This window comes from Tetrao urogallus (genome assembly GCF_951394365.1).
Source record: "Tetrao urogallus genome assembly, chromosome: 6".
Classification (NCBI taxonomy): domain Eukaryota; kingdom Metazoa; phylum Chordata; class Aves; order Galliformes; family Phasianidae; genus Tetrao; species Tetrao urogallus.
Genome location: NC_136819.1, coordinates 15,223,281 through 15,467,073, shown reverse-complemented (window position 1 = coordinate 15,467,073; position 243,793 = coordinate 15,223,281). Strand labels below are relative to the sequence as shown.

The following is a 243,793-nucleotide window of genomic DNA, read 5'->3' as shown; positions in this document are numbered from 1 at the left end:
AGACATTCTGGTTCACTAATGCCACTGAAAGTAGAAAAACAGCATAATGGAACTAAATTCTTGCGCAGATACCATTGCCAAAAGTGACTTTTAAATTGCTTTTGAACGAACCAGAAAGCTCAAGTTAATTGAACATGAGGATTCACGTAGCAAATTATCTCAGTACTAATGGTATGGAAGAAAGAAGCCTGATTAGTAAACCCTGCTGGATACTGCAATGTGAGAAGTCGAGAGATGCCAGAACTAAATCAGTGAGGTGAAGATCAATAGTTCTTTAATCAATGGTGGATTACAGCGGGATTTATTCCGCTGAAACAAGCAGGGGCAGATAAATCCCCCACTGAGATTAATTACTGGGAAGAGTGGATGCAAAGAGAAGGAGTGCAGTTATCTTTGTGACAACTGTAAGTGGCAAGAAGAACGCCAGTGGGAGTACAGAGCTATTGCCTGGATCTCTGCTGGGGACCAGCAACACCCTCATCAAATTCCCACCACCTCCCCTTACTTCCTTACAACAAACTACCTTGAAGCCTGTGTACTTCTACAAACAGAAAACTTATAAACTAAAAAGCAGGGACAATATTTGGGGGGACAGGGCTGTTTTTAAGCTAATTAATAGCTTCTGAGGTATTTAATTAAAAAAAATCTGTTTCATGGAGGCAAAAGCACCAATGGGTGCAGTTAAATAATAAAAGCTTTATTCAGAAAGATAGTCACTATACTCACAGCACCTACTTAAATAAAGGCGTTGTCAGTGCTGCTATGATGTTCTCCTGGGGTTATCAGCACAATCCATCATTACACGAATACTTCTCATTTCCATTGTAGCTTTTTGTGCTAAACACTACAGTTCCCACAAACTAATCACTAATGCATCATGCACTGGTGCTAAGTACTGTAAAATAAGACACTAAGCAGCCTAAGTGGAAGAGAGAAATCACAGAGCATCATCTCCTGCTTACAAAAATGATTTAGAAACAAGTCATGTCATGAATCAGAATTACTGTGATTTTGAACTACATAAGCAATGTAATAAAATGAAGAAAACAAACAGAGCTAACAGTCAGTATTCAATCCTTTACCAGCCCCAGGGTAAGGTATCTAATTGCTCCCCTCACACCCACCCTCTTCATTTTATGTTGACTTACCTTATTAAGAGACAGCAGGTTGCAGAGTCCAGCAGATGTTAAATTTGCCAGACATAATCTGATTAATTTATTTGTTCACTTAAATGATTAGCAGCAATTGTTTGAGAGATATCCACCTTAAACCCTGATCAGATGGTATCAGTTTGTCCATTTCATTTCTCGCAGAAAAAAAATATTTTCACTTCTAGTGTCATCCCAGCTGTACAGGTCGGTCTGTTTCTAAGCTGCGAATTTAGAAGCTTTCGAGTTTTTTTCTCTGAACTTTATCAGAAACCAACAATCATATCTATGTGGCAAAACAAGAAGTTCTTTATTGGGAAAAATGCAAGTTTAATACAGATATGAAATAAATTACAAAAAATGTTTTCAAAATCACCTCTCCAGGATACTCAAATTAATTGAAGGTGGAGTCTCAGTGAAGCAAAAGTCTTTCCCACATCATCTCTTACTTTAAAGCAGGTCATAAAAATAATCCAGGCCTTGTCCCAGTTCCCAGATGGATATACCAGTGCCCAATTCTTTTGCAAGCTCTAAGCGCAACTGGATGGACTAAGACAAAGACACATAAAGCAATTAGCTTTTAGTCAGAGGCATCAGACACTCCATGCTGTCATCTCTCTCTGCCATTAACAGACTTTAAAAATAACCATCCTTGAACTTCTGAAAAGCCCAAAGTCTGTATTTCAAATTTTCTCTGGCTAGCAAGCACTCATTCAGTAAGAGACAGTTCATTACACCGGTTAATTCAATGACCTAATGCACGATAACCAGCTAAATAGACAAAATGCCAGTGAAATAAATCTGATTTATGAACTATGCAAAGGACTGTTCTAATTTAAGCTATCATTTCCCAACATACAGAAATTCTAACTCTTCCCAGAAATTTCCCAAGGGTAAAATAAAACTTTATCACTGAAGACAATTAGAGCCACCATCGAGATCTTGTACCTACCCTTGCCTTCTCCCAGGACAGAGTCATAATTTTCGTTATCAGAATTCTATTTTTAAGAGATCTGGGAGATCAATTTAAAACATATCCTTATCTATGCTACTGCCGTTGATGTAGATTTGGTTTAGACACTGGTTTACAAGGGAAGTAACGTTGTGCTTTTTTGTTCTGTACTTCTTTCAGTTCAAACAATAAAAACAATTAATTTTTTTTTAGCCTTTTACTTTCAGGTTTTCTTACTTTGAAGTGCAGCGCTGTTTGAACAGCTCACACCACAGGGATGTCTTTAAAACTCACTTCCACAGGAAACAGAACAAAATGTCAAGGTGTCATTAATACATCTACCAGGCCTGGACTTCATGCCTGTCTTTAGCTAACCACGAACAAGTCAGTTTTGAGCAGCTTAACCTACCAGTGATTACAACATGAAAAGGGGAACAAACACATTTGTGAGTGGGGAAATAAACCAAAATTCTATGTTCCATTGACCATTTTGATCGCCATGATGTGAACAACTCTTTGATTCACATCAGCACACAGTCTCTAAATATTTCATTGCAATCTTGAAACCTACAGGACTGAATGTTCTTGTTCAGGCTAGGTCTGATTCTAGAAGGGTGAAATTTTAACATAAGAGCAGAGAGAATGCAATGTGATAACATGCAGCACAATCTGTCTTTTCTCTGATAGATTTGCAGTGAAATTTCAGGGCAGATACTAGCAAGAACACAGTTAGACATAGCAATTCATATCCCATATGTGCTAGTACTTCCACCTGTTTTAGATTAATGAAGGGAAATATAGCTGTAACTAACAGAGGATAAGACAATATTCCCATTCAGAAAAATGGAGCTTTGGAAAAAGCTCACAATAGTGTAACCATACTGAATGTCTCTGTTCTCTCTAAATATAATGTATTTCTTCTACAGAAGCCAGAAGAGGCTTAAAATTCTTTAGTTTAATTGGAGAAAATCTAAAAATAGTTCACTAGGAATTAAGGCAAATAACCATTTATCATGTATTTTGGTACACTGCAGACTACTCTGTGGACAGAAACTGTATGTCCAGCCAAAGAACTTCAGTAAGGTCAAAGTTGTTCAGAGGGCAAATTTTGTCAGTCTCTTCTCTGACAATCCAGCATCTGTTAGCACATCAATTGTGTGCTCAAACAGCTCCTTCCAGAGCTCTGGTTTGCTCTGGTATCTGTAATCTCTAGACACGGCAAAGCTTCAAAGACCCCCTGAACCCATTATGCCTTAGACAGAAAAAAAAAAAGTCTTGCACAGGAAGCTGAAGCCTTTTATCATAACAACTACAACAGGGTGAATTCTTTCATAAAAGTCTAAACCCAGTTCAGTATTTTATAAAGTATCTTAATCATCCAAGTCAAGTAAATACTTCTTTCCTCTTACTGCCGTTGGCCAGAAAAAGTCACACCTACCTTCAGTGTTGGATAGAAGATGGCGTGTTTTCCTCCTTTATTTCTAAAAATAAAGGAAAAAAAAATAGTCACAATTGCTTTACTAGACTCTCTTACAATTTTTAGCTGAAAAAACAGTTTCATTCCTTCCAATAATAAGGAAACAAAGACAGTGCTTAAGAAAACTGCTGACTTTATTGTGAAAAAGATATTGCTTTCAAAAATAAGATATGCTAGTATGTTCAGTACCTGGGAATTAATACATCCATATTAAAGATAGAGACCATCTGCAATTTAGTACCTTGTTTAAGATGTTCTGCTAATGGCCACTTCATTCTGGATGCTGAGACTGACTCTCAAATTAGACAATTTTGCCATCAGCTTCCATTCAACCCACACCTGGCTACAGCATAGGGCCAAAATGTTCTCTACTGCTCTTCCATTTCTAATGCAGACAAAAACTTCTACTCCTGCCCTTCTCTGCTGTAGATACAACCACATCAGAGCACATGAATCCAAAGTGGTGGGGAAAGTAAAGGAGTTAGGGGAATGTACCCCTTCACTGTATATCTAGAAGTCAAATAAATGTGCAGGTATCAGTTACAGGAGTATCTATCAGAGTATCTTGCAAGGTATTTATTTACTGTACTCGAGTGGTCTTTAGGAGGACAACATTTAAAAGAGGTAAAACAGCTAAAACAGAGACTCCAAGACATCCAAGAAGATGCAAAGTGAGAAGGAAATCTCACAATAGAAATGGGTTGATATTAGATTTCAGTAAGTACACCCCAGTATCTTGCTGCAACTGGATGCAACATTGTAAAACCATTCAGTAGTAACACAGAGATGTGCCTACTAAATGCTTACCTAGAAGAAGATAAAGACACTTGGTTGTCAGATGGAAACTGAACAATTTTCCCAAATAACTGTCTTTTATGTTAAGCTAAATACTAGTATAAAGTGTATGGGCAGGGCAAGTTTCACTGGGCACAAATGCCAAGGTTGCACTTTAAAACTCCAAATAATGAGAAGGATGAGTTAGAGGTGGTCTCGAAGCATCAATTCTCCAGTTAGGCTAGAAGGAAATGCAGAGTGCTCGGCCAGACCAAGTGGACACTGGCTGGTAAAATCACTCATCTTGAGCAAATGTGTACCTACAGTATAGTGCACTTAGAGACAATAGATTCCTGTAACTGTCTGTAGTAGTTAGTCTCTGCCCACTACTGTACTTTGCTTGAAGATTCGTAATTTGATTTCTTAGCAATTGCAGACATGCAAGATTGCCTGGTGAGGTGTTTTACTATTGCTGCATATTCAGGCTTTCCTGCTCTTTCTATCCAAAATAACTGGAACTTCACAAAGCAAGGTGGTCACTGAAAGAGCTCCCTTAAATAAGCCTCCCCTGCAGTCAGCTGAGCCACTGCAGACACGCTGAGATGCACGACTGCCTGCCAGCCACAGCATAGCTGGAGTTTAGAGCGATTTTCTGATCCAGTTTGTTTTACGCATGGAAAACTCTTTCAGAAAGCCTACAGACAACATTATCTCCAAAGACTGCCTTTCGAAGGCAAATGAAGTAGTGCTACTGCCATGCCTTCTCTTTTCCATGTCCTGTTTGGAAGAAGACATTTAGGAAATGCTTCAAGAATGAATCCCAGATACCTGCCATTCAAACAGAGCCCTCAGATTTACTCTCGAGAGCAAGTTGTCATCACATGGCCATTGTGCCTCCCACTGGATTTTGCATTAAAGATGAGTAAAACTAAGCCTCTGGTTTATTTATCTTTAGTTAACATGAAAAATCTCTGAACTCTTTTACACAGAGTAACTGTGCAACAGGATACTGCAGAATTAAAAAGGAAAGAACACAGATTTCAGTCCTTTCAGAAAAACATAGAAAATAAATTGGAACACTGCTGACCAGAGGTAAATGTATTTTGTTCTGATAAGAAATGCATGTAGTTGAGGAGTTTACAAGGTAGGATAAAATTGCAGGTTGAAAGAATCCTAGAAAATTAATTATAAATATACAGATAGGACAGGGCTTTTGTTGTTGTTTCTTTCTTGAGTTTTAAAATATTTCAATCGAAAAGGTATTTAAAAAAATGTACTAACTCTGCTGCTTTTTTCTTAAGGCACCCCAAAATGCATTTCACTCATTTTCAGTGGTGTGCTCTCTTCATGCTGTCAGTGCATTGGGTAGTATACAAGATAAAGTTTTGGAGCAACACTGAGATCTTGTTTGTAGAATTTTACCATATTTTTTTTATGTTTGTATACAATATATAGCAAATTATTACTGAAGCTTAATAAGATTTTGCTGTTTGTCTGTTTTGAATGAACTTTTCCTGAATCTTTACATGAATATTTACATGATGAATTCTCATCATTTCATGACGAATAAAGAAGACAGTTATTAAGTATTCTCTTCACACTCTTGGGAAAACATTCCCAGTCTTTTTAACAACTTCTGTTACTCACCTGATACTCCATAATGTTCTCTATAATCCATCTCACATAGTGCAGGCCAATCTAGATTGCTGATAGATTGCTGACCAATCTAGTCAGTAGGACTTGTGAAGGCTCTTATATTCCACAGACTGTTTGGAGAATTACATTTGGCTGATTATTAGTAATCACCTAACAGCTCAGAGTACTCATTTCAGATGCACAGTGTAAACGGCACTCAGCAGATAATTTTGATGGATAACTTCTAAAGATATGACTCATCAGACTTCTCTTCTTAAGATTGTTTTAGCTTGTATTATTTCATTAATCCTTCCCTGGTTTAATTCCCTTGCCTGAGGCACTCTTATACTAGAGTTCCATGTTGACACACAGATCACAGACATCAAAATTTCCACTTACTGATTTCAGTTGCATACTACAGTTAACTGGTAATTCATTGTGAGCTGGGCCGTGTCTAAGAATATTTGTAGAACAGTTAGTGAATAATTGTAACTCACTTTTTGTATTCAAAGTAGTGTTCAGCAATTTGTTCATCCCAGACAATCTTTGGTTTGTGCTCCTTCAAGGTTTCAATGTACCTACAAATTAAAAACACAAATATGGAATTAACTACTTTTCTAAAAATCAGATATGAATTAAATAACAGACAGTCTTGAAAACACAGTTTTACCGTGCTTAGATGTCAAATATTGTATCAAAATGTTCTTGATTACAAATCATTTTCTCAGCACATTTCCAATTTGCCATGTTCATGTTTTTAAGCTTTTTTATTTAAGCAAAGGAATTTACATTCATTAGTTAAAAAGATCTACAAAGACACAGGATTTCACTACGCTTCAATATTTGTATAGCCCAATTCTTATATGCCAAAGGAACTGAAATTAGTCCTAGAGGCTAATTAAGGCACTTATTAATTTTAACTCACTATTATGTGAAAAAAGCTCTCCTATAAAAGGAACTTAGTTAATGCTCTAAGAATGAAATAAAAAATGTAAAGCTTAGTTAAAAGGAAAACCTACTACTATGAAACCTTTAGAAAAATTATCTACACCACTCTTTTCTTGGCATTATTTTCTTGCAATGGACATTTTGAATGGGAGATTGACTACCTCATATCTAAGTGACACAAAGCAAAGACAGAAAATTACTTGTACACAAAAACTGCGCAGGGAACCAGTGTGGAATGGTTAGGATGGTCTAAGCTGGTGCTCTTTGTCCCCAGCATTGTCTCAGTGTAGGGACAGCATCTCCCTGTGTCTGCATCTCTGACTGCACGACTGAAATAATGCTGCCTGCTGCCTCCTGGAAGTCCACCAAAAAGTGGCAAGCTGCTGCCAAGGACAGCACCACAGTCATGAGAGGAGTCTCTTCCACATGTTCTTCCATCCCTTCTGCATCTTTGGCCAGAAATAAGGCTGAAGTAACTCTTCTGATGACTTTCTGGACTACATATTAGGGGGTTTATCTGGCCACAGTCCATTGGTTTCTGTTTTTCCTTGGGGATTGTATCAGCAATTTAAATCTCAACTCCCATCAGCAGTACTCCATCTTTTTCATAATTATATTAATCAATCACAAGCAAATACAGTTGTCATAAGTAGCAGTAAAGATTATTTTTCTATCAATCAATTTTACAGAAAATCTGTTAAAACTGTGTCTTTCATAATACGTCTCATTTCTTCAATAACATTTCTGCTCATGACAAGATTTGCAGGGAGAAATATGACTTCAAGTCTTATTTGAAATTTCTACCTCCTAAGTAAAAGTTTTTATAAATAATTTTTATCAGATACCACCCTGATCTTGTAATGGCTGAAACTCCATTTCACAGTATAGGAAAGAGAGGGAGAGAGGGAGAATTTGCAATTCTGTTTGAGAAAGATTCACTCTCTCCTTCCCTACTAATCTAAATTACAACATGCAGCACTGCAGGGAATATTTGTTCTTCTGCTGTGGTTAGTATATTGGTAAATTGTCACGTATTGGCAGAAGCATTAGAAAATATTTTCATTTCATATTTAGGCCAGCCCAGATGTGCTCCTTAAGCATCTACATAAGCAAATAAATGAATAAATAAATAAATAAATAAAAATGGTAGCAGCTACTGCACTATTCCTCAGTACACACACGCTGAGTAACAACATACCTTCTTAAATAATCGTAATTAAACCTTGGAACCTTCCCTACCTTTTTTAAGAAATACAAAACGTTAAGTTGTCCCATTAGACAAATATGTAAAGAGATCTAGTTTTGTGTATTGAACATTCAAAGATAATTTTTTAACCCATTCCAGAATGGTGACCTCAATAATAATGGGAAACGCAGAATATAGGACCAGGATGTTGCAGCCAAGAGTTACCAGTCAAGGCACCCTGGCACACAGTTTCCTTCCTGATCACATATCCTTTGATGGGAAATTCTCACTTCTGTAGCTAAAAAAAAAACCAAGATTATAGAATGTCCAACACACATTTGAGCAAGCTTTAGAATCAGAAGTGTAACTTGCAGCAGTCATTAGAGCCTACTACATATAAGATATTATTATTATAAAGCTGTTCAGGCATGCACCTTATTTAATAAGAACCTATCCTGACCATGCACTGGGAATTTATTTCCCTTTCTCCTGCCTCTAGGCATTTATCACATGGTATGTAAGAGCAAAAATGAAAGAATTCATCTTTAAATCACATGTAAAGTGATGATGCTAGCTCCAAGCATGAGTTAAGGAAAAAAGAAATACTAGGCACAAAATTGACATGCTTTCCATTAATCTTGGGGGTCCTACTTGAAATGCATTAAGTTGTTATTAACGTTGTCTGTATTAAGGACAACAAAAATTCAAAGTACAGTGTTAAAAACAGTTAGCTCCCATTCAGTTTGAATTCTATTGCATGCAGACAACTCCCACATACTCCATTCTTCTCTACCCTATCTGTGCATTGTATAGTAGTGCTACACCAGCACATATTGCCTCTTAGTTGAGGCGGTACTTGACTCCACAAACGTGTAGTTACTTAAAAAAAAACAAACAACAAACACAACTGACAATTTTCCATTATGCTAAGCCACACAGGTATGGGATACAAGAGTTCTGGATTCATTTCCAGGTTCTGAAGGAGAAAAAGTGATGGGCAGAGAGCTCATCCCAAACAGCCTTCTCTCTTCTGAGAGAAAGCATAAGAATCTACAATCCAGCTTGCAGAAGGGGTGTGCGCATGCTATGTGTGTGTTGAATGGGAATAACCCAAAACTCAAATGTAAAATGAGTTATGCACACACAGACAAAACTAAACCAAGATCAGGCTCAAATGCACGCCTGTTTTGACCACAGTATGCACAGCCAATCAGAAGAAGATTGACATTACATGTTTTCTTTTACCAGTCTGTTACTTACAATAGCCTTAACTTGGTTATTAAACTTTGAATGTAGCAGGAACTGCATCTCCGTGCCCACAGATGGTTCCTATCCACAGCAACTGAAGTTTTAGACTGCACTAGATAGGACCCATCTTCCCTTTTTCAGACAGTTCTATCTCTTAATAAAAAACAGAGAAAATATGCAAAAAGTTTGTATTCTACAGTTCCAGAGTTTGGATTTCTGATGTTAAACAAACCGAGAGAAACAACTACAAGATGGTATTCATGGTAGTACTCCTAAGAACATTCTTTATCTTGGTATGTATATTTCAAACAGTATTGAGCACTCTCCCTGCTGCTCTGTGTACATCAGGGCACTGTGTTAAGGGACTAATAACTTCCTTCAAATCAAGATTTTTTTGGAGGAAATATACATATATATGTATAATCTAGTACTAAGGAACATGGTTTAGTGGGCAATATTGGTGGTAGGTGGACAGTTGGACTAGATGATCTTAAAGGTCCTTTCCAACCTTAAATGATTCCATGACTCAATAATGGCTTTTTGTTAGTGTTGGATTTCAACTACCACAATACAGACAACTTTCACATTGTAGCTGTTCAGGCTTTACTTGTAGCTTTCCTTTTGGTGAGAGAAAATGTCAAGGAAGAACATAATCAGGAGACATTTTAAGACTTCACATCTGAGTAAAGCCAGCATTGGTAGTGAGAGAAACAACTCTTTAAAAAGGTGCTTTTTGGCGGGTAGTGAGAGAACTAGAAAGATATGGAATTGGCCAAGAGAAATTATACAAAACCGATGATGGGCTGTCATAGTTCTGAATATGTCAAAAATAATTTTGTATTCAAATATTCCATTTTACAGATGCAGCAGAAAATATTGTAGCTTGCGTCTGAGTCTCAAGCTTCCTTTCTGGCCTTTCTCTTTCTTTTTTAAAGAACAGTTCTAAAGAGTATCTGCAGAAATGCTGAATATACGAGAAGCCAGAGAATACCTTCAATGGTAATAAATGAAAACATAAAAGGAAAGAGAATGTGAAAAAGGACTATATAGATATTTTGCATTCTCATTCCATTGACACCTAAGACTGCAGCTTGCAAATGGTAGAGAAGTCTTGAAGTTTATTAACCTTTAGATATAAGTCTTTACAAGCATGCATAAATTCATGAAAAGGCTAGCTGCAGAGTCAGAAATTGCATAGTAGTATATGTACATATAAATATATAGTAATAAACAGGGTGAGGATCCAAACACACACGTTGCTGAGTGGTAAGTGTCAGTGAACAAGAAGGTAAGTTTCCACCAGACAGGGATCCTAAGCATCCTTTCACCCATTTCCTCTCAGTGTTCAAACACTCAGTAACAAAATATTTACTTAGAATGTGCAAGCATAAACTACTGACTTCAAATAATCTGGACTTCACTTAACACAAATTCCAGAAGCAATTTCAGTAGCAAACGAGATATCCAAGAAAAAGACAGCTACTACATACCTTGGAGAATCAAAAGAGCAAGCTAGCAAACATAAAATCAGATTTTGCTTTGAGGATTCATGCATTTGAGAGGGGTGGATAGCACATCTAGAAGCCTTAATTTATTCTGTCTGCAGGGTATAGTACTTAAAAATAATTCTGTTAACATCTTCAGACTTTTTCATGTAAAACAAAACCAAATGCAGTATTTGTGGTGTGCTGAGTACATCCAAGTAGCAGTCCAGAAAGGAGGAATCTATAAACAAGCACCAGTTTTCTCCATTAATCCTTTCTCTGTTGATTTCCTTCATTTACAGAAGGAAGCTCAAACACAGCATTTCCACATATATGGGTATGTTAATAGTGTTCCTTATCCTCATTGAACTCTACAGTGGTTTGATAAAGAACAAGCCCTGTCTCAGAGCTTACTCAGTACTGAAGCAGGTGAATTACGCAAGGGAACTGAAAGTACAGCTGAAAGTACTCTAATGGATGCTATCTTTTCTCACTGTAACCAAAATGATTCTCCTTTATAAAAAGGAAAACGAAGTTACACCTGTAAATGGATGAAAGAATAGCAGAAACCACAGATGAGGCAGAAAAAGATGTGCATATTTATGTATTTGAGGTTTTGACTCAAACTGACGGATACAGGAGGAACACTTGAAAATCTCAAAGAAAACAAGAGATTTATTTCTGAACCATTAAATATTTCCCAGACAACAGGGCCATGGCAGGCTGAGGCAAAAGGTTTGCATGCTGTTTGGAGATCTTTAATGTTGATGTCCAGCACTTGCATATTATTTTGCAATAAACAGAGATTTAATATTTTTGTTTTTATCCTGTTTTTTTGAGATGCTTTACATGGGGCTACAAAACACGAGCTTTCTTTTCCCAAGCAAATTATTTATGAAAGCAGCTATTTACTAAGTCAGTTTTTTTCCATATGCATCAAGTTTGCATATATTTTCTATCAGAAATCTTTGTTGTTCTGGCCACATCCAAAGTCTCAACTTCCTAGCTGAAATATCACATGACATTTCCCTCTGCATTTTTTCAGTTAGCTGTAGATTTTTCTTTCTGATTTATCTAACCTAACACATGAAAGATCACTGATTATAGCGCAGTTTGGTTATGGCAGCCCTTGCTCTCTTGAAAGAATGAGTTCCTTTCCTTTAAAACTCAGTTTTGCTGTCTGGATACCTCTTTTGACTCTGGCCAAAGGGTACCTTCCTGTCAGACAGCAGTTAACAGTAGAGTACCTAACTATGCTAGAACAAAAAACAGGATACAAGCAACATCACAGACATAAAAATGCAGACAAGAACTGAATGTAATTAGGGACGTGGTTACAGAACAGCTCAAAGAATTGCTCTATTTTATCCTGTTTTAAGAAGTATTCTTTGACTACTAGCTAGAGGATTTATTTGCATTTATGAATTCAGTACATAACTCAACTTGAAGTCCTCAATAAATACATATCTTCATTTAGTTTGACTGCATTTGCACACTATAGCAGAAATGCTAAGTCATAGCCTGAACCAATGATTGAGCACCTAGTGGGAAAACAGGGCCAACACAGGGGAGCTCAGGTGTATGCAATGTGTGCACCAGAAGGGGTGGAGCCAGGATCCAGCCCTTCCCAGTCCTCTTTTAAGGGTTGGCAGGGGAGGTGAGGGGCTCTTGCTGGAGATCCCTGCCTACCTGAGGTCTTCTGAGGGTAAGCAGATCCTTCCCTTTGTTTCTCTGTCCATGGCTGCTGCTTTTGAGCATATTCTCACTTGCTGCAGCCTTGGACTTTGCTACTCTGCTGTCATTGCTGTGCTTTCCACAGTATCATACGCACATTTTTATAAATGTGGCCATACAGTGAAAGTGCAACGTTGTCTTCATTATTCCTCTTTAAATTATTACCAATTAGGTCTATGTCTGGGCAAGGTAAGAGTAACATTCTCTTCCAAATTTAGGAAACAGGTCATCTCAAGGTTAACATAGTTCCATTTCTGACTCATTTCTGTTATGAACTACACTAACAAAGTCCCTCTCACCTCTAAGCCAGAACCTTTTCTCCTCCATGAAGCTTTAAGCTGAAATAAAGGAGAAAGGAGGGGAAAGCAAGCAGATATGTAAATAGTCTAACATATAATTTAATAACTTAAAAATTGATTTAAAGTAGATCTTCCCCTCTCTCATAATTAAAAATGATTTCACTAGCCATTATAATTTCCTCTGCTGTACACTGGGGATGACTTAAAAAGCCTGGTTTAAAGCAGATGTTAGCCTATTTTGCAGATGTAAAATGGTCCACATTGTGAAAGGAAACTGATCTTCCTCCAAACTCTTCTCACCTGCAGTCAATAATGTATACTGAGAAACCACAGATAATATTAGAACTAAAATAAGAAACATAAGTGACAGCTGCCTTTAAAAATAAAAAAGGAAAATACTTTTTCTCAACTGTTTCCTCAAAAATCTTATCACAGAGCTTTTCTTGCCCACATGACCACTAATAAAACCATTATTTACACAAAACACAATCAGTGCATGCTCTTTCAATCGCCGAATTTAATTAACCTGTTCTGTATCATTTAGTTCCTGCAATGTAACTTGTTCACACTGCATAGCAAAGTGGCAGTTCAAGAGGTTTGCACAGTATGATTATTCTTATTAGGGCTGATCAAAAGCCAAGCGCAGTTTTGTGAGATATTTAACATCCTTATGCATGCAAGTTGTTCTAAATGCAATTGAAAATATTGTTATATTACTTGTGAAAAGACATTACAAAATGTGTGGTACTGATGTGTCAATAACAGTAAAGCACTTGTAGTATTTTAACTGTTTCTTTTGATACTCAAACAAAGCAGGAGGAGATCTCATGTTCACTAACCTGAGTCATGAAGGTATTACAGTAAAAATGTGAAGAGAATATTCAGCAAAATGACTGTTAGCAAAGTACCTAAATATTTTGAAGAGTGTCAATTTTTAAGGACTTCTACCATTCTAGAGAAAGGGAAAATCAAAGGTCCTGACACCCTCCTCCTCCATTTGTTTCTTTTTGGTTAATCACTTTGGGTTTCTTTACAGATCATGTCCAGACAGAGAAGAGTTAATGTGGACCTTTTAAAGGGCAGTGTGGAGATCTGTATTGAGCTGAAATTTTTCTTGGAGCCTCCAGCATACGGGTGAGTGGGAAAATAACCCTCTTTCTGGGACAAGCCTAGGAGTTCCAGTATTATTTCAGAATGATTATACCCAAGGATGCTGTAATGAAATGCCAGAACTGGCTTTGAGCACAGTGAAAGCATTGCTTACCCCCATCACACACCAAGGGAGACCTTCACCACAGTCCAGGATAAGAGTTATCTCAACACCACAGATTTGAGGATATGTTTCCACTACAAATTGTGGAATATTTCCACATATTTCCAATTACGTGGTTTAGTGGAAAATATTGGTGATAGGTGGATGGTTGGGCTGGATGAGCTTAAAGGTCTTTTCCAGCCTTGGTGATTCTATGATTCTATAAACAAGGAGTAGTAAATAGAAGACAAATTATACTGAACAATATATGAAATCTGCCATCAAAAATATACATAATGTGTAAGTTAGATAACAAGTGTCTAATACGAGAAAGAGAAGATGCTGAGTGAAAGAAATTTTACAGATTCCTGAAATCCTTAAAAGTGCTTCCAGGCTCCTAAGACTATGATATATCTAAATGAGAATTGAAGATGCTGAGAAGCCAGCTGGTGACTTTTTTTTTTTTTTTTTAAGAGCTAAACCACCAAACCAACATTACAACAGCTTAATGTCCACTCTTCATAGAAGAAACGTAGGTCCTAACAAATTCTTCTAAGATTATGTATCACTGTGTAGTGGTGGAAGTATTAGTCCTTACTAGGCAGGATAATATTAAACTTTAAACTCTACTCCAGTTCATCCAATAGTCTGGCTTACTGCAGAGGCTAAAGCAACACATGATCTTCCTGGTTAAAAACTACTTCTCAATATAACAAAAAATTAATGCTCATTTATCCCTATAGGATTCTTTCAATGATCAGCAGATTAATCCTAAAAAATAAATCTTTGAACATAAAATTGCCAGTTTAAAGGTAAGTTTTTTTGAAATGCTTAAGGATGAAGCACTTTCAAATACAGTATGTTAAATACAATAGTATGCTCCATTCTTCCAAGAACTGGCATTGTAAGCAATGCATAATGAAAAAGTGAAGCTGTATATTTCTGGATGTGAGGCTGAATAAAATTCAGGTATACCAATACATCTACTGTTCAGCTTCAGCAGTAAATAAGAAAAACTACAACTATGCAAGTCCTGTAGTATGCCACGTTGTTTTTATGTTGGCTTTTTTTTTTTTTAATAAAAGAACCACAAATTTTAAAAGATTTCTAGACTACCCTCTTTGTCATTGCTGACAAAAATGCATAGTTAACGGTGGTGACTATGTTGAAAATAGTGTTTTGTAGCTGAGAATTACTCTATCAAATCATGCTACTGTGTTCTTTGTGTCTGTTGTAGCTTACATGGGAAATTACAGGAGGCATTACTTTTGGAGTGACCTCTGTAGAACTACTACAAGACTTCTGGTCTTTGTTGAAAAGATAGCACAATTACAAGCTCATGCAAATAATGGCTAATCTTTCCGAAGTAATGCAAATCTCCTAAGGTCAGTTCATTTTAAACAGGCCTTAGAACAACCTGGACGGCTTACAATTCTTCCAGTGTAGGCATGCCTTGAATTGAAGATGGGCTGTAAAGTAATAAACTATATTTTATCCAATTAGAGTGGAGATTTATGCCTTTAAAAAAAAAAAAATCTTCATCATAGCAGTCAAGTAAGTGTTTGAGCACATGTATTTTAAATTTCTTGATAGATAAACTATTACTAATATTGTGGCACTACTGAAAGAAAACTCAACACTTAGCACCATGAAAAAGCAGCAGAACATCTTCCATATCTTTGCTGTATCTCAGACAAATATTGTTTCTTTTATCATTGATTTGTTTTAAGCTCTGCTGGACAAACATATCTGTGCTTACTGATTAGATTTGTTAAGATTAATTTTTAAAGCAAAAACAATATGTATATATTCAAACTGATTTCAAAAAGAATTGTTGCTTAAATCAAATGGCAGTGCTTGGAGCAGAAATCAAGGGCTAAACTGATGGCCATGCCATTTTCTTCTAAGTTAATGGAAAATTCAAAATGTAAAATTGTCTTTCTTCTAACAAGCATATACCTGGTATGTTTAAATAAAGCAGGCACTACTTTTCACATTAGCTACAAACACCACATTTCTAGGCAACCAGTTCCAGTGCCTCACCACTGTCACTGGAAAAGACTTTTTCCTTATATCCAACCTAAATCTTCCCTCTTTAAGTTTGAATTCATTTCCCCTTGTCCTGTTGCCACAAACCCTGCTGAGGAGTCTGTCCCCTTCTCTCTTGTAGAATCATAGAATCACTGAGGTTAGAAAAGACCTCCAACCACATCCAGTTCAACTGTCCACCTATCACCAATTGTTCTCACTAGAATTAGCTCTTCTTTAGATACTGAAAGGCTGCTATCAGGTCACCTCAGAACCTTCTTTTCTCCAGGCTAAAGAGCCCCACTCTATACACAAAAAACCTTTGGTTTTCTGAATAAATTGCTGATTTAGAGGAACGGTATAAAGCAGAATTATATTCATAGCATATGTGGGATCTGTACATCCTGAAAACATCCTAAAATTTTGTTAGTACCTGGGTAAGCTAGGAAAGTATCCTTTTGTCACATTTGAATGATAGAAGTTCAGACTGTGCAAAAATTTGAGCAAATTTAGTGAGTAATTGTTCACGATTTATCTAAGTATACTGTCAATAGTAAAACAACAGGGCATTTTTGTAGCTAAAGTGACTCCAAATGCAAACATACATTACACTGCTACAAACTTTCCAAAATATTACAACTCTGCATTCCCTATACAAATCATCCAACATGTGCAGTAATCACCAATACAGCTGTCCAATTAATGGAAGAAGAAAGTCCTTAAAATGCCTATTAGCCATAAATCTAACAAGTTAAGAATTAACAAGGGCATGCTATGTTTACATGATATGCATATAATGAAAGGTCAAGCTAGAAAGAAAAAAAACAAAGGAAAATTAAAGAACAAAGACAACTGCAAGGCATTGATTAATAGAAGCAGAGTGGAAGAAAGTCTGATATAATGTGGAAATAAATAATTTTTAGTTTGTTTTTTAAAAAAACACTATTTAGAAAAAGAATGTTGGGAACAAATTGGTTATCACTTTTCCTTTTTGTTTCAGCTCTCATTAGTGAGCATCTTCTTTTTCCAAAGGCATAAGAAAAGCATTTGATTATTTGAATTTAAAAAATGAATTCCACTGAATTGAGTCTGGTAAGATACTAAATAGGTTCACTGCCACAAATAGTCAAGTATCTATCTTGTGTCAGGCCTGAAGGGAGAAGTGGAGCTTTTGTTTTCATTGTGAAGAGCCATTTCAAAACCATATGGCAGAGATATCACCTGGGAATGAATCCATTTGCCCCACATACATAATTATCACAAGCTCCTGCTACATTTGTATGCACAGAGATGAGGTATGAATGACCTTGTTAAGTAAAGAAAATAAAAAAAGAAGAAAGCTATAAGATGAAGAGAAACTGATGGGACTGTCAGCTGTAGAACTGCAGAGCCCTGTTATAGAGACATGAACAAGATGGAGAACAGTGCTTGGTTTAGATTAAAACATCCCAGCTGTAGCTTCTGGAAGACTTACTGACCTACGTTTGGGATTGCCAAGGCTTTTGCTGGTTATTACTTCAATTGCACTTGCTTTTACATAAGATGGGGGGCTGTATTCTGTTGCAGCTACTGCAGTAAACCACTGCTTTATACACGTAGTCTATAAAGCAGCTATTGGACCCCTTCAGAAGAACTTTTATTTTAGTATCCTCATTCAGGATGGCACAGTTTTCTTCTTAAATCCAGAATTATTACTGCCAGATGACAGATTCTGTACTCGGCATCAAACAATACTTGGTGAATCAAATTGAGGATTCCTGCAACAATATAAAAGTTACCTCCTCAGATCATAAAAAAGAAGTTTCTCATTTTTTTCAGGAAGCTGTGATTCCGTAACTAGTCTCCATTGGTGATTGATTTTTGATCAGTTTTCTGATTGACTCTGGCACTTGCTGACTTGAAATCCCAAATACTGCTTTGTGAGTAACCTCAGTAGGTTTTAAACTGAGACAGGGAAGTTTAGGTTAGATATTAGGAGAAGTTTTTCACACAGAGGGTGGTGACACACTGGAACAGGTTGCCCAAGGAGGCTGTGGATGCCCCATCCCTGGAGGCATTCCAAGCCAGGCTGGATGTGGCTCTGGGCAGCCTGGTCTGCTGGTTGGCGACCCTGAACATAGCAGGGGGTTGAAACTAGATGATCATTGTGGTCCTTTTCAACCCAGGCCATTCTGTGATTCTCTTTTTCCCTCCAACAATGTGGACAATGATGACTGCTGGTTTTGATCAAACACTCAAAACATTTCCATACAGAGAACAAGATTAGGAAAAATAAAGAAGAACAGAGACCAAAGGCAGCCAAAACAGAGTAACACAGTAGAAAGGCCAAACCAGATTTTACTAGTTCATTTGTCCACGTGGTTACCAGTCAGGAAGGGTCTAAATGCATGGTACATTTTACAGCTTTCATAAGTTCACAAGAAGAGACAAAGAAAGAAAAGAAAAAAAAAGAGGAAAGGTGTGTGGAGAAGATGAGTAAGCAGCAGCAGTTCAAATATGCTGGAAACTGATTTGGATCCTGGGAAATGAAGAGATAGTTACATTATTACATCTATTAATTCGCATTCACAACATACATTCTAATTATAAGCGGTTTCTGCCCCTTTCTGGCCCTGTAGCCACCGCAAGAACCTCTTTAATTATTTGCCTCTTTTGCGACAAAATACATTTAAGCAGTACTAATTATCTGACACAAGATATTTTGAGCATGGAAGAGGCTAACCAGTTGCTATACCAACACAATGTAATGAATTTGACTGGCATTACAGATTCAGAACTGCAGTTGTTCCTCCCATGTTATAACAGTTCTGAACTGCATCAGCACTTCCACATCTATAATCTTGGTTGCAATTTGCTATTTTGTACCTACAAGTAAGAACTTACTGAATACAAGTGCGCTCAAAGAATTCATAAAACCATCAGATTGTCACAGCGTTTCATACTTCAGAATGATGCATAAACATCTAGCAATTAAGATTGAGGTGGGAAGAGTACTGATTAAAATGAGTAATCTATTTGGAAACAAGCTCTTCCTCTGAAAGAGAGATGTCTGGGATGAGTTTGTAAATTAAACTAGACAAAAGCAACACCAACCCAGCCAAATAATAGTGGGGATTTTGTATAATAAAACAGTGACTTCTCCCTAGCAGCAGTTAGACATGCCAGGATGCGTAAATATTTCTTCAGAAATACTGTAGCAACTTTTGTAGAAGTCTAGAAAAAAGAAGGCAGGTATCAGAAAATTATAAATAACTATTCAATTGATTTCTGTGCATAATTCTAAAATGTTCCTCACTAAGATCAAAAGGATGCCTTGTTAAGAAGGGAAATGAGAAGCTAAGAAGCTACCAAATTAACAGAAAAGTAGCTTTAGGAAAGTATGAGAAGACTGTGCAACTTCAGGCGCACTTTGCCCTGGCTTATATCTCAAGCAAATTAAACTGTTCACCACTTAATATTTCCTGTCAGATTCAAATTTTATTTTTAATACAGTCAAAGAAAAACAATTCAAGAGATGCTCTGATTTTACAGGTTAGGAAACATAATTCTGTAAATAATTGGTTCCATAATTTTGTGTGCAGAAAGACAATACTGAAGCTTCGCAGAACCAGAAATATTGTTTCATTCCATCTGTTGTTCATAATACAGTTAAAAAAAAAAAAAAAAAAAAAAAAAAAAAAAAGGAAAAAAAACGCATGGATCTGGTGATTTCAAGGGTCTTTTCCCAGATTACTCCATGATCTACATGTAATTCAAACATCCGGAATTTTTCCACTCTGAACTTATGTATCTTGGCTCAGGATTTCACAACTTTTTTAAGAAGCATCAACTACGATCTGACTTGCCTCTTAAAAGTATTTTCAAAGGGCAGTAAAAGAGTATGTGATCTGTTGTTTAGTTTGATTTTCACAGATACTAAGAAAGCAATGCATTCATTAATAAAATAGGTAAAGCCAGCTGTTGCAGGTGAGAATGGGTAGACTGTAGGATGCTATGACTGATGGGATTCCAAGTCTTACCCCCACAAATGCTGAATACTTATGTATGGAAATAAATAAAGAGAATGAAACAGGGGTATCACCTCCATTGGTACAAATTTTCACAAGCATGGCATATAGGCAAAAATGTGTAGCTAATTGTGGTGACCATGTTGAAAAATAGCGCTTTGTAACTGAGAATTTGCTTTATCAAATACTGTATTATGTCCTTTGTATCTATTGTAGTTTCCATGGAAATAAATAGGACGCATAACTTTCAGAACAATGTACATAACTTTTCTGCATTGGCCAGCACTGAAAAGATGAAACTGGAGCTTTACATCTGTTTCTGAAAATAGCTGAGATGATATCATTCATAAACACAAGTAAAAACTGAATAATTTACCTCCAGCATCTCTGGAACTTGACTAATCGACTGCTTAACCTTCACTGCCTTGGAAGTGCATTTAATGAAACTGTGCAATCACTGTATGCATCCATACTAATAACTTCCATAATTTCTATACTCTATACCATTACAAAGACTAATGAACCTTGCTGTTTAGATTTATCATGGAAGTTCACTTGGTTAGAAAGTTATTCAGTCCTTAGGAATTCACCTTCCTATTAGAAGAAGTAGAAGAATTTTTCACTAATGAAGAAAACACTATAAAATAAAATACAGCTTCAGTTTTGTCCAAAATAAATAAATTTTGTGTGTTTTAAGACCGCACTCCTATGTGAATTAAAGTATAGAAATGGGAAATGATGTAAAGGCTGATCTAAAAAGCTCACTCCAGAACCAAGCTAAAATACATTACACTTTTTGCTTCTCTCTAAGCCAATGACTGTTTGATTTTGATTGTTTGGTTTGGTTTTTATAGTCTGTATGTAGTGTATCTTCACCATCATTCCCCTTAGTGCATTTTTCAAAGTCCACTGTGAACAGTCCCACCGTATGCTAATAGTCAAATCAAATTGAGTTAACACAATTACAAGAAATTATTAGCCAATGAACAAGTTTTATCCCAGGAGATGAGTATCTAAAATAAAAGCATGTAAGAAATTGATTCTATTACATTATTACACTATTAGCGTAAGAAATTAGATAGCTCCAAAACAAAGCTGAAAAGTCAAATAAAGAGGTGGGAAAAAAAGTTCATTTCTGGAAGCTTGATACACAAAATGACTGTGATACAGTAGTACATCTGAAAAACTTGCCTTTAACACTCTAGTGAGTTCTATATTAATTCATAGGGATGCTCCACAAAAAACGGCAAAAATTGTGTGGGACCTAAGAGTAATGCTTGACAGTATGGTAGTTGATGATTATAAGGATTTTCAGTTTATTTTGATTAAGAACAAACAACTAAGAGTTAACCTGTGATATCAAGAATAAACCAGCAGTTGTTGATCCAGCCTTTCCCAACTGGAGCTGAATGGTAAGGGGCCTGGCTTAGCACACTTCTACAGCACAGAGAAGGAACTCTGATCCTCAACAGGCCTACCCGATGATGCAAAACAGAAATGGACAGCAAGATGCTTGTTACAGAACCTCAAAGTGGCCCCAGAGACATTCATTATGCACTGAATGTCAAACTCGGCTTTAATTCTCTAACAGAACATTAAATACATCAAAGAAAATGCTGATGAGTGACATTCTGGCACTGGCTATCCTGGTAATGCATTTGAGCGAAGAGAATTAAGTAATTTGTGGAACACTCCCAAGCTGAGCTAGGTCAAATGCAGAAAAAGACCTTGCAAAAATAAATATGTGGTCTGTTAAAACTGATATGTCAGACCAAACAATGGTTGAATTTAAATATGATTTCAAGGGAAATAAGAGGCTACGTGGGAGGGCACGCTGCTTCCCAGCAGCTACACTGTGTTTAACACTCATTCTGCATTCACTGAGATAAATACAGTTTTTTAAAAAATTCTCATGGCCAAAATACAAAAATAAAATACTAGCTATATGTGTACATATACAAAGACTAAAAGCACATATTGAAAGCCTCCATCTCTGATTGTCACATGGCATAGCAGAACAAAATGCAGATCTGGTCCCCTATCACTCTGAGCACTGCCTTGTAGGTGATAAGGCCGAAAGCCTCTAAAGCTTTCACAGGTTTCATTCCTATCAAAACTTTTAATCTTAGAAGACTTCTGAAAGAACCAAGTGCCCAAATGTCTTGGGCAATCTGGACAGCAGACTCCAGAGCTGATATTTAAATGTCTTGGGTGAAGAGAAGGCCTAAGCATTGCAAACCTATCAGATTTTATTTCAAAGGTTGGTAGGAGACAGGGTGATCATCTATCATGCCATTTAAATATACCTACAAACTTAAAAAGTATTGAAATGAATAATCAAGGTGATTATAAATTTTGTACTACCCACAATATGAATATACTTTATGTTTTTTCAAGTATAAAATAAATGCATACTTCATTGTAAAACAGGGACTGTTGGTGGCAGTAAGAGCTGGGTTTATGCATTATTCACTGATGAAAAAAATGCTGTAATTCTAAGGTTGCAAGACAGTATTCAGACCTGTAGCAAAAATGCTAAGTCATGCCTTGAAGCAGTGATTGAGCACCTAGTTGGAAGGCAGGGCCAACCCAGGGGAGCTCAGGTGTATGCAATGCACTCGAGTGATCGGAAGGGGTGGAGACAGGATCCACCCAATCCCAGACTTCATTTAAGGGTTGGTAGGGGAGGTGAGGGTACTACTGAAGATCCCTGCCTACCTGAGGTCAAGAAGATTCTTTCCTCTGTTTGTGTCCACAGCCACTGCATTTGAGCATATCCTCACTTGCTGCAGCCTAGGACTTTGCTACTCTGCTGTAGTTGCTGTGCTTCCCATCACATTACAGTGTTACAGGGTCCTTTTGCAACACTATGTCTGAGGTTGACTGAAGGTGCATGAAGGCCAAAGCTGCTCTGTCACCTGCTTTTGCTGGCACTGGGATGCTGAACTACCTGTATGCAGTCCAAATACTTTTAGAGTTACATGGTGAGGTCAACAGGAGCACGGCACAGCTATGACTGAGATGAGCAGCAGTTCTCTAAGCTTCTCAGTCTGTCCCCAACAGAGGAAGGAGCGGCATAAGCGTTTGGAGAGATTTGAGCATTCCCAGCTTCAGCACTCAAGCTGGAGATGCAGTATCACTAGCAATAAAGAGCAATGCAGGTCTGCCTGCCTACAATTTTCTGGTATTCAGACTGTCAGCAAGAAAAAGGGGAGCAGTGTGGTCTGCAGATTTATTTGTAAGCAAGTGAAATAACAGAATTAGGAGGCAGCAACTGCTTTAGCATAAGGATACATCAGTGTGACTGAAAATATAGGAATGCATCTCTTTCTAAGTGCACTGAAGAGGCAGACTGCAAGTAATACTGGGCGTACTGGTACATTATGGAAAGAGACAACAGCTCTTAGTGGACTTCTGTACTATTTTGTGCTAATTCCATATTTCTGACATCACATAAACATGGTTTTTGCTGAGTCCCAAATTTCTCAAGACAGATAAAAGATACCTGTAGGAAAATAAATCTCTGCACCAAGGCTTCTTCACCATATTAGTGAACATAAGGACTTATTATCTGGCAATAGTAAATAGATGGTTTCACGTCATAAAGAGGTATGTCAAATCACTCCAGAAAGATCTGTATTGTGACCTATGCTATTCAATCTACAGTTACAAATAATCTAAAAAAGGAGCAATTAGGGTGCTAAAATTTGTTGATTATACAAAAAGATACTGTCATGAGTTGCACAATTTTACAACAGTTAATTAATTATGAGGCAATAAAAAGACAACTAAAATCTGATGCAGATAAACACATAAAAATAATAACTGAGAAAAGTGAAGTGTTGGTTCTGAATAAGCAGTCATCAATCAGAAAGACAAACTTGGTGTTTGCAGAAAGTTCTCTGCCAGCATCAGCTACACTCAGAAGTTCTCAAGAAGTCAAACAGGATGTTAGAAATTAATAAGAAAGGAACAGAGAAACATGAACTACAAGTGATAAACTGTTACACTCACTTTGTAAAGTACTCTGAATGCATTTCCCAGTTGTGATGCCTGAAAGTCTATGATATATGGAGTGCATTTTAACAACTTATGCAGCTAGGAGTCACATTTAAACAGAATCTGACCAATCTCCAGCCAATGTCATTGTCTGCTACATACCCCTTTGAACACAGAAATAAAGAACAAACCAGAAATCATTCATCTTACTTTGCCCGCACATAGCGCAATCAGGTGAACATAAAAACTTATCTCTGTTTGAGCACTTATTTCAATTTTGTTTTCCCACAGGGCACGTAGGTGCCACTGAAGTAGATGAGAGATGTCGGGGGAATGAAAAACTCTGGAACACAGTTCCATTAGTCATGGTTTAATCTCAACTCATATGGAAAAATGCACTAATACAAGCAGTCAATCATCAGAAAATTTAAGGGAATTGTGGGGAGGAAATAGAAAAGAGTTGATGCTGATCTGGCACACAAACCTTCCCAGGGGACACACCAAACTTTGACGTAAATCTAAAAGAAGCATGTTAACTTTACGGTAGGTAGGAAACAGAAGCAAGTTCTTAATTTTAAACACTGTGGATCCGGCCCTTGCCAGATATATAATTTGCCAACTTGATTGTACAGCACGCTTGAAGGATCAAGAGATTTGAAATTGAGTAAAACATTCACTTCTTAGAAATACAGACCATCAAAATATGTGTAGAAACACCTTAAAATGACATTGAGAACTGATTTGACATCTATGAGTTTCTGTAATTAACACATTAACTTGTCATTAAACATGAGTTTGTTTGTTTTTTTTTCTTTCAAATTAGACTTCCATTAATACTTGGAAATTAATATCACTAATAAAATAGAAATTAATTTTGACCAGTCATGATTCGTAGGTCACTCCGAAAGTAAAGCTTGCTATTTATTTCTGTGGGAGCTACAACAGCTATAAAGAGAACAATAACACTATTTGATAGAGCAAATTCTCAGCTACATGACACTATTTTTCAGCAGTCGCCACCATTAACTATGCTCTCATGCCAGCAATGAACAAGAGCATGCATGCTGTGCTCAGAAAACTGCAGCAGTGGAGGTGACCTACTGTTGCTGGAGCCACTTCTGAAATGCACCACCCACTGCCTCACTATGCTGACATACACTGATTGGTCTCCATAAACACTCAGCAAACACTGATGAATGTCAGTGGGTGCTCCTCTGCTGCCATCTGTCATGCGACAACAAAATGCAATGGCAGGAAGGTTCAATCTCTACTGCTCTACTGCTGTATCTCTACTGCTGTACCACCTATATCCACCACTAACACTGTAGGCCAAAATAATAAAATAGGAGGCATTACTTTCAGAGAAAGCATTGTATTTCAGCAAGGAGCTGCAGATAGAGACAAATCATATTTTCCAATCTTTTGCACTACCAAGTTTCCAAACAGACTACTGACTACTGAAAACAGACTCCAAAAAAGGGTGTTTATTGCCACTGAAATGTTGGTTAAAGCGCAGATTTGTTAAAATGACTTTAACTTATCAGCTTTATTGAAAGAAACAATTATTAAAGAATTATTTTTGAATTGGTGTGATAAGGAAGCAGTAAACGTTCTTTGCAATAAAATTCTAAACCTCATTTGAAGAATGAAATAGCATCCTGTTAAAACTTTAAAGCAATCCAATATCATAAAGCCAGCACTACAATGGTACCATGGTTAAATGCTAAAAAAAATAGAGGTATAAAAATACCCCTGTCAAGAAGAGTGGGCTAGTATATCACATACTTAAATAATGAAAGTAAGTAACTTGTCATGTTCTAAAACCACTTCAGCTCTGCAACATGAAAACATGTCCATAGATCTGTCATCGTTCACACTGGCACTACTTAAATCTATTACTCAATTACAATTAGTAAAGCATGCAAATAGACAAAGCAAAGTGTACTAGGCTTATGTCAACGTAAAGCTTTTGCTACTTAGGAGTATGATTTTCATAATTTCTTCCTAATAATTAAGGCAAATGACAGCAAAACTTCTAAAGAATTCTACATCTTAAGCCTCATCTGGAGCAACAATTTTTATACCAGTTCTCTCTAACTTAAATAGACTCTAAGATGTACATAGAATAGGAAAAAAAATAAACTCAAATTTATGCCTTCTCTGGAGAACTGACCTTTCAGATTTCAGTGCAATTCGTCTTCTCAATACAAAGGTGTAAATAAAACCCAGCATTTTTTAGCCACTTGTCATTTTGTGCTAGTGAAAACAGTAATAAAGCAGCAAACTATGTAAGCATAAAAAAAGAAGTAATGTATCAAGATTTACAAATATAATCCAAGTAAAACCCAGAAGTTACAGAATCTAGTGCACCTCATGCTTCTCTTCTGCTTTTGTGAGCACATCTTTAATAGCAGTTTAAGAACCATGAAGCACAAAATCTGTCTCCTCATAATGAAGTACAGTATTTATAGATTTAAACAGAAATCTATTCCAGAATCTTTGCATTGACGATCTTCATTTTGTGAAAGTAATAAAGAGACTTGTCTTCATTTGCTTCTTTCACACCCACAGCTCTGCAAACACCATATTGCTTTCACTTGCATTAACAAGCCTCTGTGTTGCCATTCTGCCTTTCTGTGTTTCAACCAAAAGTAACAAACTTTTCCAAACATTTCTGTGTTATTTCTGCACTAGAGGTCATGGGACACCTCCCTCTCCCCAGTAAATCTTTCAAATTACATTTCTTTAAGATGTATTTTCTCCAGCTATCTCTGACAAGTGAGAGAATGCCCCTAAGCTATGAATTTTGCTTAAGGTTATGAAAATGCCACATTTCTTCTGGCCTCAGAGCAGAACTTTGCAGAACTCCATGATAACTGCAGCAAGATTCCAGATCAGGTACAACAAGGAAGCATTTGCTGACCATCTACTAGGGGAACCTTGGGGAAGAGCTTGCTCAGGGAAAGCATACACTGCGAATTTGCAGCATCTATGCTAGTTGCAAGGAACCACTCATTCCTGGAGAACAAGGCAGGATCAGCCTCCAGAGAACTGCAACACTGTAATCAGGTGAGAACCAGCAAAGGTAAGAGCACAAAGACAGTGAACTTCAAATCCAGCAACCTGTACATACAGTGACAGAAGAGAGAGGTGTTTATTTTGTCACTTTCACTGATTGTTGATGCTCTATTTACGTTTTTTTTTATTCCACTCAACACCTGCAGAGATTTTCCTGGAAAAGTACCAACTACAGAAACACAACTTGTCAATGAAATCCCTGACCAAACCTCACCACAAGCATTCATTATACTAATTAGAACTGCTGTCAGTGGAGAATAAACATACATGCAACTTATCTCAAAGCATCAGGTGAGCTCCTCATTCAGTTTCATTGGAATGGGCAATTACATGTGAATTTTTCCATCTATACTCCCAGCCATTCACTCCAGTATTGCTCAGAACACACACATCAAATAAAAGATTTGGTCGTGGCTCTCTTGAGAAAGTTTGAGCACTTAAATGCACAGCAGATGGAATCACACTTACTACCAAGTGTAACTTTCCATGCTTTACTACTTTAACTTAGATTATGTGTATTCATCGTGATTTCAAAGCAAGAAAGACCTGCTGAAGTCAACTGAGGCCTATATATTGGTTCTGTTCATCTTGCAGGTAAGTCCTAAGTTGATGTTCATCCCAATTCTTTTCTTCATAGAATGTCTTTTACTTCATATTTACTAATAACTTCAATTAAATTGGTGCCAAGATAACAGTAATAATTTTCTAGCAAACAGCAGCTGAAGTGAAGTATTTGCTGGGACAGCAGTGATGGTTACAGTTATGGTTCTTTGCTTGTGGCAGTACTTCTCCACCAAGCGAGGAGTTCTTTGTGTATACAGTGAAGCTTCACACTGGGAGTAGCTATCTGTGACAGTAATGCCTACTAATATTTTTAGTGCCAACACGAAACATTTGCAGACTGGTACAAATATTTATGAGGTATTGATGCAAATATTTGTAAAACTGCTCTGAGGTCACAATTTATTGCAGGTATGAAAAATTCCCATCAGAATCCTGTACCAAAGGAGAAGGTAAACAAAGACTCTGCAGAGAAAGGAACAACTTGGAGACATCACCTGACATGAAACCTACATTTCTGTGCAAGAATTTTATGTTCCATTTCTTAAATGTGTGTCTTTTACTTTACCTAAGTGTTTTAAAAATAATGATAGTTATTTAATAATAATAAGTGATTTTCATACTGAGAGCATAGAGCCATAAAGTCACTTTCCATCTTTAAATCCATACTTACATGTGCACACATGGATATACATCACAGCAATTTCCCTGATAAGCAGCCTGAATTTTCAGCTGAACCAACATTCCAGTCATGATGTCACTGAAATAGCAGTGTTGGGCTAACCACAAGTACATGTGGTATCAGAAATTAAAATTGACTTTGTTTGGAAATCTGGCAAGATCCTTCCAAGAGCTGACAGAATTGCATGTTATTATCAGTCATCTAGTCTGAATTCCAGGAATCTTGGGGAATTTACCCTATGCAAGATAGACTGAATTCTTTTTGAGTTCTTTACAAACGCACAGTGTTTTTAAACTTTAAAGCTGCATCTGTGTTTTGCTTTGTACATCCTCTTTATTCTTATATGTCTGCTAGCTCTCTATGTGCCCCTAAAATTTCAAAATACCATTGCATAACCTTCAATAACCATTTTGGTTGAGAAAAATAGCAGTTAAGTGATCAGATAAAAATGTAGTATCAAGTAAGTAATAACAAAAGTTATATAAACCCTGTGTTTTTGAGGTATGTTTTGCTTCAAGATGATTTTGTTTGATACAGAACTATAAAAAACACCTCACCAACCCCCAAACCTGTCTATTTTTCTGTATCAGCTTTTCTGTGATCCTGCTGTGACTCCATGGACAGAAGTCTCATCCTCAGCTTAATGACATGGAAAACTAAAAAGATATCCCCAAACACTGCTTTTCAAAAAGACTGCCTTATCAAGTGAAATAAATTATAAATATTCCCTAAACTATTAGAATTTATTTGGAATGATATCTCCACTCTTGCATTTGGCATACAGTCCACTTGCTCCTTCCATCTCCAAACAACAATGTTAGTTAGAATTAATAAGTAGTGGTTATGATCCAGCCTATTAACGTAGCAAGATCGATCCATGGGGTGTTTTATAGCTTGTTAAAATTTTATTAGCTAACGCAGATCATCAGTAAAAACTGTTTAATTGGCTAATTGCTACAGCTGTTTCTGTCAGTGATGCTTGTGATTCTTTCCATGTATACAATAATGTCTACTGAAAAGCCTGACATTCATCTTTGCAGAAGACTCTTACTGCAGTTTGACATTACGTGAAAACACAGATGTTTCTCCTCTCTTAACACCTCTTATGAAAAACACCAGATCAGGATAAAGCTTCACACAGAACAGTCTTTTTCTAAAAACTTAGAAAATTAATAAAATTCAGAGTCTTTCACTGTCTTGATTTGATATGCAGTGACCTTGGTTTGATAAGCAGCACTTTGCTGGGCTAAGTAGGGATTACTACGGCGTCTCATAGTCTTTGTTCAAGTTGTATAGCAGCTGCTTCACAATCTCAACCCAGCTAAGCAAGTATTTGCACTGGAAAACATTTAGCAAGCAGTATTTGCCCAGCTGGAGTTAGAAGAATGATGATATTTCACAATTATTATTAGCAGCACGTAGTTTTATTTGAATTCTATTTCAAGAGATAAAATTAGGTTTAATGTGAGGAAAGTTTTCATTTTCTCCATAAACAACTTGCTCTATCTGCTTGTAACATGAAGACTGTGTTTAAAAACATCAAGACTACATTTTTGCTCACTGAGTAGCTCATAACTGCTATATAGGAACAGTAGAATTCCATGCTGTACTGCAGATATCTGTGTAAGGTTTATAAATTATTCTTATAAAATTTCTTTTATACTATTCTAACAGATTATCTAGGGTAAATTTTAAAACAATTTACCACTTAATTAATAGGCACTCCTGACACTGAAAATCTAAAACCCATCCAGGATATGAAATATTACTTTTTATTTTGCCTCCTAGTACTTGATAAAATGCACAAATACTCAGCTCTGAAATCCAGCAAAACTTTCTTTGCTTGTTGAACAACAACAGCAGTAGTTATGCAACAGAGAGCATCACCCCAGCAGATTGTTAAATCTGCTTGCTAATTATACCTTAAGTGTTGATCAATGCTGGAACTGAATTAATGCATTACAAATACATGACATGTGTCTTAAGCTACAAATAAGTGTACCGTCTTCTGAATAATGAAGTGAAAATTAGATTTAACCACAGTTGAACTGGGTAATTATATATTAAAATAATAGCTTATGCTACTAAAGCCTGAGTGCTTGTAAAGCTTGTATGAGCTTATCAAGTCATAAAAAAATAGAGTAACTGCAATTTATATTACTCTTTTAGAATCTTGCACATGCTATTGTAGCTCAACTCTCCTAATGTGTAAGTATCTGATTTTTAACTGTGATCCAATATTTCCTACCCTTGAAAAGGTCATCTTTAAGTGTATTCATATAGCAGGCCAAGAAAAGAGAAGAAAAAAAATGTAAGAATTTGCATTGCAATTAGCATTACAAATATAATTCATAGATTAAAAAAAAGTAAGAAAATACTCCAGACCCACTTCTACCCTCACTTGTTTTCGGGTTGTTCCCCTGCATTATGAAGATCCTTTCAAATGCTAATTATTCATAAGGTATTGTACTGGGAAGAGAATACTGTCTACACTTCTGACTTCGTAAGATTTCGAGAGAATCCACATTTCTGAATCTCTGCTTGAGATAAACAGAAACTCTCGAGGTTCCTATGAACTGTGATGGTGGCTGGATCTAATTCATACCATGCATGGTACCAATGGCACATAGTACTCTGACAGCTTTTGGGATAATAACCTGGCCAATCAACCTCATCTGTTCTTTTCAAGCAAAATAACTCAGAAAAGTTATTGCATGAGACAATTTAAACCAGTAATCAAATATTAAGACAAAACATATCCTGATATGCGTAATTAAAAAAAAAGACAACTTACAAACTTATACCATAGGTCTTTTTTCTGAGACAGAAGCAAGAGGATGTGAATGTTATGCACCACACTATGGATAATCTCAGAGCAAAGGCATGCAGCCACTGACAGCATTGGTTATATTGCAGTCTATCACCTGCCCTTTTTGGGGCAAAAACCCTGAATGCTTTGCTATTTCCAACATCTCCTACCAGGGAATGGAAACTAAAAACAAGGACCCTAACAGATGGCATCTGGAGACAGAACAGCCAGCCTTATGGTATGTGTCAGAATCATGATTTTTATCAAGCTTTGACTTTTAAGATAAAATTCTTAAGAGCAGAGAAAATTGTCTTCTTAAGTAGTAGTCAACAAGTTTCAGGAAAGAGCATACTGAAGCTTTTCTAATACCATCTGTTAATACCAGATGAACATGCAAGTACTGTGTTTATGCTGGCAATCATTAGTATGTTTGTTCAGTTGTATCTTGATAAACACCACAAATTGGTTAGCAGACAGAAAATCTGCAGAGTAAGGAAGGAGTTGGTGTAGCTAGGCTGATTAAGAAAACCCATAATAGAGGCAACTTTTTGTACCACTGCCTTTTTTTACTGTTTAAGGCAAAGAAATAGAAGACCAAACATGATTGGAAACTGGAGAAAAAAATCCCAAGCCAGGGTGTAGAAAAAATGCAAAACACATCAACATCTTCTTGTGATTCACTGGAAGACATGTCTCCTCTAAAACAACATGCAACTGTTTCATATCAAAGACAGTTGCTCATTTGATCTTTCACCATAAATTCTATCAGTTATAAGGTAACACAGAGCATCCCCTCTTGATGACCAACTGGAACTTGTAACAGCATCTGTCTCAAATTTAATGAATACAACACACTTGGCTAGTACAAAAAACTAACACTTCAGCGCAGTTCAATATGGCTAATAGCAGAGAAAGAATCCATGCTTTTTGGAATAATTTTGTAGCTATTAAATCTTGATATAAGGAAGTCACATTCATTATTTTTGTTAGATAAGGTTAGCGTAAATGGCTTTAAAGTTTATTACTACTATGGCTTGTATTGCAAACACTCAGTCCTTTACAGCTCCAGCAACCTCCATTTATGAAAAATTAGGTATGATATTTGGGTGCCAAGTATTAACTAATTATAAAAGATTGTAGTGTGAGAAAAATCACTGTCATCCCTAGCCATCAATATAAAATGGCTAATTTCACCATGCTATGTACCTCCAAATTACCCAGAATTTTATTACATGTCCTCAGGATAGAACGAACGCAATTCATTTAATCATCCTGATATAAAGGAAAGATGAACTTTCATGATCTGATTATAAAACCAACAGACCTCATGAGAATCAACAAGTTTGACTCAGTATTTTCAATCTGTGGCACTGCAACATTTCATTAGAATGCAAAACCACATGCTTGCATCCTTTCACTTAGCCAAAAGGAAACAGTCAAGCTGGCATTTTTCAGTTCATCATTCCAAGATGCTTAGTATAGCGGGTAAGAAATGAAATTACATTATACCAGTCATTATCCATACCCAAAATGTTTTTATTTGTCATATCCCAGCATTACTGAAATCCCTTTCAGCCTTAGAAAGCCTTGATGTCCTACACAGTTCTCTTCAGTACCATCACCATTAGATGATCACAGTGCAACTGTCCTGCCATCAGCTTTGCAATGTAAATGTGTGCACTGGAACATCAAAGTCTTCACATCTAAATAAACATTGAAGAGATTGGAGTTTTTTGTTGCCTTTTTGAACCAAGGGAGGGATGGGGAACCCAACAACCTAACTTCATGCTCAGATGTTAAGTTCTTAGTTGGTACATGAATTCCACAAATTAAAGGAATTTGGGTTGGTTACAATTCCCTGTGCAAGCATATAATTAATAAAATGGGAATAAACCTTGCTACACAATTTGTGCCAGCACTTGCTCTAATTTCCCAGACAGCCACAGCCTCATTACCTCCAGATTTGTGCATCTCATTATGATGCTGACACTCACACTTGTGTGATTAGCACTGAAATTACAGATTCATCCTGATCTAGTGTGGCCTTCATTGCTGTTAATTAGGCAGCGAAATGTGGAAACTGTTACGGCATTTTAATTACCTGAATGATGCAATGAGATTTGTATGCTTAAAAAAAAGTAATAAATCTTTTCCTAGAAACAGTTTCTGGTTCTGATGAAAACCGCTGATTGAGAGAAATTTAGTATCTTGTTTTGCTGCTCGTTGAGAAGATCCATCCTGTCTGTACCTGCTACGTATAGCTTTGTTTGAGAAATGTTTGAGATGCTCCAGGCCCCAGACATCTTTGTCACCCTCCCCTGGACTCTCTCCAGTAGTTTCCTGTCTTTCCTGAACTGAGGAGACCTGAACTGGACACAGTACTCCAGATGTGGCCTTGCCAAGGGAGTGTAGAGGGGGAGGATCACCTCCCTTGACCTGCTGGCCATGCTTTATTTAATTCATTCCCGACACCACTGGCCTTCTTGGCCACAAGGGCACACTGCTGGATCATGGCCAACCTGCTGGCCACCAGGACACCCAGGTCCTTCTCCGCAGTCCTTTCTTGGTTCTAAGAACAAGGTCCAGCACTACATCTCTCCTCATCAGCTCCACTTGCATCAGAAAGTTATCTTCAACTGTGTGTACCTGGCAGTGCTGTTTTTCCAGCAAATACTAGGGTGGTTAAGCCCCCATAAGAACAAGTACCTGTGATTCCAATGCTACTTTCAACTGCCCAATCAGGCAGCCTTTAGTAGGCAACCATAACCCACATTAGCAGGCCCTTATCTCACCCATAATCTCTCTGTTCATTCTTCATTCATCCCTAGGTGAAGCTTGATACATTCCCATTGTTCTCTCACATAAAAAGCAAATCCACTGCCTCATCTTGCTGGCCTGTCTTTCCTAAAAATTACATAGCTATCTGTGACAGCATTCTAGTCATGCGAGCTGTCCCATCGTGCTCCCATGACTGCAAGATCGTGATACTGTGACCACATACAGATTTTTAGTTCTGTTTATTCCCCATGCTGCACACACTAGCATACAGGCACTTCGGAGAAGAAAAGAAAGTAGAGGAATTGCTGTTATAGATTTACTAACTTCTAACCTGTAAAACTCCAGCATGCCTTTAACCAGGTACGTAGTTCAGAAAGCATGGAGAACTGTTTCAGATAAATTTCATCCATGATTTCTTTCACGCACGTATGACGGACATTTTTCCAGCAAAGAAGTCAGCTGTCTTCCCTGAATGTTGATTAGGTTACTAGTGAGATTACTAATTTCTTAAATATTTGTTTTAAAATTCTCATTAAAAAACTACTATTTTTCTCCCATTGTGATTCTGTAGTCATAACACATCACCTTTCCCTTCCATTACCACATGCCCATTCAGACATTCTGCTATAAAGCAGAACACCGCTGTATTCAGACCTAAATTCTGCTTTACTGGGGGCAAAATATGAATATCTGAAAGGATTATCTGATTCCCCTCCTTCTGGCTCCCCTGTACTTTTGATATCACAGTCACGTCCCTGAAAATAATTTTGGCAAGGGCACCACAAAGATGATATTATTGAATTGAGTATCTGCCTGAAGAAGTAAATATGGAAAAAAAAAAAAAAAAAAAACAACAACAAAAAACCCAAACCCAAGACTGATAGGTTTAATATACAGAAATAAGCATGAGTTAATCCAGCGATTTTTCACTCTAAAGCCAGCTCCCCCAGAAGCATTTTACAAGAATAAGTACCATCATTTTTCAAATAGTAGAGTTGCAAATATTAAGCAATCTGCCAAAGGCTACAAAAGTCAATAAGAGAATCACGAGCAGAGTCCAGTTCCTTGCTGAATTCATTAAACTGCTAATCAACGTCTGTTAAGAAGTAAGGGCCAGCAACACACATTCCTAATATAAGCATAGAAATAATGTTGATGGAATAAATACAAATAAATGCACACTCTGTGACACCACTGCAGCATGTTAAGCCTCTTAAAAAAGCAGAGAAAAATCTATGCAAATGGGGTCTTCTTACTCTTATTCTTAAAGATACTGCACAGCTGTCTGTTCCAGTTAAATGCTGAAGTTCAGCCTCTCTATGCGTCTTCTGAACCTCTGAGAATAGACAATATCAGTCTATTTATTCTTACTATATATCATCCTTTTCCCAATGACCCTTAAGCATTACTGTACTTGACAGCCAACTTTTCTTTTTTTGACCATCCATTTATACACAAATAGCTAAAAATCTCCAGTTGGATACACATTTTTATTTTACAGCTGTCACAGAAGAGCAGAAGAGTTGGTATTGGCCTCACTAGGCCAGTGGACTGTCCCAGTTCAGTGCACATATTCCCAGTGAAATTGACAAAATTTGCTATGAACAGGATGATCTTTTTAGCATGCGCAGTTGAGTACATCCAAATGATACAGAGTAATGAGAGATTCACAAACATGAAGTCAGACACACTGGAAAGTCCACCCTGAACCAGAAACGCTAAGTCACAACCTGAAACAATGACTGAGCACCTGAAAGAAAGGCAGGGCCATCCCAGGGGAGCTCAAGTGTATGCAATGCACCTGGGTGATCAAAAGGGATGAAGCCAGAATCCACCCCTTCCCAGACCTCATTTAAGGGCTGACAGTGGAGGCAAGGAGTATCTTGTTGGAGATTCTTGCCTACCTGAAGTTTTCCAAAGGTAAGCAGCTTCTTTTCTTTATTTCTGTGTCTATGGCTGTTGTACTTGAGCAAATCCTCACTTCCTGTAGCCTGGGATCTTGCTGTCTTGTGTCATTGTTGCACTTTCCATTGCGTTACGCACCCTGACCAGTTTTAACAAGCTAGTTCAGAATAATGAAGGTCATTAAATGGAAAGCTGCATTCTAAGTAATGTATAAAGTATATTTTACCCATAACTTTGTGCAGCTTTTCTCAACAGCTGCTAAAGGAAACAGCAATTAAGTTATTTCTACTCCCTAAGCTTTCTCTCTCTTCCCCCCCATCTCTTTTTCTCTCTGTAAAGAATTAGTCAACTGCTATTTCTTGCCTTAAAATCAAAAGGCCAGTGTCTTGCAGTAAATTCTAGAAGGTATTTCTCTCAATAGCTTTGCGAGTTAATAGCTTGCATATTCATAACCTAGCATAGACTGCTAAACAAGCATATTTTCCATAGAACAGTGCCTAAGGCATGTGATGGGTCATTTCACTGAGTATTTTTCTTAAGCAGTGCAGGAAGGGGGATCTTACTTGAGTTCTAAAATAAGCCCACTCAGAACAGCTTAAAGAATTACTGTACTACCTTGCAAATCAATGTAAAGATATATTCAGCAGACAAAATGTCCCAGTCACACCGGACAAGTGTTTCTTATTACAGCATTCAACTTACCTCCTTTACAAGTTCTGTGTTTATACAGAATTTGCAATGTTTCAGGTACAAAACACAAGTTAAGTTCTTATCTCACAAAAATAAACAATTCAGGAACATATTCTGCCATGGAAATCAGTCATTCTATGAAGTTACTTTCTATTAGAATAAGAAACTAAAACTCTTCCATCAGTAGAGAGGACAGCAAAAACACTTCACTGCAGTACAGTAGAGTAGGCAACTAAGGAAAACTTGTTTTTTCTTCTTTTTAATCACTGTTTGCAACAGCCAGCTTAGGCTAATTACGTGCATCACACATGAAGAATTCCTATCCTGAGCTTGTATTTCTTACACTACCAGATACAGATTTTTCATCTCCAGGAAAAATTGCTTGTTGGGACTTGCCAATTATGATGCTACACTTCTTAACTATTTTTGCCTGTACAAGATAAAAGAAGCTTTCATGACAAGAAAAACTCAAATTTGATGACAGAACTCTGTCCATCTCTTGCAGCAGCTCATGAGGCTGCAAATGCTGAAACACTAACTTGAGCTGAGATTACAGGAAAATCTGTGGATAGCTCAAACACAGCACTCAACACAAGTAAAAATAGCAGGAAACAGTATGTACCAATCTGTACTCATACTGCACCTGAACACTGAAACAGGTCAAACCAAGCAATTACAAAGCTATCTCCTTTTATGAGCGTTTGTAAATAATAGTGCTTGCCTCTGACCCTTCCCCCAAACCCTTCAGCATCATGGTTCAGAGCCATCAGTGCAATGCTTTCATGAATGGCTAATAGAATAAATATTCCATCAGCCAGCATCCCTGTACCCAGCTTATATTTGCTCAGAGAGAAAGGTTGCCTAAAAACCTATTTCAAATTCTAGACATGCATGTACAGCCACTTGTTCCCAACCCCAAGATGACTTCAATATCTTTTACTGTATCTACAGAATTTGCAAGTAAATAAATAAATGCATTTAAAGCCTGTAATTTAAAAGGAAAAGATTCAGGAGCAGGAAAGATGGAAATGTTGATGAAATGTAAAGTTAAGCATCAGTGCATTGCTCAGGAATTGCAAAGAGGATGTGCAGAATACTGACAGACCACAGAAACTACAAGAATGTAGTACACAGATTCTTTGCAGTTGGGAAGCATCGCCCTCTGTAACTGTTTCCTGAGTCTTTTTATGAACACATTAAGTTATAGAGGTTGACTTACAAAAAGCCTGTGTGACTGTTTGTAGTACTTAGCAAGCATCTCAGATACCTCAACAATGAAAGTAATGATGTCAATATGTGCGAAGTTCAGGCATTTTCATGGCCATCAGTGCTATTCAAGATGGTGATTAACATATTAAAAACTTGCTGTTGACTGTGAACTACAAATCATAGGTAAGGCAAGCAAACTATAATTTTACAGAAGTTAAAATATTATGCCTTTATATGTATCACATGGATCATGAGACAGAGATGTGAGTTAGTTATGCTTGTTGCAGTCCATCACAAGGATTATGGCCTTTCCATCTAGTACTGTCTCTTTGTATTTATTATACTGCTCAAAGACCATGTGCTTAACATCATTAAAGACATGTTGACCCACCTTTCTCTGGATACTACTTCCAAAATGGTATCACATTGAAATTACATATGAAATGCAACATATACTTTCTACTAATAGTCACCGCTAAAGCAAGCGTACTTACTAGCCAGTGTAATTAGCTGCAAGTTTCTGAACATCAGTTTACCACATAAGGCCGAGTGATGGGGAAAACAGTCAATCTGATCACTAAGGTCTTTAGGAATTGCAAAGATTAGCAAATCCCAAGAAGAAAATGCCCTGAAGTATATATTTGCAATTTCTCTGCTGTTATAGGCTATTAAAAGTCATTCATATGCCACAGAAGGAATGAGACAAAAATAGAAAGCTTACATAATCATCTATTATGAAGAATGAGTACTTAACGTAAAAATAATTGAAAATGAGCTTGTAAGCAGCCGCTGAACGGCTAGTTGCCTTAACTCTAAAAATACACAGTAATAGATTTGTTGGTTAGTGGCTCTAAAGGACATACAGCTAATCTGCATTAATTTATAAACACTGCATGTGACTTGGTCATGGAAATAGCATAACTGCATTCGTATATCAACTTGGCTTAGTAACAGAGCTGCTGGGAAGCAGAACAGAACTATTAGATCAGCAACAATTGCCAGGTTATGATTCAATCACCCATTAAACATCACTGATGGAAACAGAGGTCTTAGAGTCAAAGTTACAAGGCTTATTTTGCTAGAAGTTGGAATGCAAATATCTGAAGGACAATAAACAGGTAGGAAGTAATTTTCTGCTTTCAGCTAGGCAAGAAACATGGCAGAGGCCTGCTAAGGAATGACTTTTTGCAGTTTGTACAAGCAGATCACCTAGTCCTCACTTTAAAAATAAGTTCTCCTGCAGGTGAAAGGAAAGAGGTTAAGTGGTACTGCTCAGTAAGACTGGAGAAGGAAATAGAAATGCAACTAATACACAAGTCCTGACTAACTTTCTAAGAAAGTGCTTACTGTTTAAGGTAAAATGTAAGGTATACTTAACTCTTCTCCTTGGAAATCTTTTTTCCTAGCATGGAATGTCTAATGTTCCATATAACAAATGGATTCACTAGCAAAGATTAGTTCCATAATAAATTAGAACGTTCTGTGCAACTTGCATGAATATCGTCTGTTACTATTGATGTGCTTCCAGGGTTGCCTAATATATATAATGGTATGTAAGATGTACATTCAAGATGAACATTAGTCTGGCAATTGTTTAAATTTAAAAAAGAGTATAACAGTCTTTAGAGAATCTCTCTACCGTCACAAACCTTTCAAAATAGGTGAAGAGTCATAATGCCCACTCACACACAAATAAAGCAGATATGGCTCTCAAGAAATAAATGACTGCAGATACAGTCTATGAGAAGCAACCTATAATTTCAGCAAAAATACTGCTCATTGTTTCCCTATCACATTAAAGAACCTTCATAGCTGCACCATAGTGTCACTTAAAGGATAATTTTCTAGAAGGAGAAAGAAAATGATGTGGCCTTGTGATATTCTGGAATCACAGCAAAATTAATCAGCATGTGTTGCCATTGGTACTAAATCTGAGAGTTCAAGCTATCTGGAGGTAAAAGAATATAAAATTAAAGCTGAACTGTAACTCAGTAGGTAGGTCGGGAAAGATCTCCTTTCATTTTCAGCTCATCTCTTCGCATAACATACCATGTGTGATAGAGGCCTTACCCACTGAAGTTGAACTGGAAAAACACTTGGTGTAGAGTGAATTAAGGAAGTAAGACATTTGCTGCATCTTTTTAAGCATACTGCTAGTATATACTACCCTTCATGGGAATATTCATTGCAATGTAAAAACTAAGCTATATATTATCACTGGTGCATTCGTTTATTTTATATGGAAAAAGAGGGGAAAATAAACAAAACTCAAAAACCCAGCAGAGAAGCCCATAGGCTTCCAAAGTATCTCCTCTTTAATGAAACTAAGTTGTGGAACAAGTGTTCACAGTTAACGAAAAAGACTTGAGACTTAAGATCCTTAAAACTGTGTTAAGGGGGTCCATAAAAGCTGTAGTATGAGGGGGCTTTATAATACATCATTCTGAAATGCAGCACATCTCTGCAAATGCATACATTCAGAATAATTTATGTAATTAAGTCAACACTTGAAAAAACCTACTGTCAACAAGATACCAAGAGAGATGCTGAGTGAAAAGTGGCTTTGCTATTCAGGAAGCTCCTGGTAAATGACATTTCCTAGGAAGTTAAAATATGAACAGAAGCTTCTATTTGTACATAAAGTTCAAGAATAATTAAGATAGTGAGAACACATACAATTTTTATATTGATGTTACCATTTTTAAGCAATATGATAAACTGTCTCTGGCATTCATGAAAAACAAAAATTTTTTTGAATTAATTCATCACAATTCTTCAGATTGTTCCACTTCAACATACAAAGGCTCAACTTACAGATGATTTCAGATCGTGCAAGTTAGGAGCTCCGCATACAGAAATCATATCCATAACTAAGTATCACCAGCACAGAGAACAGTTGGTTTGCAGTTTGGCATTCTAGGAAGCTGTTTCTAGACTTTTTGTAAACAATACCAATAAAGTTATGCTTAAAAACAAACAGAACTAAAACTGAAAAAAGATCTCTCTAAGCTGTGCACAACTAACAAATGTGTCTCTACGTCCCAGGCAATGAGATGTGTTTTCACTCATTTGCACTAGTTGAGGCTGGGGCAAATTCCTGTTGTGGAAATCAGTCCAAAGCTGTAAACTAAATCTCAGCCCTTTTTTTCTTTAGAAGAAAGCTTCTCTAATATTTTTATGATAACCATAAACAAGGCTGTAATATTCTAATATCTGCCTCTTGAGAATGAAAACTCAGCTTACATTGACAGCAAACCCCTAAACTTGACCTGACAACAGGTAACTGGAAAGTACATGCTTGTAACATCTCTGTTGAGTTTTATTCTGGGCTAACGTGGGCAACGTTTCCCTACTGATGTTGTTTTGATAGCAGCTGTAAGACAGTGGGTCAACTCTGCTGGTGTAGCTGTGTTCCAGGTAGCCATGTAGATTTTCAGTAGCGCAGCATGCAGACTCTCGTTCATTGCTGCTGAAAATGCAGAGATAATAGTGGCCACTATTTTGATTGTGTTTTGTAGCTGAAAATTTGCTCTTTCAAATAGTGTTACTGTACTCTTTTTATCTGTTGTAGTTTCCATGGAAATAAATAGGAAGCATTACTTTCTGAGCAGACTGCGTATTTTTTGATTCCTTCTGTCAACACAAGAGCTAACAAACCAATTAACTCTGCTCATATCAGTAGCAATCTCAGAATCAAAGCTGGAATAACGAAGTACGTTTAGATCCAAAACTCATGAACTGGATAAGGAAATTAAATTTCCATTTAGTGATCTAAATTGATTATGCATAACAGCAGATTTGGCAACACAACCAAGTTTGCAGACTAAAGGATGTGTGTACTAATGAATGTGACATGGACATTAAAACCTCAATCTAGCAAAATCCTATCAGGTCACTAATGACTTTTACATATGTTTCTTTTAAGGCATTATCCTACTAATCACACTTTGATCAACAAATAATACTTTCAAACAGTAGCCAAATGACTTAATTGTGGCTGATAATCATATTTCTGCATAACAGAGAAGTGCAGCTTCTTAGAAAACATTGCTTTCCATTTCCAGCAACGGTGTTAAGTGATTCAAAAGCATCATTTTGTGCTTCCTGTAGTATCCATACAAACTGGAAATTTGTCTTTTATTTCACAGTAGCAGATAAATACAAACAAAAACACACTGCTAATATAGGGTCGTTTGCTACTTGCTTTATGGATTTTTTTAACTGGTATTCTCATCAAGCTTGAGTGAAAGCTATTTAATACGACTGATACGGAATGAATTTCATCTTACTCAAATTATTTTACAGTACTTATTTTAATTAGAGGAGAAATCTCCTCAGGTCATAGGCAACAGAGATGTTTCATTTCCATTCATACTCTGAACTCTACTTGGAATTAAATGTAGTGTTTTAGTATCTGGATATATTTTGAATCTTCTCAAACAGGATTTAATATTCTTCTGTAAATAGAAAAGTATATTTATATTAATATATTACTGGCACAGAACTCTTGCAAGTGTAATTAAGTGGATACATAAAATATAATAAAATAATCACCACATATTATGCATATGAAATGTAATATTGAAATAAGCAGTATTTCTATCCAATAAGTGTTGTATTTTCCACTATTATAAAATTCATTTCTAGTTAAATATAGTCCTGGGTTAGTGAAAATTATGCTAGTTCTAAAGGAAGAAAAGCACCTAAGAAGTTACTATATCAATTAAATGGAACCAAGCCAAATGAGGAATATACTAATAACTTCTGGAATAAGAGAAGTTAATTCTTTTGCATTAACTGGCCTTCTGGGGTTTCTAATAGGCTGAATCTAGTATTCTAAGGGATTTTAACATTGACATGTTTCTAATGAGAGGTTAATGAATCTAATCTCTCATACTACGGTGAAACACAAGATTGGGATTCAGGGAGCCAGCTCTGATAGTCTTTGGCTGTGTTCCAGTTGAGTTCACTTATTTATGAAGAAGTTTCCATCAGATGTTTCATTTCTTATTGAAACGTGAAGTGACTTGGGAGAGAACAGTCCCTGTGGTACAGAAGAGACTGTCAGCAGCCCAAGGAAAAGGCCAATTTAAAATTAAAATTCATTAACCTTAGCATCTGTCAAACTTTTTTGAAAAGGGAAAAAAAAAAGTAGAAGAGGTGGGGAATGTAGTAGACAAACAGAACTGCCACTCTTTACCTGCTTCACAGATAGCCACTAAAGCAAAAGCCTTCATTATTTGAGAATTATCTATCTGCATTTGGTAAACAGAAATGATGAAATCTAGCTGAGTGTTATACTTCAGTATATTTTCAAATACTTGGTATTTAAAAAAGAAGGAAATACCCTTCGTCTTCCTCTTCTGATTTATTTATTTACCATCCAAAGCCTGTATTTTTTCCAAATCCTTTCCTTATGGATTAAATCCAGTAACAACTTGTAGTCATGTAAAGTAGAAAAAACTATGACAAAAAGGTTGAAAGGTTACTTAGTGATAGTAAAGCTACTATGTAGGACAAAATCACTGCAGGTAAGAGCGTATTCTTTATTTGTGCTGCATGTTCTACAATTGTACTGTGCTAAAAGAGTCCATATCTGTGTTTGTTACACACCACTGCAATTCAAATAACGTATAGTAGAACACTAGCAAAACAAAATAGTATTTTCCTCTCTTCAGTAATTAACATTTTTTTTCCAAATTTAAAGATGAAAGACTAATAAACCAAAAAAAAAAAAAAAAACAAACAACGCATTTTGTTTTCCACACAAGCATTAAGACCACTACAATCAACCCAAGTGGGGAAAAAAAGACAGGTAAAACCACAAAATTGTTTCTCTGAAATCTATTGATTATTAGATAACTACCTGATATTACATCTATGTCTATCACACATTTGCACCAACCCAGAAAAGCCACTGAGTCCAACCCTTGGCTCCACAAAGGAACACAAAGGAAGTTTCTGGTCACCTGAAATGTGATTACAGACATTCAGACAGGCTTGTATATTTGGCTTTCATTCTTGTCAGTTTAAATAGTATTAAGAAAATAAGTTTCCAGAAACTAACTAGTTTCCAGTAGAACATTGCTTACTGTGTAACTTCAGAGCAAACACATTTATCACCTTTTTGAGGTTTGGACCAGTGTAAAGCAATTAAGTATTTCAGCCAAATTTATGTACAGTCAATCAAAGTGTCCCACCAGCCAGGCCTAGAAATCTACCTAACATTCAAACCCTGTTGCAATATTTTGAGCAAAACCACATCCAAAGATTTACAGCATGAGAGGTACACAGATAACATGACCGAACCCAACAAAATATACAGTTTGCAGTAGTTTTCAAATTTGGTTTAAATTAGTCCATACGTCCAGAGAGCACTGCAGAGAAAAACTGCAGAGACAACATGAGTCATAAACCTTATTTCCTTAAGAAATCCAGAAAAACAGAAATACTTAGGATCACTCAAGATATGAAATATATCAAGTGCAATAATGCACTTGAGTGCACGCTATATAGATGCATATAAAGAATCATACACAACACCTCAAAGCAAATAGAACTCTAACTTCAAGCAGCTCTCAAAATGATATTATGTTCATTTCTAATTCAAAAATCAATTTTTAGCATCTCAATCTATTTCAGCACTGTCCTCAAAACAGTCTTCTTTTTTTTTTTTTTTTTTTGCAGCTTAATGAATACTTGGAATTTATTTTTATACACTTCTTATTTCCTAGCAATTCAAATCACAGTTCTGTAATTTAACAGTGCCATAACTTGGGCAAATAAGTACATTTTACACAAGTTATTCAGCCACTCACTGCTTTTCAAATGTTACCACGTTTCTACTTTCTAACAGTAAATTATTAGCATTCCACTCTCATGCCTCACTGCTTAGATTCTTTTTAAGTTTACTCTTGCCTGGAATAAAGATATTTTTGAATCGATATGGGTTGCAGTGACCCGAAGCCCAGTAATACTTCAAATATTTGATTCATATTTTTAATTTATTTTTAAGTTTAACATGCTTTTCTGCCTCCCTCACCAGATCTGCATTTTAATTTCAAATATTAAACCAAGTCTGTTAATTCACTTTCTATTGGAGTTTAGGTTCCATATTTGGATTGCTGAACTTCTATTCTGGACCTCAGGACATTCCTTTTTGGTGATACTTCAATGAGAAGAGGTTTAAGTTGTTCTGAAAGCAACACAGACCTAACAGTCTGAAGTATTCTAATTTAAGAACTTTTTCTGTCACATCATAAACTTGTGAAATATATGGAACTTAAGAGATTCTGTTTATAATTCTAACAAATACATGCTTCATCACTATCTGGGGTAAGAGCTCACATGTGGATATGGTGAACTTCGCAAGAGAGAAAAATATAAATTAAAAGTTATACAGTAAAAGCTTTAAAGATTTTTCAATGCATAACTGAAAGAAATCATACACTGTGCAAGCCTAAATAGAACAACATACTAGCATAACAAGATTTACAGCACTGGTAAAGTTATTGTACAGTTATCTGTTCCCAGCACAAAAGCAGTCCATTTAAAATAAGCCTCCAGTACTGCTGCAAGACAGCATCCTACGTGCTAGGTTGATGAAGATCACTCTTCCTTGGTTCGGCAACATTTAAAACTAACACTGTCCACATAGAGACAAATAATCTGGAATCCATGCAAATTCATTTCAAAGTAGGGGGAAATAAAACATCTGCGGATTGTCCTTGAATATATACTTTTGGTACAACCTTCTATTAGAAAAGAGGGCACTAGAAAATGACTTGCCTTGTTTTGCTACAGTGGAGGAAAATGCTGCCAGTTAATAAAGTGAAAGATATGAAAGTTTCAAATGTCTGCATTTTCAAATCACCCACATTTTTCAAAATCACAGTGGAGACCCCTCAAGGCACAATATTCCAGGATTATTTTAATAAAGGCAAAATAAAACACAACAAAAAACTCCCTTGCCAAACTCCTGCATTCCCATTGCATTCTTTTAAAGGCAGTTAAAATGGTCTGAAAATTTCCTTTTAGCAGGCCATCAAATAAGGCAGAATATTCTACAACTCCCCCTTTGTTTATTCTTTCCATGTATTCCTGGCAACCACAAAAAAAAGGGAATAGGAGGCAGAATTTTCTTCAGAGTTCTCTGGATTGTTTCATTTTTTGCCCAGTATGGGTAGACATTGTTGCATGCTAGGTAAAGCCAGAACCAATGTTGGTAGGAAACATGTTCAGGAAGCAAGAGTACAAATTGTTTCCCATTTGTATGGCCTTTCTTCCCTTCAACTGTGCAAGCAAGCCTGCTAGAGATTTTGTTTGTTTAAAAAAAAGTCTTTTTTTTAACCCGTTAAACATCTACTGTCCATTCAAATGGTCTAGGGACAAAAGGCAGAGACCCCAATCATGAAGAGGACTTAGCAATAAACTAAGGTAATGAGTCTGAAGGTGTAAGATACAAGGTGGCAAACCAGAGTAGTAGCAAGAGCCTTGAAGAGAGACTCAGGAAGGAATAGAGGATCAAGAATAACGAGAGATCATGCCTAGGACTTATAAAATAATTGATTAAATGCATATGAAGGAAAAAGAAGGATAAGGTGTCCTTGCAAATAAGCTGAAATTTTGGAAGAACAAAGGAAGGATAGGAGTTTCCTGCAAAACAACGTAAAGAAAAAGCTGAGAAGAAGAGTTTTGATCACAAGAATCTGGTTAAACAAATTTATCTTGCAGATATATGATGCTGGCTTAGCACCTGTATGTAGATCTTGTTTGCTGGACAGAACAAAGAGTGATAGACTTTACAGGATACAAAGATAGTTTGAGCTGGACAAAGCAACAAACACTGAATCCAGATTACAAAGGTTGTATAAACAAAGGAAATGAAGGGGCGTACCTACTGGTGGGGGCACTAAGGGCAAACAGAGAAGAATGGGAACCCCGAGTACCTCAGCAAATGGGGAAAGGCTTGCTAGTGTCAGGATGCGGGGACAAAAGAGGGGCTGTGTCCCCAGTACTTTAAGAGACTCCACAAGGGTGTGCTCCAATGGACTCTGCCTTGGTTTGAATAAAGAAAGCTGAAGACTCTCCTCAATCTATTTAAGGATAAAGGTGACTGAGCAAGCCTCATGGAGCAGAAATCTTCTTATGAATGTGAGATTGAAGAAAAACACAACGCCACCTAAACAATGGAAAACAGAAGCACACAGCAGTTTAACCACTCCGGCTAACATTCGAATATCTATTATATCATCACTTCCCAGTGTTCTTGAATTGTGCATTAGCTATATTCTCCATTGCTCTGAACAATGTACCACAGATCTTTTAAGTGGTATCCTTTTAATTTTAGATGCATAGCGGCTTCAAAAGCACAAAATGCATACAAAAATGAATTTCAAAAATGAGTTTCACATTCTTAAAATCTCAGTATTTGCCGAAGTTAAAGGTATCACCCTTACCTGCAGTACTCCTAGAATTAAAATACGTACACATTTGCTTTTCTGATAGTTCAAAATAAAGGGGGAAGAGATTAAACAAATTTCTAACTTTTCACAGCAAAGTTAACATGAGAGTTAAGACAGAAAATAAGAGTATTTTACTCCTATTTAAAATCTTGCCTTTTTACCACCATATCCTTTACCTTTCAGAAATGTAACCAGGAGTTTTTATCTTAGCCAAAAGAATGTGGGTATGGAGCATGGATGCCTGACTGTTTTTAATAAGCTTTCCTTTCATTTGCTGCCCAAACTCCACTACTTTTCTGATCGTATTAATTCTAGTTTGCTTTGGAGGTGATGGGACTGGGGGTGGAACTTCACACCCCTGGCAGTGCACAGTTATTTATAAACACTCTGATTGGAAATACAGATTTAGCAAGAACGCAAAGGAAAAGGACTCATTTATGCATGTTCTCCTCGATACCATATTGGTTGTAGTCAGCAGTGAAAGACACAGGCCTCAGTTTGACAGCTCCAGTAAAAAAAAAATTCTGGAAGAGGAAAATCCCACGTTAGCAGACAGATTGCTATAGGCATAATGAGAAACTGTTCAAAGGAAGTGCAAAGATATGGCAGGTTCTCTAATTAAGAATATAGCTTCAGGCAATGGGGTTGAAAGTCCTGATCTGAGGTCACAGATACCCCTGAAATAGCAGATATATACATAGATGGGATGAGTATTTGAAACTTCAATATAAGCTGTGTGTAAGATATGCTAAAACATTAATTTTTTAATTCATTCTTATAATAACCCTGAAAACAAAGATTTCAAGTTTAAAAACAAATCAAGCTCTGATAATAGATTATTCTGTGAAAAAGTTTGTGTATATCAGAAGCTTTTCAAAAAACATATTTCTTTTTAAATTTCATCTCAAGAAATATTCCATTACTAAACTTCAGATACTAAAGAAATTTAAGCTGACAAAACGTTTTAATTGCACACTTTTCTAAACTTAAACAAGGGAGAAATGGGACAAAAGATGAACATCAGAATCTAAGAAAGATTCTGAACAGTGATCTAAGAATAAGCAGCCAAGCAGAAAATACAACCTGTATTGGTTAACTATTAGTCTATGGTCTTGAAGCATATTTTGGAATATAAGACACAAACTCCAAAGCCAGCTTCCCATCAGCACCACGTGGACAAAAATAATCTAAAATTTCAAATGAGAAGCAATTAACATGTAAGAGCAAAGATAATCAGCTTAAGTTATGCACATTGCTGAGAAGGGAATTTTAGTGAACTTGGAGAAAGTGATCAGACAAAAAAAAAAAAAGCAGCTAAAAGATCACATCATTTCCTACTCAAGTACAAGATTACTGAGAAGTCTTTCTGAGTAAATTGTTTGCTCTGGTGCTACAGACTCCCTGCTGCTTTAATCTATCAACTAAGGCACCTAAAGATATTAAGCTTATGTTCCTAACACATTCCATTCTTTCTATATATATCTTTCCATCAGTACTAACATTATGTTATTTATTTTTGGAAGACGTTACTGTATGTAGTAAAGCATACAATCAATCTTATTATGCAGCTTGATAACGACCGTTTCACAACAGACTAATAGCAAGTGGTTTCCTTGCAAACTATGAGTGTTTACTATTAATTTTAGGCAAATTCATGTTTCAGTACCAGACCCTCGAATTAAAAAACAAAACAATGCCCAAATACATTGAACAAACAAAGAAGCAAATTGATTTTTCAATTTTTCTTAATGCAGTTGCTAAATAAATGCTGCCAGTCAGCTACAGAGCTCCAGGCATATCTTATGCTTAATATTACCTTTATGGATTTACTCAAGGATGACTCTGGGGGTATGGAGCAAGAAGAAAACACTTCATTTTTGTAGAGTTTTTCAGATCTGATTGAAATTTATTGATGGGGCTCTCTGTAAGCTTGACGCTTTTCTGCTAGTGGTGCAGGGCTTTTTTGTTCTGTCTGGGGATAAATCTAAACTAAACACAATATTTCTCAAGCATCTTAGTTTCTCCTGACCTAAATTCTAATTGATTTTCTTAAGATAAAGCTGTTTTTCGGTTGAGATCTTCCATCAGCTTTCTTTCATCACTAGATTTGTGTGGACGTATTAAAAGAACAAGTAAAATATACCTGAGAATAATCCTTTCTAAATCAGAAGCACAGAGCACATACTGCTCTACCTGGACACACTCTTAAAAGGAAGCACTCTTGCCTTTATTAATTCATAGTTCTAAAAATCTTTTAATTAGTATCTTTGATATCCATTTTGTACATGCAGCTGTACATGCAGGTGTTTAATACTAGTTTCCAAAGTCAAAAGTAATAGCAATTATGAGTGATAAGCAATTTACCATTCATCTTTAACTATTTTACCTAGTCTCATGTGCTCTAACTCATATTCCCAAGAAACAGATGAGTGAGAAAAAGAGAACAGAAACAAAGCCAGGGTAAAACTCAACACTTGAGAATGCCTGGACTTAATGTCAACAAAATACAATTAAAGAATTAGAGCAATCCCAGTGCAGAAGAAACTAGATTTTAAATTGGTAACTAAGCAGCTGTCAAAGGGATATGATGGGACACCCTCATCATATTTTTAACTGAACGTTTGTTAATTGCAAAGACTCTACGGTCTCCAGGATATTTTTACATCATGTACTCATTCACTAGATAATGTGGGCTCAAGAACACCAGTCTGCAATGAGGATATTACTTTCACAGGTTTGGTGACCAAAGGTCTTGCTGAGGATTGTTGTCTTATCGATTTCTCTCTATACATTCTCATAATTTAAGATGCTAAAATCTAGGGTCAATTCCATAGGTTGCTATTGCCAATGCAAATCACAACTTCTCACTTGTATTGTCCATATTAAAATATATTCCACTTCGGACAGAGTTTTCTCAAACTGTCTAGTGCTTTATTACTATAACATGAGGAATACAGAGGAATAACGATACCTAAATTCATTAAGATTAATTCAAAGCAGTGAAAGAATATGGAAAGCGACAGCTTCATTGACTTCTACCTTTTCAGGTTTATAGCTCCAAGTGAACATCATATTAAGCATATTAACGCACAACTCAGTTTGAACCAGCATAGGAAAATAAATCCCTAGGATTCAGTCAGCATTTACTTAGGCTACTGATGACTCAAGGAAGTTTTGCTTTTACTCAAACACAAATAATTATCTTGTAAAACAGCAACGTCTCTAAATTTTGGTAAGTACAAGGAAACACTAATGATAAGATGATCTACTCTGAGTTGAAACACTGCAGTAGATAATTCATTCTTGCATTGAAAAGTCCAAGCACCGCCTGCCTCTATCACCCCATCCAGTATTTGAGGGCAGCAGGTGTACCCTCCAGTCTTTGACTCCATGTTACCCCTCTCGCTTGACTGATGTCCTCAAACACAAATGGGGCATGCACATACCTGCTCTAAGCCTGGCAATGAAGATATTTTGAATTGCATGTGAAATAAAATTCTGGAGAAATTTTCTTTCTGCTCTCCAACCACAGAAGTGGTAAATTAAAAAAAATAATAATAAAAAAAAGCTGAAGTTATTTGTAAAAGTTGTGATATATGGAGTGATTTTAAGGTTCTCAAAGACAGTTTCCTTCTGAAATAGATAGTGAAAGCTACACTTAAGTTAATTATGGAAATGACTACATTAAATGGTAAGAAACTAGCAACTACTCAGGATTTACAGATATATTTAGGGCATAATCTTGCAGATTTCATTCAGCTTTCAAACAGTGCATTTGTAATAATATTTTTAATAGTGTTTATCTTTCTGAAAGGAAATGAAGAATCAGAGCCTACCTTGATTTTTATCTTAGCCATGAACAATACTATGTTCCAGTAGCATTTTTGAAACACATCTCTCATATTGTTAGCACACAAAATCCAAAACTGATGTAGAAGTTGTTACTCAGCATTCCTAGACACATTTTCCTAAAACAATCACAAAAACATTCAGTGGTGGGAAAAAAAGAAAATCACCTTCTACTTCCCTGTACTAATAACATAGAGAAATGTCTCAAGAAAATGTGAAGAAAATATTCATTGCACCTTTTACAGCTACTGAACGCTATCAGTAGAAACCTCATTCAATCACCCACTGTATAACTCAAGTGTAAACAAGTTGCTCACACAAATCAAAAGCTGTTAATGTTGTGGAACACACTTGCACTTCTATTATTTCAAAGGCTCTGCAGCTATATGCTTCATTATTATTTTCTGTAAGTATTACTTCAAGCCTATTCAGAACCATGCGTATTTCACAGGCTGGCTCTTGACTCGCTTACTGAGTCCTTCCATCAGAAACTGGATCATAGAATCATATAATAGAATGGCCTGGGTTGAAAAGGACCACAATGACCATCCAGTTCCAACCCCCTGCTATGTGCAGGGTCACCAACCAGCAGACCAGGCTGCCCAGAGCTACATCCAGCCTGGCCTTGAATGCCTCCAGGGATGGGGCATCCACAGCGTCCTTGGACAACCTGTTCCAGTGCATCACCACCCTCTGTGCAAAAAACTTCTCCTAATATCTAACCTAAACCTCCCCTGTCTCAATTTAAAAATCGTTCTGTGCAGTTTGTCACTGTGGTATCTACTTTCTCCAAAATCATGCATAATAAACACACACATTTCTTCTTGCCTTCCAAAATAACCATGCACAAAAACATGGAGAACCTGTAGAAATGTCTGACTTTCCTTGTTTTGTTTTTTAAACAGAAATTCTTCCACTGCCTTTTGCAAAAAAGTCATCAATTTTTTTTGTAATATTACTGCTTATGGTAATTCTGCCGTTTAAAAACTTGTCAAAATGAAAAGAGGCACTCAGACTTTATGATTCTGTACATCAATTTTTAGTACAAATTAGGACTGAGCTTTGAAAATAACAACACTGTAACACATCATGAAGCAGACTTGGTGCAAATGGATTTATCTGGATGACACAACACAATACAACACACTAATTGCTAATGTGTTTCAGTCCAGAAGAACAGACTACAGATAGTCCGAAGAAAAATATACTGTAAGAACTGGGTCACAAAGATACTGCTGTGCCACACTGCTTGACAATATACTCACAGCCAAATAATGAAGACAAATAATGGCTTCAGCAGATCAGAAATAAAAGAAAAAAAAAGAACCAGTTTATCAGCATTTACCCTAAGATACAGAGTTTGTTTTAAAAAGAACAAAACCAAAAACATAAAAAGTGCTTCTCTTTAGCAAATAGAGTATATAATTGTCTTATAAAATTGTCGCCATATAAATTCAACATTAAAATTATATCTGAGTTACTAAGAACTAACTACTAACTAACATCCTAGCTCTTAAATCCATATTGATGATATTTAGCTCATTTCAGCAGGCCTATAAAAAGGAGTTCAATATCAGAACTAATGTCTCAGTGTACTAAAGAAAGGTGAAGATGTGAAATCTTTACAGAGATATGTGAGAAAACTGTCTACAAAGGTCAACCAATACTTTTATTCAACATCCTAACTTTGTCTGAGTTGAAGGAGAAGATGCTTCAGAACAGCTTTTATTACTTAATTATTACTTTAATGATGATAAGGAGGCTTTTCTCTCAAACATATGATGGTCAGATTTTTTGTTTGTCTGGGATTCTTGTGGTGATGGGGAAGATGAGATACAGTGTGAGGTGGGTTGTTTTTTTCTGAGCATCCACTGCATTAATATACCACTTCCAGCACTAAGTCAGATTTCTACTCCCTACCCGCACACTTTGTCTATCTATCTTTGTACATTGTACTGGTCCCTTTCATGGAGATTATTGTGGATTTTCTTTTCGTGCTCTACTTCTAGTATTGAGAAAAGGAAGATGGCCAGTGGTCTCCTACAAGCACTTATGTTCACAACCCTTTAAAATGAGGGTATTTTCTGATAACAATGTCTCACAAAGGAAAAAAACAGTCACCAACGCTCTCCTGACAGTAAGTACTGTCTCACTCCTATTGGTGAAATTTGCTGCCACAGCTCAAAAAGAAGAGCTGAAAGTGACTGAGTACGAGGTGCAGCTGCTACCCTGATGTAAGATTAAAAAAAAAAAAAGAGCTTTGGGGCATGGCACAGCATCATACACAAAATCCGTAATGATTCCAGCCAATAATAAAACTATTTTCATGGTACCTGAAGGCTGATCAGAGTCTGGGTCAAGTCTAGACTCCATGAAGGATAGAAAGCTGTCCTGAAGGATAAAGATCACGTATCTTGGTTTTAGTTCTAACTACTTTCTCAGCAATCATGACAATTCAATTCATTTGAACAGATTAATATTAAAATTTGGAAATGAGGACTGCAAAATCCTCAATGCAAAGCAAATACAAAAGCTGTAAGCTGCTTTCATTCAAGACTTAGAAGAAAAAAATGCATATTAAAAAAAAGTATAACATGGAAAAAAAGCCATCCATACTAGATATCAAACAATATCCCTCCTTTAACAAAATACAGATGATTTCATTGCTGTCAATTTTCTAGTAAAGAGAATACGCAATCAGAGCCTGGCTCTATTCAAGCTATTCAGGTAGTTATATAAACAAGCCCTTACAGTGCCTGCATTCAGAAACATATATTCCGTTACTTCATTTCATTTACTTTCTTCATTTCTTTTACGTTCTTCATTTCATTTACTTAAGTCTACCCAATTTTTTTATGGTCAGACACAAACAACGAAACACTGTTCCACCTAACCATAACCAATGCTGAAAAGAACATAGATATATATATATTAAAAAAAAAAAAAAAAGTCCAAAAAAAACCCCAATGCATTTTTCACAGGAAAAAGTCAGAAGTGCTCCCAATATAGAAACAAGACAGAGAGATCCAACTGACTACAGCCAGCACCCCAGGCCATGCACCCCTCCCAGTCAGTGGAGGCTAGGTCTTAAGTTGATCATTAAGCCTCATCCAAGCTGCCGTTTGTTGGCATAAAAAGAGAAGGACTCTGCAGGAAGGTTTGGATTCTGAAGACATAGAAATTTACTGTGCATAGTGTATTTAGTCAGCTCTGCAACTTCCTCTCGCCTAAACTGTATGAAGATACTAATCATATACAGGAGGCCCTTTTCTGCAGCCCAACCAATTTGCAATGGTACTGAATATGGGAAGTGTCTTATGGGGACAGTCAGTACCAGACAAAAATTAGTAATTATCCTTTCAGCATTGAGCATGATAGAGGATGGGGCAATTGGGAGTTAAGGGACTACTAGCAGAGCAATCTGGACGCACAGATGGCGCTACTTGTTCTATGTTGTCTGTTAATCATCTTATATCGAAAGAGATTCAGTCAGTGCTGGAAGTGTTTTTAGGTTCATCACTAGTGATCTCACAAGCCCAAATAAAGCTTCCAAAGCAATGAGCTTTTTTCGCTTGACTGTATACTGGGTGAATACACCCACACGCAGATCTGAAAATGCAAGTCAAATTTAACTCACAGTAAAGGCTTCTGGTTCCTATTTGTTTGCTTTAGACCATAGAAGTATTTTTCCCAGTTCTATCATGCTATCTTCTAATGATTCAAATATGAAAGAGCAAAGAAAAAATTATATCATTATAATTTTGTCAATGTTTGAACATCTAAATATTGCGTGTAGCAAGCAAATTTAACACTAAATAAAGAATCCTCAGAGAAAGAGAGGAGCACATTTCACAGCAATATGCTCAACATTTAAATTGTACATCACAACTGACTTTTTGTTTCTTAAACAGATACACATTCATCTATAACCAATGTGTCATAATACAATGGAACCTCAGATCTAATGACTTGCCTAATTAATACAAGCCACCTTTCCAACATTTCTGAATTCCAAACAAGGAATGTGTTTTTACATAAAAATAACAATTGTAGCAATTTGGTATTTAAGGTAATTGTAGCAGAAATGCTAAGTCAAGACTTGAACCAATGATTGAGCAGCTGGTGGGAAGGCAGGGCCAACCCAGGGGAGCTCAGGTGTATGCAATGCATCTGAGTGACTGGAAGAGGTGGAACCAGGATCCACCCCATCCCAGACTTCATTTAAGAGTTGGCAGAGGAGACAAGAGGAGCTCTCTGGGGGTCCTTCTATCTGAGGCTTTCCAAAGGTATGCAGCATCCTTTCTTTTCTCTGTCTATGGCTGCTGTATTTGAGCAAGTTCTTCCTTGCTGCAGCCTAGGGCCTTGCTACTCTGCTGTCATTGTTGTGCTTTCCATTGCACTGCAGTCATGTTTACCACTTGGACAAGCTGGCGTATAATGATTTCACCTCATAAAGTGTTCTAATTTATCTGCATTAATTCACCTTCCATTCCTAAGGGGAGGAAGAGACATCCATGCAATGGAAGCCATATGTAACAGAGTGTCACAGTGGAAATTTAATAGAATAAGTCTCTTGAAGTACTCCTGAATTATTTAGACAGTTCTAGTATAGAAATAACTTCTTTCCAATGCCAAGCCCAACTCTAATTTCCTTCTATCATGCTACAGATCTGCCTAGCACCACAACTTAGGAAGGAGCTTAACGGTCTCTCCAATGAAGTGAAGAAGTGTATAACAGATCAAGAGGACATTCAATTCCACAGGGCTAACTGGAGCATCAGTTTATTTGAAATATTAGTTACTGCCTGAAGTTACATAAACTATGAGTAAAACAGATTAAATCAGGAGACAAAATCCTGATGCAAGGAGGTAGTAGAAGTCTTGAGAGAATTACAGCAGGAAGATAAATGTTGTGAAAACCTTGAAAAGTTTGAAGAGCGACAGCCTCCCTTAAATATGTTTTTTGTTACCTTCTATGAGAAAGTCATGAGTCACTGTTGACCCAAATCTTCTTAAATTGTTGCTAAGAAATTGCTGCTAATAAAAAACAGTAATTCAGAGCAAAAAGCTCATCTCTAACTGTTTAGAAGTACTACTTTTTATTACTTGCTATTTAGAGAATGGAAGGCAGCCAATAAAATTCTCAATAGAGCTCAACATCCTCACAATAGCAAGTCATCTTATTTTCCATCTCTAAATAGCACAATGTATTGTCAAATTAGTTTCTCCCTTGCTTCAACTACAATTTATTATATCAATCTTCTTAAGTATTTAAAAATTAACATAAAAATCCCTATTCAGATTCCTTTAAATAAAAGCTGAGCATAGACAGCATTGTCTGACAACAAAGGAGTTATTCACATATCTACTTTCAACAGCTGCATTTGGAACAAAAGCAGCCTGAATGCAGGATATATTCTTAAGTTATCTACAGCCAGGTAGAACAGAGAGGTATCTTCCCTCTTGCAGCACTACACAAAAAAGGACATAGTGTCTTTAATAGATAAGAGTTTGCTCAATAACTAAGGCTGATTTATTAAAACTAAGAGATACCATTGCCATGTGATAGCCTTTGATTTACGTGGTTTCTAAGTCACAGCTACCAACAGACTTATGAGCTCCCATTTTGTCCAGGTCATAAAGGCTGTGTATTTTAGATGGCATGCGATAACACCACTGCATCACTGTATAACCTCCCCTGAGAAAACCATTAGAAAACAATGGATATTATTGCAATTGAAATGTAATGATTAAGAAGATTCTGAAGAGCAGATAGCTAAAGGGGGGAAAAATTACAGGAAGGTAAAAGCTTGTGAGATTGAGGGGCTTGCTGACCTGATACAGGTATCAAAAAAGTCCTGTTTAAAGATTCTGCAGGAAAGCGAAACAATTTGGCTTTGGGAGAGAGTGAAGAATTACTTATCCAAGATGTATTTTCCAAGATGCTTTTGAGGTAAAGAAGAAATATTGTCAGGATGCCGTACCAGCATTGGACAGACTGGAACAAACTGACTGATCATTAGAGTAGCAAGTCAGCCACATCAGCTTATGTTCTGACAGGATTTTAATGCAATGGTAAGTTTTAAAGTATCTTAGCAGTTCAGACACTCGATTCTTGATAGCTGGAGGGCAGTAAACATTGCCAGAAGGACTGGAGGTGATATGGGGAATCATAAGTATACAGCCTTTATTCCAGCTTATCATTTTGTACGAACTGTATCAGAACTAAATATACATGGGAATGTAGCTTCCCTGCAGCTAAACTGCAGTGGTACTTGTTAGATTAAAGCATAAAAATGTGCTATGATCTCCAAGACAAACTTCACTGTATTAACAAACAGCACTGGTGAATGAGCTGCAAGTCAAAGCTCAACACATTGTTATGGCAAAAATAAGCAATAGTTCCTGCTGTAACAACTCTCAAAGACAAGCTACATTGTGTTGTCAAAGAAAAATTGTTTTCTTGTCATTTACTTCTGATTTTTATACTTGGGCACATAAAACAAGCATTCTGCTTTCTATAGTGTGTATGCAGAAAAGGAAGGTTCTATAATTTTTCAGCAAAATAACAAAGCAGTTCTACTTTCAGAATGTATTCTGCATTTAAAAAACAGAGCTATAGAAATAGAAGTTCTATTGAAAATAATTTACTTAACAGTTAAATTCAGTGAATTAAATCTGCCTGCATTCAGAGTCTCCTTCCATTACTTACTTAGTTTCTATACTGAAGAAAAACAAACAAGACTAGCAAAGGTTTCTGCACTTCCTGAATGTAATTTTGTGTTTAAGCTATCTACATGTAATTCCATGTATAAGCTATAATAACAATTGTAAGTATTGGCCTGTTGAAGATCTGCATGTGCAATAAATCTGACATGCAAAAACCTGAAGAAATGTCTACAGTGACAAAGCTGACACCTCCATTCAGCACTTAGCTGAAGAATTGTTTTATTTTCAGTCTTATTAATTGTGCTTTATCTTAACATCGCTATCATTACAACATACTAAGATATGTATATATCATATATACCTATATAAGATAGGTATATTAAAGAAGCACAGACTCTAATCTTCACACTTTCTACAGATCATGAATAACACCTGAATTACAGTCACCACCAAAGTAGAAGCTCAAATTCACTAAGGAGCAAAGGTAAGGAAGATAAATAATGAAGTCACCCACTTCTCCACTGAAAGTCTATTTTTTTAATATTGTATGAAGCAGATACAGAATGAGAAAATAGGATAATGCCTCAGCTGTGTGTTATTTAGAGACAGAAAAAATATTTAGATGAAATATTTTTAATGGAATTGGAAGGTTTTTGTTTTTTTTTTTAAGAGGGATGGAGGGAGAAAGAGGGTCTCTGATAAGCTAAGCCTATTATGGGCACGAACATCTTATCTTATACAGTCTATTCCTTAATATTTCAGTGCCTAACTTTTTAAATGTTATATGGGTGTAATGCACTTTGTAATCTATGAGCAAAAATCAGAATAGTCACCTTGTGTGCTTCAAGGCTTGGGTTTACTTTATAAATTAATACCAAACTTATGAAAAAGCCTGATTTTTTTTATTTTTATTTTTTCCCCTGCCAAATTCATACTGGTTTTATTGCTTTGTCTTCTGGCTTGATGCACTGTACCCCTACTGTGTTTCTGTGAAGCTGCTTATTATACATGGCTATTACCCAAAACTAAAACAACCATTATCTTTGGAGAATCAATATAAAATTTCAGGCTATCTTTCAAATACATCCCTTTATCATCTTATGGATTTTTGTCTCCAGGTGGGCTTACTACAGCTTTTTCTATTCAAAAGAAATTTGGAGGCCTATTGCTGTTTGACACCAGTATCAAATTTGAAAGTAATAGGTAACAACTTCAGGAACTGAGAGAAAAAAATCCATAGGTCAACTAAATGAAACCCAAACTGATATAGAGCATAAAAAATAAAGCAAAACACTAACAGAAAGATGACAAACCACATGAATAATACAGGTAGAGGAAGGAGAGAAAATTACACAACCATTTTTCCCATCATTGTTCTAACAGAATACCTGTGCCATCTATCTGCACTTCTGTACAGCAAACAACTGATCTTACTTTGTAATCAGTGAGCCACTTTTTCATGCATAGGTTTATCATTTTTGTCATTTCTATGTTATCAACACATCAATACTTTTTAAACATAAATGATTATAAATTTCCGAGTTTGTGAGAACATCATATAAAAGTACTATCCAAGAAAGTTTTACCTAGTACCGAGGATTGGCTCCCCCAAGGCTCCCAAAGCAGAATAGTCCATGCCATAGAAATTCAGCCCTAGAAGTATTTTATTTCTCCATTTTGAATCAGGATCCAATACTTGAATACAGGCTCGTACCCAGGGCAGTGGGGAATTTGGACCAGGTCTGTTGAGGTAGTAAAAAATCAAACAAGCTGTGAGAGAAGGTACACATTTGCCCTCATTAGCCTTATCTTTTGAACTAGTGTAATTGTAAAGAGCAAACTATGGTACAAACCCCCCTCCCCCCCCAGAAAAAAACAGTGAAGGTTAATTTACAATCCTACAAAGGTTCCATGCCTGCTCCTAGATGGCTTGAACTACTGATGCACATAGGGTGCTTGCCCCACTCAGCTTGGTAACTCACTTCTGTGGTGAAGATACACGAAACCTTTACCGTAGGTTTCCACCTAGCATGCTTTCTCTGTCATGGAGCTTTGCACGCTGCCCACAGAACACTTCAGAAATCTGTACCACTTCAGTTGTAAACAATACAGGTTTCAGTGACTGCTTAAGGTTTGCACGCTACTTCTGCTTGAAACCCCAAACAGAGAATTGCCTACTAACAACAAAAAGCTACATGAATGAAAAAGTGTAGCACTAGAATATTCAGAGCAGTTGAACTGTTCTATATGCAGTATCAGGATTTCAGGCTAATTCGCTTCCTAGCTCATCAGGGACGATAGCAACAAGTTTTACTGCAAAAATTCAATAACATGATAAAAGTAAAAGCATGTTCTAATCTTACAACTATAAACATCCTAGGATCTACTTTGCTAATTATCTGCCTCAAGGCCTTTAAGATATCAGTGACATTAAAACCATGTGCTAACAGTACAGAAATTTTGCTGTATGTGTTATCCTGCATTTAAAATACTCAAACCAATCCAAGTTAACTCAAAAGAAGATCATCTGAACAATTTTTTTCAAATCCTCCCTCAGAAACTTTATTTCTCAGAAAATGTGTTTTGAACACAATGGGTGTGTTAACTGAAGACTGCCTTCCTTGCGTGTTGAAGTAAGAAAAAAGCCCAGCTCCAAGCCAGATCAAAGTAGCTTAATGTAGCAGTGGACGTGTGGATTACTGTGCCATAATGTATCTTGTGATTTTAACATGTCATAAAGTATGGTGAAGCTTCACCATACAGGAAAGATGGTAGCATACAGTATAGTATATCTCTAAATGCATCCGGGGTTCTACATAGGTTTGAAAAGTCTATATGAAAGTCCTTAGCATCTCATCTTCATAGATGAGATTTATATAGAGGAAAGCTACAGTGTTATCTCTATGCTGCATATTTCAACAGAAGAGGGTAACAAATAACTGTTTTAATTTCAAATATGTTCCTTTTCCCTAGGGTGCTAGGCTTGCTGATCTAGAAAAAAGGTCTGGGGAAAGAGATAAGAGATAGGTAAGCTTAATAGAAAAGAACTTCAGTCTCTTCAGAAATAAACCTGTGTAGACACTATCAAAATGCTAGAATGCTACAGGTGGCAGAGGTCTTAGTGATGTAATACATGCATTTCTACATCTGCCAGCTTACCACGAATGTTAACCGTAGACAACCATACTGAAGCAAGATAAATTGAATCACCCTGGAAGTCAAAGAGCATGTCTTTATCTGCAATTTGGAGATGAAATGAACCACACTTCTGAAGAATGATGACGTTAAAAGTCTGAGTTTAAGGATCTCTCAACTTGATTGCTGTTCCACTTCCAAAGACATAAAAATCATAAGTTCCTGAAAATGGATATTCACATACAAGAGTGGAGTTTTGTGTTGCTTTTCAGTTAGATAAGTTGGTTCATTGAGTTGCTCCACAACAGCTGTAAAAGTACAAAGAAGGGACTACTAGAGGAACATAAAAACATGTTTAACCATGATCACATCAGCAGTGCTGTCAAAACACAGTCTGCTGCCTCATGAGGAATCAGACAAGTGCGTTGTCAATTGTGCTTTAAAACTATTCTTTCCAATGACGTGTACTGGATTATTCTGTACCATTGTGCAAAACTCTGTCAAATAACTAAAAGTGAAAAATTCACCTGGAAACAAGTGTGTCAGTACCAATAAAAGAATATTTATTTAGCTCAGGTGCAAAGCCTTCTAAAATACTATGTGCCAAATCTTCACTGCAGCTAAATCCAAACTATTTGCTGGTTCAAAAATCAGCTGTTCTAATTACTAATCCAGAACTTTAGTATCTGGTACAGTCAATACACACTATCTGCTCAGTGAAAATTTAAAAAATGACGAACCTCACATTGTAGATTTCATAAGGGCATAAATAGGAATCAGTTACTTCAGTTTTTTGTTTTTCTAGTGTTAGAATCTTACCTTTGTGGTGTTGAGTAGTCATATGTCATGAGACTGAAGCTGTCTACTGCTGAGGCCAACTGATCAAATTCTTTCTTTGTGAACATTCCTGGCTGGTTTGTCCTTTTAAAACAAATTTTAAAAAGAAATAATTGAAAAAAAAAAAGAAAGAAAAAACGCAACACCAGAAAGAAAAATTATTTTCACAACCTGGCTGACATCCCTGCCCAAAGCACGTGGGTTGGAACTAGGTGACCTTTATGATCCCTTCAAACCACAATCATTCTGTGATTCTATAAAATTGAATGAACCCATTCTGTCCTCAGTTTGAGGAAATTCCACTCCATGACCTTCATCACACAAAACTTTAGCTATGCCTTCAGTATACCATTCTATGAATTCTTAACCCCCCTCTGTCTATTTTAATTAAAAACAAGTAACTTTATTCATCATTTACAAAATCTAGCTTCATGAGATGAGAGGATATATTTTTGATAGTTTTGGATTCATAGAAACGCTGGACTTTCTTCAACCATTCAACCCAACCAATTACTGCACACAAGTTCTGAGTATGTTTCAAAAAGAATTCAAAACATCAAACTAGCAATGCACAAAAGGAAGCCTTAAGCACATGGCAAAGATGCAAGGAGATCACTGTTCTCAGCCAGAGGGCTCTGAGGCACAAGTAGAGAAGACGTGTGTTATCCTAAATAGCCTGGGAGAGTAGGGTTTGCAGGGGAACCCTACAAAGAAAAGAGTAGTTTAACATCTACAGCCTCGTCTATAGAAATGCATGAGAATACACTTGAGAACAGAGGGGAAGATACTGAAGACTTCACAACTTTCCAGTGATATTACTTTTCCTAGAAATTAGCAGATGACCCCTATCTAGACAAAGCACAAATTAAAACCACTCATGGTCCAACTCAACTGTAAAATCCAAAAAGATGCTCAATAACAGATGCAAGTAATAAAATGAAAAAAAAAAAATCACTTGTTTTGACCCTTATCGCTTTTGGATCAGTGTCTAAATTCTTCATTCAATATTATGTGTTAAATGGATCACCAGAGCATAACTGCATTCATTTATCAGTTTGAAAGGACACTTTAGGAAAGTAGTTAACAGAGTACAGGTTATAAAGTGGGGCAGAATAAATCATTTAACATATGTCATATTATAGGTGAGTAAAGCATGAATGACATTTGCAAGTCAGGTCAATGAATGAGACCAAATACACACTGGAACACGTAGCTCAAATTTGTACAAAGCATAGCACTGCCCTAGCAGGTTCAGGTTTTCAGAACCAGTGATACAGCTGTCACATTAAAAAGAAATTCCAACCTTTTCTTTCCGAGGTTTTAACAAATTAATATAAATGTTTGCTTCTGGAACCCATTGCTGGATCCTAATTTTTTGGATAGTTATCTGCTTGTGATTTGCTGCAACTGCAAGCTACAGCTGTTTTCCAAAATAAACAGAATGAAGGACATTTTTGAAATAATGTCATGGCAACCTGAATGCCTGCAGGCGACACAATTCCCCAATGAAAACCCCAACAAAACACATTTTCAATAAATTGATTTTGATTACTCATGACAGGAAAAGCATAAAAAGTAATTATAATGTGCATTAGATATTATAGTGAGTTAGATTGCATTATAGATTAAGGTGGATAGTATTTTAATGAAACTTGGGTGTAGAGGGCAAGTAATGTATCCACTTTTCATATGTATTGTCAAGGAATGTGGAAAAAATTGAGGTTAAATGGATATAGTCATCATTTTCTGCAAAGCAAGCTTGTAACCAAACTATTTTAACTACAAAGGAAATCCATTTGAGAAAAAGGGCATAAATTTCCAACTTAGAATAAATCTGGCAGTAAGGATGATGCTTTCATGGATGGTGTTTAAAAAAGTTCCTAAGGATAAAAACAAGTATTTTGGATACTTGCAAGGATAAAACAAGTATAGCTATTATTCTTCTTATTTAAGGTTTTCCAAACACTAAATTAATCCTAACTTAAAGGCAGGTATGTTCTACTGGGTACATCATTGAGAAAAACCACCACAAAGAAATTCAAGAGACTCTGCACGGAAAATACAACGGAAGTTCATGAGAGAAAAAGTTTTTAATGTAACCAAATGTCTGTCATTCTTTTAAGCTCTAGATATAATTTCCAAAATATTCAGCAAAGTGACAGAGTCCATCAACACTTACTTACAGTGTACAAGATACATACTAAGGATACCTTAGCATCCTTATTGTTAATAATAATATTATTAATAATAATATTATCCTGGTTATTGTCGGAGGACTACAACCCTTGGTGATTTTTTCTGCTTATTATCAATGCAACACAAATGCAAAGGGACAGAAGGCACGTACATGAGCATGACTGGCAGGAAAAGCAGATGATTTACTATATCTCAAAGTCTCTTTGCTTGGAACTAACCCTGACCTCTGAAGTGCTTCATTTTCTTTATCTTTGAGTTCACCTGAAGATAGCACTGGATAAGACAGTGAATGTACAGGATAAGATAGTGAAGTTGTATACTAAATAGAAATCTGCTGTGTGGGAAAAAAAAAAACCAAAAAAACAACAACAAAAAAAACAGGTCCTGTTGGTCTACAAATATACTGAAATTACGTAATGCATATTATGAATGTGAAACAATCTGGATTCAAGAAGTAAATTTAAAGCAGTATTCATAATAGCTTATAGTAAACCCTTTTTATTACTATTGTAAGATTGTTTGTGTTTTTTTGCCTGAATATCTTATGCAAACTTCATTCACCTTCCTTAACATTATTCTCGGATGCACTAGTGTTCTTACTTGATTCTTACATCAATTGTTCAGCACAGTTAACTAGGAAACTTAGTAACTGCTCACAATAAAACTCCTCAGCTACTCAGATTTGGAACTGGGCATCTAATCAAGCCTAAATTTGCATGTACGTGGACTATAACATCACCACAGAGATGACTTTTACTGCACTCTAGTTACTGCTGTGAAACAACAGCAAGCCCCAAGAGAAAACAGCAAAAGAAACCCCATATACTATTACAGAATGTGCAATCATTTTTTCACCTGGACATGCTATCCTTCATAACATACAGCACACGCGCCCAGGTGCTGGATGAACTTGCCTATCTTGCCTGTCGTTTTCAAGCTAACTACTGCATTATGAAGAGAAAACAAGCACTCCACTTTTTGAGTATAATGTTTAAGAGACAGAAACATTTCTAAGAGGTGACACAGTCCAATTCTTATTTGGACTACAACAGCTGTACAGGACATATCAATAGCTTTGCTTTAAAGCAGTCAGTTTCCTTGAGAAGTGACACAGCTTTCACCATGTGCTCCAAAGAGATTAATTTTCTTAGCTAAAATACTGATTTTCCTTTTCAAACCTTATTTCTACAACCATTCTTCCCATTTTCAGCCAAGCCACTTTTCACTTGACTAAGAAGCTGTGGCAGATTTACACTGATGGCCAGTTGAACTCCACCACAACCACTCTCTTATACTCACTCCTCAAAATAAGAGGAAGAAAAACATGATCAGGGAGGCAGGGGGAAAGACTCACAAGTTGAGATAGGGACTACTTGACTAAAGAGGAAAAAAGAGAAAAAAAAAAAAACAAAAAAACAAGCAAAGGCCATGTGGAAGTAAGGAGAGAGAAAACAATTATTCTCTACTTCCCACCAGCAAGCAATGTTCAGCCATGTCATGATAAGCAGAGCCTTAATATGCATAGTGATTTTTCAGGAGGACAGTCATCTTCATAACGAGAACCCACCCTTCTTTCTCCTTTCCCAGCTTTCATTTCTGAATGTGGTGTCTTATGGCATGGAATTAGACTCTAGGTCAGACTGGATCACCTGCCCCAGCAATGTCCTGTCCCTACCTCTTGCCCATCCTCAGACTCCTGGCTCTTGGAGGTTGGAAGAGAACCTCAGTGCTGTGCCAGCACTGCTCAGCACGAGACAAAACTTCAGTGGGACAGCTAGACACTGTTCTAGCTACAAATACAGAGCACAGCATTATATGGAGTGTTGTGGGGAAACTGAACTCCATCCCAGACAGACCCAGTACAGAAGATATTTTAAGACTCTCCATTTTCATTTGTAGGCTTCTGACACAAATTTCTTTTAGACAATGCAGAAAAAAACAGCAATTTCCCTGAGATCGTAGCTCTTATTTGCATTCCTTATTCCATATATTCCATATTCCCTTCAGTTTGTTGTCACCTCCTGAGGGCTTACTGTTTTATGCATATAAAAAAACTACGATAGCACAGTACATAAATGTCAGAGACTCAGATGAAATCTCATTTTTCTAGCCATTTCTCTATACACGGCTTAGAATTTCACTGTCCCTTTTGATTATGCTATCCTTTTCACACCTAAGTGCAGGGTAGCTTGTATCATAGCTTAAGAATCTCTACGACCTGCACCTTCCAAATAGCATATGGTCATTTGTATCGAAATTCCCATTAGCGTTTTACTGATAAGTATTTCTATAGGGTTTTGGCTTTGTCATCTTTCATACTGAAAGACTGGAAAAAAAAATATTTCAACCATGCAAGCCACTTCATTTACTTTCAAATGAATCTACATTTTCAATTACTTCTTGTCTCACTATGATTACTCTCAAAATGAAATAAGATAAGAAAAAAAGGTCTTGTAACTGATTTCTATTCCTGCAGGTTTGAACTGCATTCTTGTTTGGCTACCTCACCTTCTCCCTCTCTTATAAGGGAGAGCTTTTCTTTATCCTCGTGTCTCTGAATAGTCCTTCATAATGGAAAGCTGATTGATTTTCTGTTTCCTCTATACGTTTATTTCAGAAGTCATCTGCTCAGTAATGACTTAATTCTCTTGTTGTGTGTAATTCTGTTTTCTCTGTAAACCAGCTGTTTGCAAATCTTCCCTTCTCTGCTCTTTCATCACCATAGATCTTATTAGTTTTCATAGCTCCTCACAGTTAGCTGCTCTGAAGTATAATGCTATTGCATTTTATGAACAGACCACTGAATTCAGTTAATGCATGATCACTGAATACAAATGCACTGGTTCTTTCTGCATCCAGCCCGTTCTACAGTAAACATGAGAAAGAGCTAAATCTCTACTCTGTGGAGCATGCAATTCTAGGCATTGATAATGAAGCAGTTAAATGAATAAACAAGTTAAAATCCTAAATCATTTTCTTCTCAGTAAAAATCGTCTTGGCAGTTTTGTTGCTATTCTGTCTCATTCTAGCTTCACTAAAATCAGCTCACTGAAGTAATTCTCCTCTATCAATATTTAAAACAAAGTTCTACACAGATCCTGGTTTCTATGGATGTTTTGCAAGTAGATTCTGTGATGTCTTATAAATGTTCCACTACAATGCCCTCCCACTGCTTGGTCTTGAGGAAGTAGATGCCAATCCTATGAAGTGGCAGGGATGTGACTATAAAACTCTATTCCTCTGTCCACTTTGTTTGAAACTGGTCAAAAACTAAATAAGCTTCTGCAGAGGGATGAAGAACAGAACAGAACAGATAAAGCTTAGAGACACCTTGTTTTCTGTGAAATCAGAATAAAAACAGAATTAATCTGTGCCTGCAATAGTATTGGATGAAGCAGGCAAGTCAACAACGGGACCTTCATATGATACTCCTGTTCAGAGCTTGAACAGTAATTATAGATCTAATCCTAGCTGTCAGAAAAGAACGTGACCATACTGAACAATTAACCAAAAAGACAGATTCTCAGACAGATGAAAACAGATTTAATACATAGTATGGGCTGAATTCCATGCAGCTGATAGGGGATCTTAAAATGCATGGCATGATCTGACCTCTCCATCAGTGAGCACATCACTGCAGACAGTGTATCAAGACTGTTATACAGATGCACATCACTCAGTAAGCATTTCAGAAAATGCACGTGATTAGTATTCAAATACACACATTTGTAAAACTGCATTCTTTTTCTATAGTTCCCTTCTGAGAACAAAAAGTTGTAAGAGCTGAAGAAATCTAAATGATAGTACACCCCAAATCTCAGTTAAATCAGAGCTTAAACACATTATCTTATTCTGCAGCCTACGCTTCCAGATCAGTACGACAAATCAGGGACTGTACAAAAAAAAAAAAAAAAACAAAGTTTTTTGATCACAGTGTTGAGGTACATCCATTGCTGGAGAGACAATTAATAAATTCCAAGTTATTACAAAGCTCTTCCTCTGCTTACACTCTCTGTGCAAGTCCTATTCCTTTTAGAATAGAAAGAAAAAATCCAACAAAGGTAACTCCATAAAAGCAGTACAATCACCAGTGCTCACATATGCTCTTCTGGTTGTGTTCTTTCATCTGGTTCTCCTCTCAGAAGACTCTCCCAGTTTCACACATGAGACTTGGAAGAGACTCAGAAGAGAGAAACAGGAACTTCCTTGCCCTTCCAACCAAATCCCATCATCTTAACATCTGCAAACCATATTTTGTTCATATAATATCAAAGATTGCTGTACTGTTAATGAAGCCAGAGAAACTTCATCACAAGAAACGAAAATTTTGAAAGAATGAGGAAATAAAAAATGGAAACTTAAAACAGTTAGCAGTTAATTTCTACTGTGCTGAGACACCATGAGCATCAAGTTAACTTTTAAGTACACCAACACATAAAATATTACAGTTAGCACAAAATCATTACATCAGCTGGAGACTGACTTAGAGTCCAGATTTACAGGCTTCCAACAGAAGCTTATCTATGGCTGTTCATAGGAAAGACCTGAAGGAAGTTGAGTGCATTACGTCAGAAAATTCAAATTGAAAGAACACCAGATAAACACCACAGTGGAAAAAAAAAACCCACACAAACAGTAACATTATTCTTTACTTGCAGGCTTGAATCTCTCCTCACCTTTTTTTTGTTCTCAGGGTCAATCATATTATTTTTGATATATATCTGGGGGAGGAAGAGGGAAAGTTTAAAATGTATCTAACATCTGAAAGGCAGTATTTGCAAGTTCCTCTGTAGGAAACAGCTAAGAATGAACGCTACTAGCCAAAACCTAGTACTTCTCACTTAGTTTATTTAACATATGCATAATAATTATTATACACCTTGAGAACCTTTTGGTTTATGAATTCTCTTCCTCTAGATTTAAGATGCTCAACAGCCACCACAGGAAAATGGAGCGTTTCACTGCCTGCAGTACTGATCTAAACACAGAATTTATACTGACCTGCTTTTGGGGTCTAATTTATTGACAACATATGGCTTTTTAAACTGGGAATATATTTTTATTAAGTGTGCAAACAGTTACAGTTAGTTTAGTAAATATAAACAAACAGGATTGCCAAACAAGTTTATAAAAAGCAAAAGCACGAGCATCGGTTTTACTTCTTATTTACGTTTATATTTTCTGGTTCAATTTTGTGGAAATCAGTCATTTTACACAATCAGTTCTCAGTCTCAAGAGACAAGGGAAGGAATTTGCTTTCTTAAATGAAAACTTATCATTTGTTATCACAAGCTTACCATTCTGGGACAGCACCACATAAACACCATGCATTTTAAAACAAAATTACTGTCAGTTATTGCCTTCCTATTAATGGATGCCATTATCGGCCCTATAAAAAACCCTGGTTAAACAGTTAGTTGGAATCATGATGAGTACCAACATCACAGAAGGGATCAACATTTTGAGAAAGAGGATCCTGCATCTCTTAATGTGGCATTAATGTAATGAGATGACTTGGAGTTAAGAACAGAAAATATGTGATCCTCATACTATTTTGCATAATTCCACATTTCTGCCTTGATTTCTAAGCATTTGTAATATTTTGAGCCAACATTCCAAAGATAAGCTATGTTATCTCTTCTATTTTCTAGGTAGCTTTGCCTATTCATCTATTGAATTCACATTCCAGATCATGATTTAGCAGTTTCCACGTAGCAGTGAAGGAATGTGAAAAACCTGGTAAAATCCAAGACCAAACACTTAAACACTGTTTAAACAACTCATACAAACACTAGAACATTTTATGGTAAACATCAAAAGTTCTATACTGAAATTTTCAGATCAGATTTTTGAAAAATTTGAGTGAATGCCTCACAATTCAGGACAGAGGTTGTCCCTGCAGTAATGCATCAGTTTGCTGATGCGCAGAACAAATGGGCAAGCTACTGTCTTTCCAATACAGACCATCAGCTGTCAGACTTCCCTGTTCAGTGTAAGGGTTGATTATCTCTGACAACAATCTCTGCTTGGAACAGGACAACAAATGACTATAAATTACAAAACAAGCAGATCTGAGGTAGACATTAGGGTGAACCTTCTAACGGTGCAGGTAATCTGGGAACATTATGCTAACACTTGTTCACTGGTAGATTTTAAGAACTTGTGCAATTAAATTCCCATCAGAAGTGAGTTACAGTTTATTTTGCCTTAGAATAATGCACCTTCCACACCATTCCCTACTATCCATGCATACTGAATTCAGAAAAATAATTATCCAACCCTTCTTACATACTGCCTTCAGCTGCTGTACTAATTTCACAAAAGGAATTATAAAATTAAGATGCCTTCAGAAAGTATAAGGACTCTGTCAGTTGAGCACCAGAAAAATCACAAATTGAACAACAAAAATGAATCCATCATAAAAACACAAGCATGACTTTCCCTGATGTTATTAGCATTCCCAACTTTTATTCATTTTTTCTTAATGGCAAGAATCTCTCTACTAAACTCTCAAATTAGATCAGGATAGGCATTTAAAAAACAAAAAGAAATCTAGACAATTTGACAAGCAAGAAAACTGCTAACTGAGTGCCAGAGATTCACAATACAAAAGAGCCAAGAGTGGTCACTTCACAAAATAAGAGAGCTCCACATCATTGGGGAACTGAGTGACAAATAAAATCTTGCTGTATTTTGGTCAGGAAACAAAATAGGATTTGTGAACCAAACAGAATTTTTGCAGAACACTGAGGGCTGGCACTCTTCCTTAATATGCATATCCCATCCCAGCTGTTGCCTTTGCAGTACTTGCTCTCCAAATAGAGAGAAACATGGGATCTGTTCTTGTCATGGAATAGCCTACATAGTTTTCATGAAGCCAAACTAATTACCTGTGGCCCATCTGGTTTAAACCAGCAGCAGAACTCAAGGAGGAAAAATGTGCCAACAACTACTGGTCCTGAAAAGACGGCACGAAATCCCGTCAAACACCCAGGAACAAATGAGCCTGAAAACTGCTGTCCTTTCTTTCCTCTGACAGATTCTTTCAGCTAGGGCTGAGGCATGCAGGCAGGTCAATCTGCACTGCTTACACTGTATTTTTCAGATGACTTCAGAATTTGCATCTGAAATCTGTAATAAAATAAATCCATCAGTTTGACAAAAACAGATATATCTGAATATCAAAGAAGTAGTTTATTTCAGGACTTGTCATTGTATTTACTGTTTACATTAAAGGTTCATCTTTAGTATCGTTCCTGTCACATTGCTTCAGCCTCTTCAGAGGAATCATTTATGCAAAAAAATGAACATTCACTGTGTCACCATTTGGTTCTCCTAATTTCCAAACTATTCTAGTAACTTGAGTGCCAGGGCTGAATGCCCAGGCAAGTCATGCTCCAATAGCAGAACATCACGCAAAACAAGCTTGTACCCTAGAGCATATGAACCTAATTTAAAAATTCTAACACACCAAATGTAGGCTTAATTCCTCCTCGCAAAAACTAAAATGCTCATCTCCACCACCTTTTTTTTCTTTCTTTTTTTTCTTTTTTTTTTTTTTTTTGGAAAGTTTTCCAACATCGCTCTGAAATTTATGCAGTCATTGCTGGATGGCAGCTGGCTCAGAACTGGTAATTATGAACACCAGACATGGTAAGGAATATATTCTTTTACACCCACCTCTCTTTGAACATCATTAGTTGACCTACAGATTATTTTAATGACTCCCTCCAGTGAGAATTCAAAAGGTGATGTGTACAATTGTTTCAACACATGAGAGTACAGCCAGACTTCAGTTGCATTAATTTTATATAGTGAGGTGCAGTCTTTAAAAAGCCACTTACTTCTAAGAGTAGATGTGTTCCTCTCAAGTCATTTCTAAATCTATAAAAAATGCATCGAACCGTTCATAGCTGTAGTCACAGCCATGCTGTACTGAAGCTGACAGCCCAACAAACAGTAGCAAAAACAGAGAAGTTTTCAGCATGGAAAACGTGTCCCTTAAAGCCATTAATAAGCATCCAGATTTATTGCAGCTAACAAATCCTAGTCTATAAAGAGATGATGCAACTGGCAGATCTTCACTTGAAGTAAAGCCTCTGCATAGTAAAGAAACAAAACCCATGAGCCCAATGCCATGATATAAAGTATGATTCAGTAGTATTACTATCATTAGAAGAAATTACCAAACTTTTTCCAGTAACAGTTACTCAGAAAGTATTCAGCAGTCATCTCCTATCTAGTTTTCTGCTCTCCTCAATATAAACTTGTATTTCAAGCTGTATCTTGTCATCTAAAACACACATACTTTACAAGTTCTCTAATATGCACTAAAAACTATTATGCCAGTCAGCTGGTCTAGACAGCCCACTTAAGAATCATTTCTATGCCTCCTACACTGCTGAATTTTATGAACAGAACCTGATTTCAAAATCTCCATACATAACCGTACCCTCCATATTCCTGACAGTGCTGTTTTCAGGATACTCACAGGAAAATTAACAACTACAGGAAAGATGGAAGGCAGGGTATTTATTATCTACTAGGCATAACAAATAGGAAACTGTGCTTAGTACAGAAAAGTTTTCAGATTTTGCTTTCCACATCTCATTTTTTGTACATTACTTGACCACATACAGAGATGGTCTTCCAGAACCGAATTCCTTTATTAGCAAAAACAAGCATGGCAGAGAATCATCGGTGTATAAAGTAGCTAATCATAAATAACTGTAAAAGCAATTGTTGTTGTTTTTTTGCAGGTATTGGTGAAAGCGGAATCCTATTTAATAAACTCTACTTAACAAAACTATTTTTTCCTACAGTATACTGTTATTTGACATAACAATTAGTTTATTTAAAACTTCATCTGAAACAAGCAAGGGATTTTCTGCTATTTTGATCCCTGATATTATTTACTTATCAAAATTTAAAGGATCTCCATCCTGCCCACAAGTTAAGGCAAGGCAGTGAATCTTCAGCAGCTTCTGAATATGACAGATATTTGGTAAGAAAACACAAATTATTTGAATGATTACAAGTGTCCACTCCTAGTCAACTTTTAAAAGATTAAACCACCTATTTCCTTTAACACACATGCAAAACACTGGCTCATTGTGGCATCTACTGAGGTGGGCAACTGCAATGGCAGTAAGCAATTTTCCATCATATACTCCTCATGTTTTCCAACAAAGTATTCATATATAAATTTGTAGCGAAGGAGAAAAGGAGCATGGCAGCAGAAAGTAAAATCAAGGAACAAATTCTCTGTCCTGCTGCCAATCATAACCCAGATGAAGGACAACAAAAATAAGCAGATTCCCTCTGCTCCCTGAAAAGCTCTGAACAGCAGAAATGAAGATTAAATAGATTCTGCTAATTTTCTTTGTACAACACCTTAGGAAAGAAAGTACTGCAGCTATTTAAGACAGTCACCTCTAGAATGTTTTTTGCAGACAATAAATTGAATAGCTAAAATCTGAATTTTAGAGAAGAGGAAGTTTAGAGGTGGAAAATACTGACATGGTACTTAAAGGAGCTTTAACTAACAGGGAGAGAGATTGTAGATTTTTCTACTCTTACATATTCAAATATGGACACCTGAAGTAATGGATTTTGCCGAACTTTGATGAGGAGCACATATTATGTTCAAATATTTGAAGACAGAAGAGTGGTTCAGATTCCTGCAGCTTTCAAATGAAAGCAGCTGCACTACTGCTGTGCATCTCATGAAGCCAATAAAGACAAACGGTTTGATATGGACTATTTGCCAAGACTGCAGCAGTATTACTACGTTTTTTTCCAAGTCTAGAATTAAAAAAAAAAAAAAAAAAAAAAGTGGAAAATAAAAGGCACGTTTAATTCCAGATTCAACAGGGCATTTTTTGCTCACAAGCAATAAGATATAGAATCATAGAATCACGAGGTTGGAAATGACCTATAAGATCATCCAGTCCAACCGTCTCCTCATCACCGTTGCCACCACAAGCTACTAAACCATATCACACAGCACGTCATCCAGATGCCTTTTGAACACTGCCAGGGACGGCGACTCCTCACCACCTCTCTGGGCAGCCATTGCAGTCCTGACCACTCTCTGAGAGAAATAGTTCTTCCTTATGTCCAACCTAAACCTCCCCTGATACAACTTGCAGCCATTACCCTGTGTCCTGCTCGTTGCCTGGGAGAGGAGGCCAAATCTCTCTTCACCACAACCTCCCTTCAGGAAGTTATAGAGTGCAATGAGGTCTCCCCTGAGCCTCCTCTTCTCCAGACTAAACAATCCCAGCTCCCTCAGCCGCTCCTCATAAGACCTGTGCTCCAGACCCCTCACCAGTTTTGTTGCCCTTCTCTGGACATGCTCCAGGACCTCAACATTTTTCCTGTAGTGGGGAGCCCAAAACTGAACACAGTACTCAAGTTGCAGCCTCACCAGTACTGAGTAGAGGGGCATGATCACCTCCCTGCTCCTGCTGGCCACACTATTTCTAATGCAGGCCAGGATGCTGTTGGCCCTCTTGGCCACCTGAGCACACTGTCGGCTCATGTTCAGCCGAACATCAACCAACACCCCCAGGTCCTTCTCTTCTTCACACTCATCCAGCCACTCATCCCCAAGCCTATAACGCTGCATGGGGTTGTTGTGCCCAAAGTGCAGAATGAGCGAGTGTGTTGCACAGTAAAGTAATATTTTGCAAACACTTTAGAGCAGGTATTAAAACAGCATTCTAGAACAGCAAATTGAAGAACCTGAATATCAAAACTTCTGTTCTGCAAGATATTTTGGCACAAATAGGAAATCCTTGTTTTTGGCCACCTCTGCTTCCAGCTGCTTAAATGACTTTCATCAGTTCAGTTGTCAGGCTTTCTGTTAGAGTTCCAAGAGCAAATGTTTACTGTTTAAGCATTTCCTTCTTGTACATAGCTGAACAGATTACACAAAGTTTAGCATAACAAAGATTGTAATAATTTGAACTTTAGCAACAATATTTTAAAAAGCAGTTCTCATATAGATGCAAGTACTTGTCCCTCCCCCAAATCCATTGTTGACAACTTATACAGAGAACAATTCACACCATTATATAATGGTAGATCTCGATACACAAAACTTACAGGTCTAAGAGACAGCTGAATGCCACAACAAACAAAAAACATGAAGAAACATCAACTCACTCTGATCAGTCAGACTAGCAGTCTAAAGGAGGAAAATTGCTATATAAACATCTATATGTGAACAGCAGAGAAGACAAACAAAACTTCCCAGCTTCTTCAGAAAGGTTCTCTCTTCACTTCCTGCTCCAACAGAACCATTTTTTAATGTAGATAATGTCTTCCTTCCTGAAGAAAGGTTCAGCATACTCTAACCTTCACAGCCCTCGTGCAATTCTGGAAGGATTTCAAATAAGTTTCTTTGGAAAAAAAGACTGAATACTTACAGTTACTAACTAACTTGGAATAATGCTGCCTTAACACCATGAGATGTAATAGGAACCTGCATCAACTGCTTTCTCCCCAACACCCTAAGAAAAAAGAATGCTGTTTCAAAGCTACCAGACACAGTTAGTCTTTCCATTACAAAGAAACAGGAATTTTGAATCAATGCTGCCAAAACTCCTTCAGTCCCTACTGAAAAAAAAAAACAAAGCTAAACCAGTCCAGAATCATTCTTCCCGACTCTTTTCAGGAATGTCAACAGATCTAGTTTCTGTAACAATGAGTACACTATAACAAAGATTATCAAAACAATACGACATGCCATTTGAACGTAAAATACACTATCTTTGATGCCTTAAATCAAAAGCACTTTAAGTCAGAAAAAGAGGAAAATTGCTGAATCACAGTGAAGCACTGTCAGGGCTTTATAATCTCTCTAGTCTAAGTACAGCTATGAAGTAATGTCTTTTGAGATACTTTCAGTTTTTCTGGAAGTCCCTCATCTCATAATGCATATATAAAACAAAAATACCCGCAGCAAGCAACTTCTCATTGCTTTTAAAAAGTGTAGTGTGAACAACACTTGGCCTTGGCATAATCCAAATCAGTTATCAAATTTTAAAACTTCAGACTGTTTGCAATGTAAAAAGTGCTACGATTTCCAATTCATTTTCATTAAAAGAGATCAACCACAGCAAGAAGCAGCAGTTAAAAATTATGGTTGGGACATAGCGGAGAATTGAAGAGAAGCAGAAACACACAGAGATTCTGTGTTTCACATATGAATGTGGCAAATTGCTCAGAGCAGGAAGAAAACAGCCACGTTATCTCTTAGAGACTGTTCTGTCATATGAATGCTGTGTCAGTTTTAGATAAGTAATGAAATCCATATCAGGCTCTAAATTTAATAGTACGACCATCTTCAGTGTTTTTGACATTGTTTTGGAAATGTTTGTCCGGTATTTTGATTCAGGTTAAAAATTTTATTTGAGGATGAACACATGCCCGTAAAGTCTCAATCTAAGAACAGACTGCCAAAGCCTTCAGCTCCCTTCATTCCTTTTCTGTTATATTCCCCACCTACCTTTTTTAATCTTAACTAAAAGAAAAACTTCTTCAGATTTTTGGCTTGCCTCAAACTTTAGTAGGAAGGCTTAACAATGAAAGTTTTCAAAAGGTATCTACTAACAAAGACTAAGGTTAGCTTGAGTCTCAGATACACAGCCTGCACAAGGAGCAACTCACAGCTCAAAGGAAACAAGGGAAAAACTGTATCTGTGCTTCCTTTGTTCCTGGGACAGAGGAAGGAGGTTACAGAGTGTACTCTTTCCTTCTTCTCCCAGTGGCTCAGCTCTCCTTCCTTGTACTCTTCTGCAAAACAGGCACTTAGGGGGCACTTACTCTGTCACCCAAATACATTAATAAAGGTGTTGCTCTTCCTTTCCTCCTTGCAGTGTCCTCCAAGCTCTTGTCAAATGAGACATTATCTATTTTTTAGCATTTTTTCTTTCTTTCCTCTAATCACTCCATTTTTTCTAAATCTTCCAATAAACACAGTACTCCCAAACAGTTTTCCACGAGACTTCCCAGCACTGGGAAGTGTAATATTTACCTTTTGTCACCCTGACATCTCTGTGCCAATCATCTCAAAATGAAAAGTAATTATCCCATATACCACATTCTGCAAGGACTGCTCAATCACCTCTGATTTGTACTGGTAAGCATGTTATTAAGATACAGGTAAGAACAGAGGCTATTTTGTATGCTGCTATTTAATATTATCAAGTTGGACTTGATAGAAATACCAATGCATAAAGCCACCTTGTGTTCCTTCAGGCTTCTTAAACAATTGAATCAATCTGTTCTTAAAATTGTATTCCATGTTACATTCTGATCATTAATTCTGATACATTTGAAACTCCAAGCACAAACAACAGTAGCAATCACTAGTTTAACACACTGTAACACTAAGTGTGAACTCTTAACAGTAATAAAATGACCGGTGCAAAAATGCAGCTCCATCCTACCCTCGGAACATGACAAAACAAGTTCTCACTATCTTAAATGTAATCTTTCTTTATAAAGAAAAATAAAGCTGTCAGTGGTATGTCAAGCAAATCAAAGGGTTTCTTGCATTTATTTCAGATTTTACTCTTCACTTAGAGATTCTATACAACTTCAAGAGAAAAAATAATCTCCTATTCAAGGAGCAGCCACTGTCTTGCAACCTCAGGATAGGATTTGTAAAAGAATACCCATCATATAGAACATAAACAGCTTATTCAAAGCACCTATATGTAAGTAAAGAACACAGTGTTATATTATGAAATTTGTGATGAAGCCAATACTATTTTTATTGCTGCTTTGTTCACAGACTTCTACTTCATCAGACAATAAAACTCTGAGGAAAGTCAACAATCTGTAAATACAGAGTTATTTCACACACTTTTCAGCAGGAATAACAGCTTTTTATGACTTAACATCCACGTAGCTGATCCTTAACACTGTTATGCTGTGTCTTAAATCTGTAATAAACTATAAACGCTAGAGATGTCCTGATTGCATTTTAATTTCAGAATGCCTATGAGGACAACATCCTATCTGAGGATCCTCAGACCTTTTGCCTGCCTTTACTCAGCACAGAAACAAAAAAGGAGTGTTACTGAAGGGGTTGCTGAGCCTGAACAAACTATGTAACCATCCAATCAGGTTAAATTCAGCTAATTGCAAAAGGCAAATTCAAAGCCTCTTTTTTTTTTTTTTTTTTTTTTTCCAGTGAAAAAGCATTCCTGAAGTATTATAAAGTTTAGAGAAGCAAAGAAAATAACTCAATCTCTTTGATTTGCAGTCTTAAGAAAACAGGTGCAGCCAAATATCAAGTCTCATTCATATTTTCCTTGTAATGACATATTTAACCTCCAGCTAATACCTATATTTATGTGCTTTTTTAAAACACCGGTTCCTACTTGAAACAAAACAACAAAAACTAACACCACAGCAAACAAACTAGCCCCCAAAATAGAAAAATAGAGGCAGAAAAAGGAAACATTAGTACCACTAGCAAATCAGAAACCAGACTACAACATAAAAAGTAGCCTCTTCCTGCACAGCTACAATATTTGAAGAGGCTTGCAATACTATTTTCACAGAGAGGGTGGTGAGGCACTGGAACAGGTTGGCCAAGGAGGCTGTGGATGCCCCATCCCTGGAGGCATTCAAGGCCAGGCTGGATGTGGCTCTGGGCAGCCTGGTCTGGTGGTTGGCACATAGCAGGGGGGTTGAAACTAGAGGATCACTGTGGTCCTTTTCAAACCAGGCCATTCTATGATTCTGTGATTAGTAATAAAAGCCTATATAATATCATGTTCAGAATTTTTTAAGGCAGGAATTTTACTGAGGCCAGGACTAGTCAGCGCAAACAGAGTTACCCTTCATCACCAATTATTCAGTGATCAAGAGCAAAACTTATCTGCCCACACCTTGCTGTTTTAAATACAGTGCTCATTTAATTTCTACCTGCTTCCACATCCATACATGCTAAAAGCAGTAACACGCTCTAACATTTTGAGATAATCTGTTGTAAGACAGGCTGGAAGTCTTCAGCAAACCATCTGCACAAGCAACCATTTACATAACACAACAGCCCTAGCACCTTTTCTCAGAGGCACACAAGACTCACCCCAACGGTAGTTGCTGCATAATATCTACACACAAACAGTGTCCATCACAGCTTTGTTTTCTGCTTTTTCTTTTGCAAATATGATGCACTTCTTGGACATCCAGTGGATGGAAACGTGAGCCATCTGATTGTGTTTGATGCTGAGGTAGCCCTCTGTGACAGCAAAGCTTGTTGGATTCCTGCCTCCCCATCAGCCTCTACATGCATTGACATTTCACTGTTTATACTAGTATAACTTTCTCTGGACAGTGCCGTAAACAGATGCATTTTTAAATGCTCTATACAGATAGATGAAATGTCCGCTGTTTTCCCCCTCTTGTGAGGATTTCCTGTAGTTCAGAACATTTTGAAAGCAAACCAAAAGTCAAAGGCTTCACAGGATACTTTGTTATGCAAGCAAGCATCAGACAGTGGATCTCTTAGTTTAAGTTGCTTGCAAAAACTGCATCCAAAAAATTAAACAAATGACCCAATATGTTTTCTTCCTGCACCATACAAGTGATCTCATGCACAACGATGCATTTTCCAGACAGTTTTTCCTGAAGCAAACTGATATTTTTAGCTCTTAAAAGTGTCTCTTTTCAGATAGTGTTTGCTGCCAGACTGCTTTGATCTTAATGCATATCAAAGGAGTATAAATTACAAATTCCTAAATAAACTGCTTACATTTAACTATGCACTCTCTTTAAATTTTAATCAGGGTAGAACACAAAAGAAATAATGTTTCAGCTCCTAGGATCCCAGCTGGGTAGGATATTCCACGTCTCCTTTATCAGTCCTTTGCCAGCTGCTGAACTCAGAGATATTATTTGATTCTTGATGGTACTTATTTCCATGCCTTTTGCTGTCTTTTTGGTTAACGGTCTACAGTGACTCCAGCAAATAAAGGATATAGATGCATTAAAGGATGCTTCAACCCTGTGTAAGTCTTAAAATTCAAATCAAGAGACAAAAAATAAGATATTCAATACACAACGGGAAGCACATTTCAGTAGAAGCTTTCTTATCCTGTAAATCAGGATTTCCACGCACAGCTACTGTCTAAAAAGTAAAGGCAGAAAAAATAAAATCAGGATTCTTCTTACATTTATCATTAAATCCAACATATTTATAAGCTTTAAAGCAACTGTGGATTGTATATATTTTAGGATGTTTCCATAAATGATGGATGTGTTTTTGACTTCCTGTCTACCCAAGAAGTTGAAGTGTTTCTTCTAGTTACCACAGTACAAGGACAAGAATGGAAGACCAAGGTAGATGTCCTACATAACAATATTAATCTAACAGAACGTGACTGATCTATTCTCTTTTCAGCGGTCTGTGGAGACACGACAAGGGGAAACGGCCATAAACTGGAGCATAGGAAGTTCTGCTACCAACACGCAAAGGAACTTCTCCATGGTAAGGGTAACAGAGTGCTGGATGGGCTGCCCAGAGAGGTTGTGGATTCTCCTTCTCTGGAGATATCCGAGACCCGCCTGGATGCTTTCCTGTGCAACCTGCTGTAGGGGGCCTGTTTTGCAGGGGAGTTGGACTTGATGATCTCTGGAGGTCCCTTCCAGCCTCTACAGTTCTACGATTCTGTGATTCTCCTGCATAGAGGTTTATGAATATATCCCAAGAACACTGGGAATACATAAAGAAACAAACTTGTTTAGAGGAACAAGAACTTTCAATCCTCTCATATAATCCATGACTGTTATTTTCAAGTGCGGGGAAACAGAAATACTTTACTACCCCTTTACAGAACAAAGCCATCAAGGAGCAGGAGTGTAATATATGTTCCAGGTCAAAAACTGCACCTTGGATAGACAGCTCTTCCCATCTCTAGCAGGGCAGCCCTGAATCCCAATTCACAAAGGTTTTGGAACTGTGAACCCCCTAGCCTGTCAATATTCAGCACAGCTACAGGAGTGGCAATAGCTACAGGAGGTCCAAACCTCAGCGCAGTGTTAGACTGCTAAGCAGCATGGAAAGATACAGTTACTGACAGAAAATCTTGGCCAAAACAAAACATGAATGCAGAGAGCTTACAGCAGCTTCCACTCCTGCTTTAGGATCTACAAAAGTTAGACTGTGACTGTATTTAAACAGAACAGACTTATGTCATTCTGGGTATGAAAATGAATCTGGTAATAGTAATAGGTGTCACAGTGAGCAGTTATCTTCAGGTTTGTGCTGTTTCCACATGCTCCCAAATGCCAAAGGAAGTGAATGCACCTCATTGTAACCACTATTAACAGCAGTTACTTAAATTTTACCTCTGCATGCATTAGCATTTTAAACGCATTTTTCTGATCAAGTGATTGATAAAGCGTTTCAGAAAAAAGGTTTTAAGTGTTCTCCTTTGCTTTATCTGTAACATCACAATTAACAGGAACAGAAAATTGCTTTAAAAAGGAAATACCAGTATGAAATGCAAATCATAAGACAGCAGCATGAAAGATTAGAATAAGTGACAGGCAGGAGAGAAGACCTAGTTCTTTCTCATTATTTTTGATTTAACCACGGCAGGAGAATCTCAAAGTATTTCTGTTATCACCCCTGAATGTTCATGTGACACTAAGGTGTACTAACTGCAGCAGAAATGCTAAGTCATAACCTGAACTAGTGATTGAGGACCTGGTGGGAAGGGAGGGCCATCCTAGGGGAGCTCAGGTGTATGCAATGCACCTGAGTGACTGGAAGGAGTGGAGCCAGGATCCACCCCTTCCCAGAGCTCATTTAAGGGTTGGCAGTGGAGGTAAGGAGTATCTTGTTGGAGATCCCTGCCTACCTGAAGTCTTTTGAAGGTAAGCAATTTCTTTCCTTTAATTCTGTGTCTATGACTGTTGCATTTGAGCAAGTCTTTATTTGCTGTAGTAGCCTAGGACCTTGCTGCTCTGCTGTTGTTGCTATACTTTCTGTTATGTTATATGACCCCATGGTGTTCCAGAAAAATCCCAAGAATGACTATTAATGGTTTTTTAATGTTGCAAAAGTTCTCATGAGCAGGGATTGGTTTTTCATAATTTGGTTTCTGTGTCTGTATTTCTAAAGAAGCACTGAAGTTGTTACTATGGTGTAATGATTCAGTACAAATGGTGTAATGATTCAGTACAAAGCGTATCGCTCTTTAGTTTACTGACATCTGTGCCAGTGCTTCATTGGGTAATAACCAAAATAGTCATTCAGTTTCTAGAACCTTCTCAATAGTAAAAAGCTTTCATTTTCACAGTAAAGCCATCAATGGATTATGAAGCTTCTAAACTTTTATATTATGAAGCAACCTGAATGACCCATCAACCTTTTCTTGACAGAGAAAGCCTACCTTCCTGAGGGTCCTGTTTTACTAGCTACACAAATGGCTCTCAAAAGCCACACAAAAACAACTAAGATAATAAGGAACAACACAGCTGCCCAGTAGCTCTATCTAACTGCAACATGTAATGCCTCATCCTGATCAAAAGCTCCCTTTTCTAATATCCTCAACGTTCTATGTAAATGCTATAATTTCTACCACCTCCTCATTCTACTGTGCTGTCTAGAAGAGGTTGCAGACTTACATGATGCAACAAAGAAAAAGGAATATCACATGCAGGACTGTTGTCCTATAAATACTTCAGTGATCTAGCAAGAGTATGGTGTCAGGACTTTTCTTGGCCTGAACTGGATTTGGTGCATGACAAGGTTTTGTGTGTTGCCACACACCAAACAGCCTCAGAATTATAAGCTGCATATTCTGAAGCAGGAAAGATAGGAGAAAATACAGAGCATGGAAAAGAATGGGGAACAAACCATATGGGGGGGGGGGGGCAATACACAGTGTACAGAGTCTGATGTTTTCAGAGACTTGAATCTACTCTCTTAATGCCACAGTGACCTAGAAACACAGTATTGTTCTGAAGACTGTCTCACACAGTACAACATGAACACTAGCACTGAGGTAGAAACAGAGGGCTTTGACTGACTGCTTCACCAATTCACACGGAATTAATCTTGTTTGCTTTTGCTATAATATTAACAGATAATTTATTCCTCTTTGCCCTTGAAAAACTGGTAGGCAGCAGCATGTGGAAGGAAAGGGATTTTACATTACATCAGCTGCTTTATTTGAAAGGTATAAAATATTTGTACCATGTAACAGTGAAAAAAAACAATTTCAGATAATATTCAAAAATTTTAAATAATTTTAAAAACACTCAATCATACTTTGAGACAATCAACTCAATTAACTGCACTCAGATTTCATCTAGCTACTGAAGAATGAAATAACAGGTGGGTATCACATTGGAGCTTGCTTTTCTGTGTAGGCAAGAAACATGTATCCTATAGTCAGGTCTTGGTTTAGAGGGGGTTATATCACTAACCGACAGCTGAAATGTCATCAGAATTATAGTGGCAATGTGAATGGCTCTCAGAACAGTGTGATATTTTTAGTCACTGAGTACACATTGTCTAAATATTTTCAATAGGCAGCATTTAAGCTCTGCACAGATCCTGGTAGGCAGAAGTGCTTAGCTCCCCCTTAGTGCTGGGGGACCTCCCCACAAAACTCAATAAAACACTTCCTGAGATCATTGCAGAGAAAAGGCCAGCTGCAGAATACCCAAGGCATTTACAAGCTTGTTCAGGCATTCCATTTTTGTCAGCCTTTTTGGCAACTTGAAAGTAAACACTCAGAAAGATTAAGGCAGTCTACAAGAAATTTAGAAACTTGTCCAACAACTCCCCCCAAAACTGTGCTGTTGTAAAGCAGTATGACTGTGAGAGCCTGTTCATGAAATTACATGGTTCACAGTAAGAGAAATCAGATGTGATCAGTATTTTTTTTGTGGTCTCATAACTCACCTAAAATTGCCTAACAATAGCTCTCCATGTAAGACTAACTCACATTACTGGACTTTCATGCGCAGATGCAAGGCTGCTGGTTGAAGAAAAAAGGAAATGTGGGAAGAAAAATCTCTTACTGCTGACTATGCAAATATTATCAGCCTTTCCCAGTTACCATTATCAGCAAGTCAAGCCCAGTAAGCCAAAAAGAATTGCACAACCACAAGGAGATAGCATTCCATCAGGTAAAATTCAGAGATAGAGAACAAAAGTGACGTAGAATCAATGTATGTGTCTTATCTGATGCCTATTCTACAGTTAGCAGAACCATTTGTAGCACTCTGAACTACTTTCTGTGTATGCAAGACTCTACAATGGGTCATGCTTTGTCACCCTGCAGTATATGACAAAAACCTCACCTTAAACAATGAAAAGGCCCATCTTAAACAACTAACAGGGATTTGGTACTCCTTATTCAGAGTTGAGAGACTGCAATGTACACTTCTAAACTTGGCTTATCTATGGTATAACAGAGACTCTCATTACAGGGACCCATAATTTGAGGAACAAGGAAAGAGATATTGGAGTACAGTACCCATATTGTCACAGTTATCTATAAGATAATGCTTTCCTTGCAATATGTCCTTGAAATGCTATTGCATACCATAAGCACTTCTACATAGTAGGGCAACATATAACTACTCTCACAATGCAAGGATGCCATGCATTTTTTGACATGAAAAAGTACCAAAAAATGAACAAATGTTACCAAGTAGTTCTGTTCATAGCAGGCAAACCTCCTGCTGAAAAAGCTTTGTGACATTAGCATAGCCTACGCTTCAGTCTGAAATGACAGCACTGCAGTTCTGTCACTCTACTGACATCATGAATCACCTTCCACCTACATGGCTTCAGTTCTATCTGCTTACTCTTACGTGGATATAATCACTGATTGATTACGCGAAACCTGGAAGGGTGAGATGTAAATCTCCTAAAACACAGAAATATGCATTTCCAATGGCTTCCCAGAAATAGTACTACTAGAGATGTACAAACTAGAGGAAAAAAAATCACAGCTTTACTGTATGTGTCTTGAAGACAATGTAGTATCTTTTCTTAAAAGTGTAAAAATATAAAGAGGATTCAAATTCTTTTTGCGTATATTGAAATTATATTCTCATTTTCCAGGTATGTTTTGATTTCATTGTTCTTGGTTTTTCTTGCTTTTTTTCCTGCCAACAAATCTAAACATAGAAAGTAAATCTCTCTGCTATAAACACTGAAAGATATGAACTGAATACTGCTAGTGCACCAAAGAGCACATCCACATCCGCTGGCACACCTATTGGATACAAATCACTGCACAAACACAGTAATTAGTAAGAAGATAATATTTAGAATTGCTAAATTCATTTTCTGTACATGTGAACAACTAAGTCAAACCAAATAATTTTAGAAAAGACACAACCCTATTATAGAAGAAGAGTCCAATCTTACTTGCTTAAAGACGAGCATTATCTATCATAGGTGAAATTATGCCCAGGGGCTCAGAAAACCTATTTTATGTGCTACTTTTATGACAATTCTTTTCACTCCTTGGCAACAAGTCATTAAACTCCACAACTGCTTTGCTCTTGTTCTCCTGGAAGTCTTCACTAGACATTATGGGTTAACGCCACAACAGGAAGTCCCCCCTGCAACTTACTTTGATTTCAAAAGTTATGATGTATTTATGCTCACATATAGTACTAAGACTGTTCAGTGCAACATGAATCAAGCAATCAAACTCAAAGAATTTCTTACTCATATAAGCAGCACAGCTACAAATAAAGCTTTCAATTTTACAGTGTATCAAATAACAAAGTATTTCATGTCTGCAACCTGCTGCCTGCATAGGAATACTTACCCTGCTGCAACTGCCGGAGGTATGACTAGTATGAGTTTTAGTTGTGCTTCATGCAGAGCTTCAGAAAGGTGAATGAGCAAGTGTATCAACTCCCTGAAATATAAACATATGTTATAGGGACAGACAGAAAACTAGTCTTACTGGTTGACAAAAGCAAGATTACCAGTAACAGCAGAAATAATTGAAAAGATGCAGCAGGCAAGAGATCCAAATGCAATTTCTAGTGGATGATTTTAGCATTTAAAAAAAAAAAAAAAAAAAAAAGATGAATCAAAGATTTACCTCCTTATGAGATTAAAAACACTGAACTGCTGGAGGCAGTCTTAATTTTATTGTAGCCAGTGATCACTTTAGGGATAAAATGTTTTATTTTAATATGATTATTCATTGTTAGCATGTAAATATGATATATGCTATCAGAGCAGGCTACTCCTTAGAGTCCTATTCAATAAAAAGGATGAATCAATGGAAGAACCAAATACTGTTCTGAAACAAGCAATTTTTGCATAGGTTCTAGTTAACTCTGTGCTATTACAGAAAAGTCTGAGAATTCATAGAGGTTTTCCCAGCAAGATGTGCAATCTTCAAGGTGTATTTATGAGGCCTGTTTTTAGAAACATTTCTGTTGCTGTTTCAAGTGGTTTTTTAATAGATTTGTTTCCCAACACTTTACTGTATAGCCACAAAATAAATGCCTGGAAATGCCATTTCTGGAATTATCATCTCCTATATGCATTAAAGATTTTTCTCAAAAGTAGATCTCCACATCCTAATTTCAATAGGAAAATAAGCTCCAAAATTTTCTTCACGTAATCTATTTTGAGATCTTTCTTTCAAAAGGTGATGTAAATAGCAAATCCTTCAAAAGAGACTAGGAAAATGAGAAAATTTAAGTTACTTTTATCTAAGGAGTCCAATGAGACATTCAATTCATGCCATAAATAAGGCCATCCTGTGTGCTTCCAAGTCATTTCATTCCTCAAAACACCAACTTCTATAATTACCTGCCAGCAGAGATCCAAAAATGCAGACAGAAGGATATCAGCAGTGAATTCTAGACCTGTTTAGAGCTATGCTTAAACTTGAACTGAGTAAAAAGCAACTTCACAACCCATTCCAGCAGGTGGCAAGTATTAGAGCAGGCTATACACTGGAGGTCATCTAAGTTGTTTGCTCCACTTATTTATCAAACTGGATTAGACCAGAACTTTCACAGACTACTTCCAGCACTGCAGTCCCCATCAAGGTATTATCATCCCAGAGATACTGTTCTAAAATCACTGATCTTCCATTTAATCATCTATCACGGTAAAGATGCTTGACTTGCACAGAATAGACGCTATTCAAAATAATTAAGAAGTTTTATTTGCACTGAAACAGTTTAAGAAACAACTTAATGCCAGATGAAATCCTATAAAAAACCATTACTCTTAGATTCTAACAACAAAAAGTTTTATCACTTTCCCAATATAATCAGTATTTTGCGGTTACAATCTGAGAGTTGGCTGTGCCAAACAACTCCCATGTAGTGGAGACACAAAGTTATAGGAATCAGCTTTTAGTCTACCTGCAGCATTCTTCTACTGAGAAGTAACAGCTTTACATTCCATTCTTCACAATATGCATTCTGTATTAAGAGTGTCACTATTCAGACAAACCAATTAAGCATGGAGGAATTCTTTTCCAGAGAAAGCATTAAAAAAATTACAATGCTAAACTAAACAGACTCTTCTTGACTCCCACCATATGTATCACAACCCCCACATGACACAGTCTTACTGAAAACTATAATCAGTGTTAAAACTAGCTAAGCCCTTTTTCCTACAGATTTTTGTCTGATGGCTAAGTGACCTTTTAACTAATTATACTTGAAGTAGTATGAATGTACCCTTTATTAGATGTCAGAGAAGCTACTTACAAAATAAACTTGATTGAAATCAGTTCCTCTGGTATTGAGATTATCCTGTGCCATCACTTCATCAGCAGGATCTCTCTTCTCTTTCTGAATGCCTCTGTTAACTTGTATGACCTCTGAACTGCACAAAATATTTTCTGACTAAATTGGAAAGGCATACAGTGTAGGCAACCCTGTCATATAGAAATCCTGCAACTGTAAATGAAGGACAGAGATTGGTGGCCTGATATAGGACCAATAGAAAGTTTGAATTGCTGTTTTATTTTGTAGAAAGCACAAAGCACAATAAACTAAAAAACTAACCCTATCCAAATAGCTTCCACTTCCTCTCCCCCAAACAAATCTAAACAATATAGCCTTGGCCAGAAATATATATATATATATGTATATATATGTATATATATGTATATATATATATATATGTGTATATGTGTGTATATATGTGTGTATATATGTGTGTATATATGTGTGTATATATGTGTGTATATATGTGTGTATATATGTGTATATATATGTGTATATATGTATGTGTATATATGTATGTGTATATATGTATGTGTATATGTATGTATGTGTGTATGTATGTGTGTATGTATGTGTGTATGTATGTGTGTATGTATGTGTGTATGTATGTGTGTATGTATATGTGTGTGTATATGTGTGTGTATATGTGTGTGTATATGTGTGTGTATGTATGTATATATGTATGTATATATGTATGTATATATGTATATATGTGTATATATATATATATATATATATATATATATATATATATATATATATATATATATATTAGCTTCAACTTGGGCCAGATCAGGGAGTGAAAGTGTATCAGGATAACTGCAGATTATTACTCAAGAAACCTAAGTGAACATCTACTCACTAACCTGTCAAGCCAGGTCTCAGCCCTGAGATCTCTACTGCAGATCAAATAGGATTAATGGTTATGGCTGAAGACTTCCTTTTGGTTAACTTCTATTTGTCAGCCAAGATAGATTATATAGACCAAATGTGCACTCTTGCCTCCTCCCCTAAACAGCAATAACAGAATGCTCATTGACTGTGTGCTACAAATTAAAACTTTGCTGTGCCCTCGCAGTGCTTTCCAGTGTGCTACCACAATCTTTTCCCACATTGTCACTGGTAATTTTTTGAGGACTGTTGACATTTTAAAAATTATAATGAGGTATGGGTAATTAGGAATAGAATCACTCTTTCTGAAAAGTCCACGTTAAATATTTACCGGAGACTTTACCCTTGTCAAATTTTACTTCGTAGTAGTAACTAAGACACTGGCAGCTTTAAGACCATCATGAGCTAATTAAGATCTACTTCAATCCTATGCTATTAGGCCTTCTATTATCACTGCTTTTTGGAAGGTTGGTTGCTTTGTTCTTTGTTGATTTTTTTTATTATTATTATTTTTTTAATGTTCCCAATTTCAAAGTATTTTGTCCCTTACAAAATGTGCAAATTTCCTTCATCCAAGGTTTGAGAAAGAGTTATTTTTTCAGGACTCACTTTTTCCAACACTGTCAGTCCATTGTGTTTGGGACATCTTGTAACAGTTCTCTTCAGTGCATAAAAGTGGGCTGTCAGGCTGTCTGAAAGGCACTGCAGAAGATACTGCTACATTCTTGTCTTCAGCTACGTGACCCTTCAGAACTCTCTAACTTTCCAACTTCTGCCACTTTCTTTTGTAAGTTAATAGTCAGTGCTCCCTGAAATTTATGCCTTGTCAAGAAAATTGGACAGAATAAAGCTGTCTACTTCAAGAAGAAATTGCTCTTTTGTGCCATTTCATTGCCTAGTTAATACCAGAAAACTGGAGTGAATTATGGCAAATCTTTGATTAATAGATTAATTTTTCAGGGACTAACATGAAGGATAGAAGTGCCAGAAGAGGTTTTTGCTCCTATACTCCTACCAACATTAATAAGATGTCTGAAGGTCATCTTCTGCATGATGCCAAGTGCCTGCAGCATGCGGTGGGTGAAAAAAAAATTGTGTTTTTCAGATTGATCCTCTGTGATGGCAGTGCCATCTGTCAGCTAATGCCAGACAAAGCAGAATAACATGTACACCTTCACATATACTATCAGATTCTGGTGAAAAAGGCATGAATGTGCCCACAGGTGTCTGGGGAAAAAAATAAAAATAAATCCATGCATAATATTAGCAAAAGAGACATTGTCCTGTCTGGCTGTTATAATTAAAACTGAGAAAGCAGAAATTTTCCTGCTTAGTTCACAATTTCCACCACATGCATTTCTAACTTGAAATGCCATGGTTTAAATAACTTGGAATATTCTGTTGTAAAATCAATCAATGAACTTTTAGATTAAAAAAAAATAAATTAAGAAGCGGGTTTGAACTGTAAGGGACAATAAAATATATTAGAATTGAGGTATTATTTGCACAAGACATTTCAGCTGATTTAAGTTTTTGTTTAGAAACTCATTTCCTATGTGTTAGAATCAAAGACATGAAGCTGAGTACTTTTTCATTATGCAATAATTGTCAGCATGAGAGAAAAGAGCATCAGTTAGATTCAGTCATTTATCTCACAAATTTGTCTTATATCAGTAATCAGGAGCTTCTATGCTTGCAAACCACAGAAAAGAAGAAGGTACGTACAGAGGGTACCTCAAATCATCCGTACTGGACTTCTACATGAGCCTGAACTGATCAGTGTTAGGCTCCTGCAGCGTAGGTCCACACATATCTCAATACAATTCAAGTTCTTCAGATAGAATAGATGGTATTTCAGCACCTGAATATAAGAATCTAATGCCATTTATTTACACCCAGGGGTATACAAAGCATGTATGCAGAATTGCTGGCTAAGTTCCAAGGCATCCAGGGCCCTCATACCCAAAGCAAACAGCCATAAATTAAGTTGATTACATTTTTTAACATAAAGCCAGGCAGCCACATTTAGGCACATAATTCTTTCTCTTCCGCAAAATTTACACAGTAAGTTAACAAATAAATGTTATATAAAAGAAAATAGCATGAAGGACTGGTATAATTTAAGACTTCTGCTGAGCGTTACGGAGCAGGAAAAAAAGCAATCCTAACCCTAAATAAGAATCATTACAATTACTACATTCTTAGTCTTGAAAACAAACAAGGATTAAGCTAGCTCTGCTTAAGAATATGTAAACAGAAGATACAGTGGGCCTCAGACCACACTATTTCACTTCTTCTGGAGTACCAGCTAGGATAAACAGGAAACTGAAAGTTCTTCTTATGCAACTATTTATTCCTTGCAGGAGGAAATTTCATCTGTTTCTGATGTTGGAGTGAAAACCAAAAAAAAACCAAGATCTTTCTAGAAACATGCAAAGAGCTGAAAGGAAAGTAGATAAATTTGCTTGTTCTTAAAAATCCTCAGTGATTACAGGTTCTCAGTGATGCTTGTGAGAGACCTTGCAGGCTTCAGAAACCTTGTGCAATGCTAGCACTGTTACTGTTACCTACTTATATAAAGATGCAATGGGTAGAGCAAATGATGTAAGGATGTTATCAGGCTTCTAAAAGTTCAGGTTCAGCTAGTAAAAGGAAAAGGAAAAAAAAAAAAAGAAAAAAAAAGGTATCTCATAGAAATACTGATCTGAATCAGGAAAGCCTACACTATCTACCTAACAGTTAATATCAGTACCTCATATGGAGCACAAATAATTTCTATTCTATTAACGCTTTACATGTCTGAAGGTTAAAGGGTCATTTCTGTGTTGATACGTTCCCATCAATTGTCCCCAGCTCTTCCACTGTTAAGAATATGCTTTATACTGATGTTTATCGCTTTGGAAAAGCAGACACGGATCATGTATGAATCATGTTGCAATACTGCCACTCTGTGGGGTGAAGATGTCATGGCTCTACCCCTTCCTAGCAGGGATGAGCAAAGCAAAGGGTGGGTAGCCCATGCTTACCGATTTATCAGGACTAATTCTACTCTGCTGTTCAAAGGCAAATTAATAGATCTGAAAGTAAAAGCATTTATTCAGAATGCTTGTCACTGCTTGGCTTCTCAGAGACATTCTGCGACTTAGTCACCTCAACCACATCTAGGGCAGCGGTGGGTAAACACACGAGTGGGTTTACAGCTAAGCACTTAAATCAAAACTGGTGTTGAAGAGACAAAAAAAGAAATAGTTTATAACCTTTATTTATACTCAGGTTTTTCTGCCAAACATATACTTTCAGACTTATGGCTAGGACAATCTTGAAATCTTGCTTGCTTGCAGCCATTTTTAATCAAACATTACTGACTCAGAAAACCTGAGGCACTCACCGTTCTGCTCCTTGAGAATCACCCTCTCTTCCTATTCCTGTTTAGCAATAACTAAAAGACGTTGAATATGTAGTAAGCAGGACCTCTGTACTTTGCCTAAATAGCGTTCTGGCTCTGAAGGCTTGAGCAACTACACAGCTGTACCTCCCTTAGAAGGGCCAGTTTTTACTACAGCAGATGGGACAAGAACTGTTGCAACATAAACTCAACTCAGAGTTAAATAAAAACACATTTTATACTTGTTTGCCATTTGCAATACAGTACTTGCTGTTAGCTTGCTTACATTGGCTTTAAGCGAGCCTTAAAATTAGTCTGGCTTATATTTTAAGTTAACCTATAGGGAAACATCAGATTTACTGAATAGCAGTAGATAAACTGACTTCTATACCCAAATTCTGGCTTGCAGTTACTATTTACTTAAAGAAAGGTGAAAGTCTGTTGTAACAAAGTCTGTATTCTATAGAAATCTCTTCAAAGTTATTTTTTCCCACTCATTCTAAGCAGTGGAGAGATGATAGGAATGCAATGTTTTAGGGAATGGATGCCTGAATTTCCTGAGGCAACTAATCCAAAATTTTCAGTATACTGCAATGAATCAGTCATTTTACCACACATTCTGCCTTTTTCTCCTGAAGTTCAAAATTTGCTTTACCTATAGTCTGTCCAAAGCATTGAGGTAGCCAAGGGGTTTTTGCTCAAGGAAAATAGATTAGAACATATGAGGAAACCACTTAATACAGGTAAACCCTTCAGTTTTTACAAATGCAATAAATTCAGTCTCTGTGAAACTTTATAGTAGAGTTACCAAAAGGTAGATCAGCTACTCCAAAGTTCTAAAACTGTTTTGCCTGACAAACTGGAAGCCAGTTTCTCCGTAGGTTTGCTTCAGGTTGGGGATTTTCATTCTAATTTCAGCACATTTAAAAGACCTTAATATAAAATCCAGGAAGATTTCCTAATTAACTCAAAGTCAGTGCTATTTATCCAGTAACACATACCAGTCAGTGTGACCATAAAGGCCAATGCCAGCACCTAAGCACACATACAGTTGAGGTACTCTCTTCATCCTTGTTCAACAGTAACATCTTGCACAACTGAAATTTAGAAAGTTGATGTGGTCTGCTAATTCCACTATGAATATTAATACGTAGCCTTTGAGTTCACGTAGAACAGTTTTAAGACAAGTGGAACAATCTTCAGTTACCTCGAGTTAAGTGTATTTATTTATAGAAAATGACAAATTCAAGTCAACGTGGACTAATTAAACTTTCAGAAGATACTGTAAAAGAGGCAATTCTTATAATTGTATCCTAAAGACTCATACTTACTTTTGCTTTTGATTTCCTAGCTGACTCCAAACTTCAACTACAAAGCCATCAAAATTTTCATTCTAAAAAAAGAAATTGACAACAATATACACTTCATCACCACGCTTATTCATTATGCTTGCAGAGATAATGAAATATTGAAGCACACAATCAGTTCAGCTGTTCTAGCAGTATTACAGATCGAGCATGCTTCATATTCTTACAGCAATTTCATCTCAAATGCATCATTTCATGAAGAAGTCAAAGTGAAGCACAAATTGTGTAACCAAAATTCAAAAGTAGAAAACCTCTATTAGTTATGCATGACTGACTTTTACTCTCACAGGATAAACTATTGGGAAAAATGCAGCCATTAATGAAATATGGTTGTTAAGCAAATCGATTGAAACACATTTACATGTATATTGGGAAAAAAAGTCATGAGCCATTGACTCTAAAGATGTAAATACTAAACTGGAAAAGTCATTATTCCAAACATCTCCAAAATTAATCTTTCTTATGGAAGCTTGTTTACTGTGATCAAGGATATTGCCGGTCTTGAGCACCCATTCCATAAGAGGTTAATTGTTACAGAGGACCTAAAATTGATGCAGCAGTTATAAATTTTAAGAAAGTATTCAGTTCACCTCTTCATCCATTTTCCTCTAGAATGCAGAAGATTTATTTACATCTTACAGCAAGGGAGAGTATTCTTATTCTGACAGTAATTAGGCAGGTTTTCACAAAACAGCCACTAAGTTGAATGTCTCTAGGGTGCAGTCTGTCCAGTCCTAGAAGCATTGTTCCAAAGCATTAAGCTGAGGGGATCCAAAGGAAGTCTTAGCAAACAGTAACTGTTCCTTAAAGGAAAACCTCTTTTTCTCTCCTTGGACTCTTAACTGTTTTATCAGAACTGAACAAAATTATGCAGTAAATGATATCTGGCAAGCTATTCTTCATATTAAAAGTGACTCATTATGTCTAGTACACTGAAGCCTGAACATAATTGTGTAATACAGAAAACAGCACTCATTGTACCCAAGATTATTTTGCAGCCCCTCAAAAAAACCCAACACAATAACTGTAATAACTGTTTCTGGCTGTTTTGTCATTGTTGTTTTTTTTTAAAGTAATTAAAGAAATCACTCTGCTCACTAGGTGACCTTCATGAGAAGTTTATTAACTCTCCATTACTGCTTTGATATTATTCTGCACATCAGCTGGCTGGAATGGGTTTTATCAACTAGAGTTTACAACAGGTGGAAGTGTGCAACTGCCAATGATAACAGGTTTAGGATAATCAGACTTAAGTAATTTCACTTCAGGTTTTCAGTTAACTGTACTTACTTACTGCTGTATTTCATACATATAGGAATTGGACACATTCTAGAATATACAGTTAAGATTTGTGCCTCATTCATATTTCGAACAGAACTTTATTTTGAAGGATGAAAACTGGAAATGAGAAAATATATTTTATAAAAGGAACCAGAAACCATGTCACACTGTTTCAAAAGCACTGTTGAAGTCTTTTACCTTGGCTAGTAGAACCATACTCTGTGAAAGCTCTTCTATCTCATCTTCACTACCAAAAACACTCTCAAAGTCCTGGTAAGTCCAGCCATCAAACAAAATTCTAGGCACTATCAAGCAAAGAAGTCAATCAGTAACGAAAATTTAACAAATTACTATCTACATTGCAACATTTCTGCAAAAACAGAAATATAATTCTACAGAACATACCAGCAGGTAAATCACCAAACAATATATCTCATCGCTTGGACTGTTGTGTTTTTTTACTCTAACTTCATCAGCACAGAAAAGTTGACACCATAGAACATTCTTCTTTGTTTTATGGTAACTCGGACATTAATTAATAGCTAACTGATGCCAGTTTTAAGAAAAGATGCATTCAACTGACAACTTAAGTTCCACTTAGGAAGGTCTTAAAAGAACACCAAAATGAAACAGCAATCCTTCTGTAAGTTGTGCCTTTCTTCTAACATGTGAATAGCAACGTAGAAAAGTCACCTCAAACTCTAATTTAGTCTAATTTAGCCCCATATTCAGCTTTTTGCTCCTTTCAAGAGCCTATGACAAATCCTAATTTTGGAAAAAAAATCAGTGCTTGAGGGTACTTCTCACCCCTTTTTTCCCCCTCCACCAACAACACATTTAAGACGTTAAAAATGTGTCAGACAAGAGTGATGAAAACTGCTGTGGGAACAGCTGAAAATCATGTGTGGTGGAAATGCCATACAAAACTATGTCTAAGCCCTTTTTAACTATCAAGGTTTTTAGAAGAGTCAAGAGAGATTTCAGGGGTGTTACCACCTGGCAGCTGAAGTAATTTAGAATAGCTCACAGAGCATTCAATTTTTCTACCTGTTTCATGTTTCATACAACCTTGTGAAGCAAGAAGAGTTTTACTAGTTTCACGGCCTCAACTCATTCTTGTTCCAGACAAAAGTAAGAAGTTTAGCACAGTTTTATCACTGTAGCAGTGTTTGCCATTTTTCCCTACAGACACATTGTGGCAGATCCCTTGAGGTCTCTGCTTCAAGGGCAGAAGCAAGCAGCACAGGAAAAGACTGACATCTGGCTCAGATTTGGATTCCTTTTCTCCTTTATAAAAAGAGTGGAATCCCTGAGCAACAAGCTTCAAGATTACTCCCCAGGTAAGCACATCATGTTAAATGCAGAGTACCCTTCCAAAGAGGACCCAGTGGCCATGGATTTAAGAGAGAAGACACCAAGGTAAAACATTCGGGCACCAACAGAATCTACACTTCAGTTGCTTACTTATCTGTAGTTTAACTGCTTATAATTTTCTTTTCAGACACTTCATTTCATAGGGCTATGCTAATCTCCCTTCTCTCCAATACACATGGAACACAGTTGTCTCTTGCTCTGCTAGCAGCAAAAGAAAATTGACAAAAACAACACATAAAATATAGGCTCACCTATTTTGATGTTTTTGGAATTTTTTCTGACATCTTTCATCCAGCCTGTCAAACATTACCAAGAAAACAGCTCTTAAAACATAAATGTATTGACAAGGACAACATATTTTGAAGCACTCTTCAACTAATGTAGCAAAGTTTAATTATACCAGTCTTCCTGCTGCAGACTACTGGCTCATAAGCAATGCAGAGGAAGCAGCCTCTGAGTCACAAAAATTGAAGCTATTCACCTCCACCACAGCATAACTCACATTTACAACAATCCTGTAAGAGTCCTTCTCAGCCCCTTCTCCTTGTTGCTTATAGTTCTGCTTCATCATGGAAAGCATCTCACTGCTTACTGACCACAGCAGTTGTGTAGTCCTGGGAAGAATATGAATTTTCATTTCTTTTTTAAGTTAGCTGGGTTTTTAAGTCTGGTTGCTTTTTTTAAATTCAGTTGGTATTTCCTAGTGTCCCATCCACTCCCTCCCAGTAGTCACTGCATTAGAATTAACTTGTTAGTAGGCACTAACATGGTAAAAACAATCTTTAGAGCTCTTTAAAATGGCATTTTACAGACATGTTTCAATCAAGTTCAAAACCAAACTAATTATTTAGTAAGAGCATACTACATAAATTCTGAATCTGCTGCAAGTTCTTTGACAGTGGAGAAAATTCTCTTCAGATTAAATTCATATTTCACTCCCAGAACAAACTCACTCACAGGCGTTCTAAGTTTATTTGTATGGGGTTTTTTTTGCAAGGGCAGAAGGAATAAAAACAGATAAATAACTGCACAGTGCAAACACAAAGGACTTTTTCTATCTGTAAAGATTCTTTGTCTTTTCCTTTTTTAAAGGGGGCTTTGTAGATAGCCTGCTGTCTTTCTACTTATTATCTGGACAGAAACTACGTGTATTTGTGGAAGCAAATGAGAACAGAAAAGTTCATTGTGTAAAAATCTTTCTAAAACTAGTGGATGAAATTACTTGACAGTGAGAGGCAGTGTGAAAAATGCACATGCGTGTATTAACTACCCACCAGTTTGCAAAAAGAACAGTGATCCTATTTGTAATCCATATTCAAATAAAAAGGAAATCAAACCTTTATCTACATCGTGGAGCCCGGTGAACTGGAACCTCTCCTTCCCTCTCCTTCTCACTTGTAACCAGACTGGTGAGATTAATGTAAATTTATTTCCAAATATTTTGGCAATGTCATAGCCGTGGCTGTTCCACTTGCAAAAGAAAGGAGAGAAAGAAAAGTGAGAGATGACAAGCAAGACATACAGACCACTTTAATTTTGATTTATAAAAACTCTTTACCACGAATGTAATCACTTGCTAAATCTCTGCTAGTTTCAGAAAACCTTCTGTAGCTTTATTTTTGCTTAAGTAATAAAGCATTTATAACACTTTCATAGCTACATGAATGCCAATGTTCAGTTTATGCAAATTCAACTAAACTGGAGGAATTAGCATTTAGATTCAACAGAGATTTGCCTGTACAAGTCTGCACTTATGTTCAACAGAACTTGAGAAAGCTGGAAGTTCATAGGGAACCTATTTCTGTTCTGAGCAGTGCAAAAAACAAAACAAGAGGCATTCTCTAAACAAAAGGACGTAACATTTATTATTCAAGAGAAGATGCTTTGAACAGCAAGATTGGATAACAAGATAACAGCTTGACAGCAGGATAAAATTTTTACTATTTATATAGAAGGTTCAAGTTGGTAGCTGCATAATATAAGGATACTTAGTAGTATTCCTCATCTGAAAATACTGCAACTTTACATGGCTCATTCAAGAACAACAACAACAACAAACAACTGTTTTACTGGTGAGAAAAACAGTATGACCTAGATATCCTACAAGAGATGGGTAGGAGAACATGAGTTTGAGACCACCTGAATCTCAAGGCAGCTCTTGAATAATCCTCTGAATATCTGACTGCAGACTAGAAGTTCCAAATACTACCAAAATATTTTTATAGCAAGGATGCAAGAGGCAAGATTAGTACAGACCACTGCACGTTCGTTCAAAGCACCAATTTTATTTGATTTATTAACTCACAGGAGTAATATATCCCAGAACATCTCCTGAGAAGTGTCTTTCTTTCGTCTTCTTAGAGCAGTAGCTTCTGTGTTCCAATATAATGTCCTTTGCCTTTGGATCTGTAACTACGAGTCCCCGGTCCTGCACATTCTTATCAGAATGCAGTGTCTGGGGGAAGACAACAGTTTTTATAAGCAGCCATTATCAAAAGCAACAGGCCTCAAAAAGAAAACAACAACATTAAACTCCAAGTACTCCTTTAAATCATGCGAAATAGTTTCATTTAAAAAGAAAGTAAGAAAGAGCTGGGAAATGATTTGTCATCACCAGTAATCTTACCTTGATTATAAGGAAAAGGAAAAAAAATCAAGTGATAAGATTAAAAAACGTCATTCAGCACACCTGATGACTGGTACGTTCATAACATAAAGAGCAATTTTGCAAGAAGTTTTAAACTGCTGACCTGCATGTTCTGCTAAACACAGCCACTTAATCTCAGTTGCTACAAATTCTACAGTACTTGACAGCAGCCTTCGTACTAGTTGTCAAGATCTGTTCAAAATAATGCCTTTTTGTTTTCTTCTGCACTCTAGTCCATGCTTTCTGGCTACTGTCAAACCAACAAAAGTTGTTGAAGAAGTCTTAACCAAGATTTCAAAGAAGACTTTTAAACTGGACATATTTCAGGTTAAGTATACTGCACTGTGGTCACAGCTGAAGTTCCAAACACCCTTCTTATAGAAGATCTTCTTGAATTAAAACAGCACAGGTAGACTTAGCAGTAAGTCAGAAAGCTAATAAAGCCCACACACTAAGAAAGTGTGCACAGTGAGCACACAGAAACAGGGTAAGGCAGGCTTCAACATTCTGTACTGCCTTTGCACCTAGTAGTTTTAGCAGCATATTAGATTTTCTTCCTGGTAGACACTGAGCAAGCAATACAGACAATGACAAACACATCTGCATAATGAAGGATTACCTATAATTTGAGGGACAGGATTTTGAATAGATCACCTGTCTTTTTTCTTTTTTTTTTTTAAAGAGTGCTTTGCAACATGAAGTACATGTATTTGGTATATGCACTGGTAAATATACTTCCATGCATACCCTTTCTCCTGCACTGCTGAGCATCCTTATAATTTTGAAAGAAAACAGGAAGAAAACAAGAACATGCTCAGCAAGTTAAGAGAGACTTCAGCACGTTGAATCATCTTCTCAAAATTGCTATGGGACTCTGAATAACTTTTGCCTTCAACGAAAATACTGGCTTGCAAGCTCTTCAAACTCTTCTTTCAGAACACAGCTGTCCCACTGGCAGTGCTGAGAACATCTCCCCCATCTCTAAATGACCTTGGTCAACACTACTGCACCCTCAACTCCCAACACAGGGATGGAGGTATGCTTTCTTTACATGCAGAAGGGGACAAAAACTTCTTGCTTCTATAGCAATCTTATACAGCTTCCACTGGAGCTGAAAACTCCAGAAGTCTACCCTGTGTTGGTTAAAGGAGTGAATCATTTGTGACACTCAGAAAAGATGAATGAAAGGACAATTTCACATAGTTTAATTTGAGAACAAGCTTGGAAATGTCGATTTCAACACTTTTTTTTTTTTTTTAAGAATGAGAATACCCTTACCATTTCTCAAAGTTGAGTTATATCACTGCACATGTTAAAGAAGACGATTATTTCAATTATTTAGCTTACCTTTTCTTCCAGTTTTTTTGTAGCAGGTTTCTTCGCGTCTGTTTTCGACAAGGTGCCTTCAGCTAGCCAGCAAATCACGGTTAAAGAAAGTGAAACACAGAGAAATCTCATGGTGTTTCTCCCAGTATCAAGTTTTTCTTGTCCCAGAAATATAAGGGTTCAAGTCTCTGCAAACAGAAGAACATAACTGTTTAAGAGAAATTCAGTTTTCTTGTCTAAGAAACATCAATTCTTTGTCTCATCTTCTGCCCTATAGATTAAGACTTATTAATGCAGCTCTGTTTAATAATACCTTAGGCTGGCAACAATATAGCAGAGTACTTTAAGAGATTCTTAGATGTACACCAGGGAAAGCTGGTGGGATCCTTGCAGCTTTTCTTTTAAAGAATTCCTAAAGAAATACAAGGTTTTGCAGCTGAAATTGTGATCAATGCCTGCTGCCCAGAATAGCACAGCCTTGCCTTTTCTATAGCATATAAGACATACCACTGATCATGCCTAATTCAATTAACAAGACATAGATTAAATAAGGAATGGAAAAAAATATAGCCAAGTGCTTTTATCTACGTACCTTTATCACAACAAGCAAGAACTTTAATGAATTCACCAAGTTGGTGATACAAAGAGAACTGAAAAAACTTTGATAGTTTGCTCCAAATAAATGTATTGAGAATTAATAGAGAACAGTTCAATTCAGTGCTATTTATCTGTCACAACTTAGTTCTGTCATGAGGAAGATTTTACCAAAAAAATTCAAAGATAGACAGAGACTGTTTTTTAGCCCTTCCCCATTCATGAGTTTCACTGGTTTTCCAGATCCAACAAGTGGGTAAGATGAAAAAAGAAAGAGAATACTCGTCATTAGTGGAAGTGGAGCAGAGGAAATTGAGGGAAGTAATGTGCTGCTAATTCTAGATGTCCTAGGCTCACAATGGAATTTTCTTTAGTGTATAATAAATCAGTTGCTCAAGACATATATCTGGCTGCTTCTCACAATACTGAGATCCTAATGGGGAAGGACAAATGTTAGCTTTCCCGTAACTGAAGTTTTTTCAAACGTAACCCCTTGCTCTAAATTAAAACAAAACAAATTTTTCTGTGTGACTCAAAGAACTAACTTTTCTGCCACTCACTCTGAAGACTTACTAAATAATTTCTTCAAGCTATATTTGCAAGACTTGTTCTGTTGGTAGCCATATGAGGTCAATCCTAATAATGCTGAGATGAGATTAATAACACGTATCTGGACAAGGTTGGTTTAGCAGTGAGTTGCTGAAAAGCCAAGAAAGAGATCTTGCAGGAGTTGGGCATCCTGCACTAAAACAGAGGCAAGAATGTGGCTAGCCAACAAAGCAGGAGAGTGATGGCAGAAAAAGTGCTTAAAAAAGTATAATGTCACTAGCACCAGAGAACAGACATCTTCAAAGCCCTTGTGTAGAAAATTACTTGAAGACTTGAATCAAATCTTAAAAAGAACGCAAAAGTAAAAGCAGCAAGTCCTCTAATGTCTCTTGGATCCAGAGGGCAAGGCAAAAGTTAAATGAGTATACCACTTGACATTTCACTGTTATTAGTAGCTAAGCTCTTCTTGTTGCTCTTCCTCTTTGCCTCCAAGGTCACAAGTACTCCTGTTTCCAACATCCAAAAAGATTAGACAAAGGAAGCTGCTCTTGATAGCATCTACTCTGTTCCATCAAGCTTAGCAGGATCTATAAACTATTACAGATGGGAACATTTGAGAGCCTGAACAGTCAACACAAAATCTTAACAATTTGGACAGGATATCGATTCTTCCAGAAGCTGGTATATATTGATTTGGAGGTGTTTGATTTCACTTTCAGAAGCAATTAGCAACAGCATTCACATTCCTAGAAAGAAGTTAAGTGTTTAACAGCTGAAGCTCACAAATTAAAAAAACACCACTGGACTCCAATTAGAAATTGAAATGTGTTCATCTCCTTGATCATATCTATCTGGCAATTACTGTAAGCCAACATCCATTCCTGGACCTATAGAAAGTGCAGAGCCTGTAGCAACGTTTTCTGCTAATGACATTCTTATACTGACTCCTAGTAGGAACTTTATTTTATTAACTTCATCTTTAGCAATGCAGTGGACTTGCCAGGTCACTGTGCCAATGGTTGAACAGCAAGTAAGATGACGTGGCTAACCCAGGGAGCTCAGGTGCAAGCAATGCACCTGAGTGATCAGAAGGGGTGGAGCCAGGATCCACTCCTCCTCACTCTCATTTAAAGGTTGGCAGCCAAGGGAGCAGCATCTGTCTGGATAGGCTGTGCTCCCCTGAAACTGTTACTGCTTATTGGAAGGGGTGAGTCAATTTTCCTTCTTTATTACCTGCTATCCTTTCATCGTATATGTACCTCATTTGAAGGCATTGTCATCGCTTTATTTTGCCATACAACAGTATCAGCAAAAATCAAGCACACAGTGTCATTTTAGTATCTAAAGTTGAATAAATCAAGCTTTAAATAATCTCCCTGAAAACTAAAAGCACAAATTTTGCAAGCTTTTCAAAACAAGATGCCCATCAAGTCTTTTTTCTAGCAAGCCTTCCCTTCAACATTTTATTATCCTCATATTAACTAAACTAAAGAGTTTTGTTTCTAATCTTTTGTATTGCAACATACAAGGAAAATTGAGGTTTAAGATTTGAGATGGTGTTTTTTTCTGACATGCTGGTCTGAAGCCTTGGTGTATCCCAAAGCCCTGCTTAGTGAGTCTCCCTGGGTAACGCAGCCAGATATTTTAAATGCTGTTCTATTTAAAAGAAATAGAGAAGCTGGCATGGACTTATATTATCCAAAAGGAGCAGTCAAAAACCATAATCTTGGAGACTTGCACAGTAACTATTTAGAAACTATCCTGGACAATGTGATCTAACTGTGGATGTCCCTGTTTGTTGTGGGGGAGCTGGACTAGATGGCCTTTAATGGTCCCTTCAAAATCTGAGGGTTCTGTGAAATCAGAGTGAATGCTTATATGACACTTCTGAAAGAGGAAGCGGATTCTAACTGCTATTGGAGTAAATGCTCTGATATGCAACTCGTTTAGCAAAGGAAGCCCATGCTACAAACTGCTGAGCTGCAGGGGGGTAGGAAAAAGTGAACCAAAGCAAAGCCAACAGAAGCTAAATTCAGGGGCGAAAATAAGCCTGTTTCCTAAGCTGTGTTAAAAAGCATTCCCCTACCCTTCTAAGCTGCTCTGTTTTAACACTAAAAATTGCCTCCTGTACTCTGGAGATACCAACGCTTTCTCTTTTCCGTCAGAGCGCGCCTGCAGGCCAGCATAACCCTGCGGGCTCGGTCTGAGCGTGCCCCGCGGCCTACCTATCCTGGGCCAGCCCCCGCAGGGCCGCCAGGGTGCTTCTGCCATCCATATCACCGCATCTCAGCCGCGGAGCAGGCCGATATACCCTAAACGGACGGCACGCCGCACCACCGCCCGCCTCCTTCCCTCCCCCGAGAGCGCCGCTGCCGCCTCCAGGCAGCGCCGGCCCGCGGCCACCACCTACCGCCCGCCGCCGCCTCGGAAATGGAGGCGGGCGGTGCCGCCCCTGCGCCTGATGGGAGGCGCCGAGGCGGCGGCTGAGAGCGGGTCGCGCCATCATGGCGGCGGCTCCGTCTTTAGCTGGGCGCTCCGTATTTCCTCGTGTGCCTCCTGCTCTGCCGGGTGGAGGTTGCCTGGGTGCTCGCCTAGAGAGTTTAGGTCCACCCTTTCCAACAAAAGCCTTTTAGACCTACTTTTTCCCACAGTTCACACTTGGTGCCGCTTCCCAGAAGCAGAATTGGAAGATTTCCTCATCTACCCTTTGCTTTCTTTCCCTCTTGTGTAATCCAAGATCTAACCATAATTCAGCACTGAATCGAAAAACAGAAGGGTTTTTCCTCTGAACTCGAGTCAGTGAAGCAGATACAGCGCTGAGTATGTGTGCTTTCCCCTGTGCCCTGAGTCACACAGACACAAATTGTGAGGATTTCAAAAGGGAAATCAGTGTTCACTTGTGTGCTTGGGTACTGAATTTTCTATTGCTTTGTAGAATGCTGTTCATCTCTCCCAAGTCTTAGATATTTCCAGGATACATTTCTCAATAGCAGGAAAGACAGAGATAAGGCAGGGGTATGAAAAATTTGGTTTATTTCCAGCTACTCTGTAATGCAATCTGTCATTTCCTGTATTGTGTTCCTATTATGCTATCCTGTTGACTCTCTTGTACCCTCAGTGGGACTGAACCAAAGGTTTGCTGCAGGTAGCTGGCACTGTGCGTACTGCCCCTGAGGGAGCCTGCAGCTGCCTGTACGGGAATCACAGGTCGTTTTAACTCATAGATATAAGGGTACACTGCCAGGTACTGGGGATTCTCCTTGAAAGACTGATATGCTGCTAAGTAAATCCAAATGATAAGAGGATCTTTGTTTAAATTCTGTGTTTTTCTGTACAATACTATTCCTTTAAAAGAGCAATGCCAATCACCTGGGGGAGAACAGAAACGTGTTCCTTTCCTGGGGAGTAACTCTGCGTACTCAGTGAAGAAAGGTTTGGAAGCAAAAATGATTTCTCAGCAAGAAATGAAGCCCATAGCTTCATTTGGGAGCCTGCAGCTTAAGGGAAAGATGACTAAGACAAACAGTCAGGGAAAAAACCTCCTATGAACTAGAAGGACTAATATAGAATTTATTGCAATGCACGAAGTCACTCAGGTGGCTGTCAGCACTCTGGCAGCAAGCAGGGGGCAAGGTCGGCTTACTTGGAGACCCTTAATTCACCCTTATTTTATCTTGCCCACTCTCTTTGAGTTTATTTTAAGCTTAACTATTCTATTCTACACTTTTGTACATCCATGGTAGAGTGCAAAACTCTTTCAGTCATTGAGTTGCTCACTGCATGGAAGAGATTTAGAGAAATTCATACCTGAAAATTTAGATAGATTTCATAATAGTGGTGTTATCGTAGCTTTGTGTTTCTTAATCTTAAAAGCAACATATCTGATATTCTGACATGATAGAAGGCATTACTGATAAACCTGTGCTCTCCATCAATAGATAATGAACTTTAGGTGTCAGGTAGATTAACAAGATTGAGTACACTTAATACTCAATACTATTTGTGGTATAGGAACCACAAATTCTGTTTTCTCATTAGCTGTTTTGCTATATAGTTAGTAGTTAGATATAACAGTATAGTTAGAATGACCATGAGGAAGAGAAGAAAGAAGTAACTGATCAAGTGAGGGACAAATCTGTCAAAAATAACAAAAATTTCCTTCTGTGTAGAAATTCATTACAGAGGTAGAAAGAGCTGGCAAAACAGAGCTCCATCCCACAGTGTGTGACTTCATACCCTAAGCACAATGCTGTCCAAATTATTCTAGAGTCTGATTTTGGCAGACACTCAATGTAGGGCTGAAGAGTAGCTGTAGGTGGCAGAATAGATGTGGCAGTACTAAACACAGCATGGACAGTAAATCCTGCTGGCTGTTGGATGATTTCTGGTGTTGAAATTCCTCATAATGATATGTAATCACACTCAAAAATCAATCACATTTTGGCTTTAGAAACCAAATAGGAATTGAAACTGCACGGCACTTAAAACTCCAAAATAAGAGTTAAACTCTGTCTGTAAACTACCACTCAGCTCTGTGTTTTAGGCAGAGAAGAACTGTGGTGGAAACTATACTTCCTACAAACAAATACTCACCAGGTGAAAACAGACAGTTTAATAATGTTCGTTTTATAAAGACCAGACTAATTTTTCAAAGTCTTTATACTAAATTGTGTTGAAATTCTGAAGATTATAGCGATTCATGGATGGCATAAGGAAGATATAAACATCATGGATTTGTTGGGCAAACAATTGTGCTGCAAAACATTTTGCATAGTAGGAATTATCTTGAAACTATTGCCACCCTAGTGCTGATTTACAGTAATTGAAATCTCTTTAGAAATCATAGTATCTTGAGATGTATGGAACAGATGAAGTCTGATTTGTCACAGACGGGTATTTTGTAGACATTAAACTCAAAGTGGAACATTTTCCTTATATATCAGCTAGTGTGTTTTGTAAGGAATTATATCTAGTGTGTACCCTACTCTCCAATAATCCCTGGGTTCACATTACAGAATTTCTTTCTGTCAGGATATACATCCAAAGATCATTACAGGCTTGCTCTCTCTTTTTTTGCTGGCTATTTATTCACCTAAAATGAGTATCTTCTCTCTACCCTCTGTAATTGGCTAGCGAGCTCTTGATTTAGAGGAAGTAGAGGCACACATGCCAACGCATTCACTGTAATTGCACAAGTCTTTGTTGAGGCAAAAAGAAGATAGGATGTAAGAAAATGCACGGTAGATGTCAAAAGACAGTAGGAGGAGGTGAATGTAAAATTACTGCATAATGCATAGTGTGCATTGAGGAAGTTAGAAATGAAATAATTAAATACTGAAGAGCCCCAAAGGAGTTATTTGTGTGTTTACTCCCCTTTTCAAGCAGAGTTTACACCTGGCATTATTGTATCTATTCAGCTAGAAGTATGTAAAGGTAGTTTTAAGCATGCCTGCACAACTTGCAGCTGCAGTGACTAGAATGCAGCCACACAAGACTGATGCACTTGTCCTTTAGGTGTCACTCTGCTTTTAAAAGAGTAGAAATTAGTTCAACTTCTTATTTTGGCTAACTCAAGCATGAATGTGTTTGTTTGCTTGTTTGAGAAAAATATTCAGTGAAATCATGTTTTCTATTTCAAAAGTAGATTGTTGTTACACCTCAAAATCTGATTGTAAAGTTATGAAATAAGACACTTTTCTTCATGTGAGCCTCCATATGCAGATAATCTGTATCAAGACTGTGCACAAGTGCTGTTAGTGTTCTAGATCTACCACACCCAGGAAAAAAAAAATGGATACACTGGCTACTACCAGATATTGCAATCTTCTCCTTGGAATGGATAACAATGAAAAAACATGGGTGTAAAAATGTATCCTGAAAACATGCAGAAAATATCCTTGAGAGAGATTACCTAAGCAATATACATAGCGATTACCATGAAACATGGTGAGTCTTTCTATATGAGGTTAAAGCATATCATTATTTGGAGGCACTGAAGCTCTACAAATTTAGGATGTAGTCTTTAAATACAGAACATGAAACCACAGCAACAAACTACCCAGGAAAACAGTGAAATGGGCGGTGTCAGATCAGGGCTGTATGCAGATAGACTGCAGCTAACGTCTAGTTACTGGTCTCAATTCAGGCAAAAATAAATAAATGAAAACAGAAGGAAAAGGAAAAAATGAAGGCATAGATGGAAATAAACAGCTTGAAGGATGCAAAGAAAACATTAAATGAGTGATCTCCAGTATTCCTTAATGCTTGTAGAGGTCATTATAATCCATTAAGTACGCTAACCTCTAGCATTACGACTGAACCTCTCAACACACTGTTGTTTAGGCAGACTAGATCAGTTTTGACACCCTCTGAATCTATTTCCAGCTGATGAGATTAAATGCTCCGTGCAGTCCAACCTCTCTGGCTCATTTAAGGAAGTTTAACCTTGAAATGTTTTCCATCCCGAGAGAAGATGTGGGGTGGGACTGCGTTGCTCTGCTTGGTTGTGGCCTCCAGCAGAAACACGTAATGCCCCAGGACATGAAGGGGCATTACGGCCCAGCGGACGGGAGGATGACCGGGGCCTCCGCGGGGACGACCGAGGGGCTGCGGAGAACAGGGCCGCTGCGGCGCTGCCTCCGCTCGGCAGGGGGCGCCACAGCCTCGCCGGCCGCCGCCCGCGGGGGCGCGGGAGCCACCCCGGCGCATGCGCGCTGCAGAGGCGGCGGCTGCAGCGGCCTGAGGAGCCCCGCGGGGAGAGCGGGCGGTGGCGGCGGCGGTAGTTGCGGTGGTTCGGCGTGTCGCTGGGCGGCCCTGATCGCGCGCCACGATGCCGGCGGTGTCGAAGGGCGATGGGATGCGAGGCCTGGCCGTCTTCATCTCCGATATCCGGAACTGTGAGTGGCGGCCGAGGCGCGGCGGGGCCTGGGCTGGACGGGGCCGGGCCGGCGGCTGCCGTGGGCCGTTGTGCTTCGGGTCGGGGCGTCCGCCCCTCATCCGTCTCCCCGGTCACTTCCCCGGCGCCCTTCTCTCCCCTCTCATCCCCTCCCCTTCCCTTCCCCCTCCGTCGCAGCGAGCCGCTCGCAGCGCGCTCCTCACGAAATGGCGACGCGCCCCGGGGGGCGGCGGGAGATGCGGGGGGGTGGGAGGGGGCGCCGGGACGGGAGGCTTTGCGATGCGGGAGCGGGCGTTGTTGGCGTGTCTGGCGGCGCGTCGGCGCTTCCTTCTCCTCCACGGCTCCGTTTGTCGGGGGAGAGCGAGAGGGGGGCCGATGCCCGTCGTTGGAGCGAGGCCGGGTTGGGTGGGCTCGTGGGGGGCCGCGGGGGGCAGCGCGGGTCTGCCGGAGCTGCCAGCGGCTGCCGATGCTCGTTGCGGGAAGAGCGGCAGGCCTCTGCAGGGCCGCACCGGGCCGGGCCTTCGCTGGCTGTGTTTACGCTTGGCTTAAGCCGCATTTAAAGTCCTGGTTTGACGCGGAAGGCGGCTCTTGGGATCTGCTCAATGAAAAAAGGGATGAAGAGGGCTGCCTCCTAAGGGATGGGGATGCGACGTCCTCGGGTAGGGCTCTGTAGGGAGAGGGGGAGGAGGAGGAGGCTGCTGCTTGAAAGGGGGGTGTGAAGGCTGGGTGGTACCTGGCACCCTCCCCTGCCGTGGGAATGGCAGGTGAGAGCAGGTTAATATTAATCTGAGTTAGAGATCTAAGTGTGCAATGTGGCAAGAATTCCCCGGGGAAGGGCTAAGGTCGTTGTGGTTGGCGTGATGAAACGGCTATATGTTTTGTCCACCTGCATGTTTCTGGGCTACTCGAGGCTATTCTAAAAGGATTGGCACCGAGGTTGCATCTTTAAAAGATGAAAGTGGATTTGGAGACTGCTGAGTGTAAGTTATGGTGCTCTGACTGGGTTTGTATTGGGGTAACCACAAACTGGCTCGGAGAAGGCTCCAGCTTCAGAGGGCTTTGTGTTGATGACTTTGGAATTATTCCAGGAGTAACAGAAAAGGCTGCAGAGCAAATTCAACCAATGACATGACTCCTCCTAAATGTGCAGTTTCATTTGACTGAATTCAGGTGTTTTGGACTTACTGTCAGTCAGTACAGTAAACAGGAACCTTGTATGTAAAATTCAAGGTCCTGGGTCTTCTTAACAGCAGAGGTTTTGTTGACATTTTCTTCTGAACTGAGTTGCAAGTCCTTTGATATCTTCTATAAGCTGCCTTCTGCACATACGGAACACGTTCATCAGTTCAAGATGATCTCAGTGCTCTTGAGCTTTGGCTGGTTGAACCAGATGTTTCCTGAATATCTACAAGTACGCTAATATTGTATGCCAGCTGCATGTGTAGCGTAGTTTCACCTTGTCATAGAATTATGACTATCACCCTTGTAACTGTTGTTTTGGGATAACTTTAACCTCTTCAGCTAGAAGCACTAAGATTTTTATTCTTCAAGTATCTCTTATGTCTTGCAATTGCTTAACACTTTCCTCTCATATTCCCTTCTTCTGAATTTCTCTGAAAATAAGACAACAGTCAAGCGCTGGGGTACCTGCCCTACGCTTAAGGACTTGGAATGGCAAGATTGGATGTGGAAGGATAGAACAAATTAACTGCTGATTTCCCCACAGACTTTCCATTTTGTAAGCAGCGCAGGAATGGATGTAACAACTATCTCTGTCCAGTTTGAATAACAAGCCATGCTCACAGTGTCTACAAGAGTAGCAAAGATGTAACTAATTTGTGGAACAAATAAGGTGTTAACCCTTTATCTATTTAAGCATACAAAGATGGTTCTGGATTGTTTTGTCTCTGTCCAGACAGCTATTTGTAGGCTGTAATTACCTTTCTCATTTTAATAATGAAGAAGGTAACGCATCTTCTAAATCTAAACAGTTGTGAAAGAGCTGATAGATCCCACAAATAGGTGATCTGTGGTAGCCGTCCAATGGCGCCTGAATCTTTACTGTTAAGGGAGACTTAAGTGTTGCCAGTTAACCATGGGCTGTTGTATCTAAGATTCCCAAATATATTTAAGAGCGTGGTTTGGAAACTTTGTGCTTTACAAACACTGGTATTGGCTTGAGTTCCATCTTTCCAATTTCAGAGTAGATACTTGTCAAGAACAAAAAGAAACAGCTACTCAGTTAAACAAGATCTTGTGACATGAATTAAGAACATGTTCCTGTTCTGGATAGGAGGGAAGCTAGACACCAAGTGCAGCTGATAGTTGTACTGATGTGAAAAATACCTGCTGGCAGTGTCAATTTTGGTTTTAATTTTCATAGAGTTACAGAATCACCAAGGTTGAAAAAGACCCACAGGATCACCCAGTCCATCCATCCGCCTGTCACCAATAGTTGTCGCTAAACCGTGTCCCTCGACACAAAATCCAAACACTCCTTGAACACCCCCAGGGTCGGTGACTCCACCACCTTCCTGGGCAGCCCATTCTAGTGCCTGACCACTCTTCTAGAGAACTGGTATTTCCTAACATCCAGCCTGAATCTCTTCTGGTGCAGCTTGAAGCCATTCCCTCCAGTCCTGTCACTAGATACATGAGAGAAGTGGCTGACCCCCAGCTCACTACAACCTCCCTTCAGGTAGTTATAGAGAGCAATGAGGTCTCCCCTGAGCCTCCTCTTCTCCAGACTGAACAATCCCAGCTCTTTCAGCCACTCCTCATAAGACTTGTGCTCCAGACCCCTCACCGGAACAATTTTGGCTTCGTTTGACTCATTTATCTCTTTTGTAATACTGCCATGTATGACTGAAGTTTTAATTTGACTTCAACCCCTTCAGATTACAGTGTAAGACTCTTTCAGAAAGACTTTCCATGGATAGGGAATTTGCATCATATTTGTTGCTGAATATCGAAAATGTAGATATATGTGCTAACTGTGCTTAGGTGGATGCAGAGCATGTTTCCAAGGTAACAACATAAGTCTTTTAAGGAATCCTTACATAAATTTTGAGCTTTTCTCTTTAGAAATGCTTAATCACGCATCAACTTTTATTTTTGGGGGCGTTTGTACCTACAGTGTCTGCGGCTCTAAACAACATATCATTCTCTTACAAGTATATTGAATTACTAATCTGGGAGTAATGCCTATCCATTTTTACATGTCCATTGCAGTGCTTCAAAAATGATCTTTGACAGCAAGTTTTGGTTCTTACAACTATAGCTGAGTGCAAGTGAATAACAGCTAATCTTGCCTGTCTGTATTGAACAGTTAACAGTTGTCACTCCCATGTCAGCTAAGCATGTTTTTGGCACCTGAGTTATCTGCTTATCTGATAAACTTCTTAATCTCTATGTTAAATGCTTGTATGACACATGTAACTTTGAATTAAAAATGACTTTCTGTGTGATTTTTTTTTTAAAAAGTCTGCTTAAACTAAGCTGGCTTCTCAAGTCTGTAGAGCTACTTTTTGTTTGTTTGTTTGAATATGTGTGCTGACTTTTTCAAAATGATACCAGTGCAAGATACATGAAGAAAAAACATTTCAAGTGATTTTTTTAAAGCCCAAGTGCGGGAAAATGACTTGTGTTAGCTCACCAGGGCATTTGGATATTTTTTTTAACCTGACAACTTGCTGGTAGATATATGGGCTTTTCTAGAAGCTTAATCAGGTGGATTGCTTTGTAACATATAGGGAATAGTTACAGTAAAAAGGCTTTCTGTGCTTGTCTTACAGAGACCCTGGAGATAAGAAAACCAAGACTGAAAGCTCAACTAAGCACTTAGCTAAGATAATGCAGGTAGTTAGCTCCTATTTAATGTGGTTTGCTGAGAAAATAACGAGACATGGCTGTACTGTAAAACAGACTGTGATGGTTGTGGAGCTCAGAAGCTCTGAATTGTAGTTTAATGGAGTGCCATCCAGACTTAAAAGTTCCAGTTTGGAGAAGCTCTCATTGCTGCCATGATGAAGTGTCTAATGAGCTAAAGCCCATTCAAGATCTCCATGTGATGTGGATACAAGCATATGAAATGCTTATTTTTAGCTGAATTATGTTTATTTTTTCTTGTGCATATACTAGAAAGGTGATCTTGCTAATGCAAGATGGTGTTTTATGAGCTCTCATGGCTGTCTTTGCTAATGTAGCAGACTCATCATACCAAGTCTGTTTTTCTTGTGAGAATGGCTCTGTGCTGTCTGGTGATAAAGTTTTGTGTCATCTCTCACTCAAGCAATTCATTTGCAACAGCAGCATTATCTGCTATTCACTCTAAAAACTAGGAGAACTCACTTCTTTGTGTGGGTTTTTTCTTTTTTCTTTTTTCAAATTTTTTTGGGGGCTGATGGTGTAGAAATAGATTTCATACTATAATGGAAACTACTACTGGAAACCCCATGCTCCACTGTAGTATCAGGAAGCTGTCTTTTCTTGGGCTGATGAAATGCACCTGTGTAGAGGTAAAAGCTTCTTTTGCCACAGGTCTGTAGAACAAAAGTTTTTTATTTCCCTTGATTTTGTCAGTAACTGTCTTACCTTTTCAGTGTCACCTTGGAAGTTGAACAGAGTGAAGAAGGATTCCTTTTGTTCTTTTATACCAAGTTACTGTTCCTTTCTCTTTGGCTGTATTTTTTTTTTTTCCTTAGTTAAAACTTAGCTGATATATTAAACAAGGTTGTATCTCTTCACATAGAAGTTATTTAATTACTTCTTGTTCTTACTGGATGGTAGGAGGGAGAAAAAAGTAGATGAAGATGGTAATTAATAGATGAGAGCTAGGATCTTTCATGTAGCATCCAACTTCTCCATTAGAGTCACTGGAATAATATACATCTGCTGAATTTGAAATCCTTTGGATAAAGGCTGCCCATCAGGACTAGTAAGAGAAAGTTTAAGGCTGCTGCAGAGAATGTGGCATTGGTCACATCAGTTAATGAGCACATATAGGATTATTTTGCTAAGGTTGCTGGAACAGTCCATTTTAGGTGTGATGGTTAAACTGGGAGACTTTGAATAAGCCTCGCTCTGTTCTTCTGTTTTTTTGAACGTGAGCTAAGGTGGAAAAGAGTCCATAGTGACTTGTATTACCTCAGTGCAAATACTGCATTATCCTGCTGAAGGGAGTGTAACTGTACTATATAAAAATGCTGTTCAAGAAAATGGTTACTTAAATACTGATCAGTCAAAGGAGGAAGAACTGCTTTCCATAACAGCCTTATGTTGTACTTCTGCGTTTGCATGTTGTCTTGGCTTGAAGCTTTCTTTTGATAGGAGTCAATGTTGTCTTGCCAACTAAGCTGCCAAATGAATGTTGCAGTTGTCATAAAGTCACTAAGATACAAGCTTTCAGTGGGCTTTCACTTCATATGGGGGAATATCTTAATGCTGGGTGAAAGCCTTAATGCATGACCCTACTACAGAGTGGTTTTCTTAACTTGTGATGCCTGTTTAGCCAAAAAAAAGCGTCCATGTTGAATGCTTAGGATGATTAAACTCATACTGAATTACAGCAACGAGAGCATCTAAATTGTAATGGGATTTGGAAGCTGCCGTTTGTTCTCGTATCCCCTTCCCTTTCCTTACAAGGACAAGGAGTTAATAGATTACTGGATTACAGTAAAGCCTGTGACTTCCTGCTGTTTCCTGAAAAGTGTTGTTACAGAGACAAACCAGCAACATAGTGGGGGAAAAAGTAAGTTGTGTGCATATTGTCCACTTAAAGTGCAACATATGAGGAATGTGCACTACTGGGTTCTTAAATGCAATCAGCGTGTCACTGATCTTTTTGACTGTAGCAATTTATATCTAGTCACAAGAGGATGTCCCAAAGCACAACAGTTTTCATCAGTGCCACTCTAGACTTGTTTTTCTGGAGTTTGGAGAGAAAGAAGGCAGAAGAGACAGACACTTTTTCCCCTGATTGAATGTATCTTGTGGAAGGACAGCATCTATTCACATTTTTCTTTGTATCAGGATTTTATCACTAACTCATTGAGCAAAAAGCTTCTTGTTCTGCAGCCTCAATCAATTTTAGAAAAAGAACTGAAGCCATACTAACATCTTGCAAAGGTACAGTATTTTTCAGCAGTGTCTTTGGATTAAATGCACAGTGGGTTTGGTCTGTAAGCAGCACAATCAGCATCCTTCTTCAGGTATAGTCCAATGGACCTGTAATTTGCAGCTCTGTCATAGAACTTTTGCTAGTTTAGCCCAATGGAGGAATTTATACAGGCTAGCTCACCTAAAGCTAGGCACAGAGCAGACAGACCCCTCCACTGGATTACTGTGTAACCTACCTCCTTTCAGCCCTCTCATCTGCTGTGCTAAATAACCAGCTGTCTCAGTGATTACAGAGGTAGAGGATGGATTTGGTGTTTTATTTCACAATTCTAATTAATTATCAGCATGGGAAATGGCTGATCTGTACTATAGGACTGTAACATGACTGTCCTGCTGGCAGGTAAAAGTAATAATAAAAGTATATAATAAAAGTAATAGTGTGCTTTAGTGTACATGCAAGTACTTAGGAGCTCTTTCACAAATGCAAGACTACGTGTGCTGATTGGTGTTATGTGATTTTCTTTTGTGTATTTGCATGATTTTTGCTGTAGAGGTGCTAGTGTTTGTTTTGATTTTGATCCCCCTCTTTTAACCAATATCTTTCTCTGTCCCCTGACAGAGCAGAGTTTTAGAATGCTATGCAGTCTTAGCATCGTGCTGGTAACCATTTTTAGCAGTAGGAAAGGCAAGTGGATAATCTGATTGCTTTAAGCTGTCTGAAGTGTGCTTGGACGATGAATGTAGTGAACTTGCTCTCTGCTTGGTCATGGATTCTGCTCTCTTCTGGTGGTGTTATCACTTATGGTAAAGCAGATTGGATTTACCGCTTGGACACTAAATAAACCAAGCTTGCTTTTGGCTGTGTTGACTCCCTAATTCTCCTGACCTGCAGCAGTACAAGGCAGTAGCCAAAATGTGTGTACTGTGGGAAAGCAGTGCCAAGGAACAGTCTGGAGTTGCTGTCTTTCAGGAGGAATAGCCTTGAACCAAAGTGGTGATGAAACTACATCAACATATTTTGCTGTGGATTCTCTACCAATTCACTCACCAGTCACCTTAGATGTTCCAAATGGAGAGGCTAATGAAAACCTAAGATAACAAATAAGTTCTGAAGTTTGCAACTAATGACAAGTTTCTAACTCCATTAAGCTAGCTGACAACTCTGACAGAACTTCAAAATAAAGGACTTGATTTGGGTAAGAACTCTCGTGTTGTTCCTGGCCATTAGAGTTTAAAGTGGAAGAAGCTGCTAGTTTTAGCCCTGGTGGCATTCGTCGTACTGCTTTCCCAGACAGAACAAGACTTGTTGTGTCTTCAAATCCTGTTTGATAATTTAATGTGCACAGACATGTGCTGCTGGACAAACGGTAGCGCCACAAATAGAAGCTAGCCTTACTTCTTGCCTTTAAGAAGCAGGACAGAATGCTGTTAGGCTCTTTCTTATGCTAATGAAGCCTCCTACCCAGCATGCTTTATAGCTCTTCACACTAATAATGGCACATCTATAATCACAAGATAGTCAGATGGCCAGAGGGCAAGTAAGGCTACCAGGTAACACAATGTAACAGTTCTAACCTGTGCACTAATTCAAAATAAATGAATTAGTGGGTGAACTTAGTTATGCTGGCTGCTGGCCATAGACAATAAAGAGCCAGGTGAGTTCTGGAATTATTTCAACTTTTTTGAGGTAAATCTTTTGCTGTAAATGTTGTCGGTACACTTGTCTTTTAATAAAATCTTGCCTGAAGAAGTCTACTCTGTTCGGTGTTTGCGCAAGCTTGTATGGAATAAGTGCTTCTCTGCTCCTTTGGGAAATAAACGTGTGGACTTGATCAGAAATATACTGAACTCTCCATGTTTGTTTATTTAAAAGCTAACAGCTTGTTACAGCTCTGCCCATGCAGATGCATTTTGTGCATCAGACTTGACTTAAGCGTTTTATAGTTAGTGCAGCAACAAGTTAATCCTGCTGGAGCAGATCACCATTTAAATGAGCCACAAGTAGCCCACTAATTCCAGCCTTTAAGTACTTGCTTAGTCTTGCAGTCCTGCCAAATTAGGATTATAGTGTCGCTAGAATGTTCAGGTGAAAAGACACAACAATCCCTTTCCTGTAACTTTCCTGTTTTTTCATTCTTCTATAGATTTTAATGCAAAACCCCAAGTTTAAACACATTGATATTACTAAAGCTTTGACTACTCCCTGGATTACCAAGAGGTTAAGGGTAGTAGCCTATTCCCCAAGGAGCTGGATAATTTTTGATGTTCAGTAGTCTATCTTTGTCAAACAAGATAGTAATTAAAGATAAGAGTAGAACACAGAATAAGTATACCTTGCCTAATGAAAGCAGTATGCAGTACAGTGGAGTCTGAAGCATGGCAGTCTGCCAGATGTGAACTGCTTGCAGAGTGCTTTGGACCATATTGTGGGCAGATATCTACTTAGGTACTCGTCTTGGAGAAGACTGACAGCAGTCATACTCTGTGGCTGTAAGTACGTGTCTTCTACACAACAACTGGCCAGAATGTACCAACTTGAAGTCACCTCTTTTATTCACTTGCTGTGGCTATTTAACCGTAGGCATACTGAGCTGGAAAAAGTCAGGAAGAATGAAAATGAGAAGGATGTGGCCTGGATGTAATCTAGTGTCCTACTTGTTCTACCCATCAGTATATTAATTACATGACCTTTATGAAGTCCCTCGGAATGGAATGGCTTGGCTACAGCATGTCATATTGGAATACAGCTCTGATAGTTTCTTGAAGCTGCTTAACAGCCTGCAGATGAGACAGATGGGATGACTGCCTTTGAAATGAAATGTAAGCCTGTAGTTCTGCAGCATAGTTCTCTTTCAGCTGTCACCAGCAGTGGGCTTATCTTCATTTTTGACCATCCTTGAGGATGCTTCTGTATTTCTAGCTATGACAGAATCAAACAAGTAGAAATTCTTCAGTGAGTGTTACTGTAGCTGAGTAATAAGGAAAACGTGTTGGTTAAACTTGTTTTCTTTAGCTGTGGGAAGGAAGATCCATCTAAAACTGATGCTTAGTTTTCTGTCTTTTTGTGTTTTTTTTTCCTTCTACATATAACAAAGAAAAACCGTCTGCCACTGTGAGACTTTATTGTGTTTTGTCAACTTTTCATGTGAGCAGTAAGTTAAGTTTGGATAAGATTACTGTGCAATGTAACTGTTGGAGGCTTCCGGCAATTTTACATTTTTAACGATGTTTCAGCTTAGTTTTAACTCGTGCTGGTGCTGAGAGATCTTTGCCTCGCCTTGGGAACGGACAGTAGTGAAATTCATTCATTGGCTTCAGAATTTAAGCCATTTTACTTGAACTTGAACAGCGCAGGAGGAATTTTGAGGGACAAAAGCATATCTTTTAGTCTTGTTGTTTATCTAACAGCATTGTTGACGTTAATAACCCTGCAGGTGACATTTGGGATAGCTGTTAAAGCAGTAGCTTTAAAAGTATTGTTGTATACATATATATGGCTGTTCTGCGTCTTCTTGCCTCATTCCATAATGGCTCATTCTAGACAAGCCTGCAACAGCCAGTTAAATGAAACTCCTTGGAGATTAAGTAATTTCTTTATTATTTCCAGATGCTTTCTGGATGAAATGTGTGTAATATGGAGACGGTTTAGGACTTAATCATCCAACTTTGGTTTCCAATATATGGAGTTAAGTTTTTATCACCAGCTGGTTGCTATGGTAGCTGTGTTTTGTCAAGTTCTCGATGAGATTATGTAGTGCATTCAAAATAGAACAGCCTGCAGGAATTACTAAAAACGGGCTGGTTTTATGTTCGTGTACTGTGCAGATTTATGATTTATGGAGGATCTACAAATTCAAACTGAGTTTGCTGTTTCTGATGGGTCTTCCTGGCAGCGCACTGTTCCAGCTGTGTGCTCAGGGGGTGGGATTTTGTTTTTGTCTTTTGCTGAGACTGCAATCCATTTCTGTCAAAGGATGCTGACTTCACAGATTCCTGAAGTATTTTAGCCTAGCTTCCCCTAATGCTTTCTTATTTCTTAGAACGTAAATGTCTCAATTTATAGCTGTAACCAATAGTGCATGAGTATAATGGATAGAGTATAAAGGTGCTTCAAAAAGAAGCAGCTTTAATTTCACTTCAGGTTAAGAAAAGCTGGATGAGACATACATACTTGTCGTGTTTCTTACCTCCCTCTCCATTTCAGACTTCAGAAATTATTGCCACACTTCCTGAGGTTAGAGAAACAGTTAATAATATTTGAGAGTAAATATTTCAATGCTTGCAGACGTTGCCTAAAGACCCAGAGCAAAGACCTAGCTTCCAAACTTAATGAAATATTCTACTCAAGCTAGTGATATCCCAGACTGAAGTATGTTCTCTGACCAGTTTATCTAGATGATGTACACAGTGTCCAGCCTCGCTGGTAACGCTTTAAAATGATATGCCCCTTTCACTTGGCAGAGAAGATAAATGAGTAGCTCTAGAAATTAAAACTTTATCCTCTGATTTTTGTTTTACCAGAGCAGATGAATTGCTGGAAATAAGGAATGTGTTTTCATGCCTGACAAAGAATACTGATTGAAAACAGTGTAGGGAACTTGGAAAGTTTTAAACTTTTAACATTTACATGAACACTTGCATCCTTTTGGCATATATTTCAGAAGACCGACTTCTGTTTAGTATTGAATTCCTAAAGCTGACAAGACTCTATGGTGAGAACACCAGCATATCTCCTGCACATGAACAGGACAAATAATCTACTTCAATTAAGACAAATAAAAAATGTGTGGCAGAAGATACTTTAGGCTTTAGATTCTATCAGTTATCTATTTATACAGAGAATGGTGCTTCTGCTGTAAAACCTGCTTGTTAGAGGTTGGCCAAGTTGAATTTGAAGAAGACTGTGTGTGTGAAATGTTGGTGAAAAGGGGTTAAACTTTGTGATCCAAGCAGATGAGTTCTAAAGAGCGAGGGAAGTGAAGGAAGTGAGCTGTGATCTCTAGCCTTGTCAGTCCGGAAATGAATTGGAGTTTCTAGGCCAAATGAAAAGCTGGAGATATGCCCTGATTTATCTGAAGAACAAGATGCATTTAGATAGCGAATGCGATTTATGATGCAGAACAGGTACTGTGAATCCTTGAACCCTGAAAAGCTTTACCATGTTAATAACAATAGGTGGACAAGTATGTACAAGCAAGTAGTTTTTCAGGGCTGGGTGTGGGGGAAGATGGTTTTCTTTTAGTTGTGTGCACTGCCTGCCAAGGTGCCCAACACCTCCGTGACTTGAGCCTATCAAACAATGTCAGAGAATGAAAACGTTCACTTTAAGCCCATCTGTAAGCATTTTTGTTCAAATGACAAGGCAAACTTATGTAGTTGCTTTGACTTTGGGCCTAACTTGTTTCTGTTTGCATGGTGTGCTGGTCTTTCTGCATGTTCTCTTCTTTCTGCACTCTTGTGGCCATTATTGTAGCTTGTTAGTATAAACCAGTTTTCTGCATGCTATGCAAAATGCAGAAGTTGTTTTTTGTTTAGGTGTGGAATCTTACTGGTTGTGTTGGTTTTTGTTGTTGTTGCTCTTGTTTTGTGGGGTTTTTTTAGTCTAAATGAAGAGGTAACAAACTGGAATAATTTATATTTGATCTGGGATTCCCTCTTTGCTATTGTTAACCTGTCCCGAGTCACTTGTTTCCTCAAATTATTTGATCAGTGTTCATCGGACCCACTGCCAGATCATCTTTGGAATTGTGAAGGAGTGAGAAACAGTTATTGGGTAGCGTGCAAATGTACAGTGTTTAAATGCCATGAGTTATGCTTATGTGGAAGAAAAAGATGAGATTGGAGATACCATAGTGTGCTGGTGCTGCTCTTCAAGCCTTGTCACATATCTTCCCTACACTGACCAGAGTGGTGTGGGGAAAGGGATGTGTGGAACTGGGGCATCCGATCTCCAACAGATAAGGTTGGATCACTTTCCTACAGAGACAGGAAGCTTTTATTCACGGCCTTGTGGCTGAATACCTGTGACAGATGGTAAAGAAAGCTGCCTTTTCCTGCTGCCACTTGAGATGTTTTGGGAACTGCTGAAAAATCTGATTGCATGTGGCTCTGAATCTGCATCTCAACTAGATGGGCAGTTCTGCATTCCTAGAATGGGACTCATTTCCTTCTACCAAACTTCAGCCAATAGAATCCAGTGCCTGAGCTGGATAATTCATTCTGCCACGCTTACTGACACAGGAGATAACTGACTCAGACTGTTGTAGAATCTCAATCTCCAAAACCAAAAGTGCTGACAAGCAATAAACACCTTTGTTTTGGACAGTGCAAGTAGTACTTGAATAAGATTGCACTGCTGAAATTGAAACTGCAGCTTATTTCTTGGTGTATCTAAATTGGGTTAGCTCCTGAAAACCTAGCACATATCTGTAGAGTCAGGGGTTGATGCAAAACATAAACTGTTGAGAATGTTAAGGTGTTAGTCATGTGAGAAACGTGAGTTGCAAATACTGTTTTATCAGGTGACATCCATGGTGCGTATCAGAAGTCTGGTAAACCTAAGCTTATCCCTCCTGCCTGAGATCTATCAGTCTTTGGAGTACTCATACTACTTTCTCTACTTTCCTTTTTTAATGTTCTTTAAGGTCATGAAGATTTTCTTTTTGAAGCTGTTTGAGTGACTGTTCAATAGAGAAACAGTGAATTGACTCTTCCCAGAGCTGAGGAGTACCATAATTTGTTTGTTCAGATGACTGTGCTCAGGAAGATTCTTTCTCAAGAGCACTGTCAACCTAGTAATCAAGTTTCTCTTTTTTTTTTTTTTCCCTCCTCATTTTATTCTAAAAATGCAGGAGCTGAGGTATTTATGGAAGTCAATAACAAAGGCATCTCAGATTAACTATGTGAGACTTTCATGCTGTCTAAAGGCTGCAAGTAAAATGTTTTGAAACATGGTTGTGTTGTTACCTTCTTGGATTCTCATATAAAGCAGTGCTTAAGTTCTCTCTATGGTGCTTGCCTTCATCCAGCCCTAATGCTGCTTTGGGAAGGGAAATAAGAATTCCTCCTGATGTTTGTATGTTCATGCAAAGTGATGGGGTGGGAAGAAACTTGAGGTCAACACAGCTGTTTGAAACACTGTATTCTGATGTCTGTTCTTTTGATTTCAGGCAAAAGCAAAGAAGCGGAGATAAAGAGAATAAATAAGGAACTGGCAAACATTCGGTCAAAATTTAAAGGTAAATGAACTGACTGTTCTGAACTGTACTATTCACTTTTCTCATTACATTTTTGTATTTTTCTTTTGTACGTTTGGATTTTTTTGTGTGTCAACTGCAGACATAAGCAAAATTCTGGAGTGGGCTGTTAAAATAACTGCTGAAAGTGTTCTCTTAAGTACAGAACTTCCTGACTGTCGTGTGACTCAGCCATAACAGAAGAAAATGAGCTAGTGTTCACAGGCTTTCTAATGCTTTGCCACCCAGCCATGTGACTGCTCAGCCTGTTTTCTTGCAAAAGGCTGGGAGTTAGTTTGAAAAAAAACATGGGTGGGTGTAATTTTTTTCAGTGAAGCAGAACATATTTAAGCATCCCTCCCACCCCCATCTGCTTAGGAAAGTCATGTATTAAACTCCCTTCTAGAAAAATTAAGATAAAAATGTGTAGTTGATGAGGCCATATTGACCACTCCCGTAAATAACAGCGTCAAAGGTTATTCATATGAAACCAAGTTGTATGCAATGATTAATTCTATCCTTATTCTGTCCTGAGAGGTGGCAGTTTGCTTCTTAACCAGTGCTGTGACTGTATGAAAATGGTTAAGTTTGTATGTGGATTCAAATCTTAAAGATTCTGAGGGATAGTTGAAATTCTTCTGAATGAAATTTCAGCAGAAATGGCTGTGGTAAACATTCTGTTTGAAGAGATATGGGGTTCTGTGTACCTAGATAAAGCATTGCTGCTGTGAGGTCGTGTGTGGAATCATAGAATGGCCTGGGTTGAAAAGGACCAGAATGATGATCTAGTTTCAACCCCACTGCTATGTGCAGGGTCACCAACCACTAGACCAGGCTGCCCAGAGTATGGCTTCAGAACTTGCTGGCTTTGGATTAAACCTTTTTACCTTCCTAGTCTGTCCTGACCTAGTTTAGCATGTCTATTTCAGATAGTTATTCCATTAACTACATAAGGATACGTTGATGTTCTTTTAAGTGGTGCATCTCTTAAGGGTGATGACAAATTGGTAGGAAGATAAAATAGCAATAAATGTATGTGACTGACTTATTAAACACATGCAATAACTTCTTGAACTGTTTTTAGCTAAGTTGGGTCACTTTACCTGCAAGACATGCTAACTGTGTCTAATACAAATCTTGTTTGGAGATTAAACCTCTTGGTTAAAATGCTACAGTTATACTTTTAGTGGGTAATAAGGTCAGCCTTGTTGATCATGCAGTTGAAAGTAACAAAACTAAATGTGCTTGCTGCTTAGAGTGAATGAACACAATGTTTGCTGGAATCACTGGAGAGCGGACACAAGTTTTATTCTTGGATTGGATAATGGAAAGCTAAGCTCTGGAAGAGACTGTGCAAAACCTCGTATTTATGCCAAAAATCAGACCACCGTCAGTGTCAGATGGGAGCTTTGCTGTGTGAAGGGAGTGAAAAATTATTTAATGGCAGGGGAGATGACTAAATGTAAACTTCCTTTTTTTCTGTCTTCCCTAGAAAAGTCGCTAAAGTACCTCAGTGATCCTATGATGAAGATTGCTGAATTGGATGAATTGGCCTGAGGGAATGGTGTGGAGCTGCATCAGGGCAGGGTCAGGTTGGGTGTTAGGGAAAGGTTCTTTTCTGAGAGGGTGATTGGGCATGGAACAGGCTGCCTGGGTCAGTGAGCATAGCCCAAAGCTGCCAGAGTTCAAGGAGTGTTTGGGCAACACTCTTTAGACCCAGGGTTTGGATTTTGGATGATCCCGTGTGGAGCCAGGAGCTGGATTCAGTGATCCTCATGTGTCCCTTTTAATTCAGGAGATTCTGTGATTCTGTGGTGCCTGCTTTGTGTTACGTAGAACAGAAGTCATCTGGTTAATGAATTCTGGGAAAAGAAAGATGAAGTTCCTGTCAGCCCAATTCTCCAGCTTTTCAAGCTCCCTCTGGATGGCAGCACAACCCTTTTGGTGCCACTCCTTCTGGCTCTGTACCCTCTGTAAACTTGCTAAGGGAGTGTTTTGCCCCATCACCCAGCCATCTTAGCAGTATGTATTCAAGGGTGGTAACCTGAATGAAATATGACTTAGCCTTCCCATTAAATGATCTACATGTATACATTACTTTGTAGACTTCAGATGTCCTTCAAATGGAAGACTTGACATTCTCTGTAGGAAAACAAGACCAGAATGTCAAAATTTGGGTGGGTCTGAGTCTGGACGGCTTGTCAGAGAGTAACTGCTTGCAGCCTTGAGGGCCTGAGGAGGTGATAGCTGTGTATCTTTCTGCTGCAGAAGTTCTACGTGGGCTTCACAACATGGTTTTCCTTTGCAGATATCCACATAAAAACACACCGAACTTCATAATATACTTTTGTCTTAATTCAACCAAGATCAGTTTAACCCAATTCCTTTTTATATAACACTGACTTTTTTTTTAATGTTTGTTAAATAAGACAAGTGTGTAATGGAGTCCCTTAAGGTGGGACACCCCTCTCAATTATGGTATACATGGGGGCCCTGTGATAATTACGTGGCTGAAGATGCAGCTGTTAGGCTAGCTGTGTCCCTGTGACTAGGGAAAGGCCTGGCTGTAAGAAGCAAGCTGGTAGTTGTCACAAGCATGCCCTTGCTTGAGCCCAGCATAAGAGGCCGCTGTCAGTCCCTTCCTCTAGACTTCTATGTCCCACATGTTCTACTGCAGTGCCTAGCCCCTCATCTCATGTAGCTAGCAAGATATTGTGAGAATATAAGTATTAATACTCCTTGTCTGTCAAAGATGTAGCTATTGAGTCTGTTGCCCATGTTGTTTGGACTAAGCTGCTATTTAAAATACCCTCGTGCTTAATGGACTTGGATAAGGTTGTATATGTATGTATGTGCACAGCTTTTCCTGAGTCGATGCAATGTATGTCTTGGTGCTGGGCTTGGATCTGGCTTCTGTGCTGCTTGTTCAGAAGGAATCCAGAGTCTCTGTACTTAAAGTGGCTCTGTCTCTTGTTTCAGCATGAGAAAGCTGAGTTGTTAAGGTCAGTGTGTCCTTGACAGTTGCTTCAAATGCTCCTGCGTTAACTGAGATAAGACACGTGCAGTATCAAGAAACTACACCAGTGTAATAAAGCAGAAGTTGTAGGAGTTGTGTGAAGCAGAGAAAAAATATTCTGTTTGTTTTGTATTCAGATTATAAGCTGAACTCGTTCCCAGGCTTGAGCCAAACTAGAAGCCTGACTTTTAGAGTATTAGTTTGTTTGTGAAGGAGATCTGCTTTCTTGGGCAAAAAATACCCAGTTTATTGATTTGTTGCTTAATTTTGATCTCTCAAAAATTTGTGTAATGGCAAAACTGTCCAAATATATATACAGTGTTTCTGTATATGAAGGAGTTGTGTTTTCTGTCTGATTCAGATCTGATATTGAAGCTTAGGTTTGTTTTTTTTTTGTGGTTACTTAATGAGTTTTGTGTTAGAAGAGTAGCTGTTAGATTTAAGACAATCTGATTATGTAGTAAGTGACTGCACTGACAAAGTGAGTTGTTGGAAGTAAAACCAGAGTTCAAATATCAACTGAACTGTAAGGGTGCTCTAGTGGTAGTGCAGTAGCTAAATACTACTCTCATGGATTTGTATGGGTTGTCAGTCACAAATGTTCAGCCTTCTATTCAGAGGGCTTAGACTGTATCACACTCACAGAAAGACAAATCCTGTCTTAACATTGAAGTTTAGGTACATTCATAAAAAGCTTTGGTTTTTGGCCTTTAGGCTATGAGCACATTGTATGCAGAAACAGGTCACTGTGTAAAGTTACATAGCTGAAGTAATGTAGAGAGAAAGCACATTAAAAGCAGGGGAGCACTTAAGGATGTTATCCACTATGTTTTATATAAGCCACTATTGAAGTTCTGGAAGCGAACCTGTTCATGGACTTGGAGATAGCAGTCGACTGCTTGTGGGATTTGACAGAGCTTCCCTGCTCTGTCCCCTAGTGAATATCCTACAGGGCTGAACTGCTTTGCAACCTCTCATGCTGGTGGCAGGCTCTGTAGCTGCGTAGCAGGGTATAAAATTGAAAAGCAAATGCTGTGTTTGGACTCACGGTGCAAATCATGGACAGGAGGGAGCTGCTTCAGAGCCAAAAGGTCTTGTTAGGCATTTGTGCCTTCTTTCTGCCATTTCAGATGGCTGCCTGAAAGAAATCTTGCAAACTCAACTGTTCAGAAAAAGCAAGTAGTCTTTGAAATACCCCACTGTGCTCAAAACCTGCTGACGTGTTCTGGATCCTTCCTGTTTCTGCTGACTTGATTTGTAGTACTTACAAATAAATGTACATGGAAGCGTTTAAAAATGGGCTGAGTTGAAAGAAACGATTGTGTATTGCAATAAAGATAACAGAACATGCAAAACTTCCTTCTGCTTTTGTTTTTAGGATGTTTGCTTGGATCTGGGAGGGGCTGTACTATTTTAGCACGTACTTAAGCAGAGATTTGTTAGTAGTGTTTAAAATGGTCTTTGAACTCAGTAAATGCTACTTGTCTGGGAGAGAATCGGATAGTTAACATTTCAGTAAGGATCTGAAGCCAAGTTTTTCTTCAAAACACTGTTAAATTTAGATAACTGTAATGAGACCTTTGCAGTACTTGTTATTTTAAATGCACAGCTAATCAAAAGGTATTTAAAACAAGGTGAGGGGGTAAAAAAAAAAGGAGTGGAAATAACATGCTATTATTGCTGGGGACTAAAAGCTTTAGAGGGGTGATCTAGTGGTGAGTGCTTGGCTTAATTTGAAGGTTTCCTGTTAATCAGAATCTTTAATCAGCCTGTGCTGTGTGTCAGAAACTGTTGCAAACAGACAATAAGTATTTTTTTTCTTAAGGAGAAGTGTTTCAGGAATTGGTACAGTGGTGTTCCTCCTTAGAAAGAAGCTGCTTTTGCCCTGGTAGTAGGGTGGTAGTGTTGTGAGGCTGGATTGCATGGCATAGTTTCCATCGAAGATGCTTCACATACCCTAAGATGCTGCAAGGTCACTGCTAATCTGCTAAATATTTTGTTGTGAAAACCAATGCAAGTCTGAGTGTACGTACTTTTATCTCCTCTGCTTTGTGCTTCCTTTTTGATCTCACAAAGTCAACAGCGGTCATTTGGGAAGATGAGAAGAATGAGGTTTGTACCTGTGACTTCTGTGCACTCCTGCTCTTGCAGCTGGGCAGTCTTGCAGACTCAGGTTTCTCTCACATGTGGTGAAGTAGATGTGAAGCTGCATTCTGACGCCTTCTGTTGTATCTGGATCTCTGAGAGAAGCATCGTGATACTGATGCTTTTAAATCCTGTAGCAAGTCCTCAATTATGTAGATCTCAGCCACTAGAGGAGCACAGACTAATATGAGTTCAGGGTATTTAGTATCCCTTCCTTTGAACTGTAATAATATCTGACAATTGGATGCAACGTCAACCGTTCTTTTAATCATTTGCCTGGAAACCTTTGGCTTGTTGCTGGTCTGCAGCTTTTCCCTGATTAGCACAAAAATAGTTTCATGGTAAGGCTGCTGCTTGTTCATAAGAGATACACTGCTGTTAAAAAAGCAAACAACCCAAATTCTGTAAGATCAAATGGTGTCTAGGCAATGTAAAGGATATTTTTACTAGGCTGTCTGTATTGCAGCTCTAATCATGTGCATACATTTGTTTTCTCTTTTGGAAAACAACTAAATACATGAAAGCTAGGAGTTTCTCTTAAGGAAAAAAATACCAGCTTGAAGACTAGAGAGTCAAAACAGAAAGCAGCCCCCAGAACAGTCGTAGTTGCCGCCTGTATGCAGAACCTTGTCTTGTTGTCTGTTTCAATGTTCCAGTGGTTTTTCTTGATTCAGTAACACTGTGTGGCTTCAAAGACTGATGTTAGCATTCATTCCATCACAAACTCTAAGGCCAGTTTATAGCAGTGTTAGGTAAGTGTGAAATCTATGGGGGCTGGAGATGCTTGCTATAGGAATTCTAACCTGGCTCTGCACCAGTAAATGAGAAGGAAGAAGGGGGAACTTTATACTAGTGAGACTTTTAAGGCGTTTTTTAATTACATGTTTAGCTGCTTATTACATAAATCTCAAGTGATTTTTGTTATTTTTGTTTTAAGAGTGGAGCTTTTTTGGTAAGGGCAACAACTTGAGCAGATCTTTTTTTAAGCTTCTCGTTATGCAGTGCTATTCTGACTGAACTTGCCCTTCATGAAGGAATGCACATCGATCTGACAGGAGTTATTCTGGGCCCAGAATGCAGAGGCTAAGAAGCTTATGTAGCCTTTTAGGCAGCAGCATCTATCAAAATTTTGCTAACCTGACTAAACTTCAGCACTGCAGCTTGTATGGCTTAGTGTATGCTCCTTGACTTCCTGATTTAGGACAGGGAGAGAGAGCTTTGCAAAAAGCACTTTTTAAAAGGTATCTTCTTTTGGAAAAGCAATAGACTGCCTGATCAGCTGTAAGCTTCTGTGCTGTTTCATGTAACTGAATACGGAATAAAATGCTTTAAAAGACCATGCTGACAAGCTTCTAGAATTCAGAGGTACTGCAATATCAGTCCAGATAGAATCATTCAGGTTGGAAAAGATGACTAAGATCATCTGGTCCAACCATCAAATAAAGATGAAACCTATTTAGAATGTATTTGGTTTCTAAAAACGAAGCACTTGAGAGTGCTTTCATCTTATAAACACTCTTACTAAGAAGACATTCCAGAGGCACAGCAGGAGAATTCAGAGACTAGCTGACAGCGTTATTTCATGGCTGTACTTTAAGATATGGGTGATGGCAAATGGAATTAACACTGGAGTCTTCAGAGTTGGTTTTTCCTTTTCCTTTATATGAATTTCAGATTTCAGTAAATATTTGAATCTTATATGTAAATGCTTTCATTCAGTGACTGCTCCATTTATTGAGTTTCTGCATTTTTCTTCCATTAGGAAGAGATGCAAGCTACCTGCGTTCTGTGACTGTTCTGTAACTCTCTTTTCATTTCTTTTTGAAGTCCAAAGGATATTTTACTCAAATTTTCTGATGTGTTGGGGACTGTTGGTGATAACTTTCATATTTTTAGCACAAAATGATATAAAGCTCAGAGTTAAGTGTATCTTATGCATTTATTCACTGCTGAGTGAATAAAAGCTCAAATAATAATTTAAATTAATTACTTACCTTTCAACTAAAACTATAAAAATATTCAGTGATTTACATCTACCTTATACTTGCACACGAGACAATACTTCTGAGATTATAAAACTCAGCAGCCTGGTAAGTTTTCATTTATTGTTAACTGAATGCCAAAGTTAATGGTGCCAAAACTGCCATCACTTGACTAATAACTGATGCTCAAAGGTTTTCTATTTTATATGGTAATACATGATAAATCAAATGTCAGTCTTCATTACTAGATACAATTATGTCTTATTACTGTATTTAAGTGTGGTATTAAGTGTAGTACTTAAATGGTACTTGGGTGGAACTCTCTCCCTGGGGAGGAAGAAAAGCTGATATAGAAACAATATAGGCTTAAGTGCTTTTCATTTCCCTACTTTCCAGGTGACAAGGCTCTGGATGGTTACAGTAAGAAAAAATATGTCTGCAAGCTGCTTTTCATCTTTCTCCTGGGGCATGACATTGACTTTGGTCATATGGAGGCTGTAAACCTGCTCAGTTCCAATAGATACACAGAAAAACAAATTGTGAGTACTTAAAAGAGAAGGCATTCTGTCTAATATTCTGCCTTAGCTATTTAATCTGTAAGTACTTTCCCCCTCCCTCAAATGAAAACCTTGTTTGGGATTTAGCAGTGATTTCTAAAATGAAAATACCTTTTTGCACCAAAGATCTTTTATCTTGTACTAGTAAGTGACTCAGATCTTGTATCTTGTACTAGCAAGTAGGGTTTAAGAATATTCCACAAATTGTAACAGCTGAAATGTGTACTCTGTGCAACAGTGCTGTTTTTGTTTGGTCACTGCCTTGAGTCTTGCATTTAGATAGAGACAGAGACTTCTGAGAAATGTTAGCTCCTGCTAACAGACTATAATGCAAGCACGAGTTTCACTTTAAGTGCTGTGTGGAGGTTAACCATTTATACTTGAAACAGAATAGGCAAGTAACTTAATTTTTGTAATTTCTTCAAACTTTCTTAGATAATGCCATATTTATCAAGTACCTGTTAAGTACGAGTGCCTAAACAATATTTTGCTTCTCATTCACATATTATCCCACTCACTCAGAGTGATCTTTTGGTTACAGGCTGAAACAGATTGATCTGCAGACCTTGAGCTTTCTGATAAATAAGGGGACATCAGACTACTTCATCTGCACTTCATCTTTCTAGCTTTCATTCTGGTGTCTCATTATGTTTCTGCCCACACATCTGATATCGGAGACACTGTGTGTCCCGAAGTATTGCTTGTGGCATTAGCAGAAAGCATAGCATGCCAGCTAAAATAAATCCTCCTTATCCTTCTTCTGAAACGCAGGGCTATCTCTTCATCTCCGTCCTGGTGAACTCCAACAGTGAGCTGATCCGCCTCATAAACAACGCGATCAAGAACGATCTGGCCAGCCGCAACCCCACCTTCATGGGTCTGGCCCTGCACTGCATTGCCAACGTGGGCAGCCGCGAGATGGCGGAAGCGTTTGCTGGAGAAATTCCAAAAATCCTTGTAGCTGGGTAGGTCTGACGTGCCTTCCTGCAGTGACTCGGTTCGACAGGAGCAGCTGAATCCATGCTTTGAGCTGCACAGCCCTGTGCTTGCCGTATAAATGGTCTCCCGTAGCTGCAAACATTCTGGTAAAGCCAAAGGTGGAGTTGCTTGTAGAAGAGTACTGATATTACGTGAGAAATGAAGGCTGTCAACATCTTGAATAGATTTTTATAGCTTTGTGTACTGATCAAGTTTTTGTTCTTTATAAATGCGTGCTAATGAGCACTGAAATGCCTGTTTTACTTTCCTCGCCTCTTTTGATGAAAAGAAGAGAAATAAATGAAAATAAGTAGGGGCTTAAACTACAAATTTGCTTAAAAGAGCTTTTTTTAATAGTCCTGACTTCATGAGGAGTGTGCTAATATTCTGTAGAGCGAGTGTTCTTGCTTCATCTGATGGCCTTGTGAATAGCTGTTCCTGTAACCAACAAGTAGTCATAGCCACTCTGAATTTCATTTCTTATTGCTAAGAAATCTCTGACCAGACCTGGTAAATTTCTAAACTGTAGTCTAAATTTATTAGAAAGCTTGAGATTGCTACACTTCTTTTTTTATTGCTTTTGGAAACTTAAAACAATGAGCAAAGTCTAAGCTGATGACAAAAAGGATGCAATAAGTGATGTCTAGTTGTGGCAAAATTCATGTGAAACACTTGAATTCTTGAGATTGTTTTTATAATACTACATTTGAACAATATTAATGTTCTGCAGAGCTAAAATTTAATATGGGCCAGAAAGAGAAGAATAAGCAGCCAGCACCTGCTACTTACTATAGGCCTAGTCTCATTCATGATATGGGAAGAATTCTGTTGTGGAATTCCACCTTTCTCGGACTTGAAATTTCTTCTTATGCATGCCTAGAGAAAGTGCATTCATCAGTCACCAGCAGAGAAGAGCACTTTCAATTGAGACTTGTTTGAACACTGAGCTTTTTATGCCCTAAGTCTTCAAAGCTTGAAGGAAGTATGGGATGGTGTCATTGAAAATTGGTAACTTCTTAGATAATAAGGAGACTGAACTTCTGCTGGGGCTGTGGACATTTCTGAACATTTAACCAAGATTTCTCATTATAAACTGCTTCTTAAAACTTTCGTTGCTTATGCTTCATGCTTATTTTTTAGCTGTTGTGACACATGCAACATTATTAAAAACAAAAAAAAACCACCAATGCACTATTCTCTATTCTGTGAGAGGAAGCTCACTGAACTAGAATAGTACAGTGCACCTAAAATAGTCAGTTCTCCTGCCAGCAATGTGGATGCCAAGGTGAATAGACTTGTGGGTTGCCTGTTTGGTGACAGCCAGTCAATTTGCATGCTGCCTGTTGGTAATTAAGCTGTTGAGCGTTGAGCAGGTAATGATTCATCTCTGATATGCAGTACCTGTCAGGAGATCCAGCTTAGTTCACATGTGTAGTGTAATGGACCTGAACTGTTTGAGTCTGTTTGGAAGAAGCTTCTGTTCTTAACATTTAGTGAGATCTTGACTCAATGAGGAGTTCTGATGATGGACCTTCAGCTCTGATGAAAAGTTGTGAGATGCCTCCTTAAGTAAAAGAATCATTGTAGGAGCTACTAGACGTGTGTAATGGATGAGCACTCGACCAGTTAAACTTATTGGATGGTTTATTTCAGAACAAATACTGTTACTCAGGAAGAACTTATTTGGCAAACTTCTGAAAATATGCTCTCTCTCAGAGGCTGCTGAGCCTGTATGAAGTTTAGCGTGCTGCTAGCCCGTGGGTATTGCTGTGACTTTACTGTGGGTTTAAAATATTGTGGTTCTATCTTGCAGAGATACTATGGATAGTGTGAAGCAGAGTGCTGCCTTATGCCTGCTGCGTTTGTATAGAACTTCCCCTGACCTTGTCCCCATGGGAGACTGGACATCCAGAGTGGTACATCTCCTCAATGACCAGCACTTGGTAAATCAGCTCAGTTATTCTTCTTTGGTCTACTCTGTGTATGAATTTATTTCTCTAGAGTTTTTCCACCAGGTGGGTTGCTGTTTTAAGACAAGGGTAAAGAGATGGAAGAAGTTCTTTCACAAATTGCTGTGTATTTTAATTTTTATTCAAACTGTGCTTGCCTTAAATATTGTTGGTGCGTAAAAGGAATGGCATGCATAAGTTCTTTGTTTGCTCTGACTGTAAATTGTGAGCCTTATGATCCTGAGTCTGATGTAATGCTGATTTTCTTAGGACTAAACACTAAAAATGCGAGGCCTGATGTAGCACTTCACTGTCCTGTGCTATCCATGTTGTCATTCTTATCCTGCTGGTTCAAAAGGAAAAACCTGTTATTTTAGAGAACAGACTATTCTTTTGTCTGATTACTTTAGGAAAAAAAGTCAATTTAGACCTTTGTTTTGATTGTAATGGGAACACTTTAGTCTTCAGCAATATAAAATGTTTGTATTATACAAAGGCCACTCTTCACATTCAGTTGCCAGAATGCTTTTCTGGATCATCTGTTGCATCCTGTTTTTTTTTTACTCATGCTGCTCTTGTTTAAGAAGATAGTTTGCATCCAGGCTTTATTTTAGTGCAGCTCTCTGAATGTGTTTTATATGTACTATCCAAATGTGAGGCAAAGCTCATACGAAAACAACATGAAATGCTCTGCAGGCATGATAGTATCACATTGAAAATCCTACCCAGTTTTAAAGACGTGTAATTTGTCTGCATGTCTGTAAAACAAATGGCTTTTTAATATGAGTCTTTGTCGTGGGGATTAACTCAGTTTTCTTTTATATTAAAAATTACTGCCAGTGAAAGGTGGTGCTAACAAGCAGCATCCTAAATTGTTATTAAGGTGAATATGCGGTTTTGTTTTTCTTTCTAGGGTGTGGTTACTGCAGCTACAAGTCTGATCACAACTTTGGCACAGAAGAACCCAGAAGAGTTCAAAACTTCAGTCTCTTTGGCAGTGTCGAGACTAAGCAGAGTGAGTCCAATGATAACGCTGATAATGATTGACGGTAGCCTAATTCATTCTGCTTTCTAGGTCAGATTATCTTAATGTTGCTTATTGATTCATCTTTCTAGGTCAGATTTATGTAGTATACCATTAAAACCGAGGATTATTCAATTCTGGTTTGTACAGGTAGTTCACACAACGTTTTAACATTTCTTGCTTAGCTGGACAGAAAGCTTTACTTCCCAAACTTTTTTTTTTGTATAATCCTTGCTATACTGCAGATGTATGTAGCAAAACATTCTCTCTCAGCTACGTGTATTCTCAGGGATCCCCAGGATGAAGCTGAGGTTTTTTAAATCATCTTTTTATGTTGCTGCAGCACCAGGGAGTACTTGAAGAAAAGATTCTACAAATTTCTGCACAGAACTCTCAAAAATTATAGCCTATGCTTGTAACTACATTTAAGCTTCTTACAGGATGGGCTGTCTTTCTTTTCCTGCTTTTGTGCTGCCACTAGGCTAATATTCATCCGTACTAGATATTCTGTAAATGGGATGTAGGGGATTAAGCAAGGGCAAGGAATTCAGGGAGAGGAGCAGAGACATTTCTGTATGGATGCAAAGTTTCCAGGTTAGCATCTTCATGCTGGAAACTGTATGTTACTGTTTTGTTTTGCTGCAGTCTCTTAGGAAGCTTGCAAGGCATGTGAGGATATTACTTTACAGCTATGCGTTGAGCTTCAATTTGTATGTGGTCTTAGATGCAAAATAAATTACTTGCTGTTCAGAGAGACTTAATTTCTCCTCAATTCTGAAGAATGTGTCTAATACTTAAAAGCAAAGGAAGTGCGTAGCTGTTCTGTAATGGAGCAGCAAGAGTTAGAATTTCCTCGTACAAGGCTAATGCAAGACTTGTGTTAACCCTAGAATCAAAGGGGAAAAAGAAATCCACAAAGAAAGGTACTCCCTCTGAAATCTAATCTAATTCTTGTCACACTCTCTATCCATAAAAACCCTTTCAGTGAAAGCCATCCGTTCTTTGCTGTGCGGTATGAATAGTAATGAAGGTAATAGTTCAGTTTGCAGTAGCATCTTCTATTTGATTTCTGAGTTCACCTACCAGTGATCAGTCAATTACAACAGTGGAATCAGCCAATAGGAAGCCTAAATATATGAAATGCTGACCCAAGGAAAGTCAAGCTTCTAGCTAAACATCTTGGCCCTATGAGATGATCATCTTCATTCTTAAGACAAGCAAGCATGATTTCAGGAAGGAACTCAATGGAATACTTTATTAGCAAAGCTGAATTTCTTTTATTAGAAATCCTGATGTTGTACTCGGTAGTATGACAGTTTGCACAGAGTTAAGCTACTTAATCATTTTTGGTGACATAATTTTGTAGGCTTCTGTCGAAAGTGACCTATGGTGTTCTTTAGCTGCTTATCACGATTGCAAATCACTTAACGTAAGTAGCTGAAGTGATGTCTGCTTATTTTACAGATTGTAACTTCCGCATCAACAGATCTTCAGGACTATACGTACTATTTTGTCCCTGCTCCTTGGTTATCTGTGAAACTTCTGAGGCTCTTACAGTGCTACCCACCTCCAGGTAATGCACAAATCGCAACGGTGGCCATAGCTGATGCTGTTTGCTACATTCAAAGAGCTACTGCTCTGTACTGCGCCCATTAAGTTGGAGTGCAAGCACTGTGCCTTAAGACAAGGTTGCTGAAGCCTATACTTCTGAGTTTTTCAGATTGCTCTAAGCTACGTGTTCTATTGAACTGTGTTTAGTTGTGAAGTGTCAGATGTGAGACCAGTATGCAGCACACAACAGCCATTTTAAACATACTTTAATGCTATCAAGGATATTAAAGCCTTGAAATATATGACAGTGCCAATGATGTTTGGCTTTTACTCTTGCTCAATAGATATTTCTTGGAATTTTTGATGTCTGTACACTGCGGTTGAAGGGGGAATGGGTGAACTGTTTAATAAACGAAATACTTCAGTTTAATCCCTGTATTTAGCAAGGTGGAAGTCCTTAGGTAGAGGTTAGGGTGTTGAGCAAAATGAAGTTGTCCAATGGCTTGTTCTTCTCTAGAAGACCCTGCGGTACGTGGTCGTCTCACAGAATGCCTAGAAACTATTCTTAACAAAGCACAGGAGCCACCAAAGTCAAAGAAAGTACAACACTCAAATGCGAAGAATGCTGTGCTATTTGAGGCGATCAGTTTAATTATACATCACGACAGGTGAGCTGTGAAAACAGTTTTGTTGCAGTGTGACTTTTCTAAAAGAAAAATCGTGGCTTTTGAACACTGAGCAATTTTTTACCAGATGGGGAAAAGCAGAATAAGAAGCTGCTTGCTAGGTTGGAGCGCAAGCACTGCGATTGGTTTGGAAGTTAATGCACTGTGTCACTGGCAGAACAGTTTATTGTGACTTTTCTTGCTTTTTTAGGGGCGAGTGTTTTGTGTTGAGATCACTGCTTTAATCCATTAGATATGATTTGTTCTCAGTGTCTGAATTTTCATTTCACCAGCAGGACATTCTAGCAGACACCTTCTGAGGCACTTAAAGAAATTTGCACTGCAGAAATAGTATTCTGTATTTGATGTTCTCAAATCTGTTGCTTTTAACCCTTTCACTTTCTCTCCTGTTCTGTGCAGTGAGCCAAATCTACTAGTCCGTGCCTGTAACCAGCTAGGTCAGTTCTTGCAGCACCGAGAAACTAATTTGCGTTACCTAGCACTGGAAAGCATGTGCACGCTTGCCAGCTCTGAATTCTCACATGAGGCTGTGAAAACACACATAGAAACTGTTATCAATGCACTAAAGGTAAATATTAAGTGTACGGTCGGTTTTCAGTCTCTTCTCCCACCCCTTGTGTCCCCTTCTTCACTGCTTTTTCCCCCTCTCCCCATAGCCCCTTATCCCTGGTTAGGCTAGTAATACTTGGGAATGAAAAGAGTTATTTTCCTTGATCATGCTGTGCTGGCAATAACAGAGGTCAGCTTTAGCTTATTTCTTCAGCTTACTAGTGAATCTGATACTTGTAGCTGTGGCCCCTGTAACAGTATCCTCCTCAATCTGTAGAGTGAAGCTGAAACTTGAAATGCGAAATTGAGAATGCTGAGGAAGACTTTGTCCTGTTACTGTCTTGCTTGTACCACATACTTTACCTTCACTGTAGCAGCTGATGGAGAGCAGTGAAGTAGATGGGTTTCCAGTGGAGCATGGGCCGTTTTTTTCCAAAGGTCAAGAAACCAGAAAGATGAATTTTCAGGTCATGTTTCTGTGAGAAAGCAGATGTGAAAAGGAAGCCTAATTTGCATGTACCTTTATGTTCACAGTTCAGTGTTTACATGTAATGTGTTCTTCCAAGCTCATGCTGTAGCATATTCATACATTTGTCTAACCTTAAAGTACAGGTCTGTTTTAGCTGAGCTTCTGCTGATTTGAAAGACATTAAATCTGCAAGACGTTAACTGCCCATTGGCCTGGTGACAATTTGACAATTTCAGCCAGTTATTAGCTCATCTGTGGCCATTGGTACTAATTACCTAGTGCAGAAAAGACTGCAAACTCATTCACAGAAGAAGTCTAATGTGCATATGGAAAACTTTGGAAATTTGACCATGAGTTATAATGTCTCATCTCTTCATTAAGTTGCATCTTTTCCCAACAAAGGTGAAATTATTTTGACCTTTTGCTGTGTGTCCTTTTGCAGACTGAAAGAGATGTGAGCGTACGGCAAAGAGCTGTGGATCTCCTGTATGCAATGTGTGACCGAAGCAACGCCCAGCAGATTGTGGCTGAAATGCTGAATTACTTGGAGACTGCTGACTATTCCATTAGAGAAGAAATTGTGAGATATTCTTAGTTCCTCAGTTTTTCGTGTCTGCCTTTGGTATCGTTTATTGATTGGGATGCTATTTGTGGTAGAAATTCTTTGACTGTGGTTTTAGAAACCAACTGGAGGGCTGTTAGTCTAATAGCAAAGAATGTTCTTCATTTCTTAGTTAAACTAATGGAGGAGGGGAGAGAAAAGCACTTGAAAATAAGGAATTTTAAAATGTAATCTTGGTTTCAGGGCATTGCGTGTAGAAGGTGAAGTGCTGATGTTTGAGCAGATACAGTCCCTAGATATGAGAGTTATGTCCTTCTCAAGTCAACTGATGAGTAGCTTAAAAAACTACTGTGATGTCTGCTTACTTGTGGGTAGAACTTCATACTGTATACACTGTAAGGACACTTTCAGTCTACAGATTCCCCAAAATGATGGCTTATGATTAGCTAAAAGGTGGTGCGATGTCTGTTTCCTTCCTCCCAGTGGAGGAGGAGTTATAACCAGTTTATGAAATGTTTATCATTTATGATATATGAACCAGTTTATTTAGAAATGTTAGCCAAAATCTACGCTTGTGGTAATTACTTTGTTTGTAATTACTTTGTGGTAATTACTTTGTTGTTGATAGGCACTAAATTTTCTTGAAATTATCCTTTTTTTAACTTTTTTTCAATAACTTTTGAGTTTTTCGTCAGTGCTGTCTCTATGATGGCTTAATTGGTGATTTTATAGCAAAGTATTCAAAACATACAGCCACAGGTGCAACACATTCAAATGCATTGCTAGGAAAGTACTTACCTGGCAGCCATATGTTCTAGCACAAAATCTGTGTTCACTTTTGCCTTTGACATGGGAGCACGTGGGCTAAAACTGAGGCTTCTGTGCTATTGTGTGATATCACTGCAAGTATATAAAGTAAATCCTGGTATAGAGGTTATAGCAGAAGCTGGTCAACCTTCTTGATTGTTTTGTGTGTTCAGGTTCTGAAAGTTGCAATTCTAGCAGAGAAGTACGCAGTGGATTACACCTGGTATGTGGACACAATCTTGAATCTGATTCGTATTGCCGGTGACTACGTCAGTGAAGAAGTGTGGTACCGAGTTATTCAGATCGTTATCAACAGGGATGATGTACAAGGGTATGCAGCAAAGACTGTTTTTGAGGTGAGAATAATTGGATGGATTAATAAGGGAATTATTAATTTTCTGGACATTTTCTGAAATGTAGTAAAAATAGAAGCCTTTTACACTGTTTTTTTTCCCCCTGAGTTTTCTGGATGCTGGAATCCAGAGTAGTAGTAACTTGGTGATCCTTGTGGAAGTATGCAACCATTACCTGCTAATATACAGAAGTAGTCTAGGAAACTAAACAAGGGAAAGACAGGGAAAAAATGGAAAAAAAAATGGGAAAAGGGAAAAAAAAATATGTATTTTTAATACAGCACAGATCAGTGACTAATACTGTGTTCCTACAGGCCCTTCAAGCTCCAGCGTGCCATGAGAATCTTGTTAAAGTAGGTGGCTACATCTTGGGAGAGTTTGGTAATCTGATAGCAGGTGATCCAAGATCAAGGTAAAACACCTTTTAAGTTCATTGAAGTACTTAAAAAAAAATAAAATCATCTATTTAATATTCCTAAAAGTCAGTTAACAAATGATTCAGCTTCTTATAGCAATGCCATTGTGGTTATCACGTCAACAGAATCTGAACTAATTATTTTTCTTCCCCTCTTTCAAGTCCCCTCATCCAGTTCAACTTGCTGCATTCCAAGTTTCATCTGTGTAGTGTTCCTACCCGAGCTCTGCTTCTGTCCACCTACATCAAGTTTGTGAACCTGTTTCCAGAAATCAAAACTACTATTCAAGATGTATTGCGCAGTGACAGTCAGCTAAAGAATGCTGATGTTGAGCTGCAGCAGAGAGCTGTTGAGTATTTGAGGCTCAGTACTATTGCCAGTACTGACATATTGGTAGGTACAGAACCCTTTTTATTACGCAGAACTCTTAACCGTTTCTTCTCCCAATAAGTAAACTTGACTAAACCTTAGCTGATTGCTCAGAAATCTTAACGTGGAATTACAGATCTGTAAAATGGATGCTGGTTCTTCTTAGTGTACATAATCCAGCTGCGGCCTTCTTTAAAACTAATATCAAAGGTGTTACTTCGTTGGGAAGGAAAATGACTGCTTGTATCTTAATGAAAATATTCTAGGTTTTTAGAGGTTTGATGAGCAGTTCAAAGATGTATTTATTGGATCGAGGCCTCAAACTCTCAAACGGATTTCTTCCACTTCCATTCCTCCACACAATGATCTGGTTGTCTTCATGTTCTTTAGCTTTGCAATTATTGAGAAATTAATGTCATCTCTGAGTGTGAGTGAAAGAAAGCAGCATATCTTAAAGAACACTTGACGAAGGCAATGCATAAATTGAAACCAAATAGAAAAGGAGGTCCTCACTTAATCCTTACAGATTTTTTTGATGCTGGTGGTAAACAGTTTCAGACTACTTGAGAAGATCTGTGAAATCTACTTGTTTGCTGGTGGGCACAAAACTTTTGTCTCTAGAAATTCCAGGTAACCTGATGTACTCAGGCCAGAGCATGGTGCTCTCAGCCTAGACAGCTAATAGGCGTCTCGGTCTAACTAAATCCTTGGGTAATCTGTGGGTTCAGATCTTGGTGTAGGTCTGCTGTAGTCTCCTCCCTCCCTCTTCATTTATTTATTTTAAAACGTACTTTGTCAAACAGGTAATACACTCCTTTTCTCCTATGCAACAGCTTTAGGAGGAATTTCAAATCATTTTTTTTTAAAGGAAGTCTTATCTACCGCTGTATACCAGCCTTTCATACATAGTCATTTTCTGTGTAGGCCTGAATGTCTCTTCAAAGACTGGGAAGTTGATTTGACTTATGCTGTAAATATAATTAGTATACTTTTTCTTTTTTTTTTTTTTTTTCCCCTGTGATAAGGCTACAGTGCTAGAGGAAATGCCTCCCTTTCCAGAGAGGGAATCTTCTATTTTGGCTAAACTCAAGAAGAAGAAAGGTCCAGGCACAGTTACTGATCTGGAAGAGATCAAAAAGGAGAGGAGCTCTGATATGAATGGAAGTGCTGAACCTGCGTCTGTCAATGCCAGTGCTGTTGTGAGTTTAAAATCTGTTCTTACTTCACTAACTCAGAGGGTGTGCAGGTGAGGAAAGGCTGGTTTCCTTGGCTTTTTAGGGGCTTAAAGCTTCTTGTCTCAAATTTCAGGCTATGAATGTTTGCTATACACTTATCCCTCCTTTGTTGGTATTTTGGTAAATACTGCTGTAGTCTTAGAAATAAAAATTTCCTTGGTGATGAAGCTGACGAAGGTGTTTGAAATTGAACTTACTCCTTTTGAAGTGTCAGCTGTTCTTCTACGTTGTCTAACATGCCTACTTCTGCATCTTGCTTTGGGTTACTGTTGTTTTTACTAGTAGTGGACCATACTTGCCTGGGATGCCCTGAAATCAGTAATTGCTGTTTATTTGATGGTACTGTTTCTGTTCAGTTGCGGTACATGAGTCTCCTTTTTTTTTCTGTTGAACCACCTCATTGTAATGTCATTTAAGGTTGGTCAAATGAATGATTCCCGTGTCATAATGCTTGTTGCTGTTCTAGTTTACAGGTTATGCTTGTAAATACAGTGAAATGCAGTAGCATTTTAGCATGCTCCCTGCCTTACAACTTACTCCTTTAACTCTTACAGTATATAAGAGTATACATTCCAGATGAGTTATGTTTCAATGAACAGATACATTTTTCAGGCAGAAGAGATGCCAAACATTCTTTATCTGCCAGATTGGCTGATGTATCTGGTATTTAAGATTGTATTCTGCCTTATGAGCTTCACTTTGAATTGCAGCAGTGTAAGAAATTCTGCTAAGTTACCTTCATCACCAGTTTGGATGTCAACTTGGCTTAGATGCCTGAAGATGAACTCGGGGTTCATCTCATTGTTTTGAGTAGATATTACTGATTGATTTCTGAAAAAATTTAGTCAGGTATTTTTCTTTCATCCTCCATCAAAGTCAGTCTTTGGAATATATGAAAATTTTGAGTTGGCTTGCATTTGAATTAGGTCTGTAGTTTTGTTGTCTCATGACTTGCATTCTCAGCTTGTCTGGCATAATGTAGGGTGCTAATGTCTAATGCATGAACACTTTATTTAACAATCAGTCTCTGCTTTGCTCTTGCACATGATTTGTGCACGTATGAAGCCTTTATTTTATTAACGGTGCATGATTCTGTCTCCTGGTCACTGGATTTGAATCTATTTGAGCAAATTTGTGTATTTTAAGATCTGATCTCTGCGTATCTTGTCTTCCCTAGTCTACTCCTTCTCCATCTGCGGATCTGCTGGGTCTGGGTGCAGCCCCTCTCACCAATTCAGCTCCCCCACCTTCCTCTAGTGGTAGCCTGCTGGTGGATGTATTTTCAGATTCAGCTTCTGCTGTTGCACCTCTTGCTCCTGGTTCAGATGACAACTTTGCAAGGTAATTAAGTCATCCTCTAAGGCATCTGATGAAGCATTTGTCTACTAAAGCAGGATTAGACGAAAGAATACAAACGATAAATAACTTCTGGTTTTGTTCCAGTTTATTGGATGCATTCCTGGTAGTAGTTGTGCATCAAGAGAGGTATTCTTGAACTTTGTGCTGGATATGCTATCTTTATCGAATACCTCTGCTCATGGGAAACTGAGTCTGTAGCAATCAACCTGAGAACGTTAGCCACACAGTCTTGTGTTTAGCTTTCATGCTGATTTTGCTTCTTTGTTAAACTAAGCTTCCTGTGTACCTTAATGATATATCTTGAATTTGGGCGATATCTGGCCTGATGTGTATCAGTTTAGGATTGCCATGTTTCCATAAAGTATCCTTGCATCTACATACTTATGGCAAACTGATACTGAAACCATGAGTTGGTTTGTATCTGGAGATACTGGTTCTCAGAATTTCAAGATATACTTAAATTCTTGTGCCACTGTCTGACAAACAGGTGTAAAAAAAAAGAAAAACAAGCTCTTGTTTGTTGAGGGGATTTGATACAAGTGTCTTCCTAACTACACTGCCAACTGTAGTTGTAGTCTGTGTCAGGCAGAATGTATTATTAAGTCCTTTAATATTAGTAGGCACTGTGCCTATGCTCAGATGTTATTTGGCTAAAGCACTGGAAGTAAATAATGTGAGATCACCGTATACCTTAAAAAATCTACCGTTCTTTGCCCAGAGAACAGGTCACTATTTTGAACAACAGGATCAAATTTTGAACAACGTGATGCAAATTTGCAATGTATCTTAATATGAAATCTATAATTATTGAAACTAATCTGCCTGGAGCATTGAGAATTTCATCAGAATTTTATACTAGACAATATACTGTTGCAGGTTTTCAGTGAGTAAGACTTGATCCTGTATTTCCCTTGGAAGGCAGTAAGTGATGTTTAGTAATGCTGCACAGTATCTGAAGAAGCAACACAAGCTTGTTAGAGCTTTTTCTAAAATGTTGTTTTGGTTTTTTTTTTTTACATGAGTAGTAGCTTCATGAACAGAAATTTCCTGAAAAGTTTTATTTTTCTGCTGAAGAAAGCATAGCATTGCCCAGCCCCTTGATCTGTCTGTCTGTAGGTGATGAAACACTTCTCTCGTGCTATTGAGAAGTTGCCTTTTGTAGGTTCTTGCCACTTTTTAATGCTGTTGTCACTTTTGCTTCTAATCTGTTACTTGAATAAGCCATTCTCTGTGTGCCCATATATTCTTGCCTACATTTTAAATACTTGTGAGCATTGTAACTGATGTAATTGATGATGCAGCTGTAGTTAGATATACCACTAATGTTGATGAAGTCTCTGCTTCAAAGCACACACTCACAGTAGCCAATATGCATCTACATTTGCAGTTTTGAACTAAATCTTTTTACAGTCACAATTAACCACATAAAAGGATTTTGTTAAGAGGTGTAAACTTGAGCTCCTGAGCACCTTCAGCCATCTCCTGTCTTCAGGAGGAATTGCTGGTTCCTACCAGTCAGGGAGGGGTGGGCTGGGGGAGAGAAGAGGGAGGGGGGAATCATTTAATGCCTAAAACCTTTCTAGGTGTAATGAGCTAGGGCAGCTAATTAATTTTTCATGCATTAAACTCAGCAGTGCCATTTTTGAGGAAGGAGGTAAAAGAAGTAACTAAGCACTAAGCTGTCTTTACTAACTCCTGCTGTCTCTGTCGCTACCACCTTTCTTCCTTTGTGCTGCCTGAACTAGCCCTGACCTGGCTTCATCTGAGGTAGTTTCTGAGGAACCAGCTGATACTGTGCATGATGCTGATGAGCTTTTTCACAAGTAAGCAATACTAAAACCTTGCAAGGCTGGGCAACTTCAAGAATATAGTTACAAAGCAAAACTATAGTGTACATTGAGTTAATACCAGCAAAAGTAGACGAGCATACTGTCAAAGATGTGACTAGAAAACATCTGTAGATGCTGTGTATATTACAACGTGCTTGTGAGTAAATATACAGCTTAGAGCTGGCTTTTATGAGTCAGTACTATCACCTGCTGCTCTAAAATAAGGCAATGCCAGTTGTGTATTGAGCTTTGCAACTATTCACAAAGAAAAAAAGGAAAAAAAGGGTAAACTGCTAAAAGTACTCATATTTGGAAGTATGTTTTAAGTGCCTTGTATGACAAAGGCTAATGTTTGCTGACCACCTCTTCTACTTTAAGTGAAGGGTGACAGACAGAAGGACTGAAAACGCTACAGAATGTGCTTCTCTGAAAATGACTGAAAAAAAAAAAATAAATACAACTCCCAAGTCGACATATACATGATACAGAACTGATAAAAACAAGGAAACTCTTTTTTTCTTTCAGGTTGAAACAGTCAAAGCTACCAACTTTTGAATTCTGCACCAGCCTAATGAATTTCAGAAGTTGTCAAGGATATGAATAAGAAAAATCCTAGCCTGTTGCCTGGTCCTTTAGTGTGTGTGTGTGTGTGTGTGTGTGTGTGTGTGTATGTGTAGCATATTGTGGCTTTCTTTGTAGTTTCTCAGGCATCTTATCGAGTAGAAATTTCAGTTATTTTAGTGTTCTTCAAGTGATGATTTTGGTTGCAAAACACACTTGTCTTTTTTAACTGCAGTTTTCTGCAAAGACCTCTCTTGCAGACTGATGCTCTCTAGGTTAACAACAATCTTCATCCTCTGTTTAAACCCTGAATTTTGTGGTTCTAAAATTGTTTAATATGTCTTAATTTAAAACGTATTTACTCTCTCTTCCTTTAGGTTTGTGTGTAAAAATAATGGAGTCCTCTTTGAAAATCAGTTGCTACAAATTGGATTGAAGTCCGAATTTCGACAGAACCTGGGTAAGTTTTCCGGCAGAGCAGCTGTCTGAATTAATCAAGCCCAAAGCCAGCATGATGTTGGGGTTAGGACTTGCTGTTAGAGAAGGAATGTCATTTCAGGCCTAACCTGTCCAGAAATCCTTGCTGTTTGTGTGTCCCTAACATCTGTGTGGGTCACTGTTTCTTAAACTTCTCAGTTGTTTTGGTAGCTGAGATGAAGTGGGAGCCTAAGAGTATTGAGTTCCAGTTCTTGCTGCCTGTGTGCAAGGCTGATACAGACAGAGTTAAAAGGGACTGTTCTCCTGATTATTTATTTATTTATTTTTTAATTCTACTTATTATTTGTTTCATGGTAGAGCTTATTGTAGTAGTGTTTTGCACGGTGTATTTCAGACATATGTCTATCATAATACATTAACGTACTGGATCCTGAAAGCATCCAGTAGAGACTTAGGAATAGAGCACTGGCTTGACTTCTTCCCATCTCTATCACTTCTAATACCATAACGACTTTTAAACATAGAAAACAGCATTATCCAGTAACTAGAAGACTTCCACTAATTATTTGATCATTTAAGTGCTTGTGTGATAGCTCCTGTTGTTTCATTCTGTGAATATCTTTACAGTATAAAACCATATAGAGTACACTGCAATTTAAAAATGTGATTTAAAGAATGGTAGAAAGTCAATGGATGAGGTACTTGAAGCGCATACAGTCCAGTATGATTTTGTGTGATATACCTCAAGCTGCTAATGCCTCTGTTCTTTTGCTCCTAGGGCGTATGTTCATTTTCTATGGTAACAAGACATCAACACAGTTCTTGAATTTTACTCCAACAGTAATCTGCTCAGATGACCTTCAACCAAATATCCTTAAAGGCTGGTTGCCCATTCTTCAGGCTTTGTGTTTTATGCTGCACGTAAGGGTAATAAAGCTGCTGGATCAAGGCTTCTTGTCCTTGAACATGAAGGAATAGGAACTTGCTGATGCCTTTCTGAAGTTTTTATCAAAATCTTGTGCAGAGATGGAAGACTCTCTTTCTAAAACTCTGATTGCAGAGATGTTGTTTCTGTGGAAATAAGGGGATATTATTCTGAGTGTATTATTCTTTGTAAGCATGTAATGTAACTCTAGCTTTCTCTGCTGTCATGAAGTTGCTGAGGTATAAATGTGGTGTCCTGCACTATCACAGGACTTCTGATGAGCTGTAAGTAGAAGAGTACATGTGCTCAAAGATGACAGTACTTGAAACTAAGCTTTTAGTTTACAGTTTCTACTTAATGCTTTGCATTGCTAATTGAAGGAGTGTATGTGACTAAATTTGTTTGACTCAGCATCACTGCAATATTCACATCAAAATAATGTAGTTTGGTGTCTTACATTGTAGGGAGTCTGCCTTCAAACCTTTTTGAGGCATCTTTCTTAAGGAATTTTCCTGTAATTCTGGGAATCGTGGGAGTTATTGCTTCTAGATGTGTCAAAATGAAAAGAATATTTTTAGCTTTACAAGAATTAGACTTTGAATTTTCGGAAGCATAGAGAGAGCTAGTGGACACAGTGTGAATTGTTCCTGTAGCTTACCCGTAACTTTTTAATAAACAGCAAATATTGTCAGTTTGTTGCTCAGTTTCCTTAGCTACTTTCATGCCTGAATCTTCAGACAAAACCTGTTGACCCCACAGTGGATGGAGGTGCACAGGTTCAGCAGGTTGTGAACATTGAATGTGTATCAGACTTCATGGAAGCTCCCATTCTGAACATTCAATTCAGGTAAAACCGCAGTAGTTCAGTGCTATTGATTTAACAAAAGAAAGCATGTTTCAGTTGCCACGGCTCTCAAACTGATGTGTAGAATATGGACGCACAAAGTCCAAAGCTATCTTGGGCAGATGATTTACCTGAACATTTGATACAACAAAACTTGAAGCTACCAGAGGAGGGAAGGAATGCATTTGGAACAGTCTGTTTAAAAAAAAACAACCAACAAACCACTGATAAAATGTCTCAAATGCTTCTGTTTCTGCTATGCATATAAGCCAGCTGTCATCTTTTCTCATGAAATCTTGATGGGGGATATATGTTGAAACTTCTTCCTTCTGGAAACTAAGAACGTTTGTGCAAAAAAAACTTGGATAAGAAATGCGTGTAGCCGAAACCAGAATCTTGTTATGTCAACTCAACATCAGCCTTTGGGAAAGATTTGTGTTTACAGTCCTGGTTTCTGGACTGTGTTCTGTTATTCAAGTCTTATCTGTTTTTTTACTGGTGTGTGTATCTGGAAGGGTAGCAAACTATGTTGAAACAGATTCTTAGTAGAAATTCTGCCGACTCACTTTCATGTGTCATCTAACAGAGCAAATAAATCCATACATCACTGGATGTTACATCCAGTTATGTCTGTAATTTACAGATGACATCATCTGCACTTGATGGATGTTAATGATCAGACAGTCGCATCTTACAGTTCCTCCTCGACTGCCTGGTTAATTTAGGATGAGAAACTGCAGGCGCTTTGTATGACACACATCATGTTCTGTCTACTCTGTATGCAGGTACGGTGGAACATTCCAGAATCTTTCAGTAAAATTACCCATCACACTGAATAAATTTTTCCAGCCAACAGAAATGTCTTCTCAAGACTTTTTCCAGCGTTGGAAGCAACTGAGCAAGTAAGACCTTCTGTGTATTTATGCTTGGGGCTTTTGTGGTAGACCAAGGAAGTAAAAGGGTATATTGTGAATGTGGCTCGTACATGCGTAGTCTTGTGAGCTATAGGCTCCTCCTGTAAAATGAGTTGCTGCTCAACAATTCTGAACATACTGCATGTTAAGAAATATTCATCTTGTCTTGCAGTCCTAAACAAGAAGTACAGAACATCTTTAAAGCAAAGCACCCAATGGATGCAGAGATCACAAAAGCAAAGGTTGGTGGTGATGTAGTATCTTGTAGCGGTATAAGGAAACATTGTTCATTTTAGCTTATATGGCAACTAGATTATCCTGTCCACGTGTATCTGACCCTTGGCAGGGCTGGGCTGAGTGAACTGCTTCTCGGTATGGAATGAATTAAGTGTAGTCTTCAGCAGCAGCTGGAAACCTGAAGCTATGTATGAAAGCATAAATTTAGTGCTTAAAATTGAATTGGAAAAAACTTCTGGCCTTAACTTACTAGGGTCACTAGATGGAGAATAAAACAGCATAGCACTCTGGTCTTTGTAGAGCTATCTGTCTGTCTTAGGCAAAGCAGAAACGACTCTAGTGACAGCAGAAATGGCTTTACCAAAAAGAGGAGAGGTTTAACTCGAATTTTAGTAGTTTCTCAGTAATTTTCCTCACGGACTCTTTTCAGGTTCAGCTCGGCAACAAGCATAACTCCATCACGTTAAAGATTTCTACTGTACTGACACTGACACTGAATAACTTCTTTAATCTTTTCACTCAAAACAAATCAGTCCCTTGCTTGCTTTACTAGTGAACGGTGGCTGTGATCGGGGTAAACTTTGGTATTTTTGTCTGTATTTTGGTATTTTTTTGTATTTTACTGTTCCCGCATGTAAATCTTCTGGATCTCTTTCATAGATAATTGGCTTTGGATCGGCCCTACTTGAGGAGGTGGATCCCAATCCTGCTAACTTTGTTGGTGCTGGTATCATACATACAAAGACTACTCAGATTGGATGCTTGCTGCGCCTTGAACCCAACCTCCAGGCACAGGTATCTTTTTGCATCAACTGCATAAATACAAATTCCTGTCTGTGCTAAATTGAAAAAGCAAGTCTATATCTGAAATTCCTTAAGGTATTTAAAGAAAATATCTTTTGTAATTGCTAATTGTGATTGAGAGCTTTAAGAAGAAATGAAATTGCAGCAGTTAGTCCTGACATAGCTTGGTAAGCTGCTGCTTCATAGGAATTCTCTTCCATGTGCATATCACTGTATTATTCCAGACTGTCTGTGGATTATCTTCCCTGGAAGGCTGGAAATGTTCAGTTTATTCTTTTATGCACCTTGGACAAGGCTAACTACAATTTCCTTTGTCATTTAAGAAGAATGAAAAAATGATGTGGCTAAAAAAACCCACATCATATGCAAATGAACATAAAACTGTTTAGAGGAAAAATATCTGTAAAAGCATTTTGCTAGAGGTTTTATGCAATTTAAGTGAGGACTGAAAATAAATTTTGGGCATCCTGTTTTCCAAACAAATGATAGTAGAATCTTTAGACTTCTCCACAACACTTACTCCTTTAAAAGGAAAAACCAAATCTGGGACATCAATTTGTCATTAAAGCTTAGAAACATTAGAACAATGGCAGCTTTCCCAACAGGGTTTGAAAGAGCTGAATTGCTAGGTGGCTGCCTGCTTCTGAATGTTGTAACATGAGGTCTTATCAAATCTATCAGAACAAGTAAATAGTAACTGGTTAACTTTCACTTGTTGGCAGTGTATTAATTTAAAACCAAACTGCGTTTAAAAATGTGTATATTTGTGTTCTTTTTCAGATGTATAGACTCACACTACGAACAAGTAAAGAAGCTGTATCTCAGAGATTATGTGAATTGCTGTCAGAACAGTTTTAATACTAACCATGACAGTTTTTTGTTTTTCCATTTATATCATTGTCATCATACTGCAAATAAATGTCTTGTACATCACTGTCTGAGTACTGCAATGTTAACCAATACCAGCTCCCTGCCTTAATAGGACTTGCCCCTTGTATGAAATTGTGAGTGTGAAATGTACAGTACAGGGAAGTGACTTTTTACATTAAAATGGCTTTTAGTATGTTACACAAAGTGTGGGAGGGCTGTCTTTGTGTTTCTTTTATTGCAGAGGTCCCACTTTTAAACTTGTTAAAGGGAAATTGACTTTGATGTAGTAACCTCGGGTTTCAACTGGAAATTGCTAGTAACATTCTGCCTCAATGCCTTTAACAGGTACTCCCTCTGCTCTGAGCTGAAGAAAAAATGTGTTGCTGCTCAGTAGAGTCAATTCAGACATTAATATATCGTCAGTGTAAAGTTAGACATTGCTTCAGGTGTTGTACTGGATGGGAAGGGCAGATTCCAAGGTGTGTTTGAACCTGATTTACATGAATGCTTATGTTGACTGTCACCAATTTTTGTTCGATTTGAGAAATGCCACAGGTCCAGAGTCATAAAACCTTAACCTTCTAATTCTTTACATCTTAGCTGTTTTTTTGATCTTTGGAAAGTGGATTGAGCACAAAAGCTATTCTTAATCCTTCTGCTTATCTCAAATAATGAGGTGAGCTTCTCTGGTAGGTAGTGAGTGAGTACGTGTTTGTTTAGTCAAACTTAAATATTCTGTTTCTTTTCTTTTGCTACCCTTTAGATTTAGCGAGTAGCAGTCCTGATGACATAGCTGATTGCAGAGAGTGTGGGTTCTCATTAGTGTGGTATTGTATAAAAGGAGAAGAAGGAAAAAGTGGGCACTTGAAGGCTAAGGCATGCACTTTGTAGACAAATATTTAATTTTAAACTATTTTCCCCCTGATGTACAGTGCTAGAACTTGAGAGGCTGAATAACTGGTATCTGTACAGTTTCCAGTCTGTTATTGGTGGTAGAAATATCCAACACAGTGTGGAAGACTTGTGTTGAGATTGGGAGTAGAAAGGCTGAGCGTGTTCAGCTTATACAGGGGCTTTTGCAACCAAAACCATTATAGCTTGTTCCACATGAGCAAACTCTCTGCACAACAAAGTGGGCTTAAGTTTGGCTCACATTGTTCAAGTCTGGAAATGCACCGAAAGCTGTTAAAACAAAGCAGGTGAGGTAGGGGTTAGGAACTGTGGGCAGTTGTCAGTGAGCAGTACTACAGGTCAGGATGAACCAAGAGATCAGCTGCTGCTGATGTGAGGAGTCAACCTCAGATCAACATTCTCTTCCTTGAAGGAAGCTTAGGACTGTTGTCTCACAACTCATACAGCCAAATAAAGGCTTTGGGTAACAGGGATGGCGATGAAAATGAGAACACTGCTTTGCACACAGGAGGGGAAAAGATTCTACTTGGGTGACTGTGGTTTGCTTTCTATCAATGCTTAAGAGTTAAAAGATGGAACTAGGCGATGAGAGTTTGGTTTGGTTGAAGGCTTGTGATCGTACTTGAGTACCAGAGAACTGAGGAGCAAAGGTTGGAGTGTTTTTTTTCCAGAAGTGTTTGGTAAATATGGACTTCATTGGATGTAAAGTTGTCTATAGACCTTGTCTTTCTGGAAAAGTTCTCTTGAACAGTTGACCCTTTCATGGCCTCTCGAGCATCTAATCAGGGCTCTCTGATCACAGATAATACCATATCTTTTGAAAAATCTTCATAAGCATTTCCTGCAGTCAAGTTGGTAGTTGGCAAAGTACTACCAAACTACCTTGTATTTTGTCCTTTGGAGGCTGTGTGATCTTTATTAATCCTGTTGTCTTAACCACGTTGTTGGCTACTGTGTTAAAAATCCGTTGTGCTGAACTAAGGGAGTCTTAGCAGAGACAGGGAGAAGCTTCATTCATTTTTTTCCCCAATTCCTATTGTACATCTGTTTCTCTGTTCTGTGCCCTTGTCAAAGGACATCTCAAGACACGCTGTACTATACTAGTTCACTTAGCTTTGGTTCCAGCTGTGCTAAAAATGTGCATTAAAAATATGGGTAGGAGGGGGGAAAGGGAAAGCGTCTTTTCAGTGGTGACTGTATTAAGCTTATGATTGTTCACGTTTTGTATTAGATGTCAGCTCAGTGAAGCCATGAGCAGAACAGTGAACAAATTAAGGGTAAATACTTGATTTTTTTTATTTTGGGTTTTTTTTTTTTCGTGAATGATGGTTAACTTACCAAAGTGATGTATCCTTTCAAGCAGACAAAGTAATTTCTGCAGTAAACAGTGTTATTGTTTTCAAGTACAGTATTTTCAGGCATTGATGTGTGAAAATAACTGAATAGCAAAACAGGTAGCATTTGTTCATTCTTGACCTACACTCCAGTATGTAACATTTATGGTGATTGTCTTATTTGTATAAAACAAAGTTCTGTCAAATTAAGTGGAGAATTTTCATATAGAAGACTATATATTAGACTATATTCATCAGAAGAACATATTAAGATTAAATAAATGATTAGAACGGTAATCAGACTGTCCTTTTTTGTCTGGGGGAGTGGGAATGTAAAGGATAATTGCCCAGAATGGTTGTTTTATTCCAAATATAATGTTTTGGAAGAGCAACTGATGTGGGATGGTAAATTCTTTCCTACAAACTTCTGGTGGATTGTTTTGGTTCAGTCTTACCTGGCCTGTGGATCTGAGTTTGGATTTTCTGTTTGTTTTGGTTTGCTTTTGTTTTGTTTTTTTTTTTATGTTTGGTTTGGTTTTATTTTGGTTTTGTTTTGGTTGTGTTATAAACACTCTACAGTGAAAACTTGATGTAGAATCTTCCTTTCTAAGCATTTGTATATTTGACAGTGGCTGAGCATATAAACACGAACAGTACATGTAACAGTAAATTGATGTAACTCATCACAATACTTTAACATAACTTGAAATTACTGTTTTCCGGATTTCAGCTGTTTCAAAACAGTGGCTCTTTCCTTGTTTCTCTTCATTGCAAGGCGTAAATAGCAACTTAGATGGTGACTCATACATTGCTTTCCATGGCTACAAAAGCACACATCTGTTATTACACCCAGGCAGGATTTGGAAGAAGTTACTTGGCTGTAAAAGAAGAAAGTACCTGAGCTGTTAAATACTGCACTCGAACTTTTTGTTTGTTCGTATTTTACTTCAGGCTCTTAGTGGTTGTCTAAAACTCACTTAAAATTCTATACAACTCTTTCTCAATTGAATTGCAAATAGTAGTTAAAAAAAAAAAAAAAATTGTCCCTACTAGCAGCAAGTGGAAATTGCTTGGGTGGACTGCCTTCTTCCTGATAGATTTATTGTTTGGTAACTATTTTGATGCTTCAAAATGTAGCAGACGATTATCCTGCAAATTTCTTCTTTGTCTAAAAGCCACTGCTTATCTGTGTTAATGACATTTTGAGAAATGCCCCACATGAAGGTTGCACAGGAGGTTTTGGCTCATGTAGCACCTTGCAGTCTGACAGCAGCTGCCTCCAGAAGATGAGCACAAGCACTGCACCTGCTTTCAGAGGAAAGGCAGTGGCTTGCCTTGGTCGTCTGTTTTCCTGGTTTGTGCAGTAATGGGCTAATCCACAGGTCCTAGTTCAAGTGTAGTGAACCTAACAGCCTATTTGCAGGTAAAATAATTGGTCATACAGTGAGGAATGATTTAACAAATCCAATTCCTTCTACTTTATTTGAAAGTCAAAATTTGGTTATTGCACAGTGCACAGGCCAGTGTTTAGCCTCTAGTTAAGTATTGCCCTGAACAAGGCTAGATGGTCTCTGACAGTCTTTGCTCCTAAACCATGCCCACTCTTTCTCCCCACCCCTTCCCCTCAAGATTAGGAAGAATTCATCATTCAGTTAATTTAATTGATGCTCCAGCCTGCTGTTCAGGAAGCTCCCTGCAAGGCTAACCTGTATAATCAGTACAAGAGAACTCCCTGCAATGAGCAGTTGCCATGGAAGTATTAGGTTGTAATTAATTGTTAATGTTTAACAAAATTAAAATAAGAAGTTAAAAAAAAAAACCAAAAACCAACAACACCTGTATCTGAAAGCTATCAGAAGGTCTGGCTATTGTATGCAGCTGTCAAAGTTGCAAACGCAGCCCCCAAACACGGTAATTTCCTTAGTGAGCCTTTTGCCAGGGTTATCTGGGTCTTCGCATGGTAGCTGAAATTCCTCCTTATGGAGCTGTAATGGCCTGCAACAGCTGCATGCTGCATTGAGCACCATGTTCTCAACATTCAACCTGTTTGGAAGAGAGGGAGGATCAGATAGGACTTGCATACAGCCTTTTAGGTTTTGTTCAAGAATGGAATTTGGAACAGTCTTGTGCAAGCAGTGCAGAAGCAGCTCATCCACTTGGTGCTTTGTCATTGATTAGCACTGCAAAATGTGTAATAGATGAAACAAGAAAATCTTTTTGGGCTTGCATGGAAAAGATATTTAGGTAAGAACAGCTGTGAACGAAAGAAAAGCTGGTAGTCTGACTGTTATCTTCAATAATTAAAAAACCAACCCAAACCTTGCAGTATTGCCATACTTTGTTGAGAAGTTTAGGTGAGAAGATATTCCCTGTGTGCACTGTAGTTCTCTACACACTGTTGTTCTGTACAGGTGCTCTTTCCAGTTAGCTGGCTCGTACCCCAACACTACATTGCTGGGTATAGATCACACACATCTTTTTCTAAAGATTTTGTAAAGGGAGTGATAGCTGACAAAAGCACTACTCACAGGTGCTAAAGAAGAAACAGCCTTAGTGTACTTATATTACAGAAGCTCTCCAGTATCCTTACTTTGTTGAAGATGGACACAGTCCTTCACATCGGCTCAAAGTGATGTTTGCAGAACAGCCTCTGTAAGTTATGTTTTCTTCATATTCCACTTTTTTACAAAACTCTGTCAAACACAGAAAAAGGACAACAAACATTTATATGAATGATGGAGTCTAAAAATTAAGTCTAAGAAACTTCTATTCCTGATACTGATGAAACCACAAAGACATAAATGAAACAATGAGCTGGCTAATTTGCAGGGAATTATTTCTGGTTCAAATAATGGATGCAATGGACTTGAAAAATTCTTGATTTGGTCATTTCTAAGATTCTGTTTCTTTACAGACGCAATATTATCATCTAAACTTTTGAAACTCCCTGCTTGAAGAAAGGTTATAGACAAAACGAGCATTGGTGAAGGCAAGGCCCAGTTAACACTGAGGCAATCACACACACTAATGCGCTCTCCTTTACCTGCACATCAAACTAAGAGGAAAACGCACAGTGAAAGTGCTGTAAGATAGACAGTAGAAAAGGAACAGTTTACAGTAAAGGAGGCAGTATGATATGATTGAAGTATGCTTTCCAGATAGGTTCTCCTTTGTCTGTGGAACTAACCCAAAAGAGAACGCAGGAATTGGCTGAAATTGAGAAGTTCTTTCTTTCTTGGGTCCTCAAACAGCGGTTAAGGCATAAAAGCATTTATAACTGCCCCTCCTCCCCCCTTTCCCCCCCCATCATGTAAACATCAATGCACTGTGAGAACAAAGACTTCAAAGCAACTTTTCTATATTAATGCAGAAAGCTCAAAACAAAAAATACAGTCAATATATACAATTGGATTAGCAAAGAATATATCTCAGAAAAATTCACACACGAAAAAAAAATGTACTAAACTCTAAAATATGATACAGCAAATGACAAGGAAATACTTCACCTTGTGGTACTGTCGATGGCCTAAAAGGAGACATGGAAGTTGAAAGACCAGAAGTGACAGAAAGAGCTGATGTGGTACGGGTGGTGGTTAATGTCGTCGTTTGAATGGACGTCTGTTCAGTGGATGGGATCTCTGTGGAAGCAGTAGTGGTGATACTGGGAGCAAACTTAATTGTGGTAGGTAATAGACTTGGGATCACAGCTGGAGAGGATTTGGCAGAGGCAGCGGTGGGAAATGCTACTGAAAATGTTTCACCAGGCGGAGTAAAAGAAAACGTGGTGTTGTGTGTGGAGGACGAATATGTAGCACTCTCAGAAGAGGGAAATGTGGAAGGAGAGAGGGTTGTAAGTGTAGGCTCTGGTATGGACACTGGGGGCGAAGTAGAGAAGATTGTGGACGGAGCAGCAGATGGCAGCTTAGTGCTGAGAGGACTGCTAGGGGCAGGGAATGTCGTGGTCAGTGGGACTTCTGGGCTGCTGGCCTCGCTGGAGATGGAGGTCTTGGAGATGCTGGTGGTAGCGGGTATGGCAGTGGTCTTCTCTGTAATGGTATATGGCACCACGTGAAGTACAGTTGTCTTTTTGAGGGTGGAGGTTGCTGGAAAGAAAGCATAGGTTGATTGAAGGAAGACATGGGAAGGGAAATGATGTTGTCTGTTCCCAGGCAGAAGCCCCAGGCTATGCATGTGGGGTGGTAGGATCTTGCTGTGTTCTTAACTCTTGCTGGTCAAAAGGCAGGAATTGGCCACTGGCTCCTTTCCCACTTCTTACCTTTTCCTCCCTAGAAAGCTCAGAACAATGCCTCAGGGCTGCCCTCCAACACCAGAAGAGGAAGAGATAGAAGGCTACCTCTCTCTGGAAAAGGAAACTGCGTGACACTGGCACAGGGCACTGTCTGCCCGCACCAACACAGGCAGGGTGTTCTCTCATAAATAATGGACTCCAAGGAAGAAAAGAAGTTCCTCCCCAGCCAGAATCACAGCACAGACCCAAGCAACTCACCACAGATCCTAGGAGTGACAGTGCTAAAATCAGTGGGAAAAGGAGGGGGACAACAAAGTGGTTTGTGCTGTGAGGTAGGAATGAAGGGTGAGAACTGGGAAGAGCAAACACTACAGCTTGAAGAGCAGGAGGAATACATACCAGGAAGAGATGTGCTCAGTACTGTTGAGGATATAGTTGAGAAGGGGGAAGATGCTGATGATGGCAGTAGGCTGGTTTTGGCTGTGGAGAGTGTGGAGGATGCAGGTGTAGGCGACTCTGTTGGAGCACTGGTGGTTAGAGAAGACAGCGTGGGCCATAGGGTTGTAGGCGTGGACTTTGGTGTGGAAGTTGGGAGCAATGTGGAGAAGAGTGTGGATGGAGCAGCAGATGGTAAGCTAGTGCTGAGAGTGATACTGGGAGCAGGGGATGTCGTTGTCAGTGGGACTTCTGGGCTGCTGGTCAGGCTGGCCTCACTGGAGATGGAGGTCTTAAAGGCGCTGGTGGCAGACACAGTGGGAGTAGTCTTCTCTGTGGTGATTGGAGGCACAATGGGTGGCACAGTTGTCATTTTGTGAGTGGATGCTGCATAAAGAAAGCATAGTTCAGCTGAGAGTGGCAGGGCAAGAAAAAAATGGCAAAGATGAGCTGTTCTCATGGAGAAACCTTTAGGCATGCATTTGGCCAATAAGATATGGAGCATGCCTCAGTGCTGTGAAGCATGCCTCAGAAACAGCTAAAGCACTGCTGTACTACCAGCACTGATGATCACAAAGCAGAGCATCAAGCTAGCTGCTCCCAGGAGGAAAAGAAGCTTCACCGCAACTCAAACCAGGGCGTAGTCCCAGAACCTCAGTCCCAGGAATGATAATGACAAAAGCAGAAGGTAAGGAGGGTGATAATAACAGGGAGGGTGAACACTGCATGGTTTGTGTTGTGAGGTAGGAAAAAGAGGCGAGAGCTGGGAAGAGCAGGCAGAGCAGTAGGAAGGACTAAGTGCAGACTTACAGGGTTGCAATGTGCTCAGTGCTGTTGAAGACACAGTTGAAAAGGGAAAAGATGCAGATGATGGCAGCGTGCTGGTTTTGGTTGTGGAGAGTGTTGAGAAGACAGGTGAAGGTGTCTCTGTTGGAGCACTGGTTGTCAGAGAAGAAGTCTTGGGCTGTAGGGTTGTGGGCATGGGCTCTGGTGTGGAGGTTGGGAGTGAGGTAGAGTGTGTGGACAGAGCAGCAGATGGCAGCTTAGCGCTGAGAGTGCTGCTGAGGGCAGGGGATGTTGTTATCAGTGGGAATCCTGAGCTGCTGGTGGGGCTGGCCTCACTGGAGATGGAGGTCTTGGACGTGCTGATGGGGGTGGTCATCTCCGTGATGTTATATGGCACCATGTGCACCACAGTTGTTGTTCTGTGGGTGGAGGTTGCTGGAAAGAAAGCACAGGTCAGCTGAAGGTTGAAAAGTAACAAATAAAGGGAAAGGAGGCTGACTGTTCCCATGTAGCAGCTAGGGATATGGGGCTAGGGGTACAGGGCTATAAGGTAGGACTGTGCCACACAGTTGTGCCACTAGCTGGGCAAGAGGCAGGAATGTGGCAGTTGTTCCTGTCCTGTCCCTCCCCCCACAGGAAGATGGGTTAAGAACATCAGGGCTACCCTTCAGCACTGCAGCTACCTCCTCCTCTCCCTGGAAGAAGAAACTCTCTGTATGTGTCATGTCCATTCAAGACACTGGCACAGGGCACTGTCTGTCCGCACCAACGCAGGCAGGGTGTTCTCTCATACATAATGGACTACAAGGAAGAAAAGAAGTTCCTCCCCAAACAGAACTGCAGTACAGACCCAGCAACTCACCACAGATCGTAGGAGTGACAGTGCTAAAATCAGTGGGAAAAGGAGGGGGACAACAAAGTGGTTTGTGCTGAATGGTAGGAATAGAGAGTCAAAACTGGGAAGAGCAAACACCACAGCTTGAAGAGCAGGAGGAATACATACCAGGAAGCAATGTGCTTAGTGCTGTTGAGGATATAGTTGAGAAGGGAGAAGATGCTGATGATGGCAGCAGGCTGGTTTTGGCTGTGGAGGGTGTGGAGAGTGCAGTTGTAGGTGACTCTGCTGGAACACTGGTTGTTAGAGAAGAGGGCTTGAGCCTCAGTGTTGTAGGTGTGGGCTTTGGAGCAGAGGTTAAGGGAGAGGTGGATAAGAGTGTAGATGGGGCAGGAGTTGGCAGTCTGGTGCTGAGGGTGCTGCTAGGAGCAGGGGATGTTGTCAGTGGGATTTCTGGGGTGCTAGTGGGGCTGGCTTCACTGGAGATGGAGAACTTGGAGGTACTGACAGAAGACATCGTGGGAGTGGTCTTCTCTGTGGTGATATATGGCAGCATGTGCAGCACAGTTGTCACTTTGTGGGTGGTTGCTAGAAAGAAAGCAGAGGAATCAGTTGAAGAGTAACCAGGGAAGGATCGCTGATCCCAGGCAGAAATTCCATGTCAGGCAAATAGGCAACAAGGGTAGGCCTGTGCTGCCCTGACTCTTGCTGGTCGAGAAGCAGGAATTTGCCAGTGGCTCCTGCCCTTTCTCTCTCCATATCCTGCTCCTTCCCAGATGAGTAGGAGAAAACTGCTCCAAGTAGAAGCCCTCCAGTGCCTCAGCACTCTCTGTTTTTCCCCAGAAATAGAGCCTTTCTGCACATCCCTTTACCTAGCTGAGACACTGGTAGATTATCCTGTCTTCCTGTTCCATGATGCACAGGGCAGGCTCCAAGTGTGAGACCTGAGCCCCAGCATGATAACTCCAATACCTGGAAGGGAAAAATCCCGAGAGGGCCAAAGAGAATTGCAGTTCATGTTGACCCTGGATGACTTCTAGGACCCTATTCAGCCACTGGCTCAGTTCCCCTCATGAGAAAGGGGGGAAAAAACTGGAATGGCAAAAGAAGGGAAAGACTCAAGTGTCAAAACACTTGAAATTTCACAAGAAAGTGGAATAACTGAATAGAGAAATGTACAATAGAAACTAATGCCCAAGCAATGCATAGAAATTACTCACCACCTCCTACCGAGTACACAGAGGTTATACCAGCCTTTGAGGAATGGCTCTTTTGAAAAATATCAACCCTGATCTTATTGCTGACTATGAATTTGTGTGGCATGGAATATCTCATTGGACAGCTGGCGTCAGCTGTGAAAGCTGTGTAACTATCACCATCTTGCCCACTCCCAGACCAGAGAGATGCCAGAGACAGAAACAGACTTGTTTATGATGTGCCAGCATACTTCATAAAGATCTAAAGCATCACTGTAATATCAGTGCTGTTTGAATCAAAAAGCTAAAGTAAAGCACCAGTTGGGTTCCAAGGAAGAAAAGCTCAATCCAAGGAGCATGGGAAGAATCAAGACAGTCCACGGGACTTCAACACATGTTCTTCCATGAATTACAATGTAAAAAGCAGCAGGTAAGCAGGGTGACAATCAAAGCACGTGACAACTGCATGGTTTGTGCTGTGAGGTAGGAATGTAGGGTGGGAAGAGCAGGCAGAGCAGTGGGATGGGCAGAAGGGAGGCTTACTGGCATATGATGTGCTCGCTGCTGTTGAGGACACAGTAGAGAAGGAAGACGGAGACAATGACAAGAGGCTGGTTTTGGCTGTGGAGGGTGTGGTTGATGCAGGTGTAGGCGACTCTGCTGGAGCACTGGTTGTCATGGAGGAAGGCTTAAGCCGCAGGGTTGTAGGCCTGATCTTCGGTGTGGAGGAGAGTGTGGACGGAGCAGCAGATGGCAGCCTTGTGCTGAGAGTGCTGCTAGGGGCAGAGGATGTTGTTGTCAGCGGGATTTCTGGGCTGCTGGTGGGGCTGGCCTCGATGGAGACTGGGGTTGTGGAGGTGCTGGTGGCAGACGCAGTGAGAGTAGTCTTCTCTGTGGTGACTGGCAGCACGATGTGTGGCACGGTTGTTATTTTCTGGGTGGAGGCTGCAGGAAGAAAGCACAAGTCGGTTGAAAGGTAGCAATGGAAGGGAAACAATGCTAGCTGTTCCTGGTGGAGGAGCTAAGCCAGGCACGTGAACGAGAAGGCAGAACCAAGCTGCACTGACTCTCACTGGGCAAGAAGCAGGAAAGAGCCAGTGGTTTCTGCCCTTTCCTTCCCCATCCTCCTCCTATCCAGAAAGTTGCAGCAAGGACTGCACCTCAGGAGTGCCCCCTAGCATTTCACTACCCTCTGTATCTCACTGGAAGAGGAACATCCCTGCATGTGCCTGTCTCAATCAAGACACAGGCAGAGGGCACTGCTTACATGCATCAAGCTGGGTAAAGCACAATCCAAGGGAGAAACCAGTGCACCAGCTGAATTCCCCAGAATGCTGAGAGGGCCTTAGAGAAGGGCAGCATGTGGCGACTTCACCCTAATTAGCTGCTAAGCATTCAGTCAGCCATTTAATCCATCATGTCATGAAGCACAGCAAACAACCCCCTATAAACCCTACAAAAATGCCCACCACCAGTGAGCAAAGGAGTGTGACAACAAATTGGTGTATACAGCAGACCAGAAATGAAGGGCAAAAACCGGGAAGAGCAGGCAGAGGAATGAGAAGGGCAGGAGGGAGGCTTACTGGGATGCGATGTTCTCAGTGCTGTGGAGGACACAGCCGAAGAAGTGGAAGATGCTACTGACAGCACTGGACTGGTTTTGACTGTGGAGAGTGTGGAGGAAGCAGGTGTGGTAAACTCTGTTTGAGCACTAGTCAGTGGGGAAGAGGGCTTGGGCCTTAGTGTTGTAGGTGTGGACTTCATTGTGGAGGTTGGAGGAGAGGAGGTGACTGTGGATGGGGCAGAAGATGGCAGCCTGGTGCTGGGAGCGCTGCTGGGGGCAGGGAATGTCGTTGTCAGGGGAACTTCTGGGCTGCTGCTGGGGCTGGCCTCACTAGAGACGGTGGTCTTGGAGGTGCTGGTGGTAACAGGTGTGGCAGTGGTCCTCTCCGTGGTGATATATGGCACCATGTGCAGCACAGTTGTTGTTTCATGGGTGAAAGCTGCAGGAAAGAAAGCATTGGTTGGTTAAAGGATTACAAAGGAAAAGAAAGGAAGTAGACTGTTCCCATACAGAAGCCCTGGGCTATACAGAAGGGCAGGGAAGTAGGACCTTGCTACACTGACACTCGCTGGGCAAGAGGCAGGAACTGGCCACTGGCTCCTGCTCTTCCCCTCCCCTTCTTCCCTCCTCCCCAGCAAGGTGAGATAAAAACAATGCCTCAAGGCCATCCTCCAGCACCTCAGCTAACTCCTCCTCTCCCTGGAAGAGGAAGCTCTCTGGCACAGGACACTGTCTGCCCGCATCAACGCAGGCAGGGTGTTCTCTCATACATAATGGACTACAAGGAAGAAAAGAAGTTCCTCCCCAGCCAGAATCACAGCACAGACCCAAGCAACTCACCACAGATCCTAGGAGTGACAGTGCTAAAATCAGTGGGAAAAGGAGGGGGACAACAAAGTGGTTTGTGCTGTGAGGTAGGAATGAAGGGTGAGAACTGGGAAGAGCAAACACTACAGCTTGAAGAGCAGGAGGAATACACACCAGGAAGAGATGTGCTCAGTACTGTTGAGGATATAGTTGAGAAGGGGGAAGATGCTGATGATGGCAGTAGGCTGGTTTTGGCTGTGGAGAGTGTGGAGGATGCAGGTGTAGGCGACTCTGTTGGAGCACTGGTGGTTAGAGAAGACAGCGTGGGCCACAGGGTTGTAGGCGTGGACTTTGGTGTGGAAGTTGGGAGCAATGTGGAGAAGAGTGTGGATGGAGCAGCAGATGGTAAGCTAGTGCTGAGAGTGATACTGGGAGCAGGGGATGTCGTTGTCAGTGGGACTTCTGGGCTGCTGGTCAGGCTGGCCTCACTGGAGATGGAGGTCTTAAAGGTGCTGGTGGCAGACACAGTGGGAGTAGTCTTCTCTGTGGTGATTGGAGGCACAATGGGTGGCACAGTTGTCATTTTGTGAGTGGATGCTGCATAAAGAAAGCATAGTTCAGCTGAGAGTGGCAGGGCAAATAAAAAAATGGCAAAGGAGATGGACTGTTCCTATAGAAAAGCACATTTGTGCGCAGTGAAATAAAGCCATGCCACAACAGCTCTCACTGAGCAAGAGTCAAGGAAGGGACAGTGGCTTCTGCCCTTTTCTTCTCCATCCTCCTCCTGTCCAGAAAGTTGCAGCAAGGACAGCACCTCAGGAATGCCCCCTAGCATTTCACTCTATCTCACTAGAAGAGGAGCCTCTCTGCATGTGCCTGTCTCAACCAAGACACAGGCAGAGGCTCTGCCTACATGCATCAAGCTGAGTATGGCACAACCCAAGGGAGAAATCAGTGACCCTGAATTCCCCAAAATCCCTGATGACAAAATGCTGAGAGAGCTTTGCAGAAGGGCAGTATGTGGTGACTTCACCCTTGTTAGCAGCTAAGCCTTCACTCAGCTGTGCTGCTCACTCCATCCAAACAAGCACGACACCACAAATACCATAAGCAGAAATGCCCACCACCAGTGGGCAAAGGAGCATGACAACAAATTGGTGTACACAGTAGACCAGAAATGAAGGGCAAAAACTAGGAAGAGCAGGCAGAGGAATGAGAAAGGCAGGAGGGAGGCCTACTGGGATGCAATGTTCTCAGTGCTGTGGAAGACACGGCTGAGAAGGGGGAAGAAACAGATGATGGCAGTAGGCTGGTTTTGGCTGTGAAGGGTGCAGAGAATGCAGCTGTAGGTGACTCTATTGGAGCAATGGTTGTCAGAGAAGAGGGCTTGGGTCTCAGTGTTGTAGTGTGGGCTTTCTCATGGAAGTTGGAGTAGAGGCAGAGATGAGAGTAAATGGGGCAGGAGATGGCACCCTGGTGCTGAGAGTGAGGGTGACAACCCTGGGGTGCATACTGTACATCAGGAATAAAGGGTAAGTACTGGGAAAGCAGTGAGAAGGAGTAGAATTGTGAAGGACTAGGTGGAGACTTACCAAGATGTGATGTGCTTAGTGCTGTTGAGGACATAGTTGAGAAAGGGGAAGATGCTGATGATGACAGCAGACTGGTTTTGGCTGTGGAGGGTGTGGAGGATGCAGGTATCAGCAACTCTGTTGAAGCACTGGTTGTTGGGGAAGAAGGCTTGGGTCTTAGCGTTGTAGGAATTGTTTTTGGCATGGAGATTGGAGGTGAGGTGGAGAAGAGTGTTGATGGGGCAGGAGTTGGTAGCCTGGTGCTGAGGGTGCTGCTGATGACAGGAGATGTTGTTGTCAGTGGGATTTCTGGGCTGCTAGTGGGGCTGGCTTCAATGGAGACAGAAGTCTTGGAGGTGCTGGTGAAAGATGTGACAGAGGTAGTCTTCTCCGTGGTGAGAGGCAGCACAGTTGTCTTGGAGGCTGCCATTGGAAATCAGAAGTTGATTGGTCTCGTTACTATACATGCTAAATATGGATATACATACGAATATATATATAGATATATATGAATATGGATCATGTCTGTTTCGCAGTGTGTTGGATAGAGTTCCTGGAGCAGCTGAGGTTACTGATGGAACAGGCATTAATATCTCTTTCCTGACCAGAGCACTCATTTGTTACTACTTTACTAGTTGTAGTCTAAGCTCTGGTTGGCTCCCTTGCTACAAAGAAAGTGATGAGAAAAAATGATGGTTGAGTCTTGAGAAGAATTCTGTGTGAAGAATGTTGTGGCATCTTCTGAAAGGAGACTGTCCTGGTCAATACCATGAAGACCTGGGCATGTGGAGCATTATAGGTCTGTGTGGGGGTAATGCACCCTGGAGTTTGAGCATCTTCTTGCCCACCCCTCCACTGGTGATATTTTTGCACCCAGGATCAGCACCTGGTTTCTTTATCTGTGCAGCAAGGAGGCAGCATTTGTTGGCCCAAGTTTGCCATTGCTGTGTCAGGGCCCAGGCATCCTTTGTATGGAAAACATACTTGTATTCTCTCTCTCACCAAAAACTATCCTAGAATTGTAATCTTCCACTCTCACTGCCTTTTATTCCCCCCGCTCTCTTACAGGTCTGCTACAAGAGGAGGGCCTGTGTGTAAACTGGTCTTCACCTGCTAGTTGTTGGGCAGAAACTCAAACAAGACTGTAGGGTGATAAAGCTCTGTGCCCCAGAGTCAAATGCCTGAAGCAGCAAGGGAGAAGGATGTAATTAGGGGCAATGTGACTGCCTGAGTTTGAGTGGTATGGCAAGAGGAATAGGAATAGAAAATGAATATCAAAAGTGAAACTTGTGTAACATGACACTCAGAAGAGAAGGGTGAGAGCTTGAAGGAGCAGGTGGCAGCATGAATCGGAGCAAAAGGGAGCCTTACCTGGATGCGATGGTCTCAGCCGTGTTGAGGATGGAGATGAGGGGAAAGAAACAGATACAGCTGTGGTGGCAGGTAAAGAGGTGGGGCTCACAGGTATCCTTGTCAGCGGAACTTCTGGACTGCTGGCGGTGCTGGCCTCTGTGGAGACAAAGGTCTTAGAGGTGCTGCTGGACAGTGTCACTGGGGTGGTCTTCTGTGTGATGAGATGTGGTACAGTGTGTGGCATGGTTGGTCTTTTGTGGGTTACAGCTACTGGAAGGAAGGCACAAGTCAATTGAAGGTGGCAGGACAAGAAAGGAAGATGGAGGGAATACAAAGATCCTAGGCAGAATACAAGGGCTGGGGATGGGGCACAAAAGGCAGGCCTGGATCTCACTCAGTCTTGCTGAGCAGAAAGGAAAAACAGACCAGGGGCTTCTGCCTTTACATTCCCTTTTCTGCTTCTCCACATAAATATGGGGTAAGAACTGGGCCCGTTCAGCACCCTATGCCTCTTCCTGGACCTCCTGAGGGAAGAAGAACAGCCTCTCCAGATTTGTGCATCTCCCTTAAAGGCACTCCAAGCTGGGCATGGGCATCCCAAGAAAAAGCTAGGTAAGTAAAACAGAGTCATAGGCCAATGACAGCTTTCAGATCATTCTTAGTCACCTACTGAAACTTGGTGGTGCAGAGTGGTTGCTTGATTTCCCTCACTCTCTCCAATGTAAGGAAAAATGGATATTCAGTAATGCTCAATGTCTGGGAAGGTACGTAATAAAAGTGGGTTGTGATGCTTTCTCAGACTAAGCCAATATTGTTGGCAGAAGGAGACCTGAATGTATGCACCCCAACAGTACGGGTGAGAGATGTTTGGACTGGGAGATAGTGTGCAGGTGCCTTCTCACAGCTGACTTCTCCCTGCATGCTGTCCCAGCCTCTGGTCTCAGTTGCTAAGCTAGGTGTACAGCAATAGAAGAAGCTGTCATAGTTGACGCTGAAGTTTTCATTTTTATTACAATTCATCAGTCACCATTTTCCTTTCTTAATAATTTGCACTTTTAAAACATCTAGTAAGAATGAATGTTTTTTTTTTTTTTACGCTTACCTACTGTTGTTAGTTCAGGCTTGCTGAAAGTTGCAATCTGAGATGTAGTATAAGGTATTGAGATGGTTGTCATTTCTTCTTTGACAGTAGTCTCTAAGAGTGGTGTAGTGAACCTTGTTTTTTCTGTCTCTGTTGAAACAATGGTTACTGAGGCAGTAGTTGTAGATTTTGGTTCAGTGAAGATGGTTCCTTTCGCTGAGGTAGTTATGGAAGGTGTAGTTACTGTAGAGGTCATGCTTGGCACAGTAAAAATTGATGTTGTATGTTCTTTTGGAGTAAAAGGTAAGGAATATCATGTGAGTAATCAATTTATGTAATAATTAAAATAGACAAAACATGAAAAAGCTGCCCATGTTCACAAGACATAGTTTTTTGCCCTGGATCTTTTTAATGTTTTGCATGTCAAAACATTAAATCATTGTCTGTATTTATATTCTTCTAATCTAAACGGCACCTTTTCCTACCTGTACTTGTTTTCTCTTACCTCATATTTTTCTTTGTTCTCATTTTGTACATCTTTTTCTATTGTTTCCTGTGATTTCCTATAATCATTCTTCGTATAATATTTCTAAAAGTTAGCTTTGTTGTCACTTATTAGCAAAAGCCTCTATAGGCTTTGCCCAAATAACAGCGTCACTGGCTAACCTTATATTCTGAATTAGCCTTCTACAATCCATATTACAAAACTAAATAACATCATACTGTAGGACCTTCCTTGTACCAGTTCTTTTCCTGTGAAGTGGGACCTCTTTTTACCTCTGTTTTCTTCTGATAGCCTGGGTCCAGCATGGCTTTTTAGTTGGAGTGCATGTTGGTGGAAAGCTGCATGCCATTATGAGTATCCACAAATCATATAATCGGAAAATAATTTATGCTGGAGAAGCCATCCTGCTGAGAGCAGGATCCTAGAATAGTAGTCACTGCACTGATACCTCTGTGATTTTGCCTTGAAGCCTGCTTATGTTATTATTTGGATTTTTGAGACTGGGTGCTATATGAACATGACTGTGTTACTGAACCAGCTGTGTAATGGAGGTTGAAACTGAACTAATAAATCCAATTGCAGCTGAGCTGGCTCATTGCTCACTTCTAACATTCTTCTCAGATGAGTCACAACAAGTTATTTGAGTTGCATTTCTAACCTGTCATCTATATCCTTTCTCTTTCTCTTTCCACACACTTTCCATCCATACTTCCGAACATTTTTGGTTTAAACTGCTTTCTGGAAGCCTACTTTACCTACCTTCTAATCTGCAGTCTCTTGCTTGGATGTTGAGACAGCTTGCAATGCCTTCCTAGTTTAATGATAGCTCAACTCTATATAGAATGTGTTTGATGTAATTTGTTTTAGACAGTAATACAATAACTTACCAGTTGTTGACTTCATTGTAACAAGAGGTGATGATGAAGAAGTTGGGACAGTGATTTTTGAGGTTACAGTGAGATTTCTGGTCTCAGTTGGTACAGTAGATGCAGAAGAAGTACTAGGTGATGTTGATTGGGTAGCTGTGGATAATGTGACTGCAGCAGAGATTCCTGTTGCTTTAGGCTGCATTGCTGTTACTAAGAGGAAAAAAAATCAAAATCAGAGGATAAGAAATAATTCTTCATAATCTATTAAAATATTCCTATATAAATTTGAAAATTATTTTTAGAATGAAAAACTACTACCAGTAGTAACAATTGAAAATAATTCCTACCTTAATTTCAAATATTTAAGAAAATTCATTGATCTATTCCTTTATTGTTATTTGCAGCGAATATGTTGAATAGGAATTCTTGCAGAAGCTTTATTCATAAAACCACCTCTTTACCTTCCTCCTTTCTCATTTTCATTAATGAAAGTAATGTAATTTCTAACAAAGATCAGTAAATACAGGCTTCTTTCCTGGATCAGGCTACTGGAGCTTGATGTGTACACGGTCATGCACTTCCAAGACCAGCTTCCTAAACTGTTAAGTGTTATAAAGCCAATCACCATTTAAAATTCTAGTGAACATTTTGTGTGATTTTGTGTTTCAGGGAGAAGACAGAAATCCATACTTACTAAAAAAAATTTCATTACTAATGAAATTGTGCCTCAGTGTACACAAATATTTCTGGGAATTTTTTTGTGATAATTATGATACTGACTTTTTGCTATTGCATCTTACACATTCAAAACCGGTGATACCATTATATCAAGCAAAAAAAGGGTACTTCTTATCTCAGAAACAAGGATCAGGACACACACCAGTGTGTAAGTACTTGTTCCATCAACTGCTTAAACTAACCTGTTGAAGGTGAAGAAGTTTCTGGAGTAGCACTAATACTTTCATCTCCTGTGACATAGAAGTAGAACAGGTTACATTTTTAGTTGGAAGCATATTAAGAAGATTCCAAATAAGGCAAATTTCAGATAGGAAGAAAAATTAGGTCTTTTCAAAGGATTGTGCTAATTAGTGTGATAAACCTGAAAATGTTTGTTTCTACATATATTGGTGATAAGCTTCACATGAAACTACTTAAAAAATAATGAAGAACTTAATACAACTCTTAATACAAATCAACATGAGCATATTTCTGTTTAAGGGCACTTCACTTTCTAGGCATAATGGAAATTTTTTTTTATCTGTAAATAAGATCAGTAGCTGAAATTCTGGTTTCACAAGTAAGAATTCTATTAAATGAAATAAACAACTGTAATTGAGGGTGGGTTTTTTTTTTGTTCATTTTACATCTTCATGGAAATCTAAATTGTGTAGCGGGAGGCCATCCACAACATTATTTACTATGAAAGGTTTTCAGAGTAGGACAACTTACAGTAATAAATCTTAAGTTAAATAATTTTAAAAGCCCACAGAACTTAAAGGGAATTGCGAAGTTAAGTCTACTAGTTTTACATATCAGTAGTACAACAATAAGATTATCTTGAAGAAAAGTTATACAGGGATGAATGCTAATCATTAACTGAGAAGTAACTAGGGAAAATATCTTCTTTGTCAACACTCGAAGGTTTTAGTTACTGTAAAGAAAAAGGATGAGCATACAGGGCTCTACTTACCACATGGCATGCATTTTTCTTTCTCATAGTCAAAATATTCATCATGAGAGCAGTTGTAACAGCCTGAAGAAAAGGAAAGATAAATTCTTTTTACATTCCTCAGAGTACAGCGTTTACCCTATACTATGTATAATCCAAAATCTTAAATTTCTATTACTAAGAAATTGTATTGATTGTAACTTCATACATTCAGGTAAGCATCTCCAGTGTAATCCTCAGAAGGAACTGCATATGTAGTAAATTTTGGGGAGTTCTCCAATTGTATTTGTTTCTCTAACAGAAAATCATACTGTTCTCTTCAGACCTTTTCTTACTCAAGGAGAGGTAGTTTTAATTAGCACAGGTCAGAGGATTTATCTTCGTGATAACCTGAGTTCAATATAAAGCCAGGTGTAGTACAGGTACTGAACAAATTATGCATTTAAAGCATTAGAGGTAAGGTAAAGAAAGCAAAACTGCTTTAAAGGTAACATCTGTGAAAACATTACTAACTGTGATATGGAAAAAAAAAAACACCATGGAAAATAATTATGTTATTGCTTTTGGTTTGAAATAGTATAGCTTATTACCTTCAATGTTCATATATTTGTAGTATTGATTTGGACAATTACAAGGCCTGTAATGCCAGGTGCAGTTGACACTGGAGCCGTAGGAATAAGCATCCCCACTTCCTGTTTTTCTGTGAGAATTGTAATACTCACAGTAGACAGCTAGAAATAGCAAAACCAGGAGAAAGGTCAGAATTTTTCAAAGAGAGAACGTTGTTTTCAAAGGACTGAAGGGAAGACAAAATTTATCAGCAGCTTGAGTAAAAAAAATTGCCACTGGAACTTTCATTATGATGTGCAAATTGAAATTTGCTTTAGTGATATAAGTCAGTTTCTTTTTTTGTGAGTTAACTGTACAGGACTTTCCATAATTTTAATGCATAATACAGTGAATACTGAAAAGAAACTATAAATGATGACAACTTCAGCACTGATTTATAACACCCTCACTCTCTCTTTTCCTCTATGTATGGTGTTGGGACACACTGATATTTTCCTGTTTCACAGTGTTCTAGCCAACACAGCTGTCCTTATTCCCTTGACATTCACACAGAAGATGAATTCATCGCAGCCAAAAACAACAGTTTTTTACAATTTCATATTTTTTCTGCTTACAAACTGACTCTTCATCATACACTGACAGCAGAAAAAAATAAAATGCCTTCTGTGGTTACTTCATTTTCTTTCTCATCATTCCACGGTACAAACAGACATAACATTTTGTTTCTTTAGAGCAAAGAAAAAGTACAGCGTCCAAAACTCAAGTGACTGAAGTCACCTATTTGTCCATAAAGAGAAGGAAACACAGGAGGTGCATATATAAGCCATTTCTTGTGTTGCTATAATACTATACTCACACTAGCAATAATTGTCTCTTAAACTGCCTTTAGGAAATCTTAAAGAAACTTACGGCAAAACTCAGGAGTCCTCCAGTCGATGCAGATTCCCTTATCTAAACAGGCCATTGCATACACTGCAATGGCATCACACATGCATTCACAATCACCTCCAATGTCACAACCACATGAGTCTCGGACACAGGCCTCATAATAAGGCATACGATTCACCTGTATTGGAAAGTGAAGTAATGAGTTTTCTGAATTCTTTAGTGCCTATTTTTTCAGAAGACGTTTTTTATAGGTCCCTTTTGGCATATGAGAAAGTCAAGAGAATCTGTTCCATTGAAGTAAGAGTAACTAGTATTTCCACTGAACACTTGTCAAACAATCAAACTTCAAAGAACTCTTTTCAACAAGAATGTAGATATTTTCCAACTAATAATAGAAATTCATGAGGTTTTTCCAGATATGTATGTCTAAATTCATACTGAACATACATTTAATCAGTTAAAAAAGAAATTAAAAACAAACAAACAAACAAACCACAAAAACCCACATCCATTCAGGCAGAAGTACCTAAAATTCACCAGCACTACAACTTCCACGGCTATGCATGACCACTGCAGCATCAGCTGTATTTATCACTTGTGGTCAATTCCTGAAAATGCAGATCTTCCTTCAGAAAGCCTGGTTCTGATAAATCTCATGATATACGAGTTACAATACATGGCTTATGAGGATTGATACATGACTTAAAGAGAATACCTAACTAATTCTTACCTTATTGTGACAGGCAGAAAAGACTTGACTGTTGATGATGGAACATGTCTTTTCTGCCCAAGCTTTACGATAAGGGTTCTTGCTACAGGGGTCCACTACAAAGTATACATCCCCACAGAGAGGATTCTCCTTCCAAGAATTCACAAATTCCAGTTCATTTGATGCCACATACTTGCTTCGGGTTTCAAAATCATCTTTCATATTGCCATTATAGTTTCCGCACAAACCACAGATAGTTTCCTGGATAAAATGAAAGCACTGTCAGTTGATTACTATTACTTTCATTCCCTTTCAATTACTGGCATTTTTTCCTACTTTAGTAGTGACTGTGATCTACAAATACTCTCTCATACGCTCTTTGCAAATTGTGCAGGAAGTCCTGTTCATCAGTGGATGTGTTTCTCATCTCAAATGTAATTTGTCATAATTTAGAGACCAAATTCAACCAAAACATGCAGTTGTTGCATAAAATATAAAATCTTAGCTCAAAAAATTCCTGTAATGCCAAAGGATAATCACAAAAATCAGCCTTTAGTGAAAATATCTGCTGTTTTGGAGATAATGAATAGAAAATGAATTGCTACTAACCTTTGCCATCACACAGAGTGAAGACAAACATCATTAAACTAGCAGGTCAATGCGAATTGAAGTATAGTTTACTGAAGAAGTTATTCTGCAATACCTGTGTTTCCCTGGAGATCTTGATGAAGAAGTTCATGTGCTTATTCCATACAAGAGTCATGTTATATTTTCCTGGGATAATGATATCAAACATCAGGTGGAGGGCATTCTTTTTCACATTATACCTCACTTGAAGATTTTTCCCAGAAATAGAGAAGGTTTCATCTCGCAGTATAATAGTCAAGTTCTGGAAGAAAAGTTGTGCGCATGTTATAAATTATCAAGTTTCAGTATTTTTTTTTGACTTTCCATAAATCACTGTTGCAGATCAGATACTGTACTGCTATAGAAAATCTTCTCATTTTTTACAGTAGCCAGAAACTTCAGAATAACTTACTGTCAGCAGTGATGAAGATCTTAAAAGGTAAGCGAGTTTCCTTGGATTGTCATCTTATCTTAAAATGATTGGCTTTTATTTCCTTTGGAATTTTTTTATTTAAATGCAAATCTTCATAGGAAATATTTAAAAATGTATTGTTTTAGTCTCATTGTTTGGTATACTAGAACTCTGATCACATTTTATGCGTATATTACAGCCAGCCATCTGCATCCAGCAGAGCAGAGGAGGTTTATCTTCATGTATTCTTAGAAATAACAGAAAAGTTGCAGAGAAAGTCAGTGTATCACTTGGGCTCTTCTACTTACTCTCTCCTGCTCTCATGTGTACTTTAAAACATAACTCCCATCATACCATAGTGTTTCAGTGTCTAGAGAATCAGTAGAAAGGTTTGCATGGAGTATGCACTTAGGAAACTAGATCCTAAGTGCAGCACTGATGAGCTAAAACTGCCACTATACAGTAATATGGCAAATGTGTAGTGCTTGCAGTGACTGTTCATTGGGGTAAAAACTCAGCTGTCCATAAACTTCTCTCCGATTACAATGAAAGATTCCAAGGTGAGAAGATAATACTGTGCATTACTGTTCAAATATAGCTGAGAACTGCAAAAGTTAACTGATTTTGGAAGCTGTCAGACAGCAGTGAAAATAGGGATTACTGTTCACTGCTGTAATTTCACAGATACACATCACGTAGTAGGATAGTAGAGATCTGGAAATATTTTGAATTGGCAAGTACTATCCAGACTAAGAGAAATTTGGTGTAGTTTTGTAGATCATCCATGATAAGAATTCCTCAGTTTTATTCTGCTGCTTTCTTGAGCTTGGGAGAAAAAATAACTATCTTTTGACAGGGTGGGTAAAGTTAAAAATTTAATGACTTCTAAGGGAAGAGGCTGGAGGACTAAAACACTGACATGAGAACTGATAAAAAAATACACCTACTAAAGTTTCCTACTAAAACTGAAGCTCTAGGCTAAGCACATAATTTCACATGCGAGACGTACCTTAAGTGTCCAGAAGTAAAACAAGTATGGCCTTAAATGGCTATTCTGTGGAGTAACAGTAAAATGAGGATCTTACCCCAAGGTAAATGCTGATGGATCTAGAGCATGTAACCCCTGATTTCCCACAAATGACATTCTCAGTAACAATTTTAAAAGAGGAACGAGGTCTATTAACATTGCAGCTGTCCTAAAAAGATAAAAACACATGCATACAGATTTAATAGACTCTGTGTCTGAAGTCTCTCAACTTAGAAGCACGAGAAAGTATAGAAAGCTCAAATGCGTCATGACTGTGATTCTGCCTTTCAGTACAGCAGGCCACCTTTATTTACTCTCATATGAGAGATAGTCCATCTGTGAATGTCTTAAAATCCACTGCTTGCTATTAATAGATAGATCCTAGGATATTTTATGGTTTAGGTAACTGAACCATTCTATTCCTCATAGAAACCACATATTTGTAGTCAGAAGTGAAAAAGTTACTTCTGAATCACAGTTACCTCACTGTTTTGGGAAGTAACAGTGATGACCTCTGATTCAGTAGACAAACTGACATCACTGAAAGACACAGTTGACTGGTACCGAAGATGTACACAGCAGTGAGTTTAAGTGTTATTTAATCTAAAATTGGTTGCACGCACATTAAAAATTTCATTCTGTGAACTAAACATTTTTTATTTTAAACTTGTATATATGTAGAAAATAAGCACACTTCTTGTGCTTATTGAGATTCAAAGTGCTTTAATGGATATAGTGCATCCCAGGATATTTTCATCAGCCTTTTAAAACAAGGTACTTCTTGATACTAAGATACAGCCAAAAGCATCAGTAAGATGCAGATTACCATAGCTAATATGTATTCACAGTTGCCATCAAACACAAAACGCTGTCCATCAAAAGTGGTGATATGGCCTTCTCCATACAGATTACATGTTGAGGAACATCTTGATTTCTGAACACATTTCCATTTGCCTTTTCTGCAAGTGCTGAGAGTGCAAAGAGAAACCATAATTAGATTCTAAAGAAATACCACCTTATTTCTTTTTACATGCATACAGTTTTATAGATATGACATTCATTTAATAGTCTGGTGCACACTGAGACCAAGTAACATTTAATATAAGAACCATAAATAAAAATTATGGATTACTGAGAAAATTCATTATGAAGTAAATATGTTGAGTTTCTTTTGCTTTCTTTTCCATTGAAGAAAGAATATAAGCTTGTTTATTTCAGTTGCTGATGAGAACAGATGTCACAGTTATGATGCTTTGGGTGCTGGTGTTTTTAATATTACATTAAAAAACAGAAATTGAACAAAGTGCTCTGAGAATGCAGCTAAAGAGATGCAAGTAATCTTTCTGGGAAGCTGTTTTTATCTACAGAAAGGAAGGAAGATTGCCCTCATCTTTATTTAGGTGGAGTTGATAATTCTTGACCTTATGCAGCTTACAGTTAAAGTCCCTAATGGATGCCCTTATTCCCTGGATACAAAGGTGGCATAAATATCCCCAAAGCTCATACAGCTGACTAGTAGATCATGACTCTTTCGTTATACTTATTTATTGTCAGACTCATTTATACAAACATACTGGCAAGTTTTAGCCTCTATTTGCCACGTCTATGGTTTGTCACTGTATTCCTTCTGTTCATCTTTCAGCTTTTGCCACTTCCTACTTTCCTGTCAACTAAACACCTTTGTTATATACCTGCACAAATTAGTGAAACTGAGATTCAGCAGTGGAAAATGGTTTGACTCTTACCAGATTTCACATTCAGTTTGGATCTGTTCACCTTTTCTATATGAAAGGCCTCCATATTCACAAGGACACTCTTCAGCTGGAACACACCTGCCATCAAGATTTTCATACAGCCCATCAGCACAGACACAGCCTGATTCACATTTAGTAGGAATCTGGTAAAGATCAACAGATTACAGAATGAAAAGGGATACAAGATGCATTTTATTTTGTGTGTGACTCACATTAAGGGTGAATCTATAATCAGTTCTATTTTTTATTTGATTTCAATGTTATGATTTTCCTTATGCTAATATACTAATCAATTTAATTACTTTCACTGAAGTTACAAGATATACCTACTGTGTGAGATACTAAACATACTTGAAAACTCTGAGCAATGTCTCTCATTGCTAACAATCTTTCAGACAAACAGAGCACAATATAAGCTTCTTTACTATCAAGGTACCCTATGATATTACAGTTCTTTCAGTCAGTCTGTTTCCTTAGTATAAAAGGGAAAGAAAACTCTACAGAGATAGACCCACCTAACTTAGGTCTCCTGCACTCCACAATCACCAACAGCAGATACTTTGGAAAGAATGGAACAGAAAGCATATACTACATGTTCTATGGGTTTCTAGTGACATGCAACTTATGGATTACTTGAGCCAGAGGTGATAATCACATATTTTAAAATATTTAGTGGATTTTTAATTTTGTAACTCATTTAATTCAATTCCTTTGTTTGCTTTTTAAATGTGTGTACTTTTTTATTGTCCACACTGTGGAAAAAAGACTGGTGATCGATCATATCATGTTAGAAGAAATATCTCCTCTCATTTCACTAGAAGAAACTGAATTCTTCGCAAGATTCTCAAGTTCTTCCTCTCCTAGAGGATTAATATCACAGGGCTGTGAAACTTACACATTCAATTCCAGTAGCCAGCATTTGACAAGTAGGGGCACATGCAGCTCCATACTTGTTTTCCAAGCTGTCAGAACATGATATATATTTCTTAGGCGCTTTGCAGCTTTCTATGAGAAAGGGAAAAAACAAACATGGGAGATATTGAAGTACCAATTTTATAGTGGAAAAGAATGTATTTCAAAGTAAGCCATATCAGATTCATACCTGCAGGATTTTGAAGTTTGCCAGTGCAACTTAGCCTCCCATTAACACAGTAGCTGGAGGAAAAAAAAAAAAAAAAAAAAAAAAAAAAAAAAAAAAAAAAAGGAATTTTGATGCAATTCTCTCCTAAGAAATAAATTTAGGTTTTCAGCAGAATTACTTCTTGTTTTTCGTCACTGGAAGTGCTTCATTTGTGTCGCTTCAAAATGGAATGTGAATCAACTTGCCTCTCTTTAGTATTAGTAGTATACAGAAACACTGTTTTGAAAAGTGAAGGTTGGGCAATCTTGGTGTTTGTATACAACTGTACAGATAAGATTAGCAAAATCTCCTACTACCCTCAACTAGGAATAATAAGATTTTACCAATTATTTTCTAATTTTTTCCTTAAAGTTTCCAAGCATAAGGTTAGTCAGATGTTTTCTATTTAAGAATTTTTGTACTTTAGGAAGTGGCAAAAAGATCTTAACTTTTTTTTGCTATTAAAATAATGGAGACTGCACTGTTTTTAGTTGGGAGGCAGTTAATTTTCTTCATGGTAGTTACACAGTGAAATATTTTGGATTATTGATCAAGATAGCATTGATAAACAAATGTTTTGGCTGTTGTTGAATAATCTCAAAGCTGCCTTTTCTTCTCATGCCGCCCCACCAGCAAGTAAGCTGGAGATGCATAAGAAGTTGGAAGGAGCCACAGCTGGGGCATCTGACCCTGAAAGACCTTTCCATACCACATGACATTGTGCTCAGCAACACATCTGGGAGAAAGAAGAAAAATGGTACTCACTTGGTGTTACAGCACTTATCTTCTCAAGTAATCAGAAAAAGCCCTGCCTTTCCTGGAAATGGCTAAATATCTGCCTGCTGAGAAGCAGTAAATGAATCCTTATTTTGCTTTGTGCTCACCACTCTGCTTATTGAGAAAGTTTATTTTTACATATTAAAAACAAAGAAAGTTATTAAACTGTCTTTATAGTGACCCATGAATTTTCTTGCTTTTGCCCTTCCGTCTTCCTCATTCTGCTGAGGAAGAGTGAGTGAGAGGCTATGTGATGTTCAGCTTCCTACTGTGGTTAGCCCACATCAGAGACACTTGAAGACACTTCTTCATTTCGTATTTGTTCATCTTTAAATCCGATACACCTACCAGGTTATGCCACCAGTCATTGTTGACTGATCAGGTAAGATGTACTTCCTATCTTCTAAATAGCAGGGACAATGGGATTTACGAACGCATTCATTCTTGTGGTTCAGATACATCCCTTTAGGACAATGGCAGCCTTCAATTGGGATGTCAGTTGGGTGACATTCCAGGGTTGGGTTGGAGAGTGACAAGCATGTCCTTTCACATGCCTGAGTGTTGTAGCTGAATGTTTGATTGCCAGTACAAGTAATGGCTGTAAAACAAGAGGAGAGTGTATATTGAACTTCATTTCCTTGTATTTTCCCTATGAAAGATAACTGGGCTCACAGTAATGTATTGCATGTATTCTGTCCATAACTTCAATACTTAAGGCTAGCTATTGCTTTTTTTTTCCTGAGGATGTGGAGCTGTAGTAAACAATATTTCAGAGCAAATCTTAATATGGCTGCTTGGAAGTTTTTGAAGGTTATAAAACATCTTACTGCCTCTTTGTATATCGGAATGAAATAATACCAGGGGAAACTATGCAGAAATATTTTTACACAATGTTCATGTGAATGTGGCATTTATACCTGCTAGTTGGTCTTCTCAAGTAATAAGTAGTTATTTTCTAATGGCTAATGTAGTTATAAAATATTGTCTCATTCTTGTTCAGTTTTTATAACAGGTGAAGCAAATCTGGGTGCTTTCTAGTAGATCTGTAGCAGAAATGCATTGGTTGAATTACTTACTGCAATTGTCCATACTGTTTCTCCAGTTCTCAAGGATTAAACCCATTGCACTGCATGTTCGTGCATATGATCCCAGAGCAGAGCAAATATAAGGAAAGGTCTCTTCATAATTACAGGCTTGGTAGACGCATCTCTGAAACCCAACACAAGGGAACTATTCTGTTACTGGGAGCAGGCATTTGGAAGTACTAAGTGTGCTGAACAGTACTGAGGTAAGTGAAGCAAAATACATAGTTCTGCATAACTAAAACAGATGAAAATGATCGGATTAATTTCCTGATAGATAGTAAAATATGCTTAGTACTGAAAAGATTTAGTTTATTCGATGCTTTCCATTTTTAATTTTCAAAATGTTTTATGGAGATTGGCAAATATAAGAAATTCAATTATGCAGCAGGGAAAGCTAATATTTTGTGTAGTTAACATTTCTGAAAAGGAAAATTGCAGCATGAGCAAAAATATTTTCTCATTCTTAGAATTATAAAAAAATCTGAATTGGAAGGGACCCACGGGGATCATGGAGTCCACCTCTTGGCTTTGCATAAGACCACCCCAAAGTCAAATGATATGTCTGAAATCATGGTCCATGGAATTCTAGGGATAGGACTGGTAGCATAACGGCAAGTAGACTTCCATTATAGTGGAGGTTTATTTAAAAAGAACATGCTTGTTTCTTAGCTTCTATGCATTGCTGATCCAAATGAAAGGCGTACTGTATATGAGCTCAGTCTAGTCTATCTTTGTGCTTCCTCTGTATTCCATCTATCTTAATTTCCTACCTTGTAGAAAGGAGTAGGGTTTACCACAGCATGGCATTTCTCAAACACTGTACCCTTCTTCGTTAGAATGGAGCAATGAGTCTCAGCAGATATTTCTAAGTAAAACAAAGTCATGAACATAAAATAGCAGTGAAAATTAGGAGGAGATTTTGCTCTGCCAATTTTGAAATTAGAGGCTTGGAAGAGATCTCAAAGGCTTGTTTAGTTTACAAGCCTGTCAAAGAAATACCACAAATGCTTATGTTAGCATTGTCTAACATCTGACTAACTATTGCTGAAGACCTCCAATAATAGAGATTTCTTAACATTCCGGGCAATCTGTTCGAATGCTTCATTATCATAAAATTGTTTAGATTGGAGAAAACCTTCAAGATCATAAAGTTAAACCATCAAGTCATTATAAGCAGTATTACGCCCATAATTAGAAAACGTATCTAATAGAAAAATTGAATGTATTTCAGATTGTATTTTATCCTTTCTAACAGTGGTATGGAGGGTGCTACTATTTCCATTTTAGCAGATCTGGGGACTACTAAATCTCCATTCATTTTTCTTCCAGTTGAATTCTCCCTTTTAGTGCATTTGTCCCATTTCACAATTGGTCACAAATTCTAGACCACAGGATATTCTTTCCAGCCTTCTCAGAACTCTCTCCCTATAGCTGGTACTGCTTTTGTCAAACTGTAATTTTGTTTTCTAACAGCAAAATTATACACACTATTCTAGCTGAGATGTTGGCAATGATGGATCAAGTAAAAGGACAACTTAATATGTCTTGCAAGACAATATCATAGTTCTAATAGCTCATTTGAGCACCTTTTAATACTGATAGCTGTAGGGACCTGGATTTCAGTTGCATCGCTGCTGACATTCTAAGACATCCACAGAAATTACAGTTTCATTGGAAAAATCAATGAAAGTTCTCATTCATCACTTTAATCCCAGACCTCTAATACGGGGTCCGATAAATTTTCACTAGATGTATACTCTAGAAATGAGAAATATCTTGGTGACTGAATTTTTGATTTTCAGTCAATTCAATCATCTCAGTCTGTGGTTCTCTCAATACTCTTTGGACTTACGGAAGTGGCAGATGAAGCTAGCAGCAGAGATCAGTTACAACAGGATCATCTACTTACTGTTCAGCTGACTCAAAGCACAAGGGTCAGTCTCTCTCTCCATAGCAGGAAGGCAATTTCCTGCCCTCCAGGAATCTACAAATAGGGAAGCTGTTCCTTCAGTGATATCCATACTAGTCATGAAGTCATCTGTAGTGTCTCCATTGTAATTACCACACAAACCTAATAATATCAGAAATGTGAGTGATGAACATTAAAAAATATACACAATGGTCTATATTTCATTCTTTTACAATAGTAAGAAAATTGTGTTAGAAGTTTCAGATGGAGTGTCAATCAATATGAATAGGTCAAACAGCCAGAGAATCTTAATTATGTGTGCAGTCACTGAGCTTCTCTCTGCCTTCTGAGGTTAAGATTATCCACTTGTATTCAATGATATCCATTCACACAAAATTTTTATGTCCTACTTCTGGAGAAAAATGCATTTTCAGTGGTCACAAGTTAGATAAAAGATGTGAAATATTTTGAAGCTGGGTCTTTTCTTTTGTATATAAATCTGTAAATCAAGAGTATACATTTAGACATTTTTAATGTCCAAAGCATCTCTAATTCCCAATAGATAACTAAAATACAGGATATGCCTTTGCATCTAAAGTTGCTGCACAGTAAAAATAGATGCCTCTGTCTGATATTTATAAGCTGAGAAGTTTTTGTATTCATGAATGACTCACTGTATGTACAGTGAATGTGCTTTGTATTCAAAACTCTATGTGCTCCAAGATGTAGTGATCACACAGGATAATTCATTGGCCCTTCACTGCCCTTCACAACACACACTGAAAAAGGCATACAAAAAAGAGATCATAGAGTCATAGAATGGTTTGGATTGGAAGGAGTCTTCAAAGATCATCTAGTTCCAATCCCCCTTCCATGGGCTGGGATATCCTTCTCTAGATAAAGTTACTCAAAGTCACATTGAACCTAAACTTAAACACTTTCAGGGAGGAGATATCCACAGTCTCTCTGAGAAACCTGCCTCAGTATCCTAACTATCTTCAGAGTAATTAATTATTTCTAACGCCTAATCTAAATCTACTATTTTAGTTTAAAACCATTACCCCTGGCATGGAACGAGTTCCACTTCTTCATAAGACTACACACACTGGCAATGAGTCTCTCCTCATATTTTTGTAGGTCTCCTTTACGTTCAGAAAGGCTGCAGTAACACCCTTCTCTTTCTAGGCTAAACAATCTCAATACTATTAGCCTCTCTTCATAGGAAAGGTGCTCTAGCCACCAATTTAGTGGCCTTCCTCTGAACTTGCTCTAATATGTCTGCATCTCTTTTCTGCTGAGGATCCCAAACCTGGATGTAGTACTTCAGGCAGGGTCTCCTAAGAGAGGAGTAGTGGGGGAGAATCACCTCCCGGAGAGGTGACCTGCTAGCACTGCTCTTTTGATGCAGCCCAGGATACAATTGGCCTTTTGGACTGCAAGTGCACACTGCTGGCTCACGTTGAGTTTTTCATCCGACAGTACTCCTAAGTCCTATTCTGCAGGGCTACTCTCAATTTATTTGTCATTCAGTCTGTACTGATGTTTGGGATTGCCTTGATCCTAATGCAGGACCTTGCACTTGGCTTTGAACTTCATAAGATTCACATGTGCCAATTCTAAACAACAGTTTTGTATTTCACATGAAAAAATGCCACCTATCAAATTCCATTGATGATTTTTAAAGTTATTACAGAAACGAAATTCTTAGCTTATCTGTTTTCCAACACAGCTATTTTTGTTGGTTTTCCTTTGTTGAATCCAGATAAAAAAAAATATGTCTTGTAGGATGAGTACTAAGCTTTCAAAATTACACTCTCTGAGTTGTCTCCTTTTCATGGAGACTAGATTTCTTACCTAGGGTTCTGCCTTGGAATTGTGAACTGACTTTAACATAGGCCTGGAACACAGGTGATGTTTGAACAATGAGTTCCAGACCAAATTCTGTATGCATTTGAATGAACATCGAGGATTGTTTGAAAATAGTGATGTCTCCTAAAAGAAGAAGAAGATTTTAAAACAGCAATATTCAAGCATAGGAATACTGTGTAAGTAGTGATTTTAATGTATATACAAATGTTTAAGCACTCTGTTTACACATCTTTTCCTTCCACATTCAAGTTTCCACAAAGGGACAGATGAACTGGAAAAGATTATAATTTTCCTATAAAACCTGTTGACTGTTACTAGCAATAGCGAGATTAAAGATGTTGGATTTCATGACATAAAACAGTATTATGTATTATATTATGTAACATAATTCAATTATAGATATATAATATATAATATATAGAGATAATAATATATAATATATATTAATATATAATATATAATTTAGACTGTGCATATATTTTCGTTTCTTTACCTGATTTGTAAGGTAGCCGCTTAAGTTCATCATCATCAGTAAGGAATTCATTCTGAGAAATCACAATTTTGTCCTGTATGAAAAGGACATGGAATCCAAAGTAAACATTTGTACTGGTGGTATTTATATTTTCTTCAATTTAAGCAACTATATTCTCAATGACCTATATAACAGGAAAAGACTGATTCAAGCTTTTTCTTGCATTCCCATGCTGTCTTCAGTTTTCATTTCAAAAATGCTGTAGTCTTCTGCACAGCACTCCTAACTTCATAAGTTGAAAAGACAACAAAGATATTTACTGTGTATAGTATAGTATCTATTTCCCACGCTTTATCTGCTCAGACAAAATATTTATTTTGCTAGCCTGATTAATGAAAAGCTGGATAGAAACTGTGGAGGGAATGCTCACCTTTGTAGACAGGTAAATTATAGCACTAAGCGATGTCTCAGAATGAGAATAACCAGACTTTTCATAAATAGCCATTAGGGTTCCATTGTGTGGCAGGCTGGAACTCTGGAGGAAAATAATGCAAACGCATGTCTGTTAAGTAAAAATTATTTGTGAAATAAATGCATAGCATTGGAAGACCTCAGCTTGTGTTCTAAGAGGAAACTGAAGACAGACATACATCCATTTGATTTCGTGTCTTTCTAGATTTCAGGAAATTACCTTCATAAGAATGTAAGTGCAAACTCCATGAAACCTGTATGATCTAGAATCAAATGTGGTAACAAAGGAACCTCCTTCCAATGAGCACCTTCCAGGGCAGGGCAACTCTTTGCAATTCCATTGACCCATTGTACATTTACTGAGGAAAACAAGAAATTCTGTGTAAGGTTATTCTCATTCCAAGTGATTATTTATCAGCAAAGATGATTTGATCCTCCTGTCTGGGAGTTTTTCTGCAGCTGATCAACTTGGTAAATTCGTTACTATACACAATGTAACACATGTAATATTTACTTTTATTTCTACTGTTCTGAAATGTCTTCATCTTCATTCTGAAATGTCAACTACTTATTAGTGGTGGAAAATATCACTTGTATCACTTTTTGCCTCAACTTCCATGCTTTGATCTTCTGCGTGTTTGTGCATGAGCTGAAGTTGTTCCTCTTGAAGTTGCTGAACTCTTCCATGGATTGTCACAATCTCTGCTGAGCATATTATCCATAAAAAGTGAGTTCACTGTTACAGTTCTGAGTACTGTTTATGTTATTTTTTTATTTATCAGAATGATGATAGTGAATTAACAGTATACAATTATTCTACAGCTATAATACTTTCAAAATTTAAAAAATATTGTCTTCTGTAGTTATTTTCTGTTACAGAATTCAAACATGATCAATCAGTTTTCAGGACTGATTTGGTAATTTGGTCTGCTGAGATTGCCAGAAAGAAATTATAAATATTTGCTTTATTCTAATTTTACCTTCATTTTACTAGAAAAGATTAAAAAAAAAAAATTACTGCTTTGCGTGATCTAAAAGAACATTTGTATTTCTACATGAGATGAATCAAGACATAAGATGCGCACATGTTAATTTAGTTAAAAATGTATTGTTTTTTAGCACTCAAAGAGTGTGACCTCAGAGACGATGTGACATATTTTTAGTTGCCCTCAGAAAAGTTAGGCTAAATCGTCAAATTACTTGATAAGGATGCTCGCCATCCTCTAAAGAACCTGTTGCTACTCACCAAGTTCTACACGCTGCTTTCATTGTATCACCAGGAGCGTATGTTTCCCCATTCAGTGTACATGGGCACTGCTCAAGGTGAACACATGTGCGATTCTTTGAGATGTCATCAAGAACTGTTCCTGCCAGAGAAGACAAAAATCAGAAGTACATTTTAGTATTTACTTAGCACTAATAAATTACATTCTTTCCAAAACCAGATGTCATTAAGAAAGATTCCTGCCAAAGATAAAACTGGTGGATGAGAATGGTTTTTTAATTACAGTTTTTCTAAGCATGTTAGCCTTGAACTATTCTAAAGGAGTTTTACAGAATTCTTCTAATATTGCAGAACTTTTGAGAGGTATACTACCTTTTGCTGGTGCTCTAAAAGGATAGATACTTGTTTAGCAAAGGAAATGAATTAAATCTTAATCTATTTACATTATAGTACAGAAATATAAGAAAGCAGCTTATAACTATCCCATCACATGCTATAGAGTTGTAAGGAAAATGCTTTCTCAACTACCTTCTAGCAAATAGTAACCAAGGATCTTTTATGATAGTGACACTGGTTGCATTTTGTTACATGAGAAATGGCAGTTCTAGCAGCACGATGCCCTGGAATGCACCACTGTTTCATTGTGTAAGAATGCTACTCCACTTGACTAGGTCTACACCAGAAGTATTTCTATGGATCATTAAGGATATGATAAAAACAGAGATGATACCTTCTGGACAAAAGCAACCATAGGTACAGTGACTGGAACAGCTGTACTCAGGGTTGGAGCAGGTTTTAATACACGGAGAACCACATTCCTCGTAGATTTGATTAGCAGAACATTTCCCCACGGCTGCAACAACCAGAAGTGCAAAGTGTTAAGGTTTTTAAAGTGTAAATAGAAGAATCTCTCATCTACAACAGGGGATGGAAAAGATGTTGTGAAAACTATCATAAATAGTCTCTTACCCTGCCTCAGTACTCAGCATGAAAACTGCTATGATTTGGAGAAGACTTTGCTATTGTTTCACTGTGATTATTAAGAATTAATAATATAGTTCTGTGAGTGCATATTGTGCCTTACTAATATTTATAAATTCCACAGGGCATTTTGTAGAAACTGACTCTTTTGAAGGATTAAAATCAATTGAGAACCAACCAAAAAATAAAATGGGTTAACAATTTATGTAAGAGGGGTAACGTTGGAGAAGAAGAAAAATTACTTTAGAAAGAAGTTTAAATGAAAAGATTTGGGGATAGTAATGGAAATTAGAAGAGAAAGCTTTCAGTATGTATGAGAAAAGAATGAAAAAATTTCATCAGTAAATAGAAAAAAAAAGAGCATTTCCAGTGCATATAAAGATGAAAAGAACAGAAGAATACAACACAAGAGATGGAGATGGAGGTAGGGTGAAATGATACAAGGCCTTGAAACTAGAAGAGGGATTTCACTACTTTTATGCTAAAATCTATATGGTAGCCAATCTCAAAGATTTTTTCAAGTTAACTGAGTTTTCCATGAGTAAAAAGAAATATGTTCCCATTGAAGCATTTCATTTTTATCAATTTACTACCCATGGCCAAGATTAAATGCAATTCATCTGAATAAAACATCTGAACTTACAGCAGAAGTTTTCAGTCCTCCAGTTGAACACCACTTGATGAGACATAGCACACTGCCTTGAATACTCTGACAGTGTAGAGCAAGTACAGTTCTTTTGTCCTGGCTCACTACAGTCCTGCATGTCAAGCTGACAACGAGTGACAAACCCATCTTTTGGAACACTGCAGGTTGGTGACACCAGGTTAAGCAGCTGAGAGCAGATCACGGCCTAAATAAAAAAAGGAAACAAATGATCCTAGTAGTATTTTCCTCATCTGAAAACCAGAAAAGTAAATCTCTGCTATTTATGATTTTCTTGTTGGCTTTTTTCTTTCCCTTGCTTAGTAATAGGCATGGAACGAGTTCTACTTCTTCATAAGTTGAACAGTAGCCATTATTTTAGTGCCATCAATCTCCCTGTGAATGGTTGAGAACATCACAGAGACAGAATATGTTATCTCATGGTGATTCATTAGGGAGAGGGACGTGTTCCTGGACAAATATCACTATGTTGATATATCAACATGCATTCCCTTTTGGGCATGCATTTGATATTTAATGTTGCCTACCGAAGTATAACATAGCAAAGAGAATGTAAAGAACTTAAACCTCCCAGCCAACAGAAATTCTCCACCAGATCAAAATTTTTTTTTTCAGCGTGAATACAAGTAATATTTACAAGTCTCTTCACAAATCTTTCTCACAGGACCCAGAGAAACGCCTATTCACTGTGGAAATTATGATTTGACTTTCCCTGATGAAACAAGAAGATCATTCTAAGAATGATTTAATTCTTATATCTGCAGATTCTAAGAAATGGAAGCTCTTTTGTTCTTTGATGCTTCTAAATGCCTGCCTTTGGTCAAACATGTAAATATGGATGCATCATGTTTCAGGTACGTTGATTTTCTTTCCATCTAGGACTGGAAGTGATAGCAACAGACAGTGGCTGACTCTATTGTAAATGCTGTTATCTGGCAATATATTTAAAGTTTTTCTGAATGTCTTCAAGTTTGTACAGCTTACAATTTCAGGTTGTTTGTTGTTTCATACCAAGTTCATTAAAGCTCCATGAATTTCCTGTGATGACCTGCATCAATTTTCAGAAGGCTGTGAGCTATTGGTATATATATATGAATGACACAAATCCTGATTCAAAAGTACCTGAGCCTTTTTCAAAATGTATTTTGTTGCAAAGAACTCTTCTTTCTTGTATCATGTTATACAACTTTAAAAACTATTTTCTTGAAAGTGGATTTGTGAAACCATAGCCTCTCTTCTACTTTGTCTATCTCGCTGCAGAAAATTCAAGATCTTTCTTACGTATTTTTTGTGAGGAATGGAAGGAATTGATATCTCCTCAGACAGACAGATCTCTGATGGATCATCCATTTTTTGTAATGCAGCAAACTTGTATGTATCCAGTAATTTACCTGTAAATTGAAGGGTTATAATTTTTCAGGAAAAAAAGACATGGGTTCATTTAATTGTTGCTGTGATGGAGCAAAATTCAGATTCTATTCCTTGACTATAAAAGTTGCTGTTAAACCTAGTTTCCTGATAACAACTAGTTATTTTGCCCTCTGCCTGTAATCTGTTCAGTTAAACTTAGTTTTACAACCTTGATCACCTGTGGGTTGTTACCTAATCTATCACATCAAATACCTCACCAGATAGCAGCTACTGCTGTTTTTTTTTTCTACCAGTGATTAAATTTTGTACCAGAGGCTAATTCATGCTTCCTCATCCTATCCTGCACTCTTGTTTTCCTCTACATACATGGTTTTACTCATCGCGGTCTAAAAAATATTGAAGCCTTTTCAAAGCTCTTTTCTGCGTATAAAACATAGCATTTGGAAAAATTATTCTGAAATAATTTTCAGAATCAGTTCATGGTGCAATTTAGTGTTTTCACACTAGCCTTGTAGTTCAGATTAGCAGTGTGCTTCTGAAGCAAATCATTCCTATCATTCCTAGTGCAATTTGGTTTGCATAGTGGATTGGCCTAGGTATACAGAATTGTTATCAGATTAAAAAAACTCTAGAGGATGTGTTCTTAAGAGGTCCATGGGCATTGAGCTCCAACTGCTCATGAATACCACTCCAATAGACCTGGTTAGAGTGATGGGCACTCCCTATATCACAAATAGGGCTGATGCCAAATTCTCAGCACCGATGAGTTTTTTTCCAAAGTTTCATATTTACTGGACAAACTACTTTTTAATATTCTTGTCCACTGTGTTCTTTTTATTAGAGCCTTGTTCTTGTTTCTGTCTAATGTAGTCATCTCACTCACTGTGCCTTGCTAAGAACAAACTTTGGATGTTCTGCAAGTTAGGTGAGAAAACACGATTCTTACTGCTTGACTCTAAAATCTTATCACTTGTTTGAGGAACCTATAACATTATTGCCACAGCAAATAATTATGCATAGCATAATTGTATGACAGATAGGTTTGTTGGTGACGTATAGTGCTGCTCTACTCAACTCTAAAATTGAACAGTCACAGCAATTAAAGAATTAAATTCTGCCTTGACTTTGTTTGATTAGATATCCTTCCATGTGATCTGCCATTAGATCTTACCTTCACTCACAAAGTCATTTAGTTCATAGCCATCATAATTTCCACACATTCCACAGGTCTTCCCCATGTATTTTTTTTCAGTCAAAACCTAAAATAAAATCAAAGGAAACACATAAAAGAATCACCCTAACTAAAATGATCTGCACAGTACTACTTCTCAAACAAATTCAGTTCAAGAACCCATTTAAAGGAGTTCCTTCTCATTAATATCATTGACTTGACTGGATGAAGAGTTCTGAAATCAGTAATTTGCTTTCCTTATCAGCATGTAGTGAGTGTTCTGATTTTTTTTCTTATTCAATGAATAAACAAGATTCTAAGAGATTTGCAGTTAACTGAGTGAGGCTAATACTGTAAGGAGCTGGAGAAATAGAAATAAAAAGCTGCTGTTTCCTTTTGTAACTTTGTTGACAAAGCAAGTATTTCAGGATTGTTCTCTTAGGAAATTCAACGTTACAAGAAGAAAATCTACTTTCAGAGAAAGGTTATTCATTTGTTTATTGCTTTAGATAGTGAACTGGTAATATTGCTTCTGATTACAATCAATAAATTATTCTGAAAATCTTAAATTGCAGGAAATAATTGGACTGCATGTAAAATATAGCATGTGCTGGAATATATTGTATTATGCTGCTGAAATAGCCTCAGGAAAGCATAGAGTCCAAGAAAACATCCATAGATCTCAACACCAGTTGCTTCAGATAACAACCAATGCTGGAATTTAAAGAAACATGTAGGTATAAAAAGCAAGAAGGTTAATAGATGAAACAAGAAATAGAATAAATACCCAAACAGTAAGCACATCCAAAGAGCTCCAATTCTATCTAAAAACTGTCAGTCCAGTAAGTCAGTGAGAGTTTTATTTTCTGCTTCATGAGAGCATTTTACTAACCATGAGGTAGTCCTCATTGTTCCACATGACAACTAGTTCCATCTCCATCAGCTTGGCAACAAGGCGGACACTGCGCCCATAAGGTGCTATTTGAATTCCATTGCTGGCATAAGGCAGCTTGATGACGCTGTAATGTGGGAGAAGACAAACTGAGCTTCTCATATCACTGTTATGTGGGTATTAGCTGTCTTTTTTTTAGACATAAAACACACTGCAATCTTAGTACTTATAGCAACATGAAGTAGAATTTTTCTCCTTTGTAACTATAATATTTTGAGATGCATTAAGGTTTCTACTGTATCAGTAGATACTGAAATCAGTATCAGCTGTTTCATGGAAGAATCACCAAGATACGATTACATGTATTATACTACTGATACTATTTTTGTAGGACTCTGTATCTTCACTTGATTTGGTTTTATTAGGGCAAAGATATACATTTGAAAACAATGCATGGTCTATGTAAGTAGAAGTAATGTTGGTTCTCCTGAAGAACTACAGACTATATAGCCTGACAACTGCTAAGAACAAAGACTGACAAGTCAAAGAAACTCACAAAGGGAATACTGTAGGAAGTTTTCAGCCTTGCAGCTGAATTTTAACACTGTAAAGCAACAACATTAAAGAACTGAGGTATTTTTCTAAGTGCTCAATAAACATGTATACAATCACAGAAATGTTGTTTAGGTGGGACCTTGTATGGTTAATCAGGCCAAGCTTCCACCTGAAACAGAGCTATCAGCAACACCAACACCAGACCAATCTTGGCTTTTGGAGAATGACTGAGATAGAACGGATGGGAAACTTTGGTTTCATTTCCTCAGTAAAACAGCTGTTTTCTGAAAATCATAATACATGGATAATGTAAGCCCCTCCAGTGTTTCTCAGTTTCTTGAATACTTCAGAGTTTCTCTTATACACTAGATGTGTTACCTTTAGTACAGAGGGCTCAGAGTTACCAAGTCTCAAATCAAATAAGCTTTAAGCATAACGCAGGAACTGAAAATTTTCAGTATCTTCTAAGGTGTATAATCTTTAGCAGCACTTGTGGAGGGGATTTAAACTATTGTAAGCATACCAGTATCACCCAGAAGACCGTAGTTTCAATGTGAGAACTGTTTTGGTTGGAGAAGTTTAGTTAGTTAGTTAGTTAGTTAGTGTTAACTTCTATGTTAATTTTTTGTTAATTCACTTTTGACACAAAGTAGGCTACTTTGTTGAAACTGCCTCTTGCTTTTTTGACATATTTTCTCCCTTTCAGCTCAGAATCTTACCCGACACTCCTGACAGAAATGCTGTCTTTCTCAACAATGATGACAGAAGGACCCAGTTCAATAATGATCCTTGCAATTTTTTTGTCCAGCCCACGGCGGAACTGAATGTTGAAGTCTGGACTGGATTCATCACATACAGTTGCAAAGATATAGTTGCAAGTCCCAGTGAAGTCATACTGATATTTATCAAAAGTTGAAAAATGCCCTCCGCCCCAGGTAGAACAGGAATCCTTGCTCAAAACTATAAATGAGAAAAATGGATTTAGGCCCACTTGCAGTACATTTATCCATTCTCATTGCCAATTCAAACACAGATAACAGGAAAATCTGATAAGTTTCTGATTAATTAATCATGTGAACAACATTCTAGAGATGTTTTTGTAGCCTTAAAATTTTACTTCTACTCAGGAAGTCAAACAACAGTTGGAGTAAGAGCAATACTCTTATTTACTGTAAGCAGGAGAGCTCCTTCTTCCTTTTAGCTTTGAGAAACACCCTTGCATCTCGTCGGGTGATTTCAATGTTAACTACTTTGTTCCAGTCTACTCAATCTGTTCGTAAAAGTAACAACTTGCTACTGAAGAGATACCTTAGCATCCCAGATACAACATTTATGGGGCTATCTGTGCCTATCTAAGTGTCATGAATTCCCTGCACAGTCAAATCATGAGTATCCGAAGACAGCCTTCAAAACTCCACTTTTAAGTCTCCACTATTTTAGTTCTGTGTTTGTGTGGCAAAGTTCAAACCAACATTGCAAATATAGGGAATGTTTTAACCACGTATCATTTTTAACAATCACCTCTTGACTGAAAGGACAGATATTAGGAGGTTGAAATGAATCATGAAAAGAGATACAACTCCAGCATTTGATGTTACAGACATTTCTATACCTACTTAGAGCATTTGAACAGTCCCTCTGAAGCTGATAAAACAACTGAAGTAAGTAAAATCATCATTTTTTATCTATTTCCAGTCTTACATCATTGCTTGTCATTGTTCATTGATTTTGTTTATCTAGTTTTATGAAGCTCAATGTTTTAGACCGTATCTTAGAAGCAGAAACTATCAAGTAAGGTTAGCAATGTCTACCTGCAATTTATATAGATTATTTTAAAGCTGAAACATATTTTTGCTCTTTAAGAGCAATGTAATGTTTGGAGAATACTGTTGTTTTTATTCTGTAGAAAAAACTGTTTTCCAATGAGCTGTTACCTGTTGACACAAAGTACTCCTCTTCCATACTTCTGGGCTGTCCAGAACGTCTAACTGGAAAATAGGAATCGGCTAATTGTTATCGTTGATCCTTCATGTCCAAACCTAGCTGGCTCAATGTTGTGCTTAACAGATATGACCAGAAAACCCCAGCTTTTTCAGAGGATGCCAGGGAATGATTACGGTCAGAGTGCAATAGGTGTCCATTTCTATGAATACAGAGTGCCTTCAGAATGCAGTTTATTTGTTGTTACTTCAATCTTATTTTTAAAAAAAGTAACAAATGGGAGTATGAATAATTCAGGAAAATTTAAAATCAGATGAGTTATTTGCCTGTTGAGTAGTTTTTAATTAAGTGATGTCTCGAGGTTTTCGTTTAATTTCTGTGTTATCTGTGCCCCACATTTCCTCTGGTTTTAAGAGCTGACAGAACACAGAGATGAGTTGCTGAATTCTTCTAATGGGATGCATTTATCTACTTTTCCCTTTAACATAAACTGATGAAGCTTTTCCTGTAGCCTTTCCATGCTTAAGCTGAAGAGCATACACATAACATAAGCCATTCTTTGTTTGCTACTTCAGCCTAAAAAAATGCCAATCATAATAACATTTGTACTTTATATAATTTTTTGTTACCATTTTAATTATGAATTATAATGTAAATTATAAATTATGGTATTAATTATAAACAAACAATTATATTGACTGCTCTAGTAGTACTTCTGGTAGCTAACCTTTTTTAGCAATTTGGAGTGGTAATGCTAATTTTTCACTTTTAGTAAGAGTATTTCATCATCTTTTTGTATTTCTTACACTCAGAAGGACTAGCACAAATTAGCAGTAAGTAGGCAGCTGGAGTCAACTTTGATTACAGAATAAGATGCATGCAGACAAACTTTCTTCACAGCTGAGAGAGAACTTCTGGGAAATTATCAGGACTTATGGCAACAATAGCTACAGTTGGATGCTGAAGGGGAGCTATATCCAGACTGTCTTCCTTGCTTGGATATAAGAGTGAGGAAGAACTATTCCATATTCTGTTCCCACACCATATTTATTTACAAGGGCAATCTGTAATCTTTAAAGTAATCTTCAAAAAAATCTATATATAGAATCAACTTTCCTTCCTGGATTTTGGAAATGATTCAAAAGAATCAATTCCCTAAACTCTTATATAATATTATTAGACCGTGATCTGCAGGAAGGAAAACCAAATGGATCACAAAAATGATATTTTAAATTCTAAATTTCTAAATTTGGATCCCACCAGTTGAAAGTTACTGTAACTGCTCATATCTCTTCTGCCCTGTGGCATCAAAAATGTGGCAGCATGGTAGACAAAAGCATTTTCCAGTTAGTGTTAAACTTACCACAGCCAGACAAAACACAATACCACCCTTTAATAGGCAAAACTCCTCATTTACAACTTCTAAAATTAATCCTTTAAAACCAATTCTCCTTGAGGCAAGAATTTATTTTTAGTATATGTTTTGTACAAAGTCTTCTGCAATACTGAACTGATGCTGAATAGAGCCGTTACTCAGAGCTGAAACATGAACATTAAATAACATATCAGATACTTACTTCTTTGCAAGGTTTCTTTCTGTTTTTGGAGAAAAAAGTGGGACCAGTAATCTCCCTCAAAAGCTGTAGGAGGAAAAAAGACAATATAGTTGAATTCTTCTATAGGCAAATCATTTTTATTATCTTTATTTTGATTTATTTTTAAATACTGTACAAACCAAAGCACAGCGGGCATATATGAATTGTGTCCTGATAATTATTGTGGAAAACTAAATATTTCTGCTTGTGATAGAAAATTCTTCTGCAAATGATAAAATATTACCAAAGACTGCCAGAAATCCTATGTAATACAGGATTTCCTGTACTTAAGCCTCAAATCCTTCCTTGTTAAAAACATATGGGATAAATTTTGTTGCATGTTTCTGAATTCTTAGTCCATCATATGAGCAGATGCAATAGAGGGACCAGCCAAAACTGGGAAATTATGGGCAAAGTAATATCCCATGTGTTCTTTACAAGCATCATGCTATTTGTAGCAGAAAAGTGAGAAATCCCCAGGCCTAGCAGCCACTTTATCTGCTCTTGTTCAAGAAGAATGATGAAAGCTGCTACCTGGTCCCTTTCACACAACTCTTCACAGTCTGTCTAGTGATGAAAAGCCAAGGAACATTTAGCAAATGTGAAGTACAGTATTATCTTTCTAACATGAGTCCCCCTAGACATGCACAACAGCACTGTGATCTCATATGTACCCAAAGGTTCTCTGTACTAGCAGCTTGCTTCCTGCAAAGAAGTGAGAAGAGTGTAAGATGCTGAAAAGGGCTTCTATGGACAATCTATGAACAGTAAACCCTGTGCAGGTATACAAGCAGAGCATGCATGGAGCCAGCTTTTCATACAGTCAATATTTAGACATAAATAACTAAAGAAAACTGTCAGAAAAAAATACCCCCACATGCTTCAGAAACATTACTCATTTATTGAAGTTTTTCAGGTCCAGTATTTCTTGGATGGTAGAAGTAAATATCCTCTAGAAAGCATATAATTATCTATTCTACCTTTAGGATCTTTTGCAGTAGAGAAAACATGTACATTATGACAGAAGGCTTCTTTAATCTCAGAAGCCAGGCCAGGCCTACATATAATTTATGTACTTCAGCTCTGCAAGACTGTTGTTTCCTTAAGGAAACAAAGAGAATAAAAGCTCTTACAGAGCTCACCAACTGTAAGAGACTCTCCAGACAATTCCACACAGCACTGTTGAACTTGAGGTAGTGTTTATTATGTGGTACACAGCACACTGCTTCTTCTGTTCTCACGTTCCCACTGAGCCATGCATCACACTGAGTACATCAAAAAGAGTGACAGAATGAGTCTGTGTGGCTATTGAACAGGCACTGTTTACAACCTAGAGTTATTGCTATGTTTTTTGAACACCTTGATTTTTATGTTTCCACTTGTTTTATTATTGCGTTACTATTCTATTATAATCTATTTTTGTTGGATTTATAGTTTTGTAATTACTGTGTTTTATCTCAAACTGCAAGCACTACATTCAAGGGATTTAAGAGTGTGTAAAATCAGAGGATATTTCATTTGTAGAAACCGAAAACATGTCTAAAGCATTAATTTAAGTGAGATTTAGCCAGAAAGCTTGAAATAAATCAAGAAGCCCAACAATGGCAAATATTTTAGATCAGAACAGTTTACAAAGCTTATTTGTTATCCATCCAAGCTTAAAGTTTGTAAGTCTAAGCATGTGAAACAGTTACAAAATGTTATAAATACTCCAGGATTGGTATTGACATTAAAAAAGAAGAAGAAAGTGATAATTATCCTGGATCACCTGGAGGTGTGTGAGGGTTGTACTAAAAATACCTAAGGTTGTGACACCACTTGACTATTTTGCTCAGAGTGGGTATTAAAACAAATATAGAGCTACTTGTTGACCATCTGCCAATCAGTCTGTATTCCGTCAGATGATGCTATTAAAATAATTACAGTAATTATTCTAAGCATTTCTTTTTCTCACATTTAACTCTTAGGATATTAATAAAATTATCCTGGCAATTTTATGAACTATTTCCAGTTTGCAATAGGCTCAAAATCCAGATCCATGAAAAGAATTGGAGTTCTTGCTTTTATTTAATTCATTCTGAACGGACTATGATTCTGTGACTGAACATGGATCTGAAGTTGGAAACAATGAACATCCTGCCTGTTTGCCAATTTTAGTACATACAGATCAACCTCTTATGATTCAGATGTTACTCCAAAAATTGTCAGATTTTAAAGCTAACTTAACAAAATGAAATCTTTTTTTTTCCCCCACAGTGTCAAACATAGCATTACATTTCACAAGCTAAATATTTGCTGATACATCCCAAGATAAAAAGATCACTCTGCTATTCTACATTCTACCCTTAGACTTTTATTTTCAAATTCAACAGAAGTTCCATCCTAGAAAACTCAATCCTTTAGAGATGAGATTCTATCTGTATTTGCCCAGGTAATAAAGAAAGCTTGTGGCTGAATAGGGGTTGGCAGGAATTGTCCAGTTGATTGTTAATGTTTATAGTGATATATCTACTCACCAAATACACAAAATCATGCATATTAAAACGTATAGGCATTTGCATTTTGGGTCAGAAGTGATCTTGTTTACAATGGTGTTAATACAGTGAACAGAGTTAAACTTGATTTATAACAATATAACTGAGATTAGAAATTGGCTCAATTTCTAGAGTCTACAAAAGAGTCTACAAAAGAGTTGAGTAACTTTTTTTTTTTTTCCTAGTGCTGCAATTTAGGTCAGTGATTTAAGAGTAATGTGTGCCCTCAAGCAATTAGAACTATATGGTCTGTTAAATGTAGTAAATACAATACAGAAGAAATAAATTTAACTTGTTCAAACTAAAGTAAGTGAAGTATGCCTTTTAGCAGTTTGCAACATGTTCATAAAATTAGAACTGTAACAACTGATAATCGCTGAGAACCTACAGAAGAGATAAAACAGAAGACATTATCTTAGACAATAGCAAACCATGGGTGAAAAAGTGTCATTCTCCATTGAAAATACTACAGGAAGAGGAATGAGTAAGGCAGAGTAGCTATAAACTCAATTAACTTGCCTGTCAAGTCTTAGTAAAAAACTACAGCCAGATGAGCTAGATGAAAATTGAGCACTTTATAAGACTAAAGAATTATACTGACTAATATACGCAGGAATACCTAGAGTCATGTAAAAATCAAATAGACTGAAATAATATGAATAATATGCACGTATTCCAATTCAGCATTCTTTCTCAAAAAAAAAAAGGAAAAAAAAGGAAAAAAAAAAAGATGTCATCACATAGCACACATTGAAAACTTTTTTGCAGTTTGTATAACACAGTGGGAAAAGATTTTGAAACGTTTATACAATCTCTTCTTCAGAACTTCCAGTGACATCTGTAGGACACAACATCAAGAACATCTGAAAGACAAAGGCACTCTGAAGTTTGGAAAGAGAACATAAGTCTATTAAAAGTATTTCCTGTATTTAGAGAGAGTATTATAATGTCTGTATTTCATACTTGTTTTAGGTAACTATCCAACAATAACTGTTCAAAAAAATGAAAAGTTAGGAAAAGCAATCTACTTCAGTTATGTATTTATTAAATATACAGTTGTATTTAAAAGTGGTGAGGGAAAAGACAATGTTTAATGTCTGATGGTCACGGGAAAGGAGAGTAAGACTTGAATCGTACTATTATTTGTTGTAATTTTACAGTGGAGTTTCCTACTTTGTCACAATACACGTTTTCCTTCAAATCATACACAGAGAGGAAAGTGGACATTTTAGACTTACCAGCACATTGCAGACAACTGTAGAAGATGAGCAGCAGTGCTGTCAGAAACATGATGCATGCCCTAAACACAGAGATTTTTCCAGTACCCTCCTCTGCTGCAAATGGGCAGTGCTCCTGCTACCGCCACTTTCTAGGTTTACCTCTTCAAGCCTGGATGCTTTATATACAGAATTCCAATGCCCTCCCTCATTCCCATGGCTTTCAGAAACTGTAGCAGCAAAGCACCCGCCAAACAGGATCTCCTCTTCATCAAGCTCAGCACACCTAAATGCCTTTAGAAAGAAAAGAAAAAAGAAAACACAAACCTTCTTCAGTGTGTTATCATTCTTACAAGACTTTTATACTGATTTCCACTAGTAACAGTTCGATCACATTTAACTTCACTTACTGAACAAATTTGTTATTATACCCAAAAGCAATTGAGATCAATAATATGCACATTCTACCTGATAAGGAGAAGAACAATATTGGACCAACACAAGTAGCAGAAGAAAGAAATGCAGGAGATTTGGAAATGCTGGGAAGACTGCTTGGATATAAGATGGCATGAATGAATAGAGATACAGATTTTAGATTTAAAGAAAAAAAGTTCTTCTTTTATTAACTTTTATCCACTCTCCTTACTGATTCTGTTCATCTCTGCATTTCAAGAAGAATGATAAAGTTTACCTCAGTAAAATGGGCTGCCCTTGGTACAAGCACAGGAATGATAGAACTTATTTCTTGAACTTGTAGAGGATCTAAAAAGGCTCTTGAGTACCACCTTAGCACTGCCAAGGGCAGAGGGCAAACTATGTCATTGTCTCCACCAACAACCCAAAAGAATAGCACCCGTTCTTTGATCTCCCCTCATCAGAGCTGAAATGCCGGAGAGACAGCATATGTTCAGTTATCATTGCCAACCCTGAGCTGACAGAGTATAAACAGAACTTTACTTGCTTGATCTTGTCATTTTTCAGAAATCACTGAAGTTTCCTAATAAAACACAGAAGTAATGGTTTACCCTCTCCATATGAATCTCTTCAGCCTTTCCTTTGTCACCCATGCAATACTGAAAGAAACTCATTACACTTCTGGGTTTCAATTGTCCTTTTCTCTGATATCATTATTTTGCTTAAAATGTAGTTCCTCGTCATGTCTTCAAATTTACCCCTTTGGGCAATGGGAAGATGTGCAGGAGAGAGAGTAAAAATCCTTTAACCTAATTTCAGACTTGATTCAACCCTTTATTAAAATAAAAATATTAAGTTTTAATTCAGATGAAGGTCTGCCTTCATTTTCTTCCCCCTCTCATCTTCCTTTTTTACCATGCTTCTTCCAACTGAAGGGTAAAATGTATGGTTGTTGATAATAGAATTGTAACCCCAAACTCCAAAATTCCTGTTGAAAAATTTTTTACACCTGCCTTATGACAAAACAAAGTAAATGAATAACAATAAGATAAACTATTTACAGTGGGGGAAAAAAACACCTGTTCAGTCAAAAAATGGCATTTAAGAGAATTTCATACCAAGTGCTTGCCCACATCTATATGCTAATCACAGCATATCCCACCATTCAACCGGACTGCGAGCTTCTAGTCTTAAAAGCACTCACCTGTCAGATACAAGAATAATTTAATAATCTTTGAATCTGTGGCACCCAATGCATCCTTTTCTTGCTTACAGAACTTTTTCACAGATTTCACCTCAGTACAGTTAGAATAACTGAACATTCAAAATCAACTCTAGTAATGAGAGAATTACCTTTGTCTCCAATATTAAAATCTTGTATCTGTCTTCTAAGGAGATCTCTTCTGGGATGCAGGAGGTTATAAGCAGCACCTACAAGTATATTCAACCAGACAAGTCAAAACTATAGTTCAAGAATAAAGCATTTACTGCAGGACTGTGGAAGGTGAATACATGCTCAGCAATCAGACAGCTATTTTACACAGAACAGCTACATAAAAATTAGCTTAAATTAGTTTAAATAATTAAAAAGTTATTTCAGAGGAATTTATCCAATTTTGTGGTTTTGGTGTTTTTTTTTTTCTTTTTTTTTTTTTTCTAATGAGACACTGACACCCTTAATTAATGCTAGTTTTGTTTCCACGTCATTGTTATAATCGATTTAGTAATCTCACAACTTCATAACTCTCAGTAATCAGTGTAGTACAGATGAACAGAGGTAGTACTGGCCATGTATATTTCTTAGTAAACATTTCTCAGTAGTTAGCTATAGCTTACTTTCCAGCATGATGCGTAATTCTGAAAGAATTAGAAATACCAAAATAATTTATGCTAAGCCAGAAGTTATGCATACTGAGAGCTGAAACAATTTATGTAAGTAACAGACTGTTTTGCAAAGTGCAATTTATGTAGGTACACTTACTTCTAGGATACTCTGATGCTTTTAAGATCTCCAAGAAAACATTCCACCTTCGGTAATATATTCCTTTGTGCATCAGTTTAGCAACCTTAAACATGTCTGGATATACAAAATACAGCATTTGAATAGTCCTGTGTTCAACACAGTTCCAGTGATTTCCAGCTTTGGTAGCTTGTGCTTGTAAGATTCCTTTGCTCTTTTTGGTAGAAAGAAACCTGACACAGCAACTGATCTGTTATTTGTATTTTTCTTTGAGCTGCAAAATTTTATTCAAAATTTAAATCATTTGGAGATATTCTGATGCTATTAAAAACACGACGCCATTAAAATCACACATATTTGAACTGCCAAATTATCCTAGAAGACTGACCTTCAAATAAATGTTGTAGAATGTTGATCCTATTAAGAATATTGATGGTATTTAGAATATTGAAAATTGATGATAACATCATCATAACACCATTAAATATCCGTTTAACATTTTCATAACACCATTAAATATATTGAACAATCAGTTTCAGAATAAGGTAAAATAAAGCTCTCGAGTACAACAAGGTTACTCTTATTCTATATGACTGAGACATTCACTATGACTAGGAAGGCAAAAAAAGAAGTTTTGTCATTCCAAGGGAAAAAATCAGCAATGTCTTGTAGCATCAGTCGTAATGGAGAGTCATAAGCCATTTGTGGTGTGCTGATGGAAGGTTGGAATTGATGGAAATGGTTAAACTGAGCTTTTTGGTATAGACTGTGTCAACGTAACTCTGTATTTCGTATTATCACTGCTGAAGTACATGCGTATTTGAATGTATGGAAGATGTTTGAAATGTTTCAGAGGAGGAATTGAATAAATAGGATTGCTGCATGAAATGGATTTTAGGCCAATTCTGCTGACTAAACCAGAAACGATAAAATCCCATAGCGAAAATAGACATTCAGATGACTGCATCTCTCAGTAAAAAATTGTGAATCATTAATATAAAGAGAATTTTGAATTAATATAAATAAGAATTTTGTCCTGGCCATGGACAACCAACCAACCAACCAAACAAACAAAACAACTGAAATCCCTTTTATCTGTGTTATGGTGGGAAAAAGTGTGATATTACTGACTTATCCACCACGTTGGAAAGAGTTAGAATTATCCCTAGGCTGTAAAATATAATCACATATAATTCTAAGACTGGTCTTAGAATTAAAAAAACAAATTTTAAAGGTAGCTTAAAGGAAAACTTACAGATAATATCGCAAACAGTAAATATTGGGTATTTTAAATATGATTCTTTGAACAAAGGCCAGAAAATTCAGTATTTTGAAACACATGACAGGAAGGAAAAGAAGAATGCAATGACTAGACCAGGTTGTCAAGTGAGCATGAAATGACTAAGTATTATGTGCTCTACCTGTTCTATCTGTTTTTCCTTACTGTCTTGCACAAAACTGAGAGACACACACTGCTGCTTCTGTAGGCTAAGCTTATTGCACGTTTCAGAGGCTCCTGTATATTTGTCCAAGAAGCTGGCAGGCAATCAAGCAGGCAGATGCTACATAGCCAGCTGATTGCACTTGCTGCCAAGATATTTTCCCAAGAAAACTGACATTAAAATAGACAAATATTCAGAGAACGTTCAAAAAGTGCTAAAAAAAAATTATCTTTTTAACTGAGAAATAGTGACAAAAAAGTTGTAACCAGCTATGTCCTTACCATCAGTCTATGTTGCAGCTTCAGATCCCATAATATTTATGATGACTCTGTGCACTTTTTTGCACACATCTCTTTATGATCTTTGGGCACTTCAACTCTCCCCTCCAAGCAGTATCTAAAAGAAGCCCACTATGATTGTGCCATAAAAGACTAAGTAATCCACCTCCTGATTTTAGTACAAACCCACACTTTATGCTATCCTTCTGGTCACCAAAATCAAGATACTCTTCTCCATGGTATCTAGACCATGGTCTGTAATTCTGGAATTTATCTGCTTGTCTTTGAAAGAGATGAGATACATCACCTACAAGCAGAAAAAAATTCCATGGAGTGGATTGTTAGGGCTGACATTGGGTATTTGACTGCAGATATTTAGATCTTATATTTGTATAACAATGCAAATTACTTTCTGTTGCAGTATACTGAGACATAGTGGCTATGGGCGTTGTACAAGATTTCATTTCTTGCTTCAAAGTACACAGAGATCAAATCTGAATATAAACTAAAAAATACAGAGTGTACATAGGAAAAAGAAACAAAACTATCAGAAAGTACTCTTCCACTGTTTCAAAAGTGCTTTAGTACTTCAGCAATTGTAAAGTCAACTCTTTCCCATATACTTGTTCAGACAAAAAAAACAACACAGTAGGAAATAATTTAAAACATACACTTCTAGAGGTGGTAAAGACTTCATTAACTTGCACTTAACTTTTAATTATAATTCGTTTTAGGACAATGGCCTGAGACCTCCCTGTGTTGGCTTTACGCCTCTGGCATTCACTTTGATGAATACCTCCAATACTATAGCTGTGGGGACCTCAGCTGGTGTCATTCACTCTTTGTACACTGCCAGCAAGAGAGGCTGAGAAAGCCTGCAACTCCCAAAGTTCTCTGAAGCATGTCCGCTGCCCTGATGACAAACTTGGACAAAACATTTAAAGTGTTTCTGGAATAAAACACTCTGTGTGCATGTGTGCACAGGTAACACAACAAAACAAACAGAGCAAGGCCTGCCACAGTGAGAAAGAGTTTTCATCTAATGTTATTCTGTGCATAGGGAAAGATAGAAGGCAAGTTCCCTCTCATCACCCACACACAGCTCCCCTACTCCTGAATTTTGTGTTCACTGTACTTGAACCAGTTTGAATTCTTATCACTGAAGCAGCGTGGGCTGAAGATTTGTTCTGTAACACCTCCTTATGAAGTTGGGTCAAAAACACAAAATAAATGATACAACTGTGAGACATCACAACGTTCCCCTCTAATTCTATGATTATGAAGAAAATCTCTGCAGAGTACCTCAAAGCCCAGTTTATCTTCTAGTGATTAACTAGTCTGTGAATGAGGACATTGGTTCTCTTATTTAATTTTCATTTGCTTCCAGTAGTGAAAATTAAGATACTTCTTGTTATTTCTCGACTATCTGTAAGATCTCACATCAAAATCTACAGACTGATTACAGACACTTGGTGTGCACCTATTTTTCTCAAAGAGAAAATGCCAATATTAATTATATTTTTCTTCATCTGGTTTGTACTAATACAGAGACCAACATTTTTGGTAAATTCTTTTCCCACTTTCAGGCATAAGCAACTGCTCTGCATTCCTTTTCTAAAGGAAACTCAGACATAACCATGAATTATATGTCAACAAATCTGGGCAACGTGCATTTTGACTCCATACAACAACAGAGCTAATGAACAGAAAGCATTTAACATGAGGGCAGCTATGTTTCAAATGTCTGTAGCTTGGTTAGAACTCAGTTAATTGCGTCACATGAACAAGCAGTAGCTCAAATTTTCCTACCTATTAGCATCATAATTGCCATATAGCTGCATTTGTAATTAATGTTTAAACTAGATTTAGGAAAAAATAAATTTATTTGCCACTTGTTACATCACAGTATTTAATAATTAGATTTTATTACCAAATATAGAGTGGAAAGCAAATATATTATGAACCAGGAATCCATGAAGCACAAGCCTTGACCTTACTAGTAAGGAAGTAAAATAAAACTTGTATTTGCACAAATATTAAGAGCTGGGAACAGCAAGTCAGTGGCTATCACATGTTTACATGTTTACATTGTCCTTTAATGTGTGTGCATTTTAGAACAGGTAGTCTCCAACTGATGTTAATATATCTGATAATATCTTTAAGTGTATACTTTTGTTACCTGTTACTTGATACAGCTTGACCTTTTTTGTTCCTTATGCATTTTGATTGACTTGTGGGAAAAAGGGAATTCAGTTTGTCAAAGCCCTTTTAATGGTGAAATCATGTTAGAATAGATTTGACTTATTTATTCATGAATTCTAGTTCTGAAAATAGGAAACTTCTATCCAGTCCTAAAGAAATGTAGTCAGGGAGATAATGAGATAAAGCTGAAGATGGAAAAGGGGGAAGGGATTAATGAAGGTTGCTTCCATACATAGTTTGAAGAACAAAGAACTATACTGCAATTGTTCCATGGCCAGAGAGCACTCACTACCTATGAAGAAAAGTAGAGAGATGCATGCACAGAAACATATACTCTCTTGTAGCAAGAATGAATAACTTGCATCCTTTTTACATATCTCTCCTTTTGAATAGTACAAACATATCAGCTGGCAACTTGCATCCCAATTATTTATAGGTGCACAGGCCCTCAGTCCAGAGAGCAGTTGTGTCTCCTTCTGTGAGCTGATCATTTAATGCATTAAGATCTCACTGCACAGAGAGGCTACTGGCAGACATTTATACTTACTTGTAGAATAAAGATGTCAGCATTATGACTTTCACAAAGATTTGTCAATTTTTGTTCTCAGTTTTCACCTTATGACCTGCTACAGATTCATATTTGAAAGCTCTGTGTATAACGAAATATAATCTATATGCTATTATCAGTTGTGGTTACAGTAACAACAGTTTATCTCATGAGAAAGAAAAGAAGAAACTCATCATCTGAAAACTCTGTGTAATAAAGTACACATAATTTTCTAATATTATGAGATTCCTAAAAAGATTAAACACAATGAGTTATGAAGAATCAACTGGGAAGTGAGAAGTAATAACAAATTGCCTTGCTCTGGCAGTTTTAATTTTTAGTTCATTAGCTGAGTAAAATTTATTGCTGAACTGTTGCATTGTGCCATGTAGTTCTATCTGTAATTCCTCAAACTTGGATTTAATCCCTTTCAGATCATGGGTGTCTTGCATGCGTACGTGTGGGGTAAGTGGGAAGGAAATGTATTTCAAGTAGCTTAGGTAGGATCCAGACTTAATTATAGTCCTTATATTTCTGACTATGTCTCCGTTACATTCTTTGTGAACAAATGGCTCTAAGTACCTACAACTGATTTGAAATTATTTTAACAGTTTATTTATTCTAGACTTGCTTTCCTTTCAGTTCCACTGCTTCATTTGGCATCTCTAACTTCTCAGTGTTTTCACTGTAAGAACAATAACAAAAATGTATGTGTATTTTACATAATTAAAATACAATACAAACAACATATCTGCCAAATGTATTTTCTAAGGTGTAATATGCTGCTGAAGTCCGATCATTTATCGCTAAATGCATTTATTATCTTACCTGCTTAAGACTTTTTCCAAATAATCTAGATCCCAGAATCACAGAATGGCCCAGGTTGGAAGGGACCTAAAGATTCACGAATCTTCAACCCACCTTCACAGGCAGGGCCATCAACCTCATTTAGTACTATACCAGGCTGCCAGGGCCCCATCCAACCTGGCCTTGAACACCCCCAGAGACGGGGCATCCACAACCTCTCTGGGCAGCCTGGTCCAGAACCTCACCACTCTCATAGTAAAGAATTTCCCCCTGACATCCAACCTAAATCTTCCCTCCCTCAACTTCAAACCATTTCCCCTTGTCCTGCTTTTATCTACCCTTTCAAAGAGTTGATTCCCCTCCTGTTTGTAGGCTCCCGTGAGGTACTGAAAGGCTGCAGTGAGGTCACCCTGCAGCCTTCTTTTCTCCAGGCTGAACAAGCCCAGCTCCCTCAGCCTGTCTTCAGAGGGAGGTGCTCCAATCCCCTGATCTTTTTGTGGCTCTCCTCTGGACCCTCTCCAACAGCTCTCACTTAGACTATTTGAACACAGCTTAACATATTTTCACCTGCCAAAACTTACTGCAAATATAAACAAGTATGTGCCTGCCTATATGTATACGCATATACATATTGCTCTTCTGGCTTTCTCTGGCCAGCCCAGAATTCTGCAGTCAGATTTGATGGCAACTCTATATAGAAATGAAAACTTTTGACAATCCGAATGTTAATAGCTCATAAAGCAAGGGAATAAAATTCAGTGCCAAATTTTGTTTTCTTTTGTAATTGTAGTATATGTCAATAATTCCATCACATAACGTCACAGCTGTTCCCAGGCTGTGACCGCCTAGCAGTTTACAGTGTACATAACTTAGTTTCTCAAGAAACCAGCAGTAGAATACTGGCTTGTTAAGAACATGTGGTATAGGATAACTTGAAATTGCCTATGGGAAATCTGCCAAGTTGAACTGCTTCCATATTTACATACTTTTAATTAAACAAAACTAGTATTCCCATGCGTACTGGCATATTAAAGTCTGTGATAAAACTCCCATGCACTTTAAAAATATTGTTCTGTAAGTCTGTAAGCAGTGGAAAAATGATTTCTGATTTGTCTCTACATTCTGTTATTTTCCAAAAAAAGAGTAAGCGGAACTTCAGCTGTTCTTTTATCATCTTTATCTATCTTCTACATATTTCCAGGTAGAATCCAGTTTATGCACATATTCTCACTAACTGCAACAACCCCTCACTGTGTGCATGGTGGAGTGGGGCCTTTGTAAACACGTAGATTCAAAGGAATGTCACGTATTTCTCACTTCCACTAAGGAAGCTTATGTTTCTGGTTACTTCATGGTTTAGCAGCCTCTGAATTTTCAGTCAGCAAGTACTGTGATGTCAGATGTTTTATATAGAGTCAAAAAATGACATAAGGACTTCATGTTTTTTTTCTCCTGCAAGAACTACAAATATGCATGCAAGGGACTTTAACTCTTGGAGCATCCTTTTTGTATTGTTAGGCTTCATACAGGGAGCTGTGTTTTGTGCACATCCTTGCTTTGAGGACTAAGATTTAGTTTCAAACAGAATAGCCCACTTCTACAAATCACACTACTGCTTGCCTATCTTCTGCTATGTCACTCTCATAATCTTTTTTGAATTTCTTCCAGGAATACATCAAGAAACAAAACTATACATGTGCCAAGTTATTCACCCTTATTCTTTCACCAAGACAAGAAAGATGAATGCCTTATGGCTCTTTTTTAAAAAAACTGCTGTTTTATAAAGACCACTTGTTTTGCTTACACCCAAAAACAATAAGCAGTCCAACACCGTTGCATGTTAGAAGTGCACCTTAGAGTCAGGCCACTGTTTGGGAAGGAACCACTGCCTTTGTAGCACAGCAGCAGGGGCAGGGTGGAGCTGAGACAGGTGGCTGAATTAGGCCAAGGGTTATTCCATACCCTTCTTTATGAAGAAGGCTATAAAGCTGTGGGGGGCTGGCTAGAGGGCAGATGCTGTTTGTTGGTTGCTGAGTGTAAGCTGGTGAGACTGTGTATTGCTGGTAGGTTGTGATGTTGGTACTGTTAGTTGGTGTGTGGCAAGGAATTGTAATGCACTGTGGTTGCGTTTATTATTATTGCTGCATTTTTGTTTCCATTTTCCTCTTTCATTTTAGTAAGTAACTTCTATTTCAACCTATGAGTTCTCTTCCTCATCCCCTTTAGAGGATTAGTGAACAAACATCTATGTAGTACTGAGTTGCCTGTTGGGTTAAATAAGCCTCAACATCATTAAACGTAACAGAAGAGTTGAGTTCAAGGCCTTGTGCGTGATGTTTGACAAGCAGGAAGCAGTATGGCAGTTTTTGCCATTACATTGTCTCCTGGGCAAGTTTGTTCCTCCTATAGGCTATCTTACTGAAAAGAGTGCTAGAATTTGTCAGAAGAACATTGCTGATTACTACAGGCTTTTTTGAGAGCTTCCAACAGTCTCTTAGGAATAATGAATTCAGACAAGAGTCTGGTGAAGATAAGGACTGGGACATGGAACAGGATTTGAAATTGTATGAGTAGGCAGCACAGATAACAAAGGATATGTATGATGTACTAGATTGCTGAGGAGGCTTCACTTTATCTCAGAGCAAACAAGATAAACAATCTTGGTTATTCTCATGACAATATGTGCCTAAGACATTTTTTATTTACATGATCTTCCCTATGTCAAATAGGGAAACCACTAGACTGCTTGAAGGCATACTGCATGAAGTATTTCCCATAAAAACAGTGGAACACTTAGGATGTTCCTTTCTGTATTGCTACACTGAGTTGCATCACCAAGATTATAATTCACAATTTTTTTTTTTTAAACCGTATGTTAAAAAAATATCATATTGTGTATGATTCTCAAGATTTGGCATTTCAATATGGTCTACTTCCTAAGTCAAATCAGAGAGACCAATACAAGATAATAAAGTGGCCATGACTACAACTCTTGTTGGCAAGCATACAAATAAAAAAGCATCTCAGTAATGAGATAAATGTAATCCATCACATTAGAATACCCTTGAATGCTTGAGGATTTGAAGTATTTATTTCAGTGTTCTCCAATGTATGCAAGTATAGCAACATAGAAATAGAAGTTAAATCTAGATTATATAGTTAAACCTTGATTAAGTCAGATGCAATCCTGTATTTTCCATGTTTCAATTTCACATGTGGATTTAGATAGATCAGGTTTATTGTTCTCCCCCAAAAAAGTTCACTCATGGTAACAGGCAAGGAGGGAAGGAAGAGAAATTCACATCAATCCATGTACTACTGTGTGTCAGCATCTAAAATATCCACTTAATCAAGAACAGAGATTAACACAATTCCTCGTTTGTCTTCCATGGACAGAGATGTGAAAAATCTTTAAGGTAAGTTTTTCTAGATCTGACAACCATGATGATCCACATAAAGACCAGGAACATATTTTGAGGTGGCCAAAGACTGATAAAAAGTTAAATGCCTTGGTGAATTGAGAATAATTTATCTTACCTCCCATTTAGAGAGAGAGGAGAGAGGGAAAAAAAAACAAAACAAAACAAAAAAAAAACCCCAAAACTATTGTACCCAAATGTAGCAATACAGAATAATAATGAATGATAGCACAAGAATTTTAGGAAATTACCAAGACTGTATTAACAAGGCAATTTAGAAGCGCTTGTGAATCATGACCTTAACAAATAACTGTTGCTTTTACTAGGATCAATTGTCCAAGATATGCCAACAGCTTACTATTAGTATTGTCAAAATCTTAGCACTGAGCTAAAGCATTTTTTGTGTTCCTCAACTGAGGAAAACTGAACACAATTTTCTACTTAAATTCCAAAAAATTGCTCTAGTATTCCGCTGTCTATTCAACATGAGAGTTCTAATGATACCAATGCAAAAGAAGTAGAAACAGTCAAAGAAATGGAGAATTTTCTGAGGTATGATTCTATTATTTCTAATATGATGAGCAAAGATTTTTGTGATCATCTGTGACACTGAGATCTGATACTGGAGCTGCCTCAGGCTTACCTTGCTGGACAGGCCTGATGCACCTGAAGCTAAGAACACTGATGCAAGCTGAACAGAAATATTAAAAGTGAGAGTACCTTAATCATAGCTCCAGTAGCTTGTTTGGAATTTGTGTAGAGTGGAACACACTGCCACAGAGTATCTCTCTCTCTTCCCAATGACTAAGTCAAGTCTTCAGTTGTGTCACCATGCTTTAGAACATTAGACTAAATGGTCTATAAATAAATAAGCACTTATTACATGCTTATTTAAACACTAAAAACAAAGAAAAACAACAACAAAAAAACCTTTGATCGTGAACCTGATGTGCTCACAGCCCAAGTTATGAAAATGATTCTGAGGTGCAGCAATAAGAACTAAGAAGGCTCCATCAGGTACAAAGGGGATGCCTGATGAAGAGGCCATCTGATGAACTCAAACCATTTTAATCCATAAATTCATACTGAATTCACTTCATCGCAGTCTATCCTGGAAGAGGTTAGCTAATCACTTCAGTTACATTAAAAGTAGCACATCCAACCAGTGGATGCAAATGGAAATTTTTAGCCAGAAGTTATGCCTGCCAAGCACACAGGAAGTGACAACAAAATTGTTTCTCAAGATATTTTGTGTGAGTCACTTATTTTTTCATTATTTCTCTGGAAAATGATACAAAATGGTGTGATCTAAAATCACTATTGATTCTACACTATTCAAAGGCCCCTTTTAGGGATGAAAAAAACAAATTCAAGAAAATAAAACAACTTCCTGACCGTACTGCATCTTAGTTTACGTAACTCAGATTTTAGCATCATTTGAAACATCTGCTGTTGCATTTCCCATCCTCCAGCAGTTCTTAGTGATGAGCAGGGCAGCGTGTTTGCTAAGAGAAGTGTTTTCACTTCAGGGCTTTGGGATGTAACCAACAGCAGCTGTGGCTGAGCTGTCGGCATTGCGGTGTGGGGGGCAGAGGCACACTGTGGGACTGCCTTAGTCATTGCCTCGCTAAAGCTGAGCTACCAACAAAATTACCTTTTTAAATAGAGGGGCTCTGAGTGATTTACGTTAAAAAAAGGGGGGGGGGGGCGGAGGGGATAGTGAGGAGGAAGGAGGACTGAAACACGTGTTTCTCCAGCTACAACATAGTCTTTCCCCCCAGGGCAAGTTTCTCCTCCAGCAAACCTCCCTGGTCCCTGCCATGCTCTAGGCAATCCTCTCTGGGCTTCCTCAGCTCTTACCTCAGAGGCTCAAGATGCTTTATCTGCTTCCTATTCTTCTCGAGAACAACTCTTAAGTCGTACACTAGGGGGATTCCTGACAGAAGTTCAGCTAACCGGGTCGTTGTGTAGGCACACCGGCCCTCCTCTGCACGTGTTCGCTCTGAGGGAAAGCCCGACCCCTCCTGAGCGGTGTGTGGGAGGCTGCAGCGGCAAGGCGGGAAAAGCTCTCCATTTCTGCCGCCCAGACGCTGTATTAGAAGCACTTTTCTGCTATATTGCAAAAAAGCGTGTGAGATTTGTGCTTATACCCTTTGTGCGCTGAACAAATTGGTTTGGGGCGATGGACTGACGTGGTTTGGCAGACATTTTGTGTGACTTGTTTTTAAGTGGAAACACCAGAGGATTGCAAACGGTTTTATGGGGGAAATATGAGGATAGTCTTAAAATCTACCTTCCCTCCCCACGCGCAGGGAGGATTGATGTTTCCTTTAGAAAGTGAGGAGCTGCCTGAATATGAATTTCTTTCCACAGTCACAGGTGAGCAAGGAAGGTTCTCCCACCAGCTAGCAGAGGCAGCTGTGCTCTGCTCCCTCCCTTCAGCTGCAGCTGGCTGGCGTGTTCTCCAGCTGCCTCCTGCAGGCAGTGACCACCATTTTGTTTCTAATACCTCAGCCTGAACTCCCTGAAGCCATCTTGCTGTAAGTCCTTGTAGCGTTCTGCAATGGGGCTGTGCGTGTCCTGCCTCGTTACCACATGCAGCAAAGTACAAATGGCAGGTAAGTATTGGGTGGTACTGTAGTTTGTTCTGGTAAAAATGTCCATTTGTGATGTTGGCCTGTGTGAGCTGAATGTTCCAGGCTTGTGTTTATTTTCTGTGTCTGCTGCCTGTTGCAGTTCTGTTTGTTCTGCTCTACAAGTGTGATGGCAATCTGACTGAATTTAACATTAGATTTTACTGCAATGGTTTTATAATTGGTTGTAAATATTGAAGTATCTCAAAAAGTCCCATCAAACTAACTCAGTAAATGCTAGGTTTACCAAGAAGTTCTGTCAGCCAGCAAAGGTTTTGTTGTATTACAGCTGTCTATACTCTGAAGGACGCTAAGTCCCTGTTGTGAACAAAACCCTCACCTAGTCTTGTTTCTTCAATTTGTTTTGAGCCTAAAGTTGGCAATTTTGAAAGTATTTATTGCACAGTGATTAAAGAAGTAATGAAACAAAAAGATCATTTATATAGATACAGTTAAACTGAATTCTGTGATGGATATGTATATATTTGCTTGCTCAACTACTGGTTATCATTTTCCTTAAATTCTTTGCTGTAGTTTATTCAAATTTATATATACTCTTCTTTAAAATTGACTTACATCTGTGAGATGTCAAAAAAGCCTCGTTTGTAACTTAAATCGATCATGTTAAGGTGTTATGTTCTCCTGAGCTCAAGGTGAAAATTAGAAAATGATATAATGTGCATTTATTAAAAATACTTTTTGTTTTGTAGGCCACTCTACAGGGTAAACATGTTTTTTCTATGGAATTCAGGATTCTAAGCATATTTATAATTGCTAGTGTCACATTTATATCAAGGAATCCAATATAATTGTAAATGTTTACTCTTAGGTAAGTTTCCAGGATTTCAGTTCCGCAATCAATACATAGTGTGTTTACACACTGCTGGCGCTCAGTGAGTCACCACTTAGTATTTGCATTCAGTGATGATATTAATCATACGAGATTGTGATGTCTCTTCAAGTTCCGTTCAGTTTTCTAATGCCACTGGTCTAACAGCCAAGTGTATCTCGTCTTGTACTTACTATGTGTCTAGAGAATTTCAGTAGACTTCTGTAAATTTTGTTAGAAAGAGTAAATTGGAGCCACTGAAGCAGAGCAGATGTGGAGAGAGCATCTGCTTGTCGTCTTTTGGCGGTATTTCTTCAGGACAGTTGCTTGAATTGGTTAAGGGAGAGCTCTAGGAGTAAAGGTCATGTCTGAGATAAGAACTGATTAAAAGAGGGTGTTTGTTTGTTTGTTTTAAGTATCCAGTAGGTATTAGTGGTTAATGTATGGTCTCTGGATCTGAGCAAGTTCCCTACTTATATTTAAAAATAAAGCAGTCTGGGGGTGGTGTGTGTGTAGAATATTATTTAGTGTTACTGGTTATCAGGTTTATCTAGGCAACTAAATATTTGATTTACCCATTAAAGAGACTCTGTGGTCAGAAGTAACTCTTATGAGATTTGATTCCAGTTTTTGTATTTTTATTTTCTTAATATATAAGATATAATAATATAATAATATAGATATATGAGATATAATTTCAATAATTTCACTTTTTTTGTCTCCTTATTACAAATGCTAGAAGTAGAACTAGTGGGTAAATAAAAATGTCTAAGAATCACAAAATGGCTGAGATGGGAGGGAACCCCTGGTGCTGTCTGGCCCAACCCCTGCTTCAAGCGCTGACACTCAAATACAACATGTTCAGATATCTTCTGAATATCTCCAAGAGACTTCACGGCCTATGGGCAACCTGTGCCAATGTTTTGCTGCCTTAATGGTAGATAAGTACTTTCAGAGATTCACACAGAGCCTCCTGTTTTTCACTTTGTGCCGATTGCCTCTTGACTTGTTACTGGGAACACTGAGCAGAACCTGGCTCCATCCTCTCTGCACTCTCCCTTGAAGAATCTATATACATTGATAAGATCCTCCCTGATTCTTTTCTTGTCTGGACAGAACTGTCCCAGATCTCTCAGCCTTTCCTTATAGTGAAATGCTCCAGTCTCTTAGTTATCTCTGTGACCCTTCATTGGGCTCTTCTAATGTGTAGTGTCTATCTGGTACCGGGAAGCCACTACCCATGGGCTGTTTTATCAGAGCTGAGGAAAAGCATCATCTCCTTTGAGCTGCTTGCAATACTCCTCCTAGTGCAGCAGAGCACTGTTAGCCATTTTAGCAGGGGCACATAGCTGGGTCAGGTTTGGCTTTGGTCTCCGCTGGCATCCCCACGTTGGTTTCTGCCTGACTGCTTTATAGCTGAGTGACCCCTACCAGCTGCTGGTGCCACCAGGCTTTGTTCCTCCCCAGGTGAAGGACTTGTTGAAATTCATTAGGTTTTTGCCAGTTCCTTTCTCCAGCCTGTCAGCGTCCCTCTGGATGGCAGCAGGATCCTCTGGTGTGTCAGTCACTCTTCCCAGTTTGGGTCCTCTGCAAACTTGCTGAGGATACGCTCTGTCCCATTGTCCAGATTATTAATGTAGATGTTAAGCTGCATTTCCTGGAAACTTCCCTAAGACAAAGCACCAAACTCTCTCCCTGTATGTCAGGTATTCTGGGTAGATTTAATTATTTAATGTTATTTTGATTTGTTTGCATATCTTCAGTCAATTGTATCTGTATTCTTCAGTAAATATAACAAAAGTTGTTACTTAAAGAGAGTCATTACCATTGTCTGCTAACCATTGGTTGTTCAAATAGTTGAAAATAATTTCTTCATATTTTTCCTTTATTTATGTATTAATTTGTTTGTTTGTGATCTTCCCTTCCTGCTGTCTGAGGCCACGACTTCTGGTCAAGATCCCATCCCAGAAGTACTCCCTCAGTTTTCTCCTCTCTTCATCCTTTTTCTGTGTCAAGTTTTCCTTTATTCTGGACCATATAAAAATATTAGATGCGCTGCTACCTTCTGCTGCCCAAATGCTTAGTGCAGATGAAGTGCAGAAGAAGAGACTGCAGTCACTGGGAGGCTACTGATTAGAGAAAGGTTGATGTGTCTAGGCCAAAGCAGACAAACTTTCAGGACAGTCACAGATGCTAGGAAGCATTCTGCAGGAGGTCAAGTCCTAGAGGTCTTCTAAGAGCTTGCTTTAGATTCCTAGCCCTGAAATCATGGAATTCAGAGACTATTTCCATTTTAATGCGTGTGTTTTTCCTGCTAGGGCTGAAGTGCTATGACTTAATAGTAATCTGCAGTATTTATTTTGGAGTTGCACAACAGGGTGACTACTGCTTTGGGGTAGGTTGTTATTCAGTCTCTATATATTCCCTGATATTTTGTTGTGAACATCCACTGCCATCTACCTGCCCCTTAATACTTCCTGAGCAGCCAGTCATGAATAAACTTAATTGAAACTTAGTAGATTTCTTGCACCACCACAAAGAAGAGCATAATAGGAGAGGAAAAGCAAGCACTGAAACTGCACCTGGGAGCTCTTGGAGCGCTCTGCACAGCCTGGTCTAGTGGTTGTTGACCCTGCACGTAGCAGGGGGATTGGAACTAGATGATCATTGTGGTCCTTTTCAACCCAGGCCGTTCTATGATTCTGTGATTTGGTTGGTTCTACTGATGACTTCAAGTCTGGACCCTTTGTTTCTCAGAGTGCTCATAACAGCCATTCGCCAGCATAGCATTTCAACATTTCTTTGCACAAATCTATGGAATGGAACACTAGTTATGGTCTTAATGTTGTTTTATTCACCTTGCAAATCTATTGCCCTGAACGATTGGCTGCTTTACCAATATCAAAAGCAGACTGATTATAAAGCTATCTTCCTCCAGTGCCCTGCTTTTGTGCTGTTCTGCTGTCCATGTAGTTTTTGTGTCGTCTCTGTGTGTGGGCCTTTTTGTGGTCTATGTGGGCGCCATAGATCTGCAGTCATTTCTCCTGAGAGAAACTTTATGCTCAAAGAAAATAGTTCCTGCATCTTCATGTGTGATAAGAACTTTGAGGAAGTGCTGACCATTTTGACGTTTGTCCCTTTAGAACAAAAGGAGGGTTGGCAGTATACTGAACAACATTTACAAATGGTAACCTGCTATCATGTTTCTTTGGGATCTGTTTATAACAAAAGCTGCCATCATTGGAGTACTGCACAATCTCTGAACTTGTATAAATGTGAAGGCCAGGATGGAAAGAATCAATTTCGATGGGTGCTTCTTCCTCTGAAGAATATGTAGTGCTGTACTTGTGCTTCCTCTTTGTAAAAAGAAAATCCATTTGCAGGAATAGGTGATCTTGCCTGTCAAAAAAGGAGTTAATTTGGAATAAAAATATATCAGTAAGTGCAGTAAATGCTTACAATGTAAAGAAGCAGAAAGGAGATATTTTTACAGTTCTGGTCTGTTAGTACAAGATAAATGGGTAACTAAATTATACTTAGGGACACTTCAGGTATACGTTAGCTCGTGTGGTTCGGGGCTCTTTGCTTCTGCATAAAAGGCTTGGATAGAATTACTGAGAAGCCTAGGGGAGGAATGTCACTGTGCCACAGGAATTCATGGGCAGATGGTATCTTCAGCAATTTGGAATCAAGGAATGGAAATATATAGATAACCTCCTCCTAATCATTTTTCTTTTTCTGTGATCAGAAGTGAAAATGATTTGACAAATGGTTTCTTGCAGCCAGTATAATAGCAAAGTTTTCACTAGTTCTGCTACATGTAAGAGTTTTTCGTTTTCCCTCACTGTGGGACCGGAAATCCGTTTGATCGTACAGAAAGTCCGTGTGCTTTGGCAGGTCTGCAGTTTAAACTTGATTGCCCACCCAGAACTCCCTATTGAAATCCTCAGGGAGACTTGGCTGCTTCTGCATACACTCTACTGTCTGCTAATTGATTAATATCGCTTCATTTATAAAGTTCTGTGGCATTTGTATGGTTGCATTTGGATGGTGTTTGAAATATTGCTGAGTACAGAATGGCTGTCACATCTGACAGCACAGTTACAGCACTACCCATATTTTATATGCAATTGTGAAAGCCGATTTGGGAATTTCTGAGTTGGAAAGCCAAAAATTATTTTTCTTCAATCTATGTGCAAATTAATTATAGAGAGGAATAAAAAATGGTTCTCACTTCTGTCTTTGAAAGCAACATATATTAGACAAGCTCTACTGCTTCGTGGGAGTTGCTCCCTGGATTTACACAGGCTTAGCACAGCTACATTTATCTACTTGTGAATGCATTTTTATGCATGTGAATACATTGCAGTTGGTGATGCAAGAACTGCAGAAACATGACTGGTATGTTTCTGATGAATAGTAAGCAACAAGCTGCTGCGTACATCGCTGGCTGCTGAAGAGCAGGTGTGCCTAATGATAGGTGCTGGGATTGTTTTGAATTCCTGCTTGTACATGAATGAGGAAGTTATCTATGGAAATCTCATCACCAAATCATTATCTTCAGCGAATTTACCTTATTTAATCTGGATTTATCCGTAATTAATCAGGTCATAAAAAGCTGGAAAATTTTTTTTTTTTTTCATTTTGCCCTAATTATTTTTGAGAAAAGCAAAAACTAAGTTTCTGTGAAAGTTGGACCCAGACAGAGGTTCATGAGAAGGACGCAGCTCTGTAAGTCTCATACTGTAGGGATTGTCTGGGTCAGAGACACTTGGTCTTCCTTCGTGCAGGAGCTGTACCTCCAAATGAAAGAGCCAAGGGAGGAATTCAACAGATTGCAGAATCAAGAAGGGTGAGGAGGAGATCAACTGGATCTTCTCTGAGACCCAGAAGTGTCAAGAGCTTGGCCCTCCAGCTGCAGTCAGGGAATCGGACAGCCTATGTCTATGCATTTGGTAGGTGTAAATTCTCATGGCGTCAAAGGCTGGAAGCTGGTGACTTCTCACACCAGGACGAAGGCTCCTAGATTGTTAGAAGGAAGTGTTGAGTGGGCATAGTTAGAAACTTCTTATTGCAGGAGTCAAAGAAGAGAGGATCAGTCAATCTGATTTATTTTGTTTCGAGAAGTTGGCTTCTTGCATTTGGAATGTTGTGGATAAACTTCTAAGGCTTCTATCACTCTCTGACTGCTATGCAACACCGCTCTTCCACGTAGGTGCCATGCTGACAGGGGTGACCTAGGAAGTATCAGTTGAGACTAAACATCTGTGGAACAGTGACCAGGGGCACGCAAGCAAGCTGGTATGGTCCATTATCCTGCTGCAGAGAGAAAGGAAGAATCTGAGGAGGGCTAGATGGGTCCTACATGTTAACAGTTGCGCTGTTGATGTTCTCTTTTATCTAGAATGGTTAGTCAGCCCAAAGGAAAGTATGACAGCTTTCTCATTTATTGACTTTGTATCAACTAGTGAATTAAAGAAGTATGTTTCTTGTAGGATGGCTCTTAAACCTCTTCGGGATGTCGTGGGAAATCGGTCATTCAAATAAAGAGGCAGCTATAGTCTAGAAATTCCAATACGATTTCTGTTTATAGGGAAGTATTATTTTGCAGGAAAGAAGTGTGTGTGTCTACTAGTAGAATAGAGATGTCAATTTGTTTGATATGGAGTCGGAGAGTGCCTTGAAAAGCTGCTAACAAACCATCCTTGTCAGATAGAGAGAAAAACTGCTGACAAGTGATGTTATTTAAGCAAACCATATTCATGAACTAAGTTTTGTGTCTGTTTCTTCAGTGCCTGTAAAGTTTCTGTTATGAAGCAGCAAAATGATTTTTACAGAACTCAGCTTAAATCTGCTTGTGGGCTACTGTAGTGATTGTTAAGAGCTGATGAATGAATACTTTGGAAAGAATACCCATATGGCCATCTTTTCTTTGTTACCTTTCCAACACTGGACAATGATGCTGTCATGGTGAATTTTTGAGGTATTTGGATGAAAATATTTGGGTCACATTCTAGACAACTGGCTAGTTCTGAGTAATGAAGAGCTGTGTACTTGTATGTTTTATGCACCACTGTATGGGGATAAGTAGTTCCTGTGTTACTTTTTTCAGAGTTTGAGCAAGTCTTTCATGATATTTGGCTAGCTTCCAGAAGCCTACTCTTAAATCTTAAATATCAGGTCTTGTGTAGCTTTCTGCTTGTTCATAAATTAAAGCTTTTGTTGCAAGGTGTAAGCTGCATAAAGAATGTCAGCTAGAAACGTGGCTTGGGTCTCATAAAAATATGCTCTTAGGTCTTGGGTGGGTCACTCCTTTCTGTCATTTCAGGAGCTTAAAAGCAGCAGTAGCTATCTGGAGTTGATACTGAGACAGGGCTTTAACCTTTTCCCCATGTAGTCTCTTTCTTTAACAGTTAGCAAACATTCTGTAATCTTGGAGTCCGATCTGATAAGATTCTTCACTTTTCCCCTTAGCCATCATCGCCCTCTAGTCTGCAAAGTATGTTTTAATACAGAGGGGAAAAAAAAGGAAGTGAAAGAATTGTACATGTTTTCACAGTGATTAAATTTTGTGTGAATAAACTCTTTCTGTGTGTAGAGTCTGAGTAAACATATTCTATGTGACAGGCTTTTGTGGAAAATAGGAACTGCTTGTCTCTTGTCAAGAGATGCAGCAGATCCACAAACACCCCTCTCATTTATAAGAGCTTGAAATGCAGGTGAAAGCATTTACAAGAAACTCCCAGGCATTGGCCAGAAAGCAGTCCTACTGCACCTAGGAGAGACAGGTCCCAGATGTGCGTTAATGTTTTTCTCTATGTGTAATTGGTTCTTGGAATAAAAGGGCAGGTATTTGTCTGAATCAAGCAAGACGTTCTGCATGCTTCCTTAGCATGTGAGGGGGGGAAAGGCAGCACCTGCAAAATGCAGATTTCTGTCAATGAGAATTGACTCATCATCTGTAAACTAGAATTTTTGATTTTTTTATTTCCATTAAAACAGATTAGAATTTTAATTGTAGGTAATATTTCTAAATAATAATACTATTCTGATATTCTTAACTGTTCATGGTCTAATAAGGCCAGTAATCCTCATCAGTGTAGCATTTTTTGTGCAATGGCTGTTTGGAAATAATAAAATGCAGGAAAAGATGGAAAGGATTTTTTTTACACAGTTCTCCTAACAACTTATAATAGACTAGCAAAATTGCTGTTCATGATGTTAAGCAATTCCAGGCAGTCTGTTCTGAGACACAGAATAACTTCATTTTTTTAACTGGTGGGAACGTTTGGCATTTGCAGTTGCCAGACTATACGTATGTTGTCATCAGATAAATTCTTATTCTTGAATATTTTCTGCCCACAGAATAACTTATGACTGAAACTAAATCTGAAAATCACCATTTTTCTCAAGTAGGTTAGTTAGAAATATAATCCTGGAGCTTCCTGGGAGGTGAAAAGAGTTCTGTTCTGTACCTTGCTCACATTGCAGCTCAAAATTTTTGAACTATAAAAGCAGGAGTAATTCTGAAGACTTATTCTGGAAACTGTACCTGTATTCACGTGTTCGAAAGCAGCTTAGGACAAATTTTAAGGCCTGGTTCTTCAGTGAATTTCACATAGCACCAAACCAGAGAAGGTGATCAGCAATAGAGCGTGACTGTATTCTTGTTATTTCAGTCTTATGCAAAACAAGAAGTACTAAACACTAACAGATCTCACTGCTTAAAACTTGAAACCAATATACTGAAAGAGGAGTTTATCTGTAAGTTACTAACTTCTTCTGTATTAATTAGTCCCAGTGCAATGTCTCTGTCTTCTAACATGCCAGGGCAAACAACCCATGCAGCAGTATGCTACAAAGTTGTCTGTGTCATTGCCTTTCCACGTTCCTTTGAGATCAGCTGCGTTGCTTGCTTTGACAGCTCACAACCCTAGTTCTAGAGCTAGTTCTACATGCTCATATTACTTCTAATTTTCTCTTATTTTATAACTACAGTATCGTTGCATGGTAGTAGAGTTCCTGCCCTTCTGGAATTGCCACTGTTGCTGCTTCAGGCATGTCGTGATTCCAGAAAGTAAAATCCGTGCTAGTTTCTGTCTGTGAGTAGCATTTCTTTCTTATTTTGGAGCAAAGTCAGTCTCACCTTTAGCAAACACAGAAACACTGCAGAGAATTTTTGCAGCCAGAATTATTTGCTTTGACAGTATGATGGCTCCCTTTTTCTGTCAGAGCCGTGCTGTCGTTTCCTGGGAAACAGTTACCCCATATGTCTGCCTACTATGTCAGGCAGAAGTAGAAACTTGAAGCATTCCAGTCATCATTCCCCTGTGAATCTGGGGCAGAAATGCACTTGATTAACTTAAATGCTGTAATTCTCAAGAAAACACTCCATGTTTCAACATGAGCATGATCTCCAGGAACACTAATTAGTTGCTTTGTGGCAGTGAATCTGGATGACAAATGATTGCACGGAGGAAGTGCTGCAAAGCTTAAATATGAAAACTTGGAAAGGGCATATTTGAAAGTCATCCTGTTACTCATATTTCAAGGAAGTCTGTGTAAACCAGCTTTTCCTAATGGTAGCACTCTAGAATAACTTCCTGAGACAAGCTGTTTTGTAGTGATTGCAGCAGACTCCCCGCAGTTCTGTGACTGTGGAACTGTGAACAATGCCAGGAGAGAAAGTTGGTTAATAAGTTACAGTGCCCTTGGCTTAGGTTATTGTGAGTGACCTGGATCGTGGTGTATGCTGTACAATGTAGTAGTTCGTAGTGTCTTGTTTTGAGTGCCTACTTTGAAGTACATTGGATGTATGCAGTCAAAGGCCAGTGGGAAACCAGTAGCTCATGTATATTACTGCAGAAAAGTAAATAGCAAACTTTCAGAGGTCACAGGCTGTTTTATAGCTTGTTTTTTTTCTCCAGGGTTCTGGAATTTGATCAGTACAGAGGAGCTAATTAGAAATCAGAGAGGGCATGAGACTGGCAACTGTTGTCCTCCTAAGGGAACAAACTTGAGTCTATGTTCTTTGGTCTTGCACAGAAATACAGGGTGCAAATGATGATGAAGACAGGCTGATATTGCTGCTTCCAGGCTTCCTGCCCTTTCCCCCTTTCCTTGGTCAATCAATTCCTATCTGAGAAAGGTCAATTTCATGTGCAGTATGTCTATTTTTTTCAGCCCAACCGTAAGTTGGCAGTGAATTTTGACAGGATGCTGCTGCTTAATGTTTATTCAAATAGCTTTATCTTTAGAACACCGTATAAAGGCTGTCAGTTGCTTACACTTTCCCGCAATGCGAGAGAGGAGAGTGATGGTAGTTTCACTGTTTATTTCAAGAATTGAAGATCTGAGTTCTGCCTTCAGCTGTAATGCCCACAGGCTGTGGAAACTGCCGACATTCCTGCTGGAGACAGAGCTTCCTACAAAACTGTTTCTAAAAATGGTACCTTTAGGGAAGGAATTTACTTTTTCAGTAGGAAAGCACTTAAAATATTCCATTCAGGCTCCTCCTCTCCCTACTGATCAATTACATCTCCATATTTCTGCCACAACTAATGCTCTGCTGAAGCTACGGCTTCAGTCTATAGTGACTCTGCTGGTATTTTTTCCAGTAAAACCTTTTATCTATCATTAGTTACCACCTCTTGTTTCATGAGATGTGAATTGCGGGTGAAGTAGCTGCTGGATGTGAATGCTGGAGTGTATCAGATGGATTAATCAGCCTGATGGTGATGGGTTGATGGTTAGACTAGATTATTTCCAGCCTTTATGATTCTATTTTTGACCTGGGTTCTGGGAGATTGGATTCCGTACTGGGAAAAACATCATTCTTCTAAATTTGATGGCTTAGAAATAAGGATATAATTTCAGATGTGAAGCGTATTTCCCCACATCAGTTCATCTTTAAAAATCACATTCCAATCTGAGTTAATGGAAGGTGAAGTAAAGAAGGTTAGCTTAAATGTATAAATTGCAGAATTTAATGTGTAGATTATAATGCCATATAAACTACTCTCTTTTACCTGCAGCTCTGCTAAGTCAATTTATCCTGTTGCATAGCATCTGTTCTTTGGTGGTAGGCAGGGGAGAGGTGGAAGAGCATAATAGACAAGCGGTGGCTGAAAAGCTGCCTATGGAGTGAGTGCAGTCACAGTGAGAAGCTGGAAGCAGCTGCTGCAGTGAGCCCAGTGTCACAGTGAATCAGCAAACTGCACAGAGCTCATCCCAGTGAACCACTGTGCTTATGAATTACACTTGAAGGTTCCTCAGGCACTGCTAGTTCTTCTTCAGCAGAATTGAAGGTCCCAGCTCTTTCCTCTGCCTGCACAGTGGTTCCAATGAGTTTGCAGCTTGTGGACAGAAGTCAGAGTAGTGTGCTTGCAGGAGAATATGCAGGTTTGCAAGCTGGGAGGCTGTTTGGTTTTTGAGAAGTGTTCTTTTAAGTAGCTCAGCACTGGAGCCGGCAAGTCTGGGAAGGAGCTGCAGATAAACCTGTTCGGGTACGTGGAGACAGGTGGAACTGATTGGTTGCTCAAGCACCTTTAGGCCAGAATGATCTTTAGACATCACAGATAACATTTTCTCTCAACCCAGTGGTGAATTGGTGTCTCAGTGCAGTGAAAAATAGGTCTGACAGAGTCCTGCCTTCTGAGGCATTATATTCTTCTGTCAACTAATGCTGCAGATGACGTTTTCACGTTACTGACAAAAGAGTTTTGTTTTGTTGCTCTTCAATTTTATATAGCTCATGTACTTCATACCCAATATTAGTGTGTATTAGTGGTGGGTAAATATTCTTTCCAGAATGAAGGAATTATTACTAGCATGAAATACACATTTTTATTTTTAACTTTCCTTTTTTCTCTCTTGACATTTGCTGTAATGTTTCTAAGCAAAAGTAATGGCTGCACATAGTTCTAGTGAAGAAATTCCAGATATTTGGGAAAAAAAGAGTGTATACAAGTGGGTTTCATTGAAAATCTCTGCAGGAATGCATGTATAAGTACACATGTTGGCCTGATTGAGCTATGACATAGGAAACCTAAATTAGTTAAATCTGAGATCATACAAGGTGTGCTGATCTTCACAAGATTCTGGACATGAAGGGCACTAAGATAAAGCAATGTGTGCTTGGTGTTTAAGCAGTGTTGTGGAACAGCTCCTGAATATTGCTGGAACACAGTGAGGTTATCTCCCTGCTGACACAGCAGTTATTCCTAATGTATGGCTTGGTCTCCCTCTGTCATCATTTCCAAGTACCAAGATGCAGGATAAAGCATCTAAGTTCTAAGGGCCTCAGGAAAAAAAGTCCACTGGTGTCAGTGAATGTGATAGCTGTTGGAACTCAACAATGCAGATGAGACCCTGGATGGTAAATTCAGGATGCAGAGGGTATGGAGGCCCTTTGAGGTGCTGCTAACTTGCAGATAGCTTGTGGTTTTTTTTCTAACCATTGTTTACAAGAATAATTTAGGAGTTTTGCCTCTCCTAAACCAAGCATATTTCTTTCTTTTTCACTCTTTTTCATTATGGACTGAATAGAGCAGTTGTACAAAACATCTATAAATTTTGCTTTGTAATAAAGCAAACAGGAGGTAGCAGACCAGTGATTTTTGCAATGCTGCAATAGTATGGCTTTATGTGCAATATGTCAACAGTAAATCATTTAATAATTATAATACAGTATATTTAATATACCATATAATTAATGTACTAATATTGTATTACTAATGATGGTATTAGTGCATTATTGAATTGTAATGTACAGGGCAACACCTAGACCATGTTAAAGAACCTCTAGCTACCAGCTAAGAGAAAGCTGTGATACAGGTCCTGAGAGGATGTATTGAGAAAGTTATGTTATTTTCACATACAAAAAATGTTTTCTACATTTTTTTTTTCCCCTCTATTTTGTACTTAGAAATATATGTAGGTTTAGAATTATACGTGGTACTGTCTCTGTAAATTCCCTTACTGCACCTTGTTCACAGCAACACGTTGCCAGTCCTTTGATCTCCTGTTAGGTGATCCAGTATTTTCTTTTGGCCTCCTGGTGTGCTCAGGTTGTGTATAGTGTTGTTTGCCTACTGCTGTCCAATGGAATACAAAAAAAACAGCTCCTAAGGCAAAGAGCTCTATTATAAGCAAAAAGAAAAATGCAAGAATATGTATATAGTGGCCAGATCATTTTTTTTAAATTATATTTTTCTTGAGCCCTTTTCCTAAAAAGAAGTAATGATGCCATCTACTGGCAGAGAACAAGCTACTTATGGGATCTGGTGCTCTGTTAATGAAGCCCGTGTGCTCTCTTGGTTCATTTTCTGTCCCTTTTTCCAATGTTTAAATCATTGATCTTGGTCATAAATAGTACATTGAGCCAATTATTTCTATGTGCCGCTCATAAATTATGAAGAGTTGTGTCAGAAGATCAAGTTGACAAATGCTTTTCTTGCCAAGTAAGTGTTGGCCTTGTAAAGGAATTTAACAGAAAATAATGAAGATCATATTTAATATTATTATTCAATTAGTGAAACCAGTTTTAATAGTTTTTTCCCTTGGGAAGCTGCAGTAATAGAATAAACTTAAACCTTTTCTACCGCTCTGCCTCAATCTTTTTCATCACCAGCTGAAAAGCAAATGGAACTTCCTCTCTCTCCCAACCTCAGTCAGGGGTTTCAGCAGTAGAGCTGTCAATTGTTTGAGCTAAAGCCAGACTGTACCACTCTTTCTTTCAGTGCCTGATTATTTAATGAATGTTGTAATACAGTGATCAGGAAGGAGTGAGCATGCTGATGCTATACAAGGAATGGGAGGCCAGAACATGGTACTAGTTCAGTAGCACTTGTCACGCTCTTCTTTGCTACTTTATTCTGTTTAGGTTTTCCTGATCAGTGATGCTGTCTGGAAAGACACAGGAAAATATCCCTGTCTCATACTTTAGCAGTTTGATGCCATATCTGGCAAGTTAATCCCTTGAGATTCCCTTAACTTAGCTTGGACAAACTGTTCACTTTCCTTTTCTCAGTATGAAAGAAATTTCTCTTGAGATAGACTTCATTCTAGTTTGAAGAGACTGTCAGATTTTGACTTATAGCCTCATTTGGCTTTTGTGCATGCTGCTTTCTCGATGCTAAGTAAATGATATTGTTCTTCCTCTTTACAGAAGACTGTTGATCATGAGGAGACAGATGAAGAAAACTTCTCGTTTTGATCTTGCTTGCTTTTGCAGATTTTATGTAGGCCTTGGGATGCTGATGGTTGAAAGCTCAGGCCTTCATCAGGCTGTGGGAATACTTTTTCATGAGTAACCACAGAGGGGCACTGAAGAGTGTGCCATGTTAAGCTGTTCACTGGAAAAAAAACCACAGTATTTCTGATGATCATCCTTGCTAACTTTGTGGGGTGTCAGTTGTTCTGTAGCTGTACTAAGTTTGAGTACTGGGGACTTGAGGAAAAATAAAAGTAGACCAAAGCAATTAATAAAACCCTATCCGTGATCTTTCCATGGTTTGGCACAGTATGTTTTCAGCGTGTGAAACTGACAGTACAATGTACCCTGTGAACTATTACTGCAATTGAAATCCTAGCATAGACAATGCTCTTTTATTTTCTCACAATTGCTTTATGGTTATTCTTATTTTCTATTTTCTCACCTTCTCAACTGGCTCTGAAGGTGTTTTGGGTTAGTACTTTTCACTCAGAATTATTCAGTTTGTTTTCCCATTTAAGCACAGTTCAGTTTTTAACACCTACTGTGAATTTTACGAAGGCTGTGTGATGTTAATGTGAAGTCTAATAGAGTTTAACTTTTCTTTGTGCGTAGAAAGGATCTTTACAGTTTTTAACTATGGTAATACTTACTAGGGTAGCAGTAAGTGAGGTTAACTACAAACTAATTGGGTGGACTCCCCATATTAATTTTTTGAAGGCAGACTCTTGTGGGGAAACAACTAAAATGTCTCAGTATGAATGAATGGCAGCTAAATCCTATTCTCCTGTATTTTGTCCTGTGTTTCAAGTCAGTGTTAGCAAAGCCAGGTTACGTGCCTACGATTGGATATCATCTGTTTTGTTCTTGAAAGATGCTATCAATATTTTACATGCTGTTAGAATTAATTTATTATGGTTAGCCAGCTCATCTACTGAGCTAGAATGTATATACTATTCCTTGTGCTTTTTTTTTTTTTTTTTTTTTTTTTTTTTCCAGAAATGGATCCATAACTGATATGAGCAAAACACATTTATGTGTGTCCTGCTGACATACATTAGAGGACACTGTACCTCAGTAAAGATATGCTTATTATTGTGCACTTTGCTAAAACAGTGTGGGAAGTGGTTATTACCTAAGTGCAACATTTCAAGCAGTTATTTCTTGACTGAACAACAAATAGACTGATTCTCTTCATTGGAAATGCTGAAATTGAATAAATTAAAGAACTTACACAGTGAATTGCAACCCAATAATCATAGAATCGAAGAATGGCTTCAGTTGGAGGGGACCTTAATGATTGTCTAGGTTCAACTGCTCTGCCATGGGCAGGGTTGCCAGCCAGTAGATCAGGCTGCCAGGATCTGACCCAACCTGGCCTTGAATGCTTCCAGAGGTGGAACCTCCACAGCTTCTCTGGTCAGCCTGTGCCAGTGCCTCACCATTTTTTTGAGTAAAAAATTTCTTCCTAATGTCTAACCTAAATCTCTTCTTTTTTTGTTTAAAGTCATTTCTCCTTGTCCTATCGCTATGATGTAAAAAATCTGTCCCCCTTCTGCTTGTAAGCTCCTTTCCATTACTGGAAGGCTGCAGTGAGGTCTCCCTGGAGCCTTCTCCAAATTGAACAAGCAAGACTCCCTCGACCTTTCTTTGTAGGGGGAGGTACTCCAGCCCTTTTATCATCTTTGTAGCCCTCCTCTGGGCCCTCTCCAACAGCTCAGTATCTCTCCTGTACTGGGAACCCCAGGAATAATACTGTACTGAGATTTGTTGTGGGCTGAATGAAATGGCACTGAATGCTGAAGATGATCTCTAAAATAGCGCAGAGGCCTCTGAAAGATATCAGTTCTGCCTAAAATGCTGTATTGTGCCTGAGGTGTCCAGCAGAACATACTACGTACCTAAAGATGTGTTGATAAACGTGCTTCATGACCAGAGACTTTAAGCTGCCTATGTGTTCTGTCTTCTTTCTCTGTACCGTAAATCCAGGAACTGAGTGACCTCACATTTCAGCTTCCCAAAGAGATTGGTATGTGCGGCATGCTCTGCATACACCTAACTCCTCCTCACTGTGAAGTCAGGCTCAGGCCACCACAGGCTCTGAAAACACTGAGGTAATGTGTTAGGTCTGCTGCAGCCTCAGAGGACTTAAAAAGAAATTTTGAGAAAGTGTCATCATGGCCATCTGGAATGTATCTGTGCGTGTATCTATGTGGGATATGTGTTTTTGCGTGCACAAATATAGGTAACCTAGCTATCTGACTTTCTTACAGTCTTTTAGCCTCAGCAAGAATGGAAGAATATACACAGGCAATAGACAAATAGACAATTGCAGTAGACAAAACACTAATCTATGTATTTATGCACATCCTTCCATACTTGATGAGGTGAAAAAACTGTAAGGAAGTCAGTTAGTAAATCAGATGGACAATAGGAAAGAGAGAGCCCAGTAAGCTGGGAAGGCGGGAGACTGAGCAGCACAAAGCTGGCTTTGTTTTTGAATCCAATTACTTTACTGAAGAGAAGCATGATTTTTTTGAACAGTAAATTTACTTAATTCTGTTTTCTTCCCTCCTCCCCCCCTTTTTTGGTGTGTGTGTAACTACACTGCATACAAACATTCGAAACTGAAATTCTCTATAATGCTATCTGAAGCCAAATTCTATAGAAGAGTGAAATAAAATGTATATGATTTGTCAAGAGAAATTCTTGCTGACACTGTCACATGGAAAAGAAGTTTCCAGTTGTTTGGTGCTTAGCACAAGTTCATGACTGCTACAAAATGGATGTGCTAGATCTTCAGAAATGCCTTGTTTTGGTCTGTCTGTCCCCAACAGCTGTAGTAACAAAATGTTCATTAAAAAATAATGGCAAACATCCTATAAACTTAAGAAGATAGAGAATTTTATCTTAATAGCAATCGGGTACATAGATTAAAATAATAAAAAATGATATATATTTAAGCACTTAAATATATTAAATAGCATCAAAGTGGATAATATATTGTAGAATCAAGGCTAAATATAGGAAAGTAAACTGAATAGTATTGTTCTCCTTTAAGCCTTGCTTTCTACTCACATTTTAATAGTCACTTCAGTGTGATTGTAACAAAATACGCTGTGCAACAAAACATGTATGGAATTTAAACCTTGAGCAACCGTAAAAACTCATTGGTCTGCTCCATTACATAGAAATGTGACATAATAATGTTTTGTTATCATGTGTTAAAACTGTCTTACGGTACAAGCAGAAGCAAATTTTTGGAGAAAATGGTTAGTATAATCCTGTATTCATTTAGTTATGAGAAGGGCATTGTTTACAGAACCGGAACTTCCTTTCCTTGTACCAGGAACTTGCCATAAATCCCATCATAAGCATGGAGATGGGTGCAAACTCCACATGCAGGAAATGTTATAATCTTTTTTTTTTTTAAATTGGCTGTGGCAAGCAGCTGTTGGTAGTTCTTCTGTTCCTCCCAGAACGTTTATTGCTTGTTCCCTTAAGATGCTGGGCTTGGCAGCTACTTCAATGTGTTGTTTTTACTCCATGGCAAGAAGAGTTTTCATTTTGATTATCTTAGTATTACTACAGCATTCCAGGAATTTTGAATTGCTTCTTCAGAACTGTCAGTTTCTTTTCAGTGCTCTTCTGCAAAGCCTGAGTTTTTCTGCACCAAATGATCCAGTTTCTTTTTCTTTTCTCCACAAAGAGATTTCAGTATTAGTGGCCTTATTTTCACGGAATCACAGAATTGTAGGGGTTGGAAGGGACCTCCAGAGACCATCGTGTCCAACCCCCCTGCCAAAGCAGGTTCCCTACAGCAGGTAGCACAGGTAGGCATCCAGGCAGGTCTTCAACATCTCCAGAGAAGGAGACTCCACAACTTTTCTGATTGATAATCCAATTAATGAAAAAATAAGTGTGTTTTGTGCAATAAATTGTATGTATGTGTGTTGGAGGAAGTGAAAAACTGTTTACCAGTTGAGCAGTATGCTAGTGCAATGTATTAAAGTCCAGTTCTGGAAGGCAGAAATTCTTTGGTGGAAACAGTACTGTGGTGTCTGGTAAGGTACCTATACAAGCAGCAAGCTGTATTTGTGGAACTCAAAAAATCTTGTAATTTTCTTATTTTAACTCTTCTGAAAATGAACGTGTGCACTGAAATGTGTGATGTATCTTTTTTCAATTGAAAAACAATGTTGGTATTTAAGGAATAGAATAAGTTGTTACAAGTGAGTGCTGAAAAAACTTAATACAACCACAGAGCTGATATAATACAGTCAGTACCAGTTTGTGCTTCTTCACTCTTGCTCAGTGTAGTTCTTGTGATGCATATTAACCACTGGCAGTAATGAAAAATGTCTGCATTATTGCTACATTTGATTGTGATTTGAGTCACGTGAACGTAAGAGCTAGAAAGAAAACAGCACGTTCCTTTGCAGAATACTAAGGCCGTAATAATTTAACCTTAGCACCATTATGTAAGTTGGTTTTGAATTTCTGACCAAGATATAAAAAAGCTCTAAATCTCATTAACAATTATTAAGAAGATTAATGGTCTACAGTGACAGTACTGTGCTAACCGTGAGACCTGATTCACGTTCATTCCTTGGCTTCTTACACGCAACCTTTCTAGGTATCCATCTTCTAACATTTTCTCTAATCATGCTTACCTTTATGTGCAATTGTAAGAAAAATTGCAGTTCTGCTAAGATTTCTTTTAGAACTGTGCGTGCGTGCAGTTTTAAGTGCATTTGAGTTAATGTTCTTTTGCTATGTCTTTAAGTTGTCATATAAAAAGAGAAGGCTGGGTTGTAAAGGTGCACTGTATTTATTATCTCTCCATTTCTATTTCCTGCTCAACTGTAGTTTTAAAAAACTAAAATCCTTGCAATGTACTAGAAAGTGTGTGGTACGAATGGTTCCCAATTTGAAGGGACTATGTATGCATATAAATGCATATACAATTATAGCAGATTTTTTCTTTCAAATAATTGCCATATTTTTGTAGTTCAGTCATCATTTCCTTCTCTTTTTGCTGAGGAATCTTAGATTGTTTCTGACAATTTGCTAATGAAGTTATCCACAATACGCGCTAGCTTTGGTGCTATCAGAATATAAATGTTTGTTTCACAGTAAGGAAGGCAGTATGTTTAAGAAGGACATAGTGATTGAATATACCAGCACAGTTAAGGAAAAATTAGAGGTAAGGAAATTTTAACACTTGTTCACACTTGCACAATGCCTGTAGGTGCTAAGAAGTGGAATATAAATTATTTCTGGAATTCAGAAAGAATAGAAGGAAACCATACCAAGGTACTCTTGGAATTGGCATCACTTCAGTAATTTACAGGTAGGTTTAAGGAAATAAAAAGTATTCTTCAGAAAGCAGGCGTGTCAGTAAAGACCAGAGGCAATAAAAAGTGTGTGTCTCTGCATTCAAATGAATTAGGCAATATCTTTCAATCACATTTGTGATTTCTTGACGGAAAAAACAACATGTATATGATTGATAAAATGCAGTTTTATATTGACTTTTAAAAAGACTTTTATTAGTTTTTTTTTCAATAGCTTGAAATAACTTTTATGACGTAAGAAGGAACAAGCACTAGCGTCTATAAAAACTCTTGTGTACATAGGCAGTTTAGTTTGTGAAAGGGATACAGTTACTAAGCAGGTAAGTGGAGGTGAAAAGGCAAGTCTTGTCTAAGAAATGAAATTTGCAGAAGAAAGCTACCAAACTACTCACTAATTTCATAAAATGTCACAATAAAGGAAGAGACAGGAGTAAACTGTCCTCAGCTTGTGTGGACTGGTTAGTGGATTCATAAACATGTACTTAGTACAGGAAAAAGAGAGGTGCTTTTTTTTTTTTTATTTTTTTTTCCAAAAGTCCAGCGTTGGCAGACAGTGCTAAATATTGGCGCATCTTTTCCTTCCTAATGCATTTTTCTGATAACCCCAAAGAGGAGTTCAGCCCTTTTTCTGCACTGAGAGGTGTCTGAAAATGAGTGGAAATCACAATACTACATTTGGCACAGAATCTGATCCTGCTTTAGGGAACATGCTGTTACATGTTAGGGCTGTGTTAATGCACTTTGGATATATGCAACATAGGAAGAGGCAGAAGTGGAGGAGGGGTTCAGAGCAGAGAAAGTGGTTAAAACAAAAGGGATAATGTGTCTGCTTAAATAGTGCACGTGTACTACAGTTTCAAACAACAGTTTGAAGCAGTTCAGAAGAACTGGTACTGCTTTTTCTCACACTTATCCTCTCCCTCCCCCCACAGATGTTAAGAATGAACTCTTGATAACATGCTCCTGAAAATAGGACCAAAAGTGAATTGATGAATAAACATAGTGTACAGTGTTCATCTTACTCAGTGAATTCTCAAGGCAGCCCTTCTCTATTCACGGTTAACAATCTCTGCTTTTGTGGAGCATAGAAAAAAGATGTTAATTGTTACGCATGTATGATTTTCTTATATCCTGCACGTGACTTCTAAATACTTCTGCGTAACCACTACTTCATGACAGTGCTTTATTTTTGTTGGGAAATCTAGTCAAACTGTGTCACTGTGTTGCAAACATTGATGATGTATTCTGACTTGCTGGAGAAAAGACATGACAAAAGGAATGTCTATCAAAATTTCCTTTGTTTTATGAGGAACAACTCTCCTATTATGTGACCTTATTAAGGTGTCTGCATACCTCACCACATTTAATGAGTGACTCTGGGAATTGCATCACTTGATGTGACAGCGACAGAGTATTTAAAGGGTGTTATTTGGATTTTTGCAGTTTGTGATTCCTTATGTACAGGCAGCAGTGCACCACTTGAATTTTCCTTCAGAAATGATACTCTCTAGAGAATGGTCACTGGTTCTTAAGGCCTTTGAACGCATCATGATGGAATTGCTTAAGTCCCATAAATTTTACCATTTTACTTAAGCTGAGATATTGACACACCTCTGTCAGTGAGGAATTATGTTTGATTCCTGCAGGTCAGAAAGTCGCAGAAACCTTTTGCCTGACCTGGGCTTTGTTTTCAGCACCACGGCCAGGGCCCAATGGAGGAACTGCAGGACAAACCCTACCAGAATGTAGAAATCAGTAGAGATACAAGAGAAAATATTTTTGCCATCCATGTATTGCTGTCTGTACTAACGTTCTCCCAGAAAATGATTGATTTCAGCTTTCATAAATCTTACATTTTATTTCTGTTCGTTGTCTGTTTTTCTTCATTTCAATTAATGCCTGTAACCAGTTTTCTTGATAAACTAATGTGGAAAGTAGTGCTATATGTCCTGCTTCTTATTGTCATCCTCCTGATACTTGGGTGCAGCATCTTTGCTGTTACCTCTTCTGCGGTCTTAATAAAGTGTAGGCCATTTTTTCCCCCGATGCAAAAAACATTCTTCTGTTTACCTTCTGGGAGCAGTGTTCCTCATGATTATTCTTTCAGCCTTTGTTCTACCGAATTTTTTTTTTTTAAGGCATCCTTAGAGTTTCTCTTCATCTATTGTGAATTCTGAATATGTTTTAAAGGATAACCTAGATCTTTGCTTTCATCTGTAATCTTCAACAGGTTGGTTGGGCTTCCCCCCCACCCCCGTCAGTGATGACTGAATGGATATTTTTGTTTTGCTCAGGCTGCAAAATTCATCTGTGTTGTTAATTTTGCATGCTCACGGCCAGCAGAAGCAAAAAAAGCTGTGTGAACAAAGTGTCTCAAACATGACAGCTGGTCTCAAGCATTTGCTATACTTCTTTAATGCTTTTAAGGGACAGAGCCATCATTTAAGCGTCTCAGGAGTATTGAACAAGCAGTGCTGTCTTTCATTGAGAGCGAGTCAAGCACATAATATTTTTTTTTTCCCAAAGCTCAGTGCTTCTCTCTTGCTCATTGTGAATATGTTTTTAATATGTGTATCTTGCCCTGGTGTCATTACTTGGTGAATTAGTAATTCTATGTCAGATGCATGACAATATACCTCTCTATACTAGCTTGTGTTTTTAAAGACCCATACTGTGATTTTAAACTGGACTATCATAATAGTAGTGGATCTCAATATGGCCTAGTTCTGGACATCATTGCCTTTTAATGATATAACCCACACTCACTGGCACTTAATATGAAACAGATGCAGTTAGCAATGAAAAAAAAATGATGTAGAAGAAAAATGTCTGTAGCTGTTCAGTCCATGAAATGCATCTGAAGCCATTCAACATGCTTATGATTGGTTAACATATCACTAGAATTTTATAGGAGAACTGTGCAGGGGATGTATCCCATTCTTAGCTTTATTTTCCTTCTCTTTTCTACTTCTAAAATATGCTTTATGGAATGGAGTAACTATAATAGAAGGAAACCATTGAATGTGTTTGTTCTCTCCCGTTTCATTAAGTTGCAGTTTTCCCGCTTCTGATAGAATCGAGCAGTATGATACTGTTTTCTGATGACCAAAGATAATGACTGCTCCTCAAAGTCTTTGTAAGCTTGCCTCATTGTGTCAGAGCTCATACCTTTTGTTACTGTTTGTATCTGATTGCCTTTCGTTTGTTTGTAAGATGTTATTTTGTTCTACTATAGCTATATGCTGGCTTTTGTTCTCTCTTCTAATCCATTTAGGCCTATTTTGATTCATGATAGCCATCTATTCTGAGCCTTTAATACAGTGTCTTCAAACAGTGGTCAGGTGACTTCTTATTTTGTTGGTTTCCTTCGTTGCCTTGGGCATTTTTCACTTTAAAACATAGATATTAATCCAGTATTAATGGCTTTATTACTCCTATAGGTTTTGAATAATGTACGTTAAAGCATTTTTACATCATCTTTCACTGCCGTTTCTACATATAGTGGACAAATCTCCACACAGAGTTCATTGGCATTACAAACACACCTTTTTGTATATTTGATAATCGGATTCCCAATGCTGTAGCTCTGCCAATACATGCCTTATTGAAAATCTTGCTCCTAGATAATTTCTATGCGTAAGAAAACCAGAAATTCCACTCAAAAAACCCTACCATTCAAAATACAGAGAAAAATGAAAAGAACAATATTAAGAACATGCTACATAGTAAAATCTGTGTATCTTCCCAGCAAACAAATGTGATATTCGGGGGGGGGGGGGGGGGGGGGGGGGGGGGGGAAGAAAGTGCTGATAATATGAATAAAAATGACTCCTTGGCTCAAAAGAGCTGCTGTTCTAGTAGCTGAACAAATGACATCCCATTAGAATGAGCCATAAACCTGTAATCAAAGAGATTACTTTGTCAACATCCTGAAGTAGTTATATAGAACATGCACAGATGTATAGACTTTTAGGCGCTCTAGTTCAAACTATCTTTTTGTATACTATGTCTCTGTGAAATGTTACAGAGAAGTTATGCAAACTAAATACTAAAACTGTTAGATCAGACTGTTTCTCCTGGAAGTACTTCTGCAGCTAGCAATGCTCAGGATCATTTGAATGTTTTCACCAGGGTTTCCTGGAGTCAAGAGAGAAGTTCCTGGGAATTACATGTGTGGTTGAGTGCCACATGTTTCATGGTTTTCTGGTATTATGCAGTACTGATCAGACTATTTTCTTTTTACTTTTCTCTATCTTGTTGTTGTTTCATTTTTGTTATTTTTTTCAACTTTTGGCTAATATTTTTAGCGCCATTTGTATTTCAAGCAGATCCAGATATGAATTACTTGTAAGGTAAATGATGGTAATGAAGAATTTGTAGGAATATTTTTCTGTACATTGGCAATACTTAGGCATCTTGTGACATATCTGTATCGTATTAAATACAAATACCTGCTTACAGATTGTGTAGAGAGTTAGAAAGTTCATTTTCACTAACTATCCTTCTTTCTGTTTTGTTTTCTTCTAGCTTATCAAATAAGAATGTTTTTTCCTAAGACTCACGTAGACTGTGCATACACCTAATTTGCTTACAGTCAGTGACTCAGTAGCAAACACTAATCTTCTGTTTACACCAGACTACTTTTATTGTTTTTAAATTTACTTTGTGAAATGGGAGTTACCAGATTGTCTGATAGTTTCTCAGGATTCACACAAAGAGGATACACCTTCTTAGTCAATTAGATAGCTTACTGTGAGAGTAAATGCCAGAAGTGAAGCATCTATTACTCCCATGGTCATTCCAGTACACTTTGTGTGCCAGTGTATTTTAACATGATTTATGTAACAGGATTTAAGATAAAATAGAAGATTATACAAGTAGTATTTAACTTTGCAAAACTGATTTCTCCTAGATCAAAATTTCTGCCTGCGCCATTCATGCAAAGCTTGGGATGAGGTGATGAAAACAAACTTTGGAAGAATAAAGAATTGAGAATGGAGTTTTTCTATGACATACCTGGATTCCCAAAAATTTCTTCAGGGGTTGTTGAGAAAGGAAATTTACTCCCAAATGCATACAACATAACCAGAGTATTATTTATTTATTTTTTTCTGATGAGGGCTACAAGTATGATTTACACAATGTTTTATCAAAATAGTCTTCTTCAGGAGATTCTATTCTAGGATACCACGGAAAATGAAAAAACTAAGTTACCTGCATTAAGGCCTGAACATTTTTTCCTTCTTTTAGTGACTTTCAACGGGGGGATGAAGTACAGAAGAATGCTCTAACTGCTGAAGGGTAAACGTCTAATTCATTCTTAGTTTGTAGACTAAGAATGTTCAGTCTGGTCTCAGATTCTAGGAAAAAAATAAAGATCCAGTTCTCTGAACTGGTAGGCAAGTGTTTATCTGGCAAGATTTTGTAAGTAGGGTGTTGCAGTAGTGATCTCTGCAGGAAGTGACCAAGGCTTTCCTAAAGAACAAGGGGCAATTTCCAACCAGCTTCACAGTGGCCCCACTGCAGGCCACAGCTGAACTCAACAACAGACTTGGTGTTGTCTCTGTGATAACATATTTAAGAAAGATTAAAATGCTATACAATGGTGTGAGAAAGGTACGGGAAAAAATGTGTGAGAATTTAAAGACACTGAGGTCAGAGAAGAAAGAAAGGGAAGATGTACTCCAGGCTCTGGAGCAGATGTTCTGCAGCCTGTGGAAAGAAGTATGGTGGAGCAACCTATGGAGAAGACCACCTTGGGGCAGATATCCACACTGCAACCCGTGGGGAGTCCCATGCCTGAGCAGGTGGATATGCTCCCAAGGAAGCTACAGCCTGTGGAAAGTAACCACATCGGAGTAGGCTCCCGACAAGAACTGTGAGCTGTGGAAAGGAGACCATGCTGGAGCAGGTTTCTGGCAGGAGCTTCAGCCTGTAATCACACTGGTGTACAAATGCAGGGAAGGTACGTACTGAAGCAGGGGAAAACTGTGAGGAGGAAGGATTGCTAGAGAGGAACTGACTGCCCATTCTTCATCCCATCTATGACACTCTTGGTTAGGGAGAAGGCAGAAAATCTAGAGTGAAGTAGTGAAGTTGAGTTTGTAAGAAAGTGGCCAGTGTGGGATATTGTTTTTACTTTTTGTCTTAGTTTCTCACTATCCTGTTTTTATTAAGTTCCATCAAGTCTGTTTTGCTCTTGACACAGAAACTGATAAGCAATCTCACTGTCTTTATTTGAAACTCATAAACTTTTTCATCCTATTTCCTTCCCCTGCCCATCTAAGAAGAGGGAGTGAGAATGATGCTGAGTGAGGGTCTTGTAGCCAGCCAACAGTACCCCACCATGACAGAAGAAGTAAAGAACCTTTTTGTCTGTATGTTTGCTTGAGTAGAGCAAGACTTTATTGTGGTAATATTGATGAAGTATTGTTCTTAACTGGAAGCTCTGCTCTGGTCAGCCTTGGAAAAGTACAGAGAAGATAATATCAATTCTCTCCTGGACCTGCTTTTGATTTAGCTTGTTTATTAAGCTATTTGCTTGCAGCAAACATCCTTACAGAGGTGTTATGAAATATTATTTTGATATAATGATTCCAATGTATGGAAGCATTGCCAAAAAAAAAAAAAAAGTGTTCTTCGAAGTACACAGAGAATGATAATTTTACTTTTTTATCTGCATATTCTTTTACTCCTTTCCCAACACATCAACAGTCTGCTGTGGTGTATTCGACTAAGTCTTATTGTTCAGTTCATTGTTCAGACAAATTTAACTTTTTTTTTTTTAATCTTTCTTTCTGCATAAACTCAGAAATATTTTTGTGAATGATCTTAAACAATTTGAGCTTATATGAATACCAAAGTTGCTTTTCCCAGGATATGACCTCTGTTTTGTACCAAATGTTTGGATTAACTGAGACAAAATCTCTGCTTGTGGGCACATCCCTCTAATTTCTGCCATCCTTACTCCCACTTTCCTTGTCTTTGGAATGATGAAACTCTTAAGTATTCTGTGCAAAGTTGAAGAGTTCCGAAAATAGAAGGAAGCCCTGGAAGTCTAGAGATTCAGGTATTTTTACAATAGATGTGAATATGAGCCTCCCGAGACAGATTCAGGTATATCACTCTTCTCTAAATGAGCAATTGGTGAACTGTAGGATGAAAAGAAGCAGAAGAAACAGAACTCTTTTTTTGGAAGACGTGAAGCACCTATTGTAAAATAGAATTACTTAGGTTGGAAGAGACCTCTGGAGGTCAACTGGTTCAACTCTTCTGAGAGCACGGTGCCCAGGACTATGTCCAGGTGTCTTGTGAAACACTCCAAGGAGGAGACTGCTCATCTTTTCTGGGCAACCTGTGGTGGTGCTCAGTCACATACACAATAAAGAAGTGTTATGTTCGTAGAGAAGGTCATGTCTGTGAAGGTATTAGTTATGATCCACAGGAAATAGCTGGAATTTAGACAAATCTGGACTTTTTTTTTTTAAACTTTGCTCTTGCAGCAGCTTGTTTAGGGTGCCAGATGTGTAAATATAATTTTGAACCTATGCTGTGGATTGCCTAAATACTTCTGGCTCTGTATTTCAGCTGTACGTTTAATTCTGTACCTGTAAATGTTGGAGTAGGAGTTTTGTGGATGCATACATTAAAAATGTCAAGCATCGTAGTACTCTGGGAAACAGTGCTGGGCTTCAATTTCTTGATTTCTTGAAATTAAAATCATACTTTTTATTCCTTATGTTTTTACCCAGGCCTTCTGGCCTTTCCATAATTTGCATGTTGGTACTCCTAATAGGTGTGATACATCAATGGATGGTGTGGCATTTCAGTCTTGCTGACACCTTTTTATAGTGCAGATGATTGACTTCTGAGAATTATCGTTTAAAAAAAACCTAAAAAGAAGAAGCATAAAGGAATGCACAAAAGTCTTTATTTTGTTTCCTTTCTCTTTTTGCTTTTTAGTTTTTTTATCCGATTCAGATTTTGCAAGTGCAAGGAAAATAAATGCAAAAAGTAGAAGATATTATGGAAGTGTTTGAAGAAAAATATTTTTTAGTGCATCCAACCTTTCATTCTTTTGCTGTGAGAAAGGTTGCAGCTCTCAGCGTTTTTCAATGTATACCTGTATATTCACCATGTTTCCATGATACAGTACTTTCTATTTACAGTATTGCCTTTCTGATGATTCAAAAGTTAATAATAAAATAACTTTGTTAAATAAAAAATGTGCGTGGCAGCTGGAAGACTTGGATATGAATCAGATGCGTTCTTGCATTTGACGTAGTTTTTTCTCCTGACATGCAACATTAGGCACAATAAATTTATGTAACTGCTTGTTTACGTAACTGAAGTTGTTGAAGTTTACCCTAACAGTGGCAAGTGTTGTATGTGGTGGTGGAAGGAGTAAGACTAAATATTCTTAGCTGAAATATTCATGCAGGTGAAGCCAAGTTTCCTCAGCGACAGTCCTCTGAAACCATCACCATAGTTGTACTGTGGCTCAAAATACTGCTTACCTAAGCTGTTTAATATGAAATTTTAAATTGATGAAATTCAGTGAAGTCTGTAGAAGTGCTGATTGCATTCCATTGGGTAAGCCATTCATTGAGAATTTAGGCAAATGGGAAGGGTTTACTCTATCAACCAAGTAATTAGGCAGGACATTTTGTGAAGTATGAGGATGTAGTACAATAGCACTCAAGCTATTTTTTGGAAGGTCATTCAAAAATTCAGGTTTTGAAAGCTAAGAAAATAATTCTAGTAGATGTTGCCTTTTAAGCTCTATCCATGTACCACTGCAAAAAGAAAGGGAAAAGCAAAGGGTTTTGCTCTCTGGTTTTATTTGTGGCAGTAAGCTGAGACCGATTCCCCATTATACCTGAAAATGGGAAGTAAAAGCAAATTTACTTCATTTCCGCTATCAAATGTCATCAGGAATTTAGAGACAAGGAGAGAGATGGTAGAAACCATTAATGGAGGACGGTTGAAGCAAGCAAGTTCACTTTGTTTCTTTTTCAAATTCTTAACATTAGACTCCAGAGAATGCAGGTTTAGGTGCAGGTGCTTTGCACAGAATGTTTCCCAGCTTCTTTATGAGCTGTGTTTCCTGTGGAAAAAAAGTGTTTCTTAAGAGGATGGTGGAAGAAAAATGCATATTTTGCCAGCAATTTTATTCCAATGTTTCGTAGACAGAGAATAAAGAGTTAGGAAAATTCCACTCCACTGAGGCAAAATTTGCCAGTGAAGAAGGAATGAGGAATGAAGTCTGTTTTATGCCCTTCCTGTTTCATCCCTTCATGGCACTGTCCAGTTGCCTGCAGTACACCCCACAGAAGCTCCAATTCATGAGAACCATACTAATCCTTTTAAAAATGCTCAAATATTTTCCATGTGTACTGCAATAGAAGCTGTCCTGCTGAGACTTTTTCCAGACAAACCTATTTCTAGAAAGGAAGTGTTAGCAGGGAAGTTTACTAGTTGAGATGATTACTTACGACATCTGTTCTTAATCCCCAGTAATTGTGTCTCATGTTTATCTCAATTTGTACTTAGTTGGAAGAGAATGAGAAGTTTTGCAATCTTGGTCTCTGAAGTAGAGGATGATTTGCTGACTAAAAGAAGGAAGCTTTACAAGTGGAAAGTGGGTGTGATTTCTATGCAAAACCATTAAAGGAAGGTCATGTTAAAAAATTATACTCCAGTTAGCACTGGCAGATACTTTATACAACTGTATTTGTCTGAATATAAAGGAATGGCAAGAACTCAAAGACTTGCTCAAGTTCCCAGTGAAGAAATCAGTGGTAGTGCTGAGATTAGTCCAGTCAGACATCAAATATGTTAGGATAAAATTAAAATTATTAATTGTGTGATATGATATCCCTGAAGGAGAATGAGGTCAGATAATCAGAATTATGTGGGTTTTAGTAACATCTTTCTTACTCTTTTACCATAGGAATCAGACTGTTAGTTGCATATGTGGGCATTCTGTGTATTAGAATTGTTTGTGAAAATAGCAGCTAGTGATGTACCCATTAGAATGTCTGAGAGAGCAGTAAGTTGATTACAGGCACATTTTTTCGTGACTTGTTTTTAATTTTCTAGGAAGGTATAAAACATGAGCTTGTGAATTTCAGTTCTTTTGTATCAGTTATACCTCCTTGTAAAGGCATGCTCATTTCGTATTGATGATTTGAGGTTAATCTATCTGAAAATGTATTAAATGTATAAAAATGAAATGCATCCCTAGTTCTTCATCACTTTAAGATTCTTTGACCTCTGTTCAGCATTCTGCTGCCTGTCTCTGTTTTCTTTCCATAAAGGTGTACTGTAGACATTTCTTTACTCATAATCTGCCTGTATTTTGCCAGAGCTGTTTTAGGATGGCTGCCAGGGAGTTTGGAGCTTGACATACATGGAATGTAGTTTATGTTATGCGGCATGTGGAAGGCTTTGTGTGATCAGGTGAAATGCTGACAGGTTGCAGAATGAAATCCTGGAGCTCTCTCTGCAGAGTAACGTTACTGATGAAAAACTTCTTGACTTGACAGCCTTGTTGACTTGACTTGTGATGGGCAGCAAGTCAGGAATGCGAAAGAAAAGACAACAACTTTAATGACCATAATTGTAATGAATAGAACCCCAGCAATATGCTCTGGCTGCTGAGAAGGGCGATGGTATTCTGGGCTGCATCAGGCAAAGTATCACTGGAAGTTCAGATGATCCATTCCCTTCTCCTTGGCACCTGAGGTGTTGTGCCTTGTTCTGTTCCCCCATTGCAAGACATACGTGGACATACTGGACAGAATTCAGTGCAGGGCCGCCAAGACAGTGAGCGCTTCTCCTGTGAAGAGAGGCTGAGAAAGCTGGAGGTGTTTAGTTAGGAGGAGGTTCTGGGGGGGTCTCACTAATGTCCATAAATACCTGAAAGAAGGATGCAAAGAGAGTGGAGTCAGGCTCTGCTCAGTGGTGCCATTACAGAACAAGAGGCAGTGGGCACAAACTGGCACTCCTCTGACCATCAGGAAGCACTTTTGTGCTGTGCAGGTACTGGGGTGCTGTCACAGGATGCCCAGAGGCTATGCAGTGTCCTCCTTGGAGAACATCAAGCCATCTGGATGTAGTCCTGGACATCCTTCTCCGGGTGTCTGTGACTGAGCAGGAGTTGGACCAGATGGACCAACCCTGCCAACCTCTGATCCTTTGATTTCTAAGGGATTTGTACAGTGGTCATTCTGGCATTGTGGTGACAAGACTGAAATAAGACTTCTTGGTAGGTTAACAGATACAAGAAGACATAAAATTCATGAAAAGAAATTTGTTCTTTCTAGAACAATAAGCCTAACTAGGTCTTTGCTTAATTTTTTCACATAAAGTACCTTAAAGTTTCCATATAGGTAATTGTCTTCTGCAGTGAATCAGAATGAACCACAGTCTTCTGGGTACTCTTCTTAACAAAAAGTATGCTGCAAATAAATTTCAGCTCTAATTAATATAAGCATTAAGTCAGCTAATGGAATGGTTAGAAATGCTGTCACAAAAGTTTAAGTGATTCTTGATGCATTCATGCAACCATTACTCAAAAGACAGGTTTTTTTTTTTCATCTGTCCTTCTGCATCCACTGATGTAACAGACACAATTGCTGTGCAGTATTCAGTGTTTTTAACAAACTTTGACTTTTGATATTGGTTTAGCAGCAGAGAATCCCCATAAGCTTTATGCAAAGATGCTAACAATAATGCAGAGTTATCTTTGTTCCAAACTGGTTTGATTATTTTAGATTGTCAGGCAATGAAATATGGATGTGTATCCATTAACTGTAAGATCATTGTGGATTAAAATACGTAGAGCCACAAGCTGTAAGGTTGAGCATGACACAAAGCAAGCTATGATTGTGTACCTCAACTACTGATTGTTTCTGACAGGCATATAAAGCAGCTGTTAGGCAGGAGCATTGCCTTTCTGTCAATAAGGAAACAAAAGTTACAGTTCAGGATGCTTTCCAATGCTAGTGAGAGTATGAATACTTATGAATAGTAACGATAAGTAGCTATGCTCACTTCCAGATAATAGCTATGCTGACCTGAGTAAGTTTCTGTAAGAATGGGCTGAATGCTTAAAAACATGCTTAATTCTCTTATTCTCCAAGTTGGGGTGTCATAGTGAGCTAAGCTTCCTATGTATCAGAAGGAGTGTCAGTGAGAATTTATTCATGCTGAAAACACTTCAGAAGGGAAGTGTTGCTGTTCTATCTGTATAGCCCAAGATAGGATCATGCTCAGGATGGAGCTGGGACAGAGAAAACCAGGCACTAATACCCCAGTACTGGTTGGCTAAGAGTAGCTCTTCAAGGGGTTAAAATTATCCATAACAGCCACTAAAAAAGGGCATTTTGAGTTGTGCTTAGGAGTAAAACACCACCATATTGAATAGAGAGGCGGTACGTCTTTAGGGTAAAGATGATTACCTTTCACAGTCCTAGGAAATGAATGAGGTTTGTTTCAAATGAGGAAGGTTTTTGGTAAAGAAACCTGAAAAGGAAATACGAAGTTTTCGGTTTGTACTTATGAGCATATCCAATTGAACAGAAAAAGGGTCAGATCTGCTGAATCTGTGGAACAACTGCTGTTAAAATTTCTGAAGACTGTATATGAATTTAGTCATAGAGACCAATTTTTTTGGGGACAGTGGTAATTCTGGACAGGACGGTATCTGGAAAAAAAACATAGGAAGGAAAAGAAAAATAGAATAAAACTTTAGATATCTCATAAGAATTTTTACAAAACATTTCTGAACACACAGTTTCGGTGGTGTAAAAGAAAGAAAATTCCTAGCTGGGATGCCTCCGATGTGTCATGAGAATTAAGACCTGATAAAGTAACCATCAAGGAGAGGTCTCTATAGGAGGTGTTACTTCTTTTTTCTCTGAATTCTAAATGGCTGTGACTGTATTTATTTTTATTTTCCATGAAGGAAAATTAATTATATATTCTACTAGTGATAGACTCTCACAGGAGAGAAGGGAAAATACTAAAATGCAGTTAGGACTGTCAAGTGAAAGATACCCAACGTGTGGGCAAATCTGTATCCTCAAATAGGAAAAGTAGAAAGCCCAAGAGCTTTTGAGACGTATTGAGAGAAAACAGGAAGATGTTAGGGGTGAGTCTAGGCTGTGATAAAAATAGCAAAGAAAAAGAAATCAAACTATGCCTTCATGACAAAAGAGTGTTTATAGCTGACTTCAGAACCAAAAGGGCTAAGTGAAGTTTCCTTGTGTTTTACAAAATATAGAAGTTCTGTTTACTTGTAATTTGAGCTATGCAAGTAAGGAATGCTCAGAACAATTAAGAGGATTAGAGATATCATGACACTGCAGTGAGAAACTTTGGGTGAGAAAATAGAGCCTGGCCTGAGAGCTGTACAATGTAAGCTGTTAGTGCTATAAAGCAACTGTATTAATAAAGATCTGTTGAAATAGTTATGCTGTACCTCAAGGAGCCTTCTGAAAAGAGTTGCAGAAGCATCTCTTCTGAGGAATTTTTCAGAGCAAAATGCAGTGCATATGAAATATATTTCTGAAGCAGGATTCTGAACTGGTACCTGGTTTTGTTTTCTGCTTTTTCTGCATCTTTCTCTGTATAAAGCAAAGCAGAGCCTGTAGCTTTTTGTGTGATCTACCATGGAACAGTAGGGTGGAAATTTATCATTCATGTAGAAGGTAAGCAAGAATGAATTGTCTGAAAATAAACCTGAATTCTTATTTGGCATGAACAGCAATGTTTTCCAATTTTTCCCGTTTTTGCAGTGAAATGCAGAGTGTTTGGTTTTCCTATAGCTTAGCATATTGTGAGAACTTCTGTAACACTTGCTGATGTTTTTTTCTGATGCATCACAGCAGTGTTTCGTAGAACATCTCGTGTAATGTGAATTCCTTGAACTTTTCTTGACACCTCAGCCCGATTACATTTTGGACATAATATGGGCTTTATATTGTATTAAGAACTCCCTAGATCTTTATAAATGGATCCAACAATTGTCTGCAAAATAATTTTATAATGCACCACCTCATAACTTTTATTTACAGCAATTACTGTATGTAGACTTGTTGTCTACAAGGAGCTTTACAAGAGTCATTTAATACTTACAGAAATTTTTCAGTATGATGGTGAAAGATGAAAGTCTTCTGCCTTTGAAGCCATGCTTTAGCGTATCTCATTCTAAACTTCATTCAAGGGATTTCCTTTTTCAGTCACTCCAGAATTCAGTTTGTCATAGGAGTTGATGAAGGTTAAGCTTGGCATAAACGTTAGAAGGATTTAAAAACGTAGCATCCTGCAGGAGAAAGGAATAAAGCAATAAAACCTTGCATGATCATTGAATCAATATTATACCATTTCCTCTATATTAAATTTTTTCATTTGTTCTGAAAAATACCTATCTGTTTACTTCTTATCTTCTGTAAATAGCACACCTACTTTTTTTACCCCTCCTCTTTCCTCCTCCCTTTGTATCTCCTCCCCTGTGATGGAATCAATTGCATCAGTGGATATTATATAAAGAAATGCTTTCAGTGGTATTCGCAGTTCACCCACCTTAGCCGCCATGGGGCTAAGAGCTGCCGGCCTTCTTGTGCTCTGGCTGGCTCTTTCCAATACAAGTGAAATAAGAAAAGGTAAGCTCTAGAAACGGTATGGTGGTGGATCACCTCCTGGAAATGGGAGAGGGGGGAATTGAAATATCACTGCAGAGTAGAAGGAGGAAATACGTTTAAATATTACAATGGAGTTTTAAGATCTCTTGATTT

The 243,793-nt window shown here is 38.1% G+C and overlaps 2 protein-coding genes across 7 annotated transcripts; one reads left to right on the top strand and one right to left on the bottom strand.

Moving 5' to 3' along the window:
• Positions 1 to 1,598: 1,598 nt before the first annotated feature.
• CHID1 (chitinase domain containing 1) lies at positions 1,599 to 100,202 on the bottom strand (the record flags this gene model as incomplete). The annotated part of the gene is made up of 12 exons (XM_079537305.1): positions 1,599 to 1,697; positions 3,539 to 3,581; positions 6,484 to 6,564; positions 59,452 to 59,607; positions 61,820 to 61,921; positions 85,861 to 85,953; positions 93,407 to 93,468; positions 94,922 to 95,028; positions 96,349 to 96,393; positions 97,435 to 97,567; positions 98,403 to 98,552; positions 100,092 to 100,202. 12 exons carry the CDS (start codon positions 100,200 to 100,202, stop codon positions 1,599 to 1,601), a joined length of 1,182 nt encoding a protein of 393 aa, XP_079393431.1.
• Positions 100,203 to 108,042: 7,840 nt separating this feature from the next.
• Positions 108,043 to 148,877, top strand: AP2A2 (adaptor related protein complex 2 subunit alpha 2; the record flags this gene model as incomplete). Of its 6 annotated transcripts, none has more annotated exons than XM_079537755.1 (23): positions 108,043 to 108,109; positions 121,395 to 121,463; positions 129,000 to 129,142; positions 129,932 to 130,125; positions 131,952 to 132,081; positions 133,001 to 133,102; positions 134,576 to 134,684; positions 135,183 to 135,330; positions 135,748 to 135,916; positions 136,809 to 136,946; positions 137,909 to 138,091; positions 138,403 to 138,500; positions 138,666 to 138,897; positions 139,899 to 140,072; positions 141,286 to 141,449; positions 143,213 to 143,290; positions 144,235 to 144,317; positions 145,074 to 145,165; positions 145,946 to 146,067; positions 146,850 to 146,966; positions 147,151 to 147,220; positions 147,876 to 148,010; positions 148,800 to 148,877. In XM_079537755.1, 23 exons carry the CDS (start codon positions 108,043 to 108,045, stop codon positions 148,875 to 148,877), a joined length of 2,895 nt encoding a protein of 964 aa, XP_079393881.1. The 6 variants fall into 6 exon arrangements, with proteins under 6 accessions (XP_079393881.1, XP_079393879.1, XP_079393880.1 ...); XM_079537753.1 differs by having other exon boundaries at positions 135,180 to 135,330; positions 145,074 to 145,153; positions 145,934 to 146,067; XM_079537754.1 differs by having other exon boundaries at positions 135,180 to 135,330.
• Between the last annotated feature and the right edge of the window lie 94,916 nt (positions 148,878 to 243,793).